Here is a 230,713-nt window from a genome sequence, read left to right on the forward strand (position 1 = left end):
GGCTTAACATTATTCCCTTTTATTCCTGCGGATTTTTTTGTATTGCTCAGTAAAAAAATTAATTTAATAAAAAACTATATATGGTTCATTATTTTTATCATATTGAAAGAATAATACATAGTATGATACTTTCATAATTTAGATAGCCCGTTAAAAATGACGGGAATGAGAATTTTTTTCGTTCTTCAATAGATGTTACCTCTTATTTAAAAACAATATCCAATTTTTATTCTTTTTACCCCTTCCCCTTCAGGCCAAGTTCAACCCTCTAAGACTAAGAGTGATATTTTGTGAGCCACAATATATATAAATTAGCTTTTACTTGAGACCCATATCATATTTTTTTATTAAAATATTACTGATTAGCTATGGCTAATATTTAATATTAAAAATTTTTGAAAAAATTTATCCAAGCCCGGTCCAAGACCATAAATTTTGGTATAAAATAAAATTTAAAAAAAATATTATTGCATTTAAAAATGCAATCAGAATCAGAGATCTTCATGGCCCTTGGATCATCGATCATACCCGATCTGCAAATTTTTTTTTTTATATATTAAAAAATTATCAAGCTTCCAAGACCTTAATAATTTTGAAAATATTTCTCAAGCCCAGCCCAAAATAGTTGTGAAAATTTTTTATCAACCCTGGTCCAAACCATAATAATTTTAAAAACTTTTTCCCAAGCCAGACCCATAATAATTTGTAAAAGATTTTCCTAAGCCAGGTCCAAGCCCATTTAATTTTGAGGAATATTTTCCAAGCCCAGCCCAACTTCATAATAATTTTGAAAAATTTTTCCCAAACCAGGAGATAGTTAAATTTCTAATTAATTTATCATCAAATGAAGGGGAAATCTCTGATTCACCAGGCATTCTACAGGTTAGCTCATAGTATAAATTAAAAAAAAACATTAATATGTAATAGGAAAACTGGAAACTCTGGGCACACCTCTTAATAGAGAATGATGACAAAATCAGGTCTTTCCTAATATTTTTATAAGAAATAACAAATCTTACCTCCTTTTATTGGAGATAACCCAAAAAAAATAAGTTATGGAGAAAAATATAGATTTGAATTACGCACTGCAACAACTCTACAGACAAAATTGTTTTTTTTTATAATGCTGAATGATGAATGTATTATTTGTTATCCGTGAAATTAAAATAATATTTTATCCTGTAAAAAAATTGATGTTGATTTCTAGCCTTATTTAATATGCAGTCAATATATTTTATTCAAGTTTTTATATATAAAAAGATGATTCTTATACTTTTTTATAATATGATCTATTAAAATTATATCTAAAAAATAGATTGTTGTTTGTTCCTTTGGTTATTGTTGTTTTTCAGATAAATTTATTTCCGAAATTATTTATCAAAGAATTAGATAAGGGCTATATCTTTTTGTTAAGAAACAAAAAAATGCTATTTATTTAAATTAAAAATATGTCATTCAATATTAATAAAACAATTTCATTTATTTATATATTTTTTAAAAAACGATGAGGAATATTATAAGGGTATATCTGTTTAAATTTTGAGCAAATCCTTTTTAAGACATTTTAATTTTTGATGAAAAAGCTACAAATATGGGCGGTCGTTTGGAATCTGATAAAGAAATAATTCACGCATAATTTTATCTCATTTTAAGTTACAGGTGAAAGTAATGAATAATGAGGGCTTACCAAAGCAGCGCACAATAGCCATCGCGCCCTGATAAAGCTGATGCATATGCCTTATGCCACGGGTAAAAGAAGACAAAATGATTCTTCTGTCAATAGTGTGATCAATAGTATCCTTTTCTAAATAGCATCATGAATGCTTTGATAGAGTTCTGCGTGTAATTTGGACTGATTATTACTTATAAAATTTAATCAAAGCATTTCTTGTTTGGAATAACTGTTCACGATGTATAGGGCAAAAGACATTTGGATTTTAGAATAATATTATAATCATCAAGCGAAAAAGGGTTTCTGTTCTAAATCACTAAAATAAAAATAACTAAAAATAAAAAAAAAATAGGAATCCAGCTTATATATCTTAGAAAATTAATTTAAAATTATTATTAATAGATGCTAAGGAACTAAATTCTTGTATTTAAATTAGTTTTTTAAAAATCACTAAAAATGAGAAAATAAGTAATCATTTTGAATATAAATGTTTATTTCCTAGCAACTATTTATATTATTTTCAATATTGCCTTTAAAATATTTAGAAGATATATGCGATATTTACAATTTTTAAGGGCAAGGGAAAAAAGGAGAAGGGTAGGAAAGGGAAAAAGGTGGGAAATGAGAAGCAAAATCAAAAAGCGAAAGGAAAAGGGAAAGAAATATGTAAAGGAAAAGATAAAGGTAAAAGGAAAAGAAAAAATGTAAATGGAAAGAAAAAATGAAAGGGAAAGAAAAAGTGAAAAGGGCAAGGTAATAAGAGTAATTAAAAGGAAAAGGGAGGAAAAGGAAAGAAGAAAAAGAGTAGAAATAGGAAGGTAATAAGAGAAATTAAAAGAGAAAGGAAGGAAAGGAGAAAGAAAAAGGAATGTAGAAAGGAAATTAAAAAGAGAAGGGGGAAAATGGAAAGAATGGGTAAGGGAAAAAAGGAAAAGAAAAATGGTAATGTAAAATAAAGGAGAAGGAAAAGGAAAAGGAAGTGAGAAGAAAGAGGAAGTCAATAAGATAAATTTAAATGGAAAGGAAGAAAAAAGGAAAGAAGGGAAAGGAAAAGAGAAGAAATGGGAAGGTAATAAGAGAAATTAAAAGAGATGAAGGAAAAGAGATGACGGAATAGAGAAAGAAAAGGGAATGTGGAAAGGAAATTAGAAGGAAAGAGGGAAAAAGGAAAATAAAAATGGTAAAGGAATAGAGAAGAACAGAAAGTGGAAGGTAATATGAGAAATTAAAAGGGAAAGGAAAGGAGAAGAAAAGGGAAAGTAATAAAAGAGAAGGGAATGAAAAGGGTAATGAAAAGAAAAGAAGAAGAATATGAAAAATTAAAAGGAAAAGAGAAATGATTATGGAAAAGAAATTAAAAAGGGAAGAGGGGAAAGAAGAAAAGGGGGGAATGAAGAGAAAGGGAGATAAAGGAAAATAAAAAGGGTAATGAAAGGGAAAGAGAAAAAAGAGGAAGAATAAGAGAAAGGAAGACAAGGAGAAAGAAGGGAAAGGAAAAGAGAAGATAACAAAGGGGAAGGTTATTAGAGAAATTAAAAGGGAAAAGAGAAAGGAAAAGTGAAATAAGGAATATGGAAAAGAAATAAATGGAAAGAGGAGAAAGGAAAAGAAAAAGAAAAAGAAAAGGGGATAAAAAGGATAAAAGGAAAATGGTAATGAAAAAAAAGGTAAAGAAGAGGGAAAGGAAGGGAAAGAAAGGGCGAAAAGTGAAAGGAGAAAGAAAAGAAAAAAAGGTAAGGAAAAGAAAAATGGTAAAGAAAAGAAAAAGGAAAGAAATATGTAAAGGAAAAGAGAAAGGGGGAAATAAAAAGAGGTAAAGGGAAAGAAAAAGGAAAAAAGGAAGAGAAAGAAAAGAAAGGGGAAGATAATAAGAGAGTAATTAAAAAGGAAAGGATGGTAAATACGAAGAAAAGAAAGGAAAATAGAAAGAAAAAGGAATATGGAAAGTAAATTAATAAGGAAGGTTGATTAACCTGCCATCTCATTTCATTGTTTGGCAATGACTGATTAATCAAAATTTGTACAATCATTAAGAAGGGTTAAGACAAGGTCTATTTTCTAAAATAAAAACAAAATATTAATATTAATAATGCACCTGCAGGGGAGCCAATATTAGGTTCAACTCTCTATAAATAATGGGAATATCATCAGATATTGGTAAAGCTAAAACAAATGTAATCTGAAATATAAGAAAGTATAAGTATTAGGTTCCACTCTCCAGCAATTGTTGGAATATCATCAGATATTGGTAAAGCTAAAACAGATGTAATATAAAAATGTAAGAAAGTATAAGTAAAACATGTTTAGAAAATTATAAAAATAAATAAACATTATTATATTTTACTAACTTATTGTTGGTAGAATTTTGGACTTCGTGATTTTTGGAATATTTATTTTGCTCATTAAAAGCCATGTCTTTCTTTGTTTGGCAATGATAGATTAATCAATTAAGATAAGGCCTGTTTTCTAAAATAAAAATATAATATAAATATAAAATAATGCACTGAACTTGCATAGGGTCAATATTAGGATTAACTCTCTAAGAATTGTGGGATTATCTTAAGGGTAAAGCTATTGTAATCTAAAATGTAATTTTATAGTTTTTTAATAAATTTATTTACTTTAAAAAAACTTCTTTTTTTAAAAAAAAAATATTTACGTTTAAAAAAAATAAATAAATACGTACCGATGACATGTCTTAGCGATCACACGATGTAGCGATGACATGACGTCACGATGACATATTGAGGACATCGGAAAATTATAATATAGATTTATATATCTATTTTTAAGGATCCGATCTATTTTGAAACTTTTCATTTCGTTGCGCCTAACATTATTCCCTTTAACTGCTGATTTGTATTAATCAGTAAAAAAAAACAATAAAAAACTATACATGTATCACTATTTTTATCGTATTGAAAGAACAATATATAATATATAATATATTTTTATAATTTAATAAATTTATATATCTATTCATTAGGTTACTTATTTTTTTAAAGCTAACCATTTCGTCGTACCGAGCAAACTCTTTTATATTTAATGATTTTCGTCGCATTTACCATTATTTTCTTTTATTCCTGAGGTTTAATTGTATTACTCAGTAAACAAAGAAATTCAATAAAAACTATACATGGTTTACATGGTATGATATTTTTATAATTTAAATAAATTTATATATCTATTCTTAAGGATCTTTATTTTTTAAATCTAAATTTTGTCGTGCCGAAACACTTTCTTTTTATTCACGATTCTTAAGGATCTATTTATAAAGCTTGCAATTTTGTCGCACCAACCATTATTCCCTTTTATTCCTGTGGTTTATCTTGCATTAATCATTAAAAAAAAATTCAATAAAAAACTATACATGATTCAATATTTTTATCTTATTTATATAACAATATAATTGTTATCAAATCAGATTTTAATATATAACTTAACTTTATTAAATGATATTTCAAAATGTATGTATATCACTCTTCAAAATAATATATGACTGACTTTATATATATATTTTTGTCAACAATTTAAATATGTTTAAAAAAATCAATAAGATAATCAATCATTTTTTGTTACGTAATAATAAAATAAATTATAATTTAAACGATGATATAAATTGGATTCTTAAGCAAAAACTAAATATAAATATAAATCGTGTCAATTATACTTTTGTTATTGCCGTAAGATATCAAAACTATAGAACTTAAATATCATTAAAATTAAACTAAAACTTAAAATAATATATATAATTAAAAGGGTTTTAGACATTCTATTATTAAACTCATATTCATGACAAACAATATACTATAATAATGTATTCATTGTAAATGAGTTGTTTTTTATACGAATTCATGTTTTAAAAAATAACACTTTTAAATTCATAATATTTTGATAGTTGATAGTAGAACATTAATAATTTAAGTTATTCTTTTTAAATTTCTGAAGGTAGTACCATTATAATATAAAAGATTTAATTAATAATATAATATAACTGCTGAAGAATGCGTATTTTTTTTTATGGGGGTAGGTATAATTTTTTGAGGGCGGTTTGCATTAAATGATAATCCTGTTATTTAGACACAGATTGTATGCAATATGTAGATTTGGTCGACGTTTAAAAATATCAATGAATTTGAATATAATAAAAATATTAATCTTTACAGCAATACATTTTGCCCTATCTTATCTAAAATGTTAATAGATAGACCTCCAATAAATTTATCCTACCCCAAGGTTATTTTCCTTAAATGCCTAACCCCTACCTCTTTAAAAGAAATAGGAAGCAAAGTGTCCCTACCCCTCCCGTTCATGTAGACGTTGTAAAGATTTGTGTAAGTTAGTCTAAAAAGATCAACAATAAGTGAACCTAAAGACATCAAATAAAATATATTAGGAAAATCTTTTTAATAATAACACCCTACGGTATCCTGGCTACCCTCACCTATGAATAGTCTTGTGAACACCGATATCTCCCTGGTTTTTTTCAAAGTTTGAAATTTAAATACTTGTAAGATGACCCATGGCATTCTATATCCTAACTACCAGTTTCTCAATGCCACTTCTACCTTTGTTATCAAAAGTTACTCTTTGACAAGTAACTTAGGTCAGAGGCATCACTAGCCTTTACAATATCAGGGGGCCTAAAAAAAGTTATATTTAAAATTACCACCTTTTAGCTAACATTATCTAAAATTACCATTCGTCATTACTTTTTTAAACTATTTTTGACACGATTGCAAAGTTTAAAATTTTTGCAGTTTTTAAAATATTGCAGTTTTTAAAAATTCCAACATATTAGTTTTTAATAAAAAACATTTTTGATACTTTTTTTATAGTAGTTTGATATAATTGCTTAACTCTACTCCCGTCACAAATTTTGCACTTTATGGCTTGTGCATTTTATGGATTCTTATTCTCCATATTTTATCGACCAATTGAGATAAACCAATTAAAATATGTATAAGCTTAGGCATTTTCTAACAATAATTATAAAACAACATTGACTCTCAATAAAAGGTGTCAAGTTGCATATCACTTGTCAACAGGTGCTACTTTAATTAAAAAAATAATAATTATGGAGCTGGATTGTAAAGCTCCCCAAAGACAAATTTTTAACATAAATGATATGAAAAAATGGATTAATTCTAGTGTAAATTGGCATTAGCAAAACAATTTGATTTTCTTAATTTAGGCCTATAAAGAATATGTACAATTTATCGAAGCTTTGAATGATGGCGTTAAATCTAAATCATCAACTGATCTACATTACACATCCAATGTATTTTTATTTTGTATTAACTATATTATATAAGTTTTAATTTATAGGAAGCAAAAAAAATTGTTGATATATTGGAAATAATTGAAAGATTTATTGATAATATACCACCTATTGACCAGCCTCAAAGATTTGGAAATAAAGCTTTTAAAACATTTTATCAAAAATTGTGTCAGGTATATATTAACATCACATTTTTATATAATTTTATTTAGGAGAGTAAAGATATATTAAAATCAAGTTTAAATGGGGATCAACATGCAGCAATAATTGAAATTGCACCATACCTTAATGAAAGTTTTGGAAATGAAATTAGGATTGATTATGGAACTGGTATAGTTATAAAATATTTATTGATTATTTAGTTATAATTTTAAAATTTTATTTAAAATATAATTTATAAAGCAAGTTATTATTATATATGTTAAATTTAGTGTAGTAAAATGGCTCATTTTGAGCCGATTTTTTAAAATGGCTAACTCAATATTTATAGTCAGAATAATATTACCTAAGCCTCGAGTGGATATGTGTAGACCTTTGTTCCTTCTATGAGCAAAATCTTCAGGTTTGCATAATATTTTTTTGGATAAAATATTGAGTTAGTCGTTTTTAAAAATCGGCTCAAAACAAGCCATTTAACAACACTAGTTAAATTATATATATGATTTCTTCATTTATTCATGGAACATGGAACTTTATCATTCTTTTTGATATTGATAGTTTATAGGCAACCATTTAGGAACAGATATCTAAGATTTATAAAAAAATCGTTTTCATTTTCTTGACAGAAGATATAGATACTTTTTTATATTTTGTTATAACATCAATTTTCACTTTTAATATTTTTTATCTTGATTACATACCAATTACTTTGATTGCAAAATAGATAATCCAATGTTATGATTTCTTATCCATATGTATTATAGGCATGTGTACAAGCTGGGCCATAAATTTAAAAAAAATAAACTTGGCTCAGCTATTTGCAAATTAAGTTATGCATTTGGTACCTGTAGTAATACCGACTACTAATTTATTAACAATACGACTACTAATTTATATTTCAATTTATTTCAAACATCAAATTTATATTAATTAATTTTCGAATATTCTATTCTATTTTTATATATAATATCTATAAATAATATTTTATTAATTTATTACATTTCCTTCAAACATTTTAAAGTTAGATTTCTTCAATAAACCTCTTTGTAGGTTTACAGTTTCTCTTTATGACGATCAAAGTTTACCCAACTTTGCTGAATATGTATTGCTACTTTTTTTAATATTAAATCTTGCTTCGACTCTTTCGTAGAATATTTTCTGACAATTGCATATCATCCAAATTATTACATCGGATATCCATAGCATGTTTAGAATCTTGATTCTCTTCTGAAATTTCTTGGTGTTTATTAATCAAATCTCGAATTCTAGAATCTAGTGTTATGCAACATTTTTCTTTTTCAATATTGTTAACCAAATTGCCTACTTGTTTAATCATAACCTGACGAGGCATTTCTAAATTGAATGCTAAAATCCATGGTAATCCGAAAAGAGGCACCCCAGTTGTATTCATTATTACCACTGATAGGGTCCTTGTCTGTGATCCAATCATAACATTGACTTGGGTCTCACCCTTAACGTCTAATGGATGATCACCATATGCAGTCAATGGACTGGTTGGCCTAATTTTTGTTCGTCCAATACTTGTCCATATATCAATTCCTATCAATGACGTTTGTGCACCAGTGTCAAAATCAAATTCAACATCTAACCCATTTATCTCTGCAGTTAGTTTTGCTCGATTCTCTCGATTTTGTTGAATCTTCCAAATATTATGAATAGAATCACTTGGTGGCACTCTTATATAATTTAAATTCTTTTATTTACAGCAAACTGCAAAATGACCAATTTTTTTACATTTATTACATGCTGCATTTGTAGCTTTATTAACAACAGGCATATTTTTATTTGCCATATCTTTATCTGCTCGCTCAGAAGCTAATGCCAGATCAAGAATAAATTGGAAAGTCAGTACATTATTATCTCTATCAAGATCGTCGGGATATAGAGCTATAAGATCTCTTTCCAATCCCGGTATTTCCATGCCAACGATAAACTGATCACGTAAACGCTGGTCAATATCATTAAGATAATGACAATGCTTGCCAATTGTTCTAATTTTATCTGCAAATTCAGTTATGGTTTCAGTTGTTCTCCGTAATTTAACGAAACCAAATCTAGAAGCAAAAGCTGTTGACATCGGTTTAAATAATTTAAAACATTGACTTAATTTCCTTAAAAGATAAAGTTTCGATCGAATCTGGATAACAAAAACTGTCCACCAACTCTATATTCTTATTGCCAAAAAATGTTAAAAATATATCTTTATATTGACATTCAGATGGGCTTACGTTTTTTAACCGAAAACTGGCTTCCTATTGAGAAAAATATCTATAGATTGAGATATCCAACTCGAATTTATCAAATTTAATCGTAGATAAATCCTCTATTATTTTTGAATCTCCATTTAAGGAATTATTTTCTCCATTTAAGGAATTATTTTCTCCATTTATCGTCGCCATTTGTAGTAATACCGACTACTAATTTATAAACAATATGACTACTAATTTATTTCAAACATCAAATTTATATTAATTAATTTTCGAATATTCTATTCTATTTTTATATATAATACCTATAAATAATATTTTATTAATTTATTACAGTACATATGCAGGCCACTGATATTTATATTATTAAGTATTAAAATAATCATCATCTTATTTTATAGATTGAAATAAAATATATTGATTTATATTTCACTGTCCAAAATTTTAATTTGTCATTTGGTCATAGTATAGTGATAAAAATATTAACACTTGACTAATTCCGATTTGTTGATTGTATTTGTTTAAATTTTTTTATAATCTCTTTTAGTTTTAAAGTCTATTTATATAAATGATATTATAAGAATATTTTATTATAGTTGTCATAATACCTGTTAATGTTTTAGATAATTTTAAGAAATTTTTAAATAATTTGGAAAATTTTGAGATAGCTACCCTAGAGAAATAAACCATAGAATTTGATGTCATTTATTTGGAACTTATTTTTCATCTTGTTGAAATAATGGATACACATATATATGATAATTCTATATGTATTTCTGTTGGTTGATTTATACATCTTTCCATTTCCTCTCTTATTGTTAGGCCACGTAAACAATTCCTTTATAACAGTTCAGTGGGAAAGCAATGATAGTGATTTTTTGTGAACCACAGGATTATGACTCCTTCATCTACTTTATGACTTATTGTCCAGAAAGAATAAATAATGATAAAAGTAAAAGGAATTTTTAATAAGATACATCTATTTATATCTAAGATACAATTCTTTATAAAAAGAATCTATTCCAGATTAATTTTTAAGGACCTGCCCAATTTGGGTTTGGAATAGATTTTTTGATCAGGATTGAAGATTCACCATGAGGATAATTAAAATTTTCAAAGAAGGATATAGAATTTCATATAAAATTTGATCAAAAAACTTATTGCATTCTCAAAAAAATCCCTTTGAAGTTATTTTAAAAAGCATTTCAAACTGTTGAAAAACATGGTTGCAAAAATGGTTTTAAATTTGAAGATTGATAATGTTAGATTTTAAGGATTAAAAAGAAGTCCATGCCATACATTTCCTAATTTTAATTTCAGTTTATATTGAATTATTATCGGAATCAAGGTATTTGAAAAACTTTTTACATTTCAAATAGATATTTATTTGATTGAGGAAAACTGACATTGAGGATAATTTTTGTTTTAGGGATATTAATCACAAGTCCCACTTTAATGAACCTAAATTTAAGGTCCCAACCTCGAACTTGGGTATTGAATTGATAGGCAGAGGGATGCAAGAACGCCAAAGCCGATACCTTGACCTTTTATCCATACAAATCACTGATATACTGGGACAATTTACTTTTATAAAAAAATATTATCTTATATAAAAAACATCTCAATTAAATTTTTTTGATTGTTATTTAATAATTTATTCAGATCAATAATAACAGTTTAAATTATGAATTAAAAATTAATAATTTCTTCTATATTTATAAACTTTATAATAGTAAAAAAAATTACTCAAAAGTTTTGTGAAATGCACAGTGAGTTTTGCTGGCCAGAAATTTTTTTTAAAAAAGTTTTGCCGGCCCGGCCCGAACCCGAAATTTTTTAAAAAAGTTATGCCGGCCTGGCCCGAACCCGAAATTTTTGTTAAAAAAATTTACCGACCCGGCTTGGCCCGAATTTATTTAAATATAGAAATTAATTTTTATAATTACTCAAAATAAAAGACATATGTTATATGACGTTTAGTTACAATAAATAAAATCAAATATTTTTATTTTACATAAAAAATTCAGTATAATATTAATAAATTTAGATATATTTAAAAAAATTCCCAAGGTACGACCCGACCCGGCCCGAATATTTTTTAAAATATTAAGCCTGGCCCGAACCCGATTATTTTAAATACGGGCCGGGCCTAACTTTGCAGATCTCTAGTTTTGAGAGATACAAAACATGTCCTGAATCATACATTTATTTTCAATTTAAAATATATAAAATGTTTGATGCGAAAAATTACTAATTCTATATTTTATACTATTTGAAGATATGACTAAACGTAAAAAAGGCATAGATTTTTAGAAGGTCACTATATATGATATTATTTATATCATATATATTTATTCTAGAGATCAAGGACTTTTTAAATATTTGATAGTATTCTTTCATATCCTGACAAATTTTGTCAGATGTTCCACATGCATGTGGAAACATTCAATTACATTTTTATAAATTTGGAGTCTATAGACACCACTATATTTAAACATAAAAATTCTATCAGTGTGAAGCATCGGTTCTATATAACACTCATGTATGATGATTATTTTTTATATAAATAATCAGAATATATTTATAGATTTGACAACACAACTGGTATGAGCTTGAGCTTTAGAAAAATAGCATTATATGCAAAGATTAGTAAAATATCAGTAAGCATTATTGTTTAATCAACATGTAGGTTAATATGGGTAGGGTTTCAACCCAAGTATCTCTGTTTACCAACAGTTGAACAGATGCTTGAATTATCAACAGAATACTTCAGGAAATCTGGTTTTCGTCACATAAGAAATGCGATTGATGGAAAGCATGTAAAAATAAAACAACCTATAAATAGTGGATCCACAGTTTTTATTTATAAAAATTTTAATTCCATTGTGATTCAAGGTGTTTCAGATGACAAATCTATGTAATTATATATTTCTTAAATTTTAATTCTTTTCTAGATTCATGTTAATTGAGGTTAATTTTCCTGGGTCTATCTCAGATAGAAGCATCTTTACAAAGAGCCTATTTTATGAAGAAATGATCAATAAAATCATCAAGATACCCATTCCAAATTTTTTACCTTCAACAGATAAATTATTACCATATGTATTTGTGGGAGATGATGCTTATCCTTTAATGGATTTTATAATGAAACCATATAAAACAAATTTAAACGATAACAAATCAACTTTTAATAAAAAATTATCTACAGCAAGAGTATCAGTAGAGATATGTTTTGGCATTATGAGTGCTAAATTTAGACACTTATAAGAAACTAATATTACCACAAATAGTTAAAATCTTATAATTAATATTGAGGGCGGGCAATCACTATACACTAATAAATTATGAAGAATACCCTTTCAAATTTTACCCAATTTCAGTTTCAGCTATGGACTGAAAGCTTTAATATTATTAGAGAAACATTTAACTCATATGTAAATAATATATATTAATTTTGTATTATATAAACCCTATGCACAGAAATTTAAAATTAAAAAGTCCGATTTTGCACAGATAATTTTTTTTTATTGAAAATAATGAAATTATATAGTAAAAATCTCATATAATTTCGTTATAATTTTAAATTTATAAATATTTCCTACATATAGTGGGACATATGTATTATAATTATCTTAAATTACATTTTACATTTTATTGATTGCGTATTATAATTATCTTAAATTAGATTTTACATTTTATTGATTGCGTATTATAATTGTCTTAAATTACATTTTACATTTTATTGATTGCGTATTATAATTATCGCAAATTAATTATATTTTATTAATTTTATTTAAAAAAATAATTATAATATTGAAATTATTATTATTATTGTTGTTAAAAAAAAAGAAAATTTTTGTTTTACATTAATTATATTTTTTGATTAAATTTTAAAAAAAAAATAAAATTAATAAAAGATAAAAAAAAAGGAGTTGTAAAAAAAAAAGAGGAGTTGACGTAAGTTTTTTTTTAAAAATAAGAAAATTATTATCAAAAGTTAAGTGTGGAAATTAATTAAATTTAAAGGAGTTGAAACAAAATAGTTTGAAATAAGAAAATTGCGTTTAAAGATTTGATCGTTTTTTTTTATTAAAAAGTGTTAATAAGGGAGAGAAATACTACAAAAATAATGAATGTAAAACAAAAATTTTCTTTTTTTTCAACAATAATAATAATAATTTCAATATTATAATTTTTTTTAAAATAAAATCAATAAAATATAATTAATTTGCGATAATTATAACGCAATCAATAAAATGTAAAATGTAATTTAAGACAATTATAATACGCAATCAATAAAATGTAAAATGTAATTTGAGATAATTATAATACGCCGCCGCCAACAGAAGACCATCTCTTCATTCCCCCCTCAGGAAGGCGTCCAATTCTAAATCTGTCATCTCTAAATCCACTATATCGGGTGCTTCCACCAGTCCATTGCTATGTAGTATTTCTCTCCCTTATTAACACTTTTTAATAAAAAAAAACGATCAACTCTTTCAACGCAATTTTCTTATTTCAAACAATTTTGTTTCAATTCCTTAAAATTTAATTAATTTCCACACTTAACTTTTGATAATAATTTTCTTATTTAAAAAAAAACTTACGTCAACTCCTCTTTTTTTTACAACTCCTTTTTTTTTCTTTTATTAATTTTATTTTTCAAAAATTCAATCAAAAAAATATAATTAATTTGCGATAATTATAATACGCAATCAATAAAATGTAAAATTTAATTTAAGACAATTATAATACGCAATCAATAAAATGTAAAATGTAATTTAAGATAATTATAATACGCCGCCGCCAACAGAAGACCATCTCTTCATTCCCCCCTCAGGAAGGCGTCCAATTCTAAATCTGTCATCTCTAAATCCACTATATCAAGTGCTTCCACCAGTCCATTGCTTGTAATCTCAACTGCTTCCGCTACCGTAGGCGCCACCCTTGACACAGGTGCCTCCTGTATTACTGGTCCCGTCTGGATATCCCGGGTTGGCTGTCTTTCTAGTTGTCGCCTCGGTCTCCGCGGACACCGATCTTGTAGGTGGTCTCGGGATTGGCAGAGATAACAAGTCCGTGGAGGATTCCGTCATCTTCGTATCGGGCTGGATTGAACCGCCGGCGTAGGGAATTCGGATAATCGCTCCTCAGTATTTTGCGTAAACACGCTTATTCTGATGATCATTCCGGGTAAATATATAAACTTATGTACTAGCATTTTTAAATTTTAAAAATTCTTCTTTAAAAAAAAATGTTAATTTTCAAAAAAAAATATTTTAATTATAAAAAAAAATTAATTTTCAAAAATACTTTAATTATATAAAAAAATTATGATATAAACGCCAATTTCTTTTATTCAAAACATCGTGACACCCCATAATTATTTTGCCAACACTTGCCACGCTCGTAAATTTTAACATCTCTTGTAATTTTTTCTCCACAAACATCCCAAATTTTACATTTTTTCCCTTGTGTTCAATTACAAACAAACCCCCTTTTTTTTACAACGACCTTGTTCACAACTCTTTTTATTACACAAATTGATTAATTAATTACAAAAATTAATTTCCTAAAAAAAAATTTTAAAATAAATTAAACAACCCGTAATAAGAAAACATCCCATAATTAAATAAATTAGACAACTCGTAATAAGAAACATTCCTTAATAAGATATAAATACTGTTATTGACCACAGCGATATATCTTAATTAACTCCTTCTATAAAATAAATTAAACAACCCGTAATAAGAAAACATCCCATAATTAAATAAATTAGACAACTCGTAATAAGAAACATCCCTTAATAAGAAAACCCTACACATTAAGATATATATATCTATATCGAATAAGATTATCTAACTCTTTGCCCTTGGACATTAACAATTTCCCAAGAGATAACTCTTGTTTTACCTCCCCTTTTTTTATATATTACCACCTTTTAGTCAGGCTTGCAACTCCTTGTCCTTATATATTACAAATTCACAAAGATAGAACTCTTGTTTCACCCCCTCTTTTATATATTACAACTCTTTATTCCTGATATTTAATTTCTCTCTCAACACTTCACCTCCCGATCTCAACCGCCCCGGTTCAACTCCCCTCCGTATTTGATCGGAAGGTCTTATACCATCTCTTCCATCCCCAAACTTGACTTTATATAATCTGCTCCCCAATTTCTCCATTATTATTCCCAACTCTCATTTCCTTGAACCTCCATAATTTCTGATCCACACATTTTGACCTATCACAAATCCGCAGGTCTTATTCACCACGTGCTCATCATTGACAGTCGTCATTTGCAACTCATCTGGCGTGGGCTTCAATAAATCCAATAGCATACGAGTCCGACGCCCCAAAAATTTCTCCGCTGGAGACCTTTCCTCCCCTTTTTTGCTATTATTGTAATACGCTACCGCTATCCAAATCTCGCCCCCTCCATATTTAGATTTTCTTAACCAACTCTTTACTACCGCCACCATTCGTTCCGCCTGACCATTGGAACTCGGATGATAAGGTGGAGCTAATATATGTTTCGCACCCGTTTCAGCACAGAAGGTTTCAAAATTCCTACTTACAAACGCTGGCCCACCATCCGAAACAATTATTTTTGCAACCCCAAACCTGGCCCACAGATTTTTTAATGTTTTTATCACCATTTGCGTCGTTAAACCTCTCACCTCCTCATATTCTACCCACTTTGAATAAGCATCCACCACAAGTATATAGATCTTGTTCTCAAAATCAAAAAAGTCGATATGAACCCTGTCCCACGCCTGAGTCGCTTTCGGCCAAACACTTTCTTTATCTCTACGAGGCATACTGGCCCAAGAGTTACACATCACGCAACCCCGGCTTATATTTATAATCTCCTCATTTATTCCGGGCCACCACACATATTCTCTTCCCCATTGTTTCATTCGTTCAACCCCTTGATGCCCAGCATGAATCATGTTCAACACGGCTTCCCTTAATTTCCTCGGAACTACTCCACGATTTCCTCGCACCACACATTCATCCATTATTGTCAACTCTTTTTCTACATTTTTGAATCTCTTGTCCTCAATTCTCCATGGTTTTCTACCCGCTATACACGCCTTAATTCGTGTCAACTCTCGATCCTTCAATGTAGCACTTTTCCGCCCTTCCCATGTTACGGGTCCTCCTCTAGATATTGCCGCTACCGTTCGAATCAACCCTTGCTCATTCTCTTCCTCATACCCTTTTTTTTCATCACAAATTTCTCCTGCTCCACATCTGGATAAAATATCCGGTAAATAATTCTCTCTCCCACGCCGATATTTGACTTGAACATCAAAACTACCCACCAATAATAACCATCTCTGTAATCTTGGCGATAACATCAACTCTTTATTATCCTTCTTAAAAAGATGCACTAAAGGTTTGTGATCTGTATATATAACAAACTTCCGCCCAATTAAATATTCCCTACACTTGGTCAACCCAAATATTACCGCCAACGCCTCTTTTTCAATAACCGAGTACCTCGTCTCCGGTGACTTAAAGATCCGGGAGAAAAATATAACCGGTCTTTCCAACCCATCTATATAATGTAATAAGGCTCCACCAACCCCTTTATTGGATGCATCCACTGCCAACACAACCTCCAAATCATTGTTATAACACACAAGCACTGGTTCCTTTCCAATCTTACATTTCAACGCTTTAAACGCCTCCTCCTGCTCGTTCTTCCACTCCAAACGTGCTCCTTTTTTCAACAATTCATATAATGGTGCCGCTATTTGCGCAAAATCCTCCACAAATCGATGATAATAGTTGACCATCCCTAAAAATGATTGTATCTCCACTTTATTACTTGGCCTACACATATTTGTTATTTCAACCATATTTTTATCTATGGGTCTCACCTCCTTTCCTGTAATTCTGTGTCCCAAATACACAACTTCTGTGACCCCCAACACACTTTTTTCAGCACTTGCTCGCAAACCCTTTTCCTGAATTCTCCTAAACACCTCTTCCAACCTCTGTTCATGTTGTTCAGGCGTTACTCCCGTCACCAGCACATCATCCATATTATAGTAAACCCCCTCCAACCCCTGAAAAATAGCCGCCATGGTCCGCTGAAAAATTGGAGCCGATACGCTAAGTCCAAACGGCAATCTACAAAATGCATACAACCCTTGCGGAGTAGTAATTGTTAACAAATTTCTCACCTCTGGCCTCACTCGCAGTTGTAAATACGCATTGGAAAAATCCACTTTGGAAAAATATAAACTCCCCTTTAAATTGGCCAATATCTCCTCAATCCGTGGCAACGGATATTTTACTTCTACAACCCACGGGTTTAAAGTTACCCGGAAATCTGCGCACAATCGAAGCTTCCCATTTGCTTTCTTCACAGGCACTAAGGGCGTTGCCCACTCACTATATTCCACTGGACATACTATGCCCCTTCTCACCCATTGATTCAACTCTATTTCCACCTCCTTTCGCCATTCAAACGGTATTCTTCGCAACGCACAAAATTTTGGTACACTATTTTCCTTTAATTTAATATCTACTTCGTAATCCCTTAAGCATCCCAACCCTTCGTCAAAAATCTCCTTATATTTGTTAATTAATTTCTCAACTCCTTCCCGCACTCGCGCCATTCCTAACTCCATATCTTTTTCACTTCTCAATTTTTCCGTCTCCAGCTCTTCTCCTCGCAACTCAATTTCTCTTTTTTGCAACCCATTGCATGACATTTCGCGATCCTCTCCCCAAGTCCCCCTTTTAAAATTCTCCCCTATTTCCCCCTTAAAAGTCTCCCCTATTTCCTCCCTAAAATTTTTCCTTATTTTCCCCCTAAAATTATCACCTATTTTCCCCCTAAAAGTCTCCCTTATTTCCCCATTAAAATTTTCTCTTATTTCCCCCCCCCCTAAAATTCTCACCTATTTCCCCCTTAAAATTTTCCCTTATTTCAAATCTTCCCTCCCCTTCTCCTATCTCCTTTTTACTAAATGTAGTCTCAACCCCTGGCAACCTTTGATTACCCGAATATATCATACTTTCATTTTCATCATCACCTACAATGGGCAAAAATATACCACACCATGCAAATACACCCCAAAAACTATACCATGGACCAATGCGTACAATCTCATATAATTTCGTTATAATTTTAAATTTATAAATATTTCCTACATATAGTGGGACATATGTATTTCTACTGTGCAAATAAACATATTTATGATTTATTATTCATGATACGTAAAAAAGTTTCTTTTTTTTGAGAATCATAACGCCACGTCACATATTGAAGTCCAATCTAACGATGTTCATCAACAACCGTTGAACAATGAGCGCACATATTCTCCTTTGCACTGATCATACAGTTATATGTGAGGCGAATCTCCAAGGACACTTTCTTTTTATTGATGGTGTTGAATAGCTGGGCTCTGCTGGTAAGCTCTCCAGATAAACTATTCTTTTTGTCAGCATAGCAGTTATTAATTCCATTCTAAAATCTTTCATAGGCATACAAGGTTTATCAATCATTTTATATATTGCATATGAGTTAATTATCGCTAAAAGATAAATAATATAATTTTAATAAAATAATAATACCTACCTACTACATCAATGAAATAATAGATTATTTTATTATATAATTTGTTACTTTTTCAATTCATTTCATAATATAATTTTAATTGATCAAAAACATCAATACAATTCATATTTTGATTATAATCAAATATTGCTTTAGGACAGTTTATTTTAATTATATTAGCATCTTCCTGTTTCCTTTTAATCTCCACGACATCAGCTGGGTTATGTCGAAAGAAGCTGAACAGATCGTTTATCCATCCATTTAATGGCAACTATTCTATCTTCATTTATCCAATCATGCTTGCCTCTAGCCATTTTTTATCCGCTTTCAAGGTCGGTAGTCCTTTTCGTCTTGAATTTACTGTGCCACAAGCATAAGTCATTCTCTGCCTTAATTCTTTTAATAAATTAATGCCAGTAAAAATTTACTAGACGCATATTATCTTCTGAATTAAAGGGTAATATTTGTATATTAATAGCATCCTTAGATTGTTTCAAAATGAAACTTGTTTCAGAATGCCTACATATATCCTCCACATTTTCTTTTAGCCAGTAATAGTCTTCAACAATAGCAGCACCTGAACCTAAAATATAAAATAATATTTATATATACTATTAATATAAAACCTGATTTCTTAGAAATAGCATAGTATTTGTTGAATTTCGACTTAATTTCAACAAACTTTTTCTTTATTTGTTCATACTTTAGATCATAATTCTTCCCATTTGACTTTACTAGCAGCTCTCTATATTTTAGGTCAATGGTGCACCACGGATTCCTATGTGGTCTAATATTTTCCATGAGTTGATATTATTAGTAAGTAGTTTCTGAGGATTTATATAAGTGTCTAAATTTGACACTCATCAAAACATCTCTCTACTACCCTTGCTGTAGATAATTTTTTATTAAAATTTGATTTGTTATCATTTAAATTTGTTTTATATGGTTTCATTATAAAATCCATTAAAGGATAAACATCATCCCCCACAAATACATATTATGATAATTTATCTGTTGAACTTGAAGGTTAAAAATTTAGATTGGGTATCTTGATGATTTTATTGATCATTCCTTCATAAAATAGGCTCTTTGTAAAGATGCTTCTATCTGAGATAGACCCAGGAAAACCAACCTCAATTAACATGAATCTAGAAGAATTAAAATTTAGAAAATATATAATTACATAGCTTTGTCATCTGAAACACCTTGAATCACAATGGAATTAAATTTTTTATAATTAAAAAATGTGGATCCACTATTTGTAGTTTGTTTTATTTTTAAAAGCTTTCCATCAATAGCATTTCTTATGTGACGAAAACCTGATTTCCTGAAGTAATCTGCTGATATTTCAAGCATCTGTTCAACTGTTGATAAATAAACGGCTATTGTTACTTGCAACTATTGTTGCATTTAAAAAATTATAAAAAAAGTAAAATTTTCATTTTTTAAAGAACGCATGTTGTTTTTTTTTACCATTAACAATATTTATTTATTTCAAAATAATTTTTTTTTTATTTATAAATAAATATATTTTTTTTCATAAATAAAAATTATTTTATTAAAAATGGAAATTGTGAAATAGATACTATTGCAGGTAAAAAATATATTTTTTTAAGCCAAATATTTATTTATGGTATTAAATTATAAAAAAAGTAAAATTTTTATTTTTTAAAGAACGCATGTTGTTTTTTTACCATTAACAATATTTATTTATTTCGTAATAATTTTTTTTTTATTTCGAATAATAGATAACAGCAGAAGAATTCCATGAAAATGACCAAAAAAACAACTCAAAACTTATCTTAATTCTTTTTATACTATAGGCATTACAATAAACTGGTTAAATTGAGACTCTTCATAAGCAAATATTTTTATTAAGCTATAAATATGTTTTTTTCCTAATTTCATGTTTAATCTAATTTTCACAATATATATGTCTACACTAAAAATAGATAATAGCAGAAGAATTCCATGAAAATGACCAAATAAACAACTCAAAACTTAGATAAATAGATTATAGCTTAATTCTTTTTATACTATAGGCATTACAATAAACTGGATAAATTGAGACTCTTCATAAGCAAATATTTTTATTAAGCTATAAATTATAAATATGTTTTTTTTCTAATTAATTAAATTTTTCATGTTTAATCTAATTTTCACAATATATATATTTAGTCTACACTAAAAATAGATAACAGCAGAATAATTCCATGAAAATGACCAAAAAAACAAAATAGATTATATCTTAATTCTTTTTATACTATAGGCATTACAATAAACAGGATAAATTGAGACTCTTCATAAGCAAATATTTTTATTAAGCTATAAATTATAAATATGTTTTTTTCCTAATTAATTAAATTTTTCATGTTTAATCTAATTTTCACAATATATATTTAGTCTACACTAAAAATAGATAATAGCAGAAGAATTCCATGATGACCAAAAAAACAACTCAAAACTTAGATAAATAGATTATATCTTAATTCTTTTTATACTATAAGCATTACAATAAACTAGATAAATTGAGACTCTTTTTAAGCAAATATTTATTTCTTTTTCATAACATTTGTATTTTAAATATGATTACACTATTTAAATATATTATTATAATAAAAATAGATACAATTATAATAATTTTGAATGCAATTTGTGAAATGACAAGGTTTTAGGTAATTGTAATTGATCCTGTATGGGTAGTTCTATATTCTCTTTGGATAATTGTAGATTCTTTGGGTAGTTCTAGATTCTCTTTGGATAATTGTAGATTTTCTTGATTCGTGATATCCTGCATTATAGAAAGATCGATTTCATTATCTATTTCTTTATTTAAAGCTTTTTTTTTGTTAAAAATAGTGTACTGCATTTTTTTTCTATTTATTTTTTCAGGCATTTTTAAATTTTTAACTAATTCTAAGAAATTAGAAGATGACGGTAAACTATAACGTCATTTTTTTCACTGGAGTATTGAAGGGTTAATAAAAATTAAAACCTTTTGATTTGGATGGTCTGACCTTGCCCTCATAACATTGGTAATAAATTCGTTCGTACATTATTGTAGACTTAAGTATTAGGTCCTTCGATTTTTTAGAACGGTGTATTGAATAATTTGTCGCATTAGAAATTTCGTATTTATTTAGCCATTCTTTTAAAATGAAGAATGACGAATATCTAACATTTACTACAAAAGGTATGTAATAATAAATAATATTTTTTACCTGCAATAGTATCTATTTCACAATTTCCATTTTTAATAAAATAATTTTTATTTATGAAAAAAAATATATTTATTTATAAATAAAAAACAAATTATTTTGAAATAAATAAATATTGTTAATGGTAAAAAAAAACAACATGCGTTCTTTAAAAAATGAAAATTTTACTTTTTTTATAGTTTAATACCATAAATAAATATTTGGCTTAAAAAAATATATTTTTTACCTGCAATAGTATCTATTTCACAATTTCTATTTTTAATAAAATAATTTTTATTTATGAAAAAAAAAATATTTATTTATAAATAAAAAAAAAATTATTTTGAAATAAATAAATATTGTTAATGGTAAAAAAAAACAACATGCGTTCTTTAAAAAATGAAAATTTTACTTTTTTTATAATTTTTTAAATGCAACAATAGTTGCAAGTAACAATAGCCTTGATAAACAGAGATGCTATGGTTAAAGAGCTACCCATATTAACCTACATGTTGATGTGACAATAGTGCTTACTGATGTTTTGCAAACTTTGCATGTAATGCTATTTTTCTAAAGCTCATACTAGTTGTCAAATATCTATAAATACATTCTGATTATTCATATAAAAAATAATCATCATACATGATTGTTATATAGAGCCGATGCTTCATACTGATATAGTTTTTATGTTTAACTATAGTGGTGTCTAGACTCCAAATTTATAAAAATGTAATTGAATGTTTCCACATGTGGAACATCTGACGAAATTTGCCAGGATAAGAAGGAATACTATCAAATATTTAAAAAAGTCCTTGATCTCTAGAATTAATATATATAATATAAATAATATCATATATACCGGCCTTCTAAAAATCTGTGCCTTTTTCTACGTTTAATCTTATCTTCAAATAAAATATAGAATTAGTAAATCATTCACATCAAACATTTTATATATTTTAATTGTAGGATTCGGGACATATTTTAGGTCGCTCTTGCACCACAGATATCTATGTAATTTAATATTTTCCATGAGTTGATATTCATTCGTACGCAAATTACATAAATTAATGATAAAAAAGATTAAACTTTTTAAGAATCGTAAAAGTTTTAATAATTATGTAATTTACGCGAAAAAATCATTTAGGCCAACATTTTAATTTTCTATTAAATATGGCTTATATATTTTTTCCGCTAGATTCGCACAAATTGCGCGATTCATTTTTTTGATATTTAGGACATAGCCTTATATAATAATAAATTTCAAAAAATAATAATTTATAATGCAAATTAAACCATCACCAAAAAACATTTGATTTTTCTATTTAAATTAATACATCTGACCGATTTATAAGTACCTGGAGGGGTTCGTATTATCAATCCCAATAAACCTAATATTCTCTCACAAACATCGGATCATTTATTAAGTAGTTCTTGGCAAAATGAATTACGTGTTTGTCACATTCCCAGCATCTTATGCGTGTTTGTCATGGGTATTGTTTTCCTAAATCTCTTTCTTTCGCTCTTATCCATGCCAAAGAATATTGGACGAATTACTAGCATGAGAGCACCAATTAATAAAATGAAATTATTTTTAGGCGCTTATAATTATTATTATCATTTATACGGATTTTTGCTGAGAACAAACGATCAGAATGCAAAAGGATGTTAGAACTTTTGTGAATAATGATATGAACCAACCTCCGGTTAATTAGGAATTAGTTCTCATCAAGGGTAAGGGTGTTACAGAGTATTAATTTAAATGAGGAAATCTAATTTTTTGGCAATTTAGTTAGCTTTGTAATTAATTTATTTATGGAATTTATTATAAATTTTCATAGTAATTATCAGAGACCTGCAGATCTGGACTAAACCACGACGCAGGCCATAAATATTTTTCAAAATGTCGACCAGGTTTTTTTTAATAGAGGTGTCCGAAATTATAAAACTCGGGCTCGGCCAATTTAAATCGGAACTATTTTATATAAAATAATAAAAATAGGTCAACAGAGAATAATATATCAATTCATTTACATCTCATATTTCCATTTCAAAACCATCTATATCTATTGTTGGAAATTACTTTATTAGTTTATAAAAGAAAAGTTAAATAATATATTCACTAATTATAATTATTTTGAGTCAAATCTTACAAAATCAAATAAACCTTATACAGTAAGGTATACGTAACTATAGTTTATAAAAGATATTAACTTTATTATAGTAAGATAATCTTTCAAAATAAACCAGCCCGGCTTGATGAAAAATTTTATTTTCACTATCCCAACTTAGTTTTATTTAATAAATATATATTTACTGCCCGGGCCAGGCATTGATCCAGGACTGCAGGTTTCTGCTAAAAAATTTATCCAGACTTCTTAACTGGTTCCGGTTCTGTATATTTTGAAAATTTTCGGTTCCTATATTTGACCCTTTTCTTTCTCCTATTATTTTAAAAAGATGATTATATATTTTTATATGTAAATATTGCAATCTAAAAAAAATACTTCAACACGTTATTTAAGGCCACGAGCTATCATTTATTATGTTCATGTATTGTCTATTCAAGATAAATGCCCTCTTACCGGTTGACATGGAAGCCGCCGTTCTTGATATATTTAACAAGTACTTTCTTAATAAAAATCTATAAATTTTTTATTATTTTTAAAATTATGGATTAGACTACGAATAATCACATTTTTATATACCGTTTCTGGCCTAAAAAATATGCTCCATTCCAGATTTCGAAGCATTACATCGAATTCATACATACATTCTCTAAAAAAAATTATCATTTATATTTGCGCGATTGCTTTATAAATTTGAGGGTCATAAAACACCTCCCAACTAGTGCTGTAGTCTTAAAATTTGCAGCGGGGGCACGCTATTACAATAAAAAATAATCGGGTGGCTGGCTGAAATGGGCAAAAAATAAAGGCTAATTTTTATTTTTCTAGAAATTTGAAGGCGACATTTTTATTTTTATATAATAGTTTTATATTGAAGATTTTCACATAGAATACATTAAATTATATAAAACAGCTATTTAAAAAATTATATAAAATAGCTATTTAAAAAGTTATACAAAATTTGAATTTAAAAAACTGCAATATTCTCCATAGCATATCTTTTTTAATATTTTTGATAATATTAACCACATATTTCCTCTAACTGGTTATAGTTTGTAGACCTATCAGCCACTTTAATATATGGGGATAAATGCCACTGATTAAGAGGAGGCCAGTTAACGTCTATCTTTAAACTGGAAATATATTTAATCATAAGGCTTACACGCAAATCCCTATAATGGCATTCATAAGGTGAAACAAGCCACACATAGAAATATTATTCTGAATTTTGTTAAATGTTAATACAATTTTGAAACTCTTTCAAATCGCGGGGGAATTTATTTCATTTATCAACAATATATCCCTCGTTCCATTTATTAAATGTCGTTTTATTTGCTCTTCCTATAAAGAATGCGAGTGCATCTGCTTGCCAGTTATGATTTTTTAAACATATCAAATTAGATTACTAAAAAGATAAAACTAGTATAGTAATTTTAATTAGTAGAATTGGAATTAGCATCCATCATATTGTCTATTAAGTCAGTATTGAATTGATTTTTGTTGATATTAGAGTGCCATCTGTTTTCCTTCAATATTACGAATCCAAATTTTTTATTTCCTTAACTTCTTAAGCTATTTTAATATATCCTCCTTTAGAAATATTAAATAAACATTTTGAGGAATTATAAAAGTGATTTAAAACCTACCAGATATATCCTTAAACGATCTTAGAATACGAATCGTTCGCTTTATTGATTTTTCTGTTTAAGGTATTGGACTTGTCTGAACTGAAGCCTTAAAGATAAATTGGATAATTCAAATAGAACATCGTACATCAAAGCGAGATCTGATGAGAATTCACAACCTTCTAATCGGGTGGACAGCCTATTAAATTTTGCATGGTTGCTAGAATTTTCTGAATTTTTGAAATGCGTATACAGGACCTTATATTTATTCCAAACTGCCTTAACAGTAGACTGCTAGACACCTATCCTACATCAAGTACCCTTCCCAACAATTAAATGCCCAATTCAGACGCTATTTGTTTCAACACCTATTGATTTTTGTTAAACTGGCTATATAAATTATATATTGTGCCAATAAAGGCTTCACAGTGATTAACGGCTATAGCATTCTTTATTGCATCGGACACCACAAATTCTTTATAGTGTTGGATATTCTTTTTTAAGAACCAATAGAATATGGAATAGTTTTTGAATTAAAAATAAACAATTTCATTAATATACTACCATTTTGTTTTATAAATTTTATAATTTTTATTTAATTATATAAAATTTAAATTTTTTGGAAGGAACACACCATGCCCCCAACATTTTTTTTGAAAATTCTGGTAGGGGCACTCTAAAATTTTTTAAATAGCCCCTCCCCCCCACCCCGATTACAGCACTGCTCTCAACTAGTATTATTAAATCACCCACTTTGTAAAATTCCAAAAGGGTTTACCCACTTTTTTATCCTAAAAGATTCGTCCCAGTTAATTTATGTTGAGACTCAACTTGGTGATGTGTCAATTTTTTTAAAATAAAATCTTGGCTAAGCCATATTAAAATTTGTCAAAGTTAGGTGATTTAACATTACTATGCTAACATTTATTTGGTAACAAAATTATCCATAATATAAATTTTATAACAAATCAGTTAAAATTATTTCAATTTTGATAAATGTTATTAACTAATACATATAGTTATTAATACTAAATAGCAGAGTTGTTAAGATATCCTTTACAAATGTATCTAAGTATAGATACAATTTTATGCATGATGCATTTTTATTCTTATTATATGAGGTGTATATAATACCTAATTTAGAATTCTATTGTGCTAAAAATTGAATTGATATCTCATTTACATACAAAATATATAATTAAATGATAAATAATAATCGTTAAATTTTAACAATACATTATAATAAAATTTATAATTAATAATTTTTAGATTTTATAATAAAACATTCTCAAAATTTTTGTCATTAAGACACCTCTTGTTTATTTGTAAACATTAGTTATACTAAAAAGTCTTTCTACCTGGGCACTTGATGGCACAATAGTTGAGATAATTATTAAGTATAATTAAAATCAGACACTCATTTTTAAAAGATGAGTGTCAAAACTATATCATCTAAGGGGTGCCAAAAAATCTGATATTAAATTATTTGATTTTTTAGAGATTGTATTGATCTAAAAATTATGATTTTTTTTAAAATTAATATGTATAGTTAATTTTAATAAAATTTGCCATATTATCATCACCCACTGCATAAAATAAAATATGTCTAGTTTTGTTTTTGTAAATAAACTCGAGATGATATTTAATGAATTTTATTTAAATATAAAACGTAAAATAAAATTATATTAAAATGTATCTGATGATTAATACAGATACCATACTTTTTTAAAATAATAGTCTATATAGATATCGATACTTTTTATAAAAGTGTATGTACACAGGTACCATATTTTTGTATATAGATATCTTAACAACTCTACTAAATAGGTAATAACAAAAGATCTGCAAATCCTTCCTAGCTTAAAAATAATTTTGATTCGGACCTAATATTTTTTAAAAAAATTCGGGCCAAATCACCCTTAAATTTTTAAATATGATATTAAATTTTGTGAAATAAATTGATATATTTTAAAATTCTTGTGAGAAATAAAATAATTTTTTTTTACAATACAATTAAAAAAATATTAAGTTTTTTTATATTTAAATAAATTTGTATCGGGTCGGGTGGACAAATTTTATTTCGGGCCTGGCTCTTCGGGACAAGTAAAAAAACTCTTTAGAGATTAATCCTGGCCTTACAGATTCTATAAAAACAATTTCGGGCCGGGCTTGAAAAATTAGACTTGTTGCTGCAGATCACTACCATGAATTATATTTATAATTATATAATAAATGAAAATTAACTGAAAAAAGTTTTAGAATAACCATTCTCGTTCCATAATTTTCTCAAAGTTCCTTTCCATATTCTTGATTGAAATAATTATTAAAATTGCATTATATCGATAGTTATAAATTAAAATTATATTGATATTTTATTTATTTTAAAAGGTACTTAATCATTGTTCGAAAATTGCAAACAGTTTACAAAATGGAACCTGCCGGAAGTCACGGGGTCTGGAGTTTGGATGATTACCAATTTATGCCATTTTACTGGGGGAGTTCTCAACTTATTGGTTTAGCCATGTTTATATTATTAATATAATGCTATGAACTAAATTTTATCATACATCAAAATACCACAGGAAATTGTTTTATATTTTTATTATTTTACTTATGTCGAATCATAAAATACGAACCTTTATATCTATAGATAATGAAAAGATTCCACCTTCTTCTTTTCCGGAATCTGATATAGCCCATCGTTATGCCAAGGATTACATGTTTTTATCATCAATAGACTTTATCATTCAAGTTTAATAACTAAATCTATATATTTAAACGTGACATGATTAGTTTCCTAATATTTCGTACAAGTCAACCTAAAATTTTTAATAAAATGTATATACAAAAAAATTTCTAGAAATTGTATTTTATTACTGGATTGTATTGAGTTGTCAGTCAGGACCAAGCTTACTGGCTTGATTATTTTGCCATTTTTACAGTTAAAATCAGAGTTTTAAAAACTAATTAATTTTTTTTTAATTTAAATGTCAAACCTTATTCATGACAAAAATTTATCATTGATTTATTTAATTTTTGATATAGTTTAAAAAGGGACCCTTCTCAGAGCATTCAAATAAATTATGGAATATAAGTGGAGTGCAAGATTGGAGAAAAATTAATTCGGGATTGCTGAAAATGTACAAAGCTGAGGTATTGAACAAATTTCCAGTCGCACAACATATTTTATTTGGAACTATTTTATCTATTGCTCCTGCTTAATTCCCGGGAATAATTAATAATTATAATATCACAATCAATTATATCAAATCATTCGTGAATTAATTTTAATTAATATCGTAAATATGTCAATGTTAAAGGTGAAAATAGATTTATATTGTGTAATATAAATAAATAGTTAATTTATTAATTTTATAGTATAATTCTCTCATGAAGCAATAAGCAACGTTAAAGCTATTATATCATATTAACTGATTTTTTTTGATAATGTTAGTAATAAAATAAGAATCTTTATTTTGAAAACTATAGATACTTTAAGATATTTACCATAATAGCGATGGTTTTTCCTCCCTTTAAAGTTTAAAACATGCTTGATGATATCTTTTAAAATTTGTAAAACAAGTAATTTAATTTATAAAAATGAAAAATAAAATACACTTTTTAGGAAATTTATTGGTAACAAAGATGACATAATGAAGTTTGCTCCATAATATAAATAAATCTAAATTTATTCATGATCAATAAAATATTGATTATTTAATGGCTGACCATCTTACTTTTTTAAAATATATTTCATTAATATTTTAATAAAAGTCAAATTTATCTTATTTTTTTTAAACTCCATTGGATTTCGGCCAGGGTCGGCCCGCGGCCTGGTGTAATTTTTTTTATAGATCAAGGCTCATAGTCTATTACGGCCCTCTGTCCAAATGTCTAAAAAGGTTTATAGGGAAGAAATAGCAAAATATTTATTTTAAAGTTATGTATTAAATTTAAATATATATAACCTTAACAATTTTATGATGTTTATCTATTTTATTCTATTTAAAAATAAGATAATTAGGCCTAATACAAATTATTTGATTGGTGTTTTATGAATACGAATATCATAGCTCAGTTATTCTATTCGAATATGAATAATGAAAAAAAATATTTGACGAATAATAGGCTTATTATTTTTCAATCGAATTATTTGAGATTATTTATACTATTCTAAATTATTTGTAAATATTCTTATTCAAAATTTTTTATAAATACTTTATTTTCTCATTTGTATACACAAGTAAATTTTTAAATATCTTTTCCTACTAAATGAATATTTGATATTCTGTTTTATTTCCTTTGCATATTTTTCAATAGTTAAAACATTAAATTAAATAATCATAATTTAATTAATTTTTTAAAAATTTACATGTATATTGCATATTACACCACTACATGAATGGGAAAAACTCCTCTAATATTATCACCAAAAAAAATTAAAAAGTACAAATTTGATCATATAATTTTAATTCAATATTATTTTTTCATAATGTGATTATTGAACACTATCTTCAAATAAATTTGAGTATATTAAAAGGATTTAGATAATTATTATAATTAGAAGATATAACATAATTCCTAGAATAAATATTTTTATAAACAATTTTGGGTAAGTTTTAACCAAGTTTTGTTTGGATTACGTTATAAAATAATTTAGTTTCGTTTCGCTTGTTATTTTATGTAGATTTTGTACGCTGATGACAATTATTTTCAATAGAGTCTTTAAAGTGTCATTTTAAAACATCACATTTCTATTTTTTAAACTTAAAATATAAATTTCGAATCGAATAATCATTCTATTATTCATGCGAACAATGAATTATTCGATTCGTACAAATACTAGTGAAGGTCACGGTCCGGACTAGACCGATACCCTCGGACCGGACCACGGTCCTTAAGAAAAAGATCGATCCTGACCGTGGTAACACATTTTTTCAACCTAATTTAATTTGTTTTATCATTTTATTAAATATAAGACTATTATATAAACAATAAAATTTATCCAATGGTATTGAAGAAAGTCATTTTGTGCTTGTGGAGGGCATATTAAAATTAAGAGTAGATTGTGTTTTTGAGATATTTTCATTTTCATCATTAGTATATATTTTATGTTTTATCAGATGTCTGCTTAAGGTACCTAATTATTTTATTATGAATAAGGTTAAGTTATTTTGACAATGAATTATTCAGACAGTTTCTTAAGAAAAAATAGAACTATATAAATAATAACTAAAATATTTTAATAATACTGCTTATTTTAATTAATTTATTGCTTAAAAAATTATAAACAATTTATTACTTGTTGCTGACGATACATTAAATTTGGTACTGCAGTGAACACATACTCTATGTTTTTTATTGGGACTATAAGTAAAATGTTTCTTGGACAAACTTATGGTTTTCATATTGTAAATAAAAATTAACAAAATCTAAAATAACTCATCTAGAAAAATATAAAATATACAAAAAAATTATATTAATTGAATAGTAAAGCAAACTTAAATAGGTCTGGACCATAAAAAATAAAAAGACCGGTCCAAACCACGGTCCTCAAAAAAGATTGTCCCGGTCTAAGACCGATAGGACTAGACCGTTGACCTTCACTAACAAATACTAATTGCACAATTATTGAATTCTTTTTTTTATAGGCCTAGTTCGGAACGCAAGTTAGATATATATTATCACATTACTGTAAATTTAATCTGAAGCAAAATTTTGAAAGCAATCTAGAGCCATAAATCAAATGCTTTTTTATGTGTGAAGTCCTGCAACTGGACTACATATTTGTTTTTTAAATAGTTTTTACAAAAAGTAAAATAAAAAAAAATACATATATTGGATCAAAAAATAAATTTGTTTTGTATATAAATGTCTAATAAAATAATAGTTATAATTAGTGTTGTTAAACGTCTCTTTTTGAGCCGATTTTTAAAAACGACACTCAATATTTTAGCCAGAAAAATATTGCCTAAGACATGAGATTTCGCCAATAAATGTTAAAACCTTTATTCCTTCTACAAGCAAAATCTTCAGGCTTTCGTAATATTATTCTGGATGAAATATTGAGTCAGCTGTTTTTAAAAAACCGCTCAAAACGCCGTTTAACAACATTAGTTATATATAATAATTTGATCATAGGGGAAAAAACCCGCTCTAGGTCAGGCCAGGCCAATTATTACTTGATAAATTAAATCGAAAATTACCATTCGATACGATAACGGATACAATATTACGATGCTCTAACAACACTGAGAATCTCCAAGAAACACATACTCATAAAAATAAAAAAATTATTTTTAATTCATTTTAATATATGCTTATTTGTTTTTTAATATATATTTTTAATTATAATTTGTAAAAGAAAATTTTGTAAAAGAAAAATTTGTTTTTAAAGTTATTATTTAAAGTATTATATATTTTTAAAGTTATTATTTAGTTGTTTTTTATTTAATTTTAAGAAGATAATAGTAGAAAATATAAAGAACATCGTTTTACCTAATTAATTAATAGAATCTAATACCAAAAGTTATATTTATATTTTTGATATCAACATATTTATTATTATAATTTCATTTGGGTTTTAGAAAAATGCTATAAATTTATTAAAGTAAAACGAAGAAGTATATCGCTACATTTTAGTGGATAATAATTGAAATGCAACCTCGCCTTTTAATTTTTTTAAAATTTCTTTTTTTGCAAAATTTGTTCATCATGTTTATCAATTATAACAATTTTTTATAATGCCATCTTTTCACACCAAAACTATAGAAAATATTTTAGGGCCTGTTGCTGATCAGGTTAGTTTAATTTTTATAAATATCCATATCTACAAAATTTCGTATATTTTATTTTGTTAATTTCATTATACAATCCATATAGACTAGAGATTCACGATCCACCTGACTCTTTAATTTTTTAGAATGTCTTATTTTATGCATTTTACTGACCTTATTAATTGCCTTTTCTATCTTAATTTATAATAGTAAAATTTAATTGTGAATTTATTGTAAAATCTTAATATAACCATAAATATCTACAAACAATATCAATATAAATATAAACATAATATATTTAAAATGGTATATCAAGAATTTATTTAAATAGTATATGCTTACAACATTGAAAGCACTCAAAATGTATTCTAGTAAAGTGTTTATATGTTAATTTGGAAATGCATTGTTGTACTCCAATTACAAGATAGAGGCTTGTGATTTAATCCAATTTTTTATGTTAACTAATAAGTTATATCTTTACCAAAGTTTCCATTGGTAAAAAATTAATTTTTTAATATATCAATTTGGTCTACAAAATGTTTTTCAATATAACAATGAAACTTAATATTTTTTTTTATAACAGTGTTTATTATTATATATTAAGTGATTAATGTCAACGAATTTGCCAATCCTTAATAGAACGTTCCCAATTTGATTTCAAAATATAATTAATAAGTATCTTTATTTCTCAAAACAAAAGTTTTTGGTAAAAAAATAATTTGAGAAACTGTTAAAAATTTGGGAAACTTTTAAATATAAAATTATTTACATAAATTTTTTTTTTTTAATTTTTATCAGCCACTAATAAAAAATTTGATTTCAATAAAATTAAATTAAATATTTCATAAAATTCTTCATTTAAACCTAAATATATTTCATAAAATTCTCTATTTAAGCTTAAATATATTAAAAAAATTTATTAAATATAAAATTGAAATTACATATATTTATATTATCTTCAATTATTTATTACTAATAAATTACCCTCTCAAAAATTATATTTTCCACCTTGATTAAATTTTACATTATATAGTAAGAATATCTAAAAATAGTTGCATCATTTTTTTTTAAACTGGCTTTAAAATTTTTTTTATATGTCATTGAAGGAGTTCAAGGCATAACATAGAATAAATATAATCTTGAATGATTAATTTTAAACCATTTGAGATGTTTGGTAGAGGTTCCTTTCCTTTTAGGAAAAAATTATAATTAAAAAAATCAGAGTTGTTAAGAAGTGGAGCTATAGGAGCGGCTCTCCTGGAACACCCCTCCTTTTAAAACCCAGGAGCGGGAGATAGCTCCTTTTAGATTTGGAGTGAAGGAGCACTGCTCCACTACTCTTTTAAATTTAATATTAAATTATTTTTAAAATATTAATAAATCTATTTATTTGTTAATTAAAATTTAATAAAAATGAAATTTTATTTTATTTAATTATTTGCAATATTAAATGTTAAACTGAGTTTTATATTGGTTTTTCATCTAATCAGTTAAAATATAAGTTCCTTCCAAAAGTGTCAATCTTTATGGAATAAACAAATTATGTCTACTAATATGGCAGATAATATTGTCAAAAAATTGGTTAGGTATCTGATATGCCCAAATTCCTTTAGATGGAATTGATATTATGAATCTATGATTTTGTTAGATAAAATATTAAATTAACAAAAAGACCTTGATGAGTTTTATGTGATAACTATGGGCTTAAACGTTATAACTCTCAAGAACGTAAATTTATTAAAGAGTATATCCAAGTAGACATTAAATCTTATTGAAATAAATAAATGTTAGCTTAACCTTTGGCAAAAGCTTTAAAAATCCTTGAAGGGGAGCTTCATATGGATATAGGTTTTTTAACTCCAAACATTTCTAAACTTACTTCAAAAATAAATGACTTAGCAGATTTAGAGTTTGCCAACAAAGTTTATGATAAAAAATAAATTATCTATTTAGATAACTTTATTATAGATTTTCAATTGTTTATAATGATGAAACTGCATTTAAATAAAATTGGTAATGGATAAAAAATGCACTAAATATGGAACTATAATACAAATTAATTAATTTTAAAAGTTCCTGATGCAATAATAGCTACAAGTTCACAGGAATCCTGTAATGATTTGCAAGATTTTTTGGATTCTATGAAATTGATCAAAGATAATATATTGGACAAATATTTTTAAATAATGATATCAACCTAAATTAAAAAATATTTTTATAAAATACGATACCCCGCTTCCCTCTATTGCTCCTGTTAAGCGCCTGTTTTACATTACTAAACAGGCTTTAGGGGAAAGGCGTGGATGTTTGTTAGATTCAAATTTAGAAAATTTTTTACATTTAAGAGCTAATAAAAGTTTATAAATATTTTGATATATCATTTAATATAAATAAAACTTTTTTGATAAAAAAAATATGATTTTATTTCGTGTACCTTCTAAAAAAATGAAAATAAAAGGAGCGGCTATGGAGTGACACTCCATTACTAGGAGCGGGAGCTAGCTCCTTTTAGAAATTTGGAAGCAGGAGCTAGCTCCTTTCGAGAAGGTAGGGGCAGGAGCGAGAATTGGCTACTTTTAAAAAGGAGCATTAACAACTCAAAAAAATAATAAATCACAAATCAATATAAATCTTTTTTAAAAAGTTTATTTTATAGGAAGCTGTATAATCGATCAAAATCAGTTGTAGTTTTACTCTATCAAACCATTTGCTAAACAACTACCAAATTTTAACAAAATGTAATAACACCTATTTTTCAATATAAACTAACAAAATCACGTAGTGGAGTCTGATCTACCATATATCCTACCCCCAAATACGAAACCACCAAGTTGGCTTCAGAAAAAAACATGACCCTTGCTAGATTCGAACCCAGTTCTATTAGATTCGTGATCAACGCACTCATCAACTAGGCAGACAATATACGAAAACATCAGTTTTTTATATATATAATAAATAAATGATGGGTTTAAATATTTTATGAGAAAATTATAAATGGACAACCCGTTTACAGGGTGTGCCATTAGCCTTATATGCCATGCTTCATTCATAAATCATTTGTCCAGTTCTAGTGATAATAAATAATGTAATGTGCCTTCAATAAATCAATGATTTGTTTTCATAATTAAATAATGTGACTTATCTTGTTAGTTAGTTGTCATTAAAATGAATGCCACGAAGGAGTTTAGTTTTTTTTAAATATTTTTACTTGCATTAATATTTTTTGTAAAACATTTCCATATGTATGTAACAACTTTCAAATAAAAATTTTTATCAATATTTTTACAAGTTACGCAATTTTATAAGAAAAATGTTATAAATGTATGGAAATGTGTCAAATAAAGCATAGTATTACTGTATTGTATATATTACATTGCATACCTTTATTTATCCATTTTTATAATGTAATTCTACAATAAATTTCATTTTCAATTGTTATATAATTTAATGCACATCTCTATTTTATTTTTGTGATAATAAACTCATTCATATCAGCTTTTTATAAACGAATTTCAAAATCAAAGCATATGTTCGTTTTTCTTCATGGAATTGTTTCATTTATTTTCTTTTACTTTTGGGGAGGAAAAGAATATTTTATTTTAATTGGTTGCAATTTTTTTATTTATTTAAAAGCGAGTTAAGACATCGATACGATAGGAATGTAAAATTTCTTCTGTTCTGATTAATGAAGAATCTAATTAGTAAGTAACTACTATCATCGACTGTGTATGTGTTCTATCCACCTTGTATTTTTTTCTATAAATCAATTCTTTAGTATTAATTCTTCCATAAGATTAAATTATAATTTAGAATAATCCTTTATTTGCATAATTATATTGTGATCTCCAATATTTAAATCACAAAAATATCAGCAGACGTAATGAAACTAAAACAATTTAAGTATAATTTTGTCTCTTTTTTTGTTATTGAGCTAGAACTACAAAAATACGAAATCTAATAATTTCTTAATCGCATACTTATACTTATTAATAATAGTTATTCGATACGAAAAATTAAATTTTTCAAATATATAAAATATAGTTATAATTTAAAAAATAAAAATTTCCACGAGGGACATGCCGAACTACTTACAATTTTATAAATATTTACGAATTAAATAAATGAAAAATAATTATTATTAGTCGAATCATTTTATCTATATTCGATTCGAATTTTATAAATCGTATATTTATAACGTCGAATAATTCATTTTAGGAACATTATATACCCGCATAATTTAAGGGAAAAATAGCCATTGTAAAATAGAAATTGGCCCAAACCGGCCTGCCAATATTTTTTTAATCGGCAATATATTTTGCAAATGTCGCTCGCTTAGACCTAAAAATTATATTTTGAGCTTGGCCAGATAGGCCTTTGCAGATTTCTATTTAAACTAAATTCGAAAATCCGGTCATAATTTATATTGCCGTTATGTTAAAAAATATCATATAATAATGTAAGCTTTAGTGAAGTTTTGGATATTATGAATTTTTTTTTCTCATTTTAAACAGCCTATTTCATATTTTGTAAATAGTTCACTTTAATAATATAATTTTTTTCTTCAATGTTTATGATTATTTTTAAAAAATATGCCTCACGAGTTTGCAATCATATAACAGAGCAACGCTGCTTCCCTTAATTTGCAACGTTGTCTTGTCAATAAATAAATATTTTTTATTCGAAATTATAAGGTAAAGAGAAATTTTATATCAGTGAAAGCTTAAGTGCAAATTCTTTATGTTGCCATATGAAAGGCTAATAAGATTATTTTATTACTATCACCATTCACCAATCTCAGCTATTCGTGATAGTTGAAAATAAATATTTTATTATTATAAAAAAGCATAAATTTTTAATATATCTTTCGAGGATTTTTTTTTGAAAGTTTATCTAATGCCCTTCTATCTATCTCTTAAATGTTATATTAAAATGGATGAATTTTAAGTAGTTATAATTAGTTTCATATTATACTTTGTTTAACATAATATCGTAATAAATCATTAAAATAATAAATTAAATTAAACTTAAACAACTTAAACTTATAATCTTTTTAAAAAAAGTTAGAATAATGATGATTTGAAAAAAAAATTTATTTTTTCAAGTTCCGATAGAGCGTCATACAATATTAAAATAATAATTAGGAATTAAGTTCACATAACGAATATCGGTTTCGGTTCTGGTAATATGGATAGTTCGGGTATTAGGTTAGGTTTGAAATTGAACCTTTAAAAACCAATTAAAATCTTTTGTCATATAAACTGTTAGACAATAGAGATACACCCATTTGTTAAAAAATTTTTACCACTTAAATAGCAACTAACTTTTATTTTTTTTTGCAGATAAAAGCGCCAATTTATAAATTATATAGTGTTGTTAAACGGCTCGTTTTGAGTCGATTTTCAAATACGGCTAACTCAATATCAGGAATGTGAACCCTTCGACAAAAAAAGGGTCCTGGTCCGGGTACAGGAATAAAATTTGAAAAGACCCGGTTCAGGGATAGGGAACATAAAAATAATGACTCAAAATAAGATTTTTTTTCATTCATTTATTATTATACTTCATACATATTTATAATTTACAAATGAAAAAATGAAATAATTTATATTTTAAATGTTTTATTCAATTGCACAATCATAATATCTTTTAAAATATCATCCTTGAGATTTCCACGTAAATTAGACAATATATATTTTACGGATGAAAATTCACGTATACCCTTACCTAAAATAGATAGTTATCTTTATAATTATTGTACCTGCGATGCCGGTATAGCCATGAAGATTCTAGATAAGATATATAATTCTGGATATATTGAAGAATTTTTTTCCCAGAATCTTAAAATATTTATATCCATATTTATTCTCTTAACTTCTGAGAACTTTACTAATAAAGATGCAATAGGCATTTTTTGATCCTCCTTTCTATCTGATGATAATTTGATTTTTTTTTCTCTATCTAAAAGTAAATCAAGATCATCAATGTTGCTATCATTATTATTATTATCACTACAACCAATAGGTATTGTCGTAGCCTCCAATATATTGTAAATAATGGAGTTTTGCTTATGCCATAAATCCTTAAGATGATTTATGGCCATTTGTTTTTGCTCAATACAATACTCAATAAAACTTGATATCGAGGGTCTAAATATATAGCGTATATAACACTATTTTGCTAATATTGTTGCTCTCGAATTTTTATGTTTTCTAATATTTCGTATAAAAAGGACTGTAAATTTTTCTAAATCTAATCGGCGTCTAATCCATATTAAATCAAATAAACATAATTGTTCTGATTGTAATCTTAATATTGTTATTTTTAAAGGAACTATTACACTAGGTCCTTTATTTGGCAACAATCATCTTCCGACAAAATGACTTCACATGCTCTTATAATAAAATCATTACAGAAATCTTTCAAACTTAATAATCGTTCTAGCATCATACAAATTGAGGATGAACGTGTTATACATTATCATTTAAATTAAAATAATATTACACAATTCACTTTAAAAATAATCAACGTATTTCTATAACATAAATTTACATAATAAAATATTATTACCTACACTAATGATATCAATCTCTAAATAAAATGGAAGTCCAGGAAGAAAATAAGAAAAACGTGTAGATAAAATAAATGATTCCACAAAAAAAGTCAAAAAAATTTTAAAAAATTTATATTATTTTTTAAAAAATTATTTTTATTTTTAAAAATTCTTATGACACCTAGAACCCTTGGACCCTCCACTTTTAAAAAGGGTCCGGATTTGGGTTCAGTCAAAATACAAGGGTTCAGGAGGGTTCGGGTTCACATCCCAGCTCAATATTTCATCCATAAAAATATTACGTAAGCCTGAAGATTTTGTTCATAAAAGGAACAAAGGTCTAGAAATATATTATCAAAATCTCGAGACTTGGGCAATATTTTTCTGGCTAAAATATTAAGTTAGCCATTTTTAAAAATTGGCTCAAAGCGAGCCGTTTAGCAATACTAAAATTATATCAAATAAAGCAATTTATTTTCCGCAAAAAAATATTATTACGCCGCAAAAATTAACATATTTTCAAGATTTTTTTTGCAGTCAAATTATATTTAGCAAAGGAGAAATAATAAATTTTATCCTTAAAAAATCCTTCTATTCGCATCAAATAACAATATACTCTAATTTCGAAAAATAACAAAATTGATTGATAATCATCTTTATAACATATAGACAACATTTTTAACGGTTCAGGTTCGGTCTGGGCTCGTTAACTAATATAGGTTTGTTCGGATTGATTTGAATTCTTTGTTTTATATCTGTAAATTTTAAGTTTTCGTAAAATTTCTTAATTCATCAATTTGGTGGGAATCGAATAGGAAGAACATTATATAGATATGCCTTCAACCCTTCATTCATCAGGAGCCTTTAAACCAGTAGCATAGTGGGTTATATCCATAGTAGCTTAGATAGATTCTCCAGATTCGGAATCTCTAATAAGATCTCCAATACAGGTTAATTAGTTCTCCATACTTATGCAGTTTAAAAATTTTTCCAATTGAGTTCCTTCTAAAAAAGTTCATTTAATTAAGCTCTATAATGTGCACACTTAACAAATTTTTAGAACTAAACTTATTTTCATTAAACATAATTATCAATAAAATGGCTATCTTCATACATTTTTAATAATAACAAAGACCAACCATTTTTTTATATATAATTTAAAAAAAAGGTATATTAGTTAGTTTTATCTTCTATATAATGTACTATATTCTAGCATGATATAGGATCTGGCTATTTAAATTTTTTGTTTAAATTTTAAAATGGCAAAATTATTTAGATGCTCAAATTTTTAAAAAGTTTGCCAATATCATTAGATGAAAATAAAAAGTAATAAAAAATAGGAATTTTCATTTGCAAAAACCTTAGTTCCTAAAACAATTCGGGCACCCATTTTCATATATATTATTTTATTTTTTTAAATTTTATACATAAAAATTTAATTTTTGAATTTTATTTCCAAAAACTATCCCAACATGAAGAATGTTTAAATTTGGTATTTTGTCGTAGTGAAATTAGAGTGAGGGTACATTTTATCATATACATTAGTGGGTCATTTTGATATTTTTCTAATTTCTTTTTTTCCCCTAACCACATTAATGGAATATTTTCGCTTAGTTGAATATATTTAAACTAATCATACTAGAAGACCTTATCTTTTTCATTTAACATATTTCTGTGCCCTGATGGTCGCTGGGTAAGTTTAATATCTGATATACCAAAATAAGATTTGCTGTCTTTTGTTATCTTATTATTTTTTTTAAACGGGATTTCTGTGCATGTAATTAGTATACTTTATATATTTTTTTGGATAAATTTATTTTGAATCGGGTTTACTTATTTAATGAAAGATCTAATTTGATATTTCTGGTGCATGAAGCATTTTATTAACAATTATATTATTTTATTCGATTTTATTGCTTAAATAATAATTGACAATTATTAAAGATATTTAATCTAGCCTAAAGAGAGGTCCGGTGTAATTCAGATTCCAAAAAATTATAAAAAGATGAGTCGGTTCTTATATTTGACTCGAGTCTGTTCTTATATTTGACCTGGCTCCGAGGGTCCTGTTTTCAACTTCTGTTAAATGAATGAGCAATGAATTTTTTTTTAAAAAGATTTAAAAATATTAAATAATAAACCCTCTAATTTGAATCATGCAATATTTTGAACGATACAGTTTTTATTATAGCCCGTTCGGTTCCTATAAATTTAAGAATAGGGTTGTTTCCGTTTCTCGTATTTTATCCGGTTCTATTTTGGTTCTGGGTTCCAGACGTTGAGCTAATATTCACTATTCTAATTTTAAATATGAATTCGATAATATGCATTTAAAGGTTTTTTTGATGTTTATCAAGCAAAGACTAAATTTTCATTGGCGAAAAAAAAGCTTTTTCGATTCATATAATGATTTAACCAACAAATATTATCATCATTCATTTTCCTTTCCTAAACCTAATTATTGGTTCGAAATAAAAAAAAAGAAGTAAGCTTATTTAACACATGCTTCTTTTTAAGAAAAATGTGTCAGTGAAACTTCCATAAAATGAACACTCATGGTCAGATAATGGCGAGCATTTTTAATGAGGGTTTGAAGTTTGTAGCTCTAATATTTCATTGTAATTGTAGGTTCACCGCGAACTAAATCTATTTAATTTAAACCCAATATTCTGACCTCAAAAAATAATATTTCTTTTTAATTTTCAGGTTTCTAGGTTGGTAATATTGCACGAAGAAGCAGAGGATGGAAAAGCTATGCCTGATCTTGGCAAACCCATCAAGGCTGTTAGCCGAGCAGTTGACAATTTAGTTCGAGTAATTATAATAATTTAATAAAAAGTTATGCACATATAAAACAAACATTCATCCATTATTTAATAAACTTTATTTTACTTTCTTCACACATATATCATGAAATAACTGAACCTAAATTTTTTATATAATATATTTTGAATATTGTCTCTAGAGACAAATAAATAGAAAAAAATTAAAACTTTTTCCTACGTTTACATGTTGCACATAAAATTAGCCAGAATACATATTTTTTTTCTTTCCTTATTCACATTTTCGCTTATTATAAAAATCGATTTGTCAATTTTGTAGTGATTTTTTATGGTGTTTTTTTTTAAAAAAGAGGATTTAATTTTTATATTGGACAAATATTATGATATCAATTATTACTTTTTTTAAGAATCAATTTTAAAAATGATATTTTACCGTTGAAAATGGAATAATAGTTAATAAATGAGAAAGGAATTTTTTTTTAAATAAGGAAAAGTTGATTTTATTTGTATCAAGAAAAGAGGAAGCTATAATATAAGTTAAGAATGATATATTTATTATATAATTAGGGCTGCATCGATCATCTGATTGGGTCAATATTTTTTTAAACCGATTCGATACCAGAGTTGTTAAACGCTATTTTTAAAAGTAGCGCGCTACCGCTATAGCTATTTGTCAAAATAAATAGCGCGCTACCGCTTTCGCTATTTGTCAAAAAAAGTAGCGCGCTATTAGCTACTTTTTATAAAAAAAATTTTAGAAACAAATGAAACAAATTTTTTTTTATTTTTTTTTGCTTATAATGTAAATGTATAATAAATAATATATAAAAATCAACATTTATAAATATAAAAATATAGTTAGTTTAGATTATAAAAAAATGCAATATAAATAAATATTTATTTTAATTTATTGCATTTTAATATTAATATCATTTCAATATTATCATCCCCAAGCCTAGAGTGACGATCAGAAAGTATAAGTACTAAATAATCTCTCGACACTAGCACTTGAGGGCAAGGAAGCTCTAAAAATATTTAATCAGATCAATTTATAAATATAAATAAGTTTTTACCTTCTGCTATGTGTCCAACTATCTGCCGGTGTACATACATAAGATATATCTAATAACTCTACTATTAGAGCATCTTTCATCACTTTGAAGTTGTCGGCTATTTTATTCATAAGTGTCTGGCGACATAAAACTGTTGTGCCAGGGGATAAAGTTTTAATCATCATAGTAAACGATGGATTATCAACCAAGGACAATGGCTGAACTGTGTCAATAATAAAATCAACAATTACTTTATCAGCCAATTTTTGTGAAATATTGGCATGTTTATTATCAGTTAATTTGGTTCGGATAGTATTTGTCTTTTTGAATGAAGATTCTCTTATACCAAATTTTTTTATATGTTTCTCTATTTCCTTATAGTAATTGGCGTGAACAGTCTAATAAAATAAATAATATTATAATGTAAAAATAATAATTTACCTTTAGGTGTTTCTTCAGGTTATAGCTACTCGATTGATTTGATGATATATTTTTTTTACATTTTAAGCACAGGAATTTGAATCCAGATTTTGTTTTAATATTTATTTTAAAAAATTTTTCAAATCTAGGGAATGGGAAATCGTTATTAGAGCTATTAAATACATTTTCTTCCATTGAATCTTCCATGTCTGAATCACTTTCAAGGATTTGGATATCCATGGGCGATGCCATTTTAGATTATTAACACAGATTGAAAATATAAATTAAAAATTGAAAATATATTTAAATTTCAAAATTAAATAATAAATTATAAAAATTATAATTAATTATGATATTATATTTAAATTTTCATGTTTATACTTACATTCATTATATTTTTTTAAAGTAGCGAAGTAGCGCGCTAAAAAATTAAATAATTTTAAAAAAAGTAGCGGCTATTAGCTATAGCTACCAAAAAAGATAGCGCGCTACTCTGTTCGATACTATATTAAAATTATCAGAATATGCGAAATTTTAGGCCCTGCTGTGATTTTTATTTTTGACCATTCTTATGGTACAAGCCCGGAATTTTTAAAATTTCGTTTTTTAAATAATTTTACTTTAACTTGACCCGGCCTGGATTTTTAAAATTCGGATTTCTGGCCGGGTCTAGATATCTTTGATTTTATTATAGTAGTAGTGTTTTTTTTAAGCAAAGATATAATTAATCAGTTTCTTCATTTTTTATATATTTTTTATTTTTATAAGTTAGTTTAATTTAGGTTAAAAAATTTTAATAATTTATGTAACAACCACTGATGTCAGTTAAGGTTGAAAGTATAGCCTGAAATGATATCAATTTTATATTTTTTGAACAATTAATTAATTTTTTTTTAAATATTAAATAACGAGTTGATTGAGAATTATATAAAATGATGGTTTCTTAAAAAAATACTCGATGACTATTTCTGCCATTGCTGATTGTCAATTGGAATGATGGTCTTTCTTTAGCATTTTAAAAAAATTTGTGGTTCATAATACTCTTCATCCTTCTCACGAGACCTGATGACAAAGCCGGCTTGAAATATTATAAATTTACAAAAAAATGAAACGGGATACAAAGCCTATTCCGATTATTTTTCCCAAAAATCAGATTCCGATTCGAATTTTTATCTTAGAATTAAATTCGCTCCGAAAAATAAACAATAAAAGAAAATATTGAATTGAGAAAGTACGATTTTTTTTAATGGAACCCAAAAAAATATTTATAAAAGAATTAGGAAAAACACAATAGTTTAAAATTTTGGCCCGAGTAAAAATTTTAAAATTAAAGTCCGGCCCCCAAAAAAAGGTCTGTTCATATATTAAAATATGACTCTGATTAAAATGGGGCACATTGGTCAACTGTTCAGTCATAATTTCTTGTATATGCTGAGTGGGTGGTGAAAAATGAATAAAATAGATAGATATTATATAATTTGATGTTTACTAAATTCGCTCATACATTAATTTATATATAATTTAAGAAAAGAAAATTAGTTAATGTCATTCTTAATCTTCTTCATTAAAAATAATGATTTAATATTTCTTTTCAAATCTGGCAAAATTATCATCGATATAAAAAATAAGAATATTTGAGTATCCTTTTCTATAAAAAAAAATCACAACTTTCTTTTTATTCGTTAAGTTCATAGATATTCCTTTTTTTAAAAATAGATTATTTTATAATATATTTTTATGCAATACCAAAAAGTGTACAAAATTATTTTAAGCTAATAAATTTATTAAAATTTTTTAAATAATTTTATAGATATTCCACTGACTTTTAATGAAAAAATTATAAGTTAAGTGTAAAAATTTATAAAATAAATGTTCGATTTGAATAAGAATTTGTTTAAAAGAACGATAAAGATAGGGACATTGACATTTTTTATAAGATGTTCGAATTGAATGATAACAAAATAAAAATATGTTGTTTACAAATAATTGTATTGAGATCTCATAATAAGAGTTTCTACGCGAAAACAACGTTAAACCCAGTGTTAAATATGATAGCGGCGGATATGAGAAAAGTAAATCTTACAAGTATTGTTGCTCAGGACCGTCAAAAATGGGGAAAAAAATAGAGGGAAACCCGGCCAATTTGGGTAAACCTGGAAATCGCCATAAACAGAGAAGAAGGAGAAGAAGAATATACTATGCAATTACATTATAGGCAAAAAATAAAATAATTTATTTCTAAATTTTTTTTATAAAAAGTAGCCAAAGCTACTTTTAAAAAATAGTAGCTATTATCGGGGATTGGAACAAAATAATCCGATTATTTATAAGGTACGAACCTAACTAGCAAAGCGAGACCGGTTAATTAAAACTATGGAAGTGCGGAGTAGGTTACGTGGTCGAAATTTTTTCCCTATTAAACCGTAATAGGTAAACATTAAAAATAACTTTTAAGAGTAATTTATGAAATGTTAAAAAGAAAAAAATAATAAATAATACGATTTCAGGGACACTAGTTTATAAATGATTTTGTATGAATTTAAATCCTTCATATCACAATTGTTTAATTTTTTGATTTATTTAATATTAATTAAGAATATTGTCTTCAACGTATTCATTTTTTTAAAACAAAATTTAAAAATAAAAGCAGTTTAAATTTTAATTAAATCTTAGAATTTAAATTTATATGAATGATAAAATTTTTTTTTTCTCTCTTTCTAATTATTAGATCAAGCATTTTAAACACAATAGTTAAATTTTATATTTTTACTATAATTAATTTTTACACAAAATGTTATTCGATACTTTTAGAGTTTTTGTTGCTTACATTATGTTGTTGGATAATGATAGTTAATTTTTTTTGAGCACCTTTATATCATAAATAATCGATATTTAATTGAAATAAATTTAATAGATTATAATCTATTTTTTCTAATTCTAAATTAATTGATATTTTTTATTTTATTGAATCAATCATTTAAATCATGAAATTTAAAACATTTTGATTTTCCTTATAAAAAAAATATATTGTCACTTATTGAATATTGACATTTTTACACTTAATTTGTTAATTACGCTAATTTGTTATCAAAATTGACACATAATCATTGTATAACATTATATTTTACTATTTAATACATTTTCCCTATTAAATTTTAAAGTTCAATCATATAGGCCGTTTATAAGTATAATTGACGGGCCAGTAATATACGTTGAATACAATGGTAAAATGTTTGAGGAGGGTATTATCGTCCTTGACTTAGGGGGTTGTAGAAGTTCCTTATTCCCAGGCAACCGTATCTTCCAAAATAATTAATCATAATCTTGCCAAAATCTCAATTCTCAATAGGAACGATTGATAAAAAATTTAATAAAATTAATTAGGGGATGTAATTTATAAAACTTATAATTTTGATAGATAACAAAATTATCTCAAAAATATAAAATTTCATAATCTAAAAAATCCTGTAGCGTTTCATGGATTTATTCTAACATCAAAAAGTTATTTTTCTCAATACTTTTTTTTCTCTGTATAACTGATACCGTGTATACACACAAAAAAACATTTTTAAACCCTTGAATTATTTTAGGTCGCATATTTTTTTTTAGACAAAATCATTGTTAAAAATTTATTTTCCATGAATAACTAAAATTAATATGCAGGAAATTTTCTTATAAAGTATTGCATGAATAATTTCAACAGAAAATAATTATTATTAAGGAGGGTTGATGTTTGCAAACGTTTGAGAGATTCTCCCTCATATTTTTTGCCTGCTGCATGCCCTCATATATTTAAGCAATACTGCGTGAAATGCCAGACTTATCTTGGCATATTTCACATGTACTGGGTTGATTTTCTTTGAAATAACGAATGTTCTTTTACATAAATCGCTTATGTCAGCTACCTAAGGTAATCTATTTCAAGCTTTTGATTTAGCGAATCAGTATCCTAAAATCGTTTAATAGTTCATTGAACAGTTTCGAAGATTTCATCATGCTGAATTCGCCAAAGTTTTTCTTCTCGCAAATTTTTATTATAATAAAGATTATATTTTGGTGGCATTACTTTGCCTAAAATGCTCATTATAAATCATCTATTTTGTACAAAAATTATGGGGAGTAAAATATCATATTTCTTAGCCAATATTTTCGGCCTAACGATCTATAATATTAATTTTAGTTAGATCTATTGAGTCTTTTATTTTAACGAGTATTTAAAAACTTCAATTTTTGAACCATCTGTATATATATCAAACCCTGCAAATTTTAATTTTAAGGATTGAGCTAGGCCAAATTTGATTTATTTTTAGCCCAATTATTTATATTTTAAGCTCGACCCTGCCTAAAATATAATGGGAAAATTAAAGTTAACTAAATAAATCACACTAATTGCTTTTTCCTGTTCTAATTATTAAGTTCTACGAAATGATCATTTTATTAAAATAAATCAATATTTTTTTAACCCAAGCCCGACGCGTTAAATTTTTTTAAGTCTGAGCGACTTCTAGCTTTAGACTGTATTTATTATACGACATCCTTCCTTTACATTATGATAAAATTTGCAATGTCATAGGTAACATTCATCCATAATAGGTTTAAAAAATAATTACTAGAAAAGACCTTTTAATATGATCGCAGAAAAAAGTTTTAACTACCTTATATATCAGCCTAGGTGGTAAGGTTTCTGGGAACAATCGAGCATTTGAGTTACAAGACGATAGCAAATTTTAAGCCTATTGTCAAATTATTAAACCTTGACATGGCCCCAATACATCTTATCATCCACCGGCGCATTTAAAAAAAAATCGCATCGGCCGATAAATAAAATGAAACCCGATCCATCTATCATGACGCGTTTTCCGTTCTTTAAAAAACACAAAGACGGACGAATACTTTAAACTATCACTAGTGCACTCTAATTTTAAAGTTTAATTAAGCTTTAATCGGATCTTTACAGGTTATCTTTCATTTATAATTAAGTATAAATTTTGGCATAAATGATCCCTTTATGAAAAGGCAGATTTTAAAAAAATAGCTTATGATATTTCTTCTATTTTTGGCAGCAGGGCCAATTGTATTTAACAAATTAATTTTTAATCACTAAAAGGTTGGCAAGGATACCTACCATAATAGCGAAGACAAAGTATTGAAACAAGATATGCCCATAGCATTACACCGGGTCGAAGAAGCGTCCAAATTTTTAGAACAAGCCTCCGAATTACTCGTCGATGACCCTTTTTCATTATCCGCTCGCAAAAAATTGATCGATGGAGCAAGGGGTCATTACCCCACAATTATATTAACACCTTATACAATTGAACATGATAGATTTTGATTATATTGATTTTAAAATGATTGAAAAAAATAGTGTTATTTGACGAATCAGAAGTTTTGTTATTAAATTTTAGTTTAAAATGAAGAAAATAGTTATAACTTATAAACATTGAAAACTCGAAAAATTTAGGTTTCGTTAGAAAGACCATGCTATCTAATTTTGCCATCTTTTCCTAACTATTTCCCTTTATTTATTTTTTTTGTCAATTCTAAATGGATTTTTACAATATATTTTATTTTTGCATATATACTACATAATATCGTTTTTTGCGTGTTTTTTTTAAATGTATAAACCTATGTCCTAGTAAACAAAATTGCACAATTTTATTCGCATTAAATTTTTTTAAGCGAAAATAGGTTTGTTGCGAAATAAATTGCATACTTATTTATTGCTTTGCCACTTGCCATACTTCCCAATTTTAATTTCTCATTAGGATGTAGGCTAAAGAACATATATAAGCGATTGGATAAAGTCTCTCATTAGGCTATGCCGATATTAAAATGATATGGTTATAAATGTACATATCTCGGAACTGCCACAAGATAACCAGTAAATATTTAATGCATAACATCTTGGAATGTCGAAAATCTTTAAAATAATTTATCAAACAAAAATATGTTAAGGAAAAGTCAGCATCAGCAAATGAAATGAGCCTATGTCATGGATCGGTTTTTAACAATTTTTGCCGATCCGATTCAGAACAGATGTTTTATTGGCCAAATCTGACGCCTCCTTATAATAATTTTGTTTTATAACAAGTTTTAATGTTATATCGATATTCCAATATGTTTATGCGTAAAAAATTAGGTGCCAATCTATTGTCAATTCTAAGATATACACATTTATAGATCATTTTAATATCGGCCAGCCCTACTCATTACTGTATTTTGTATTTTTCATTAGGTATTCTACAAGGAACGTCGCTACTTTTACTAGCCTTCGACGAGTCAGAAGTTCGTAAAATTATAGCTCAATGTAAAAAAGTATTGGAATACTTTGCAATAGCCGAGGTCATCGAAAATATGGAAGATTTGGTTAAGTATGTTAAAGTAATTGCATTTTTTTAAATTTTTAGACAAAAAAATGGTTTTAGATGAATATGTTATTGTTTTCATGGTATTTTAAATTATTGCTAATTAAACCTGAATTAAAGACGTGTATTAATCCTTGACCGGACATACCGATCAGTCGGGTCATTTCATGTCAAATCAAGTACCTCTCAAATCTTTCATTCGATAAAATTTGTAGGCGCGTCATATATAGTCTAGCTAGATTAAAAAGATTTTAGCTCGTTAATTAAATTATCTGAGATATTAGGAATTGAAGGAACAACTTTTTTTTTTACCCTTTTCCGATATTAAAAGTTATTAATTATAAACTAAATCATTTCAAATATTGAAATCTAATATAAATAACTAACTAAATCTATAATTGATAGCTGAGAAAGAAAATCAAAATGATAATTTCAGTAGAAAATTAATATTTTTTAATATAAATAAAAGCTCCAATTTTAGTCATTTTTTCCCTACAGCTCGTTTACTATTTCTGATAATTACTTCAATAATTAGCGCGGCTATTTAATTTCCTCAAATAATTTAGAAAGAGAGAGCGTATAGATGACCCTATTTATGATTATTTTAATGCAATATTGTTTAAAACCATTTTAAGGCATTATAAATAATTTATGAGTAATTTATATAAATAAAAAATTTTTTTTAAGATATTACTTTTAAATCAATTACATTGCTATAAAATGTTTCTAACGTTTTTTATTGCATTGAAACCATATATAGCGCAATCTACCTTTTTTGTTATTCGCAATCTCAAGGAAATTAAGCAGTCGCGCTGACTATTGTATTAAAATAGAAAATGTTTTTAAGTTGGAGTTTCTAGTCATTTTGAAAATTTAATTTTAAAAACATAAGATTACTATATATAAATTTTTTTTTGTTTTTTTCCCATTAATATCAATCATTTACCTAATTATAAATATAAAATTTAATAAAAATATTGATTAGTTTTTAATTATTATCTAATTATTTAACATTGGAAAAGAGTTAAAAAGGTTTATTTTTGTTCTTTTAATTATCTAAGATAATATAATTACCAAAGTGGCAAAATTCCTTTATATTCGAACTAGAACATATATGACGTTCATACAAATTTTTATCTAGATTGAAAGAGGTCGGCCGAAAATCTCATTTTTTTGTTCATTTGTCATGAAAAATCATATTTGGCACTATTATAAATTATGTCTTTATATAGAAATTATATCTAAGTCCAGTTTAATGGTAATTAAACCCCGTCGAAGGTCTTATTAATTTTATTTAGGAGGTACCCACAAATGTTTGTTTTAAAATGCAACCATGCCTATTCGATTGTTTTTGAAATGGGAAAAATTGCATTGCGCTTATTAAAGAATATCTCGAAAAGAGAGAATATCAAAAAATTAATTAGAAAATATAACCAAAACCCACTTTTTTATAGAATATTAAGCACTAAAATAATTTACCATAACAACAAAGAAATGTCTTTTTGTCACCGTTTTTTTTAAAGTGAGCACGATTGAAGTACAGTTTAAATTTAAAGAAAAATGACTGGGTTCAAATGTTGTTGAAAGTTATAATTTACTTTACCTTAACGCCCATGTAAATGCTATTCTGTCTTTTTATGTAACGAAAAACACTAACCATTACATTAGTAAACGTTTGTTTTCGTTACTTTATACATTTTAAACTTTTAATAGTTGATCTTCAAAGGAATCTGCTATCTGATCTCATTGTGAAAAATTTTGTTAATATTATTTTCCCTTCTTAAAAATATCAAAAAAAGGATGTTCTAATTAAACATCCACGATCAATATCAATTCTTATCTAGAAACATATTATGCAAGCCTGAAGATTTTGGTCATAGATGACACAAAGGTTTTAACATTTATTAGCTAAATCTCGAGGCTTAAGCGATATTTTTCTGGCTAAAATATTGAGTTCGTCGTTTTTAAAAATCGGCTTAAATCCAGCCCTTTAACAACATTAAACTTATTCTTATTGCGAATGTAACAAGGAGATTCTAACCTTTATATTTATCTAAGTAACTGTAATCGTTCAAGTAACGATAACTTGGCCTTTATTTCAAGTCTAACTTCAAGATTGCTAAATAAATTTTTAAAAAAAAAATTTATTTGAACCCCGTACATATAATTAATGAAGAAAATAATAAATTCTACTTAGTTATGGTTATAAGGTGTTAATATTTACCTAAATTATTTATTTATTGTCGAATATAATTTAACTAATTTTTTTTATGGAGTATAACTTTTTTATAGCTAAATAATTTTATAATTTAATTTCCTTTCAAACGTAACCTTGAGAAAATATTTAAAAAAATTTTTTTTTAAATTTTCAATCATATATTTATTTAAATTCTATTTCAAAAAAAGGATTTAACGCCTAGCCTTACAAATGTCACCAAAATGGTATCATTCAGGGAGAAAGAATTAACTCATCAAGTGCATTCGGAAATTTTGCAGCGTAGCTTAATTAACATAAAAGATCAGACACCTCTATTAATATCGAGCATGAAGATATATATTCAAATTTTAAATCAAGGTAGTAAAAAATATAATATTAAAGAAATAAATATTTTTCCGAATACATTAAATATAAATATATTATATATCCTTTAGTATTCAATTTTGTTTTCCAAAATATAGTTATTCCATTGATTCTTTTTATTTTAATCCCACTTAATGCCACCTAGTACTTTTTAATCATATTTATGCAAAGAATTTCGGAACCAGTTTTATAATATCAAATCGTAGCGAGCATTCATTTTATTATAGATATCGGGCAATATGTCTGATCTAATATATTAAAATCTCTCATATATTTTTCTAAAAAAACTTTATTTATATTTTTAAATGTAATAATTGATTTATCTTTATCCGTTATAGTCATTTCTATATAGTATCTACTATTAATATAAGGAGGCAAAGGGATCGAAGAATCGCGTGCTAATCGTAACTACCTTATAACCTGCATGAGTCAAACGGTCGAAGAAATTATAAGAATCCTGCAACTCACCACTTATGAAGAAGACGAGTCTTCTCTCGATGAAATTACTATTATGAAAAAGGCTTTAGTATGATCAATAATTCATCCTTCTTTATATTTTTTTTCCCTCTAGATATACTATTTTTAAAATATATTTGGCCAATTGTTTATAATATCGGAAATCCTTTTTGATTGATTCCATCATGTGATTTTTCTACTAATTGATACAACTCTTATACTTTTTCATATCTGAGAATAGATTAAACACTAATTTTTTCATATTCAGAAAGCTTTTGAAAGCAAATTGATAGCCTGCCATGATTGGCTCCAAGATCCAAATGCGATCCAGGGTGGAATGGGAGAAAAGGCCATCCGTAATACATTAGAAAACGCTCTAAAGATAGCTAGCAAATGTAACAAAAGTGATAAGGACATCATAACTAAAGCCGTCGGTGATATATCTGCCTTAACGGACGCTTTATGCGAATTAAGATTGGATGATAAGGTTCACCAAATATTTAAAATAACATTTATTTAATATATTATCCATTACGATATATAAAAACTATTGACGTCTTTTTATCATCTATATTTACATAATTCACTAATTTACTTACGTATTCACTCTTTTCCTTATGGCTGAATCATCTTGCTTTATTTCTATCCCTTCCAATTACTTTCAAACCTATTCGCCCTTTAATTTTTATATTCATTTACGTTTTACTCTACTTCACCCCACTGGAAAACTCGCTGTAATTTTTTTATTGATTGGGTATTCTTCACTTGTTGTCAACCACATTCGCATCTCTTTGCATCCAAATTATTATCCCTCTCATAAATGTCCTTCCCTCCTCCCTTTTACTTATTCTCAAAATATATAATAATTAGGGCGATAGTCCACAGGCTCACTCTCTCTCTAAAAGCGTACAACAATCATTGTCTTCCCTCAACGAAAAACTAGCCTCGGCCGTGTCCCGATTTATCTCTTCATCTCCTGTCACTTCCCATCTTCCTCACTTTTCTTCGCACCAAAATGGTTAATAAATCTTTAAATATTTTTTATGATAATTATTTAGAATCTATAAATTACTAGACTTTTCACGAATTGTATATACTAGTACTCTTATATTGAGGTAATATTAGACCACTGTTCTCTTAATCATTTTTAGATTATTGATAATTGTTAAGGTTGGCAGGGAGTTAGACAAGATTTAACAAAAAGATTTAAAACTTTTATTAAATAAATATATTTTATTTTAAAAATATTTAACTCAAAAAAATATGATAAATTTATTCTTTATATATATAAAAAAAACTATTATATAATTTAAATGATACATGAAGTTAATATAAATTGTGTTAATTAAATGAATGCAACATATAAAAATTTGCGCTATATAACAACCAGTATAATAAAATAATTATCCATGTTTAACAATAATAATAAAGATCAAAATTTGTTTTTATCATATCAAGAAGGTGTAGATGAAACTCTAAATGAATGCTGCAAAAGGGGTAAAGCCTGGCTAGCACGACCCATGGCTTTTTCGGTCCGAGAACGAGAGAAAGCTGTTGCATCCCTTATGCGAGTTACAAGCTTTGCACATCGTATGGAAGTTTTGGCTCCCGGGGGGGAGGAAGGATTAGAAAAGGCAGTAAGGAGACTAGAGGAGATGTGTAAGAAAAGGCCCGAAAATAAGGTATTATGAATGTTTGTTTTGTTAATAATACTACCTTTATTATAGTTTAAAGATAGATTTTTTAAATAAATGAAATTTATAATATTAACAGGAAAATCAAATGGCGTGCCAGCAATTAGCTCAAACCATTTCTAATCAAATAGATGAATATGAATTTTTGATAAATAAGAATTTAACAGCTCAAGTAAATTCATGTGTTATTAATGGTATTCTTTTTTAAAACATTGGTTTAGATATATATATATATTCATTAATCTTTTTAATTTAAGAAGATAATTTGTCTTACATATGGCATCCTTGTTTATATAAATTTCTAATGAAAATCATTTAAAAATTTAATTATCAATAAATATTAGTTGTTTTAAAGTTGAAAAATATTGCAATTGATCATTTTTAAAATTGCAAAATATTAATTTAATATCGATTTTAATTTATTTTAAAATAATAACTAGTAATTATATTGCAAATAAATTTGATATAACATTTATAATATTTATATTAATTTTATAATACTTATAATCTAAATTAAGGCCCTGGCGTACTTTTTGGATATCATTTCACCGCTTAAACATTTTCTCGAAGCAATTATTATTCCGTTAGGTAATTATCATATAAATGTAAATCTGATATTAAAAGAGCGTATTTACATTAGACAATCCAGATCGAGAAGATATTTTTGATGAAAGAGCTAAGAATTTATTAAAATTTACCAATCAAATTAGTGATATTTTAAAATTATTTGCAAATAACGGAAATATTGGAAAGAAAAACGCGGAAGAACTACGTTTAATGGCCAAACAAGTTTATTTTATTTTTTATATAACATCATGCAAATGTATGAGCAGATTGAAGATTTAACCCATCAACTTGTGTCAGCCGCCAAAATTAAATTTCATTTCCCAGACAACAAAGTAAAGTATTAACAAAATTTTAAACATTTAACTAACAGCATCTTGTTATCGAATAAATATAATGTATACTTATAAATAGCATGCCGAAGAACACTTCAATATATTATATCAGAAACTTTCGGAAATGGTTGTTAACGCCCGTAATTTATTAGATGCCTCCCTGAATAGCGAAATTTTTATACACGTAGCTTTGGAAAATATTAATCATCACTCAAGTAATAGAAAAATTATTAGTAAAATTCACACATTAAAATACATAAAAAACCTGAGTAGATTTAAATTAAACAGGCAAACCATCAAAAAGTCATATCTTTCGTATGGCTATTCTAAGGGTACCTCACAAGGTTAAGCATCTTGTTGCAATTGTAACTTGATAATAAAAAATTAATAACGCTTTTAACTGTTAATAATTTTAACTTACATATATTAATGTAAGCCGAATGTGAGCAAGCGTTTGCTCACAACCAACCACAACGTTTCGTCGAGAACACATCGCAAATAGCAAGATTAGCTAATCGAGTTTTAATGATAGCTAAGCAAGAAAGTGAAAATTCGGAGGATTACGAATTTCATCAACAAATAGACAAGGCTTCGTTAACACTCAATAAAGGTAGTGTTTATTTCTTTACCTTTATTAAACCTATTTTATAATCTTCTTTATTTAGTTAAATATTCAAACTCTATAAAAAAATATATTTTGAAATTAATACTATTTAAATTTATCATTTGGAATTACGAATTAGAATCGCATAAAAATTTATGATCATAATTTATTAAAATATTTATTGTAAAAATTTAAGATATTTTGAATATGGTGCAAAATGCAACGCAAATCGCTTCGGACTTTCAAAATAATATTTTACTTAGCAAATGGAGAGACGCAAATAATGGAGTTTATTAATCTATACTGTATATACATAATGTTTTATAAAAAAATTTTAGATTCTAACTTCCGTTAAAAGGGTACAACTGGCTATAAATGGAAATGGATCATTATCCAATAATTTACAAAAACTTCGATTGTGTAAATTTATATTTTTTTATTGAATGTATAAAATTAAGATAGTCCAATTCTACATTATTTGACCTATGCATATATAATATTATAAAAAAACTATAAAATGTTTTTTAGCTATTCTCATTAAAATTATATTCTTTATTTTTCTTTTTTAAACTAATTCTTCAAATTTATTTATATTTCTTAACTAATTCTTTAAATTTATTTTCCACCTCATAGATTTCTTACATCAGTTTGATCAGGCTTCCGGAATTTGATTTTTTTGTAATCTTATTTTTTATTAGTTATCGTGATACTTTATTTGCTAGAGGTGCCATATAGAAAGAGTGATTCTTGTCTTTGTATTTTTAAATTTGAGAGGCTAATTCTAATTTGTTTCCCTCATTTTTGCATAATCTCAATCTCTTTTTCTATCAAGTCAAGGTAGATTTTTACATATAGATCCTCTAAATGAGTCAAGTTATTGGCTCGATCCAACTAAATAACAACCCTACTCTTAAGATATTGTATAAAAAATATATATGGAAAAGAAGGAAAAAACTATTGGTCATAAGGGTTCAAAATAGTTGGGAGAGATTGAATTAAAATTTACAGATATATAATGAAATCCTGACATCAGAAGGGACGCCTCATGAATAAAGTTCAATTATAATTATATTTTTGAATATAAATTTGAAGACATGGGTAAAAAAAAATATAGAAAAGAGATTAAGATAGGAAACCTAGTTTGGATTTGAACTTGGTAGGCACACGTCGATGCAATAAATCATTTAATTTATTTTATATTATTTATATATTTAAAGCTCCATACAATAAAACAAGACCTGATTCTTCAACCGATAATTATAAAACTAGGAACCCAGGAGGTATTATATGAAAGATAAAGCCTAATATGAAATCTTATCAACATTATTTATTTTTTAGACACAATTCATTCAAAATCACCATTGCCAAATATTGTACCACCTAGGCCACCGCCCCCAGAAACAGATGATGAAGATGACTATATGCTTAAATTCCCTCCTAATGAAAATCAACCTATTCTAGTTTTCATTTTAGTTATGAATAGTTTAATATAAGATATAATTTATATAGCAAGCTGCTCATTCACTTCATCAAGATATACGGCAATGGTCAAGTAGAGACAATGAAATTATTGCAGCAGCCAAACGAATGGCTTTGTTTATGGCAAAATTAAGTCAATTAGTTAGGTAAATAATAATTTTATTACAAAGGAGAATATATATAATTTTAAATCATTAAAGAGGTGAATGTGGATCTAAAAGAGACTTGATTGATTGTGCTAAAGATATTGCCGAATCTTCAGGAGATGTAACTAGATTAGCTAAAGAACTGGCGAAACAATGTACTGACAAGAGAATGCGAACTGTGAGTCTTTAAATATTTTTTGAAAAAGAATCTTGCATGAGATAAAAAAAAGGAGACCTAAAGTACAGATCCTGCTATGGCTACCCACGGGTTAATATTTTGTTCATTATACCATGATTTTGAACATAGTGTTATGGTGCCGTGCTGGTCTACTTAGAGGTCGATGGGCCCAACCATGGGGTATTTTTTGAGCAGGGTCTGATAACTTGTGCCAAATATTTTTTACGGGCCAGAATTCCAAATTTTTTTTTACAAATTATATCTTTTTCCTTTATAAAAGGATATGTCAGGCTGGACAAGTATCTGTTCATTATTAAACATGCTCCAAAAAATGGACTGGACCTTGCTAAAAAATATTCTCCCAATGATTTCCGCCAAGTCAACCTCTAGTTTACATGAATAGGGTGGGGGCAGGAGCCAATTGCCTCCATATATATTTAAAGGGGGTTGAGTTTAAAAAATGTAGGGCATGTTGCTTCAGATTCTTTTCTCTCATGACGACGCTGATGCCTGGACCTTGAAATGCGGTTCACTGTAATAGGCTTTTATTATTTTCAATTCATTGTCAACCCTTCAAAGCACTTTTAAGGATGGGATCAAATAATTTTTTTTTTAAATGCAGGCTTGAAAATAAAGGATTTTCTTAAATCCGAGGATCGGGCTTAAATTATCTATCTCTGCATGCCTGTCATATTTAATAATTTATAAAATAAAAAATATTTAAATTCAAAAATTATGAAAAACAAAATATTAATCATGTCCTTCAGTGGCGTCACTACTATAGCCCCCTGACTAAAAAAATATTTTTATTAATGGCTCCCTAAATGATTTCTTTTATAATTCTATTAAGTATTATATATAGATTTGATTTTATTATTTAAAAATTAATTATACTATCTAAATTTTAATTATTAGATTAAATTAATACGTATAAATTATATTTTATTATTTAAAAATTAATAAGACTAACTGAATTTTTATTAAATAAATGCAATTTTATTTATTTGATTAATATAAATTATCAGTAGCGTTACTAGGAGGGGGCGCGCAGGGGTTCGAGTCCCCTGAATAATTTGAATAGCCCCCTAAAGCAAAATAAAAAATTTTTAATGGCTCCCTAATATCCCCTTGGATTAAAAATAAATTTTTTTGATATCCCCCTGAATGATTTTTATAATTCTATTAAGTATTATATATAGATTTTATTTTATTTTTAAAATTTTAATAGACTATCTAAATTTTTATTAAATGAGTGCTAATTTAATTATTAGATTAGATTAAAATTATATTTTCACTGTCAGCTTGCAATCAAATTCTGTGTTAAAAATGGAATATCAATATCACTCATAATGTCTAAATTAAATATTAATTTAGCATTAACAGTTGAAGCTTAAATTATTTTATAACCTTCATTAAATAAATATAATCATTTATTAATTGAAAATTAACAAATTTAATATTGTAATTAGCAGTTCAAAATCACTAATCAATATATTATTCATTTTTAAATTTAATCATCATGCCTCTTTCTAAAAATATTTTCAACGTCCAAACAAGTATAAGAAATTTCTTTATAAAAAGTAAGACATATAATAGATAATCCTTTATTATATAAAATTGGTTACAAAATATTAGGTAAAATTCCACTTTTATAGATATATTTGATAGTTATAGAATATATTACAGTTAATATTTTAAACTTTACTAATCAATGCTTTTGATAATAAATATAAGTAACAATTTAAATTCAATTCTTTAACGCCATCTATTTTTTTAATAAAAATTTTAAAAATTATGCATCTTATTATTCATCCAACAATTGTTGTAATCCTTATCTTTTCTTTTGCGTGTTTTTAAGAAAGCTATTTTCTTCCTTGAAAAACAATTTTGAGTTAAATATTTAATGCGAGTATATTTTTGATATTATTACAAACTACTTTAATTTTAAAGCAACAATAATATATAAAATCTTAATTTCTTTCATCATATCCCTCTGGTCCTTATTTTATAGTTACTGAATGATTCATTTCTAACATGGCATCCTTACTGAAATTACTCAAGTCAACATATTTGCATAATTATTTTTTCTTCCAAAGATTTTTAGTGTTTTTATTTTAGCAATTTATCTAACATAATAAATTATGATATGAGTTTACATCGCGAGTGTCATGGCTATGACTGCAAATTAACCAGCATCTTATATTTGTTTGGCTATGCAATTTAAGATTATTACTCCTGCCTAAGAGCATTTGATTGCATAATTTATATTACTAGTTGTTTATATATCATTAAAAATTAAAGATAATCTTAAATTTATTATTTCACAATAATTTTCTCGATTACTTATCTAGCTTTCATAATGTCATCTAGGTCTAACCATCATATAGTTTTATGATTTGGATTAGTCGTTTATATTCTATTCTTCAGAGTTATTAATTTGGCTAGGCCTAAAAAATTTTCCTTATTAGTCCATTCTACAAAACATTGTTTAAAATAATGGTAACACGTCAATCACCCTAAGTCAATATAGGTTGCTAAGAATTAGAGTTTGTAAATTGCAATTAAAAAAGTATATATTAATATAAAACCTGGCAGAAATCCGAGCAAAAGCGGACCGAATGCAGCCCCTCCCCCCACATTGTAAAGGCTAGTGACGCCTCTGATATTCTCCATTCTAATTTTTACCTAGATATATAAATATATTAATAATAAAGAATGAGCTTCATCGTTTTAAAGTGTTGCAAACTCAAAATAACTTGTTTTTCGTTTTCATTAAATATATCGACACTGAAGAATTGTTTAAAAATAATACTTAATTTGTGACATTTATCGAGTAATTTTGAGATTATTAAAACCGAGATCGCCTATATTGGACTTTGTGAACCCATAACTTCGGATCCATTGAGATAGCTTTAAACTGATAATTATTTTATTTGGATTGTATAACCATTGCACGAAGTTTCATTTTCAATTACGGTGGTTAAAAATCTCGGATTATTGGTCAATTTGTTATAGAATATTTTTTGGCCTTACAAATATTTTTTAAAAGTTATATTATTATGTACTTAAATAATTCATCGCATTGCTGCATCCCACTTTTCCCCTTTTTGAATGTATTTATTGATTGTTTTCCCAAAAAAAGGAAACAACAATATGATAAAAATACATAATTAAGTTAAAAAAAACTATTTTGGATAGCTATTTGGTACACCTCCCCACCCTATTTATTTGATTTGTTGGTATAATAATTAGTATTTCTTCAATATATCGACTTCTCAATGTTATAAATTATTTTACCATTATATCATCACTTTCATATATAGATTTGGTAATGGATATAATTTTTTTTACTTCAAGCGATGCATGTTATATTATTGTAAAATAATATATTGTTATTTTCAATTGATATGTAAATCTTGATTTTTTAGTGTAAGCGTTAATTTCATATTATATTTTGACTTTACATGTCCATTTAAATGTTTTTATTTTGAGGCGTCAATTTAACATATTACCGATTAATTTATTTGACCAAGATATATATGACTGTCTTATGCATACAAGATATTCATTGAATTTTAAAGAAAATAAAAAATTAAATTCGTATATATTATCAAAATATTATCGACTCACAACGTTAGCGCAAGTTTCCCTCCTTGACTCATGCTCATTAAAAAATTCCACTGAAATGTTTTTCATTAAGACTTGAATGCCAATTTTCATTCACTTAGCCTCTAAAGCATTTATATTCTTTTTGGTTGTCAAAAGTACTTTCTTAATATAGTATGTGAAATCTTTTGCTTAAGAATTGTTATGTCACGTTATTTTTTTTTACTAATCGATAATTTTTTCGAATTAAAATGCTTTCATCATTTTGTTAATTAACATTTTTATTCATATAAAATATAAGTGGGTAATCACCGCACATGTCATCAAAATAAATAAATATGAAATGGTAGATGAATAATCAGAGTTGTTAATGAATCGGCGATTCTGGATTCGATCCTAATTTTGTCACCAGGGTTTATAATTTTCTTTTTAATTGAGAATCGAGATCATTTTGTTTAATATTCGATCCTTTTAAAAACTTATTTTTTACTTAATAATAAATTTTTTAAAATAATATTAAAATATTAATTTTTTAAAAAATCGATCACTATCATATTTTAGCATCCTTCGCCATATTTTCTATTTTTCTCATAAATTTTATCAAGACAAACATTTACGAATTTGATTTACAACCTATATCTAGAAGATAATCACATACAGTTATTGAAGTGACAAATATAAATAAAAACATTTTACCTTTTCCTAAAATTCGTATAATGATAATTTCTTAACATGGATTTCCTTTATTCAATAATTCACCCAAAATGTAAGCCTGTTGGTAAAAGAAAGGTTAATTACCCATTTGGAAAACCTGCAGGATAAACCACACGTAGATGCTTATACAAATGATTGTATGGATGAAATTAATACTTTGGGGGGGGGGGAATTCTTAGCAAAAGGCGCTTTCCCCTAATAACTTTTTTAAAAAAAAATTATGATTCAATTAATATTTTTAAGACTTATATAAATTTAAAAAAATTTTTTTATTGAATATAATACCTTATGGAGTGCTTGCTTAATAAAGCTAAACATGTTCTTAATGAAAGACGTGGATGTGTGAATGATAATAGTTTAGAAAAAAAAATTAAGGCTAATATTTTTATTATAACTAATGTATCTAGAATAAATCTTCCGAAATTTATAAAATAAGGACCGAGATCGTGATCCTTTTTTTAAAAAATGGTTGTTTCTGGATTATCATAATTCGATCCTTTTAAAGATCGATTAACCCTGTAAATAATTAATTAAAGGCGTTCAGCATTATTTTAAACCTTTTTCATAAAGTGAACACACATTTGGCGAACATTTGGATAGGGCATATTAATATTTAGATATCCATATTTATGATTTTTATTCAATATTAATACACTTTTCATTTACATACGATTATTACAAAAATCATTCGTACATTTTCGTTTTGAAAATTTTTCTCTAATTTTTTTTTGGCGAACTATATGACGTAGGAGGCAGTAATTTAAAGATAATAATAATGCATTTTTATTTTAAAAAAAAAAGAATTTGCTTCAAGTATGTGAAAGAATCCCTACTATTGCCACTCAGCTTAAAATCCTGTCTACAGTTAAAGCGACTATGTTAGGAGCTCAAGGTATTAACTATTTTTAGAATATTTTTTTAGCATGAACAAATCTTGTTCTGGCTAATGCTTTTTATATAAAATTAAAATAATATTCAGCATGTTTTTATTTTTTTTTATAAAATACTAAAAATCTCATATTTATTTTTAGCTTATTGTTTGCATGACGATTCTACTCAATATGGTAATATTTTCTTTAGCGAATTTTAAGAGTAAAAATAATTGTAATATCGTGTTTTAAAATAGGTAGTGATGAAGACGTGGAGGCAACCGAAATGTTGGTTGGTAATGCTCAAAACCTAATGCAAAGCGTTAAAGAAACAGTAAAGGCCGCCGAGGCTGCTTCTATTAAAATAAGGACCGATTCTGGATACACATTAAGATGGGTACGGAAAAGGCCCTGGTACCAGTATTAATTTTTTTAAATGCGCCGATTATCTAGCAAATTGTTATTTTCCCTCTTATCAAATGGTCATTTATTTTTATATTTAAACACTTTTTGTAAACATCACAGCTACTTAACTATTTATTTATCATGGCCAATTTGTCTTCTGCTTATTATTTTTATAAATAAATATTATTGAATATGAAATAAATAATATACACAAATTCGATGTATTATCTTTATAAGATACTAATTAACCGGTATTTTTTTTCAAAGGAATCAATAGTATTAAGGCTTATGCTTTTCCAAAAATTATATTGTCTAAGAACATGAGACCTAATAGCAACGTATTACTGTATTGTTCCTTCAAGAATGTTTTCCCACCATTTAAATATTTAATATAATATTGCAGCATATTTGGTTCAATATCAATTTGTGAAGGAGCTTCTGAATTATTTGAAAATTTTGATAAAATGCTTTGGGCTTTTTTGATGCTGCTAATTCTTTCCCCTCCTACATTTAATTGATAAAATTTTGAAACTTGACTATCTTTCAGGCTATATATATTTGGTAGGTAGCAATCATTGTTTAAACGCGTAATCTCAGATTTTGGTAATAACAAATTAATTGATATGGCTGCCATTGACAGAGCTGCATACAAATCTACGTATAATTTGACATTTTTAATTGTTGGGCGAAATGATTTCATCTCAAGAACGTACACATCAGACAGAGGGAGCATATTAACCAACTTTTTGATCTAAATTTTTTTTAAAATAAAATATATCATTATGAATTATTTTGGTGACTTTTTTCCATAACAAAATGGTATGGTAGTAGAATAAATAAATTATAAATGGGACGTTAAAAATTAACTTAAATACGGAAATTTGTACGGGCAGGTCGGATATATTTTTTCGTGCCAAGAAATTTAAGCATAATATTTTGAGCTAGGCCAGAATTTGTATTTTTTTAAACGTCTTATAATGCTTTTTATAATGTTTCCTTCATAAAATATAATTAAGAGCCGAGTAACCATATTTTTAGACTAAGCTGAAATCCGATTTTAAACTAGATCCTCCTTTTTTATCGGTACCAGATTTTATTAACTAATTATACTCTGCTTACAATTTAATTGAATAAGTTTTTTAATAATAAATCAATCACGATGATCAGAGGAAGGGACAGTAAAACCCATTTAATTTGGGCACCGTTGAGACCAAGATTTGTGATACTATAGCATTACAGTAAGACAAAATTACAAAGATGGATATAATATGAATAAGATGATTATTTACAATGGTAATTTATAAAATCAACATATTAATTAATATTAACTCATTCATTATTAGCATTAAAAGTGGCAGACTAATACATTTTAAATTTACAATAGTATGAAGAAATTTCTCAAAACATAAAAGGATTAATATAAATATGGCTAATCACTATGCATATAACCAGAATGTCAAACCAAATTGATATAATTATATATTTTTCAATGCTCTCCCAAAATCTTACCTTCAGCCTCATTGTGGCGGGGGAGTGGCAACGTCTTTTGGCGGCTAAGAAGCCATGAAGAAAGCCTGGGTAATGACAACTGAGGAGGTATGTGGATGGACAAAAGGGCCGCCTAGTGGTGGTGGAACCCGGAGGTAGCGAAAACCGTGGACGAGAAACGGAGGTGTTTCAAAGTATGGTAAAATAGCAAAGAAAATAGTGATAATGATATTTACAAGATGGCTAAAAGAAATGCTAAGAAATTAATAGCGAAGGCTCAAGAAGAAAAAAGACACGAGTTTGCTAAAGAAATGGAATGCGCTGATGGAATTGGAAATATGGTTCGAATGGCAAAACAGATGTCAAAAAAGAGGCAGGATGTGATAGGTGTAAAGTGTTTGAAAAATATGTAAGGAAAAATGACGATTGATGGTAGTGGTATTAAGAACACCTGGAAGATTTACATGAAAGGACTTTTGAATGAAGAAAATGAATGGGATAATAATATTAGTTGTGCAAAGGTAGGAGGTCCAGGGTGTAAATTTAGCGAGGACGAGATAAAGAGAGCAGTGAAAAAGATGAAGAAAGGGAAGGCATCGGGTTTAACGATGGTGGTATCAGAGATGTTTAAAGGTTCTGATGATTTAGGGATTGAATGGTTAATGAATTTAGCCAATCAAATTGTCACAGAAGGTACTATTCCCGAGGACTGGCGAAGAAGTATAATTATCCCAGTATACAAGGGGAAAGGTGATCCTTTAGATTGCGGGTCTTACAGAGCTATTAAACTCTTGGAACATGCAATGAAAGTATTTGAGAGAGTGTTAGAGAAGCGGTTAAGGGAACAAATTAAAATTGATGAAATGCAGTTTGGTTTTACATCGGGAAAAGGCACGACAGATGCAATTTTTGTGGTGAGACAAATTCAGGAGAAGTATCTTGCGAAGGAAAAAAAACTATTATGCGTTTGTTGATTTGGAGAAAGCATTTAATAGGGTGCCGCGTGAGATTACTAGATGGGCCTTGAGAAAATCAGGTGTGGAGGAATGGTTGGTTACCGCAGTGATGGCAATGTATGTTGGAGCACAAACAGCAGTATGGACGGATTATGGTGATAGTGACAGCTTTGAGGTGAAGGTAGGACTTCATCAAGGATCTGTGCTGAGTCCATTATTATTTATCTTAGTAATGGATGTGGTGGCTAGAGAAATGCGTGAAGGACTTCCCTGGGAGATATTATATGCAGATGACCTTGTATTAATGGCAAACAGTGAGGGAGAATTGAGGAATAAAGTTAGTAAATGGAAGATGACTATGGAAGCAAAGGGCCTGAGAATGAATGCATCAAAAACAAAGGTGATGATTGGTAGGGAAAATATAAAGATGGAAGAATCCGGTAAGTGGCCTTGTGGTGTATGTGGGAAAGGAGTTGCTAGAAATTCTATCCAATGCACCAGATGCCAGAAATGGGTACATAAAAGATGTAGCGGGAAAAAAAGGCAGTTTGATGTTAGAAAGAATGATCTTTATTTGTAAAACATGCATGAAAGGGACACATAATAATGATAACCTAAAAAATGGTGTTCTGGATATTGGCAATGGGTTAATCCTAGAAAAAGTGCATAAGTTTTGTTATTTAGGTGATATGCTAAACGCAGATGGTAGTGTAGCCGTTGTTGCAAGGATCAGACAAGCTTGGAGGAAGTTGAGAGATGTCGTCTATTCTTACAAATAAAAAAGTTTCTCTGAAGTTAAAGGGGAAAGTTTACGTAAGCTGTGTGAGGAGTTGTTTAGTTTATGGCGGTGAAACATGGGCAATGAAAGCGACTCACGAAGCCAAATTAGAAAGAACAGAGATGAGGATGGTTAGATGGATGTGTGGGGTATCTCTGAGAGAGAGAAAAACTAGGAAGGAATTGCGAGCAAGATTAGGTATAGAAATGATTGGTATCGTATTGCGACGAAATAGACTAAGATGGTTTGGGCATGTGGAACGTATTACAAGAGATGACTAGGTAAAGAGATGCACAATGATGGAAGTAGGAGGACCAAGACCTAGAGGAAGACCCAAGATGACATGGACAAATGTGATAGCGGCGGATATGAGAAGCATGAATCTTACAAGTATTGATGCTCAGGACCGTCAAAAATGGAAAAGAAAAATCAGAGGGAAAACTGGCCTATCCGGGTAAACCTGGAAATCGCCATAAAACGGAGAAGAAGAATAATATATTTTTCAATGAACCAAACCTTTATTTAAAAATATTTAACAAAGCCATCCAAACCTCTATAAACAGGTTTAAAAAGTTTTATAAATTTTAAATAAATGATGTTTTATTTATTATTTACCAAGTGCATTATTTTATTAATAAGTATTAAAATAAAATTTATAGAATGTTATACAATACAATCTTTAGCATTCGCATTATTTTCAGATTTAGAAAAATGAGTTATTTATTAATTATATATATTTTATTTGGTAATATCGTATAGCAATCAAATATTAAGTAAACAAAATCTAATTTTTATTGATATTTAGAAATATCTTATAATAGAAATTAATATGAAAAATAATTTAATAAGTATAATTATATAAATTAAATATTTATTAGCAATATAATATATTAAGTTATTTATAAATTACAAATTTTGAATCCAAATTTCCATAAAAAATCAAAATAATATTGTGTTGTTATAGCTATTGTATTCTATTGCTATATATAATGTATATTTAAATTCATTCCTACATCATTTCATTTCCACAAACAATACATTAATAATTTTTATGGACTTGCACGTTTTAAAACCACCCTATATACAATTATGAAATAAAAACTCTACTAATCATAAATCAAGTTATATCTGGAGGTAATTTGGAAATCTTATTTTGAAAAATGAAAATAAGAAAAGCACAATAAGCCTGCTTAAAATTGGGGAAAAAAGATGAGTAAGATTTGGATAAACACAATCCATTTTCACAGTATTTATTTTAATTTTAGACTTATATTTATATATAATTTATATTTTATTTATGAAATAAAATGTTTTAGCAAAAATATAAGTACAAGGAACCTTTTATCGACACTTAGTTAATATTCATAAAATATCACAAAAAAATTAATAATGCCAACACCAAGATGTAGCAACAATATAAAAGATAAAAAATGGCTCTTAGGTTAGTATTATTGTTTATTATTATTCATTTTAAATTTTTAACTGTAAATTATTTTTATTAAGCTTTATTTTAAAAGTTCAAAACTACTAAATTTTTGTCAGCTCTATTTTGAGATCTTTTTAATGTATAAACTTAATATTTTATTAAATTAATTATGTAAAGCTTTATTTGAAGGTTCAAAACTAAATCAAATTTTTAATTTGTTTCATTCCGGCTCTAATTATTTTGATGTTTATTAATATCTTTTTAATGTATAAAATATATGAAATCTAATAGGGCGAAATTATGTTTTGATATGCTGCTTAGATTTGATGCCATTTACAGTGAGAGGGGGGATATTTTTTACCAGATGTTAAAACAAAATAAAATGATAATATAATATTTTTATTTTAATCATACTTAAACATTAATCTATGTTAAAAAAATATTAAACAACTTTTTTAAAAAATGCCGCACTTGAAGTTTGTACAATTAAAAAAAAATTAATTTTACATAAAAAGCGTATTTACAATATTTTTTTTAATATTTAATTTAATTAATGATGTTTAATATATTTCACATATTATTTCTCCTTTATTCCCAATTACTTCTGTAAGTTATTCTTTGCCCATCTCAGGTGAGAATGAGATGGAAAATTATCAATCATATTCTAACATTTCCACAAATTAGCTACCATTAATGAAAATACAAATCATCCTCTCCTCCATTATTCCTAAAACCAAAAGAACATACCATTGTTGGAATAAAGAAAAGTTTGACATGGTAATAAAATTTTTAGCTATGCCAGAGGAGGAACAGATGAAGATTAAGGACATAGGGAAATTTGTTAATATGTCGAAGGTCTCGATTCATAAAATAAAACGGGATACTTTCCCAGAAATTATTGGTGATCCGTCCCTTAAAAGAATTCACTCTTAAACAAAGAGGGAGAAAAATAAAGGATACATCAAACATTGAAAGACAAATTATTATTTGGAGCTGGGCTATCGTAGACTACCAATTGACTAAAGTAATCTAATTATATAATAAATTACGATCAACTTTTAATATTTTAATTAAATAGATACTACTTAACAAGAAATTTGGGATGACTATGAACTACCATTTAAATATTTTATATAATCAATATTAATGTATTAGTGTAATTACGAATATATTTCTTATTATATATTGTTTATATGTAAATGTAATATATGAATTGAATAAAATATTGAATTAAATTTATATCTCAAACATGATAATAATATAGAGTGGAAAAAAAAACTATTTTCAGAAATAAAAGATTTTGACTAAGATCTAATAACTAAGATGAATAATGTAATCTTTCTTATCTCCAAAAAAGGATCGACAATAAACTTAGGGTTATTATTTCGCAGTGAAATAGAAACGTATATACAAATTATTAGATCTGATTGCTCAGATATTATTTGCTTAAAAGAAAAAATGAAAAAAAAGCTTGACCATAGGTTTCCCATTACTGAACCTTAAGTTATTTTATTTTTTTATTAATAAAATTATATTTTAGGCATTAGATATTAATGATTCTACTTGATCCCAGATTTCAAAATCTTAAAATTGTTTCAGATTATTTAAATTCAAATTCAACATCATTGCAATTTTTAATTAGACCTTTAAAACTTTAAGAGCATGATAGAAATGCACAGAGTGAGACAAGTTGTGGGCAAACATCTAGTTCTTATATAGGGGTAATTCCATGACAAATCGACCAGTGATTCGGCCGACCATCTCAAAAATGAATGAAACTTGGCATGTTAGTTATTTATGTTGTAAATGATAATAAAATCCAAATTTTAGAGCCCCAGCTCAACCAGATCCAAAGATATACGCCTTCAAAGTAGAGAATCGCGTAATGTGTGATTTCTTATATCTTGTTTTTCTTAAAAAATACTTAAGATAGAATTACAAATAATATATCACTTTATAGCCCTTAAAATTTTACATTGGAAAATATTGAAAAAAAGTTAAAAAAATTTAAGTGTTTTTGTATTTCCGGTAAAAATAAAAAATTAACATTCCTGGGAAGGGATTTTTTTTTGGTGTTGATACTCTCTAAAAATGTTTATTACCTTTATATAAAACTATTTAATGAAAAATCTCGATAGCCATTTTTGTTTTTTTAATTTTATTAAAATTTTTATTATTTTTGTAAATAAAAAAGGATAATATAGATGGCGTTATACTAAATTTATTAATAATATATTATATTTAATAATAATATATTTTATATCGGTATTAAAATCAAAAGAAATCGATTAAGTATAACTAGTATGATGTCCTGGGGCAATAAATGAGGAAGCGGCCCATATAAAGATACTTTAAAATTATATTCAAGCTATTATAAAAATATATCTATTTATTGCAATCCATTTTGCGCTTAAATAGGAATTCTTGAGGCCGTAATTTGTATATATTTCACACTTCTGGATCTACTATCGTTATTATTTGAAATTAAAGATTTTATCATCTTATTTATTTTTCATTCCTTTTTTTCTATTAAATTTTTATATCGATAAATAGGAAATTTAATTATCAATCATGATTGAAAAGAACATAAGGATTAAAAAAATATTTCTTTTTTTACTTAAAATTTTTTTTTAAATTTAAAAAATTGTAATAATATGAAATCACTGTGTAGTAATCCATTCATTAGAGAAGGCCATAAGTCTATTTCAAAAAATCTACAAAAGGTAAGTTTATTTATATTATGGATTAAAACCTTTTTAATTTTAGATTCTGGATTGATATCGTGATTATTTTTATTATATATAAAATCCTTTTTAATTTTAGATTCTGGATTGATATCGTGATTATTTTTATTATATATAAAATTAGGTTACACCAAAGATGATTAAAAAATCCAAAGGTTTAAATAGGCCAATCATTATGTCACTCATGTCGCTTATATTTGATAAATATGGAATCCATTGAGGATATATCTGAAAATGAAGAGCCCGAACTAGCCCCATCCAGTTCAACTTTGGATATAATAAATGTATCGCTAGAAGAAATAGGCCAATCCCCAATAAAAAAGAAAAGAATAGGAGAAAATAAATATCCGCAAGAAAAACTTAAAAAAATAACAAAAGCATTTAGTCAAAACATATTAAGAAGCAGCCTTCCTGAGTTTGATATATAAAATAATAAAAATGACGAACTTCTTCAAAATTTAAAACATCATTATCCAATTATTTCTAAGGAAAAAAAATATCAACTTCTTACTATATTGCCCCCTTATTGGACCTTTAAAAAAATTGAGATGGAGTTCAAAGCCACGAATTACTTGGTAAGAAAATCAAAAAAATTAATAGAATTAAAAGGATTTATGTCATCTCCCAATATAAAACCTGGGCGAACAATTGATCTGGAAACCGTGAATATTATAGAAAAATTTTACTCTTCTGATGAAGTCAGTCGCGCGATGCCCGGGAAAAAAAACTATAAATCCATAATGATCAAGGGGAAAAGAGAGCAGTCTCAAAAAAGATTAATTTTAAACAATTTAAAAGAATTATATGAACGATTTAAAGAGAGGTACCTGATAATTAAAGTTGGATTTTCTAAATTTGCAGATTTACGGCCAAAAAATTGTATTCTGGCTGGAGCCAGTGGAACACACAGTGTGTGTGTTTGTGTAATTCATCAAAATTTTAAGCTTATGTTTGTAGATGCTAATTTGGCAAAACTATTAGCTATGCCAGAATATCCATTACATAATTATAAAAATATTTTAGCTCAAACAATATGCAATCCAGCACTCCCTATTTGTTATTTAGGAGATTGTAACTATTGTCCAGGCACATTCTCAATTAAAAAACAATTAGATGTTGTATTTGCCCAAAATGACATAGATCATATATCCTTTAAACAGTGGGTGTCTGTTGATAGAAGCAATCTGGAAACAATAACAAAATCTTCTCAAGAATTTTTAATTTTTTTTTTAGAAAAAATTCCACCTATGTTACGTCATTCCTTATATTATTATTAAAATTAATATAACGCCATCTATATTATCCTTTTTTATTTATAAAAATAATTTTAATAAAATTAAAAAAACAAAAATGGCTATCGAGATTTTTCATTAAATAGTTTAATATAAAGGTAATAAACATTTTTAGAGAGTATCAACACCAAAAAAATATCCCTTCCCAGGAATGTTAATTTTTTATTTTTACCGGAAATACAAAAACACTTAAAATTTTTTAATTTTTTTTTAATATTTTCCAATGTAAAATTTTAAGGGCTATAAAATGATATATTATTTGTAAGAAAAACAAGATTTAAGAAATCACGCATTATGCGATTCTCTACTTTGAAGGCGTATATCTTTGGATTTGGTTGAGCTAGCACTCTAAAATTTAGAATTTACAAAAATATACAAAATAAATAAGTATCATGCCAAGTTTCGTTTATTTTAAAGATGGTCGTCGGAAAATCGCGTTTTTTTGGTCGATTTGACATGGAATGACCCATAGCTTAATATTCCCTTCCAAGCAACGATTTTTTTAGTATTTGGAAAGAAATAAAAAGGATTTGTATTTATTAAGGAAAATCCTAATCATCAGGAGCAATTGAATTAATAAAACTTTCATAATTGTATTTTCATAATCTTTAGAAAAAATAATGGGCTAGAAATCTTATTATATATATATACTGCTGATGAATATATAATTAAAATTACATAGACAATTCCTACCTTTTTTTTAAATAATTAGTTTAAAGCCCAAGGATATAAATGAATGAAAATGTTATAATATAGCATTTTTTAAAAAAAGGTAAAATAACATAACGTTACTATTTCTTAAAAAAAATAATGTCATAATGTTATAGTTGTGATTGTATAACAATGTTATCTTTTTGAGTATTATTGAGTGCTCCAAATTTAATTATTATCTTGTATTTCGATATAATATTTGCATCTGTACCTGATATACATTTTACAAGGAATATTGTTGTCTAAATATTTAACTTGGAACCTGACTAAATCTGGGAAACCAGCTTAGAACTGGTTCTTACTATTGAACTGGACAAAATGGTAAGTAAATTTATAAATAAAATGATGCTCATATCATATGGACTAATAGAATTCAATTCATTATAAATCATGTAATTTTATACTAGCAAAGGGAAAGGTTATATAAGATCTGACCTTTCAAAGCATTAGTAATTAAATTAAAAATCGTAATCTTTTATAAATCTTAATCTTTAATTAAAATAAACTCAATTTAAGTATTTATCAGAATAAAATTTAAAACCTTTTGTATATTTTCATATATATCTTGGCTTTGAGCTAAATTAAGGTCAATGTTTTCATGTGTCCATTGTTCTATTTTACGATTCTTACTTAATTTGATCCAACATACATGTTTTAAAGAAAATTCAATAGCAACTAATGTTTCAATTCTCTGCATTAAATAATGAAGTGAATTTTTAATATAATTAACTTGAGCTAATTGTTTCAATAACGGAGGCGAGCATTCATTTATAAAGTCATACGGAGAATAGTTTAGACCTGAGGCACCTAATTCCTGGTGAAATAATGATTTAAGTTGAAAATCAAAAAATTTTAATTTAATTTTTTTTAGACCAAACATGAATAAGGTATTGTTCAGCTGGAAAATATATTAAAAATATCTTTAATTTTACTTGGAATTATAATAAAAACCGTAGTATAATATTTACATATTTTATATATCAACTAATATTAGCTTAAATATTTATTCGTGGGAGGGGGGGGGGGGGGTGTTAGCAAAAATTATGATTACTATTATTATTAAAGCCCTTCAAAGGTATTATTTGCACGACCCGGCCAGGATTTTTTTTCAAAAAATTGTCCCGGTGCTGCCCGTGTTTTATATTTTCAGGCCTGGCCAGTATTTTAAATATATATATATATATTTTTTCCCTTTAGCTTTCACCTCTTCTGCTGGTGGTAAGCTCCTTCAACATCTCTCTCCACTTTATGTTATTCATACAATCTCTTTTATCTAATTTATACTTCTTTATATTGGCTCTAACTTTATGGCCCCATTGAAGTTTTGGCCTTCCTCTTTTACGTTTGCCCATCGCTTCCAAATTCTCAACCTTATTTCCTATGTAGTTCATAGGCCTTCTCATACCACCTAAGTCTGTTTACCATTAACTTAGTTTTAATGGGCACTAAAACTTTAAACTACTTAGTATTCTTGTACTGCGCACTTTATCCTTTCTTGTTACCCCAGCCAGCATTCTCATCTCCATAATTTGTAGACTTCTCTCTGATTCTGATTGGCCATCTTTCCGAACTATATAGAATAGTTAGTTGTACTATGGAACTGTAAATTTTTCCTTTTAATTTGTGTGGGATTCTTTTGTTAAATAGCACTCCAGATAAAGATCTCCACTTTATCCACCCTTGATTAATTTTACTCTTTGCCGTTTGTTCATATAGTGGAGCCCAAATATTTGAAGCTTTTAATTGCCGATATCTGCCATTCATTTATATCTCTCTTCCTATCACCATATACTCCGTCTTTTATCTATTTACTTTAAGTTCGTGCTTTTCTAGGATATTTATCCAACTCACTAATCTTTCTTTCATTTTATCCTTGGATTCGGCAAGTATCACAATATCATCTGCAAATATCATATTCCACGGTACTGTTTGAGGTAAAGACTGTGCTAATACATCTATAACTGTAATGAAGAGAAGTGGGCTGAGAGCCGACCCTTTATGAACTCCTTCGGCTATTGCGAAGCCTGCTGAAATACCTGTTGCCAGCGTCTACATGAGCGGGAGGGGTAGGAACAGTTTGCATCCTATTTTTTTGAGGGGGTAGGGGGTAAGCTGCTTTAATGGGGGTAAGATAAATTTTTTGGGGGGTTATCTATTATATTTTGATATGAAATAGGACAAAATTTATTGCTGTAAAAATTAATATTTTATTATAGAATTATTATAATACAATTATCGACCAAATCTATATATTGCAAACAATCATACACATTGTTTTCCAAATAAAACTTTCTACTATCCTTTTAAATTACATTTAAAAGGTTTAGATATATCAGCAAGCTCATAATGCCATAATAATTAATTCATTGTAAATAATGGAGGTTTTGATTGAATTTATTATCTAAAAAATAAATTCTTTATAATCACAAAATTAGTTGGTAGAGATAGATTAATTTAAGTTATCTTTATAAATTCTCTGAAAAGAGTATCAATATAAATATGGTCAAAATAAAAATAAAGAGACCGCCGCCGAAGGCGGTGGGGATTTTTTAGGGGAATAGGCAAAAGTTTTTGAAGGGGGTTTGCATCCAATAAAAATCCTGTCATGTAGACGATGCCTGTTGCGCTACGGACCATTGTTGTATGGCCCATATATATATCCTGTATTATTCTTATATATTTTTCGGGAATCTTTTTGTGGCGTAGCGCCCACCAGATAAGTTTTCTTGGGATTCTATAGAACGCCTTTTCTATATCGAGAAAGACCATGTGTAACTTTTTGTTCTTTTCCCTGTATTTTTCACTCATTTGCCTAATTGCGTGGATAGCATCAGTTGTTGATCTTCCAGGCATAAAGCCAAACTGAGTTTCTCCTATTTCGATTATGTCTCTTAATCTTTTTTCTATTATTTTTTCATATAGTTTTAGACAATGTGACATTAGTTTTATGCCCCTGTAATTTTTGACAATTGCGTGGATCCCCTTTATTTTTGAAGATAGGAACAAGATAGCTCTGCCTCCATTTTTATTGAAACTCTTCATTTCCAAGTATCTTATTGTATAGATTTGTGAGGAAATGTATTCCATCATCTCCTAGTGCTTTAAGGCTTTCTATTGGGATATCATCTGGACCCCTAGCTTTGTTGTTTTTCATATGCTTGAGGCATGTGATTATTTCTCGTTCTGTTATAGTTTGTACAAGGTTTTGACATGTGGAGTGTTTGTCTAGATGTAGTATGTGGGGATTAAAGTTGAGAAGCTCCTGAAAATATTCTTTCCATCTATTCATTATTTCTTTTTCCTTTATCATCAATTTCCCATCTTTATTTTTGATTACTTTCGGAGCTCCGTTTATATCCCTAGAATTCTTTTCTCACTGTTTGGCTAATCTGTATATTTTATTTTGCCCTTCTTTGGTATGTAGTTCTTCATACATGTCATCGTATGCCATAGATTTGGCCCTAGCCACCGCCTTTGTAGCTAATCTCTTGGATTTTTTGTATCTTGTCTTGTCATCTGGGTTTTTTGGATTTCTACCAATTTTATAAAGAGTTTTTTTCTTCTGTATAGTGGTTTACCTCTTCATTCCACCACCTAGTTCTTTGTATGATTTGTTACCTCCCCTTGTCAAGCCTAGTGTCAATTTGGTAGTATCTATTAATCTGGATGAAAGGTCTATCCACATTTTTTCACTGACTTGTGAGGAATCTATTGTTTCAATGTTTGCATTGATTACAAAGACATCTGTCATTGTTTTTAATTTACCCCATTTGATGCATGGTTCAAGTTTCATCTTATTTTGAGTGGATTTATTTGAGATGTGTAAATCCATGACTAGTAGCTTGTGTTGCGCGTCTATTACATCTTTTAATCTTATACGAGAGATTAGCATGTAATCTATCTGTGTTTTCCTTGTACCACTTTATATGTTATTAAATGACTGTCTTTTTTCCTATAGTAGGTGTTGGTTAAGGCAAGGTCGAAGGCTTGCGCAAATTTCAGTATATGCTCTCCTTCATCATTTCTTTCTCCATATCCAAAACCACCATGATGCCTTTTGTAGCTATCTCTTGCTTTTCCCACATGAGCATTTAAATCACCACTTATTATGACTAGGTCATCCTTAGAGATTTCCATTACAGCTTTATCAAGGATAGCTCTAAAGTCATCTTTCTTTTCTTCCTTGCCACCCGTTTGAGGAGCATATACTGAAAGGATGTGTAGTATTGATTGACCAATGCAGAGTTTTATCTTCATTAGTCTATCAGAGATCCTGTTGACTTCCACTACTGAGGAGGTTAGATCTTGACTGAGGATGATAACCGTTCCTATTACTAAGAATTCCATTATATTACAATTTATACCCATCTTTAATCATTAATGTCTTCTGACTTTTCCATTTCGTCTCTTGTATGCACGCTATATCAACTTTTCTCTTGTTCAACATTGATGTCAATTCTCTCGTTTTACCTTTAAGTGTACCATTATTCAAACTTGCTAATCTTGTCTTCTTTGCCCTGCGATATTTTCATTTGTTCCCTTCATTTTGTTTATTGGACAAGTATCTTAGCACCTGGCTGTTCAGGTCTGTCGGTGACCGGGGTGTCATCTATAAGCTCCGAAATTCATTTTAGCATAGGGATTTTACATATCAGTTATCGAAGAAAAACCTGAAAGTTTTTATGCTCCTTACCAGGATTGAACCAGCGTCCTCTGCGTCCTTCTGTTTCCAAGCATACATCATAACCCATTAGGCTACCCCGGCGATAGTATTTTAGATATATAATATATTTAAAATATTTAGTTTAAAAATATACGGCCCTAATATATTTTTAAATAAAATTAAAATAAGGCTCGAGTTGGCCTTAGGGTTAGGCCTGTAAGTGTCTGATTATTATCAAGTAAGTATCCTAATATTGATTCTATTATATTGATAATACATGGCATAAAATTCTTTAATTTTCTAATTTTTTATTAGATAGATTGTCATCGGGGTGGGGGAATGCACAGGGACTTAGCCCCATTCAAATTTCAAACTTTGAAGAACAGAATTGATTAAATAATATTGAAAATGTTTTTTGCAAACTAGTTAAAATTATATTTATGAAATTTTTCAAAAAGAGAGCCACCTCAAGTTGAGAATGACACAATTAAGATAATAGATTTTTCTAGGTATTCATTATTTTTATTTTTATTTAAATTTTTATTATTCATGAGGGAATACCGTGGCTCGTCAGAATTTGATTTTACCAATCATAGAAGAATGGGGAAATTGAATGGCTGGGTATCATGAAACTTTTTAATTCTTAAGGGCAGGGATGCGAACCCGACAAAATTTTAGACCGGGTTCGGTTCGGGTTCGGTTCGGGGTATAAAAAAAAAGTTCGGGTTCGGTTCGGGTTCGGTTCAGGGAAATATTTTTGAACCCGGGTTTGGTTCGGGTTCGGTTCGGGTTCAAGAATTTTTGAGTTGATAAAAAAAATTCTATATTTAAATCATAATAAAAAACTAGACATAAATTTGATATAAAAAATAAATTTTTTATTTTATTTATAGGCCAATATAGTTAAAAATACAAAGCATATAGTCATGTATCAATTTTAAAAATTTTATTTAGACGTATTAGCATAATATCTTCCAAGAGTTGTTCACTCATCCTCGATCTATGTGGTGAAAGAATGAATTTCAAATGTGAAAAAGATCTTTCAACGCTAACCTATGTTAAATGTATTTATATGTGAAAATATGAAAAATTAACTTGGGTTGCAGGAACAGCAAATAAGATTTTAGATAAAATATATAATTCAGGGTGTTCCAGCTTAGCAGACTCCCAAAAATGCAAAATATTTTCCTTCTTATCTAATCTTATATAATCGCTAAATCCAGTAATTATTGTTCCAATACTTTTCTCAGCAATCGTTGGCCCTCTTTTAAATATTTTCTCCTGCCTTTCTTTAAGTTATATCAATTTCTCTAAATCATCTTCTTGTTCAATAACTTCATCGGAACTAATATCATCAGATAAAATTGGCGTTGTTAAGCTTTTAATTCGTCTCCATAAATTGACAAGATGTTTTTTCGCACAAATCTTATCATCATCACTAAGTAATACCTGTAATATTTAAGGATTTATATTGTTTATATTTAAATATTTCATAAAATAACAATTTTAATATAAATCTAAAATAATTAATTTACTAAGCTTTTAATTAACCTTGTATCTTGGGCCCAGGTATATGGCAGCTAAGAGAATTTCGTTCTTTATAAACCTTTCTTCTCTGTTTTTAAGACAAGAATATAGTAATTGAGCAAAATGGTTTGGATTTTTTTCCAGTTCGATGCAGCATCTTAACCATGCTGCATAAAAATCTGTCAGTGTTAACTGTTCAGATTGGAATTGTTTGGTTGCGATTTTTAGCGGTTTTAAAATTTCAACAATCGTTATTATCTCTTTCCAATCTTCAGTCAATAAATAATCAGATTGCTCTGTAAAAAAATCTTCGATATTGGGTTTTAGTAAAATCAGCCTTTCTAACATATCATGGGTTGAATGCCATCTGTGGCAATCTAACACAGGCTTAGGGAGTTTCATATTTTTTAATAACTTTTGGTAGTGGGATGTCTTAATTTTAAATTTAGGCTCCTAGCTTTTGCAATGGTTTCCACAATAGGTGATAATTTTATAGCATCTTGAAGTGCCAGCTGAAGTGTGTGCACACCGTACACTATAAATCGGATAGGATATAATAGTTGATAAAAAAGTATTTTGTATATCATCAATATCATATTTATATACATTTACATCCATATTTTCCTCATCTGCTGATTCACTCCTTATATCATAATCAGTTTCAGGTTGCAGGAGCTTTATAGCTCTTAAAAAATTACAACCATTATCAGAAGTAATTGTGTATATTTGTTGAATATTAATTTTAAATTTTAGTAAAGTTTTTAATATATTCTCTTTTATATATTCTCCTGTACATCTCTCTTTCAGCTCTACAATTCCAAGAGCCTCAAATTTATAATGGACTTTGATATAAATTGAATATTTACACCAAGAATTGACCTATCTAGTCGTTGAACTGCATCAACTTTTAAACTTATTAATTTTCCTTCTACCTCTCTCGATATTTTGTCTCTAATTGATTGGGCTGTTTTATTAATAGTTCTGGATAAATTTTCTTTGTTTATAACTAAATTGAGCCCAGATAGGAGTGGATTTATAATTCTTTGAAATCCCGAATCTTCAATAATTGATAAAGGCCGGCCATTTACAGTAACAAGTTCTAATATAGAACTCATCAAATCATTAGATGATATATTTATACTTATATGCTTTTTTGGAAAAAAGGTTTCTATATTAATTTTAGGTTTTTTTGCCAATAACAATTCCTGATATTTGGTTTTTTCATTTAAATAATTTAAATATTCATTGTTGTGATTTCTTTCCAGGTGTCTTTCTAAATTTGACAAGTGATTACCAGACATTTTTACTTTGCAATATGAACATATTGATTTTTTTTTCTATTTTATTAAGGGTAAAATGCTTATCAAATATGACTTTATCTTTAATCTTAAATCTATAAAAAGAGAACAATTTTTTTAAATAGCAATGATTTCAGAATTAAAAAAGAGATATTTATAAATTTAATTTCATTTATAATATGCACTTCATTAATATCTTGTAAAAATTAAACTGAACCAAAAATAAATGATTAGCATATATAAATTTTAAAATCATTTTAATAAGTTCACAAAAACTGCCCTACATTTAACAATTTTTAAGTTAGATGTTTAGAATTTTTTAAATTAACAATATAATAATTTTTACTTTGATTTGTTAACCATTTTCTTCTAATTAATAATCTTTAAGAATAATAAGATAAAAATTTAAAAATAAATGGCGTAAATTAATTCAATTGTTTAAAATTTTTTAACACTCCAATAGGAATCGAGAATAAATTTAAAAATGGCATAAATGAATTAAATTGTTTAAAATTTATTAAGACTTCATTTAATTGGAAATTTGAAAATATAATATTTGTATTTACATATATTAATATATGATTTTAAATAATACACTGAACCCGATTGAACCCGGGTTCAAATAAAATTCTTGGGTTCGGTTCGGGGTTTTGGAAATTTTATAAATGGGGTTCAGGTTCGGTTCGGGTTCAGAGTTTTTTTCTAAAAACCCGGGTTCACTTCTCCGGGTTCGGGTTCGGTTCGAATCCCTGCTTAAGGGGTTTAAAGATGCATATTTCAATATGTTTTTGCCTATCTTATGATCCTATGAAAATTATTTCTTATTCATCCATATTTAAAAGAAAAATAAAGAATTTAAAGCCAAATGCATAACTTTAAGTCAAATCTCGATCCTAACTATAATAATACTAAAATAAATTGATCTTGGATCTATGATATTGAATTATTCTATACATTTTTAATTTCTTTTAAGGATTATATTATTCTATGCCCATCTAAGTAATAAATAGGGTTTATGAATTTGAATGCATTAAAGTTTGAAAAAAAATGCTTTACCATTACTCTTTACTTTAATAATATGACATGGGCTGCCAACCAAGAATCTAAAGACTTTTATTATAAAAATAATTAGAATTAACTTTTTTATTTATTTTATATATATAAAAACACAATTTACAAAAAAATCAATTAAATTTTATTATAAAACAAAAACTTTTTAACAAATTAAATAATATACAAACCTGCTATATATATTCGTCTAATTTACATATAGATATGAAAAAATATTCTATTAACCTTTCTAATATATATATTCAAATTAATTATTTTATAATTATACAACTTCTTTTCTTTCAATACATATTTTCGACAGTTAGAAGAAACGCATTACTCGTTACTAAAAATACTATATATTAAATACAAATTTTCTTTTTATTAACATTCTTTTCCATAGATAATAAAAATGAAATTATACAAAGAAAATAATACTGTAAGATTATATTTTTTTATAATAATTTTTTATTTATTGTTAATGACAATTGGTTCTCAAAATTTTAATCAGATAAACAAGAGCGCTTGGTGCTCAACACAGTCTACGTTTTGCTAGACACATGTTCAACTAGTGCAGGATCTGAGGGTTGTAATATATATAATAAATATAAATTTTGATAGGAGGAATTTATTAAAAATATTTTAAGAACTTTTTTTTCAAAATACTTATTAGATCATCATCACAAGTATCTTCATTCAGATCCTTATCAAATTTTTTAGATCTTTATAACAGAAGTTAAACTGGTATATGCGTTATTTAAAAAAAACCTAATCTAATTTTTGTTTATATATAGGATCTTTTCTCAAGTTTGAATTATTTTAAAGAACACCATCTACACTTATAAAGTCTAAACCTACTTTCTTCTGTCATGTAATATTATTATGCAGAGCCTTGCAAAAGGTGAACTAAGATATGGTTCAAGAATTTATAGCTGAAGATTCATATTAGGCTATTTTACTAATCATAAAAAATGCTAAGCTATTTTAGCAAGATTTTAAAAACGGTTCAAAAAAAGGTAAATTCATACATATCATAATAAACAAACAGAGGTTCATAGGAATAATATTTCCACACAATCAGTTGAGGAGTATTATAGAATTATGATTTTTATATCACTTATGGATAGATTTTTATTCCAAATTAAGGAACATTTATTGAACCATAAACTGTTCATTAATGAACATGTCGTATGAGGTTGAAATGGTAGGGACCGAATTGTAAGTAAATGGTGAATTTAAATATTGGCCTGTGAGCTTTAAAAAGAATGGACATTAAGCATCAGAATGCATTAAGTGCACTCAATGTTTGTAAACACACATTAATAAACTTTCCATACAATACAAAATTTCCAAATGTTAGTATGCCTCCCTATTAAGACATAAACTAATAATGAAAGAATATTCTCAAATTTACGAAGGCTAAAAACATATTTGCGAAATACTATTTCGCAAAATAGTTTAAATGGTTTAACGCTCTTAAATATTCATCAGGAATTAACATCAGTTAATACTGAAATAATTAATGAATTATCAAATTCTAAAAGAAAATTAGATTTAACATTATAAATGATACGTTTTGGTATTAATGTATATATGGATTTTATTTTATACAAACTAATAAAAATAAATCGCTATTAGTTCCAAAGTATATTTTTTGATACCATCTCTTGGTAACTAATTCATACATTTTAAATAATGATAATGAGTTGTTTTCATTAAAATTATATTTCTAGCTATATAAGCTAAAGAAAAGCGGACAAAGACGGTGCAAATCAGGCTTTCGGCCAGCCAAAAGAGGCCGCGGGGGGGAGCGAAGCCACTAGAAATTTATTAATCCCCCTCCCCTTAGGAAAATCCTGGCTACGCTTATGTTATAGTATATTGTTTGGCATGAATATGAGTTTACTGATAGTATGTATAACTCTTTAAAATTGCATATTAGCTGTAAATTATCCAGAAATTTATTTGAAAAATAATGACTATGATTCAATATATAGATTTGATCTTATTATAATAGGTCTGAAATAAAATTTTGAAATAAATTTTTACAGCAAATTATCTTGCCCTAATCATCTTTGATAGCCCCCAGAATGAATAAAAATATAAATATTTCTCTTTCATTTATTACAAATTTAAATTTGAAAAGTGACCTCTATCAAATATAGTGTTGTTAAATGGCTCGATTTTGATTTTAGATTTAAATCTTAGATAAAATAATATTACGCGAGCCTAGAGATGTTAATAGATGTCCAAATCTTTTTACCATCTAAGCAAAATCTCTCGGCTTGCCTAAATTTTTTGGCTAAAATATTGGGATGGTTGATTTCAAAAATCGATCCTCTTAACACATGAATCCAATATTTTGTAATATATGAAATCAATGGTTAGAAAAAAATCAATCTGCTATCCGTAAATTAGAAAAAAAATGACTAAACTTTTTCTTAATTCTAAAAACTTAATTTTTTTAAAAAATCAAATTAATGAGGAAGACCATTGTTATATGAAAATTGGAATTAAAAGAATTAATCAGATGTGGATTAGGAGGCAAAAGGATTTATCTACCATTTTAAAATTTCGCATCAAATCATTTACCTCACTCCAAAATTAAAAAATTTCAAAAAAATTACATCCATTTGAAACTTAAGGAAAATTAGAGCGATGAATTTCATAAATTATATGTCATTGAGTCAAATGCAGAACTCCATGAATTTAATATTTCTCTACAACTAGGCAAGCCCATATTTCCAATATAAATATAGGGTCAGTCTAAAAATACTATAAAATCTTTAAACTTTTTCAACTTAAATTAATGAAAGATTCATGATTAATTAGGCAGTTAAATCTCAAATATTACCGCAAAATCTTCCCTAATATATTTCAAATCTTGATAGAGAAATAAATTAAATATGGTAGGTTTTATTGTGATAATGTAAAGTTTCCCATAATGCATTTAGCTCAATGTAAACTTTGGTATAAAAGATTAAATATGGTTGAATATGTTCAAAATTTTATAGTTTCTTCGCATAATTTCAAACATATTTTAGACTATTCCCCTAAGATATAAGATTTATTACATATTTTTAGAAAATCTATCTATAAGTATATCAATCAATGTAAGACACTTTCATCTTTAACAAGAGTAAAAACACACCTGAGAAGTGTGTCGTTGCTCGATTTGAATTGATTTTTAACGGCTAACTCACTATTATAGCCAAAATAATAATGCTTAAACCTCGAGGTTTTATTAATAGATGTCCAAACCTTTGTGCCATCTATAGGCAAAATTTTCAAGCCTGTGTAATATTTCTGGATAAAAAATTGAGTTAACTATTTTTAAAAATTGACTTAAATCATAAGATTCCACGAAGAAATTATATTATATTCTGTGATATTTAACTTTTTTTAAATAAATATTGAAAAGTATCGGTATCTATGTCTTTTACCGAGAAAATAAAAAAATACAAGGTTCTTTTTTATAATAAAGAATCTTGTATACAAATACTAGTATCTTATTAAAAATGTCAAAATGTTATTTAGCACAAGATACAAAATATCTTACAGAAAACTATATCTGAAAATAAATGGAATGGGTGCTAACCCTTTTTAGTATACATGAATAGTTGACAACAGGCACTACTAAAATCATTGAAAAATTAGCTCAATCCCAAAGAAAATTGAATTTTTTATTATAAATTTATAATATGCATCTTAATTATATTTTTTCCCATTTTTAATATTATTTAAATAAGATGTATCAAATTTTAAATGCCTAAAAAATTAAAATTTCTTTACAAAGTTCTTTTTCGATCCAATTATTTTATAGTGATTCATTCATACACCAAATGCCAATATTTATAGTCACTGTTCCTAATTAATTTCGGAGGCTTAAAAAATTCTTAAATGACTCCTATAATAATTCTAAAAAAATTATTTATTTATCCAGCAAATTTTATTTTTCTAGCATTGATTCACTCATTTTTGGTGTTAAACTTTATTAGGAGGTAAATGAAGACTCATAAATTTATAGGAGTAACGATAGTGTAAGTTGCTATGTCTGCAGTTAGGACATTTTTCCAAAAATTCCAAATGTATTTAAAGGATATGATCATAGGGAAGAGGATGGAAGAAAGGTAGGAGGATGGGAGTGGCTAAGCTTTGATCAAGGAATTCTCAGTCAAAAATACATAACAAATATAATACACTATCAAATTGATGACGATATTAAATAAAAAATAACCATAAATAACTATCAATTTGGATGTAAAAATAATAAAAATATTATTAGATACCAGAGGCATGGTTAGAATCATAAACATGGCTGAATTAAATGACTATGGCATGAGAAAAAAATCTACATACATCAAAATGATAGAATCACAATTAAAGGAAGAATTTGGGTGAAATATAGAGATTCGCTACAAGAATTAGAAATATTTGGTAAAAATCTTTACAAGAACTCATAATAAAGATTCAAAGGAGAATATAAGTAAATAGATGAAAATGGAGGAAAAGGAATAAGATGTCACACCTCCAAGTAGACAAGAGATCATCTGTATCTTGTAATTCAAAAGAGGATTATGAAGGAAGATCTCGATAGAAAAAAGATAGTTGAGAGGAAAGTAGTGGGATGAGCTTGTTTGTCCTGCTTCGGTAAAATAAAAGGAATTGAGTGGAGTTTATTATATAAATATAAGATTGACAATAGTATAGGAATAAAGGTAAACAAAACTGAAATGCAAGGGAAATACGAAAAAAGTTTCATAAATAATTAGGACGTTTCAAATATTGAAGTAAAATAAGATTAAAAAAGGATTTTAGACTGAGATTTCCCCCGTGAGAAGAGTACCGTTTAAATGGCGAGATGAGGTAGATAAGAAATTGTTGGGTTAACGAATCCAGTAGATTCTGGTGAATGGGCTTTTTTCTGGTCCCAGTAATAAACTAGAAAGGAGAGGTAGCGCTTATGACTGGATTTTAGACTTTTAATCCATGGGTAATGGAGTGATGTTAGCTATTTTGAAAGGGGGTATATATGCTTCTTCTAACACGTGCTTACAACTGTGGTAAGTGTTCAAACAAACAAATTATTAACATTAGGACTTCAAAAAAAATTATGTACGATTTCCTAGGTTTAGTATATCGGCTCCGGTGTTTCAGATAATAAAAACAAGATTATTTCCGAGTTTAATAGGTTTATGTTTTTATATATATGATTATTAGTGACGGGGAGCCTAGATTTATATTTTCAACTATTTAACAACTGGCCTGGAATTTAAAAAAACTTGGCTGTATTTTGTTAATTGTTTCAAAGGGAATATAAAAAAATGAGCAGTCAGAGAATAAATGCTCATTATATAATTTTATATCCAATTGATATAACAATAAATTTATTAATCGCGGTCGGATTTTTATTAACTTGCAGGTCTCTAAAATAATTATTTAAACTCATGCGAAAATAATCGAAATGCTTGAAAATTGTGAAAAATTCTAAGTTTAAGAAAAGTATAAACTATATAGTTATTTTTTGTTATGCTTTTATAAGAAATTAAACCACAAATTTTTAAATCAATAAATTTATTCTCAGTTTATTAATTACTACTTTTATTAGTATAATAATAATAATATTTGAACAATTCTATATATATATATTATCTAAAATATATTATACTCTTAAATGAACAAAGCTAACAAATCATAAATTGTTTACATGAAATCATTTTTTCAAGCTTTCTAATAAATTTGTATAATATATGTATAATGATGTAAATGTTTTCTGATTTTCTTCATCTCCTAAGTTATTCATTCTAAACATAGGAGCAACCATGTGGTAGTATTTTTTAGCATTTAAAAAGACTTCCATTTTCGGAGGTTCAAACATGAGTGGTTCGGGGAGAGGCTTATTGCAACAAGAACAATATGGAACCATATACGTCGGTTTATTCCAAAACTTGGCTCCATACTTAGCATACGAAAGGTCGTCATGAGAATCATAAGTTGTCTAATATTAAACATGAAATTATTATTTATTGTAATTAAATTTTACTTCTTTTTCAGGGCTCTTTTGGGGTTTCGGAATAAAATTTTTATTAAGTTTTGTGTTTTCTTTAACTGTGGGAGCCTAAAAATTATGATATGCATATAATGTATTATAACAATAAAATTTAAATTATATCACCTTCATGTCCATTCTTTGAAAATTTCGGATATTAGAAGTATTTGGATTTATACTTAAATTGGCGCACAGTTGGTCTAGGTTATCTGATTTTCTGAATCTTTTAAGTTTGTACATTTTTTTATTCTGGTTTTTCATCATTATTTATTTAATTTTAAATTTAATTTTAACAAATTTTAAAATATTTAATATAATGATAAAAATATAAAGGATCTTCTTGGTATAAAAATTAAAATAATTTAATTATTTATTTAAAAAATAAATGAAGTTGTTTATATCCATCAATTGATTATTCTTTTACAAATTAATTCTAGGGCCATAACACACCATTATAATATAATGGGTTTTATTTCCATAAAGTATGCCAAGAGAAGAGAGGGACAATCTAAAATATATTTCTTTAAATCAATTGACGTTTATTATTTATTGCATAATAAAAAAAACAATTCGATAACTTCTTTAGGCCAGGGGATATTTTTTTTATACTGACAATATGTATGTTTGTAAGGAGATGGAGGGAATAATTTTATTTTTATCTCCTTTTATACTCAAAAAAAATAAAGAAAAATAACAAAGATTATTTACACCTCTCAAGCAAAAAATTCTGTATGCGCTACAGATATACATGAATTAGTAGAAAAGTGAAGAATATCAAGATATTGCTAGAGTTCTATACTAACAATTCAAAACGTTTATGAAAATTAACTTGATTTACGATTTCTCGTTTTGAAGAAAACTCTCTCCTTTTTTATTAAATTTTAATTTCTGTCTTTTTATAAAAAAAATTCTATATGCCTTCTCGAGTTTAAAACCTAACTTGGGACTAATCTAGGAACTAGAACCCACTTTTAAAATTTATTCGATCCCGAAACCTTGTAAAATCTTGAGAAACAGGTTTTAATGAAGTGCGGACAACTCACCCGGGTCAGCTTATGGTTAGACCTGAAGGCAGCATCTACATGATAGGGGAAGGTAAATTATATTCATATATGTTATCGCTAATCTGGGTTAGCCAAATTTTTTAAAAGATGTATTTGAACATAAATACAAATACATTTTGAAATAAAGTATTTTAATATATATAAAAAGACTTTTTAAAAAGATGTATTTTAAATACTAAATATGAAGTATTTTAATATATATATAATACTTTTTAAAAGGATGTATTTTAAATACTAAATACCTACAAATTAAGTGCAAATACCTTGATGAAAACTTTTTGCACAAATAAATACTTTGGGGAATACTTTTTGCAAGTCGATTTTAGCAATACTATCATTTTTTTTTACTTAAACAATATTTTTATTATTAACTATTCTCTAAAATTATCGAATATCTGTGGTAATACAAACATTATGAATAAATTTAATGTTGCATGCAGCAATTGCATATCACATAAATTATGTAATAATTACATAAATAATTGATATCACAGTTTTAGAGAACATAATAATTAATTGCTGGAGGATACAATCTCTCCATTTAGGATTTTGGTTTTATTTGTAGTTGAGCAAATATTATATTTAGCTTTCTCTTTATTATTAAATTTTTATGATATTTTGAAAAAATTTCCATCCAAAATTTGCAAATAACTTTTAGAGAATAGTGTTAACGTTGCCACAGAATCCCTGCAAAAATATCTTATAAAATATTCGTTTAATATCAGAGACTTGCAGGTCTTTTTAATTTTTTTAAATAAAGCCCGGCCGGGCTGTATAATTTTAAATCAAAAAATTTATATCGCCATTATTAGCTATAAAAATTAAAAATAATTATAATAATATTTTTTTTTAAATCCAGGCCGGGCCTGATAATATAAAACCTGGGCCGGGTCTGAAAATACAAAACCCGGGCTGGGCCTATAAATATAAAACCCGGTCCGGACCGAGATTTTTTTAAAAAATCCGACCCAGGTCGCGCAAATGGTACTTATGCAGGTCTCTGCTTAATATAGAAACTCTTTTTCTTCAATTATCATATAATCCTTTCCTTGAAAAAACATGTATTTCGTTTTTAATTTCGGGTAATATTCATTTTTAAGATAAAATAGGATATAAAAAATTAATTTTTGATTCGGGTCAGAAATTTAATATTAAAATAAATAAAGTCGGTTTTATATTTTATAATTCAATTTAAAATAAAAAAGTATTTGTATTCATCTGAAAATCGTATTAATACAAAATACTTTTTATTTTTTAATATTAAAAATACAAATACTAATTACTTTATAAAATATCCAAATAAATACTAAATACAAATAAACAAATGTATTTAGTATTTTAAATACAAGTATTCGCGTTACTGGCCAACTCTGCTGCTAATATGTTAACTTAGCTAGTCTACAAGCTGTTAGAGGTTGTTAATAGAGATTGACTTTTTAAATTTGTTTAACTTAAATTGTTTTTATTTTAAACATGTTAGCTTTTAACTATGTATTTCGTTTAAATTGTTTTTTTTATAATACATATATATATATATACACCTTATTTTATATTTATTTTTAGTATCATTTTTAGTTTTAGATAAAATTTATAATAAATAAAACATTTTTTCTTGTCCATACAACACCACCGTTATTGATATTAACATGGTGCCCCGCTTTGTATGGTAACTCACGCGCAATGATATATAAAAAAATCTCATATATATTGTGCATATGCCGATAAATATAAAAAATAAAAAAAAATTTTTGGAATTATGTAATAAATTATAAAAATTATTCGATATAAAGGACACACACAAAGTAAAAAAAAAATTTTTTTTATATGAATTTACAACGACAATATATATCTTTACGTTAATTTAAATAAAGTTTTAAATAAAAATTTTCAATTTGGATAAAAAAAAAGTTACATAATTATATGACTTTATAGTGAAAATATATATCTTTATGATAATTTAAATAAAGCCTTAAAATAAAAATTTGCAATTTGGATAAAAAAAAAATTGAATACATAATAGTGACAATATTTATCTTTGCTAATTTAAATAAAATTTTTAAAATAAAAATCTGCATTATGGATGATAAAATTAGCATATCCTTCAACATGGAAGTTAAGTTCCCAAAGTTGGAGACATGCTTGACGGACATATATTTGGAGAGACTTGACGATTATTTCTCATGCAATTTTATCCGACTCAGTAAAAATTGAAACATTGATGAGCAATTTATCTGATGACCTATACGATAAAATTAAGTCATTATGTACTAAGGAAGATATCAAAGATTATAAAATTATTATTAAAAAATTAAAATTTTTAATGTTTGGATATTGACTGAGAAGTTTAACCTTGCTTCACAAGGTGTTAATAAATTTTTTTTGGATTGGTTTTTTAGACTGTCTAAATTAAGTAGACAATGTAATTTTATTAATGATGATCGCATAAAAGAAAAATTCAGAACATCTAGTTTAAATGACAATATAAAAAATAAATTAAATAAAAATATTAACTACACATTAGACCAAATGATTGAAATAGGAAAAAATTAGATAGTATTAACATTAAATCAGAAAGTGACAATGTTAATTATGTTTTTAGTAGGGATAAAAAATTTAATAAAAATAATGACAATAATAGAAATAATGATAAGAATTTAGATATCCAAAGTACTTCTAATAGGAATGAGATTAATAGTAACTATAATAGACCTAATCATTATTCGAGGCAAAATTTTGACAGTAGGAATAGAAATTATGGTGATAACAATTTTAGTAATGTTAACGACAACAGGAATAGGAATTTTAGTAACGTTAAAAACAATAACAATTATAATAATAACAACTATAGAAATAATCAGTATAATGATAGTAACTATCAAAATTACAATTATCGTTATAACAATAGCAACAGAAACTTTCATAATAATAATCATCAATCTTATAACAACAACTATGGTAGGAACAACGCCTGGTTTAATTATAATCAGAGGAGGCAGATTCAATGCGACGATCAATATCATAATAATTACCGATCTTATAACAACAATTCAAATAATTATGAAGGAAACAACAGGTGGCATAATAATGATAACCAAAGAAAACAAATCGAATATAATGATCGTAATCGGTGGAAGGATTTTAATCAAAGAAAACAAATCCAGTATGATAAAAACTTATACGAATAATTGTAATATGAACGTTGAAGAAGTTGGGGAAAATAAAGTTGGCACTGCCAAAGACAATAATGAGAATGATTTCAATGTCAACAACCTGGCTGAAAATACAGACAAAGGTGATGACAGTGCTCTTATGACTACTTTGAAATTAAATAATGTTACACTATGCAGGTTGACACTGGATCAAAGTATACCATCATACCTCATAATATGGCTAAAAAAATTGGTATAAGAGAAATGAAAAAATCCAGTTTGCGGCTAACAGCCTACGACGGAAACTTGATTAAAATCATCGGGACAACTCAAGTTAAAGTAAGTTATGAAGGAATCACTAAATATTTACTAGCAGTAGTTGTAGAGTCGAGAAAGAACGCGTTATTAGGAAGAATCTGGATCAATGCGTTTAAAAATATTTTAAATAAATTCATAGGAAATGTCAACACCAATTATGAAGACGAAATCAATAAACTTATTAAAGATTGTGAATCCAAATTGACTAGCGAACCAATTAACAAAGTAAATGTCAAATTACGTTTAAGATGTGACGCCCAACCTAAAATAATACCACCAAGACGTATACCGTATTCAAAGATTGATCTTGTGGGCAAAGAACTGAATAGATGGATACACGAAAAAATTATTGAGCCTGTAAATGATGTGCGATGGGCGAGTCCTATAACAGCTGTATACAAAGATGATGGGAGCATCAGGCTTTGCGCAGATTTTAAAGACACTATAAACCCAGCTCACGAAGACTTTAGATATCCACTTCCACGTATAAATGATCTTATAGCTAAACTTTCAGAAAGAAAAAAATTTACCAAAATCGATTTCAAAAATGCTTTTCTACAAGTTCCGATCGATAAAAATAGCAGAAAATTTTTGACTATATCCACACATAAGGGATACTACCAATTTACCAGACTTCCTTTTGGGTTGAAAACTTCATCTGCTATATTCCAACAAATCATGGATCAGATTTTCGGTGAAATGAAAGATTGGAAATAACGATGAAGCACATTTAAACAACATCAAAAAGGTGTTTGAGAGAATATTATCGTACGGGTTAGTACCTAACTTCGCCAAAAGTTAATTTTTTTAAAACAAAGTGAGGTTCCTGGGTCATGATATTGACGCCAAGGGGATTCATAACCATGATAAAATTGAAGCAACACCTTCTAAGAGAATGTTCAATCGTGATATTAGAGCTAAATGGGACTTATTGAAACCGTTGGAGGAGAAGGAGAACAAAATAAACGTTACTTTACCACAAAATAGAACCTTTAACGTAGGAGATTTTGTTTGGTATAAAGTACAAGGGAATGACAAATGGGACAAAGGGACAATCAACTTGAAGGAAAGTGACACTATGTTCCAGGTTTATACAGAAAAAGTTATTACAAGGAAACACCTGGACCAATTAAGAAAGAGAGAATCCTATAACACATTTGCATACCACGACTCTCCTAAGAAGGACGGAAGTGTGGACAAAAATATTAAAACTAATGATAAAAATATTGTAACACCGACTCCTAAACCGATACGAAGTAGACAAAAACCTGTTTATCTAAAAGATTATATAACTTAAAATATTTAAAAATAAATTAATTACTAGAACACGAAAAATTAAATTAAATACTAAAACGCAAAATAAAAATAAAAACGTTAAAAATATCATATAAAAAATAAAAACGCTAAAAATATTATCTAACAATCTTGTTGATTTATCATCCTTTTATTATTCTAACATCCAAATTTGATCAATTCTCTAATAATTCATATATTCCAAAATCCTATTTGATAATAATAATGTTAATAACAATTTTAAAAAATTGATAATAATAACCAGTGAGATATGAAACTTGCGATTTAAACAAGCCAACGATTAAGACGACTTATGCAACAACTTGACAATCAAAATGATAAATCATTTGGACAACAAGCTTTCTATGACAGCTCAGATAGATTAGGGCAGGCTTCTCAGAAGAAGGGGAATGTTAATCGAGATTGACTTTTTAAATTTGTTTAACTTAAATTAACATGTTAGCCTTTAACTATGTATTTCGTTTAAATTGTTTTTTATAATACATATATATATATACCTTATTTTATATTTATTTTTAGTATCATTTTTAGTTTTAGATAAAATTTATAATAAATAAAACATTTTTTCTTGTCCATACAACACCACCGTTATTCATATATAACAGAGGTTTAGCTAGTTTACACACTAGTTATCAATTTAGTTAAACTAGCTAGTAGCTTAACTAGTTTACAACTAGCTACAGGAGTTAATTAAATAGTTAATATCCAAACTAAACAAATTACCTCGAGGTTTAGCTAATATTTTTTTTTAAATATGATTTTATGAATTATTTTTAATTTGTTAATTTATATTTTTCCACTCATTTTTTAGGTATTTTATTATTTAGATAAAAATTAACCCGATTTTCTCATTTTTGTCTTTGGTCTTTTCTTTTTTAAAAAAATAGATTAACATTTAACAATTACGAATTATAATTAAAATATATATATAAAAACTAATAATATATTAAAAATGAATTTAAAAAAATATGTATGTATAAAAGAGAAATGAGATAAAAAAATAATAATAAAATTTTTTTAAAAAAAGGGTACAAATCACCCTAGAGAAGAGTGAATGCTTAAAAAATTGGACCGGCAGATTTCCAGGGAAATAGCTGGCGAAGGTAAAATCCTTCATTAGGGTCCCCTGAGATCTGCCTCATTTTTTTCCTATAGTTTTGATGAAATTGAGAGCATCACTTCCGAACATGCCAAGAGTATTGGTAATAATTGGGATAAACACGGTATTAGTGAGGCAAGCATATTTGTTTTTTTTTAGGATTTCGGTCTTTTCGATGGCAGAAAATGAGAGGTTGGACTTGGCAGCAAAATCGACACAGGTATAGTCCCAAGCTAGGGGGAGACTATTAGTCCAGGGAATGAGAGATATGCCATCGGGGCGTATAACGTTTTCATTTGAGAGGCCCACTGGTTCGAGAGTGGATGGAATATTCACTTTTTTAAGAGCAGCTAGGAGGATATTGTTGACAGATTTATGACGCGGTTGTCGTCCATGAGAGAACTTGCAGTGCAAAGGATGGTAAGATTTCGATTCGATAGGATGGTCACAGTCGATGCAAATGGAGGGAACCACGGCGTTACAGCCAAGGCGGATAAGGAAATGCGTAGCTGTTCTCCAGTCAAGAGGAGGCCAAGATTGGAACTGGGGGTGGCTTCAAACCATTCGTAACCTGAGCTTGCATATAATACTAAATTATTGGGATTGTCCTCAAAGGGCCTGTTCGAAATGAGGTATTCAACGGAACGGGCGATCAGACTAGCATCCCAGTCTCTCTGAATTTTTTTTTTAAAAAACCATTTATTATTTTTATTTTTTAAATAAATTCTAATATCCATCTATATATTTATTCCCTCACATTTTAAACAATTTAATATAAAAATACGTAGTTTTTCTTAACTTTTCTGTATTTTAATCATTTTTACTACATCATTTCGTGTGCTTGTCACTGTTTTTAAAAAATTTTGATTAATTTATATTTTCACTTTGTTCGAATTCGATTCCAGATTTTTATTATAAAAAAGGGACCATGAAATGCGTCGACAATAATTATAAGTCAAGAAAATGGATTTATTGTCTTGGGACGGCTCATAATGTTCTAAAAATGTGCTACGGGAAACGAATCCAATTTATGTCGTCTAAGATTTGTTAGTATTGAATCCCTACCTAAAAAAGTATAATCCTAAGAGAAGCAAGGGAATTATTTAGTATGTTTACGCATTATATTGTAATATATAGAAAAATTAAAATATAGTTAAAATATAACAAAAAAAAAGTAAAATTATTGAGATGGGGTAGGGGTATTAAAAGTATATCGAAAAAAAAGCCATTAGATGAGGAGATAAGGGTGACCACCAGGTATAGATTAAGCGGCGACCTATGTCTGCCATAAAATCTATGACTTTTCATATTTATAGTTTATTCCTAGTTATTTCTACCAATTGGTCTTAGGCATCCTGGGGTATTATTTTTTTTAAATTTTAGTGAAAAATCTTCTTTTAAAATATTGTATTCAATCAAAATTGCAGTGTTTCAAATCTATCTTGTATCATCGGATCTCAATGAGAGATTTCTTTCTCTTTTTAAAAAAATCATTCTTCCACCTTATATGCTTTATAAAATTTAATATGTTTTTTTTTATTTGTTGTAAAAGGAAATATTTTATTTTATTAAAATTGATATCGATATAATTTTAAAAAGAAATGATAAAACACTAAAATATTAAAACAACTATATAAAAATGTAAAAATTTATAAAATGACTAAATAAAAATATATATTAAAAGTATCGAAGGCTCTAAAAAGAGCTTTTATAATGAAAATGTACCTAAAAAGCAAGTATAATTGTGTTTAAAAATTTCTAATTGAAGTTTTTGTTTAAGAAATAAAGATTCGCGGGTTTCGTTTGTTATGCTAAAAAATTTTCGAGATAAAGTTTTTCAAAAAATATATGTAGACTGTGAAAAGTTGCCGTTAGTTGAAATGACTATTGGCTGAAATATAAAGTTATTTAATTATGAATATTTATTAATTTTTTTATTTTCCCCACAAGTAAGAGGGTTTGTGTTAATTGATGAAGGAAAAGATGATAAGCAGGTTGCATCCCAAATAAGGAATTTCCCATTGGACCAGGGGGTAGAGGTTAAGCCGTCGGGTCTAAGGCCGTCTTGTAATGAGAGGTTGGTAGGTTCAAGGATGTTGGGAATTTTAGCCTTATTAAAAGCATTATGTATGGTTTTATTAATTGAGTTTTGGTATTTATTTGTATTTTAATTTTAATGCTATTTTTAAAAAGAAAATAATATGAAAAACTCAGAAATATAAGATAAGGTAAAAATTTAACAATTTAACCATATCTGGCTAAAAAAATGTTTATTTTCATCGTTGTTATAAACTTAGCTAACTAAAACTAATATAATATGATTTCCAAATTTCTATTAAATTCTCTGTTTTTCGTTTTTGGAATTATAAATGATAATACAATTGCATTAATATATTACACATTGTTAAGATTTTTTATAATATTTATTTCATGATAAAAAAATTACAATATGCTAAAATACCAATATGGAAAAATTCAAATTTTTTAGAAGAAGTATGCCGTGCCCCCTTATATAAAATATTTGGTAAAGAAAATCAATTTTTTTTTTAATTTAGAAGGCTCATGTCCCCCTCCTGAGCTTAAAAAATATATACCTATTTATAAATCTTTAGCCTATTTAATATAACTATCAATTCATCTTAATATCACTCTTATGAATTTTACAACAATTAGAAACCATCAAAAGTCCAGAATTTTTTTAAAAAAACTATTTAGCCCAATCAATTTTTTAGGAACCTTTTACACCCACTAGGATTTATATTTTTGATTATTATAAGGCCCGTCTCAATATTTTTAAAATTTAGGTAAATGTATTAAATGTTCCGTTATATGATTTTTCATCTAATTAATATATATATATATAATTTAAATTAATTGCCCCAGCTGGATTTTTAATTTTTAAAATAATAACTTTTTTGCCATTCCCGGGTTTGCAGGTATCTAATTATTTGGACTCATTATACTAAAATAATCAAAATACAAAAAAACTAATATATTTTTAATTAAAATGATAAGTTTTAGAAAGTATTTACTATATAATTATTTAATTTGCTATTTTTTTTAATAAGAAATTAAACCACAAGATTTTAATTCAATAAATTTAGCGTCAGTCTATTAATTACTACTTTTATTAGTTAATTCATAATAATTGAACAATTCTATATAATATATATATCTAAAGTATCTTCTACTCCTAACTATACAAAGCTAAAAATTTATAAATCTTTGATATGATATCATTTTTTCAAGCTTTTTAATAAATTTGTATAATATATGTATAAGGATGTGAATATTTTCTGATTTTCTTCATCTCCAAAATTAAACATTTTGAATAAACGAGCAGTCATCTCGTAGTATTTTTTAGCATTTAAGAAGACTTCCATTTTCGGAGGTTCAAACATTATTGGTTCGTGAAGAGTCTTATTGCATGGAACCATATACGTAGGTTGATCCCAAATTTTGGCTCCATATTTAGCAGATGAAGGGTCATCATGATAATTATAAATAGTTTAATATTATTTAAAACATTAAATTATTATATATAACAAAATTTTACTTGTTTTTCAGGCCTCTTGTGGCGTTTCGGAAACTTTTAATTAAATTTTGTGTTTTGTTTAACTTTGGGAGCTTAAAAATTATGATATTAATATAATGTATTATAACAATAAAATTATTTAAACAATATCACCTTCATGTCCATTCTTTGAAAATTTCTATTAGTAGTATTTGGATTTATACTTAAATTGGCGCACAGCTGGTCTAAGTTATTTGAATTTCTAAACCTTTTAAGCTTGTACATTTTTTTATTCTGGTCCATTGTTGTATTTATTTTTATTTTTACATTAAATCTTAATGAAATTTAAAAATATATAGTATTATGAATAAAAATTAAGGGATTTGGTTTGGTATAAAATTTAAAATAATTTTAAAAAAAATTTTATTAAGTTGTTGATATCCATCAATTGGTTATTCTATAACTAATTAATTAAAGGGCATAACACATTATTATAATATAATATGTTTTTCTATATAGTATACTAAAGGAGGGATATACTTTTAAATAAAATTAATTAAATCAATTGTTATTTATTTTAATAGTGAAAATATTTATTTAAAGATATAATTATATTAATTTATAATGTATATAACCTTATTCTAATAAAACTATAATATAATAAAAACTCATTCTATAAAAACTGAGGTGCTATAAGTTTCCAAAAACCAATATTAGAATCAAGCTCAGTTTCTTTGGTATTAATATTATTAGAATCTTAGATATATTTAATGATGCTCCATCATGTTCGTTTAGATGATATTCCTAGTCCATCCAGCAATTTATCAATATCCTCACCTAATCCCAATCCCAAAAAATAAAGTGAAAAGAGGGATCGAGATATTCACAACATCTCCCTATAAAATGAAATTAGTCTAGACAGAAAATAAATTGATGGAAAAAGAAATTAGGAAAAAAAATATATTCGTCAAGATATTTGTATTTGTTGTAAGCTGGAATATATTAAACATAACGGCTAAGAGATACCAATGCAGAATGTGCCAAGGATGAGCACATGGTATATGGCAAATGTGAATTAAGTTTCCATTTTTATATATAATTAGTTTCAATTTACAAGTATTATGATATTTTGAACAATAAAATTATTCTAGACATATCATTATTAATAAATAAAAATGCATTTAAATTTATTATGGCCTAAAAAGACCAATGGCTTAGGAAGCCTCTTGAGGTGGTTTGCCTAACCCCGCTATTGGGGCTTGGAAAAAATTTTCACTTATAAAACAAATAAAATTTCAAAAAATGTTATATTCTCAAAAATTTTTATAAAGCACCTTTATAGAATATGGTTTTAGGTATCTATTCTTATATTGTTTTTTATATTATCTAAAAAAACTAGGAACTCTACCCAATTTTGTAAAAATTGGTTTGAGTAACCCCAGTCTCCCCTATCTTAAAATGTGATTTGTATATTTTGTTTTAAAAAATAATATTCTATGGGTTCTGATGTAAGGGCTCTTATTTTACCGCCTATAATTTAAAAAATTTTAAAGTTTTGTTTGGCATATATCCAAGGGAAGAAGATAACGATTGGTAATAAAGCATAATTTGTTAATTTTGAATATTATTTTTTTTTCTCGGCTATATCAACCGGGTCAGAATTTACATTTTTGGAAATGAAGAGACGCGTGTGATGTCCCAAATTAAGGATTTATCCAAAGACCAAGGGTACAGAAGTTAAATTATCTGCCTTAGGCCATCATCTATGATAAATTAGCATGCTCCAGGTTGTTTGGTACTCAAGTCCTCGTAAGAGAACGGTTAATAACTGAATTAATCGCTGCATGTCTGCCTTGACGATAAAACAATTAAAATTATGTCTCCCTTTGGAATCAACTTTGCATTTTATGCATATATGTGGTAACTATGTTACATCCAATTCAATGGCCTATGATTTCATGGATATAAATCTAAATCTCCAATTTTGAGGGTAATTGTGAGAAACCCAAGATAAAATCTTTCAATTCGATATTAAAAATATTTTATAATATATAAAAAATTCATGAAAACGATCAATTATTTTTTAAAATAAGGAAGATCTAAAAATATATAAAATTTTTGGTAAAATATAATATTTTTTTAAAAGAAAAAAATTGAAGATATTTCTTTTAAAATATTTTCAAGTTCTAATAAGCCTCTAAAAAAATTTCCCATGAACACCTTACAGTTAAAAAAAGATTAATTTCATTTTCTCTAATGATTTAAAACCCCTTGGACATAGAGGGCATTTTATCTAAAAATCATATTCCAGATTTAGCTTTATTTTTAAGCAAGACCTAAAAAAACAATTCAATAATTTATTGTTCATTTGATAAATGAAATGACCGGGGGTTATATAACTTATGCTTATGTTAGGTCTACCATAGATGTATTTAAAAGTGGGTGAATGGAGCAATTCCTTCCTCCGAAATCTTTCTTGCTAAATATTTAAATTTATTTCTCTTCTACTCAAAAAATATTGAAAGAAAAATAATTAAAACTATATTAAAGTTATAGATAGGGTAGCCAATTGGTAGAAAAATGGAGTGTATCAAGATTTTATCAGAAATCTTATGCTATTAAAAAAACATAAAATTTAATTTGCCAGAATTTCTTATTTTGAAGAAAAACAAAATTAACTGTAAAAAATAGCTAGAAATAAAAACAAGATTTTTGATATATGAACTACTTTTAAAAAGAAAGAAAATTTTTGTCGTCAGCGTAATTTTTTTTCCTTTTTATAATATAATTTCTCTTTATAAAAAATAAATACAGGGTTTTTCCTGAATTTTGAACCAGAACATAGAACAGGGCAAATCTAGAAACCAGAACCAGTCTATTAAAATTTAGAGGAACTAGGGCACATTGTTAAATTTGAGGAATCGGTTTTAATAAAAGTGAAAGTAACAATGACATATATAACTATAAATTGACGATCATTCATAAAAAACGTCCTCACATTGAAATCAGCTGTAGCAACATTTTATAGCTTTTGATCAAATGCCTCGATCATTATAATATATTTATAAAAATAGATTTGAAAATTCTCTATAATTCTCAAAAGTAAGATGAGTAATTCTATTTCCTCTTAAAATTTACTGATTATCAACAAATTTATATTGCTATGATAATAAATTTATAACAGACCAATCATTATAATAATTAGTTATATCATTGGAAAGTATTTAATAATATATTAGAGGCAGGGATGTGCAAATTTCTAAAGCAGGACGATATTGGTGAATGGTCATTGTGGATAACTGATAATTTGCGAATCTTTTTTAGTAGGAAAGAGTCCTCAACAAATCGAGAATTATAATTTCCCATTAAACCAATGGTAGACTGCGCCATTCTATATGCTAGAACATTTCAAAAATCAATTAGTCTATCGTGTCGGCTAGTTTACTCGGTAAAGAGAGATGCAATATATAATAATTCTCATTGCGAAAAATTCTAAAATTAACTTAGTTGATTGTTTTTTTAAGGCGCCACCTAATTATTTTTTGCTCTCGGCCGCCAAAAGTCTCGGCACTGAGCAACTGTAACCACTTTCATTTTGTCCAAAGGCGGTTATTTTATATATTTGTATATAGCTAAGGGGTTTATGCCAATTTTAAGACATCGGATTAGTTTATGAAAAAGGACACGTAATGATGCCGCCTTGTTTTCGATCTTATTATTGGCTAATATTTGCATAAATGATTTTTAAAAAACCTACAAAACGATAGGATTATTTGTGGATAATGTTTTTTTACTTACCACTTCATTACGTTAACTTTAATTATTAAAGAATAATTTTTTTGGATTTAATCTTTTATAATAATTTGTAAGTTTGATTAACCTAGACGATGTTTACTATTGTATAGTAATATGATATACCTTTGGCTTACATTGAGATGACATGTGTATTTCAATGTGTGCCTTTTTATTTTGGATTCTTAACCTCACCAGTCCTTAAGGCTCATCTATCCCCGATTACTTTAAAAGAAAGGTAGATTCTATGACATGTGTCACATCGTTTATTTTTTTAATATTACTACTTTTAGGGATTCTTCCATCTATTGACAATGGTCAAAGCTATATCTACTAATCCTAATTCAGAGCTACCCAACACATCAAATCTTATGACCACCTTCGTTCCCTCCCCCATACTCTAATGAGTGATGTCATAAAACTTAACAGTCATGATATCCAACAATTTATCGCCTTCTTTTTCCAATTTATCTCTTTATGGATTAAAAGACAACCCTAAATAATTTCTCAATATTTTTTTCTTATACCTATACAACCCTTTCACTCAGTTGGTCATGATGACCACTGCCCTATTAAAAATGCTCATTTTACATAATTTTTTTCCTAAATTTTCTATTGTAATGTATTCCATTTTTTATTTCCACCCATACTAATTGCTCAGAGCATATCCCAATTCAAAATTATTTTCTGATCAATGCATCTGCTGGTTTAAACATTTACAAACATGCTTATTTTCTTACCAATCATCTTTCCCATGGAAACATGCAAACTTTCATAAAAATCTTTTGTTTTTATTACACTTTTTAAGCAGCTTAATTTATTATTTTATATGTAAATACTCTTATTATTTATGTCTGATTTTGGATTAAAGCTATTTTTTAAAAAAATATTTTATACATTTTTTTATTTATATTTTTAAAGTCATTATTTTAAATATCTATTTTAAAACATATAATATACATTAAACACTTAAATCTAACTTCTTAAAAATCTTTAGTATTATTTCGTAAAATGATTTACTAGTTGAAAAAAAAACAACAGAAAATTATAAAATTTAGTAATGAATAAATATATCCAAATTAAAAATGCTATATATTTTTATTTTAAAACAATAAAAAGAACATACATATATCATAATAATAATAATATCTAAAATACTATGTTAATATAATAAAAATTATTATAATATTTAAGACATTGAAAGAAATAGAAAACAAATTCAATTTAACTAAACTATAATAAAAATGGCATCCTTGCCCTTTTTCTATTGAATTTTTTAGAACCAATAATAGGATGTGTTTTTTAATTTTTGAATGAGTTAGGCCAAATAAAAAAAACCCCTATTGTTAATATTAGCTGTTGAGCATTGAATTACATGAATAATATAAACATACAAGAAAAGAATATGATTTAATATATTTTAAAAAATTGAAATCTAAACAAATTAAAATAATCATTTATTTTTTTTTAAAAAAAATCCAATTTGCATTTTTAATGCCTTCTTGAAAAAATAAATCAGGCCATCATGGAGATTTACCCTTCATCACCCCTCCTTTTAATTTGCCCAGAATCAATGAAGAAACTTTAATTGTTTACATGGCACTTTTACATTCTGATTTTCGTTTGGGCTCAAATCTTAAAAATAATTTTTATTAATTAATTTTATTTACCCCCACACCAAATGTTTGCCTTTATTCTTCATATATCCATGTTTATTCAACTTTGATTTTCTAATATTTTTATTGATTTTATTGTACTATAAAATGAAAATGTATAAAAACAAAAATAAATGATTTACAAATTTGTCATCAATTTTAAAGGTGCTCTCTAAATAAGTGATTTTAGAATCCTACTTTATAAAACATAATTTTTTTAAAAACTGTTCCTTAATAGATAATAACCTTTTCATTTGCTACAACTGGACTTTGAATAAACTTATTACTTTGTTTAATTTTTTTATTCAGAACTTTTTTGTACAGCTATAAAATTATAATTAAATATATTTTTAAATAAAATAAATAAACCAATTTGCTAGTAGTTTTAATACAAATTTTGGGCTTCATTTATGATTGTGCGAAATGAATATACCATAGATAAATTCCTTTATTAATTTACGGTGTAACTAAACTGAGAATTGACAGGTAAACTGCGAATGGACAGGCAAAATATATGTTTATTTTATAGCCAATCAATTTTATTTTATAAAAATAAAATAAACGTTTTTATTTTGTAAATCAAATTTATCCAAATTAATTTTATCTAAATAAATAAAATAGAATATTGAGGAAATTGTAGTCCATAAATTTATAATATGTATAGAACAGATATGTTACATAGATAATATAACATCCATAATAAATTTATAAAATCATAAATATATTTCCATTAGATGGCGTTATATATTAAAAATTTAGTTCTTAATTAAAAAAAAATATGAATAATAGGAGCATAATTCTTTACTTTGGATTAATTTATTTGGTACAAGCTATATAATCATAAAATGAAAAAAAAATTTAAGTTTTCATCATTATTTTTTGAGTTATGATGTCAATTCTCAGTTTAGTCAAAAATATTTAGATTTTTGGGATTTTAAAAATGTTTTATTTTTTGACTCATTTTGTGTAAACTTACTCATATAAACATAAAATGTAATAAAATTTAAGTTTCCGTCATTATTTTTTGAGTTATGATGTCAATTCTCAGTTTAGTCAAAAATATTTAGATTTTTGGGATTTTAAAAATGTTTTATTTTTTGACTCATTTTGTGTAAACTTACTCATATAAACATAAAATGAAAAAAAATTTAAGTTTCCATCATTATTTTTTGAGTTATGATGTGAATTCTCAGTTTAGTCAAAAATATTTAGATTTTTAGGATTTTAAAAATGTTTTATTTTTATGACTCATTTTGTGTAAACTTTCTCATATAAACATAAAATGAAAAAAAATTTAAATTTCCGTCATTATTTTTTGAGTTATGATGTCAATTCTCAGTTTAGTCAAAAATATTTAGATTTTTGGGATTTTAAAAATGTTTTATTTTTTTGACTCATTTTGTGTAAACTTACTCATATAAACATAAAATGAAAAAAAATTTAAGTTTCCATCATTATTTTTTGAGTTATGATGTCAATTCTCAGTTTAGTCAAAAATATTTAGATTTTTAGGATTTTAAAAATGTTTTATTTTTATGACTCATTTTGTGTAAACTTACTCATATAAACATAAAATGAAAAAAAATTTAAGTTTCCGTCATTATTTTTTGAGTTAGGGTGTCAATTATCAGTTTAGTCAAAAATATTTAGATTTTCAGGATTTTAAAAATGTTTTATTTTTTTGACTCATTTTGTGTAAACTTACTCATATAAACATAAAATGAAAAAACGTTCTAGAACACCTTCTCCATCTAGAGTATATCCACTTTGTAGAACACCTTCTCCATCTAGAGTATTTCCTCTCTCTAGAACATCTTCTCCCTCTAGTGTATTTTCTCCTACTAATTTTGTGTATGGAGAGTTAAAAAATCCAATCGAAGCTATATCTAAAAATTTTGCCGAAAATTTATATATACCACTTTCTCTGTCCAATCAGCCTTCGACATCTATAGCACTTTATCAGTCTAAAATAGCTTTAGACATTAAAGCTACAAGAAAGTTCTATGACAGAAGATGGTTTTAATAATTTTGGTAAATATTTCTAAACTGATGAAATAATGTCTTAATTTTTACATCCTATAAAAGTATTGAATTTAATACCCAATGGGGTAAAAAATAACAAAGTGTAATTAATAATCAATTTAATATATTAAAAAATATTGGCGAAAAATCAGTCTTTGAGGATGATTGCGGAGCCTGGACCGGAAAGCCAAGAGGATCCAATCATTAAATATACTGTTTAAAAAATTTTAATTTTCTTGGCCCGTATATTCGTAAAAATAATTTATTTTTTAAAGAAAAACAAATTACAAATCATAATATTTTAGAATTACTTGAACCTCAGCCAAATTGACAATATTGTAATTCTTCATCGTTACTATAGTGTGGTGTTAAGAAATTGTGAAAAATATAAGAGAAGGATTTCTTATTTGGTTAATATGTCATTATCAGTTAACCAAATACACGATATTTATTTATAAAAAGTAAGTAGACATATAGTTTATAATCCTCTATTATATATATCTTTTTATAAAATATTAGGTAAAATGCCACTTTTACAGACGTATCTGAGTTATATAATATATTACAGTTAATATTTTTAAAATTTTACTAATAAATGCTTTTGATAATAAATATAAATAACAATTTGCTTACAAATATTTAACGCCATCTATTTATTTAAAATATAATTAAAATAAAACGTATTATTATTCATCCCACAATAGATGTAATAAATTAGATATGTTTTCTTCTCTTTTTTTACGTGTTTTTAGAAAAGCTATATTTTTCTTCTTCGAAAAATAGATTTGAGTTAAATCTTTAATACAAATATATTTTTGATATTATTACAAACTAGAAACTAATATTATTTTAATATATAATATACCAACTAGAGATGGTGCGACAATAATATAAAATATCTTAATTGCTTTCATGATATCACTCTGGTTCTTATTTTGTAGTTACAAAATGTTTTATTTCTAATATGGCATCCTTGCCGTGTAAATAACTCAAGGCTTCAATATATTTGCATAATTTCTTCTAAAGGTTTTAATATTTTTGTTTTATCAATTTATCTAACAGAATAAATTGTGATGGGTTACCATCGTGAGTGTCATGGATAGGACTGCAAATTAACCAGCATCTATTATTTGTGTGGCTATGTAATTGAACTACAGCTGCTGAGAGCGTATGATCGCACATTTTAGGTAAGTGTAATATAAATGTAATTGTAAATTGAATTTAAATTGAATATAATATTAACGTTTCGTTTGTAAATTACATAACCTGAAGGATTGAATTCATTATATATATATACGTGATATTTTGTATTAAATACTTTTACTTACTTTACCTATTTTACTTATTTAATAAAACACTTCATTGGCGACGATTTTTTTAGAGAAGATTTATTTGATTTATTAAATTTAAAGTAAAAGACTTAATGGAAGTAGCTCCTATTAAAGTTGAAGATACAATGGAAGTAGTTCCTATTAAAGTTAAAGACTCAATGGAAGTAATTCCTATTAAATTCCATATTCCAGAATTCGTCAAAGAAAAAGTAAATATTCAGGACTACTTATTTAACTTGGAGTTAATTTATATATAGATTTAAATACAAAAAAAGACCTGCTTTTAGCCTATATCGGAACAGACAATCTTATCAAAATTAAGAACTTTCACTTTCCAATAAATTTAGAGATGATAAATTATGATACTTTAATAAAAAGCTTAAATTTGGTGTTCAAGGATAGTTCGAGCATTTTCGTAAATAGGAAAAAAATTTTTACGTTAAAAAGATGCAGTGAGACGATTATTGACTTTTCAATTAGGGTTAAAACTGTCTGTTCTCTTTGTAATTTTAAACCGCCTTTTGATGAACTTTTAAGAGATATATTTATCCTAGGAGTAAGCTTACCTGAGTTGGACAAAGAACTTCGGTCAAAGTATATCGAAGGCAATATTACTTTTGAAGAGACCGTGCGTTTAGCGATCGCGCTGTCTTCGTTGGAAAATGAAACCCAGACTGAAGTTAATAAAATAATTAAAAATAAGCCAACACAGGGTTTGAAAAATAATTATTTTAGAAATAATAATTATACAAACTTCAATAGATTCAATAATAATAAACACTTTAGTAACAATTATATTCCTAATAATAATTATAGACCTAGTATCAAACCTAACTCTATTCAAAAGAAAGATATGCTTTAGTTGCGGTAAGGCAAACCACATAGCGAAAGATTGTAGAACCCATGCCATAAAATGATTCTGCCACGGACACCTCGCCTGTCATTTTCAAATAAAGCAACCATCGATGCGAAGATAAATGGGTTGCAGCTAGCTATGGAGTTTGATACCGGCGCCGCGTGTAGTGTGATTGATGAGGTCACCTGGAATCGTATTGGCAGACCACAACTATCACCGGCTTATAAATTAGTGGGATATAATCATATCCAAATCGAAGTACTAGGTAAATGTACCGTAGAAGTCAAAGTAAAAAATATTTCGAAATTTTTACTTATTTGGGTAGTTAAAGGGGAGAATTCCCTTATTTTTGGGATGCCTTTCATTAGAGAATTTGATATAAAACTACCGGAAGAAGTTCGTATTAATAAAATAAATATGAATGTTCAAGATTACCTCAAGTTTTTAAAAAAAAATTAGGTGAAATCAAACTGCAAAAGGCAGTCATCCGAATAGAACCGAACACGTTACCGATTGCATTACCAGCAAGAAGAGTTCCTTTTCCGTCGCATCGAACCATTGAAGCTGAGTTGGACAGACTTTTAGACTAAGGCATTATCGAGAAGGTGGATCCAACAATAACTACAATCACTTGGGCTACGCCAACGGTTAATATCTTAAAGAAATCCGGTGCCGTACGGATATGCGGAGATTTTCGTTTAACAATCAACAAATATCTAGCGATTGATAACGATTTACTACCAACTTTCGTCGACCTAACAAATAAGATCGCGGGTGGTAAAATATTTTCAACAATAGATTTAAGAGATGCATTTTTACAATTCGGAGTTAGTCCAGAATGTAGGGACCTTTTAGTAATTTCGACACATGTCGGTTATTACCGATACCAAAGAATTCCATTTGGTTTGACTAGCGCTCCGATAATATTCCAACGCTTTATGAAAAACCTATTAAAGGGAATTCCTATGGTTAGTGTATTTTTAGACGACATAATTATTGCAGGTAAGAATAATTCCGATCACATAGTTAATTTGGAAGAAGTATTAAGAAGATTTGGACTGACCACGACGACCGATAAAATTAAAATCGGAGAAAAGTCAGTCACTTATTTAGGTCATGTTATTGACAGTTTCGGAATTCACCCTACAGAAGATAAGATTAGCGCTATAAAAAATTTTAAAACACCTTCCAATGTTAAATAACTACGTTCATTTCTTGGAATAGTGAATTATCATGAGGCATTTATTAAAAATTTGCATTCTATTTGTGCGCCTTTACACCGACTAACGAGTAAAAATGTTGATTGGTTTTGGTCAGCTAAAGAAAATGAAATATTTACTAAAGTTAAAAATATATTGTCAAAAGAAGATACAATAATCCCTTATTCAGCCGATATCCCTGTCGTGATTTCTTGTGACGCTTCCGAAGATGGTCTAGGAGCTGTTATTGCACACCGATTTCTTACTGGCCAGGAGAAACCGATTGCTTACGCATCGAGGACACTTTCGGCGGCTGAAAAGAATTATGCCACAATTGATCAGGAGGCTTCGACGATCATGTTCGCTATCGAGAAGCTTCATCAATATATTTTTGGAAGACATTTTATCTTGATTACTGATCATAAACCATTACAATATATTTTAGGTGATAAAAGAGATCTTAACAAAATAACAAATAACCGTTTAATACGGTGGGCGACTAAGCTATTAAATTATGATTATGAGATAATATATAGACCAGGTAATCATAACAAATGTGCCGATGCTCTGTCCCGTTTGGGGGTAGAGAAAGCGAAAACCAATGATGTTACAAAAAAATTCGAAGAAGAAATCAGAGGATTAAAAATTAATTTAATAGAAGATTTATCTTTCACTCGCAGTAAAGTCGTAAGTGAAACGAGCAATGATATAAACCTAAAAGAGATTATTAAATTAATAAAAAATCATTGGTATATTGATAATATAAATAATTATTCGAAGATTGTAAAAAAATATATTTCGATAAAGATAATATTCCGTTCGAAGAAGGATTATTATTTTATAATGATAGAATTATTATTCCAGATATTTTAAAAAAGGAGGTTTTATATGTGATTCATCGAGGACATCCTGGGATAGTAGGGATGAAATCATTGTGTAGATATTACGTTTTTTGGACAAATCTCGATACTGATGTTGAATACTTTGTTAAATGTTGTAAGAGTTGTCAAGAAGGAAGGCCGGGAGCTAAAGAAGTGCCATTATACAATTGGAACATTCCTACCCGACCTTGAGAACGATTACACATTGATTTGACAGGCCCCGTAACTGGAAAATATTGGTTAATTTGCGTAGACGCTTTTACCAAATGGGTTGAAGTTGCAATTTTAACACATATTAATTCGGCGAGTGTAATAAATAATCTGCGTAATTATTTCGCTAGATTTGGGTTACCTCGCTACATTGTCTCAGATAACGATACTCAGTTTACTGGATCTGAATTCAAAACGTTTCTTTTTAAAAACAATATAAAACATTTTAGATCGGCCCCTTATAGCCCCAAATCGAATGGTTTGGCTGAACGATATATACGGATAAGACGCGTTTCTATGCTGGAAGGAGGTGTGGGACTCCGGACCAGTTAAATTTAGCGAATGTTTTAATTACTCACCGTAATACTCCCAATGCAACTACTGGTAAATCTCCTGCCGAGAGGATGTTTGGAAGGTCGCTTAGGACGACATTAGATCAGTGGAAATTATCAACGAGAGAAAGGAAGGAAAACGCTCTATGGAAACAAAAGTACTACAAAGATAGAAGTGTTGAACCTCGGGAGTTTAAAGAGCAGCAAAAAGTTTGGATAGCAAACGAAAGGACAGCAGGGTGGCATGAAGGGAAAGTGTTACAACGAAAAAGCGCAATATTGTACGATGTGGAATCAGAGGGGATCGTTAAAAACAAGCATGCAGGTCAATTGAGGGATGCACATACACAAGAGAAGGAAATACCCGTTACGTTGACCGAAGAAGTGGAAAAGGCAGAACATGAGAATACAACTCTTGAAAAAATAGTTGAAACCCCCACTACGTTATCACGATGAATTCAATTTATAGTGGGAAGAACTGTAATATAAATGTAATTGTAAATTGAATTTAAATTGAATATAATATTAACGTTTCGTTTGTAAATTACATAACCTGAAGGATTGAATTCATTATATATATATACGTGATATTTTGTATTAAATATTTTTACTTACTTTACCTATTTTACTTATCTAATAAAACACTTCAGTAAGCAATAGGTCAACTGTGTAGTCGTTTATATAACATTGAAAATGGTAGATAATCTTTTAGAAATTTAATATCATACAATAATTTTCTCGATTACTTATCTAGATTCCATCATGTCATCTAAGAGGAAGCTCATACATCATATAGTTTTATGATTTGGATTGGTCGTTTATATTCTCTTCTTCAAGAATTGTAGATTTGGTATGGTCTATAAATTTTTTCTTATTAGTCCATTCTATAAAACATTGTCTAAAATGGTAATAGGGAGTTATATTAGTTTCATGACCTTTTGTCAATGTAAGTTGCTAAGAATTATATTATATTATGTAGTTTTCAAAAACTATTCAATTGAGGCATATATGGATTAATTAACCTTTTTTATCATTTATTATTCTTTAGACGCAAAATCATTTTATATCAACAATCGAAAATATTTTATACTGTAATAAATAGATTTTCTATTAAAAAATATTATTTTTAGAAATGTCTTGTATTCAATGATATACTTTATTTTTTTTATATGCTAGTTTATTTTGCATGATTATTTAGAATTAGTAAATTTTAAAAAAGTATAATATATTAATATAAAACCCGGCCGAAAATTGGGGGGTATGGGGGGCGAAGCCCCCATAAAATTTTTTTAGTTGAGCCCCCTGAATTGTAAAGGCTAGCGACGCCCCTGTCAGTTACATTTCCATTCACGGATCTATGCTCAGCCAATTTTAAAACCCCATAATTTATCTCCTTTATAATTTTACATTTTATTATTGGCATGTATAATATCTTAATAAAATTCATTAGCTTAAATAACTAATAAAAAAAAATTGGTTTCAATTTAAAATTGTTCACTTTTCTAAAGGGGCTAGTTTAAAATATTATCGATGATTTACGAAATATTCTTAAATATTATATAATGAAATTCATAAATAAAGCTTAGTTAGAAATGAATTAAGCAAATATTATAAAAACAATTGTATTCTAATCTTTGGTTTTTAATTAAAAAAATTGTTATATTCTAAATTAAATAATTTGATTAAAATTAAAGAAAAATGTTTCATAATAAATTTCAGAATAGTAAATAAAACATATAATATAATGTAATGAAAATATCATCATAATGATATAAATATTTTATTGGTATTCATCCTAAGATATGTAAATATAATTAATAAATGTTCTCTAGACAAGAAAATGTATTTTTTTCTAAAATTTATTTTAAATAACCCATTTCATCGATTAGATATTCTATGATTTTATAACGGTGTGGAATTATTGCTTTGTTAAGATATTAAATAATTTTATACAAAATTAGGCGACACCAGCCTGTATACATTATTATAAAGATTTAAATCTATGCATTATTTAGAATGATGACTATTCCATGGAAAGAACAAAGGATACCTTTTTGTGAGTTATATATTTTGGGGAATTTAAACTTCTTTTTTTCCTTTTACCAAAAGAAGGAGAATTTGCGCATTCCACCTTAATTCGAAAAAAATATAAATATGTGAGTTATATATTTAGTTTATATATATCATGTGGATATATGTATACCTCTTCACAAAATCCCACACAAATCTTAACTTCGCATTGAAATTTAACGTAAGATGAAAGAGGAAATTTAAAGGCCGTAAAGAAGGATGTGAGTGCTTTGGTGTCGCGATTAAGTTTGAAATTTCCAAATATTTTTTCTTCGATTGCACAACTTATAATAAAAAAATATTTTTTATACATGATGATTAGTTAATACCCAGCACTATCAATAATTTCGTGTACCCAATCCTCCACGTTACTCTGAGTCAGACAATTGTAAGCAAATATACCATAGACAGCTATATTAAAATTCTTATAATATAAGTTATTAATAAAAGTAGTAACCTTTCGGATTAATGATGATTCTTAATTTGAGAGATTGTCCTATATGAGCAGTTCTGATTATGTTGTCATATTCGTCCAATATAATCATTGAAACGTGGGCTTCTTCCCCGCCTACAGTTATCATTGTAGTCGTTTGTATCATGCTAAAGGATGTTAAAGAAAAATTTCCGCATCTTCAATTATTATTGGAACAATTATAAGTAAGATCTTGATATGTATTTAAGTCAACCCCAAATAATATAAATGCAAATTAAGTTTATTTACTCAACGTCAAGTTCAGCTGTCACAGTTCGACTATCATCAAAATCTTTGCCATATATGCATTTTACTTGATAAGCTCTTGCCATATCTGTGACTATCTTCATATTTGGTTGAATTACCACTATTGCGCTGTAAACACCATTATGCTTGATTTTATTATTTCATTTATTTATAATTATGTAATATTTTAATGTTTCTTGGCTCACAGATATTCAAGTCCTACATGTTATTTGACATTTATATGTAATGCATAACTTTAAAATTTATAAATACAAAATATTTTATTGCTTATTTCTAAATAAAAAGATGATTTGCAAAAAAAAATGAACAAATCATTTACTGTGTCTTCAGTGAATGTGCATTGATCAAATTTTGCTCGTAAGGGTACAGGCCTTTCCTTATTTTCAATGCCAAAAACTCGGCATCTTTGTGATTTATAATCATTTTTAATATACATCGCTCCGATCCAATCGGGGTCCACATTAGCAAATGCCTCAATTCCGTCATTTAGGCAAGTAACTAATTATATATTTTTTTCCATAAAATTAAAATATTTATTGTAGATATTTATTAAGACCTGAGCCAAATTTAATGTTTTAAAACCCCAACTGAGCCAAATAAATATATTTTTATAGGTCCTAAAGTATTTTTTTTTAAAGCTAATCCGGGCCAGCCATGTACATGGGTATCTTTGCAGGCCTCTAGAATTATAATCATGACATAATTTTTAGATTAATAGAGATAGCCAAATATAAAATTATATGCAACATAAGAATATAAAATTATATGCAACATAAATTTATTTACCGCTAAGAGCTCCCTCTATCTGAGCTACATTGTTACCATTACGCAAAAAATCGTTAGGACAATTTTCTCCCGCGTAAAAGATTATACATCTTTGTTCACTTCTTTGGCTGTATATATTGTATATATATGTATATATATTGTATATATATTGTATATATATTGTATATATATTGTATATATATTGTATATATATTGTATATATATTGTATATATATTGTATATATATTGTATATATATTGTATATATATTGTATATATATTGTATATATATTGTATATATATTGTATATATATTGTATATATATTGTATATATATTGTATATATATTGTATATATATTGTATATATATTGTATATATATTGTATATATATTGTATATATATTGTATATATATTGTATATATATTGTATATATATTGTATATATATTGTATATATATTGTATATATATTGTATATATATTGTATATATATTGTATATATATTGTATATATATTGTATATATATTGTATATATATTGTATATATATTGTATATATATTGTATATATATTGTATATATATACAATATATATATATTTATTTTTTTAAAACGAATTTATAAAATATAAATAATATACACCAATTTACCCTGCATTATTAATGGCAGTGAAACAAAATATATTCTTCCCCTTTTGTCTCAAACTGGGAAGCCATTCGTAATTCATCACCCATGTTGATCCTAAACTGTGTCTTAGTGGTCTTTTAATGAGTCCCGGTGGGGAGACGGTGTCAATGTCTCTAATGCTAAAAATTTTAATAATATAGAATTACCGAATTAAATGTAAACGAAATAATTTAATTACCGCAATCCTCTATCTCTAGCATCGATAACGATTTGTCCATGGTAAGTAAGGTTAAGTGGTGTTGATATACAAGTGTTTTCCAGCGGGGTAAAAGTGTCTACAAAATATGGAGACGCATAACACGGTAGATCAGAATAGAATATGTAGGCTAAAAATTGAAGAGGCACTTGACTCAACGGTTCTCTTCCACCAGTCAAAGGAAAATCTTCTATTACAATTGTTACTGGGTAAAATCCCTCGTGCTCGGTATGACTTGTGGGCTCGTAATAAATTGTACATGTTTTCTATTATCATTTTTTTTTAAAATAAGACATTTTTTTTATTGCTTAAATTTATTGATATTTTATACTTCATTTATTCGTGTGTTATAGAAGGAATTACAAACTCCGCCACATTCATTAGCATTTGTTGCGAAACGACATTTTATACGATCGTTATCATCATCGAAAACTGTTTGCAAATATGGAAAAAAAGACTTTTTTAATTTATAATTTATGCAGAATAGGTTAGATAAAAGGTATTATTTTTTAACTGGACAAATAAAATTTTTAAAATTTTTAACAACCTCATAAAATTTAATTATCAATCCTTAATTGTATATTACTTTGTTGCTATATTATATGTAGTTTTGAGATATGTGGGTATATAGTATAAATTTAATACCCCACCAAATAAAAGTTACTGTTGATTTAAATTTAAAAAAAATCCTCCACCTGACAAAAGTAAAGAAACGACCCTTATTCAATGTTATAAGAAAAGAAAGAAATAGATAAAATTTTGACTTTTAGAAAATGTTCTATCCGTTTTAGCCAATATATTTTAAAAGTTTATAAATGTGATTTAATGATAATTCTAAAATAATATTATAATATAGATTTGCTAATACTTGTACATTTTTATATAAATTGTTTCCCGCCTAACTGTTTACCTTAAAAACGATTTTATAAAATTATGTTTTTTTAAAAAATTGATTGGCGTATATACTATCTCCTAAGTTTTGCAATATATTTGTCAATTCCATAAATATTTCAATAAAATTATATAAATTGAGCGAAGGATACATTATCAATGTTTTCTGTAAATTTTATTAAATTCTATAAAATGTTCCAAAGTTATGCACATTCAAAGTTGGAAAAACAAAATTCTAACTTCCCAACATGTAAAATTTCTTTTTTCTTTTTTTATTAAACCTTACAATTCGAACAAAACATAAAAATGTGAACATTTAAAACAATTTGTCAAATGTTGTTCTTTAAAGGTTTTTCAAAATGTCCGACGCTAAAATACATCTCTAAGGCGATCTCATCATTCATTCATTGCATAATCAACAATTGCTTGATCAAGATTCCATTCCGATAAACATCTTGAAAAACATTTCATATCTTGTTGTCGACCGGATTAAAATTATGGCTATTGAGGGAAAGACAAAAGTTTGTTGAATAAAATCTGGAGTTTCTCTTGAAATCAGATCCTCAGTTATCCAGGTCCTGCTGGAATATGAAAAATTACTGCCCAACAATTCTTTTAGCAAGCAATGGGTAAAGTTGGGTAATTGTTATATTTTTAGCTGGCTAAAAAATTGACTCAACTAAATTTTTATCCAAATCATTTTGGCCTCGGGGTTTTTCTTAAAAATACAGCAGCTCAAATTTGAAAGAAACTAAAATACATTAAAACGCTTTAATTTTAACGTATTTTATCCGGCACGCGTCTGTAGATTAAGGTGAATTAGCCGACATTTAGCCATTACCCAACTATAGTGCTCACCAAATAAAACGTTGATAGTAGGAACCATTAATTTTGACCCTTGGATCGATAAAGATGAGCTCTGTGCAGCAAATACTTAATACCCACAGTTAAAACCATGACGGATTTAGAGGAATTTGAACGAGTAGGAAGCAATCGATAAGCTGCAACCTGCTTTTTCCCATTTAAACTGCAACTAACATCCTATCATTTTGCAGATTTACCGGTAGCCGTACACAGCTTTTCAGCCGTGAACTAAATAAAATGAGCTAACTTTAAGGGTATCTTTGTAGAAGTTGTTTGGAACATACCAGACGGACAATCTTTTATGGATAATCCGATTCATTGAACTTGAAATATTAATTTATCGGGATACTTAACGAATTGTTCTATGGTACTAGGTCGGTCTTCTTGGCTCAATAAGAGCGTTTCAACAAAATTATCATTTTCCATAGTATTAGCTATGCTTCCTCTACCATCATCATACCGTTTTTCTGCTTATCCAGGAACATCAATTTTTTCTATTAATCTATTCAAGGCTGCGATAGACTTCAAAAACTTTTCGACCCTAATGTTTTTATTTTATTTTAAACAACTCAAGTCATCTTTACTGAAACCCATTTATTTTATCATCGTCTGCTTAAATGAAAATAATATTATTATGATGAAGTCATAATTTTTAGTAAGTAAAGTATGCAGTTTATAAAAAAAAAATTTTATCTTTTTATGTTGGAAAATTAGAATTTTATTTTTCCAAATTTGAATGTGCATAACTTTGGACCCTGTGAACAGAATGTGATGAAATTTGCAAAAACTGATAATTTATCCCTCTGAAATTTTATTAAATAAATATAGAATTGACGACGGATTTATTGTCAAAACAATAAGGATATCAGTTCAATTGGGATATAAAAATTAAATAAAGTTGATGAAATTTTTGTTATAGCGGTTAATGATAAACCTAAATCTAACAAACAAGCACAGTTTATATCCAAGTAAGGAACAAAATGTGACAAATATATCCAAAAGTTTAGTCATGAATATGACCAAGTTATTACTAGTTTAGTTCAATATATTTTTTTATAAATTTGAACCTGGTATTGTGTATGTAGAATTGCACCCCATTTGAAACCTAACTATTGGCGGTACCCCTGAGGTTGGTGCATGATTTCTTGTTCCGGTGTCTCTACGTGGTCGCAAATCTCCAGTCATCAGCATGCTCCAATTTCCGCTCCCTGCTAGCAAGGGTATCCAACAACACGATCTAAACCTGTTTTATTTTAAATAATACTTATTATTATTTAATAGTCGTATCAATTTGTTTTTTTGGTTTAAATAAAGCAAATTAGGCTGTGTTAATATGTGCACCTTTTCTTGATTAATTTTAAGAATTTGAATTATCAAAGGATTCTATTTTTATGCTATGATGATTGATATAGAGTTGGATTGATTATTAAATTCAGCCCGATTGATATTTTAGCCAAAATAATATGAGCCTCTGGATATAGAGTTTTAAGCTTTTCTACCACTATGATCCAGGCTTACATAATATTATATTGGCTAAAGCCGTAATCTCGCCATTTTTTAAATTAACCCAAATTGGGCCGTTTAACAACATTCGATTGATGTAGCAATTATGAATATTTACGCTATCGCAAAATTTGTTGTTTGAGACGAAAAACGATAAGGGTAGCAATATGTTCCCGATGTCCAGTCGTTAGTCTTGCTATAATCTGTGCATTCAAAGTATAATGGTCCCACGATTCCTGTACAACCATGAACGCACGTTAAATTTCCGTGTGCACCAATTAGTCTTTTATTAGATATGGTAGTTTCGTTGCAAAAAGTAGCCAAACTGTAAGTTCTTCTCCATGCGATTCGGTAGCATATATTGATCTTAAATTCATTAAATATTTAAAATTTAGTATTTTATTTAATTTAAATAATCAAAATATATGTGAATATAAATTCGACATAGAAACAAACTTGTTTGAAAACTATTTCAAATTTTAGTCAGAGACCTATAATGATTTTTTTTTATTAGCAAAAACATTTGTTTTTTAATTTGTATTTTTTTAACATTAGCACCAATCATTAATGTTAATAAATTATAAGCTCAAAATAATTGGCATCGATCTTAAAAGATATGAAAAAGTAAATAAGTCTATTTTCTGCTTATCAAAATATAATCACTACAGACCTAAGCTTTAAAAATAAAAATAGTGTAAGAGAAATCAGGGTTATAATGAGCATGGGGTTCTTACGAACCTTAGACGTTTTTCCTAGTATTACAGTGCTGAGTCTTAACCATTCAGACAACTATTTTATAATTTCTTTTAAAAAAAGATTAGCTAGGACGCATTCCCTTAAAGGTTATTTATTTTTTTTTATCAAAAATCTATAATTTTATGATTATAAAAAAATTATGATTGCTCATACTTGTATTTAGAATATTAAATACAAATACTTTTTTATATTCATATTTACTATTTTATTTGAATAATTAGACAATATTTTTAGTGTTTGTATTTTAAATATTAAAAAGTATGTTTATATACTTTTAGTTTTTTATATTATATTATAAATGTAAAATCCACAATTTATTTTTTTAAGAATTAATTTTGTGATCCGAGTTAAGGATAAGAATCAAGATCTTATCTGACTTCCCTATTATAATAAAATAAGCAACATTTATGCTGAAAATAGAACTGAATATTTTGAAGAAAATGATAAAAAACTAGAAGATATAAGATTCCATTTTTACCAAGTTGAGATAATATGATTTTATAAAATATTTTTAGCAGAGTATCTGGAAGAGACTCTGAAGGTCCTGCAAAATATTTCCAAAATGTAAATTAATAACAAAGTAAAAGCACAATGAATTATTTGGAATTGTTTCATATGTTTGATTATTATATTAAATAATATATTATTGTTAATAATTATAAAATAAAAATAACTTCAAATTCTATATTATTATTTTATTTATATAATTCAGAATTTAATAAATAACCTTAAATAAAAAATTTATTGGGACTATAAAAATCTTAAAATATTTGTCAAAATATTTCTATTTAAATACTCTTTTAAACATTTTGTAGGGATTATATTTATATTTATTATACTTTTTTTTTCAAACATATTTGTATTAATAATACTTTTCTTCAAACGTATTTGTATATATTAAAATATTTACTTTTTTTTGAAAATTTGCCAACCCTGCTAACGACTGAGCGGTCTAAAACCCCCCGTTTATAAACATTACAAATCCTCATGAGTTTTTTAACAGATTCAGATAAAAGCACTAGGATTGGGAATTCTGAGAGATTTTATATCCCGTTACGACATATAATGATATAATTAATTATTCCCAAAATATGAAATGCAATTTTAAAAAACCCATTATCTAAGGGGCTTTCTTATATGGAGGGGAAGAAGGCATTACGTAATTGCGCCATTAAATTTTAGATGTTATATTTTAGTCAAGATGTCTAGTCAGTATTCATTTTATAATCGAATTATTTTATATTTTAGTCATCCGGGAATTTGCCTAAGGGAATCTAGATGGATCTCTATCACCTTGAAATTTTGTATAAATCCAATGAACTTGTATATTCAAAATTATTTTTAAAAAATTATATCCGACGATACAATATCCAATTTTTATTTATTAAATATTCATGTAGCGTATTACATTACATTATACAAGAAACTTATTTTTTAATAAGCTTTTTAATGACCTAATATTCTAATTTTTGCAATTAGAGAAATAAATATAGGTCAATTAGAGATTTCATATATATTTTTTTTACTAGAGTAGAGTCTGTCTATATTAGTTTTATATGATTTATATTGTATATTATTTTTTTAAATCGATTCATATCATATATATAACTATCATGAAAAATTATAAAATGATTAGCTAATTTTTATAATAAAAAAATGTTATTTGAGTAAACGCACTGCCATAAGGAGACTTTTGGCGGTTCAGAGCGGATATGAATTTGGCGGACCCTTCAAAAACTCCCAATTTATCTAAGCTTAAAAAGAAAGTCATGAAAAAAAGAAAACTTTGTTATTTTTAAAATGTGATTAGTTAAATATAATAAGTAATATTTATGGTGAAACATTTCAAAAAAAAAGAATTCAGCCTCTCGTTCATTAGCAAAAATTGAAGCACTGTGTCCTTTTAAAGTTAATTTACAAAAAAAAAGAACCCATTTAATTTCGTAAATCCATTTATTCACAATTTGACAAATATTATATTTTAAAATAATATATTTAATGTAAATAAAATGCCAAATTAACTTACATCCATAAAAAAAATTAGTTTAGTTTAAATTTTTTTTAAAATTGAATGAATGTAAAAACAAAGAATGCATTTGTCAAAACAATGTTAATAAGGACCATGTTCAAAATTCGTTTAAAGGGAGAAATTTTATTTAAGAAGCCTGTTCAATTTGAATGAAGGATTTACAACACTATGTTAGATATCTTTGGTCAAGTAACGTATAGAATTATTTTATTTGGGCCAGGCTAGGCAAAAAGAGTTAACGGGCTCGGTCGGGCCTGCAAAAAGTAGAAATGCCTGGCGCGCTCAATAGAAATTTAATAATATTTATAGGATTTTAACGATTACATGGCCAAAAACTTTTTTATATTGACTTGCAAGTCCCTAACTTCAGTTATAGTCATAATTTAACACCCTGTTAAAATTATTTGAAAAAAAAATTCAAAAGAGTACTCAAACTTGTATAAAGGATTTAATGATTTGTTTTTAATGAAGGCGGGCGAGTCATTTTTAGTAAGTAAAGCAAATTCTCACTAAAAAAATCTACCGAAAACATTGGTTAGTAGAATCCTAACTACGGGAAGAATTAAATAATGAATCAAAACCAAGTATCATACTTCAAAATTTAAAATTTTATAGATTATCAATATTGAAATTATATACAGCATTGCATTAATGGGAGAGGAGAATTTATCTCCATACATGGGCTAAACTTAGCCGAAACAATTAAAACCGGGGCTGCAAAATTTAGGGCTGTAAATCAAACCCGTGTTTTTAAAAACTTTTTACTTTACATTAAAATTCTATATTCGGAAATACAAATATTAATTATTTATTTGAATGAAATTTATCAGTATTTAGCATATATATATGGCCATTTTGAAATTTGTTAATTGTTTGACACATATTTAATTAATATTTTATTTAGATTATATTGAAAGAAATTAAATAGGTCCAAATTAGATATTTCAAAGTTTCTTACCAAAAAAAAGTGTGGACATAAATCTAAATATGACACCTAGTGATTTTTGAGTTCTATCATGTGACTTATTACTTTAAATGGTCGTTCTTTATCAATTATTGTGAACTCTGAATTTCAAAAAATAAAGTAATCCTTTTATCAGGGCTTAATTTTATATAAACATAAAAAATAAACCCCAACATATTTTCTATATTTTTACTCGTATACTATTTTAGGTAAAGTAAAAAAAAATTCTAGGTTCATGTAAAGGCTTTAATTTAATTTAAAATTTTTTTTATTTATTTTATTCATATATTCCCGAACCACCTGAACCCTGATTTCAAAAAAAAAAATCCCGAACCCCTTTTAAACTTTTCCTTAAATCGAACCCGAATCGAATCCGGTCTAAAATTTGAGATGGTTAATTTTACGACACTGATAAAATCATTTAAAACTAAATGTTATAAAATAGAACATAACCGAAAATGTATTAAATCAAATATAAAATTAGAAAGATGTTTATATAACTCTAGTTTAGATATACTTTAGATTAGCTTAAGAACATTAAATCGGAAGTGATTTTATTCTCCACATCCAACTATTTCTTTTCTTTGCAGAAACCCTTAGACAACAAAGACATAAGTGTTGTTAAAAAACTCAATTGGAGTGATTCTTAAAAACGGTTAGTTCAATATTTTAACCAGGAAAATATTACCTAACCTCTAGATTTGGTTAATAGATGTCCAAACCTTGCTCCATCTATGCCCAAAATCTTCAAGCTTGAGGTATTTTTTTTGGATAAAATATTGATTCGATCATTTTTAAAAATTTGCTTAAATTGAGCTGTTGCACAGCATTAAAAGGTACATACTATCTTAATAATCAATTTGACCCCGCCATACACACAAAATCATTAACGAAGTAATTAGCAACATTTATCCTCAACTCATATATCCAATTATTGGCGTGAATTTTGCCAACACTTTCCCCGCCCCTCCCCCTCTAAATAAATATTATAAATCACAAAGGCCCTAAAATTATCTTAATAAAATTTAAAAGTCGATTATTTCTGAAAATCTCGGATACGCCTAAGTAATACATTAGGCATATCACCCTCCGCAAATGTAAACCACTATTATCTGGGCCAATAGAATATCTGCCACCTCCCCCCCTTTGCCATTAGAAAAATGTTTGTGCTGTAAAAATATTTTAATTACCTTCTGAACGAACTTTTAAAAAAATCGTATTTACTTTTTGGAAAAAATGTGCCAGAGTGCCTATATTAACATTAAAAAAATTTAGAATTTTGTGAGTTTATTCTATCCAGAATATTGAATCGAATCAAATAATAAAATATTCGCATTCGATTAGTAAATTTTCAATCGTATATTTTTAATATACGTATTCCTATTCATACAATCGAATAATTGTCGAATATAATTTGATTTTTAACTTTTTCAGATATAGCATATAGACATAAAAAATTCAAACATTTTATTGCATCGTGGATAAAAATAACTTTAAAATATATTTTAATTGTTATTTCCGGCATAAATCTCCTTCAGACGATTTTTAAAAAGGACCCAATTAAGTTTTTAGCCAAAATAATATTATGTAAGCCTGAGATATGGTATATAAGGTCCAAACCTTTCTGCCATCTATGAGCAAAATCTTCAGGTCACATAATAAATTTTGGTTAAAATCTTAATCGAACCGTTTTTAAAAATCGACCCGAATAGCCGTTTACACTATTACAAAAATGATTTTTTGTAATCATATTTAAAAATATAAAGTATTTGATTACATGGCCTTTAATTTAAAAAAATATTAATTACGAATATTTACGAATTCTAAAATTAATTAATAATTTAGATATTTACTAAAATTTACGATTTTCAAAAATTTGCGAATAATTTAAATGTATATTCGTTAAATTTTTTTTATTTCATATTGGTAAATTTAGGATCAAATCGAATATCTGTTAATTTTTATGATAGGTACAGCTTATCCCATCGATTTCAAAGAATATTTGTCTGGGGGATTTATTGTCTCTTTTTTTTCTTGTTAGAAGGATTTATGATGGAGGGATTTAGGTTGAGAGTTTAAAATATGGTTATTTGAAAGAGGTTAACCCTTTTATAAAAAAAATTAGCTCAAATATAGCGTTCCCGTTTTATAATGTTTTATTCCGCTTTTATTTCTAGTCCCATAAATTTAATAATTTAAGATAATGTTCCTCCCAGTTTTTAGCGCTTTAAATTTCTGTATTTTTTGTTCCAAAATTTTTGAACCGTGTCAGTCATTTATACTGATTATAATATAAGAGTCTAAAAAATTCGAAGGAAATTTTATGTTTGAAAGGATTAGTAAATATTTGATAAGAATTCTTTTTTTAGTTACTTCATTAGGATGCCTAGATGGACTCCAGCTTATTATTCCCCCGCGAAAATGTGTGCAATGGAAAAGATTGAAATGTATTATAAGATACGCAATATTTAATAAAATCTTCATCATTTTTTTTAATTAACGGACAAAATTTGTTAAAAGAATAAAAAATTCACACCTAAACCGATATATAAACATAAAATCTAAATATTTATAAGGAGAAGACTCTTTTTATTTTTAAAACACTTTTTTAAAAAATATATTTACGAATTGTATTTCAATTTTTTTTTAAAAAAATTCTACAAATTCAGGCTATTTTCAAATAATGAAATTTTTTTTTGAAAAAATAATAACCTATATTCAGTTTTGCCTAATAGATAAAAATGGTGATATAAAATTTGGTATCCATATTTTTTTTTTATATTTGACAAAATAAAAATATCAATCGAAAAATATTTTAAATTCTTCTAAGAAGTCATTCAATCAACGCCAACGTCCGATTTAGCCATTCATGAGTGATACCAGGCCTAGTAAAACTTCTAATGGGAACCATGCATTTTCCTCTCTAAAATTTTTCAATTTATGTATCAATTATTATAATTATATTAGAATTTAAAAAAAACACTCTCTGTTAAGCAGTTGGTATTTTTTTTAGCAATCCTGAGACTCTCCTAGAGGATACCTGTCTATCAATGACACGGGAAATTAACTCTTTTTTTTTACTGGCAACTAAATTTTAATCAGTATACCAAAATGAAATTTTTTTATTTCGACCATGCATGAAATTGAGGCAGTGTGCTCAGATCTCACAATTTGACCGCACTTATGATATTGTTATCATTGCGCAGGCCAAATACACTAATTGATAGATTATTGAATCTCTGAAAAAAATATATAAATCAGTAACCTGCAGAAATCCAATTTTTAGGTTCGAGCTCTAAATATTTAATTACTTTACGGCCTACTTGGGATTTTTAAAAGTCATTAATCATTTTGGCCATTGCATTTTATAAATGATTTCAAACGGAAATTAAAAATCTGTGAAGCGAATGGATGTTAAATTATTTATTTAGATTTTTTTTTTAAATGTAGCAATAACATTTTTCTTTTAAGTAATTAATATACCATGTGTTTTGATATGATATTTATCCTATTTCGATGAACAAAAGAAATTATGCAACATTTTAATAGTAATATTATGTTCTATAATAACTAATAATTTTAATTGAAACTTCATTAAAAAGTGTAGGTTCCTATTAAATTTCATAATATTTTCACTGATCTTCCATTTAGTGTTTATACAAAAATATATATGTAGAATATATGAAAAAATTCTTCGCAGATATTCTCTTTGTCACAAAATTTTTAACACAAAATTTCTAAATTTGTGTGACAAGATTTGATTTTTCTAAACTTAATTTAGCTAATCACATGCAAAGTATAAAATAAGTGACCAAACAAAGTTATATACCACATATTTATTACATGGAATTCGTATGATCTATTTACATAATTTATAGAAACCGATCTGCAATACACTTAATAAAATATGGTACTACCAGTGATCGATTCCTCTTTATACTATATTCTGATCTATACTTGAAAAGTATTTATTTAAAGAGGGAATCTTAATAGTATTTATATGAATTATGGAGGAGACAACACAAATCATATTTTACTAATGTCATAATGGATTACGGAGAATGTTATTATGCAAAGCTCCTAAGGACTATTTGATTATTTTTGTTATCTGATCTTTATATTCATATTGGAATAATTTGAACTCTATATTCATATTCGAATGATTTAATTTTAATATTCATGAACATTGGGCAATCGCTACACGGTCTAAGGCGTAATCTATGTTAGGGTTGATCTAAGAATATAGATTATAAGAAATACTATAATATTAGAAGTATTAAAGGATACTTTTCAAATGTATATCTAGATAAAGATATAAAATATATATAAATGCCGATACACCGTCTAAAATGTATCTATAACTAGAAAAATTTGATTTAGGTACACAAACAATTCCCAAGACATATTTTTATTTTAATTGTGCATAATGCCTAATTAAAATACACTTGTAAAAATTCAATTTTGAAGCAAGCTTAAATTTTTTTTATTGATATCTTATCAGTATACAAAATATATCATTAAATTATAAATAATAATTGATAGATTCAGAGGCGCCGCTAGGATAGGGGCGCAGGGGCTCAAGCCCCTGGTAAAATATCCCCCTGAAGCAAAAAAAATTTTTATAAAATATTTTTTGATAGCCCTTGAACAACTTCTTTTATAATTCTATTAATATTATATTTAGATTTGATTTTATTATTTAAAAATTAATAAAGCTATCTAAAATTTTATTAAATGAATGCTATTTTAATTATTAGATTAGATTAATACATATTAATTATATTTTCACTATTTCAGCTTGCAATCAAATTCTGTGTTTAAAATGGAATATCAATATCAATCATAATGTCTAAATATCAATTTAGCATTAACAGTTGAAGCTTTATTGATTTTTGTTATTTTATAACCTAATTAAATAAAAAAATTTATTAATTGAAAATTAACAAATTTAATCACTAATCAACTATATTATTCATTTTTAAATTTAATTACCATGCCTCTTCCTAAAAATATTTCCAACGTCCAAACAAGTATAAGAAATTTCTTTATAAAAAGTAAGTACACATATAGTTGATAATCCTCTATTATTGTTAATATGGTGCCAAAAAGTTAACAAAAGAAAAGTAAGAAATTTCGTTTATTATATTTTTACAGTAATCTAAAAAAACTAAAAAATATTATCAAGAAATAAGGTATATATATATATCTTATATTAAATACAAATTTGATTACACAAAAATAAAAAGTATCAAAATTTACAAAAATATTTTTAAAAAAAGCAAAGTTACAAGCTAAAATAATCGTAAGTTTTCATCAACATATTATATAAGGTTATATTCAAATAATGCCAATTAAAGTTAATACAAATTTAAATATAAAAAATTAATTCCATTATTTAACATTCTCCCTCTTCTGAGATGTGAGAGCTTGTTGTTTAAATGGTTAGTTATTTTGGTTGTTCAAGTGTTGCATAAGTCAATGTAATCGTTGGCTCGTCTGCATCACATTTGATTTCTAATGTTGGTTTATCCACATCGTTAGCTTTATATTCATATCGTAAGTTGCCTTCTTCAATCATGATTTTGTCATATAAGCTTGGTGGATATAGAATATTTTGTAAATCATAATTGGTTTCACTACATAGAATTCATAGCCTATTGCCTAATTTCCATATTGGTTCTTGGTCATCACATTGAGTTACATATTGGTTATTGGTCATCACATAGTTACATATTGGTCATCATATTGTTACTTATTTAAATTTTATTTAATAAATGGAGTAGAATTACTTTTAAAATCATATCAACATTATCTATATTGACCATATGTTTTATTAATTTATCTCTAATTTAAATTTAAGAATTTTTTTTCCCAGGTAAAGATGACCTGAGAAATTTTTTCTCTCCAAATATGGTTTTCCAATCATCACCCAAGGTACCATGTTAATATGGTGCCAAAATGTTAACAAAAAAAAGTATTTCGTTTATTGAGTTTATTATATTTGTACATAAATCTAAAAAAAAATAAAAACTATTATCAAAAAATAAGGTATATATGTCTTTCATATTAAATACAAATTTGATTAAACAAAAATAAAAAGTAACAAAATATATTACAAAAATATTTTAAACAAAAGCAAGGTTACCTAAAAATAATCGTAAGTTTTCATCAACATATTAAATAAGGTTATATTCAAATAATACATCAATACAAATTTAAATATAAAAAATAAATTCCATTATTTAACAATTATAAAGAATTGATTACAAAATATTAGGTAAGATGCCACTTTTACAGACATATTTGACCATATTGAATATATTACAGTTAATATTTTAATAAACTTTACTAATCAATGCTTTTGATAATTAATATAAGCAACAATTTGCATAAATCTTTAACCCATCTATTTATTTTGAATAAAAAAATATTAAAAATTATTCATCATATTATTGATCAAACAATGAATGTAATCTTTATTAGATATCTTTTTTTCCTTCACTTTTTTTGACTAATAATACGAGTATATTTTTAATATTATTACAACCTACTAGTATTTTAAAACATATTATACCAACTAGAGGTGGTGCGAGAATAATATATATCTTAATTGCTTTCATCATATCACTCTGGTCCTAATTTTCTAGTCACTAAAGATTCATTTCTAACATGGCATCCTTACCGTATAAATAACTCATGGTTTCAATATATTTGCATAATTATTTCTTCTAAAGATTTTTAGTGTTTTATTTTATCAATTTATCTAAATAACTATAGGGTTTTCATTTTCTTTGTTGGCATTATCTTTATCTAGCTATTATTCGATAATAAATATCAATATTATTAATTATAATGTACAGAAATTATAGTATCATCAAAAGAATCAATAGACATTTTTTACCCATTATTTATATCATTAAGGGGTTAGCAATTTCATTAAGGTTTGATGTAGCCTATTAAAATATATCAATTATATATACAAATATAAAATAATACTGTTCCCAGATGTCAATTTTCAGATTCCTAAAATAAAAAACTATTTTATATTTTTGTCTTTTAATATTTTACATTTGTCTGTGTCAATTTAAAACTTGCCTCAGAATATTTGGTAATATCATCAATATTTTCTTTTAACCATATATATTGTTCAACATATATTAAATCCTTATTTTCTATCTTTAGAAATTAATTATAATATAATTTTATATTTTTACCGATTTTGTTGAATGAAAGAATATAATTTATTAAATTTAGCCTTTACAGATAAAAATTTCTTTTCACTTGATCATAATTCAAGTTATGTTTTTCCTATTTCCTCCCAAATTTTCATATTCTACAGAATATCTAATTTTAAGTCATTTTTGCACTAGAGGTTCCTGTGCACTCTTATGCTTTCCATTAAATTATATTCTGACACTAAAAAATATAAATATAAAAAGGCTATAATCGTTTGGGTTAGTAAATTTATAAAAATTAACAGGATTAAAAATTTTACTTACTAATTTTTTTATAAAAATTTCACAAATTAATAAATTTTGAACAAATTTTTATCCGAATTTATTTTTTTTTATTATTTTTAAAAAAAATATATTTTTATAAATACCGAAAAATGAAATAGGACACTATTTTGTTTTATTTTTTATAAATATAGGGAAAATTATTTAGTGTTGGCAATTAAATATTTATAATAAAAACAAATAAATCTATGGTCTTATTGGTTTTGTTCTTTCCGCTTTGGCTCTTTTGACTTGATTAGGTTTTTTGATCCTAAAGGTTTCAGTATAGTTCCACATGTTGATGTTATTAGTTTTCCATTACTATTTTCTTTTAGTATTTTCAACAGAATTGCTTTATATTCAGCATTCATTAAAAATAGCGTATGTTATTTTTTTTTCTTCAAAATTATTATTTTATTTATTTAGATTTTTTCGATTTTGGACACAGCCTTAAAATATTTTTCTTTTTTAAAAGTAATAATTAATGTTTAATAATTGTAATTATATTATTGAAAATTAATTAATTAAGATTATCGGAGTTGCATGAAATAGTATATACCTATATCTATATACTATTCAGAGGTATCTGTATCTTCTTATAGATACTTTTGAGATACATTTTGATATACTTTTATTTAACGCTTTTTTTTATCTAAAGAATAAAAATATTTAAGTATTTTATCTCATATATATATAAGCATATAATTTAAATAAATATATATATATTATAACAATATTAAGACTAATATATATAATATTAAAACATATATATCAGAAAAGATATAAATATTATTTTTTTCTAAATTTATATCTACAAGATTGTGAAGGATATTTTTATCATGCAAAGGAATTTATAAATCCTTGCTTAGCTATGACGCCCATTAATGATAACAATACCATAGTTGCTCAAAATTATTTTAAGCAAATTGAACAAATTATAAGTTTAATGTAAATTTTTTTTTTAAATTTTAAATCTATTTTTGATTTCGATTGAAAAAATTTATTAAAAAATTTAAATCTATCAATAACTTTTATAATTCGGTACTTGATCATTTTACACAAAAACTAAGATGAATTCTACTTATTTATATATTTTTTAATTTTTATATGGTTTAACGAAATAATAAAAAAAATGATTGCTTCTCTAGTAGTAAACTTGACGCTTCGTCACTGGTTTACATAGAGCTAAGTTGGCATCAAAATATTTTTTCAAACACGAATGTATTAAATATCAACTCCAGAGAAACCGCAAATGGACTTCTGTGCACTACTTTAAGTCTTTTGTGAAAATGCACAAAAGCATCATAAATATTGCTAACTTGATTTTGAATCATTGCATTTTAGAATTTAGTTCTTGGTAATTGTTTTAATATATGTAAATAGAAATGAAGAATAACTAATTTTTGAATTGAGTCATTGTATGAATTTATAAAGAATTATGATTTTTTTTCTAAATATAAATTTCGATATTCATATAAAGAATAAAACACATGCTATCATTGATTTAAAAAAATAAAATAATTTTTTACAATTAAATTTTTTTAATTTTAATTAATTACTAATTAGTTAGTCGAATATTATAATATAAAGTGTTGGGGAGGGAGGACCTTATTTAAAATCCAGTTTTTTTATTATGGCGGTCCTGGGGAAGGGGGGGGGGTAGTTTTTGATGAGGTTCCTAATAAATTATTGAAGACCTTTGAGATCACGTATTACTTTGTCTAAAAAATTAATTAAATAATAGTTTCAATAACTTTTTTTAATGAAATTGTCATTATTTTAAAAAATTATTACATTTTACTTATTTTTTTACAAATTATCGTTTCAAATGTAAGAGAAAATTTTTTGAGTTTAAAATAATACACAAGAACAGGAAAAATTTAGAGTGGACCCCCCCCCCCCCAACCATGAGTACATCAATGTATTCTTAGCTTGTTTATTATAAAGTATGTATATAAATGAAAACAATTTAGAAGGCTAAATAATTGAATTTATTATAAAATTCTAAAAAATATCTTCTATCTTAAAAAAATAATGGAAAAACATAGAAAAAGAGAGAACGTTTTTTCAAAGCAATTTTTGTGGCATGTTTTCTTCTGCCATTTTTTTTATTTCCAAATTATGGATAATTATTGAGATTTTATATACATAAAAATTATAAAATAGACGTATTATAATTTAGGTGATATTAATGTCAATCTATGAAGAATCTCTTATAAAATGAAAAATATATAATTAGTAAACGATTACGAAAAAAAAATCATAATAACAAAAGACAATATTGAGGCATAGATCATAAAATAATGTAACAAAATAAATAAAAGCGAAAGCAGCAAAATTATTCAAAACCTTCTTCACCTAATCATCAGGAGAGATCGAATTAATAAAACAAACATAATTAACCTTAAGAATGGCTATTGCGATCCTCTGCCCTAAGTAAAAACCTTCGCGAATCTCCCCAGAAATTTTTCTGATTTGGCGGCCGAAAAAAGTTTTTAGCCAAACATATGTAGTTAAGGTGGAGCAAATGATGGGTAAGAATATGTAATTTGAGGAATCAGCGCTGTATTTGTCGATCTTAAAATTTTGAGCTCTGTTCAGAGCGTCCTTGTTAAAATTAAAGGGGAGTTAGTGTCCAGACTGTAGCGTGATTAATTAACTCCCCTTATCACATAACTCTGAGTTAAGTAATAACTATGATAGATTAACTCCCCCTTTGATAAATAGTGTTAAGGAGGGAGTTAATTAGTAACAAAGATATTATTTACAATGTAAATTGATAGGGAGAGTTATATGATCATGCAGTTTTTTTTAATATTGCTGAAATTCTTGTAAATTTGATTTTCGAATTTAAATTTTGAATCGAATTATAATTTTTTTTATCTACTTGGTGAAATTAAACATCCTTTTTAAAAGGTAACTTGTTCACGTAAAAAGTAAAATATTTTATTATTTTAATATAAAAATATTAAATAGTGAATCACGATGTTATCAATGATATTTATAATTACCTAAAATGCAAAATTTACCCAAACTCCTATGTCGGCGATCATGGCTTAAAAAGAAACCTTAGTGTCAAATGTGCCAAGTTTTTCTTAGAGAATGACAAATTATACCATAACCTTCATAATGCTCAAGTTATCTCACTCTATAGCGAAAAACAAAAATTTTTAGTATCATTCCATGGAGGATGTGAGACAGAAATGTCATTAACAGGTCACTTTGGAATCAAAAAGACATATGATAAACTAGTTAAAAGGTATATTTACTACTCAATTTAAAATTCTCTTTCAATTAACAGAATATTGTTTTAAAATATTGCTTAAATTTAGCCTGATATCACCCAAAAAGCTTGCAACACTTTTAAAATATACTTTAATATAATCAGGTAAATATTGCTCTTATAAGCTAGGATACAGTACTCAATTTAAAATTTTCTTTCAATTAATAGAATATTGCTTAAATTTAGCCTGATATCACCCAAAAAGCTTGCAAAACTTTTAAAATGTACTTTAACATAATCAGGTAAATATTGCTCTTATAAGCTAGGATACAGTACTCAATTTAAAATTCTCTTTCAATTAATAGAATATTGTTTTAAAATATTTCTTAAATTTAGCCTGATATCACCCAAAAAGCTTGCAACACTTTTAAAATATACTTTAATATAATCAGGTAAATATTGCTCTTATAAGCTAGGATACAGTACTCAATTTAAAATTCTCTTTCAATTAATAGAATATTGCTTAAATTTAGCCTGATATCACCCAAAAAGCTTGCAAAACTTTTAAAATGTACTTTAACATAATCAGGTAAATATTGCTCTTATAAGCTAGGATACAGTACTAAATTTAAAATTCTCTTTCAATTAATAGAATATTGTTTTAAAATATTGCTTAAATTTAGCCTGATATCACCCAAAAAGCTTGCAACACTTTTAAAATGTACTTTAACATAATCAGGTAAATATTGCTCTTATAAGCTAGGATACAGTACTCAATTTAAAATTCTCTTTCAATTAATAGAATATTGTTTTAAAATATTGCTTAAATTTAGCCTGATATCACTCAAAAAGCTTGCAATACTTTTAAAATGTACTTTAATATAATCAGGTAAATATTGCTCTTATAAGCTAGGATACAGTACTCAATTTAAAATTCTCTTTCAATTAATAGAATATTGTTTTAAAATATTGCTAAAATTTAGTCTGATATCACCCAAAAAGCTTGTAACACTTTTAAAATGTACTTTAACATAATCTTACCATCCTCAGGCTAATGGCATGGTAGAGCGAGCCAATCGTACTCTTCAAAATTCCATTTTGAAGTGTACAAAAGGCAATCAGAAAGATTGGCCTGGAGTTCTACCTGGTATTGTATTTGCCTACAATACATCAAGGCATGAATCCTCAAAATTTACGCCATATGAGATGATGTATGGCAGGAAAGCTTTACTGCCCTGTGAGGTATGATATATATATCATTATTTGTATAAAATTATTATACGTAATAAATTTTTATTATTTAAGGATGATAGAGAACCAGAAACAGATCTTGACGATCTTTCTGATACAGATTATGACTGCAATTTCCAAAGAAGGGCAGACAATATGAAAGGCATATTCAAGACTGCAACAAAAAATATTATAAAGGCTCAGCTTAAGCAGCAACGAGATTATAAAACTCGTAATGCTGCTAAGAATGCACTTTATCACATAAATGATAAAGTGCTTGTATGGAATAATCGTCGGGCTGAGAGGAAAGGAGGGAAAATGTTGCAGCCTTGGGTAGGTCCTTATACAATTGTTAAAATTGTTAATAGTAAATTTATTATTTTTAACAAAATATTTATACATATTTAGGCAATGTAGAATTATCCTCTTCAATAGGAAAAATTTTACATACTAAGGCTAATATAAGTAATTTAAAGCACTATATAGAGGGTAACAAAGGTATTATTTTTTAAATATATGAATATAACTTTTTTTAATGGTAAAGATACAGTCAAAAATATTGCACATTGTGAAACTATAGAGGGTGTTCAAGATCAAGGTAATATCAGTTTATTCATAAAATAATATTGAACAAATAATTAAGTTTGTAGGCTTCTTAAAACTTTAGTTGGAGAAGGAGAAGGTAAACAAATGCATTTGGGAAAAAGGAAAATATATTTTTAATTATTATATTTTCATTAGAAGAAGCACTATTTGAAGAAATGTCCTGTGGAATAAAAGTTTCAGGAGAAAGTTTTATTTTTTAAAAATTGGAATAATTATATTTTTGATAAATCTAAAATTCTAGGGTTGGAATTTAGAAAGGAGGATACTAAAATAAAACGTGTCAAGAGAAAGGGTATAATATATAAAATTATTTAATATATTTTTTTGGATATAGATACTTTTGGTGAAGATCCAATAATAGCTATTAAAAGTATAGTGAGAGAGGAAGGATATATAGGTGTACAACATCAGGGTAGTGATATTTTTTAAAAATATGTTATTATTTAATTATCAAATTTAGATGACCAAATTATTGTGGAAGCAATAATACCAAAGAAAATTGGTGAACTTTTTCTGCCCACAACAAGGAACTCGAAGGTATATCACTCTAAACGGTTCAATTTCAAAGTAATTGGACGTTATCCCAAGATAAAATGTGGTATATTAAAAGAGATTTTCACAACCGATCATATTGTGGGTGATGGGAACTGTTTTTTTTAGGTTAGAATCTATATATAATATTTAAATTATTTACCTATTTATAGGTGTATAAGTCAAGAGATATCAAATAGCCAGGAAAATTATAATTACCTTAGGGAGGAATGCATTCTTTTTATGAGGAGCGAAGATTTCAAATTGGAAATGGGAAAATTTATAGGATATCCTGTAGAGGAATACCTAGTTAACAGAAATGTTATGGGAAACGGTGTCTGGGCAACAGAGGTAGAAATATTATCTATGGCCACATTGTTACAGACAAATATATTAATCTATACCCAATATAAATGGGCTTATTATTCGCCCATGAAATTTTTTAATAATATTAAAATATTTAAAGAAAATATTTATTTATGCAATGTAAATAACAATCATTTTGTTAGAATTATATCAATGTGATTATCTGTTCTAATATTTTTATTCCATTATATTTATTGCAATTTAGTTGAAAGATGATAATCGGTAAGTATCTTTTTGTTAAATTTTATTGTACTCATATTTTTATTAATTGTATATTTTATAAAAAGTACAATAGTTTGACATCCTTTTTATAAGTTTAATTCTATTCAATTGCAAATTTAAATTATATTTATTGCATTTTATATTTTTTTATATTAATTCCAATTTAGTTGAAAGTTGATAATTGGTAAGTATCTTTTTGTTAAATGTCATTGTACTCTATATTTTTATTAATAGTTATTTTTATAGTACAATAGTTTGACATCGTTTTTATAAGTTGAAATCTATTCAATTGCAAATTTAAATTATATTTATTGCATTATATATATTTTTTAATACTTCATATTTTTCTTAAATGTTATTCAATTGCGAATTTATACAATATATTTATTGCATTATATTTTTTATTAATAGTTTTTTTTGATGAGTTAAGTCCTATTCAATTGCTAATTTATATTATATAGCTTTTTATATTTTTTATTAATAGATATTTTTATAAAAAGTACGATATTGAATCATTTGATCAATGATATGTAATTTATGTTTAAATATGAATAAATTAACCTACCATGTGTATATAGATTTCAATCAAACTTTTTAAAAATTAAGCTATGACGTTTTCGAAGTTAAATTATTTATAGGTATACAGTCAAAACCGTTTAATTGCGAAAGCTTGGGACCGAAATATTTAAAAATTTCGCAATTATACGATTAAAATTCAACAATTTATTTATTAAAAATCAGTTTGTGTTTTTTATAAAGATATTTATCATCTATATATATTTTAATCAAATAAGCCATCAAACTTTGCAATAAATACAATTTTTAATTAATGTAACCAACTATATATTTTAATTTGAATAAGTTATGTAACGAATAAAAAAACTAAATTTTAAAAATTTATCTTATTTATTGAATCATAGCTTTTTTTTTCTTCCCACCAATAATCCTATATTTTTATCGTCAATTCATCAAGTTATTATTTTATAAAAAGTATTCAATTAATTTAGATCAATCAAATAATATTAAAATATCTGAAGCACTTGAAAGTAATGTGATATATTTTGATATATATACTTTCTCTAGATCTAGACATGATTATAGACAGAAAGGAACAAAGAAAACAAGACTTAATTATAAAAAGATTGTAATTATTTATGTATTAGCATTATAGTTGTTGATAAATTATTTTTTATTTAATAAAATTATAATTAAATTTGTTTACTTGATTTTATCTCATTTTTTATTTAAGATATGTAAGAATTAAAGCAAAAAAAAGCTTTTATGAAAGATAATAACATTTTTTCCTTTACAATACCCTAATATTTATTTCCATTAATTTTAACTACTTTTGTCATTTTACCTTCATTAAATTTACTGAAATATAATTTTACACAAATATATTATCACTTTTTAAATTCTAATTTATTATTAAAGCCAAATTTTAAAATATTTTGCCTAAAAAACTGGAAACAATAAGATTAATATAAAAGAATTTAAGTTTATTAAGTGTTTTGTTTTCATTCACATGATATTTGATTTAAAATCCTATGCCTATTCAAATCTTATAAATTCTAATATTATAAATGTAAATGTATTAACAGACCATGCTGGAATGAAAGTTTATTAATGCTTTATAACATAAGATTTTATTTGAACTAATTTTATTATACATGTATCACAATTATTATAAAGTAATATAAGATTTAATAAAAATATTTTGTGATAAGAGTTTGGCTAGACTCTGGAGTAAATAATTCTTTTTCCACTATATTCTCTAGCTTTCTTAGTGAATCTTGATCCCTTAGATGTTCATGAGCATATTCAAGAAAAGTATAATAACCATTAAGAGCCTGATTTTTTGTAATTAAATGATCAGATATCTCTAGGTTCCCTTCGTCATTCTCGGAGCTTTCATAACCTTCTATAAAAAATAAGATTAATTAAAATTTTAAGTAATTAAACCTTCCAACTCTAATCTTATCTGATTACAAATATCCTGATCATCTAAAATTCCATGGCAGCTAGCATCATCATCGTGTAACACATATTCTTCAAATATGGGATCAAATTCATCTTCTTCGTTGTCAGTTAATGCTATTTCATCCTCCGATTCCCAATCAAATGCCATAGACTTATCAAAAAATTTAGCTTCAATAAAACACTTGTGGTACTTGTCACCTCACCCCATGCAAATTTTATAAGATAGAGGCTATCATATAGTGTAAATCTTTTATAAAAAGAAATGGTGTCATTTCCTTCCATCAATGTTATCATTTTTCTCATGATACCCTTTCTATAATGACATTTAAAGGATCTAATTGCACCCATGACCAATGGTTGAATTAATGATGTTGTATTTGCTGGTAAAAAAATTAATTTTATATTGTTAAATGTTAATTTTGTTTTGTGACAAGATGCATTGTCACAAAACAATAAAATTTTCTTCTTTAATGAGGAAATCCCATTCTTTAAGAATATCTTCAAAAGTTGAGGTTGTCATCCAGCTGCTTTTATTGGAGTAGTATTTAACTGGTAATTTTTTATTTTTAAAGCACCTAGGGTTTTTAAATTTCCCTACAACATAACTTTTTATCAGATCCATCCCCATTTATGATAAATAGAACTGTGACCTTTTCCTTGTCTGGTTTGAAGCCCAGTGGTTGAGTTCCACTAAATTCCATTGTGCCCTTTGGTAATGCTCGGTAGTATAGTCCTCATCACAATTGTAAATATTACTCCTTTGATAATCTTTAATCAGAGATGGGAGTGTATTTCTGCTCCATTCATTTGCATTAATAATATCTGCACTCCCCTTTTCATTGCAAACATTATGAAAATTTATATTCTGTCTTTTCCTAAATCTCTGCAACCATCTGCTAGTAGGAATTCCTATAATTTATATATATATAATATAAAAACTTATAATTACCTTCATTGAATGTTTGGCTAAAAAACATAGCTTTTTCTAACATCACTAGCCCATTTAGACTGCAATTTTTACTTCGCATTTGTGTAAACCAAACCAATAAAGCTGCTTCTGTCTTTGGGTAACAACTCATTCTAACTCTTTTAGTTGTAGGAGGTTTATTCCTTAGAAATTGTGAGCATAGATTTTCTTTATTCGCTATTAAACGGTAGATTGTCGAGACGTGGCAATTGTAATTTGATTCTAATTGTGTTTTTGATGTAGTGTTTAATTTATCAATTATTTCTTTTTTATGCTTCAGGGTTAATGTTTGGAATGATTTTTTTACCATTTTTATATTAATTTCTGGCGTGGTAATGAATGAATGAATGAATGGAAAAAGGTTAAATAAAAAAAATGATGAATAATTTTTTTCGATAAATTTTTTTTATTTTTTCACTTATCCAATTAAATTAACGTTATTGTTTTATAAATGGGACCTGAAAAATTTTGCAATTATCCGATATTTCGCAATTAACCGATTCGCAATTATAAATGTAATTTAACATTATACCATAGTAGTTATTATCAAAATCGCGGGGTTTTTTCGCATTTAAAAGTTTTTGCACTTAAGCGATATGCAATTAAACGGTTTTGACTGTATCAGAAATTAAAATATTATCTATCTCATAAATTTTAATATTAGAAAATTTTAATTATTTATCACTCATAAGCAGTGGCGTAGCTAGAAATTTTCCTTAGAGGGGGTCCATACATATAAAAGCCTGGGGGCTTCGCCCCCAGACCCCCTTTAACGGGCCTTCGGCTCTTTTGCCCGGCCTTCGGCCGGGTATATCCTACAAATCATAACCATATCTTCGATAATATATAATAAATATATTTTTAAATGCATCAATAATTTGTTTTATAATTTAGTAGATTATTCTCAATGATTTTATAATAATACTATCCAGAATAATTTCAATAGTAATATAATATCCTTCCACAAACATCAAAACCAGAAAAATATAAATATTATTGATATTTATTTGATATAAAGTCACCACTTATAAGTCTTTTGAACGTATAATCTAAAAATAAATTTTTGCTCTGGGAGGGGTCCAAACCCGAAAACCACCCCCGTAGCTACGCCACTGCTCATAAGAGTCAATATGCTAAACATATAAACTTTAAGCATCACCTGTCAGTCATAAGTGTTAATATTGCAATATAAATTCATAAATGTCAGTATTACTAAATAATAGAATCTTTTTAACATTACATGTCAGTCATTAATGTCAATATCATTAAATAATAGAAATTTTTAACATTATGTGTCAGTCATAAATGTCAGTATTACTAAATAATCATAAATGTCAGTATTACTAAATAATAGAAACTTTTAACATATCATGTCAGTCATAAATGTCAGTATTACTAAATAATTGAAACTTTTAACACATCATGTCAGTCATAAATGTCAGTATTACTAAATAATAGAAACTTTTAACATATTATGTCAGTCATAAATGTCAGTATTACTAAATAATAGAAACTTTTAACATATCCTGTCAGTCATAAATGTCAGTATTACTAAATAATAGAAACTTTTAACATATCATGTCAGTCATAAATGTCAGTATTACTAAATAATAAAAACTTTTAACATTACATGTCAGTCATAAATGTCAGTATTACTAAATTATATAATGATATTTTAATAAAATATTATTATAACGTCAATCATAAATGTCAGTATTACTAAAGGGAGTTAATTTAAATTAAGTTAAAATATCACACTAAATTTTATAATGTTATTTTATTATAACGTCAATCATAAATATCAGTATTACTAAAGGGAGTTCATTTAAATTTAAGTTAAAATATCATATTACACCGGGATTACAATTGCAATGTAATGGATGTAGCGCCATATTGTTAGCATCAGTATGACATTTGCATTTATATGGTAATGAAAAGGGAATGTTGAGCCTGATACATAGAGCATAGCTGAGCTCATTGTTGTCCAATTCGAGTTTGAGATTGGTAGATGGAATAACAACTAAAAATTCATATCCCCGATCTTTGATAAGTTCAATAAATGTGGATCTAGCCATTGGTGAGAAACTCGAAATAAGGTAATCAAGGGAGTTTTTCACAAGTGGTAAATCCCAATTCTTCTGCTTTACAGAGATCAGAAGTAGGGTTGAGGTTGTGACGGATTTTGCCCATTCTATCTTAGCTGTATTCAAAAAAGGATCGTGAACCGACAGATGTTGATCAATTAATATATGTGCCTGAAGGTGGCTAGCAATGAACGCACATATTGAGATCGACAATGGGGGTCTTATAGGCCACCATGTTTGGAAGGAAGTATGGCTTGATGCCAAGCTATAATTAGATATTTAAGCAGTCGCTAAAGATGACTTTTATTCTGGTTTCGAATCTCAATAAATGCTCCCTCTCTAAAAATAATGGGATCGATCGTAGGGCATAAAGGATTTTAGGGATGTTGAAGAAATTTTGAATTAAAAAAAAGGCCTTGTGAGCCGAAAGATAAGGAAGAATGCGTTTTAAATTTTCAAAGATATGTCCATATCGCTAAAAAAAGAATTCACTTGGGAGAGCCCAAATGCAATGAATTAATTATAAGAAGGTATTTCATACCCCATTCAATCGTTTAAACCTTAAAAAACCGCTTTGTAAAAACATTCTGTCTGGAAATGGCCTAATTAAAATTCTAAGATGTCATATGTTATGTTTGAAGATGTCAATCATTTATTTTATGAAAAATCGAGTTATATTCTATCCAAATATTGCAAACTAATCATATCCTGAAATACGTCATATAAATCGCGTTATATTCATAATATCACCCGATTATCAAATATTTTTTGCACATTTATAAATATTTTCATAAAATTAATAAAATAAAATATGCCTGCTAATATTCGAGAGAATGAAATATTAAATTATGTTGAAATGCCTAGGATTGTTGATGATATAGTTGTTTCTGGAATTTCTGGTCGACTACCAGAAGCTGACAATGTTATGGAATTCAGAGATAATTTAATGAACAAAATAGACATGGTAAATAGTGAAGAAACAAGATGGCCTAAAAGTAATAGAATATAATACTTTCAATATATTTTGCCATTTCAGATTTATATGGACTCCCTGAAAGAAGTGGGAAAATCAAGGACTTATCAAAATTTGACGCAAATTTTTTTGGGGTGAATCCAAAGCAAGCACATGTTATGGATCCTAAATTAAGATTGCTATTAGAGGTGTCATATGAAGCCATTATTGATGCTGGTAGGTTTAATGATATTATATAATATTTTTCACATTTATTTTAGGAATTAATCCTCAGAGGTTGAGAGGAACAAAGACAGGTGTATATATTGGTGGAAGTGCTTCTGAGGCCCATGAAGCTTGGGGATTAGAAGCTGAAAAAGTTATAGGGTATAGCATGACAGGATGTACTGGATCTATGTTTGCCAACCGAATTTCTTTTGCATTAGACTTGAAGGGTTTTATAAAAATTTATATAAGTTCTCATTTTTATTATAGGTCCAAGTTATTCTGTAGATACAGCTTGCTCCTCAAGTCTATTAGCCTTTGAAAATGCTCTCTCTGCTATAAGAACAGGGCAATGTGATGCAGCCATTGTTGGTGGAGTTTCCATATGTGTAAAACCTACGATAGCTTTACAGTTTCAAAGGTTGAATATGTTATCACCTGATGGGACTTGTAAATCATTTGATGCAACTGGTACATCTTATTTAGTGTTAATCTTAATTTAAAAAATTTTAATTCAAAGGGAATGGATATTGTAGAAGTGAAGCTGTTGTAGCAGTTTTTTTACAAAAACTCAAAGATGCTCGTAGAATTTATTGCTATGCATTACATGCTAAAAGCAATTCAGATGGATTCAAAAATGATGGTAATAAATATTTTTAGTTGGATTGATCTTACATAAAAATAATTATGTCTGTTTTTTTTTCTTGTTTTTGAAATTATTTTATTTCTGAACCCTATTTATAGAGTTTCACTCAGTGTTGTTAAAAGCTACTTTTAATAGTAGTACTTGTTACCATTATTTTTAAAATAAAGTAGCAGGCTAACGCTCCCATTTTCAAAAAAGTAGGACCCTATTAGATGCTCTTTACGCTACTTTATAATTTTTTAAAAAATTTTTATCTCTATTTCCGCAAATTAAAATTGCATCTCAATAATAATATTTCCATATTGTCATTAGTGAGTGACAATAAGTATAAGCTTTGACTAAATAATCGTTCAACATTAGCACACAATACAATATTAAATTTAATATACATATGTTTTTATATAAGAAAAATAAACGAAAATATTTATTTGAGTGTTTTTAGATTTAAAAAAAATGTGTCTAAATAATTTTTAATTGTATTATTTATTTCAAAAAAATATCCATAGTAGATGGTGTTTCTGATATGACTAGGGTTAGTCTAAAATTATAACAGTAATAAAATAAAAATAATATGGGATAAATGACCATGTTTGGACTGGCCAAGCCACCACTCTTTATCTTTTTATCTATTAAACCAATTCTAAACCAATTCTCTAGAATTGGTTGAAATGAGAAAAAATTGAAATAAGTATTTTTTTAGCATGCTGTGATAAAATATATTAATTAGATGAGTGGTTATTTTTAATCATTTTTAACATCCAGATAAATACTTACAAAATATTATCATTAGATAGATAAGTCTGATGATAAAATTTCATTTTAATCAGACTTATCTATCTAATGATAAAATGAAATGGTTATATTAATCAGAGACTTACAGGATCAGTCTTAAGCTGGCCTGTGTACCCAGGTGATATTTTAATTTTTTTAAAACCTGGCCTGGTCTGAATTTTTTAAAATAACCAGGCTGGGCCTGAAAATTTTTTTTAAAAAGTTGGGTCAAGCCTGAAAATATAAAACCTGGGCCAAGCCTAAAATTTTTATTAAAAGAATCTAGGCCTGGCCATGCAAATGGTACCTCTGCAGGTCTCTGATATTAATTATTTATACAATTTATAATATAATTCTTAAATAATATTTTTATGACACTACACATTGATATTAAATTTGTTTGATAAATTGCTTTTAAATGTTTCTTCATTGAATCTACTAGTCTTGTTTGATCATAAAACCTTCCGGTACATCTTTCAATAAAAAATATACCCTGTGAAAACGAAATTCCAATTATCATTTTCCAGGGAAATTACTTTTAGATATGATCTGTATGAAAATTATCTATAATATCATCCATACATCAACATTTTAAATTATTTTTAAAACGAGATTTATAATGCAGATTTTTAAATATAAATTTCATAATTAAATTAAATAAAAATATTTTTAGAATTAATTATAAATATATTTTAATGGTTTTTATGTGCATTTATTATAGAAAATTGAAGTAGCTGTAATACGCTACATAAAGCTACCACTACTGAAAAAAGTAGCGTGCTTAGGAAATTTTAATAACACTGATTGCACTGTAGAAATTGTTGCTGACTTGCCCATATTTTTTGTTTAAACAAATTTTACAAAATATTTTTACGAACTAAAATGTTTTAAAGCTGAAAATTAAACAAATTTCTTTTATCTTCTTTCATAAAAAATTATTAAAAGTGGGACTGATAACATCTTATTACTTATTTTATATAAGAATGGAATATAGGTTTTTAAAAAATAGTGATATTTGTAAAAGTGCTGCTTCAAAAATCAAATTTAAACAGATTTTTTGGGTTATTTTATGATTTTTATATAATTTACTAGACAAACCAACAATTTTAATAGTTTAAATAAATCAATATTTTAAAAAAAGAATATCTAAAAACTAGGGCTGTATTGATATTAAATATTGGATCATGGCCAATATTTGCATTATCTTATAATTGTGTATTTAATTATATAATATTTTTTATTTTAAAAGATAATGCAAAAATTTGATATGATTTTTTGCTGCCAAAAGAAAAGGGTTTAAAAACATCTAACGAGTCTAGTTGTGTAATAGCCGATTTTTTGGCTAATGAGTCAGTTTTTTGGTGGTCGATCCGATAACCCTTTCGCGCCCGACTTTTTTTCCTTCGATGAAAAATTTTTTTTAAGAGATAATTATAAACCTAAAAAACACATTTTCATCAAAAAAACTTAATTCAAGTATTTCTATCAAAAGATATTCAATGATTCCAATTGTCATCAATGGGCAAAATGCAAGTTCATTTAAAAAATATTTTATTTCATATGAAATGATAAATAACAGTTTTGTTTATTATTTAAACATAAATATATATTACATTTTTGGCACATTCTTGAATAAGCTTTGCAATACTTGCACCTTTGCTTAATAGTTACGGGCTTTGGAAAATTACCTACTTGGTCATATCTTATATCCAATATGGGGGCAATATTGGTAGCTTTTCTTCTTTTTACAACTACACTTGAAGGTCTTCCGGTCTTCTTAGTATTCTCCTTTCCCGCTAGCATCAACCCTTTTGCTATCTGAGATTTAAATACCAGTAGTGTCATAAATTTTATATTATTTAATGCTTTCATATGACGTCTATAGAGGAGCCAGGCATTTACTACGCAAGAATCCAATAAATGAAAAACCATTCGCATATAATATCTTTTCCATTTAATATCTATCCGATATAACTCCACCAGCATATCGTGAAGATCTACTCCACCCATTCCCTCATTATAGTTTTTAATTATTGCGGGCATTTCTACATTTATAAAGACTTTATCCGAAACAGACCATCGCTTAACTTTGGTTGTAGGTAAAACACCTATAAAGTTAGATATAGTAGTAACAGCTTTGTTGTCCTGCCACTTGCAGATAATAATACCATTCTTTTCGCTTTTATAATCTATAGCACCTCTTCCTTCTTTTTTTAAAGCCGTATCATTATTAAGTGTGCACCCTGATAAACAATTTGATTTTACCATTCCGGATACTTTTTTTAAGAATTAAATATAATTAGTATGAAGAGAAAAAATTATCCATATATAATTTGTGGTTTTTATTTGAAGGTATTATTTCTGACAGGCGTAGAACAATATCCCCACTGATACCTAAACATGATTTTATGATATTAGTAGACTTTCCCTGGTATATTTCAAAATCATACATGAACCCGGAAGAGCCACATAGGGCAAACACTTTTATCCCCCATTTATGGGGCTTCGATTTAATGTATTGTCGTAATTTAGAACGTCCCTTGAAGGGAATTAAGAATTCGTCTACAGCTAGCTTCTCTTCAAGTTGATTTTTTTTTAAAATTTTTTCTTATTTGGCATATAAAGGGTTGAATTTTGAATAATTTATTGTATCCTTCATCTTCCCTATTTACCATATCTTTGTTATTATTAATATAAACGATTTCGGGACATAGGTTCCGCTACTTGTGGAATAGATGTTTCAACAGACTAATATTGTCTTATAGAAGGCATCTTAACTAAGCTAGTATATAAATGTATCCCAATAAATCTTTTAATTTCATCGCTATCTGTATTTATAGATTTACCACAATATTGGAAGGAATATATTTGTTTCCGATACGAAATTACTAATTATCTGATGGTCCAAAAATTTACGAAAATATATTAGAGGAGGGAGTTGAATCCTGTTAAGGAATTTCCAAAATAGGGATTAAATTCTGTATTAATTTGTCCGATGTCTTTCTTAGACAAAATCGGGTTATCTTTTATTTTAGTTATAGTTGTATCTTCTACTATATCCTCCAATTGAAGATCTAGTTCATTCGTAATAGAAGATGATGTCTGCAAATCATCTCCCAGCAAAGGATAATAATTATCTTCTTCGTCTGAGCTCTCTATATCAGTCTCAGATATATCACCCTCGGGGATAAGTGTAGTCATATATCTAAATGCATATTGATATAAAAAGCATCTCATATTACATGTTATTTATAAAAAAATATTTATTAGAACCTCTCTATATCCAAGAAATCCACTTATAGATATTAGATAATTAATACAGGTAATAATTACGAAATTTTAATTACCCCCCTACCCAATCCAGTTTTCATAACCCTAAAACTAAATATCCGAAATAATTTGCCTAAAATTTCCATTGATAAATTAATATTTTGGTGCATAAGAAATGACCATTGATGCCAAATGGCATTATGCTCAATTTCCAGCACTTAAAATGATTAAAAAGATAATAATTTTTAAATAAAAATATTAATATACATATATATATATTCATAATAAAATTATTACTTATATTTTTAGAAAGATTTGATAACATGAAATATGAGTTAAAATTTTGGCGCGAAAATGATACGAAAAAATTGATTTTTTATAACTATAATATGATATAATAACATATGATACAAAGCGAGTTAGTGATACAGCAAATATTAAAAATTAAAAATATGATTACAAAAGTTATTAGTGGCCATTTTTAATGCATAAAAAATATTATTGAAAAATTATGATTCAAAAGTTATCCATTGGCGCGAAAGGATTAAATTGATATCGACCGTGATTTCGCATTCTCTAAAATACTAATCGTTTTAATTTGTAATGCATACATCTAGTGTAAAAGCTCTCCATTTTAGACGATTTAAAAAAAAGACTAACTCAGCATTTTATTTAGAAAAATAATTATGCAAGAGATTTTGCTTATAGATGACACAAAAGTTTCGATATCTATTAGCGAAATCTCTAGACATAGGCAATATTTTTTTGGCTAAAATAGTGAGTTAACTTTTTTAAAAATCGGCTCAAAGGGAACGACATACCTTACACAAACAACATAAGTCATTTAAATATATTGTAATGCAGTTATAGTTTATATTCATGAATCCATATAACATATTTTTATTGTTAAATCGCTTTATATAATAACATTAACTTATTTACATAATAAGTAGTAAAATTGGAAATGATTTTTTTTAAAATTAAGACTTCATTTTATCGTATCGGAAAATTTTATACGTTCGGCCGATAACCGATATTTGAAAAGAGACGAAATATCAGGCCGTATAAAAATATCAATATATCCCTACCTAAGGTTAAGATTCCAAGTTATTTTGGCTATGAAATCTTTAAAATATAGAAATGACTATTGTCACCCTTCTGAATTACATTATTATTGAATTTCACTAAAACCAATTTAAAATGTTCATTATTATCTATTTACACTAAAAACATTGAATGTGTTTTTTATTGAAAATGAAAACTGTATTGAATTTCCATTAAAACAGATTTTAAATATTCATTTTTACCTAATTTCATTAAAAAAAACATTGGTTTCAAAAGGTCGAATATGTTGATTGTAACCCTTCTTAACTAAATTATTAAATTTACAATAAGACAGAATGTTTGCCAAAAAATCATCTTAAGCTCAGCCTTGGCCAAAATAAATCGGCACAGGCTTTGACTTATCTAAAAAATTAGCACAGGCTTAGCCAAAAAACTGGCTAGACTAAGCCGATTACATACTAACAAGCCACATTCAGCTAGTATTAAATAGTTTGATTTTACTGATTTTTGAAAATAGCTTACTCAAGATTTTAATCAAAATAATATTGCCCAAGCTAGGAGATTTTGCTTACAGATAGATTAAGTTATATTTTGGCTCTTAATTTAGCCATTTTAAAAATCAGTGAAATCAAGCCGTTTAGCAACACTACATTCAGCTAAAACATTACCTATTTTAAATGAGATGATTAACTTTTGGAGAATAAAAAATACAGAATACACTTAATTAAATTAGAAAGTAATTATGACATTGGTTCAAAGGTAGTTAATAAATAATAACTGATATAAATATTAGATCAGATCGGTATTGTAATTATATTATTCAATATGATTTTATTTTATTCAATTTATATTTTATAAATATGATTAACATAACTATTTTCATTTTTCCACATATAAATTACTTTTTTAAAATTTTAATAATTTTGAAAATATTTTTATTGGATTTAATCTTTGGATCAAATAATGTTTTTATTATTCGTATTATAATTATTCGATTTGTCTAAACATGAAGTAATACAATTATTTGATTTGAAAGTAAAAATTGAATATGAATAATGCAAATATATGATTCGATTCCTATATTTATAGGTATAATTGGTTATCGGATTGGTTTATAGTAATATCAGATCGAATTAATGAAAAATTAGGATTGGTACAGCTCTACTAAAAACATATTATTTTTTTATATTATTTATAAGGAAAGGATTAAAAAATGTAATACAAATCACATTCAGGAAACAATACATATTTTAAGTAAGATGTTTAATTTGGAAAAAAAAACAAAATACACTATTATTTGTGATTAGATACCAAATAGTATATTGGTTTGGAAATTTCAAAATGTTTGTTTCTCCCATATTTCTTGTGTAGAAATAATTTTTTATCACATTGAAAATAAATGATAAATTAAAATGAAAATAAATATTGAGTATCTGATTGTTTTTATTTGAATATTAGATTGGTAATAAATTTGTGGATCAGCCACCTAAATAAGATCTTAAATAGTAAAAAAAATTGGTGACCAGACCATGTTTATTTTGTTTTATTATATAAACGATACTTATCTTTATATACCTTACACGTAAAAGAATATAAAATCATATGTTGATTCATAAGGGGGTGTTAAAGGAACTTGCTAATTTTTTTTCTTTCTCATATAAGTTTTACCTTTTGCAAAATTCAAAGAAATTTTTTGGTCTTAGCTTGTTTCTAACATTTTGAGCACGCCTGTCTTGAAATATTTTTAAAATTTTATGCCTAAACCCAAATTTTTATTTTTGGCCCAAAAAAATGGAATGAAAAGTCACCAATTGCTTTATCGTTATCACAGATTATTTTTTGATAAAATAAGATTTTTTTTATTTTTCCAGTCTGGTAAAAAATTAAGGCAGTGCCGATCCACATATTTTCACCGATCCGATCCTATATTTTACGGTATTGCGTCAAAACCGATCTGATATTTATATTGATTTTTCACCACCCTCCTTTGAACCAAATGTAATTAAGAAATCAATATTTTTTATGCGAAAAATCGAATTATGCATTTAATTTAATTTTTTTATTTCTACAATTAAGACTATAATTAAAAAAATATAATAAAATTATGATATAATCGATTTTTTAAATAATGAGAACATTTAGATGGCAATAAGCTTCTACGATATGGACTATCTATATCCCCTGCCGTACTGAAGGCAGACTCAGATGATTTCGCAGATAACGCATTTTGCAAAATTATCTTTGTCTTTTATAAAATATTTCCATAATTCAGATACCATATTTAAAAAAACTTTTATTTAAAGTATAAATAATATGGCGTTATTATTTTAAAAGATTTAAAATAAATAAAACTTTGGATGTTCCTTTCTATTTTTATAAAAAAAAACTTTTAAAATACTATAAATCTATTTTAAAAAAGAAATAAAATTTAGAGGGTCTATTTGCATTGTTTTAAAAAAGATTATTTAGAAAATATTATAATAATGTAAAATAAATAAAAGATCGGATCGGCTTTTACAGGTATCGGCCCGATCCAATATTTTTGGATATCGGTCCGATCCAATGTTTATTATCGGCACAGCCCTATAAAAAATATATGTAAATTACTCTTAAAAATATAGCTCAATAATATCAAATAAAGACCCTAGCATATTTCTGCAAAGCTTCATGCACTTTTATTGAACAATTTTTTTAGATATGTTTTTTACATATTTTTTAAAAAAAATATATGTTTGAAAATAAATTTATATTAATATATTTAATATTAATGGGCATCATTTATTTTAACCTCAATTTTTTATATCAAATTTTGAAAAAAATCACCTCAAAAATTGACATATTTTTTATAAATTTGCATAAAAATTTTATTTTTTGTCCTTTCATAAAATATGTTTTAGCCCTCTAGTCCATGTAAATTTAATACCATTTCTTTGAATTATTTTATCTCTAACCTCACCACACATCAGCCTGGCCTTGGCCCATATTTTGTTTACACCTAAAATAAAATATAATTATTTTTAAAATTAGTCTCACATTTTGAACATACATAGGGGTTACATCAGGGCGTCGAACCCTTAATTATTATAACTTCACAATTCAGTTCTTTGAAATTTTAAAACGACTATTCCGGTTATGAACACATTTATATCATGACATTCTGGGGATTTTTAGAATTAATTATAATATTTTATTTTTTACCCCTCCGAATAATATAATAAAAATTTAAGAAAATAAATGAAATTTAGAACTTGAATGTAAAAACCAATTTTAAAATGGGTTAAAAGACTATAACGTTTTATTTCTGTTTGATTCGACACCCTGGGTGCGATGGAAGGGTAGGGGGTACTCAGTCAAAATTTTGGAAATACTATTTCTTAACTTAATACCAAACCTAAGTGATGATTATCACATTTTAATGCTTTAATTCTTATTGTTTATGTTATTATAGAGGGGAAAAAACTGGCATCAAGTCATAATGGGTGATATAACTAAGCACTAAATATTTGTTTTCCGTTAATATATAGTGAGGGGTTTTATAAATTCAAAACAAAATTTAGCCTTTTAGGAATGTACCGATATTTGTTGTCAGATCAGATCGGGTCGATTTTTTCTTCTAAAATGTACAGGTTATCGGCCGATATTATTAAGTTTTAATTTTTATAAATTTATTAATATTTAAGAAAATATATTTATGCAAATTAAGAGTATATATAATTGAAAATGTTAATAAAATAAAAATGCATAATTTGTTTCTAAAAGAATATACATAATTTTTTAAAAAATTATAGCAATTTATATTGATCATGAATAGACTTATTAGATTCTAATTTCTATACGATTGCAAAACTTTTGGAACAAAAAATATTACAATGATTTATAAATACTTCATTGGAAGTCTCATTAATTCTTTTTAAATATATTTTTTTTCAAATTTTTTATGTATATGGTTATATTTTTCTGGCAATGTGTTATATTAGTTTCTGACAATTTTTCTACGAACTTTGAACTAAATATAATTTATATTAATTTTTTCATAGTTTTTTTTATATAAATTACAAATGACTTAAAATTTTCTATAATTCACAAGATAGGTATTCTAAACATGTTGAAATACATTTCCGGTTGTTAAAAAAAACTCACTCAAAAAATGATTTAAAAGTTAAAAAAATAACACATTGACGCTAACATATATAATTATAAATTATTATGACATGATTTGATTCGAATTAATAAAATATCCATATCTTATAAAACAATAAAGATAATGATTTATATTGAATAAATAGTCCTAAAGGATAATAAAATTTGATAATATAATTTTTAAATGACCTATGTTATTGTATAATAAATTAAAATACATTAAATATGTATAACGAACAAAATATTAGTGAAAAATTAATATCAGCAATAGACCTGCAAAAGATGGTATCTCTACTATTGAAAGCCTGGCCCAAAATTAAAAAATTTTTTTTTCAGAAATAAAATTATTTTAAAAAATTAGGCTCACCTAAGGCCAAAATATTTTCGAACCCCGGTGGAGGGGGGTCGGGCGGGCCTTGCTTATCACTAATAGATACGCCCCTAATATTTTCCATGGGGAAGGGGGTACCGCCAAACTCTAATTACTGACGATGACTGTTAAATGATTTTTTTAAATTATTTATTATATAAGTCAATATCAGGTTCCAATTTTATCCCATATTTAGCTTAGGTCAAGGTTTATAATAATTTTCAAATTATAAAAATACACCCAAACTAAACGTAAATGGGAATACAATTTTTTTTAAAAAAATAATCTTACCACATTAATTATACCAGATGTTATTTTTGCTAACCTATGCTTCTAAAAATTCATAGTCTTGTACTTTTTTATTTTGGTTTTAGATTTATTTTAAAAATATGGTTTTTAATTTTTTTAACCTTTTTGTATAATATATTTAGTAAATATATTTACCATTTACCCAAATATAAATTTAAAAGCTTATGATTGCTGCATATTTTATTTAAATTTTAGATAGTTTTCATGTTTTCTTTTGCCTGTGCCACCCATCTTCTCTCTACATTAGACGCGGGTAAAACATTTAATTGGGGTAAACTATGAAGGGTTAAAACGGCTGGATAAGATAAAATTTTCCAATAATTTTTATTTCAAATTAAATTTTAAAATAAATTTTTCCATCATAAAAAAATATAGTTTTAAATCTAAAAAAAATTATTCGTTATATTTTATATAAAAGAAATATTTTTCTATGTAAAAGTTATCTCAAAATTAATGTACTACTATGTGTAAAGTACATAATTTGATAGGCATTGCAAAAGTATTGGCGTATATACTTTTAATTTTTTATGATGCCACTGTCTAAATATTTTTTTACTTTTTAGATGAATGATAAAATGGATAAGAATACGAACACTGAATCTCCTTCCTGATAATATTGAAATTTATTTTATAAATAATTTTCCTTATAAACGTAATTAATTTAATTATCACAATGCCATAAAGTTACATTACTTAAAAATGTAGCGCCCTTTTATATTATTGTCCAAAAAAATGAACCTTTATCCTTTACTTTGTAAAAGAGTAACATCGTTAGCTACCTTTAAAATAAAATACTCCAGAATTTACTATTATTTTTCCAGATATTATATATAAAAGGCTATAAAAATACAGTGTTATTAGTGTTGTTAAAATTTACGTTTGAATGGTTATAATTAATTTTTAAAAGTTACCAGTTACTTTATAAATAATTTATTTAACCTATCATTTTTAATATAATTTTTTATTATGCAAAATCTTTACACATTTTAAAGAAATAAATGCACTGAATAAAGCTATGCTATCATTTAGCCATGAATTATGCATTGCTTACGCGACAAGCGAGGTCTAAAGGTACTCCAATTTTTCTCTTAAATATAATTATAGACTAGGCAAACGTTCTGCAGGAGAATGTTACGTATTTAAAATTTTGTATTTAATAAAAAGTAATTTCTAATTTAGGAAATTATCTTACAAAGATAATAATTGATATAATAACTTTGAACGTTAGGATAGATATGACCGGGATAGTTCAGGGACGTTTGAAAAAATTTTTTTTTATTTATTACGTACAGTTTATTGTGTAAATATTATATTTGTAATTCTTCATGAATATTCCATTTTATTTTTCTTTAAATTCCTATTGTTTGCTAACATAACATTACTGTAAAAAAACAAGTACGAAAATCTATATAGACGAAATATTTTAAATAAGCGGAAACCTGAATCCCGTCTTATATAAACCCTCAGGTACTCGGTACATAAAAACCGAACCCAATTTAAAAAAAATGTTTATCAATTAGTTGTAAAAAGGTACATAAGAGATTTTCTAAACATTCATTCGCTTTTTATACTTTCAATTTTCTTTTAGGTTGTCCAAAATCTAAAAAAAATAATCGAAATTGATAACTTTGAATAAAAATCCATTCAATATTTATTTATTTGGGTAATTTTTATGAAAAAACAAAATTTAAGAAAAATTTCTCCTCCACTCAAAAATAAAATCAACCGGGGTGGGAAGCGATTTTTTATAAAAAAATGGCGGTCTCTTGTAAAATAGTTTTAAATTTTAATTGATAATTTTATTGCCACTGTTACTATTAAATGGAGAATGTTTTTCGATACTCCAAATTTATGGTACCCCCCAAAATATAAATGATTATCTTTTAGAATATATTAATGCTTAGATATAATAATTGATATCTAGTTAAGATTAATGAGTAAAAATTTGTCGATATGTAGAAATAAAATTAGATACTTTTCAGGAACATTTGGGAAATAAAAATGTTAAAAAAATGAATTATAAAACCAGAAATTTTAAATGTAAATTAATTTTAAAAAATCAGTTTAAAAAAAATTAAGGATTTTTTGATTTCGTCAGATTTTTTATGCATGAAAATTACAAATGATTTTTCATCTTCAGGTAAAATTTAATATCTCTTCTTCAAGAAAATATATTTAAAGAAATTTAAAATTTTTTTTTCAAACTCAGAAAAAAAACAATTGAAAAATCGGTATCGAAACTTTTTTTTTGAAAATTTAGTATATTTTAATATCGGTGCGGACTCTATTAATTAATTTATTATTTTCACTTTAACGATTTTTATTGAAATATATTTTTACTAAGGAATCACTTTTCCAAATGGAGAAATGCAGAAATTGTTGATACGCGAAGTTTATCTGGAAGCACATGTTGATCCTTTATTGGTGTCATATATCGAAGCTCATGGTACAGGTACTCAAGCAGGTGACCCACAAGAATGTAATTCATTGGCTGATTTTTTCTGTAAAAATCGCAAGTTACCATTACTTATTGGTTCTGTCAAATCAAATATGGGGCACCCAGAGCCTGCATCTGGTAAAGATCATTTATTTTTTTTATCGTGATTTATTTTGGCACTATATATAGGACTCGCTTCATTACTTAAGATAATTATATCAATGGAAGAAGGAATAATTCCTCCAAATTTACATTACAACGAACCTAATCCTAATATACCAGCCCTGGTTGCCGGACAACTTAAAGTTTTAGAAAATACTTTGATTGTTTTATGCATCTTCATTATAGGTAGTTACTGAAATGACTCCCTGGAGTGGAGGATACATAGCATTGAATAATTTTGGTTTTGGGGGATCAAATGTCCATGCAATTTTTCATTCTAATCAATCTCACAATCCTACACAAAACTATATATCAAATTTACCAAAATTATTTATAACGTCAGGTTTTTTATAACTATTTTGTTTATAGCAAAATATATTCGTATAAAGGTCGGACAGAAGAAGCTGTTGGGAAAATGTTATCTTTCATGAATTCTCATCCTAATGATCATTATTTATATAATATGGTAGAAGAATTATCAGATACAAATCCTTCTAGTCATCCTTTTAGGGGTTTTAATATTTTAGGGACTGAGTCACATCAAGAGATTAAAGTAAATTTATAATTATGAAATAAAATTTAAAAAAATTATGTTAGAAACAAATGCCAAATAAACGTCCACTTTGGTATATATTTTCTGGAATGGGAACACAATGGGTCGCTATGGGGAAGGCCATGATGGCCTTCAATACATTTTCAAACTCAATATTTAAATCGGCCAACATTTTAAAGCAATTTGAAATCGATTTAATTTCAATTTTATCAACAAATGATTCTGAAATATTGGAGAATACTCTAAATTCTTTTGTTTCTGTAGCTGCCATACAAGTATTTAAGACACATCATTTCATATCACGTGCTTATATAAGTTTATTTCAAAAAATCATTTTATACATTGTATAATAATGATTACTTAATTTGGAATAAATGAGTCAAAAGCACTATATTATTTGATATATCTATGATAATTATATAAACGTTTATCTATTATTATTATCATACTTCACACAAATAAAACTTAGGTAGGTTTGGTTGATTTATTAAATGAAATGGGCTTAAAACCGGATGGTTTGATTGGTCATTCAGTTGGTGAACTTGGATGTGGATATGCTGATGGAGGCTTTACTGCAGAAGAAATGGTATTAGCAGCTTATTGGAGAGGCAAATGTATACAAGATGCAAAGCTCGCTCCTGGTGGTATGGCCGCTGTTGGTATGAATATTACCATTTTTAATTTCAAAATTTATATAAAATTTTATAGGCTTAACTTGGAAGGAAGCTAAAGAAATGTGCCCTCCTGGGATTGTACCTGCATGCCATAATGCTGAAGACACCGTTACAATATCTGGTCCTAAACTGGATGTTGAAAAATTTGTCGATAACATGAAAGTAGGTGTCTTATTTTATAATTATTTTTTTTAAATTAATTTTAAAGAAAGAGGGAATATTTGCCAAAGAAGTTAACAGTGCAGGGGTTGCGTTTCATTCTTATTTCATGAAGCCTATTGGACCTATATTGAAGAGCGCTTTAGATAAGGTTATAAAACAACCTAAATTACGCTCAAGTAAATGGATTAGTACATCTATTCCTGAAGACTCGTGGAACTCTGATTTAGCCAAATTTTGTTCGTCTGATTATCATGCAAACAATTTGTGCAATCCAGTATTGTTTCAAGTACATATTCAATGAATATATAAATTATAATAGTTTACATTATAGGAAGCCTTAAAACACATTCCAAGTAATGCTGTAACAGTCGAAATAGCCCCTCATTGTCTTCTGCAATCCATTTTGAAGCGATCTTTATCTCAAGATTGTAGTTTTGTTAGTTTAATGAAGAAGGGGCATGAAGATAATGTTATGTATTTTTTAGAAAATTTAGGAAGGTGAACCTCATTTTACATAGTTTAAAAATATTAATTATAATTTAGATTATACTCATTTGGATGCGACCTTGATATAAGAAAACTGTATCCCCCAATTACATATCCTGTACCTAAGGGTACACCAATGATTTCACCCCATTTGATTTGGAACCATTCCGATTCTTGGGATGTCCCCACCTATAAACATTTTGATGCTGTATTGGTTAGTGAATCGGGTGGAGGCAGTTCCCTGGTGTACAAGTTTGATGCCACAACCAAAGTGGATGAATTTTTGTTTGGTCATAATATTGATGGTAGAACTTTATATCCCGCGACTGGCTATATTGAGTTGGCTTGGAGGGCACTGGCTAAAAAAATGAAGAAAGATTTTTTAGACTTGCCTATTATTATTGAAAATTTTCAAATTCATCGTGCCACCATTTTAACCAAAACCAGTACGATATACTTACTTATTTAAAATATATCCTTATTTTTAAAATATATCCATATTTTTTCTTAGCCAATACAAGATTTGAAGTCAATATACTGCCGTATTCAAATAATTTTGAAATAATCGAAAATGGTGCTATTGTAGCTTCTGGGATCATACAATCCTCTACTGATGAATTGGAAGTATTTAGTTGTATGCAAAATACTAAATATTTTAACTTAAAACATTAGATCAAAAAAGTCGATTCTGTTAAATTTAAAGATGATTTCTCTCTAGAAACCAATGATATCTACAAGGAATTGAGTTTAAGGGGTTACGAATATTTTGATGAATTCCGGGGAGTTAAAGAATTTAATTATTTGGGTATTTTTTATATCATACTATGCACTTTATACATAAATCAATTATGTCTAGGAAAATCCAGGTTATCATGGACAGGTAACTGGATAACCTTTTTGGACACAATCTTACAAAGTCAGATATTGAACACAAATGATAGAAGTCTTTATGTACCCAATAGGATTAAATTGATGAAAATAAATCCACACCTTCACTCACAAAGGTCCAAGGATAACATAAGTAAATTATTAGTATTGATAAAGGTTATATATATATTCTACTTTAGTTGATTGCTTTTACGATGAAATATTAAACAAAACCTATGCCGGAGGTGTTGAAATGTTTGGGCTCCATACCTCAGCGATATCGAGGAGACAACATCATTCGACACCAATCATTGAAAAATATGAATTTGTTCCTTATTCCAGCGACGGAGTGCCCAAAAATGTGACTATGAAAATGGTGCAATACAAAGAAGCATGCGAACAATTAATCGGGAAAGGTTATTATTATATTAAATAAATAAATATCTTTTTCTATTTTTATAAGGTTTAAGAAAGTTTATATCTTCGCCTGACTCCCTACCAAATCGAGACAAATATAATACTATTTTAAATAACATTCCGCCCGCCGACCTTTTAAAACCTGACCAAAAATTGTTATCGATAGATGGAAATGATCAATTTATACTCAATTATATTACCGAGCTATTTAATTTACCCTTGACCAATCAATTACATCAGAATGTTTTAAAAATTTACACATCTGCAAAGGTATTTTATTCCTTGTTTTTTCATTTAAGACACTGATATTTTTTTTAGGTTAACCTTTTCAAGGATAAACTAGTATCGTTGCTTCTGGACGAATCTTATCTTAAACCATTTTTGGATCTAGTCATCGAAAATTGTTTCAACAATAAACTAAAAGCGATTGAATTTAATGCTCCAAGTGACCCTCTCATAGTTACGGCTTACACCTCTATGAATAGACAACCTCAGACCAAACTCAATTTTTGTGCCTTTGGACCTAACGGCGAAGATTTGCAAATTATTTTGAACGACAGAACCAATAAAAACGCTATTAAATCATTCGAATACGACATTATAAAGAATCCAAATTTTGAAAATATGCCTCCCGAACTATTGGCCACCGATTATGATTTGGTTTTGGCCAATAACGTTTTGCACAAATGCGTCGATCTCGAGAAAACGTTAAAACAGATATATAGCCTTTTAAAACCCGGTGGGTTTTGCCTCGTCCACGAAACCACAGACAATTTTATCATCAATTTTACCCTCGACGTTTTAGTGGAGGAAATGCCAACACCAACTGAGGTTTTTGAATCGAAAAGAAGGAAATTAGGCTTTTACTACGAAAAAAAGGACTGGATAGAATTGTTTTCTAAATTTGGCTTTAATCTGATTTCTAGTGTTTCTGATAATTGCATGTCCAGCTTATATTTGATTCGCAAGAAGTCAATGGTTCCACTCAAGCACAAGATTATCACTGTAAACGAAACCCCTGGTTATAATTGGGTGGACACTGTACGAGACGCGATGTACAAAAATACGGAAAATGTTTCGGAGGAAAACAGGATTTGGCTTTACACGTCATCCCCGAATACTGGGTTGGTAGGTTTTGTGAACTGCCTTAAGCAAGAACCTGTTGGTAGTATAATAAGGTTGATTGTGGATTATAACAAGGCCTTGGATGCATCAAGCCTTAATGTTAAGTCCCCCAAGTTTATGCAATTAACAAACACAGATTTATTTACAAATGTCTGGCTAAATGGAAAATGGGGCTCTTATAGGCACATTATTTTAAATAACGATAATATGATGATAGATTGCGAATATGCTTTTGTGAATTGCTTGAAAAAAGGAGATTTGACGAGTTTGGTATGGATGAAATCTGACTTAAACCCTGTAAATTATCCGCCATCTCAAAAGGAATTGTGCACGGTCTTTTATTCAGCTTTGAATTTTAGGGATATAATGTTAGCCACCGGTAAGCTTTCTCCAAATGCCATACCTGGTAATTTTTCACCCCAGGATTGTTTGCTTGGAATGGAGTTTTCAGGATTAAACTCGAAAGGTCAACAAATAATGGGAATACTTCCGGCTAAGGGATTAGCTACTATCGTGGATGTCGACCCGAAATTTACATGGGACCTTCCTAAGTCATGGTCCCTTAGAGATGCGGCAACGATTCCGGTATTTTAATAAATCATATTTTCTAATATACATAATTATTTAAACTTTAGGTTGTTTACGCTACCGCCTATTATTCCTTAATCGTAAGAGGAGGTTTAAAGAAAGGCGAATCTGTTTTGATTCACTCGGGTAGTGGAGGCGTTGGACAGGCCGCCATCTCTATCGCGCTCAGCCTGAATTGCACAGTGTATACTTCTGTTGGGTCTTTAATTAAACGCACCAATTTAAAAACCCGATTTCCGCAATTGAAGGACGACAATTTTTGTAATTCGCGTGATTTATCTTTTGAAGATCACGTGTGCAAAATGACCAAAGGGCAAGGTAAATTTTTTTTAAATGTAGTGATAATTTGTCAAATTTTTTTAAAACATTTTATATTTAGGAGTTGACGTGATTCTTAATTCATTATCCGACGAAAAATTGCAAGCGAGTGTTCGCTTATTGGCTAAGCATGGTCGTTTTCTGGAAATTGGGAAATTCGACTTGTCAAACAATTCTTCTTTAGGTTTCTTAAATAGATGATTTTATTTATTATTACTTTTTTAGGTATGGCAATATTCTTGAAAAATGTATCATTTCATGGCATATTGTTGGATTCTTTATTCGAAAGCGATAATGACGATTGGAAATTAGTACATGATATGGTGGATAAAGGAATTAAGACTGGTGTCGTTAAGCCTCTTGATAGCATGATATTTACACCTGATAAGATTGAGGAGGCATTTCGTTATATGGCAAAGGGCAAACACACTGGAAAAGTTCTGATTAAAATACGCGAAAATGAAAAACTCAACGAGTAAGAATTTTGAATGCTCTTTTTTTCAAAATAATACTTTGATTTAGGCATATATCATTTAAGGCATTGCCTAAAAATCAATTTAATTCAAACGATGTTTATTTGATCACTGGTGGTTTGGGAGGATTCGGTCTTGAAATGACTGAATGGATTATCCAAAAAGGGGCCAGAAAAATAGTTTTGACGTCCAGATCTGGGGTTACAAATGGGTATCAATCATCGAGAATACGATACTGGGAAAGTCTGGGCGCCAAAATTTTGATCTCAAAACTCAATATAAGTATAGCACATGATGTCGATTTACTCATGAAAAAAATACAAATTTTGGGGAAATTAGACGGAATATTTCATTTAGCTGCAGTAATTTATTATTTTATACACATCATTATTTATTATTTCAAAGAAAATTAAATTATTTCCAATTCCTTTAAAATATAGCAAATGTTACATAAAAAGCAAAAAAGAGATTAATTATTATTCGTTATATTGAGCTTTGTAATAAGATTTTAATGTTTTTTAAAATTTCATAGAAAAAATTAACAGTTCAAAATAATAGTTAGCTAAAATTGGATTTATATAAAAGTTAAAGATTAATGTTAGACTTAAGAATTACATATTTTATTCCCTTGGCCAAATCAGGCCTTTATAGTTTATTTTTCAACTTATTTAAATTATATCAATTTTAAGATTATGTTTGTTAATGTAATGAATATTAATCTAACCCTAACCAAAGTACTTTTTAAAATACAAATATTTATTATAAAAATTAGGATTCTGAAATTAAAAACATCGAGTTTCTGTTTTCACTGTTATGCTTTTTTATGTTTATATACAAGTTTTTTTTAAAAAAAGGATCAAAAAGTATTTGTAATTTTATATTCACTAGAGATAAGAAAAAAAATTTAATATTATCTTCCTCCTCCCTCATTTATATATAATTTATCAAGGTACTACGAGATGCTCTTTTCGAAAATCAATCAATCAACAATTTTATTGACGTTAGTACGCCCAAAGCGCTAGGCGTCCTAAATCTGGATAATATTACACGTTCGTTGTTTCCTACGATGTCATACTTTGTTGTGTTTTCATCCATTAGTTGTGGACGTGGAAATATGGGTCAAACCAATTACGGGTATGCAAACTCTGTAATGGAACGCATATGTGAATGTCGTAGAAAAGATGGATATTCTGGTGCAATATTGAATTAAATAACCTTACTTATTTCATGTTTAGGTTTAGCCATTGAATGGGGAGCCATAGGCGATGTGGGTCTTATAATGGAAACGATGAATGGAAATGAAACTGTAGTAGGTGGAACCTTGCCCCAGAGAATTAATTCATGCTTGGACACGTTAGATCTACTTTTATCTAGTTCACATCCTATAATATCGAGTTATGTATTAGCGGAAAAGGGGGGAAATACATCTCAAACACAATCCAAAATTAATGTTATTGATGCAATCGCTCATATATTAGGTATCATAATTCAATCTTTTTCTTAATATCCTTTGTATTATTTAGGTATTAAGGATATAGGTTCTGTTAACCAAGAAACATCTCTGGCCGATTTAGGCTTAGACTCTTTAATGGGCGTGGAGATTAAACAAACTTTAGAAAGGGAATACGAAATTGTCTTATCAATTAAGGAAATTAGACAACTCACATTTAATAAAATGAAAAATTTGATGTTAAATTCTTCTAATGATGATCTCAATTTGAATGTAAACTTAAACAATCAACCACCACCATCGGAAATTTTATCTCCTACCATAGGATTAGAGTAAAATTTTAAAATTAAAAAAAAATCAATTTTTTATAATTAAATTAGGCTCATTATGCGACGCTATAACATAAACGAATTAGTTCCCAAGGAAACTGTTGTTTATTTCAATACCGATATCAATAAAGTCCCCATTTTTTTTATTCATCCAATCGAAGGAAGCCTTGTTTCTTTAAGCAATATCATAAAATTATTAAATCAACCTGTTATCGGCTTCCAATGTTCAAAAGAAGTTTGTCAGGATAGTGTTGAAGAAATGGCAGAATTTTATATCAGAGTAAATATTATTTTTTTTTATCTTTCAATTATTAATATATTTTATATTAGAAAATGCTAGAAATAAAAAAGGATGGCCCCTACATAATTTGTGCATATTCTTTTGGCGCCACAATAGCTTTTGAGATTGCATTACAGCTTCAAGTTAAAGGAATCAAAATAAAAGATTTAATATTTTTAGATGGATCACATTCATTTGTCACATCTCACACTCAGGTAAATCCTAATAAACTTATAAGGTAAAGTTATATAATACTTAATATTGTAGTATCATTTATCCAAATTGACACACGGGTCAGACATAGAAAAATATGCGGAAATAATGGTTGCATTTGTTTTGCTGTTCGTAGGGAGCGATTATATAAAACTAAAAGAAAAATTTTCATTATTAACCACGGCTGAAGATATACAACGAGTGGCCATAAATAGGTATTTTATACTAAAATGAATATATTTTCGTTATTTTTATTGTTTTAATCATAGTTTGAAAGAAATTTAGAGAGATTTTTATCAAATCCGAAAAATGCTAATTATTTGTCATTTTCATGCATTAAAAATCTTTCAAAATGAAATCAAATTTTTTAAAAAACAAATAATTTAATAGCCTTGAAAATTCTAAACGCTCTGCTGAGTTGAACGACATTTTCGGCTAAAATATTTAAATTAAACGTATTGTGATACTTATATCCAAGGCATTTTTGCATTAAACTAATCCCCTCGATGCTTTTGAAATTGCAAGGTATCTTAGTAATTAATTTTCTATTTTTCAAGTAAAACCTATAAATTTAAATAATATTTAATTGATTAATTTAAATCCTAATTATTTTATCTTATCTTAAATTATAGCATATTCTCTATTTTAATACAAAAATTAAGATATAAAAATATATTTAATTATTGTTTGATTATATTAATTACAAGTTATTTTACATTTTATCTTAAATAAATATTAAAAATTAAGTAATGAAAATAATTTATAAAACAAAAATTGGATTGCCATTTTAACTAATTTAAAATGCAATAATTCCTTCCAGCTCACCAGTTAAAAGTTTATTCATCTAAAAATGTTTTTGATAGGTTGTGATAAATGATATTGATAAATAATATTTAGTATTGATGTTAAATTGTAAACATTTTATATACTATTTTTAATATAGTTATATTTAATTGTTAATAAGAAAAATTCCAAAATGTGAACGCTGATTTTTATGTACCTTATCGAATAGATTTGAGGAATGTATCAGTTTCAATACATTTTAAAAGTATCGTTAACAGTTCTAGTATTTTGTAATGTTATTTTTTTAAAACAATTGCAGGCTCATGGTTACGAATCTATTTCCCGACCAGACCGACCTAGAGTTTTGCGCCCAATATTTTTGCCAAAAACTCAGGATTTGTGATAAATATTTGCCCAAGGGTGATTACAAAGGAGATATAACACTAATTCGAGTCAAAGATGCAGACGAAATTCTTGGAGACGATTATGGACTTTCTTCGGTATGCACTGGAAAAATAGATATCAAATATACAGAGGGTGACCACGAGACCATGTTAATTGGTGATAATGGTTACAAAGTGGTCAACTTACTTCACAAATCATTATCTCATTCATAAACATTTTTTTAGTCAACACATATTTATGAATCATGTGATAATTTCTAGTCCATTTATACATATTATATACCATCAATAATGCTTATATTATTGCATTTTTTATTTCAATTTTTATTATATTTTTATATAGCCAAATTTATAAAAAAAATATTTAGCCTAATTTTATTGTATTTTGTATTGATTGAATATTTTCTTCAGTGCATTTTTGTAATAAATTTGTATTTACAGATATGCTTTCGTAGAGTTCGTTTATGCGTTGATCAGTGTTTGTTTGCTCTTTAAAGAAAATTTAATCAAATATATAATATTAAATGAACATTGTATAAAAACATCGTGTTGAATCGAACTGAGAAACGGAATTAAGCCCTTATAATTCAAGCCAAAACGAAGGTGTTATTATAAAATCAAAAGGTCAAAACTAAACCACTATAAATAATAAGAATAAACTAATATAAATTCATTCAAAAAACGGAATAGAGTAATTAAACCATAATTTTTTTTTAAAGAATCGGAATGGACCCGAACAATTATAATAAACCATTTGACACCCTGAAAAAATAAGGATGCATCAAAATACAGCTTTTTAAACTTTTCATTATATTATCAAACGATCCGATTTTTAGTAAACAGAAAAAGTGTCTAAAAATTATGAATATATTATAAATGAAATTAAATATTCCAATATTTAAAAATAAAAAATATAACCTTGTTTAATGCTACTTCTTATATTTTCAGCTGCCATTTTTATGAATACATTTCCAAAATTCATCCAATGATCTTTTTCGTTATGCTTTATAGCCCTTTAAATATAAAACTTGAAATAAAATAAGTTAAAAAAATTTACGTAAGAGCTTCTCGGCATTTATTCCGTTTTTTATCTAATAAAATGGCGCATTTACGACTTGTTATAATTGTATCTCCTAATTTTTCAATATTTTGAAGACCGTTTCCGGTTTCCATGTGATCCTTAATATAAGAATAAATTTATTAATCAAGCATTTTTTATAAAATAACTATTCTAACTGGCCATCTTATTAGCTAATCCTTGCCAATGTCAAGCCTCAAAAAACATTTTTTAGCAGGGTTCCAAACCGAAACTTTAAACCGTTATAATTTACAGAACCTGAACTATTATAAATTTTATTACATGAATCGAACCTCTAAAAAATATTAATAACCAATTTTGATTGATAGTATCAGTAAGTATAAACAAAAATTTTTGAATAATTATTTGATTATGCCAAACACCCAGGTTAGCGCATGTGTTCTCAGCCATATAAATCTATGCGTTGGTGCCAGCTATATGCCAATAAGTAAGATATATATAAATAATTATACAGAAAGACTATTTTACAGTAGAGGGGAGGGATTGAATTTATATTAATACAAATTAAAATAGTTAGATTTATGTTATCAAATAAGGTCCTAGATTTATGTTTTCAAATAAGGTCCTCTATGCATAAAAATAGGGCTGTGCCAATATTAAATATAAAATCGGTACCGATATTTAGCGTTTTCCAAAAATATCGGATCGAGCCGATACTTGTAAAAACCCCGATCCGATCTTTTTACTAAAAATACAATTCTTAAAACTTTTGAGTATTGAAACTTTGAATTATTATTACATCATATTTATTATTTTTTTAAAAAAAAATAATATTTAAAAAATTAATAAATTTTTCCGAGTTTCAGTGATTTATTTTACATTAATAATATTTTCTAAAAAAAATTTTTAAACAATGGAAATGTTATTTATTTTTTTAAATAGATTTTAAAAGATTTTTTATAAAAATAGAAAAGAACACCCAAAGTTTTATTTATTTTTAATTTTTTTAAAAAATAACACCAATTTTATTATTTATACTTTAAATAAAAGAATCATTTAAATATGGTTTCTGAATTAAGAAAATATTTTAAAAAAGATAAAAGAGAATTTTGCAAAATGCGTTATCTGCAGAATTCTAATTTCACGGGAAGGAATACTGAAAAATTCATTTAATACAAAAAATATTCGGAAAAATTTAAAGCGATTCCATCAAACGGAATTCGAAGAGCTAATAAAAAAAAGAACGAGAAACATTAGAAAAAACAAATCAAATTTTTTTAAAAAAGCCCTGAAAGTCAGCCAACAATATCAGCTATTATTAATATAACTAATAATTGGAAATATTCTGATCCTAAATCCATAATAATTTCTAAATTTATAGGGGAAATGATAGCGTGCAACCAGCAGATTTCTATCTTGGCGGATATCGGCTAAAAGGTTTTACATTATTTTGTCCAAATTACAAAATTCCCAATAGAAAGTGTTATTCCAGATATATATGAAAAACTCTCCAAAAAAATACGTAAAGAAATTTTGTTTGACGATTCTTATTTCTCCTTTACGCTAGATATATGGAATAGAAATTCAAGTGGCGATTCTCACATCTCATTAACATGCCACTATATAAACCAAAATTTTAAACAAATTAATAGAGTTCTAAATGCTAAAACATTTAATGAGTCGCATACAGCAATAAATATTGCTCAAATTTTTAGATGAAATGATTAATTATTGGGATATAAAAAGAAATACACCTAATCATTAGAGATAATGCACCCAATATAGCTTTGGCCATGAAAAACGGGAAATAGCATTCCGTGTTTTGCACATAGTTTGCAATTGGTTGCACAGGAAGAAATTTTATCACAGAGATCTATTATTGACATGCTTGCCCGGGTTAGAAAAATAGTAGGCCACTTTAAACATTCTTCTATTGTACAAAATAGTCTAAAAGAAATACAAATTTGATTAAGCCTAGCAAGGCATAAATTAATCCAGGACGTGTTGACCCGTTGGGATTCTACCTATTATATGCTCAAAAGATTAATAGAACAAAAAAGGGTGGTACAGCTGTTCATTATTGATAATCCTAATTTGGGAAATCTCTCATTATATGAGTGGGAACTAGCAGAAAAGGTAATAGTCTGAAATAGTTCTACTGGTAGGAGAACCCTAATAGAAAATACTATAAAATATTGGTCAGGTCAGCTATAATTATATAAGTTGGGAGCTTAAAGAACAGAATACTAGATAAGTTGGGAGTTTAGAGAACAGAATACTAGAGAGAAAATGTAAACACATCATCACTAGTCACCAACCTGTTTGGCCTGAGGCCCAGCCATAAAATAGTAGTCATATTCTTCCTTTTTTGCCTGACTGAATGTCACATTTATAAAATGAAATGAAATAATAAGAAAAGTTTTTTAAAAAAATTAGCAGTTGGCAAATATTTACTATTGATTTTCATATTATGTTTTGTAATAAATAGAATAAATTTGAAAAATATTATATTGTCAAAGTAATTGCATTAAAATATAGGCTGAAACCAGGGACCCAAACCGTTATTTACAATGGTTCAGTTTGGTTATGATTCAGTATGTAAAAAATTATAATGGTTACATTTTGGTTACGGTTCTTAAGAAAAAATTTACAAAGGTTCAGTTCAGCTAATTATAAAGGTTTATAATGGTTCATTACAGTTATAAAAATTTTTTTTATTGAAGCAAATCTTTGTCTAATTTATTTTTATTATAAGCATCTATGAATTATATATAAAAATATATATAAGATTCAAAATAACTCATTTTTAAATATATTATTATAAGTAATATATTTCCTTATATAAATGTATTCATATTTGTTTGTTGTACACAAATTTTAGCCCCAAAAAGGCCCTTTTTACCGAAACTTATGTTGCGAGAACCGCCAGTACTATAAGAGCAAGTTTATATAATTCTGGATATTCAAATTTTTTTGATTCCTAAAATATAAAAACCAAACCAGTTTGAAGTGGTTTAACCTTTTTTTATAAAGGTTCTTTTTACTCCTTCAAAAAATTATTATATTGATTCAATTAAGGTTAAGGTTCTGATATTTATAACAGTTTATAATGGTTTAACTGTTCATTACAGTTCAATCCAGGCCCCTTGCTGAAACAGACTGGGTCTAGATATAAATATTTCTTGTCATTGAACCATGGGTAAGTTTGGGTTAAAAATTTTATTTTGCAGGTTTATTTAATATTTCTCTATTTCCAGAGATGAATTAGTTGAATTTTTAAATCCAATTTTAATATCTCCATGAAGTGTATATACAATTAAAAAATTGCCATAAACTCAATCTCATATTAACCATATGATTATAGTCTACTCCTCCTCAATATTATATATTTTATTATTTGAATAAGATATGCAAAACCCAACCCAAGCTTATAATAGGCTAGGTAATATTTAAATAAAAAATTTTCGGGTTGGACAATTCATACATAAAAAATCAAGCAGAGCTTCACAAATCTCTGATATTACATATTATTAATAGGCAAAATTTATGGAATAAAATTTTAATATATTTATTGAATAAGTTAATATTTTGATTAATATGCTATTTGCAAATAAAATTTTATTTTAGACATTGAACAATATAAAAATAAATATCAAAAAACTGAAATTTTATATATTAAACATAGAATGACAAGTATACAGATTTCTTTATCATTTTTAATAAAAAAACATCTACTTAAATGATAGATAAAAATTCATAATTTAGTCTATACAATAACAGGAAATGTTTTTATCACCTATTAATGACTTAAATGTAAAAAATAAACTCTCATATAGAATGCATAGAGATTTGACCTTCTCTAAATTATGCAACCAAAATAATAAATATGAGGTTGTAGGATTAATAGATAAAAGACATTTAATTTTTAAAAAATTCTCATTAAATTCAAAAAATTAATAAATTGAGCTACCAGATACTCTTTGATATGTCGAATCTATTATAAAAAAAATACGTGATCAACTGTCATTCAGTGTTGTCACAACTTATCTATAAAAAATATTTTAACTAAACTTTCGTAAGTTTTATTTGACTTTTATTTATAAGGTCTAACTTCAAAAATTAATAACTTATTTTATTTAGCTTGTAGTGGAACCACCTTATTTAAATTTGTAGCTATTAAAAATTTCCTCACCACTCTTCGCCTTCCTCTTCTTCATAAAATTAATATAAAATATATTTATAAACCATTTATAAAGTAGACACTATATCAGCATGGGTTTCAGAATTTAAGCCTCAGTGAAAATTATAATTTTATATATTCAAAAAATAAATTTTACAAAATCGGGATACGAACACTAACCCTCATATTTTTTCTGAACCTGAACTCGTAAAGGTTAAGGGTTCATTGAGGCAATAAAAAATTAAAGATGATTTTTGTTTTCTTGGAATCATTCCTCATATTTCAAAATTTAGTTTTTTTAATCCATTTTATAAGTATAAATATTACTAGTAGATAGCCCGTCAAAAATGACGGGGAATGAGAATTTTCTTCTTACTTTTATGAAGTTGTTACCTGTTATTTGAAAATAATATCCAATTTTTATTCTTTTTACCCCCTCCCCCTTCAGGCCGGGTTCAATCCATTAAAACTAAGTGTAAATACTATGGTTTGAGTAAAAATAAATTTAAAGCTTTTACTTGATAATACCAATATTATTTGCTAAATATTACTGATCACTTATACCTAATATTAAATATTAAAAAAAATCCCAGGCAAAGTACAAAGCCATAATAATTATAAAAAATTCTTACAAGCCCAATGAAAGATCATAATAATTTTGGTAGTTGAGATTGAAATAAAAATTTTAAATAATCATAATGAATTTAAAAATACAATCAAAATCAGATTTTCATGGGCCTTAGTTATTTTTGTAGTTGAGAATTTAGAGAATACCAATAAAATAGTATAAATAAATTAACTACTAATACCTTATTAATTAATATAAATTGTAAATAATCATAACTAAAATAAAAAAATAAATTAATATAAGGAAAATTAAAAGATTAAAAATTATGTTCGCTAATTTATAATAATAATTATTTTACAATTAAAATATTCCCGATTATATATACATTTCTATACTATTGATCTGTTGTTTAAACAACAAACTTAAATAATCTTGAACTTTATCCAATCTGAATAATACATCTTATTTTTATTCATTTTTCTTTAACTCATTTGAATCTTCCAACAGTTTTTTGATCAGGCCGAGCCCAGGCCTGCAAAAAAATTTGTTTTAGGCCAATGTCTGACCCATAGTTAATAATAAAAAATTTTCAAGCGTCCAAGCTCATAGTAATTTTCAAAATTTTTTCCCAAACCTAGAAGGTAAATCTCTAAAAACCATATCTATTTTTTATTCTATTTTAACCCAGCTCACTACTATATTCAAGGCCAACCCATTAAGACTAAGAGTGAATACTGTGTTTTTGAATAAAAATATATTTAAATTAGCTTTTACCTGAGGGCCATATAAATATTCTGTGTTAAATATTACATCTATGCTTAATATTAAAAAAATTCCCAAAGGTCCACGCATTTGAGAAAATTTTATCAAACCCACTAAAGACCATAATAATTTTGATAGTGGAGAACTGAAATAAAATATATAAAAAGTCACAATGCATTTAAAAATATAAATATGAAAGTTGCATGGTCCTGGGTTTTTGATCAGGCCTACAGGCCAATTTCTAGCCCATATTTAAAATTTAAAATTTTTCAGGAAACTAAGATTTATATTAATTTTGAAAAAGTTTCTCAAGCTATGTCCAAGTCCAAATTAATTGTGAAAAATATTTTCCAAGCCCAGGAAAACCCAGAATAATTTATTTTTTTACCTTGGATCAAGAAAAATAGGCCTGATATAAGGGGTTTAAAAGAATTAAATCTTTCTAATATATATGTACATTTTTTTTGCCATTTTATATTATTGGGAAAATTTTTCAAAATTATCAATAAATGAAGGGGAAATATCTGATTTACCTATCATTCTAATGGTTAGCTCCTGGTATTTATATGAAATTCATGAATACATATTAAAGTACCATGCTGAAAATATGCTTATCCTAATTTAAATTTTAAACAAACTCCACCCTTCCAAACTATTTATTATTTAGTTTCAAAATATAAAATTAAATTTAAGACATTGTTATTAAATTACAATAAAAAAAATAAAAAGTTTTTCTAAGTTAACAAATAATAGGAGGTTAACTTCAATCATAGTCAAATTATATATAAGTAAAACGAAAAGGTTATACATATAATCAATAATGTTATAATAAGTTATGAATAACATACATTCTACAATTATGAAGTTATGAGAAAATATACAACACTATGGAATGCATGTAGAAATCCCAAATTTTCAGAAAAGATAATAGAGATGCAAATATTTATATGTACTAATTAAAAGATATATAGTTGTATAAAAGTTAACAAATAATAGAAAAAAAATGTTAAATAAGTTATGAATAACATGCATTCTACAATTATGAAGTTATGAGAATATATACAACATTATGGAATGCATGTAGAAAGGCCAAATTTTCAGAAAATATAAGAGAGATGCAAATATTTACTTATGCATAAAAATTACCTAATTAAAAGATATCAATTGATTTAAAAGATCTAATTTTGCAGGACTATTTATTTTTATGTGCTTCATCTAATGAGCCAATGCAGTTTGAAAATCCATGTTTCTCTGTTTCTCAAAATATAAAATGTTGGATTTTCTAACTCTAAAGTAATTAAAAATTATTTATTAATATTAAAAATTATTTATTAATATTAAAAATTATTTATTAATATTACAAATTATTTATTATTAATATTAAAAATTATTTATTAATATTAATTCACTTTTATAAACTACTATTTCTGAAAGTGCCACCATCACATCTATATATATAAATTATTTGTAATTGCTATCAGCTAAACCAAGCAATAGATTTAAAAGATCTATAATTGAAAAAAATGGCAGATTTTTTCAGGATTTTTGATTTTTATGTGCTTACCATCTAATGAGCTAAGGCAGTTTGGAAATCTATGTTTCTCAAAATATTCTTGTACAATCTGAAATGTTTGATTTTCTAACTCTAAAATAATTAAAAATTATTTATGGGCTCATTTCTTTTATTTTTTAAAAATTATAAATAATTAAAATAACATGTAAACTATTTGTAAAATAAAATTTATATAAAAACTATATTAAATGAAATAATAATTAAGCATTTAACTAGGTATGATCAACGGGGCTTATAGACTCATGTATGGATATGCAGTTAGAACGGCAGATTTCAGTTGATATTCTCTGTCGAAGGTAGAAGCCTTCTTTTGGATCACCTGTGATTAAGCGTATGCCCTATTGTTTTGAATAATTTTAGGGCTTGGGGTCTAAATGACACAGTTATCTGAGACTACCGGAACAAACAAAACATTATCAAGGTTGCTATATTTGTTTATTTTTGTGTTTTCGGCTTTCGTGATAGAGTTGGAAGAAAAAGATCTGGCAAAACGATCCACGCAAGTATAATCCCAGGCAAGAGGTAGACCTTGGTTCCAAGGGACTAGCGTCATACCATCTGGTCTGGTTTGATTGTCGGGGCTGAGGCCGGATGGTTCCAGGGTGGAGGGAATATTTGAGGATTTCAATGTTCTGTTGATGATTGATTAGATAGCATGGTTTCTGGGTAATCTTCCTTTTGAGAAACGACAGTGAAGGGGGTGGTTTCCAAGACTTTCGATGTGGGTTTCACATAGGACGCATGATGTAGATGTTATATTTCACATCCTAAGCGAAGGTCTATGGCTATTCTGAGTTATTCGTTGTTAATAACAAGCCTAGATTAAAAATTTACTTAGATATAAACTACTATGTCTGAAAGTGCCATCATCACATCTATATATTTAAATTTGTAATTGCTATCAGCTAAATCAAGCAATAGATTGAAGAAATTCGCCAACAAATCACATGGGAAATACAATTGGCTTTAAATTGCTATGATGATTATCATTGGACAAATATTTTTTAAAAGAACACTATTGGTTAAATTTGATTGACATTTTTTGAGGATTATTATAATAGATTATAGACAATGACATATAGATGATATGATAATGTAATATGCTATATAGGAACAGCTTATCTTGTTTTTATCTAGGTAAAATATTGGGACATTAATATACAATCAAGAAAGTAAAATTTTTCAAGATATTCAATTTAAAATACGAATAATTGTTCCTTGAATACTTATAGTCAGATTTGCGCTAAAATCTCAAAGTGAATTTGAAACATGTTATGATTGTTGGATTTAATAAAACATTTAAAACTAAAATTCATTTTTTGTTAATAAATTAAAAAATAAATAAATGGTGCTATTTTATTAATATTGAGCCATTAGTTTTTTATGCTCTCCAAATCCGAACCCTTTAAATAAAATTATCTCTGAACCCGAACCATTTTTTAATTGAAGGGGTCATATCCCTGACATGAAATCAAATTTTTTATTAATATTATATTTTAAAAATAATGTCAGAAATTTGACACTAATACTACTGATATCTAATTAAAAAGATTTTCATTACTCCGCTTTCTTTGAGCTGTATGTTATTTCGAATAGATTTCACCACCCAGCGATGATTCCTTTGAAATATTTCGATGACAAATTATTTATTCTAAAAATAGCTCGATTATCTGCCTTGATCAAATTTATAAGATGAAAGCCCTTTGCACACTAAGCATTATACGGGATAAAGTGCCCTTAGTTAAGCAATTTTAAAAAAATTTCATTGGGAATATCTTCATCAACCGTTTTTATTTTTCTATCATTATGTCATATCATATCAAGCACGTTGGTCATAGACCTGCCCAAAGTGAGCGAACGTGAATTACATAGTGGCCCGCCCTCCATATAATTAGACCGATTTTTTTTTCAAGGGTACCAACAAACCTTACAACTCCGATGTGTTTTATCATAATGAGTGGAACTACGCCCTATCCAATTAGATTACAGTATAGTTATGAGTGTATAGGAGAAAATATAAGAAGAAAAAGAGTGAAAAAGAAAACTATTTCTTTCAAATACAAAATCGTTATTATTTAATTAGTTAGGGTTTTCGTTTAGATATTGAGAAATTTTATAAATTTTGTACATATTATGTAATCAGTCTAAATGCGTTATAATCTAATAAAATTCTTAAATAAACTTAATATAATCTTTATACTATATAAAAAATCTAAATAGACTTCGTTAAAAAAAATTAATAAAACTTTTAAAACGTTAAAAAGATTAATATTATTTTTACTACGTTAAGAAATTTACTATTATTTTTACTACGTTAAAAAATTTACTATTATATTTACTACGTTAAAAAATTTACTATTATTTTTTACTAAGTTAAAAAAAATATACATGATGGAAGCAAATTTAATATTACTTATTTTTTAAAAATAAATATTTAAAAAATCATGTTTCATACGATATATTTTTGGTGTAATTTTTTTATATGTTAAAAAATATATACATGTGGAAGCAAAATTAATATTGCTTATTTTTTTTTAAAAAATAAAGAGAAAATCATGCTATGGTTATTGTTTAATTTTACGAGTATAAGCATTGGGGAAGTAAATAAAAAAAATACTTATTTTCCTTAATAAATAAAAGAGAAAAAATATTTTTCCTTACTTTTTTTAAATTAAAAATTTTTTTCTTTTTTAAAATGCTTAATTATTATAATTGTATTACTGAAATTTTATTAATATTATCATTTAGCTCAAAAATTTTGATGCGAAAAAAAATTATTGAAAAGGAAGACCATAACCAATTTTACAAAACTTAAAAAAAGAATCAAAACTTGCATTCATAATTTTTCTATTGATAAATATGAAAAATATGAGTGGCTCACTGGATGTGAATTTTCAAATTCTCTATATTGTTGGCCATGCCTATTATTCTCAAAAGAAAAATATGTCTTGAATGATAAAGGATTTTCGGAAATGAATAATTTTTCAAAGGCAGTTAAACGGCATGAAGAATCAACCGCTCATTTGCAGTCGATGATTCAATTAAAAACATTTGGCGAAAATCGTATTGAAAATATTATAGATTCGATGCGTAAAATATCAATCGAACAGGATAATTCAAAAATCAAATAGGGAAATATTGAAAATATTGATCAACTCTATGTTTTCTTGGAATTCATGATGAATCATCTAATTCAGAGAGGAAATTATATTGAAATAATTTATTTGCTCGCAGAAGAAAATTTACTATTGAAACATCATTTAGAAAATAGTACAATTTTTATTGGAATATCATGCGATATTCAAAATGATTTAATAAATTCTATTTCATAAATCTTACACCAAAAAATATTAAATGAATTGGAAGAAACGGAATTTATAATAATAATATTAGATGAAACAACTGATATAAATAATAAATCTCAACTAGCTGTTGTTCTTCGATGTTTTAAATAACGGGACATTGTATGAAAGTTTTATTGAATTCTTTAAATTTGTCATTAAATTCTTGAATGATAAAATAATTATAAAAAATTAATAGGTCAAAGTTACGATGGCGCTGCTGTTATGTCAGGCGTTTCACGTGGACTACAAGCGAATAAGAGACGTCAATCCTTCAGCGCTTTATACTTATTGCTTTGCCCATAAGTTAAATCTTATATTATCAAAATCTTGCAGCAAAATTAAAAATGTAAGGTGTTTTTTACAACTTTATCTGGTTTAGCCAGTTTTTTTAGTACATCATCTAAGTGAACAACGGAATTTGATAAATAAAAAAAAGATTATTTCGAGTAGCCCCAGCGAGATGGGATTTCAATGGTCGGCTGGTTCAAACAGTTTTCATTTGAAGAATCTAGTCGATTTTTTTAAAGTATGATTGATGGAGAATCTGATATTGTTTGGAATAATGTTCTAATAATATCTCGTGGCTATTTAAAAATATTAAATGAAGCAAATTTTCTAATTTTATTATATTTTTTTCAAGAAATTTTGTCAGAATCTGATTTATTATTTGATATACATAAAACTAAAATTAACGATATATCTTATTGTCTTAAAAGTATTAAAGATTGACTAAATTTGTTAGATCAAACCAAAAAAATTTTGATGTTTATTTGAGAAATTTAAAGGTAAAAGAAAAGATTGAAAACAATTTAAATAAAAAACGTAATAGATCCCAGGATTGCTCAATACAAAAGAATTTTATAAAAATTTGATAATTAAAATAACAGATAATATAATCAATGAAATTGATTTTCGGTTCGATACATTAAAAAATATCAAATTCGTCGAATTGTTAGATATTAGTAAATTTCAAATATTTAATCAAATATTTATTAGACAATTAAAATGACAATTATTCTAAATTTTTCGCTCAACACAAGCTGGAAACTGAATTAAAAGTAGTGTTTCGGACTATGAATTTAGAAAGAAAAAGATGTTAATTAAATACTTGAATTTTTAATATGTACCAATTTGATGAAAAGTTTTAGAGTTTTTAAATTATGCAAATTTATCTTAACTTTGGCTTCAACAACAGCAAGTGCAGAACGGGGTTTTTCATCTAAAAAGAATCAAATCTTATTACAGAAACAGGATTTGTTAAAATCGATTATCGAATCTATCTTTGATTTCGATTGAAAATAAATTATTAAAAAATTTAAAATCTAGTAATATTTTTTTTTTATTCAGTACTTGATCATTTTACTCAAATAAAGATGAATTCAACTTATTTATAAATCTTAATTTTTTTTATGGTTTGACTAATAAATAAAAATAAAAAATTTTTTTTGATTGCTTCCCTAGTAGTAAACTTGAAGTTCGTCACTGGTATTTATAACTAGTATTTAATAATTATCTAATAATTTCCTATATTGAGAAATTTTATAAACTTAGTACATATTATGTAATTAAGAACATTATCAAAACCTAGTTAATTTTTTGTTTAAGTGTATTTAATAATTATTACATAATTTTCCTATAAACCTTACATGGCATATAAGTTATCTTACTTAGTACTGGAGTTTTCTAATAGTATAATGGGATATCTAACTTTATATTAAATTTCGTTATATAATTGGAATCTTCCTTTATTAGGGCCTATAAAGATCCCTTGATTTACCTCTATATGAGTCTATATATCCTAGTCATGATGAATTATACTTTTATGCAGCGAATGAATTTTAAAATAACCTTTTTATATATTATTACTAGATAATATCTATTTTGAAACTAATCGCTAATAGAATATTTTAATATGTTTACTTAAAATAGCTTCCTCTCAATCAGTTCTCATTTATAAAGAAGCAATATTTCTTAAAGTAACTTCCTTTAAGTGTCATTAATTATATAGGTGCTGGATATCATTTATCGAATACTAACAGTTAAAGAATATTGGAGGGCTTTCTTAAAATATCTTAAAAATATCATATTAGATACTGACGATCGATAAAGAATTAAAGATCTTCTTTCTTTTTTTTAAAAAAAATAGTTATATGATTACCTTTCTAAAAACTCAGCAGTCATTTGTCAGAAGCTCATAGATAAGTTTTAGAATGGTTTTGCAAGTTTTCCTATCAGAAAAAGCTCGCTTAATGAATTCCCATGATCGAGTTATTGCCGAACCAACTATTCTTATAGGTTAGGAAGGGTTTGATGGTTGACTCCTCAGGATATTTTAAAGAGTGCTCGATATATTAAATTGTTAGGAGCATGTCTAATGATATGTCCTACTAGTTCTATTTTTCTGTATTTCTATATATTGGCAGTGCGTCGCGTTTGGATGGATCAAAAAATATAGTTAGTTATATTGTGCGGGTAGAAGGTTCTGGATATATATCTAAGAAATTTATTAACAAATGTTTGCAACTTTTTATTTTCTGCTTTGCATCGCTCCAAGTTTCAAATAGTATAAGGAAGTAAGTATTAGAACTTTGAGACGGAACTTTAATGGAATTTATATTTGGTTTGATGACGATATTTTCATTAATAACCTATATTTAACTCTAGCGTTATATAATTTGACTATTAAATCTTGTTTAGTATTTCCTCTTCTTTCTAATATTACTCCTAAATATTTTAAATGTACTTCCACAATCGACTTCCCTTGTATCGTTATATTCAAGCGCGATGGGGTGATCATGAGGTCATCATCTTAGTTTTATTACTGTTTATTTCTAACCCAAAGAATTCAGTTTCACAGACAATAATAATTCTCCCATCAGACAAAGATCATCTGCAAATGCAAGAATATTAAGATTCTCAACGCACATCTGTTCCGAGCAAGATGTTATGACTTTCTTTATAATATAGTTTGTAATAAAGTTAAATAAAAGGGGTGATAAAACACATCCTATTTCAATCCAATTTTTATGGGGATTTTTGACCTGTGTGGATTAGGTGGACCGAGTAGTTTTTATAAATATTTTTATCATTTGGCGTGCCTACATCCTCCAAGGCCTTCCACAAACTAGTGTTTATAATAGAATCAAATGCATTTCTAAAATCAAGAGCGATGATAATCAATTGTCTTTTCCGTTTAATAGATCTCTTATTTTGAATTTTTAACGCAAGAATGGCTTCGAGTGTGTTATGCACCTTTCTGAACGATACTAATGAGTCTACGAAATCATGTTCCACTAACGGTCTGAGTCTATTTAAGATAGTGTTGACGAATATCTTATAATCGAATTTAGTGAGATCCCCCTCCAATCTTCGAGATATTTAGGGCACTTTGTTTTAGGGAAATTGGTAAGGATACCCGTAAGCCAATCACTTCAACAAATTCCCTCTTTCCAGACTCTGGTAATGATTGGGAAGAGGATCTCCGCCCATAAAATTGGGTCAGTTTTCAAATACTCGCTGGGGGATTTTATCTGTATTTACTGTTAGAATAGTTGATGGAGATTGTGTGAATGGGGTCGCAAAACTATGTGGGTGTGTTGATTTAGGAGGCCAGAAGTTTCATCAAATTTGTAAATATTAAAAATTATGATTTTCTATTCGTATTTTGATAAATAATTAAAATAATTTTTAATTATGTTAAATATGGTTTCTCTTTATTTTAAATTAGTTTTTTCTTTACTTCCCTTCTTTTGTTTAGACTTATAATACATAATTAAAAATAGATTTTTTTAAGTCACTCTTTTATTTATATTTACATTAAAAATTAACCTTGTCGGGTTTAAAAAAGGGAAAATTTTTGAATCCGATCATTTAAAATTAAGGATTGTGGACACTTTCAGCATACTTTATTTATCAATTTTCTTTTTCAAACTTCAATGAATATTAGTCAAAATATTTTAAATAAAGTGAATAATAAAGTAGGAAATAAAGTTTTGTTTATTTTTATCAACTTTAAAAAATATCATTTTCCCACTCCATCTTGTATAGTCTGCAATTGTTTTAAGATAGTCCGAAGATTTAATCTTGTGCTATATAAGTCTCGGAAATGTATGGGTTTGGTATTGACTCCCATGATAGGGTTATAAGTATTTAAAATGTAAGGATTGGAGTAATGTTCGAGGTGAGGAAATGAATACGTGTTCGAATGCTGATTAGCGTTGTTTACTAAAGAAGCATTGTCGTTGGGATTATCGAACATGAAGTACGGATTATTTTCTAGTTCTTTTTAATTATTTTAAAAAATGATAAAAAAAAGATCAATTATACAGAAGAGCGATTTGAAAAAATATCATTGCCATCTGGTTTATCATCATATCGTTTTTAACTCAACCAATTTTATCGCTGAATTTATGAATTAATGTTATCTTATGCAAATTGGTTACTAATTTTAGTAATGCATCTTCACTTCAACATGTAAATTTGATAGTAGTGATGTAAAATCGCTCCATTTGAGCCAATTTCAAAAAATGGCTAAATCAGTATTTTATCCAGAAAAATATTATGCAAGCCTGAAGATTTTGCTCATAGATGGCACAAAGGTTTGGGCTTGGCGCAATATTTTTCTGGCTAAAATATAGAGCTAGACATATTTAAAAATCGGTTTAAATGGGGTGATTTTACATCACTATTTGATAGCGTCAATTCCTAAATTGAGCGAGAAAGTTTGTGGCTAATTTTAGTAAACTAGAAGGGATGTATGAACTAGATTGCATTTTAAAAAAAAACGTTTAGAATTAATTTTTATGTTTTTTTTAAAAAGTGTGAATGGGGACCCCCTAATGATAGAAATTTTAGTGAGCTGGATTTAGACCAAATTGAGTTAAAACCCTATAAAAATCATCTCGAAGAAATTTTAAAAAGATTAATTCCCTTGTAAGATAATAAGATTAATTTATAATATATAATCTGAGATGCCAACTCAATGATATATGTTTTTTAAAATCAGTTTTAAACTGTATTGTTTAAAATAGGTTGAAATCAATTAAAGTGGCTTCCAATTTCGTTTCAGATAAATTAATCTTTTTTTTAAACCGGCCAATTGTTCTTCGATTTGATCAAGATTTGATTCGAATAAACATTGTTCACAAGCTATTTGATTCAAGGGATTGCTTAAATGGTTGATGCCGGTCAGATCTGTGTTGAGTATGATTGGTTCACGAGGTATAGCTAATTCATTTTTAATGGCATCGGGAAATAAAATATTTGCGGACAGATTTTGTTCATCATATTCAGGCTTTTTTGTAAATATATTGTAAAAAATAAGCAAAATTAAAAGTATTCATACTTTTTTTAAAGCTTAAATTTGATGAAATACTTGCTTTATTAACATATAAGCATAGATTTAGGAGCCTTTAATTGTATGCATGAAAAATACTCAATTTATACAAAAAATAAAAAAAAATATAAGAGTAAAATAATAACTCTACTTTCAAAGTTATTGTATCAGGAAATTTTTCGTTTGCTATTTTTTCATTTGAGAACATATCTTCGACTGTATCGTGAACGCTATTCTTTGAGACATCCATTCTAAATGGTGTCTTTTCAACTTGGTTAGTATTTTCGTCGTTATTTTCAATCATTTCGATATTCGTTTCGGTGTTGATGACTAAAGATTCGGTACTTGTCAAATCACTATAGACACCGTTTAGGGTTTTATCATTAACAGGCAAATTATTATCACATTTGAAATCATAGTTGTCAGTATTTGATTTATCAATGTTATAAGGAATTATTTCGGGGGTATTTTCAAGATTTTTAATAAATTTATCAGATTTCTCAATTTTATTAACACCATCTTTTGGTAAAATAGATTGCTGGGCTTCGTAATCAATAAAAGATAAGGTTTTGTCGCTTGAAGCAGGCATTGTGAAAGGAGATAAAATGGGGTTACATCTAAATTCATAGGCAAGAATAATATGTAATCAAGTATAAAATGTTCACATATCCCTTAAAAAAATTAATACAAACTAGAGGTGGGCGCGGGTCGTGAAATTATGCGTGTGAATGTAAATAAAATTTAAATTATTAGGCGTGACTGGGTGTGACGTGCCTTGCCAAAATATCTGCCTGGCGTGATTGGGCGTGAAAATAAATTTCCTGCGAATCACGGAAATAATTTTTAAAATTGTTATTTTATGAATATAAATTTGCAATTTTATAATTTAATTTAGTTCTTTTAAAAATGAATAATTTTTGGAAAAAAAACTTCTGCATTTTATAAACAATAATTTTTTCCGTCTTATATGAATGAAAAATAATAAATCTTTCAACTCTCAACTCTCGTTCAGCAATGGAAATTTGGTAATAAATAAATTTAGATCGAATGCACTTTATTTTCATTTATCTTTACTAAAAATTTTATCAATATTCAAATGCTAGGATATTCTGAGCGCAGATTCTTGTTACACAATAAATGAGTTTAAAACAAAAATTAGTAAAATTTTGCCAACCTTCTGAAGGTGATACAATAATAATCAAAAACCCTTAAAAAACAGGACATTTTTTAAAGGCAATATTTAATACGCAGCAACAACATAAGGTAGGCTTAATTATAAATCCGAATTTCAAAAGTCTTAATTTTTTAATAGAAGAAGAAAAGGAAGATATATAAAACAATTTTAAAAATGTGAAATGATATAAAATTAAATGATATGCATAAGTCAATGCTAACTATCATTTATAGCCTTTCTAGTTCATCCTGTATACGTAAAAAAACCGTCTTAAAAGATTATTGTCTCATAAAACAAATATCAATGACAATATTTTGAAATTTTGGAAGCAGGAAGCTTTCCTTTTTTGAGAAAATTAGTTAGTAAAATTGTCGCCTGTCAGGGCGGGCTAGTCAAGTGGCATTTAGAGGTTATTTTCTATAGTCAATTGCTTAATAGAGAAAAGGCGAACACAGTTAAAATAAAAAAAACATGGACATTATTCTTTTTCTAAATAAAAATTTTGAATTATAAATTGTAATTATTTTGAATTATAAATTGTAATTATTTTGTGTTATTAATATGGAATAAGAGAAATAAAAACTTTGATAGATTAAATTCAAAAAAGTGTAAATGTATAGCAATAAAGTTTTGAAAAATTTAGAAACACCGTGAATTTTTGGGCGTGATCAAAATATTGTCTTTCGTGAGCGGGCGGATAAGGGCCAAAATTTTTTAGTAGTAAGCATGAAAGGGCGTGAATTTTTTTTATTGCCACCATGAGTGGGCGGGTCATGATCGTGAATAAAAAATTAGGCCGGGGCCCACTTCTATTATAGACTCATTTTTTAAATAACCTATTTTATAAACAAAGCTTGAAAAATATCTTGGAAGATTGCTTGAAAATTTTTGTCCAAAAAATCTTGAGTCATAAAATTTAAGATTTTATTAAAAACTAAAATTATGTTTTAATGGTGGTTCAGATTTTTATGCAAAAAATCACAAGGATTCACTTGCATATAATTTTTACAAAAAAAATTGTATTTGGTAAAATTGGATCAAAAAAACTTTGAGCATTCACAGAAAAATTTTAAATTAAAATCATAGAAGATGTTTTATTTTGAAGAGCATCGAACTCTATTTAAAAGTATTGAATTTGATTATATAAAATTAGACTTGTTATCATCATTATTCTGATATTTATCGCTTGCTATCAATCGAATCCGGGAGCCTCGAATAGCGCATTCCATTTGTAGTGTCCGCCTTTCCAGACTGACGCAACGCGAGTATATCGCCTCATAATTTAAAGCAGCATCGATGACATCATCAGAAGAACCGGTTCCTGGTAAAAGTCTAGCCAAATGGCCTTCATCGCAAGTCCATTGGGAGTGCAAGTAATCACGAAGACGGGATTCATTGCAATCTTATATGAAATTTAATTTAGCAGAAAGGTAATTCATCACAACAGAGAAGATATGTTAAATTATTCTGATTATTAGCCAATAAAGAGCTAATATAAAATAAAAATTATTGATCTCGATTAGGTTTTCAGTCCAGTAAATACGAGAATTCTAATTCCATATTTGAATTTTATACTCTGCTTTAAATAGTCAGCTCCAAAAATGAGTTTTAAGATAAAAAGGGGCAGGTTTATGACTATTTTAATTGTATACATAGAGGGAAGAAAGGAAATGAACAGCTGATAGTTATAACCCATATTTCCCGAAAGAAAAGGGGAGAGACTAAACTCGAGAAGTTGTAAATCAAATTATAATTCTGGAGGAACCAGAAACCAAATTTCAAAGAGCTGGAAAACTAATTAATAAACGGGAATACTTATTATTAAACAGAAAGGTTATAAGCAAGTTTAGTATATATAAAAAACAATACTTGGTGGATTTAGGCAGTAGAAGCAAATGTATTTTTCGGGAATTTTATCTTCTGTTTCAAGCCCCAAGCAAACGAAATGTTGCCAGCAATAGCAGATATCGCACTTTGATATTAAAATCATTTTTTTAAAAAAGAAGGTAATAATGTAATTACTCTCTTTCTTGCCAATATAAATGAGATATAGATTGATTAACAAAACTAATAATTCTATTTAGATTTTTTCTTTAAACATTACCAGCCATTACTATTCAACGTCATTAATGCTCGGCCACTCATATTTTATCTCATGCGGAAATTTTCAAAATAGAAAATATGTATTTATATATATAACTTCAAAATTTAATAAATTTTGATAATCTGGAGTAATAAGTTGACATTTTGAATATGTGTAACGCTTAAAAAATGCTTGACTACCAAAACTGCCTGCGTCAAACTGCCATTTTCAATTTTTTCATGTTTTTGTAAATTATATGATAGTCTACCTTTTTACTTAAGCCATATTCTTAAACATAACTATGAAATATCGTCTGTTTTTCAAAAGGTTAAAAAAAATTTAAAAAAATAAAAATCGTCTTTACTATAGAAGAAATTTAGACATTTGGGCATATCAATAAACAGGAATAAATTATTTCTAAAAATATTTTTAATTTTAGGTAAGACAATGTTATTAGGAATAATTGCAAAAAAACATTCCTCATGTCATTTCTAAAATATTCCATTTTAGATAAAAAAAAATTATTTTATTACATTTTATATAATATTTAATGTATATATAATTAAACAACTAGGAAGGAATTTAGTACCCCACCCCCATATTATTTTTATCTGGATAGGTTTAAAAGGTTTTAGCGGCTTACTTGGAAAAAAAAATCTGGCGAGATTATGCAAGTATGCGCCAAGCAAGATTCACGTAGTTCTTAAAGGACAGGTGGTAGACAAACGTGCAAATGAATGAATGAAATATAACTACTTTATTTTTTATTACAATAGATACAGGAAAAGCTACATCTGATAAAATTCAACCCCTCATATTGCTCAGCATCATCTGAAAAGATTATCTGGAAGAAAAATTTGGTAAAATTAGTCGTTGTTTTTCATCCACGTTGTCTTCAAAAAAACAAAAATTTTCACAAAAGGTACAGGAGATGGGACCTTAAATGCCATGAAATATAAATCTCTGACAGTTGTGTTTCAGGGGGGATACTCATGTCACATCTATATTGACCAATTATAACAACATTTACTTTTCCTGACAAAACCCTAATGAAAACATATGGGGTATAATTAATGAAACCAAGAGTTCAATGTCCGAGAATCTAAGATTCTTACATGAAAAAAAATATGCTTGGTATTCCATATTTATCAACTAACGTTAAAACCTAATTCCATGCCAAAAAGAATATCTGTTCATTGGTAAATCTAAATGCGAAGCAATTCAATTTTTTTAAAAAATGGTCAATTATTAAGAATTTTTTAGCGTCATAATAATTTAATATCAATTACGGTTAGCAACCTTATTTTATATAATTTTCTGATAATTATTATCAATATTTAATTAATTTTTTTTATTAATTATATTATTAATAATATGCTCATATTCAAAAAATATATAAAAATTGAAGAAAATAGAATTGTTTAATATAGATTTTATTTTAAATTTTAAGTTAGTAAAAAAAATTAAGGTGGCCGAACAATAATCGTTAACCATTACAACAAAATATTTTAGCCATCAATATGATGAGTTATGCATAGGTCTATGGTGTTATGTTACGACTATAAATTATTATTTAATAAGAGTATATTTTAGTGCATTATATCAATATTTATATAAGCAAAATAATATATACTTGTAGCATGAGGCCATTCTCCTGAACGGACCCACAAGTGCAATGTATGATTTCCATATCTTCTACATTAATACTTATAGAAGGTTCAGCAGTTTCAAGTTGTATGGTCTTTTTTTTAGGAGAAAATTCAATACCTTTATCTCTATAATTCTTTTTCCCTCTCAATTTCGTCACCTTCTTTTCTACAATGTCATTCGTAACAATTTTTTCTGGCATCATTTTGATGCTTTCTTTGCCTTGGCTAACGTTAAAGATGGACTCGAATTCTTCGTCAATTATTCTAGGCAAGGCAATGGGAGAGCCTATTGTTTTTGGATCATTTTCTTCATGAATTTCTTGCATTTGAAAAGCTGGTGAGAGTATGGGGCTGGATTGGATCCCAGCTTCTGGTTCTAAGATATTAGTAAGATTGATATTGATCATTATAAAAACGGCTACACATTTTAAATAATAATTTGGCAATAAAATATTTTCATTTGCACGATATAAAAAAATATAAAAGGGTAGACTAAAAATTCTGTATATAAATGAATATAACAGTAAAAAAATATTTATAATTATAAAAAGAAGAAAAAAATCATTCATTGTAAATAAATAAATACAATTCAAAATAACAAACACTATGAACCTATGATAGTATCGGTTCCTTTCTCTTGATCATCCAGATCGATAGAGGTTTCATGAATGATTTTTTGTGAATTCGAAGAATCTTTCTTTTTAGGCATAAAAAATGCGCTAGTATTAAAAGTGAGTTTGGCCTTTTTGATTCTATTTGCAGCAATTCGTTTTTTGGGTTTAGCAAAATCAGGGTCATTATTGGTAGATTGTTTAAATATTGTGTCCTCTTTTTTATCTTTAATAATTTCTTGATGTAAACATTTAAAAATCTAACAATAGTTCTATCTGCCATAATTGTGTTTAAATTTAAGAAAAATTTTGGCATTAAATAGATTATAATTCTAAAATAAGATAAGATCTTATTAATTATGAACCAAATTTATTTCATATTTATCTTATCATAAATAATTATATATATGTACCACCAAATCTGGCTACTATATGTCCCTTTTGTTAGGTAATTAAAACAAAATGTCACAAGTGTGTAATATCTATCATAATCATAATGGAAACAAATTAAACATGCATCTATTAATCCTCATCCTTTTAATTTTACATTCACACTAAAATAACCATAATAAAGTTGAAACTTAATAGCAATTAATGTACAGGTAACAAAATTAGTTTTCTAAATCATTATGGATAAATAAAAATTGAAGAAATATAATTTAATAATATTACTCTCACAGCATGTATAACAAATATCAACAATGGAGTTTTAGACACACTTTATTTTAATATTGTTTTTATGGGATTTCCCATCCTAAAAAGGAAAAAAGTCAGTTAAAAAAAAGAAGGTTAGATCAAAAAGGAAGTCTCATCAAACACGGAAAAAGCAAAAAAAAAGTAAAGGATCCGATCAAAAAAAAGAAAGGTATCAACAAAAGGAAAAGTGTCAATTAAAAAATGAAAAATCCAATCAAAAAAAAGGAAAGGTACCACAAAGACCGAACAAAAGGTAACGAGGAAAAGTTCAATCAAAAAAGGAAAATCGTTATTTTTTGTATATTTTAACAAATAATTTTATTTATTATCAATTAAGTTTAATAATTTTGAAATATGATTTTTCTTAAATTTTTAGTTATTTTTCATTTTCTTTCTTATTTTTTTTTCTTTTCCTCATTTTTAATTATTTTTTTTGTCTTTTTAATAATAATTTCTTTATTTTTCTTGTCATTTTTCTACAATTCTATATTTTTTTGTCATTCTTAATCAATATTTTTCCTCTTTTTCATCTTAAATAATAATTTTTTTTAACTCTTTATGATTTTTTTCTCCTTATTTGAATTTCACTAATATTTCTCTTTGGCAATCAAACTTTTTTATTAATACTTGTATATCGATTATTTCATTACAATTGCGATGTATAGTACAAAACAAAATATTATATTAATCATTAATAATTTTCCTTCTACATTTTGGAACATAGGTCTCCATATTTCTAAAATAGTTTTGTGCATTCTTCTCAATTATTCCCCTCTCTTCATGCTCTGTAATACCAATAAATTCCTCCTCATTATTATAACTTTGAATTCTGACTAAATCCTTCTATTGAGAAAACATATTTTCAATAGGATTATGGGAAATGGCGGCAAATATTTTATTGCATGCCCTCGCCTTTCTATCGATTTTCTAATTGTATGTATGGTTATGATTAAATTGAATATTGCAAAAATCATCATATTGCTTTCTTCAAAATGATTTAATATATAATTTACAAAATTTTCAAAGTGTATAGTGTTACAGGGGCCATCAAGAACCTCGAATCAGAATATTCCCGCAATCGTGAAAGCAACTAGTATAATTCATTGTAGTTAGACATTTTTAATAATCTTTTTTTATTGTGCATATCCATATAACCGTCTCATTGATATTGGAAACCCGTTCTCATCGATAAAAATAAATTTTTCTCTCATATAGGCACCATTCATAAACTAATTCGTGCATTTTTTGCAAATCTCGTTATTATTTAATATTTTCTCTAACTGAAAGTAGTGACCCTATACCTAAATCCAGATAGTAACCTTGATGCTGTACTTTTTGATATTTCTACATCATACCTCTCTTTAATCATTTCACATAACTTTTTTAAGGATATGGTGGAATCCAAATTTATACAATTTAATGTATATTCTTCCTGTTCTTGGTTTAGTTTCTTGCGTGCACGTGAGCCTCCTTTGGGTAAACTATATTTTATTCCATTTTTGAGATAGGAGTATTTTATATTTGTTACAGTTTTATAACTTACTTTAAAACATGATGCTATATTTTTGATACTATCCTTTTTTAACGCGTCAATTATTAGAGCTTTTGTTGCACTATCAATGTTTTTTTTCCTTGTTACTACCATATCTTCATGATTTTATTTTTTAAAACAAAGAAAATTTCTTTTTAAAAGATATACTAATCAAATAGAATGAATGACAAATATTTTTAAATGATAAGATTTACCTCATTCATTTATAAATCAAATTAGGTTATTCCATATCCATTTTTTTGTCAGTAATGACTTTTTTATATAAATCAATTATAATTATACTATTGTATTTACATAAAAAATTAGAAATATTTATAAAATAGGTAAATTTATAGGCAATATAAGATTAATCATCCTATTGAAAAACAATAGAAACGTAATTTTAAAAATTGTACTCCCGTAAAATTACAAAAAAAGGATAGGGAATAATTTAATTCTCAGGCAACAATATATAAAAAAAACATACTTGCTAAAAATTATTAGTATTAAATACTTGCATAAATATTAATTTTCAAAAATAAGAATATATGATTTTATTTTGAAAATTTACTTATAATTAGGTATTATAGTTCAAATATATTTAATTTAAAAAGGTACATCATTGCCAAACGATTAATTTAATTCAGCAATTGTAATGAAATAATTTGATATGAAAAAATATTAATAAAAAATATTTGATTTTGCCTTGATTAACACTACATTTTTTGATTGGACCTTTTCCTTTTTTAATCGGACTTTTTCCTTTTTTGATTCACATTTTCCTTCTCTTGATTGGGACTTTTTCTTTTTTGGATGGGAAACCCTGTATCTAGTCGACTCAAAAGATGAACAATTATATGTTATTTTATTTAATATAATAAATTGAATCGTAATTTTAAAATGAATTTATTGTATAAACCACTATTTGAAAAAACATGTTATATTATACATAGATCTATGCCACTAGATAAAAATCGACGATGGTGGCTACTGTTTCATCGGCGGTTTTCGGTGCGCCGAATTGGCTGCGTGGGTGTATTTTAAAATTTTAATAGATGAAAATTAATAATTATATGCATTTTTATTGAATTTATTTGGGCTCTTAGTTTCATAATTGTTATTAGAACTGAAATCTTTTAGGTGTCCAACCCCATACAAATTTTCTCATTTTTATTCATTCTCCTAAATATATTTATAAAATATTTTAAAAATTTACCTTTCTACTAAGTCACATACAACAATAATATTTTATCGATTTATTATAATATTATACAGATTTTATATAAACACTATTTTATAATAGTAAGATATAAATTTTAAAAAAAATACTTAGGTAATAAATATAAATAAATTAAAAATCAAATTTAGCTCAATAATGGATGAATAAATATAGGACATAAAGATGTTCTTTTGTCAATAAGTATTGATTTCAATAGAAAAGATTCTTCCGCTAGGTGTACTTGTTGCAGGTACTTAAGAACTTCTCTAAAATGGCTAGTTTCTGGTTTTTCGGTTGCTTTTTTCTAAAAGGATAGTGTCTTGCTTAAACATGTAAGGTTGACCAAGTAAAATATAACATTCCTGTTTCAAATTGCTAGTGATATTCGAATTTTTATCTAAGATTGTGAACTTTATACAATATCTAAGCTTGATGTTCGAATCTTATCTACAATATGGATCTCTTTTCCCGCATTTCGAGATCGTTTTAATATGTTGTAGAAGCTAAATTGAAATGCTGTTTTATAAAATTAAAATAATTTATGTTTATCAGATTCTTCGTCATTTTTTTCGCCAATTTTAAGAGGTCAACAAAAAAATACAATCATGAATTATGATGCTTTTCATATTTTCCTTTTTTTCAAAGTTAATTTACAGAAGTATCTCCAACATGAGTGCTTTCATAAAAATCAAAGAGAGTTGTAATTTTATAAGTTATAAACAGGGTGGTTTCATTAGTTTATTATAGCAAAGTAGAATAATTTCATTTTATAAATTTAATATTCAAATGTACAAATAATATTTTATAAAGAATGATGTAATTAATAAACTATTTAAATGTATAAATATGATATATTAATTAAATATTATTTTAAAATCTCAGCCCCACTGCCATATTAAAAATCGGTGTCGAATCTATCAGCAAGGATCGGCTCAATCGTGGCTTTTTGGTGTTAGGAAAATTATCGGCGGGGGCGCGAATCAATAGCATATAGATCTAATAATGCTTAAAATTAAATTTATTATTATTATTAGTAAACCCATGTTAGAACTTTCGGTATCCTTAGGAATACTTTGCCTTGGCGACATGCATTGCTTATCGTAACTGACAGTATTTGTAATACCATGGGCACTATAACTTGCTACAGTAGAATTAACTGATAAAAGTCTAGAAAATTTGTGCTTTCTGCGTTCCCTCATTCGCCTCAAAAGTTTAATTTCGGGGTCTAGCTCTTGCTCACCTTCATATGAAGATGCGCTAGAGGAGAGATAAGATATTCTATCATCGTCTGTCTCCATTTTTAAATTATCGACCCTGTTTCCGGTTTTATAGTTGATATGATCGAGTCTGTCTAGCAGTGTCGCGTCTGATTTTGCTTTAGAATAAAGGGATTAAGGTTATAGGGAAAAATAAAAATTTGACAAAAAATCGGATAATTTTATAAAAATTATTTGGGTATCATGGGTGCCAAATGACCATTTCTACATTAAATAAGTTATTCTCAGTGTGATCACTAGCATTATATAACTGAAAGGGGATCAGTTTTAAAAAAAATTAAAATATCTGATTTTAAAAAAGGCTAACATAAATATCATCTCTAAAAAATAAAGTAGGAAAAATAAAATCAAACAATTTTCAAATTTTTTAGAGGGTATTAAAAGTTTCATGGGGCCACCATTACTAACGACACCCCGGTATGTTATAAATAAACTATTTTAAACCGAAGTTTATCAAGATAAAAAGTAATGATTACAAACAAATTATAATTTGGAAAAACTTGTTTTGATTCCATGAAAGTGTAGCAGATGAGATTCTAACAAATACGAATTCCGAAATTCCTTAGTACACCCTTTCTGATCACAGGAATATTTGATTGTCGCTTTCGAAGTGTCAAAATAATCTGCCATATGTGTCGAGTACCTCTTTCTATAGCATCTATTTTGCTTGTTATATTTTTTGGGCATTGATGTGTCTAGAATTAAATAACGATATATTATTATTGATTTAATTAATAATTGTATCATTATTTTTATTATACAACATATTGTCACAATCAGAGGTTGGTGCAGCCCAGCTTGCAGGCCGGGCAAATGATTTTCGCACCAGGTGGGATAAATTGTGGAAGATAATTTTACGGTTTGGGCTAAGATTTTGAAAATGTTTTTAAAGCTTGGGAAAATTTATGCCGTTTTTCTTAACAAATTATTATATGTCGGGCCGAACAACTTGTACAAATATTATTTACAGGTCAGTCAAAAATATTTACAGGCTCTGCCCAGTTTAAAAAAACTAGTGCTGTAAACATTTCTAAAAAAACATTCATTGGCAAAATTCGAAAGCGCTCACGTTCAACTTCAAAAAAAACTCGTTCACGTTCATTCAAAACTTTGTGAATAAATTTTTTTTAAATTTCATATAATATAAATAAATACCTTATATTTTTAAATGAAAATTAATAGTTTCAGGTGAATAAAAAATTTTTATCTTATAAAAAAAAATTCTCATTAATTTTTAATATATAATTAAATATCATATAAAATTTAATTTTTAAAATATAAAACTCTTGATAAAAAACTTAAAAATAATAACGAAATTTCAGATAATCACACTCAAAATAAATAAATTCTAAAAGATATTAACTATTTTAATGTATATAATATATAATGATTTTTACTTTATGTATCTATAATAATAATCATAATAATAATAAGCCTATAAAATACAAGAATCTAAAATAAATTATTAACAGGATACTTATAGTTATATTATATAAAATAATAAATATCTTTTTAAATTAGAACTTGAAGATTTTAAAACTAATATACATTTTGGACATATTTTACATTTGGTAAGGATAGAATTAGTTATTGAATATCTGATGTTACTAATATTTATTATATTTGGGATATGATAATGTTAATTCAACTGATTCTGAATTTAGTAATAACATTCATGCTTATGCTAATCTGTAAAATATAAATAATAATATTCAAATTAAGAAACTATGCTATATAACAGAAATAGTTGCTGGTTAAAAAAACAAATGTGATAAATAAAACAGCTGATTAAAAAATAACCCTTTTTTAAAAAAAAAATTAGATTAATATTAATTATTTTTTTCAAAATAATGAGAAGATCATTTAAAAATGAACGAACGTAAAAAACGAACGCGCTCGTCAAAAAAAACGCGTTAACGTTAAAAATAAAAAGAACGTCGTTCATTATTTTTTTAAAAAAAACGAACTTCGTACAACATTAAAAGCTAATAATTCTTTTTATAGAATTTAGAGATTTTAACTATTTCCAGATTTTGTGGTATAAATTTTATTTTTTAATTTAATAGCTTATTAACAGGAATCCGAAATAAAACAAATAAAAGTTCGGGTTCAGGTAAAAATAACTGTTCAGGGTTCAGGTTTGTCCCTTAAAAAAATATTAATATCGGTTCAATTCGAACCTCTAAAAACAGGTTTGAACTATTTTGCAATATGTGAGCGACAATGCGTTTTTTCCGACAATGTGTAATTTTCAACATTTTTTTAAGCCCGTTTTTTTAAATTTAAAAATCCGATTTTATCGGAAATGTATTGCATCATGTTTGGAATATCTACCCTAAGAATTTCAGGCAATTTAGCTATAAACCTTTGAACTTAATATAATTTATATTCATTTTTTCATAATTTTTTTATATAAATTATAAACGACTCAAAAGTAAACGGTAAAATTGTCTACATTTCATAAGATAGGTTTCTTAGCAAGCTGGAATATATTTCCGGTAAACAGATTTTTAAATTTAAAAAAACGCGCTCAAAATATGATTTAAAATTGAAAAAATAACACATTGCCGGAAAAAACACTTTGATGTTAACATATACAAAGCTAATTATATATGAAGTATGTTTTTTTATATTTCATCATTAAAAACACATATAAAAAATTTATTTCATTATTATTGTACAATATAAAAAATATGTAATCTATAAATTATAACAAATAAAACAACCTTTATAAACTGTAATGAACATTATGTGCTTAAAAAAATAGTGTTGAGCCATAACAATTAAAATGTTCTAGATTCTCATCAGTCAATTAGATTAATATAGAGAAAGTATAAATATTTATTGTTAAAAAACATCTTGTAAACTAACTTGTGTAGCCGACACTGTATAACATAAGGCTAATTATAAAAATCAGAGTACCGATTACTCTGATTTTGCTAATAGTCTAAAATTTAGTAATTAACTAAAATATTTTAATTTTTCCTAATCGTTTTAATAGATTTTGTTTATGTCATTCTTTTTTTAAAAAAGAAAACTATCGAAATCACCTTCAGGTGAAAATGAATTCATTTATGCTGATTCATTTTCACTAGAATTTTCAGTCTTATAAAAATTTAATTTAAAGTTATACCACATTTTAATCACAATCTTCAATATTACATTTAGACTACAGGTAAATAATTTAAATATTAGACTTAATTTATCTCCTAGGCATTAACAAGCGTTTTTTTAAATTTAAATATAAGAAGTTAAATTATATTAATCTTTAAAACAATTCGGATATAAATTTGAATTTTAGGAAAAAACTAGTAATTTTAACATGATTTTATGAGGTTTAACCATGTTAAAAGCATTGTTCAGGTTCGGATAGAAAATCAACAGCTCAAATTCAATAAATAATACGTTTAATGAATTATTTTTTAGAATATGAATTAAATTAATTTCCCTCATTTATGATGAATGCATTATTATAATGTATTGTTTGGAATGAGTATGAGTTTGTTGATAGAATATCTAACCCCTTTAAATTATATTTAAAAATATATTATATAATATTTAAAAAATAATGACTATGATTGAATGCAATTTATAGATTTGATCGATGCAAAGCAATATGTGTATAATATAATAGGTCTATAATAAAAGTATTAAATAAATTTTTACAGCAATATGTTTTGCCTATTTTATCTAAAAATTTAATTGATAACACCCCAATAAATTTACCACACCCCTCTTAAAAAATTGGAAGCAAACTGAAACTAACCCCACCCCCTTGGCACATGTAGACGCTGTCAGCAGAATAAATTGAAAATATCGTTGTTCATACGTCTTAGATATCTATAAGAAGGTTTTACCCCTTGATTATATATATGTTATATAAATAATTATAGCTTGATTTTTCTAGCTATATACTTCCAATAACTTTTATAATATGGATAAAACTTTAATGAACGTTTTTGCAAATTTTTTTTAAATTATTAAGAAAAATATATTTTGCTAAAAGAAAAAATACTAGAAGTTAATTTTTTATAATCAGTGGATAGAAAACTGTTTTCTGGCAAAATATATACTAAGAATCTTTTTAAATAGAATATCTAGATTTGATTTAAGTATCTTATTAAAAATCTTAAAAAGATACAAAGCATAAGATGCTAAAGGATTATGTATTAAAGATACAAGTATATGGGGTACTTTTCAAATATGATATAATATATTTATTGGCTAAAATAATATAAAAATATAATATATATTTAAAAAACTGCCTGTGTTTTTAAGTGATTGTTGTGGAATCTGTTGTGATTGCATGGCAGCAGTCTTATATATAATTTTAAAATAATGATCTTTTACAATCGATAAATGCATTAGAGGCCAAATATTCAAAAAAATTAATAGTGAGAGAACTTAAACCCAATAAACATTGCAAATTATAAAATTTCTGAGAACTATCAAAATCCTAAACCGCAGGAGATCGCTATGAAAGTAAAAAGAAGGTATTCATTTTTAGAAAGCATAATTTACACTACTAAACATATATTAAAAAAAATTATATTAATCAACACTTACTGAAGGTTTTATTCTAAAGCATGATGAACTGCTTGCAGGTAAATATTCGGATTGAGCGGCCTTTCCTGTTTAAAAGATGAAAAAATTATGGTTTATTAAATAATAAACAATTTAAAAAAATAATGAATAAAATGTAAACAAATTTAATAAATTTATTAAGTTTTGACTTTTAAAAATATTCAATTTTTGAAAATAATAATATAATAAATATTTGCCTATATAGAAATTTAAAAGTAAATCAAAAATTTTGGAGTCCATATCACGAGAATGTTTATTATTCTCCGAAGCTTGCTAATAAATATAATAAAAGACCTTTAGAGGGCCAATTTTTGAGCTCTGCCCAGCTTAAATTTTCTTAAACCCCTACCCGGTTTTTTTTATTTTTAAGCCTAGCCTGGGTCTTTTAAAATTTGACCATTTTAAGCCCTCGCCCCAATTTTCAAAATTTAGACTTTAAATAATCTTGGCTTCATTTTGAAATTCACTTCAAATCAAGCTGAATGATAAAAAATCCATTATATAATTTTCATTTAAATCTAGCCAGGGTTCTCAAAACATATTATTTATAACTCAAGGACCGAGCTGCAGGTCCCTAATATCTAATAAATAATTTTGAATTCAAGTAAATTTAAAAAAATATATTATTTAATTTATTTTAAAAAACCTATTAAATAATTATGATCATAGAAATGTAATCCTGGTACAGCCACATCAATGTCTGAATCATAGGCTCTGACCGAATATATTCCTTCCAAGTTCATAATATTATCGTTCCCATTATTGGTATCATAAATGGATAGATCTTTGATTATATCTTGAATAACCGAATTACGTTCCATTGGAAGATTTAAATTATGGGAGTCTGGAAGATTGATAGGAAATGACGACATTTTCGCCTATGCAAAAATGTGTAAAAAAAATGTTAAATTTCGAAATATTTTTTCTAAATTACTTGCAATATTTATGGCTAGTGTTGCGTAATCGGCTAATTTTAGCCGACTAAAAACGGCTTAGCCGAGATTTTAGGTGGAAAAATCGGCTAAGCCTAATTAGGTATAGCCTAAAAATCGGCTAAGCCTAATTAGGCTAAGCCTAAAAATCGGCTAAATCTAATTAGGCTAAGCCTAAAAATCGGCTAATTAGCTAAGCCTAAAAATCGGCTAAACCTAATTAGGCTAAGCCTAAAAATCGGCTAAGCCTAAAAATTGGCTAAGCCTAAAAATCGGCTAAGCCTAAAAATCGGCTAAGCCTAAAAATGGGCTAAGCCTAAAAATTGGCTAAAATAAATTAGTCAAAATTCTGCATCGATGCTTAGCATTAATTATTATTTATTTATTTTAGTAAAATAATTTATTTTATTTATATTTAATGTAAATATTTTATTATTATCAACAAATAAACATGATATGATTTAATATTTTTTATTTATATTATTATATTTTGAAATGAAAATAAATTTATTTATTTGATGTTTTTTTAATAAAAAAAATAATATGCTACTATATTGTTTAAATGTAATATTCTTTATAATATAATTTATTAGTGATTTTCACAATCTTCTTTGTAAATACATCTTTTATTGAGGAATTATATTGTAAATTTTATTAGATAAATAAACAATCTTTTAGGTGAAATCTTTTATCATTTTTTTAAAATTATCTATTTATTATTAAATAAGGTGGATTTTATGAAACTTTTTTGATGTTATTTTATATGATCTTTTTAAGGATAATATTTTAATGTGACAATTGTCATAATCGTTCTTTTATAAGTTTTTTGAATTTTTTTGAAGGAAGTATGTTAAAATAAGTATTAATAACATGTGTAAATACAAATTTAGTGAAGATGTACCAATGAAAAGTGACAATTGTCATAATCGTTATTTTTAAAGTTTTTCGAATTTTTTTGACGAAAATATGTTAAAATAAGAATTAATAACATGTGTAAATATAAATTTAGTGAAGATGTACCAATGAAAAGTGACAATTGTCATAATGGTTAATTTTAAAGTTTTTTGAATTTTTTTGACGAAAATTTGTTAAAATAAGTATTAATAACATGTGTAAATATAAATTTAGTGAAGATGTACTATAGAAAAGTGACAATTGTCATAATCGTTATTTTTAAAGTTTTTTGAATTTTTTTGACGAAAATATGTTAAAATAAGTATTAATAACATGTGTAAATATAAATTTAGTGAAGATGTACCAATGAAAAGTGACAATTGTCATAATCGCTATTTTTAAAGTTTTTTGAATTTTTTTGACGAAAATATGTTAAAATAAGTATTAATAACATGTGTAAATATAAATTTAGTGAAGATGTACCATAGAAAAGTGACAATTGTCATAATCGTTATTTTTAAAGTTTTTTGAATTTTTTTGAGGAAAATATGTTAAAATAAGTATTAATAACATGTGTAAATATAAATTTAGTGAAGATGTACCATAGAAAACTGACAATTGTCATAATCGCTATTTTTAATTTTTAAATTTTTTTGACGAAAATATGTTAAAATAAGTATTAATAACATGTGTAAATATAGATTTAGTGAAGATGTACCAATGAAAAGTGACATTTGTCATAATCGTTAATTTTAAAGTTTTTTGAATTTTTTTGAAGAAAATATGTTAAAATAAGTATTAATAACATGTGTAAATATAAATTTAGTGAAGAAGTACCAATGAAAAGTGACATTTGTCATAATAGTTATTTTTAAAGTTTTTTGAATTTTTTTGAAGAAAATATGTTAAAATAAATATTAAAAACATGTTTAAATTAAAATTTAGTGAAGATGTGCCATAGAAAAGTGACAATTGTCATAATCGTTATTTTTAATTTTTTGACGAAAATATGTTAAAATAAGTGTTAATAACATGTGTAAATATAAATTTAGTGAAGATGTACCAATGAAAAGTGACAATTGTCATAATCGTTATTTTTAAAGTTTTTGAATTTTATTGACAAAGATATTTTAAAATAAGTATTGATAACATGTTTAAATAAAAATTTAGTGAAGTTGTACTCTAGATAAGCGACAATTGTCTTAATCGTAATTTTTAAAGTTTTTTGATTTTTTTTGACGAAAATAGTTAACTTGCATCGATATTGATTTTAAAATAGAAAAAAAAGTTTACCCAAATTTTAAACAAGATTGTCTGGTGAAAATTGGTAAAAAAATAATAATTTCTAACTTAGGATTAGATATTATGATATAAATTTTGCATATTAATTTCTGACCCGATGAACAAATGTAATAAAATGCCAATTTGCTCCTGTTTTTGGGAAAGAATCTATTATTACCATATGTTTTTCTCTGGCATATACTCAGGCAATTTTAATTTTACAATCTATATTTTTACCCATTTACATCAAAGAAATTTTAAAAATAACGATTATGACAATTGTCACTTTTCTATAGTACATCTTCACTAAATTTTTATTTAAACATGTTATTATTACTCATTTTAACATATTTTCGTCAACAAAAATCAAAAAACTTGAAAAATAATGATTATGACAATTGTCGCTTATCTAGAGTACATCTTCATTAAATTTTTATTTAAACATGTTATATATACATATTTTAAAATATTTTCGTCAAAAAAATTCAAAAAACTTTAAGAATAACGATTATGACAATTGTCACTTTTCATTGGTACATCTTCACTAAATTTATATTTACACATGTTATTAATACTTATTTTAACATATTTTCGTCAAAAAAATTTAAAAAATAACGAATATGACAATTGTCACTTTTCATTGTCTTCACTAAATTTATATTTACACATGTTATTAATACTTATTTTAACATATTTTCGTCAAAAAAATTCAAAAAACTTTAAAATTAACCATTATGACAATTGTCAATTTTCTATGGTACATCTTCACTAAATTTTATTTAAACATGTTATCAATACTTATTTTAACATATTTTCTTCAAAAAAATTCAAAAAACTTATAAAATAACGATTATGACAATTGTCACTTTTCTATGGTACATCTTCACTAAGTTTTTATTTAAACATGTTTTTACTACTTATTTTAACATATTTTCTTCAAAAACATTCAAAAAACTTTAAAAATAACGATTATGACAAATGTCACTTTTCATTGGTACATCTTCACTAAATTTATATTTACACATGTTATTAATACTTATTTTAACCTATTTTCTTCAAAAAAATTCAAAAAACTTATAAAATAACGATTATGACAAATGTCACTTTTCATTGGTACATCTTCACTAAATTTATATTTACACATGTTATTAATACTTATTTTAACATATTTTCTTCAAAAAAATTCAAAAAACGTATAAAATAACGATTATGACAATTGTCACTTTTCTTTGGTACATCTTCACTAAATTTATATTTACACATGTTATTAATACTTATTTTAACCTATTTTCTTCAAAAAAATTCAAAAAACTTATAAAATAACGATTATGACAATTGTCACATTAAAATATTATCCTTAAAAAGATCATATAAAATCATCAAAAAAGTTTCATAAAATCCACCTCATTTAATAAAAAAGATAATTTTAAAAAAATTATAAAAGATTTCACCTAAAAGATTGTTTATTTATCTAATAAAATTTACAATATAATTCCTCAATAAAAGATGTATTTATAAAGAAGATTGTGAAAATCACTAATAAATTATATTAAAAAGAATATTACAATTTTACAATATAGAAGCATATTATTTTTTTTATTAATAACATCAAATAAATAAATTTATTTTCATTTGAAAATATAATAATATAAATAAAAAATATTAAATCATATCATGTTTATTTGTTGATAATAATAAAATATTTACATTAAATATAAATAAAATAAATTATTTTACTAAAATAAATAAATAATAATTAATACTAAGCATCTAGACAGAATTTTGACTAATTTTTAGCAGATTTATATAGGCTTAGCCGATTTTTAGGCTTAGCCGATTTTTAGGCTTAACCTAATTAGGCTTAGCCGATTTTTAGTTTTAGCCGATTTTTAGGCTTACCTAATTAGGCTTAGCCTTATTAGGCTTAGGCGTAGTTTTTAGCCGATTACGCAACACTATTTATGGCAATATATCAGAGTTGTTAAACGCACTTTTAAAAGTAGCGCGCTACCCCTATCGCTATTTGTCAAAAAAAGTAGCTCACTATTAGCTCCTATTTTTTAAAAGTAGCTTTAGCTACTTTTTAAGCTACTTTTTATAAAAAAAATTTACAAACAAATTTTTTATTTTTTGCTTATAATGTTATTGTATAGTAAATCTAAATATATTAAAAATCAACATTTATAAATATCAAAATATAGTTAGTTTTGATTATAAAAAAAATTATGTAATAAAAATAAATATTTATGGTAATTTGCTGCATTTTAATAATAAAATCATTTCAATATTATCATCCCCAAGTCTAGAGCGACGATCAGAAGATATAAGTTTTACCTTATTAAATAATCTCTCGACACTAGCACTTGAGGGTAAGGGCGTATTTAATCTTATAAACATATTTTTAATAAAAGATAGATTATCAATAATTTTATTTGCAAGTACATCGTATGTCTGGCATCCTATTATCATTTTGAGGGCTAATGCCACAGATCTTCTTTTTAAAGTTCTAGGGTCTAGCCAATGGCCTATGATTCCCAAACGAGCTCAAAAATATTTAATCAGATCAATTTATAAATATAAATAAGTTTTTACCTTCTATTATGTGTTCAACTATCTCCCGTGGTACATATATATATCTCTGATAACTTTACTATTAGAGCATCTTTTATCATTTTAAAGTTATCTGCTATTTTATTCATTAGTGTCTGGCGGCATAAAATTGTTGTACCAGGAAATAGAGTTTTAATCATCATGGTAAATGATGGATTATCAACTAAGGACATTGGCTGAACTGTATAAATTATAAAATCAACAATAACTTTATCAGCCAATTTCTGAGAAATATTGACATTTGCATTATTAATTTATATGGTTTGAATTGAATTAGTCTTTTTGGATGTAAAGTCGCCTATACCAAAATTATTTAGATGTTTCTCCATTTCCTTAAAACTCATGAACAGTCTTATAAAATAAATATTATTAGAAAGTAAAAGTGACAATTTACCTTTAGGTGCTTCTTGAGGTTATAGCTACTGGATTGATTTGAGGAAATATTTTTTTTTACATTTTAAACAAATAAATTTGAAACCAGTTTTGGTTATATATTTATTTAAAAAAAATTTCAAATCTAGGGAATGGGAAATTTGTATTATAGCTATTAAGAACATTTTCTTCCCTGGTATCTTCCATTTCATTAATATCATTGTCTGAATCACTTTCAAACGATTTGGATATCCATAGGCGATGACATTTTAAATTATTAACACGTGATTTAGGTTTATAATACAAATGAAAATATAAATTACAAATTGAAATTAAAATTAAAATATAATTTCAAAATTAAATAATAAATCATAATTATGATATTATATTTAAATTTTCATGTTTAAACTTACCTTCATTATATTTTTTTTAAAGTAGCAAAGTAGCGGCTACTTAGCAACTTTCAAATAAAGTAGCGAACTAAAAAATTAAATAATTACAAAAAAAGTAGCCGCTATTAGCTATAGCTACCAAAAAAGTTAGCGTGCTACTGATATATAAATGGGATGCCTTATTAAAAAAATATTTAAAATTATCCTAAGGTAGTTTTTTTAAACTGTTTAAATGTGTCAAATGAAAAAAAAATACATCCTTCTACAACATATCCTTTAAGGTATACTTATAGATGATATGATAGGAAGGAAGGAATAAAATGTATATAAATCAGAGACCTGCAGAGGTACCATTTGCACGGCCAAACCCGGCCCGGTTTTAAATTTTTTAGGCCCGGCCCGGATTTAAAAATTTAAGGCCCGGCCGTTCCGGATATTTTTTAAAAAATTTTTCGGAATTTTTTAAAATTATATTCGACCTGGTATATACAAAAATTCACCTATGAGGTATTTTACCATATTTTTCAGTGAGTAATCGCTTATTATTTAAAAAATACATGTAAAAAGCGAATATTTTGAGAATATTATATTGAATTTATAAAAATTATAAAACTGTTAGTTATAAAAATGGATATTTTGAGCATATACTATATTTTATATTGCATTTATAAAAATAAAACTAATATTCATAAAAATGGTAATAATATTTTGAGCATATACTATATTTTATATTGCATTTAAAAATAATAAAATTAATATTTAACTTATAAAATTGGAAAATATTTTGAGAATATAATATATTGTATTTAATTTACTATTTAATTTATAAAATAAAAATAAATCGCTATTTAAAAAATTCATGTATAATAAATAGTATTTTGAAAATATAATTAATTGCACAATATTAATATAATTTATTTTATTAAATTTTTAACAAACGAAGATAATTATATTATATAATATTGTAAAAAAAAATAATGAAAAATGTTGGATTAAAAACTTTCATGACTCAAGGTAAATATAATAAATGCAATAAATATTTGACAGTTTGCAAAGTAAAAAACCAGCATGATTGACAAACCCTATACTCAAGAAAGATATTAAAAATTCACAAATTATCATGAAGAAAGAGAAGCATATCTACCTTTTCAGGATAAGATTACTTTTTCTTTCTTCAAGAATTCTCGTAGTGGAAAACGCTCACAGCTTGCACTTGAAGCAGGAATTGCCAATTTTGCTAAAATTGGAAATTCGCTTTGATGAGCCGCCTACCACTCTAACAAATTATCCACCTTAAATGTTTCATCTATTTTTTTATTTATGTAATTATAATATTCATCATCGGGTATTGACATATTACCAGAATTACCATCGCCTCATTTGTCATAAAACGATTCAGTTTGTTTAACAACAGTCGTAATTTGACTGGTCGATGGTATTTCATTTACTTCCTGAAATTTAATATAATCTTTTATATAGTTTTCCGTCATCTTGCGATCTGTCCCTGACTATATACGTAATTGCTTGAATTTGGGACAGAGAAAAAGAGAAATAAAATGATACTTGTGTAAAACAAATTTTTCAATTAAAAAATGCTTTATATTAAGTAAAATCAATTTTATTTCTCCTTTTTCGCTTTGAAAGTTATAGCGAACTTCAAGAAGTGATATTCCTTTATTTGATTGTTTTGGTAAAATATATTCTAAAAATTTAGATATGAATTATAAAAAAATATATTAATACTTTGAATAAATTTGCAGGAAATTAATAATTAGATCGATCTGTGGGTGTTAGGTAGTGTTAACCATCACCCAATATTATATTAATCATAACTATAATATAATATAATCTTATAACCATTAACTCATAATGTAAAAATTTTTATAAAAAATATTAAGGCCCGGCCCGGATATATTTTTAAAAAAAATTTTTTAGGCACGGCCCGGATTTAAAAAAATTTTTTTAGGCCCAGCCCGGCCCGGGTATATTTAAAAAATTTAAAATACGGCCCGGCCAGGTCCGGGCCGGGCTTAGGGCCGGGCCTGCAGGTCTCTGATATAAATAAAGTTGCATACAAAATTTGAAGATAAAATATTTGATAAATTTATATACTATAAAATGTTTAAGAATAATTACTTTATTCGGTAAAATTTTCTTTCTATATTTTCGTTTAACCCTATGTTTAACATCAGAAGTTGTTGGTGCCGACTTATCAGCTATATTTGTAAAAAAACTGATATTATATAGATTCAAATAAACATTATGTAAAAGATGATTTAGGCATGCACATGTTCCAATTGAAATTAGGAGTGATTCACACTTTTTTTGTGATGTCACTAGATGTTATAAAAAAAATGGTCCTATTATATAACATTAACTTATGTAAAAATAAATTATCGCACCCACAAAAATATGAAAGGGCTAAAAATTTTTAAAAAAAAGAACCGTGATCTATTTCAAGTGTTGTAGGGGTGAGATCATTGTCGTGATCTTCGAATGATATATTAGTGATGACGATATTTCTATCTTCCCATTTTTGGCAGAGCTCCTTGAATTCCGTGATCATTTCAATGTCAGTGAAAGGTAGGTAAACTGTTCCAAACCTTATCCTATCTTCTTTAGCATTGCCACTCTCTTCTTTCATGTTGATTTCGCTATCCTCTTTCGTTTTGTTTTCATTATTTTCTTTGACCTGTTCTTTGTTAAGCAAATCATTATCGGCAGATTTTTGGATACTCTCTTCGATCGTGGGTTCAGTGGGTAGTGAGAAATTTAAGGATTCCAAATAACCCTTTAATTATAAAATAAATATTAGAAAAGTTAATAAAATATAAAAATTTCTCTGGTTGTCAGCCGAGAAATATAGGATGTCAAATTATTTTGGGTCCAATCCGTGACCCGGATTTTTATAATCATTTTACGGTCCAGCCCGTTTTAAATTTAATATTTAAATAATTTTGATTACATTTTCTAAATGGTTTCAAATTTATAAAAAATAAGATTTAAAGCAATCTGTGTTTCCAGTCTCAGCTTTCCAGTTCTTTATATATTTTTCCAATTTTTTCTCTAATTCTAAAATAAAAATTGTTTTATTCTTTTCATATTTGGTTATCGTTAATCTTAATTGTCATCAAGTTAATATAATTAAAGCTAATAAATAATACTTTTAAATCAAATCTGGAATCTAAGGGTTTCACAGAGTTGGAGCGCAAAATTTTTTTGGTTTTATCCACAAAGCTAACTTCACAATAACCTTTAAATTAAATGAGAGTATAAAATGAAAGTAGTTTATTTATAAATTAGTGTGTATTATAAATAGATCAATGTGTTATTTTTAGTGATAAACTGCTCGATTTAACCACTTTTAAAGACGGCCACATCAAGATTTTAGCCAAAATAATATTATCTAAGCTCGAAATTTCGGGGATAGATGTGCAAACCTTTCTGCCATCCATGAGCCTTGGGTAATATTTTGGGCTAAAATTTTGCATTATATGTTTTTTTTAAAACGAATAAATAGAACCATTTAACAAAGCCAATTAATTTTTCGATAGCCTACTCTATAATTTTAGAAAATTTAGCTATGAACTTTTGAATTAATTTTAATCTACATTTCCATATATTTATGACTCAAATGTTAATATGAAAAAATTATCGGAAATTTATATGGTAGATCATTTTACACATGCGGGAATATATTTATGGTAAAATCAGACTTTTAAAATTTAAAAAAACGAGTTCAATAAACGATTTAAAGCTGAAAAAAATATTGACGCTAATAATAGCATATATATATGTGTATTTATTTTTTAAACTGAAAAATATTTTAGAAGACAAATTATTAAAGATTTGACTAAACTAAGTATCCTCATACACTATAAATCATCGAATTAACAAATAATTAAAAAATGGCATATTTAGCATCAGGGTAATCTGGGAAATGCAAAAGTAGTATTAAAAAAATGTATAGATAAATGTTATAAAAAAAATATTTTGTAAAAATTCTATTAAACCGCGAATCTACCCAATATTCGTTAATTAGTAAGAGAAAAATAAGGAAAACATGTTCTAGAATATGGAAACGTAAATATTCGAAAATCAAATTAATTGGTAGCAAAACAAAAATAAAATCATGCTAAGGCCATATCCAGGCAGAATGTTTTTCAAAGCGGGTTTTGGGTAATGTTACCAGCAATTTTTTTTATTATTTGAACCTACGATTCATAAGAAATATGGGTAGATGTACAACTGGCAACAAATAAAGTCTGCTGTAAACAAATGGTAAAAACTTCAAATGTGGTCCCCTCTTCATTTTGACCATCTCGTTGTGTTGACCGTATTACTTCGATCCCTTGAGTAGTTACTATAGTTTTTACTATTGATTCATACGTACTTACGAATTAACCTTATATATTACCTTAAGTTTAATTTTCTGACATTTATTTTTGTCGATTTTTTTCCGGGTTTTCCATTGTTTCGGTAGGAAAACTACGAATGCTTTGAGTGGAAAATTTATTTATTTTATAAACTTGAAGAATACTAATAAATTATAAGTCATTATAGAAGATTAAACTTTAACTATATAAGAATACAAAAAACAAATGTCGCCATTATTATAATCCTCATATTAAATTACCTTTATATTTTAATATTTTATTATACATGATTATCAACACATTCCTTATAATTAATAAAGTTTATAATAACATAATTATATCTTTTATTATCCAATCATAAATCATCTTGACATTTTTCTATAGTATAATATTTTGTAAGCCTTCCTTTTATTTTAAATAAAAATTTTGAACGTGAACGTATTTCATTCTTCTTTTTTTTTAAAAAATACGTTCTTTTTAACGTTCATTTAATTAAAAAAGTGAAAATTTTTATTTTAAAATATGTTTTAATACAAATATTAAATCCAAAAGGTATATAGTATTGAACATAGCTCGATTTAAACGATTTCAAAAACAACTAACCCAAGATTTTAGTCAAAAAAAATCGGCAAGCCAGGAGATTAAGGTCATAAATAGCAGAAAAACTTAGGCAACTATTCGTAAAATCTTGAAGATTATGCAATAAATCTTGATTTACGAGCTGCTTGATGTTATTATATTATGCATTTATTATTTTTTTTATATTACACGTATTTTAAAAAATATATTATAGATATGAATGAACGCGATCATGAATTCGAACGCGTTCCTCTTTTTTGCAAATACATTTTAAACGCAAACGGATTCAATTTTATACTAATAAACGATGGTCAGCGAACCATATCGTTTTTTTTGAAAATAATTATAGCACTACAAAAACCGATAATAATATTAATTTCTTTAAAAATATCATTTATAATATGAGGTCAGTTAAATAAAATAATTTATACTGGATTAATTCAATAATTAAATAATGTAAATTAAACATTAAATTTTAATATATTATATAAATGATTGTTTCAATATTTTGTGATATAAAAAAATTATATAAAATGGATAATATTATTTCGCAAGTTGGGGTTATTTACCCACAAATTTTGATTTATATATTTCCGAAGTAGCATTAGGGGTGTACCGGTATTTTTAACGTATGAGATCGGGTAATTTTTTGCCTTTTGAAATATCGGTATCAGCCGATATTATTAAATTTACCGATATGGTCCGATAAAATAACCGATATTATTAAATTTGCCGATATGGTCCGATAAAATGACCTTTTAATTGAAATTTTAAATTTATTAATAATTAAGAAAATATATTTATAAAAAATTTTAAAAAATCTCAACAATTACATTACATTAGCTATAAATAAACTAGTTGGGATTAAAATAGAAAGATGGATCAAAAAAATTACAACGATTTTACTATATAAATAAATGATCAATATTTATATACTTTTACATTGGTGAGATGAGTATAGTATAATTGAATAAATATAAAATGATATAGTCAAAAAATCAGATTCTAAATATCGGATCGATAATCGGCCATTATCAATTTAATATCAGCAATATTAGATCGGCCTCCAAAAAGTGGTATAGGTAAGAGGTCTGCATTGAGGGGGGGTTTTAACCCCCTGCCAGCCGATACTTCAGACGGGAGCGTTCAAGTTTTTGGAAATATTTTCAACATTGGGCGGGTAGCGGGCTTAAAAAATAAGTAATGGCGGTCGTGGGCGGGTGAATTTAAATATTTTTTAAGGAAAATGAGCAGAACAGACTTAAGTTATTAAAAATACTAGTTTTATTTAATTAAAAATACATTAAAATAAATGAATAAACCAAACCAGCCTTAAAATAATTTCTAAAGATTAGGCTGGCAGGCGGGTTAAACAAAATTGGATATTTAAAAAATATTATAGAGCGGAGGGCGGGTTAAAAAAATTCCCAAACAACGAGTGGGCGGGTTTTTAGTGTAGACCACTAGTATGCCTATCGTCCCGTAGTATCGAATTAGGATTATGTTTATACCTTTTGTCGCCTTACAAACAGGTGAAAAAAGGTGTTTATCATTTACGGCCTATTTTAACTGAATTTAGTCCAAATATTATCTGTTTTGCAAGCTAGTTACCATTTTTTAATAATTAACCCAGCATTAAAGTACAAAGTTAGACTGCCATCTTGTTTTACTTTCTAATGATAGTTAATAGGGAAATTGATTATTGGGATTTAAAATTTTGATCATATTATTAGGGAGTTGTCAGAATTATCAAGAGCCCAATATAAAAATGTACTGTATATCAATTAATCAGTTGGAACATCATATAAATGGATCTTTCAACACACATTTACTGCCCATATTTTCAAAATTATAGCAAATTATAAAATATAGCCAAAATAATTCAAAATAACAAAATTTTAAAAGTGTGGACAGGGTGATAGAATAACCAAAATTTAATATGTTCAGGAATTAAATCTATAAAAAAAAGCCAGGTTTAAAAATCGAAAAAAATTATGGCCAGAATTTAAATTAGACCACATTGAAATTAGACCACGTCTAATTGATTAAAACAAATTGTGATTTAAATTGGTAGATTTATCATAATTTAATAAAATAAATACCGTTTTTCAGATTTATCAATTAGATTATTTTAAATAAAAATAAATATTTTATTTATAAAAAAAGTGAATAAATTACTAATGGCTAAATTTTAATGGTCACACATGCATCATTGATTTTTAAAAGCTTAAAACTAAGATAAAAGGATAGAATAGATATTTGTTGTAATGTAAAACTAGAGTAAGTATAAATTTATATTGTTGATTCAAATTCTGTAATGATTTCTCCTTTGAGAATAAATCAAATTAATTTAAAAACCAAATCCATTTTATATTTTTTTTGTTTTGGTTTAATTTTTGATTGTATATAAAAATTAAATTATATAATATTAATAAAAAGAAACAAAATTTAATTTGTCTTATTCTAGTGTTGGTGAAAGGCTCAATTTAGCCAATTTAAAAATGGTTAACTGAATATGTTAGCCAGAAGTAATTGTTCAAGCTTGAAAATTTTACCCATAGATGAGAGGTGTGGACTTATAGAGGCTTGGCTTAGGTGATAATATTTTGGTCAACATTTTGATTTAGCTATTTCCAAAAATTGGCTAAATTAGTGTTGTTAAACGGCTCAATTTGAGTCAATTTAAACACCCAACTCAATATTTTAGCCAGAATTATATTGTCTAAGCCTCAAGATTTTGTTAAGAGATGTTCAAACCTTTGTGCCACCTATGAGCAAAATCTTAAGGCTTGCATAATAAATTTACTAATAAAATATTGAGTTAACTATTTTTAAAAATCGGCTCAAAATGAGGTGTTTAACAACACTAGGCTAAATTGAATTGTTTAACAATACATTTAGCTATAATCATTGCCCACATTTTATGTATGGTGATTTTTTGAAAAATAAAATAAATTCAAATCATTCAAGTTATTTATCTTTTTATGTCACTGTAAATATTGGATAAATATTTATTATTGGATCAATTTTGATTGGCAAATATCAGATCTAAAAAATTTATGGGTTTATAAAAGAAAAAACATATTCTGAATACAATATTAATTTATTTGGACAAAAAAGATGAGATATTTTTAATGAATCATCTTGAAATTTTTACTGTGCATTTTCTAGATAAAGTTTACATGACAAACATATTTATATTTTTTGGAATTTTGGGAGTGTTCATAGTTTATTCAAAAATAATAATTTTAGATTTTTTGAGAATTTTTTCATTTTTTTAACTTTATATTTGCATTTTTTAAATAATATTTAATTGTCAGATGTAATACATTTTTTATTAACAAGTATCAGTAGTTAATAAAAAATTGATTTTTTTCAAACTTACCTTTTCATTTTTATAACTGTTAAATTATGATTGCATTTTCTAGATAATCAATCCTAGATATGATTCCAATTTTAAACATTTTTACAATCTATTTGTTTGCTAATTAGCAAGGATTTATAATTAGTCAAACATCATTAATGAAAATAAATATAAATAGTTTATTTAAAACCTATTATTGCTATTATATATTTTTTTTAGCTTCAATAAGTGGTTGGATATAAAATATTAATTTTAAAAACCTATCTACTGTCTAATCAAATATTTAAAAAAAATTAATACTACGTGAAAAATCTTTACCAAATAAATATTATAATACATGATTTAATTAGATAAAACTTTTTAAGATCAAAAAATAAATATTCAATTTTCTCACTTATATAATCATATAAATATTTATAAGATTAATAATAACAATTCTTTTCACCTATTTTCCCATCTGGATTTATGCTTGTTATTTTTCCAGGAGTATATTGAAACTTTACAGACCATCTTGCTAAAACTCTATCTCCCAATTCTAATTCCTAAAATAATTATTTAAATTATTAATTTCGATACTGCTTTATAAAAAATTAGATATATATTTACTTTTGTAATCTGAAAAAACCCATTTTTTATTTTGTTAGATATTGGTCTGATTCTTTCATTATCTAATGATAACCATTCATCATATTTATTATTCCACCCTTTGAAATGAATAAGAATTTTTCTGGCCTCCTTTTTGTAATCAATAACTTTGGCAATATACCTAATTGAAGATATGATTTATATTCAAATTATATAATCAAATTTATAGAATCAAATTTAAATATACCAATGATCGCCATCCCTTGCTTCAATATAAGATCCCTTCTTAATTGAATTATCAATTGAGAGAGTATTTTCTTCTAAATTATTAAAAAATTAAATAATAATTGCACTAATATTAAATTTATATTAACCTTTGTGCTGATCCATATCAGTTATAGATAGGATAAGCTAAACTTCTCCAATAATAAAGTGATAGACATTTATCTTAAAAGTTTGGTCTTGTACATCAAATTTTTAATTAGAAGTTGACATTTTTAGTAAAGCTATTTTTTTCTTCTTTGAAAAACAGTTTTGAGTTAAATTTTTAATACGAATATATTTATTATTTTAAGATATAATACACCAACTAGAAGTGGTGCGACAATAATATATAAAATTTTAATTATTTTCATCATATCACTCTGGTTCTTATTTTATAGTTCAAATCATTTCTAATATAGCTTCCTTGCCGTGTAAATAACTCAAAACTTCAATATATTTGCATCTTCTAAAGATTTTTACTGTTTTAGTTTTATCAATTTATCTAACATAATAATTCTGACATGGGTTACCATCGTAGTGTCATGGCTATGACGGCAAATTAACAGCATCTATTATTTGTGTGGCTATGTAATTTAAGATTACTAGCTGCTGAGAGCATATGATTGCATATTTTAGATAAGCAATAATGGTCAACTGTGTAGTCGTTTATATATCATTAAAAATGAAAGATAATCTTTTAGAAATTTAATATCTTACAAAAATTTTCTCGATTACTTATCTAGCTTCCATAATGTCATCTAAGAGGAAGCTCTAGCCACTTTATAGTTTTATGATTTAAATTGGTCGTTTATATTCTCTTCTTCAAGAATTGTTGATTTGGTTAGGCCTATAAATTTTTCCTTATTAGGTCCATTTTGTAAAACTGTCTAAAATGGTAACAGAGAGTTATATTAGTTTCATGGCCATTTGTAAATGTAACTTGCTAGAATTATATAGCCTTATGTGGTTTTTAAAAATAATTATCAGAGGCATATGTATGAATTAATTAACCTTTTTATCATTTGTAATTCTTTACGCAAAATCTTTTTATATCAGCAATCGAAAATATTTATACTGTAATAAATAGATTTTGTATTAAAAAGTATTATTTTTAGAAATGTCTTGTATTGTTTTAATTATTTATATGCTAGTTTATTTTGTATGCAAAATATTATAAATGACAAAATATGGGAGATGATAGACTTACGCCAAATGGCGTATTAGCAAGAAATAAAAGTTATATTTTTTCTTATTTATACGCATTTTCCGAATCGATAAAAAAGTTACAAAATTTAACGAATCATTTAAAATTTGTATTTATAATAAAATGGAGTATAAATAATATCGTGGACGAAATTTAGTAAACTATAAATCAATATAAAAATTTAAAATACATAAATCTTTATATATCAGATTTTAGAATGTCACCAAAAAGTACTACCATAGTAATACCTTACTTATTTCCCAATATTTAGTAAACTATAAAGCAATGTAAAAATTTAAAATACATAAATCTTTATATATCAGATTTTAGAATGTCACCAAAAGTACTACCATAGTAATACCTTTTTAAAATACATAAATCTTTATATCAGATTTTAGAATGTCACCAAAAAGTACTACCTACCTTACTTATTTCCCAATATTTAGTAAACTATAAAGCAATATAAAAATTTAAATTACATAAATCTTAAGATGGCTATGAATTAGGAAATTTAGAATGATTGAGTAAAGAATAAACTTGTGCTTCAAATAAACAAACAATTACTCATTTTTTATATAAATTTTTTTATTGAATTTATGTTGAAATTTATAAATTATTTTTTATGTCTTATTTTAAAGGTTACCTGGGAACATTAAAGTTCTTACCTTGTGATGACTTATTCTATAAAATTGACACACAACAATCCCTAACAAGCTTCAAATCTACAAACAATTGCTCATTTTTTATATAATTTTTTTTATTGAATTCATGTTGAAATTTATAAATTATAATGTATGTTTTATTTTAAAGGTTACTTGGAAACACTAAAGATCTTACCTTGTGATGACTTATTCTATAAAATTGACACACAACAAATACTAGCAAGCTTCAAATTTACAAACAATTACTCATTTTTTATATAAATTTTTTTATTGAATTTGTTGAAATTTATAAATTATATCTTTTGATATTATTTTTTTAAATAGAGTTTAAAAAATAAATTTTTCTTAATGAGCTCCCATAATGTTCTTAATTAATTTACCTAAATTAATTTAATTTTAAAAATTTATGATTGGACATTTTAAATCATTTTATAAATGATTGTATTAACTTCAATAATATATTTCAATTTAATGAATAAAATTTATTTAATACTATATTTCGTGTATAAATTATAATACTATATTTAATTGCGTCATTTAATACTACATTTCGATTTAACCCTTCACTAGAAATGTTAAAAATCATTTAACTTCAAAGGTGGGTCTATTTTATCCCTAATGCAAAATTAATAAAAATTAGATTTAAATAAAAAATTAAATTTGTAGGCAAAATTCTCCTAAAAATAACTTAAATATTTTATCACAAAAAAAATTAAATTTGTATGCAAAATCTCCTAAAAATAACTTAAATATTTTACCACAAAAAAAATTAAATTTGTAGGCAAAATTTACCTAAAATATGCGGAATTAATAATTCCTATATTTTACCACAAAAAAATTAAATTTGTAGGAAAAATTCTCCAAAAAATAACTTAAATATTTTACCACAAAAAAAATTAAATTTGTATGCAAAATTCTCCTAAATATAACTTAAATATGCGCAATTAATAATTCCTATATTTTACCATAAAAAATTTATAGGCAAAAATAAAAAATTTAAAAAAAAACCATAAAAAAAATAAAAATAATATACCCCCCCCCCCCCCCGACAGTGTTAACACTTTATTAAAACTTATTTGGTGGCAATTTTTTTTATTTAAAAAAATGATATTCATGTTATATACTAAATTTTTTATATAGTCATTTTTGAGTTGATGATTTAAAAAAAGAGGATTAATTCAGATTTTAAAAAAATCTCCAAATTTATTTTTAGAATGTAAAAATTGTATTAGCAATACAAATTAATCAAAGTAAAATAATAATTGGGATGATTATATGGTGTTGGTGTTGTAATGAAATGTATATAAAAATGGTATGATTAAAAAAGATATCTTTGTAGTCTATATATCTATTTATAATATGTTAAAATAGGATAAATAAAAAAAAATATGCATAAAAACAAGACAAATACAATCAACTTAAATACTTTTGGTAAAAAATATAAAATATCAACATTTGTAATTAATCTTCAAAATCAATAACATTTACAAAATGGGATTCAGAATTGTTAATATAAATGTTTTGGTCAAATTTTTTATATTTCCATCATCATATTTAAATGGTGGATACATTTGCCAGCAAAATGAAGCTCCATACCTAGCATACACCAATATCGGGGTATTGAGAAGTGTGGCAACACTTCGCAATTCAATATCCGTTGCCCATTCACCATTCTTACTTGCCTTTTCTATTATATACTGTTGCAAGTCATCTTCACGCGTATTTTGACCTTGAGTATAATCTAATATATTTTTTATCATTATTTTTTGCAGCATCAGCAAGACCATATGTGATCTAATCAAACCATAGGAGTCTTGTTTTCCTGTTATCTCCATATATACATCTAATTATTTTTTAAAAAATTTAATTATGTTACTGTTTCTAAAAACCTATCAATGTTTTAAAAAAATAATATTATGAATTAATATAGGATATAATCATTAAAAATTAAGGTAAAGAAAGAAACAAAACCATATTCTATGTATATTAGTAAAAAAAATACAACCAAAATTATTTTTAAATTTTTAAATTACCGGTAAAAACAATTCCCATCTAGCTCAATTGTTTCCAATCGTGATGGAGCAGTTAGCACCCTTCCTATATTTTGAGAGACTTTCTTTTTTGCTGACGCTAAATTTAAGCGAGTAGCATGATATTTCCTCCAAATATTGGTAGTTGGATTATAAAAATGTTTAAATGTATGTTGAATGATTTTAACGAGTGGGTCATCTATGGCTTTAAATATTTAAAAAAATTAAATTAATCATGATATTTAAGAATTACAATTAACTGTATATAATTATAAAATTACAATTTTTGAACTTTGAGTCTGAGTATACAAAGTCTACTAAGTCCACTTGAAGATCCTTCAAAAGGTGTAAAGAAGATTTTTTATAATCTAAAAAAGTTTAAAAATTTGTCTTTATCAACAATTTACCTTTGGTATCAACTATTTTTGGGTCAACAAAGTTTTGGGAATTAAGGTCTCGTTGAAATTTTAACTTTTTATCTATATGATTTTCTTTGGATTTGTATGCCTTTTCTATATAATATACTATTAACAATAAATAAAGTCATTGTACTTTTTTGTGAATCCAATATTGTAAATCCTAATGGTCTCCGCTTTTATTTAATTTCTTAGGTAATTGAATTTATTTTATGATATTATTTATATATTCATTTTCTTGACTATAAATTGGGACATTATTTTTATTTTACTGTATATTAGGATCCACGTTTGAGTGTGTAGATCCTCATTTAATACATTTGCTATACTATCATTGGAGAATATCTGACCATTATTTTCATTTGAGCTTGTATTGAAATTATTTGAGGAAATAATTGGTAATATGCCTTTCATAGCAAAATCATGTAGTTTGTCAAAAGCCTGAGCAAACCCATGTTTCAAATTAGGTGGTAATAATGATATGGTGTGAAAAAGCATATTTTGATTTTTAAAATAATTATAGGATGGAATTTGGTCATTAAAAAGGTTTTTTTTGTATTTAATCCCCTTTTTGTTATTTAATATATCTATATTATTATTATTGATAAATGTCGATGGATTTTTAAAATAATTTTTGTGCCACCTATGATGACATAATTTTTCATCGTAAAGATCACTATTATTTTTTTTCCTTTCCATAAATACGTGTCTGCATGGTAATTGCATATTTAAAAAAAGGGGCAATCACAATAAAACATATTTGATTGGCAAACAAGATTGCAGTTATCACCAACATTATATTCATATTTTAACTCTTTGTATGCATATTCTGTTAACAATTTTCTATAATTAGCCAATGTTTGATCTTCCTCATTTATAAATGAGATTTTAATTTTTTCCATTAAATTATCATGTTCCCTTTCAGCACTTAACATATTAATTGACATAATTAAATCAGTAAACTTATTTGGAAGGGTAGAGTAATTGGTTATGTTAATTTTTAAATATTTGTTAATGCTCTCTACCCTGTTATTTGTATATTGTTTAAAGTTTAAATGATATCTTTTCCAAGCATCGGACCATTCATATCTGATATGATGCCAGCCAGAAAAATAGTTATTTAATGATTCTAAATTTAAATTAGTTAATTTGTGATAATTTTCAAAATATATGTCAGAAGACTGTGCATCTAGTATGCTATATAACAGATGCTTCACATTATTAATCATATCATTAGGAATATTCCTTTTTTTGTGGGTAACTTCCCTATCCCAAGCTCTGGTTACATGTTTCCTACATAATTCCAATTGAACATGAGGGAATGCCCCAATGTAAGCTTTTCTCCCAGCACAATCTTTATCACTAACAATGACCTTTATATCTGTCCAAGCTGAATTCAGTTTTTTTTAAATTTGAAGCATTTGTGTAGCTACATCAAATGACTCCGATTTGACCTTCCATACACATATAATATGTGATCTATTATTTCCATCAATTGATACTAAAATATACACAGGCATATGCCTATTATTTAATCGATATGTTGCATCCACACATATTACTTCAGGATATTTTGAAAAAATATACTGCATTTGATGATTTTAATAATATATACCAATTAGATTCCCATCTACAGTATATAATTCCATATTAGCATCATTATCTTCTTTAACTTTATCTATCATTGTAATTAAATCATTATCATAAGTTTTTTTTGTATTTTTGTCTATATTATGCAAATCTCTTAGGGTTATAAACTTTCCTTCAGAAAATAGTTTATTTTTTATTTTGGATTTATTTCCTCCTGTAGTTATAGCTTCAACTACAAATTTATACTGTGCTTCATTAAGCTTTCTTTGTCTGGGTAATGATTGGTATAAATTTTCATCTAAAATTAATCAAAAAATGCATTTTTCATTTGTTTTAAAAACATTATTTCATACTTTTATCTTATATATATTCTATCAAAATTTAATAAATTAACCCTATAAGCCTATCCAGTATCCATATCACTAAGTTAAATTATATATTTATCTTAATAATTTCAAGATTATGTGCCTTTACCATGGGGATGATTGTGATTTTCATGCATATCCTTGACAAATAATTTGTTTTTCATGAATGTAATTTGCAAATGGAATTGACATCCTTGTTTTATAGACATGTAATTGCGTAGACCTGTGGATTTTGTATTGTAATTTCCACCAAATATACAAAGAAATTTTATGCTTTTATATCTAAATTTTTCAAAAAGAGGTGATTTTAAAATTTTTGAATCTGATATATAAAGATTTATGTAATTTAAATTTTCATATTGATTTATAGCATCTTGTAAATCTTTTTAGGATAAAAATATATCTCCTTCTTTCATATTTAAGGTATTACTATGGTAGTACTTTTTGGTGACATTCTAAAATCTGATATATAGATATTTATGTATTTTAAAAAGATATTAGGTAGTACTTTTTGAATCTGATATATAAAGATTTATGTATTTTAAATTTTTATATTGCTTTATAGTTTACTAAATATTGGGAAATAAATAAGGTATTACTATGGTAGTACTTTTTGGTGACATTTTAAAATCTGATATATAAAGATTTATGTATAAAAAGGTATTACTATGGTAGTACTTTTTGGTGACATTCTAAAATCTGATATATAAAGATTTATGTATTTTAAAAAGGTATTACTATGGTAGTACTTTTTGGTGACATTCTAAAATCTGATATATAAAGATTTATGTATTTTAAATTTTTATATTGCTTTATAGTTTAATAAATTTCGTCCACGATATTATTTATACATCCATTTTATTATAAATACAAATTTTAAATGATTCGTTAAATTTTCATAACTTTTTTATCGATTCGGAAAATGCGTATAAATAAGAAAAAATATAACTTTTATTTCTTGCTAATACGCCATTTGGCGTAAGTCTATCATCTCCCACAAAATATGAAATTCAGAATATTTGTCTAGAGTTTGCAAGGCTCGCAAATTGAAAAATATGGGGGGCGAAGCCCCCATTAAAATTTTTTTAGCTGAGCCCCCTGAGATTGTAAAGGCTAGCGACGCCCTTGCGGCAAAATTGACACAGGTATAATCCCAAGCTAGTGGAAGACCATTAGTCCAGGGAATGAGAGATATGCCATCGGGGTGTATGGCGTTTTCGTTTGAGAGGCCCACTGGTTCGAGAGGGGAGGGAATATTAACTTTTTTAAGAGCAGCGATGTTGTTAATAGATTTATGACGCGGTTGTGGTCCATGGGAGAACTTGCAATGTAAGGGATGGTAAGCTTTCGATTCGACGGGATGGCCACAGTCGATGAAAATAGAGGGAACCACGGCATTACAGCAAAGGCGGAGGGCTATGGAAATGCGTAGCTGTTCGCCAGTCATGAGGAGGCCAAGATTGGAGCTGGGGATGACTTCCAGCCATTTGTAACCTGATCTTGCATATAATACTAAATTATTGGGATTGTCCTCAAAGGGCTTGTTCGAAATAAGGTATTCAACGGAACGGGCGATCAGAGGAGCATCCCAGTCTTTCTGAATGCTGGAACCGGGACGACAAAGGGTGGGTGAGCAGTTGCTATCCCAAAAGGTGAAGGCCTGCAAGAGGTCAGTAAATGAAGGAGTGGATTCATTAACTATGATAGATTGTTCAGCAAGACGAGATGAGATTAAGGCTTAGAGAGAAAGTTTTTTCAGGGATGAATACCAATACCACCAGACTTGCTATGAAGGGTGGGCTGAAGCCAAAAATTGGAAAATTTAAGGTTTAATATGTTTTCAAGAAGACCCTTAATTTGAGTTTCATGAGAAACGAGCAAGAGGATCTCAGGGCGTAAAGGATTTTAGGTATGTTGAAATAATTTTTTATTAAAAAAAGATTGATCGGTTGGGAGGTAATTAAATAATGTATTTAATATGGATAAATTGTTAAGGGATTTGTTTAAAAATTTTTCGATGGCCTTTTCACCTCCTATGGGTTATATATTTTTACAATTTTCATTCTATATTTATATATTATTTTTTATAATTATTTACATATATACAAAAAAAGAATTTAAAAAAATTTAAGAAGATATATTTTAAGGTTAAAGAAAAAAGATTTAATTTAAAGTTTTTACATATATAAAAAGAAAAGTACGAAAGTAAATTTTTTAAGGTTATAAAATTTTAAAGGTTATATTATTCATTTTATTTTTATATTCAACATTTCCCTCCTTTTTTAAGTGACTTCAGTCCTCAGTTGATCATCTTATCTATTGCTCTAGTCATTTGTTAGTAAGGCTTGAGTTTGTTTGTCCGTTGAGTCATCGTTTGTTGAACTGCTGTATTTGTATTTGATCATCCCCATTCCCAATTCGCTTTTAAATTTTTATATATCAAAATATTTATTTATTTATAACAATCATTTTTTTAGGTCGTATCGTAAGTCATAATTCCGATTTTGTACTTGATTTTGAACTTGTGAATTTGAACTTGAACTCGTGATTTTTGAACTTGAACTTAATCCTCACTTTCTTCACTCCTTCCCTATCTAAAGTTTTTCTGCTTTGTTGTAGAATTTTCATTTGATATTATGTTCGTTGTTTAGCATCAGTCATATCTTTTTCATTGGTTTGTTCGTAGCTTGTTATCCTGATCGTCTAATCATTCGCTTGATCATCATCATCACATTAGCTTGTTCATCTCGTTATTTATTATCATTTATATTTAGTTATCATTGTTTGTAATTAATATTATGATCAATTTATCTCACATAAAATAATTTTGGAATAATTGAAATGATAATGGAATAAATAATTTATCGGAATCATTCATAGAATAAGAATAATAATCAATTGGAATATTGAATCATAGAATATTTTGAATTGTCGCCTTTTATTTAATATTTTTTCAAATTAAATTTCAATCATTTTTATTTTTAAAATGTATATTTACCCCTTTATTTTTCAATTTAAACAATTTCTTCATATCATAATTTATCTTCAAATTGTTCTTTATAAAAAAAAATAATTTTCGCCTTCCATTTTTAACATATGATCTCCATATCACATTCTTAAAAACTTTTTTAACATCAAGATATTTAACTTTTACCTTGCCTCTCTTTATAATATTTGTTTTAAGTTTCTTTATTTTCAAACTTTTTTAAAATTTTTTATTAATCATAAAAGTTTTTATTTTATTATTTTCTTTAATGTTTATATCATTATTTTCTTTAATCACAATTATTTCTTTAAATTTTATCATATAATTTATCTCTTTTAATTTATAAGAATCTATTTCGTTTTTAACATTTGGTACTAATTACATGATTCTTTATTCAAGTTTTTATTATTATGAGATGAGAGTTGTTAAAGGATCGAATCAAAAGATCACTGATCCTAGATTCGATTCTAAATTTGTCAATTTTCTCGGATTTAAAATCCTGACCTTAAATTGAGGATCGTGATCGAGATCATTTTTTTAAATATTCGATCCCGATCCTTTTAAAAATTTATTTTTTTACTTAAAAAGCAATAAATAAAATAAAAATTTTGAAGATTAAATTAAAATATTATTTTTTAAAAAAATATCTATCTACATCATATTTTATCAACCACCATTCCACCAGATTTTATATTTCATCAATTTCCCAAATTTTTTGTACGAGATTTAGAGCCTACAACTACAATTTTTATTTATTTAATAAATAAATTTTAGGTTTTAATAATGTCCTCCATTATAGATTTAGAATATAATACATCTACTACTATTGATGTGACAGCAGATATAAGTGAGAATGATAATCTTTTATCATTTCATAATTTACGTAAGTATTTTACTTTATGTGAAACGGATGGAAGTAACCATACAATGTTTTATGCAAAATGCTCTTTATGCAAAAACAAAATATCTTCTTCAAAGATTAGTAATTCAAACCTAAAGAGTTATTTACAAGTAATTAATTCTTTAAAAATACAATTTTTATTATTTATGAAGAGCATAACCATATAATAAGAATTATTTACAATTAATAAAATATTTATTGATGTTTTAATCTTAATTATAATAATCAGGAATTTTGATAGTATTATTAATATTAGCCCATTCTTAGAATGGATATGGAAGAGAGACTAGTATTTTTAATGGGAGTTGAAATTAATTTTTAATATTTAAAACCTTTTAACCACATATAAATAATATACTTAATATATTTAACAAAATTTGTGTTGAACCCTTTATTCATAAATTTTTAAATGCTAAAAAGGCCTCATTATATTCATATCATAGGAAAATATTTTCTCAAAATCTTTTGCCCAAATCATCTTGGACTGCTATTAATATGAATGAACACTTATTTAATAATAAATTAATTATTATTTATTAATATAGATTTCCTTCACTATATGTATATGATGACAGTAATATATTGGCATCAATAATTCACCCAAAATTTAAGCTAAATTGGCCTTATATTAAACTGTCACTAAATCTGCTGCTAAAAGAAAGGTTAATCATTTAGAAAATATACAGGGTCAGCCATAGGCAGATGCTTTAAATGAATGCATGGATGAAATCGATACCTTTTTGGGGAAAAATTCGTCACAAAATGCTCTTTCAATTAATAATTTTTTTTTATTCTAGTGATAATTCAGTGAATATTTTTAATAATTATGTTAATTTTAAAAAAATATTTATTGAATATAACGCACCCTTGCCATCAAGCGCTCTGTGTAGCGCTTGTTTAGTAAAGCTAAACATGTACTTAATGAAAAACGTGGTTATTTAAATGATGATTTAGAAAAAATTTTATTATTAAAGGCTAATTTTAATTATAAATAAATATATTCTAATTGTTATACTATATTATATTATTCAATTACAATAAATTTATACCATATTTGATTTATTTTTATATTAGTTAATTTTGCATCGATCAGAAATTTAAATAAGAAAAGGATGGATTGTGATCATCCTTTTTTTAAAAAAAGGTCGATCCTGGATTTCGATCCTCTTTTTTTCAAAAGATCGTGATCGGGATTCAATCTTATTAAAAGGATCGATTTACAAGCCTGTATGAGATTTATAATTATAATGATCATGCCTTTAATGTGTTTCTTTATAATATTTATTATCTAATTTTCTATTTTCATAATAATTTTTATTATTAAATTTATTATATTAATTTCTGTTATAATAATTGTCTGTGTCACGATAATAATAATAATAATTATTATTTTTATAATTTTGACATTGAAAATTTTTATTAGGATAATTTTCTTTTACTTCCGTTACCGATTTATAATTACATAAACATTTTAATATAAACATTGCTTCCTCATAAGTTGAACTTTCATATCTCGGTGCCATTGCTTTCATAGCCAAAAATAAAACGTGTTTTAGAATTTAATAAAAATAACATTCCAGAATCCTCTTTCATCTAGTTTGACCGTTCCAGTATCTATAATCATATCTAAAATTTGTCTTTGAAAATTATCTAAAAAAATCTCTGAAGTAGCTTTGCTGCCATCATGATAAAACAAGGAAGGCAGTGAGAAAACAATAAATTAAATTACTTTTTTATTTATCTAAATTATATATATTTATCTTTTACAATTTGCATATTAAATCAACCAAAAAAAGTCGATTCTCAACCCGACCCCCTTCGATTTTTTAAAAAATTTTCATGTTGGTAGTGTATACACTAACTAATAAAAATATAAATTTTGCTTTTCAAATCGCTTTACTTCATGAGATATGGCCAACTTTAGAAAGGCGGAAATTCCAAAATACACTATATTTAATTTTAAATATCTCAAAAGTATTTAAGCTAAAGACATGATTTAAATTTTATTAAATAGCTCTAAAATAACTCTTTAATATGACATAAAATTTATTTTATTGAAAAAAAGTCTATTACCAAAAACCGGAAATAGAAACGGAAATGGCTATAAAATAAAAAAAAAATTTTTTTTTAATTTTTTTTACAGATAGACATTCTACTTCTTAATATTTGTACAAAATCCTATATTGGACGAGTACTGGGCCAAAAGTTATTACGCTTTAAATATAAGTAATATGGCTTAAATCCTATATTATACCAAATGTTTAGTAATTTACGAAACAAATAAAAAGAAAATTAGTTTGGTATCGTGCCGGATATATTTTTTTATAAATCTTTCTGGCCGTGTTAGAAAAATTAGGCCCTATGCAGATCACTAGTAGACATTAATCATTATAATGGTTGTAGAGGTTTACGAAGTTTTTTTTGTTTTCATACTGGGTAACAGCTCCATCAGAAAAATAAAATATTATTGAAAATCAAATCTTTCTTTGAAGAATAGAATTAATTTTATTTGAAATAAATGAAAGGAACAAGTATTGTGTTTCAGACAATCTGATATAATCACGTAACTTAAATGATTGATGATATCGCCTTCGCGGTAGTAAATCATAAATGGATGAAGTGTTGCCTGATTATTAGTCCAATGGAAACCTTGAGCGTGATCTTGAACTACAAAAGCGTAGTTCTCTGCAAAATCAGATATTATTAGATATTCCCCATCCTTCAAATTCGATTTTAATGACTTAAAAAATGAAGATTGTTTCGAAGAAATAAATGTATGAGGAATTAAAATATTTAATTTTTCAATAAAATACTCCACAAATTCGTTGGCGGACTTTGTTAAAGTTTGGAGTGTAGTACGGTCAGCCGCCAACCATTGTTTAAATGTTATATAATATATGGCATTATTATCAAACAATAAGTGTAGTCTTTCTTTAAGTTCCACACACATTTGGCATTTCCTTAAGTAACAGCAAGGCTGGGCTGGATTACATAGCTTTGTGCAATGTAGTGTTTATAATCCTTTAAGGGAGGAAATGGAAAGTTATGCTGGTTTGCAGTTAACTTATCTAATTTACCACCAATTATAATTAACTTAAAATTTTAATGAAATGTTCAGATGCACATTGTATGCGTTCCAGACCCGCCTGCTAAAATACAGTTTTTTGGTCTCATGCTAGCAAGCTTGCTAAAACCTATTATTAGTGTTTATTTCTTTAAAATTGGTTAATAATTCTTTTATATTACATAAAACTAATCTTGCACTTGGTTCTTTTTTCCATTAAATTTCATTGATATAAAATTATTCATACCTGGCATAAGTCTGCTGTTTTCATCAGAATTATAAAATTCTATTACTCTATTTGCAACGTCATTCGGAATTATTCTACATGGTTTTATGCGTTATATTTAAAATAATACAATACAATTTGGTAAATGTTGTTTTGAGTTTTTTAACATTTAATAAATGCAAAATAATCAGATTTTTTAGGATTTTAGTTTTAATGCTTTTATTCACATATAATGCCCACTTTTTTAAAAAAATAATTACTCTATATTTGGTATAATATAGGATTTAAGCCATGCTATTATATTTAAAGTGTAATAACTTTTGGCCCAGTACTTGTCCTCAATCTAGGATTTTATACAAATATTAAGAAGTAGAATGTCTATCTGTAAAAAAAATTTAAAAGAAAAAAAAAGAGCAATTTTTATTTTATAGCCATTTCCGCTTTTCTACTTCCGATTTTTGGTAATAGACTTTTTTTCAATAAAATAAATTTTATGTCATATTAAAGAACTATTCTAGAGCTATTTAATAAAATTTAAATCATGTCTTTAGTTTAATTACATTTTGAGATATTTAAAATTAAATATAGTGTATTTTGGAATTTCCGTGTTTCTACAGATGGCCATATCTCATGAAGTAAGCTGAGTTGAGAATTAAAATTTTATATTTTTACTAGTTAGTGTATATACTACCATCATACAAATTTTTTAAAAAAATCAAAGGGGGTCGGGTTGAATCTTCAGTTGATTTGATACGCAATACAACTTATATATTATTTTTTATAATTATTTACATATATACAAAAAAAGAATTTTATAAAATTTAAGAAGATTTATTTTAAGGTTAAAGAAAAAGAATTTAATTTAAAGTTTTTACATATAATAAAGAAAAGTACGAAAGTAAATTTTTTAAGGTTATAAAATTTAAAAGGTTATATTATTCATTTTATTTTTATATTTAACACAATCTTTATTATTTATTTATTTGCAATCGTTATTTATTATTAAAAACAAGAAATAAAATAAAAAATTTAATTATACACTCTGCAATTTTAAAAATTTATAAATTTTAAACTATAATATAATCGATGTCATATATATGTCATTGACTATACTATGTATTTTTAATAAAAATTTGTTTATTATAGAAAAGAGAAATTTTTTATTAAGAATCTTTCGTTAATGTAATTGGCTTTTAGAATTGCTATGAAATCTCGATGTTCTTCGGTGAGTTTACAGATTTGTGAGCCTTTTGAAAGATAATAGTGCGAGTTTTCCAGAACATCTTACTATACAAAAACCTTTTTAATTCATAAAAAACCCGATCTTATACAAATTCTAAAAATGTTAATTTATGTGAGGGTTGTAGGGTCACAAGTGGGGGAAAAGAAAGGGTCTTGAGCCTACTAAAATATTTGAAAAGCCCTCCTCAAAATTTTAATTTTTTTTAACAAATGTAATTTTGAAAAAGAAGGTAATTTTGAAAATCGTTGCCTAAGAATAAGGCTATTCCTTATGCACTTTTGTCAAAAATAACTTATTTACATAAATCAGCTTTTTATAATTATTAAATTCTATTTTAAAAAAATCCATAATATTTGTAAATTAAGTCCAAATTATAACCAATATTAGCTTAACAATTGTTAGATATATTCATTTTAAGTTTTCGTTTTATTTCAATGATATTTATTTTATACCTAACGCCAATAACAAAAAAAGATTTTGTTTCTTACCTTAAAAAATCAGTTTATATTATCATTAAATTTTATCGTTACAATTTACATTTTTTTATTATAAGTTAAATTTAATCTTAAACAAAAAACATATTTCGTTTTGCATAACTTAATGATTGATTATTATTTTATTAATATTTATTTTATCGATTAATAAATTAATCTAATATATACAATCTATCTAATATATATAATCTCCAGAATCATAACACGATCGTTTTCGTATCTCCCTAATGTATTTTAAATTTAAGGAGACTATATAGTGTAATGTTAATTTTTCGCTCTCTCGAGAATCGAACTCGAGCCACCCGTTTCTAAGGCATATCCTTTACTGCATGCACCAACTTGAATATAAATATATTTAAAATATTAATTATATATATATTAAAGTTTCACGCATACAAATTTGAATATAATTAAATTTAATATTAATTATAAAGATGTTGAAGGGTAATTATTTAGTTTGTGTGTATTGTATTAAATATACTTTATTAATAGATTTTATATAAATATTAAAATTTAAGAGTAAAAGAGGTAAAATTGGTCCAATGTATACTGTGAGCATGTATTAGAAATATCAAAATTTAAAAATGTAATGGAAATCATAATGGATAAAATTTAAAATAGAGGTGCTTTAAGATTTTTGAATTTTAAATGTGGGTTATAGATTGGTCTGAAATTTTTTTTGCAGACATAGCCAGGCCTGATCAAATCATTAACACCTTTTATAAAATTAATGGAAAATTTTAGAATAACCCCAAAATAAATATAAATTTTTAAATAAAACCTCATAAGATGGGAAAAAGCCCGTCAAAAATGACGGGGAATCCTTCTTACTTATGCATGTTACTTGTTATTTGGAAATAATATCCAATTTTTATTCTTCTTACCCCCTCATTCCTTCAGGCCAGGTTTAATCCATTAAAACTAAGTGCTATGGTTTGAGTAAAAATAAATTTTTACTTGATAATACCAATATTATTTGTTAAATATTACTGATTACTTATACCAAATATTTAATATTAAAAAAAATTCCCAGGCAAAGTCCAAAGCCATGATCATAATAATTTTGGTAGTTAAGAACTGAAATAAAATTTTAAATAATCATAATGAATTTAAAAATACAATCAAAATTCAGATTTTCATAGGCCTTGGTTTTTTGATCAGGTCAAGCCCAGGCCTGCAAAAAAATTTGTTTTGGGCCAATGTCTGACCTATAATTAATAATAAAAAAATTCTCAAGCGTCCAAGTAGTTTTGTTAAACGGCTCGATTTGAGCCGATTTTTAAAAACGGCTAACTCAACATTATAGCCAGGAAAATATTGCCTAAGCTTCGAGATTTCACCAATAGATGTTCAATCCTATATGCTCTTTATGAGCAAAATCTTTAGACTCGCATAATATTTTTCTGGATAAAATATTGAGTTAGCCGTTTTTAAAAATCGGCTTAAATCGAGCCGTTTAACAACACTACGTCCAAGCTCATAATTTTGAAAAATTTTCCCCAAGCCCAGCCCAATATAATTTATGAAAATATTTTCCAAGCCCAGACCAGCCCAACCAATAATAATTTTATAAAAAAATTTTCTCAAACCTGGCTAACCGATAGTAATTTAAATTTTTTTTTCCAAGCCTGGAGATAGGTAAATCTCTAAAAACCATTTCTATTTTTTAGTCTATTTTAACCCAGCTCACCCCAACCAAGGCCAACCTATTAAGACTTAGAATGAATACTATTTTTTTGAATAAAAATATATTTAAATTAGAATTTACCTGAGGGCCATATAAATATTATGTGTTAAATATTACACCTATGCCTAATATTAAAAAAATTCCCAAGCCAGGTCCTCGCACTTGGTTTTCTCAAACCCGCAAAAGACCATAATAATTTTGATAGTTGAGGACTGAAATAAAATATATAAAAAGTCACAATGCATTTAAAAATACAATCAGAATATGAAAGTTGCATGGGTCTTGGTTGATCAGGCCTTGCCATGTCTTCAAAAGAAATTTTAAGGCCAATTTCTAGCCCATATTTAAAATTAAAAAATTTACAGGAATCTTAGACTATAATAATTATGAAAAATGTTTCTCAAGCTATGTCCAAGTCTATATTAATGGTAAAAAATATTTCCCAAGCCCAGGAAAACCCAAATAATTTATTTTGATCCAGAAAAATAGGTCTGATGTAAGGGGTTTATAAGAATTAAATCTGTCTAATTTCAAAATTATCATCAAGTGAAGGGTAAATATCTGATTTAACTATGATTCTACTGGTGAGCTCCTGGTATTTATATGAAATTCATGAATACATATTAAAGTACCATTCTGAAAATATGTTCATCTTAATTTAAATTTTAAACAAACCAAATGATTTATTACTTATTTACAAAATATAAAATTAAATTTAAGAAATTGTTATTAAATTACAATAGAAAAAATAAAAAGATATGTCGAAGTTAACAAATAATAGGAGGCAATCATAGTCAAATTATATATAAGTAAAACAAAAAGGTTATACATTTAATCAAAAATGTTATAAGTTATGAAAAACATACATTCTACAATCATGAAGTTATGAGTAAATATACAAAATTTTCCTATCTTATGAGGTTTTATTTAAAAATTCATATTTATTTTAGGGTTATTCTAAAATTTTCCATTATTTATAAAATGTGTTAATGATTTGATCAGGCCTGGCTATGTCTGCAAAAAAAATTTCAGACCAATCTATAACCCATATTTAAAATTCAAAAATCTTAAAGCACCTCTATTTTAAATTTTATCCAATAATTTCCATCACATTTTTAAATTTTGATATTTCTAATACATGCTCACAGTATACATTGGACCAATTTTACCTCTTTTACTCTTAAATTTTAATATTTATATAAAATTTATTAATAAAGTATATTTAATACCATACACACACAAACTAAATAATTACCCTTCAACATCTTTATAATTAATATTAAATTTAATTATATTCAAGTTTGTATGCGTGAAACTTTAATATATATATAAATTAATATTATAAATATATTTGTATTCAAGTTGGTGCATGCTGTATAGGATATGCCTTTGAAACGGGAGGCTCGAGTTCGATTGAGCAAAAAATTAACATCACACTATATAGTCTCCTTAAATTTAAAATACATTAGGGAGATACGAAAACGATCGTGTTATGATTATGGAGATTATATATATTAGATTCTATCCTATTTCTTCAAATTGTTAAATTACATTACCATTTGCCAAAATTAATCAATCCAATCAGCATATGATTCTTTATGTTTCAAGTATTACATAATTGTAATTAAAAGTTATTTTAACTGATTGTATGGTTTTATTTAACGATCCTGTTATTACTGATCCAAAAAACAAAAAATTATAATATACATATATCCATTCCATTAAAATATTATATTTAAATTTGTACAATAAAATTTTAGTCCGGTGCCTTGTCTACATTAATAATTATTATTATTCAATAATATTTTTAATATAAAGAAAAGTTATTTGGAGATAGAATAATAAATAAAAATAAATTTGGTATTTATTTTATCTCCATTTTTAGAATAATAATAAAAAAAATTCTTCGAGAAATCCTGGTATTTTATATAATTAAGTGATGAGGAACTTAAATTAAAAAAAAATTAGGAGAGCATTGCTTATCTAATATTCAAAACACATATAAAAAATTTTTAAATTGTTCTCCTGTAAAGTTAAAAAAAGTATATCTATATAGAATAATATCATTCTAATCGACAAGTAAAAAAAATAAAAAGTGAATATTAAAAAATAAGAGTTAAAAATCTCCAACATTATTCGCGTATTTTATTTGCCTAAGAAAATTATAAAAAAAATTCTCCTGATCTTCTGCGAGTAATATAACAATACTTTTATAATTACTGGTATAAATTGGAATGTTAATAATAATAAAACAAGCATATAAATTATATAAACAATATATTCGATTATCACAACGGTAAATTATTCAGTTTAAAATATATGAAGGGTTATCCATTATAACCAAAACATGTAATTAATAACGTGGAAATATAGACGACAACTACCCCTTTGAGGAAGTCTATATCCTATTTCTATCATGTACTATATTTCTGAGGATCACAATTTGATCAATCACCTATTATAATATTAAATTTTTATGAAAGTATAATTATATTTAATAATAATCCCTCCAATAACTAGATCTTGTAAATTCTCAAGATTTGAATAATTATGCTTTGCTTTATAATTCCTTGAGGTTCATTTGATTGACTTATCCCATAACATGTGTGATTTAACCCTTTAGTATAAAATTACAACTTCTGAGTAAATTTGAAGGGGTTCTATCATAATATCTGTGGCCCTTTTTCATGTATAAACGGATTGGATTGTGGCAAGCCCATTAATATCTGACGGGTGAGCATGAACAATTTTAAGTACCGTATTTTGATTGTAAAGTT

At 26.5% G+C, this 230,713-nt stretch overlaps 11 protein-coding genes and 1 long non-coding RNA gene across 21 annotated transcripts; 3 read left to right on the forward strand and 9 right to left on the reverse strand.

The window, feature by feature from the left end:
* Positions 1-6,761: 6,761 nt before the first annotated feature.
* LOC135925748 (serine/threonine-protein phosphatase 2A activator-like) lies at positions 6,762-29,182 on the forward strand. Its single transcript, XM_065461211.1, has 8 exons — positions 6,762-6,824; positions 6,867-6,953; positions 7,001-7,126; positions 7,166-7,283; positions 24,637-24,736; positions 28,254-28,378; positions 28,516-28,616; positions 28,911-29,182. The coding sequence occupies exons 1-8, from the start codon at positions 6,801-6,803 to the stop codon at positions 29,085-29,087; spliced, it is 858 nt and encodes a 285-aa protein (XP_065317283.1). The 5' UTR covers positions 6,762-6,800; the 3' UTR covers positions 29,088-29,182.
* A 3,347-nt stretch (positions 29,183-32,529) lies between these two features.
* LOC135925920 (vinculin-like) lies at positions 32,530-63,633 on the forward strand. 3 transcript variants are annotated; one of them, XM_065461500.1, is made up of 24 exons: positions 32,530-32,665; positions 41,898-42,005; positions 48,554-48,725; positions 49,685-49,830; positions 52,221-52,389; positions 52,767-52,921; positions 53,120-53,338; positions 53,722-53,869; positions 54,313-54,533; positions 54,625-54,717; positions 55,064-55,133; positions 55,186-55,334; positions 55,379-55,444; positions 55,524-55,659; positions 55,881-56,054; positions 56,245-56,336; positions 56,387-56,468; positions 57,266-57,328; positions 57,387-57,508; positions 57,558-57,673; positions 57,728-57,851; positions 62,973-63,063; positions 63,203-63,235; positions 63,298-63,633. In XM_065461500.1, the coding sequence occupies exons 1-24, from the start codon at positions 32,609-32,611 to the stop codon at positions 63,465-63,467; spliced, it is 2,976 nt and encodes a 991-aa protein (XP_065317572.1). In that variant the 5' UTR covers positions 32,530-32,608; the 3' UTR covers positions 63,468-63,633. The 3 variants fall into 3 exon arrangements, with proteins under 3 accessions (XP_065317572.1, XP_065317574.1, XP_065317573.1); XM_065461502.1 differs by having other exon boundaries at positions 54,310-54,533; positions 63,298-63,632; XM_065461501.1 differs by lacking the exon at positions 63,203-63,235 and having other exon boundaries at positions 54,310-54,533; positions 63,298-63,632.
* LOC135926967 (uncharacterized) lies at positions 63,571-74,243 on the reverse strand. The gene is made up of 4 exons (XM_065462900.1): positions 74,145-74,243; positions 73,571-73,738; positions 73,382-73,531; positions 63,571-64,196 (listed from the first exon to the last, which is right to left on the reverse strand). The coding sequence occupies exons 1-4, from the start codon at positions 74,241-74,243 to the stop codon at positions 63,732-63,734; spliced, it is 882 nt and encodes a 293-aa protein (XP_065318972.1). The 3' UTR covers positions 63,571-63,731.
* A 3,916-nt stretch (positions 74,244-78,159) lies between these two features.
* LOC135926422 (uncharacterized) lies at positions 78,160-80,736 on the reverse strand. Of its 3 annotated transcripts, none has more exons than XR_010571867.1 (4): positions 80,675-80,736; positions 79,055-80,423; positions 78,745-78,952; positions 78,160-78,556 (listed from the first exon to the last, which is right to left on the reverse strand). XR_010571867.1 is itself a non-coding variant. In XM_065462296.1 (3 exons), the coding sequence occupies exons 2-3, from the start codon at positions 79,430-79,432 to the stop codon at positions 78,800-78,802; spliced, it is 531 nt and encodes a 176-aa protein (XP_065318368.1). In that variant the 5' UTR covers positions 79,433-80,423; positions 80,675-80,736; the 3' UTR covers positions 78,160-78,799. The 3 variants fall into 3 exon arrangements, 1 of the variants encoding a protein (XP_065318368.1); XR_010571866.1 differs by having other exon boundaries at positions 78,599-78,952; XM_065462296.1 differs by having other exon boundaries at positions 78,160-78,952.
* A 22,026-nt stretch (positions 80,737-102,762) lies between these two features.
* LOC135926535 (uncharacterized) lies at positions 102,763-103,810 on the reverse strand. Of its 2 annotated transcripts, none has more exons than XM_065462444.1 (5): positions 103,702-103,810; positions 103,579-103,656; positions 103,476-103,526; positions 103,348-103,433; positions 102,763-103,305 (listed from the first exon to the last, which is right to left on the reverse strand). In XM_065462444.1, the coding sequence occupies exons 1-5, from the start codon at positions 103,738-103,740 to the stop codon at positions 103,248-103,250; spliced, it is 312 nt and encodes a 103-aa protein (XP_065318516.1). In that variant the 5' UTR covers positions 103,741-103,810; the 3' UTR covers positions 102,763-103,247. The 2 variants fall into 2 exon arrangements, with proteins under 2 accessions (XP_065318516.1, XP_065318517.1); XM_065462445.1 differs by having other exon boundaries at positions 102,797-103,312.
* Positions 103,811-112,186: 8,376 nt separating this feature from the next.
* On the reverse strand, positions 112,187-113,421 carry LOC135926968 (cuticlin-6-like). The gene is made up of 6 exons (XM_065462901.1): positions 113,292-113,421; positions 112,955-113,097; positions 112,691-112,833; positions 112,563-112,644; positions 112,367-112,517; positions 112,187-112,294 (listed from the first exon to the last, which is right to left on the reverse strand). Exons 1-6 carry the CDS (start codon positions 113,406-113,408, stop codon positions 112,187-112,189), a joined length of 744 nt encoding a protein of 247 aa, XP_065318973.1. The 5' UTR covers positions 113,409-113,421.
* A 1,170-nt stretch (positions 113,422-114,591) lies between these two features.
* Positions 114,592-132,169, reverse strand: LOC135926969 (uncharacterized). The gene is made up of 5 exons (XM_065462902.1): positions 132,146-132,169; positions 117,990-118,237; positions 117,436-117,611; positions 114,945-115,045; positions 114,592-114,879 (listed from the first exon to the last, which is right to left on the reverse strand). Exons 1-5 carry the CDS (start codon positions 132,167-132,169, stop codon positions 114,592-114,594), a joined length of 837 nt encoding a protein of 278 aa, XP_065318974.1.
* Positions 132,170-136,903: 4,734 nt separating this feature from the next.
* On the reverse strand, positions 136,904-137,682 carry LOC135926558 (uncharacterized). Its single transcript, XM_065462479.1, has 2 exons — positions 137,257-137,682; positions 136,904-137,215 (listed from the first exon to the last, which is right to left on the reverse strand). Exons 1-2 carry the CDS (start codon positions 137,420-137,422, stop codon positions 136,998-137,000), a joined length of 384 nt encoding a protein of 127 aa, XP_065318551.1. The 5' UTR covers positions 137,423-137,682; the 3' UTR covers positions 136,904-136,997.
* Positions 137,683-141,098: 3,416 nt separating this feature from the next.
* LOC135927249 (fatty acid synthase-like) lies at positions 141,099-164,206 on the forward strand. Its single transcript, XM_065463203.1, has 32 exons — positions 141,099-141,320; positions 141,362-141,514; positions 141,559-141,732; positions 141,773-141,973; positions 142,023-142,145; positions 154,418-154,648; positions 154,700-154,815; positions 154,859-155,015; positions 155,062-155,225; positions 155,270-155,500; positions 155,695-155,884; positions 155,934-156,061; positions 156,108-156,347; positions 156,393-156,559; positions 156,605-156,993; positions 157,059-157,171; positions 157,220-157,352; positions 157,404-157,568; positions 157,615-157,830; positions 157,878-158,101; positions 158,150-159,541; positions 159,592-159,862; positions 159,924-160,046; positions 160,088-160,337; positions 160,385-160,697; positions 161,285-161,528; positions 161,571-161,813; positions 161,859-162,117; positions 162,166-162,394; positions 162,445-162,609; positions 162,662-162,822; positions 163,710-164,206. Exons 1-32 carry the CDS (start codon positions 141,137-141,139, stop codon positions 164,005-164,007), a joined length of 7,647 nt encoding a protein of 2,548 aa, XP_065319275.1. The 5' UTR covers positions 141,099-141,136; the 3' UTR covers positions 164,008-164,206.
* LOC135927250 (uncharacterized) lies at positions 164,093-168,868 on the reverse strand. 3 transcript variants are annotated; one of them, XM_065463204.1, is made up of 4 exons: positions 168,804-168,868; positions 164,852-164,973; positions 164,713-164,807; positions 164,093-164,283 (listed from the first exon to the last, which is right to left on the reverse strand). In XM_065463204.1, the coding sequence occupies exons 2-4, from the start codon at positions 164,965-164,967 to the stop codon at positions 164,159-164,161; spliced, it is 336 nt and encodes a 111-aa protein (XP_065319276.1). In that variant the 5' UTR covers positions 164,968-164,973; positions 168,804-168,868; the 3' UTR covers positions 164,093-164,158. The 3 variants fall into 3 exon arrangements, with proteins under 3 accessions (XP_065319276.1, XP_065319278.1, XP_065319277.1); XM_065463206.1 differs by lacking the exon at positions 168,804-168,868 and adding an exon at positions 168,688-168,797; XM_065463205.1 differs by lacking the exon at positions 168,804-168,868 and adding an exon at positions 168,630-168,755.
* Positions 168,869-179,247: 10,379 nt separating this feature from the next.
* Positions 179,248-211,256, reverse strand: LOC135926010 (uncharacterized). 3 transcript variants are annotated; one of them, XM_065461648.1, is made up of 19 exons: positions 211,179-211,256; positions 211,052-211,124; positions 210,826-210,985; positions 210,665-210,761; positions 205,065-205,153; positions 204,346-204,691; positions 204,037-204,116; positions 196,066-196,297; positions 195,402-195,466; positions 195,101-195,152; positions 191,336-191,530; positions 190,598-190,933; positions 186,114-186,350; positions 185,486-185,877; positions 183,639-183,741; positions 182,925-183,171; positions 180,747-181,212; positions 180,352-180,553; positions 179,248-179,541 (listed from the first exon to the last, which is right to left on the reverse strand). In XM_065461648.1, the coding sequence occupies exons 1-19, from the start codon at positions 211,192-211,194 to the stop codon at positions 179,282-179,284; spliced, it is 3,648 nt and encodes a 1,215-aa protein (XP_065317720.1). In that variant the 5' UTR covers positions 211,195-211,256; the 3' UTR covers positions 179,248-179,281. The 3 variants fall into 3 exon arrangements, with proteins under 3 accessions (XP_065317720.1, XP_065317721.1, XP_065317719.1); XM_065461649.1 differs by having other exon boundaries at positions 186,114-186,338; positions 195,098-195,152; XM_065461647.1 differs by having other exon boundaries at positions 195,098-195,152.
* Positions 211,257-214,729: 3,473 nt separating this feature from the next.
* On the reverse strand, positions 214,730-215,415 carry LOC135926582 (uncharacterized). The gene is made up of 4 exons (XR_010571919.1): positions 215,372-215,415; positions 215,257-215,332; positions 214,968-215,169; positions 214,730-214,777 (listed from the first exon to the last, which is right to left on the reverse strand). It is a non-coding gene; the product is annotated as an uncharacterized LOC135926582 (long non-coding RNA).
* Positions 215,416-230,713: the final 15,298 nt, after the last annotated feature.

The sequence above is a fragment of the Gordionus sp. m RMFG-2023 genome, chromosome 3, assembly GCF_954871325.1.
Source record: "Gordionus sp. m RMFG-2023 chromosome 3, tfGorSpeb1-WG-v2, whole genome shotgun sequence".
Taxonomy (NCBI): Eukaryota; Metazoa; Nematomorpha; class Gordioida; order Chordodea; family Parachordodidae; genus Gordionus; species Gordionus sp. m RMFG-2023.

Bases quoted from the DNA above. Each gene is read 5' to 3' on its own strand.
- LOC135925748 (XM_065461211.1), top strand. From the start codon at position 6,801: ATGAAAAAATGGATTAATTCTAGT. The intron at 7,127-7,165 runs GTATATATTAAC...AATTTTATTTAG, and splicing joins TTTATCAAAAATTGTGTCAG to GAGAGTAAAGATATATTAAA. The intron at 28,379-28,515 runs GTTTAGCCATGT...TTATATCTATAG, and splicing joins GGGGAGTTCTCAACTTATTG to ATAATGAAAAGATTCCACCT.
- LOC135925920 (XM_065461502.1), top strand. From the start codon at position 32,609: ATGCCATCTTTTCACACCAAAACTATAGAAAATATTTTAGGGCCTGTT. The intron at 55,335-55,378 runs GTTTATTTTATT...ATGTATGAGCAG, and splicing joins TACGTTTAATGGCCAAACAA to ATTGAAGATTTAACCCATCA. The intron at 56,055-56,244 runs GTAGTGTTTATT...TAAAAATTTAAG, and splicing joins TTCGTTAACACTCAATAAAG to ATATTTTGAATATGGTGCAA.
- LOC135926967 (XM_065462900.1), bottom strand. From the start codon at position 74,243: ATGAGAAGGCCTATGAACTACATAGGAAATAAGGTTGAGAATTTGGAA. The intron at 73,532-73,570 runs GTTAATTATATT...TATTTAATGCAG, and splicing joins TATTGAAACAATTAGCTCAA to AGAATTGAAACATTAGTTGC. The intron at 64,197-73,381 runs GTTTTAAATTTT...AAAAAAATTTAG, and splicing joins TATATGAAAATATACAAAAG to ATCAAAAAGTTGGTTAATAT.
- LOC135926422 (XM_065462296.1), bottom strand. From the start codon at position 79,432: ATGAAACTCCCTAAGCCTGTGTTAGATTGCCACAGATGGCATTCAACC. The intron at 78,953-79,054 runs GTTAATTAAAAG...TAAATATTACAG, and splicing joins ACCTGGGCCCAAGATACAAG to GTATTACTTAGTGATGATGA.
- LOC135926535 (XM_065462444.1), bottom strand. From the start codon at position 103,740: ATGAAGCCCAAAATTTGTATTAAAACTACTAGCAAATTG. The intron at 103,527-103,578 runs GTTATTATCTAT...TTTATAAAGTAG, and splicing joins CAGTTGTAGCAAATGAAAAG to GATTCTAAAATCACTTATTT. The intron at 103,306-103,347 runs GTAAATAAAATT...TTAAGATTTGAG, and splicing joins GGCAAACATTTGGTGTGGGG to CCCAAACGAAAATCAGAATG.
- LOC135926968 (XM_065462901.1), bottom strand. From the start codon at position 113,408: ATGTATATTAAAAATGATTATAAATCACAAAGATGCCGAGTTTTTGGC. The intron at 112,645-112,690 runs GTTACTACTTTT...ATTTTAATATAG, and splicing joins AATCATCATTAATCCGAAAG to CTGTCTATGGTATATTTGCT. The intron at 112,518-112,562 runs GTATTAACTAAT...TTTTATTATAAG, and splicing joins GAAATTATTGATAGTGCTGG to TTGTGCAATCGAAGAAAAAA.
- LOC135926969 (XM_065462902.1), bottom strand. From the start codon at position 132,169: ATGATCGCCGACATAGGAGTTTGG. The intron at 117,612-117,989 runs GTAAATATTCAT...AAAATAAAACAG, and splicing joins ACAACAAATTTTGCGATAGC to GTTTAGATCGTGTTGTTGGA. The intron at 114,880-114,944 runs GTATAAAATATC...AAATGATAATAG, and splicing joins ATAACACACGAATAAATGAA to AAAACATGTACAATTTATTA.
- LOC135926558 (XM_065462479.1), bottom strand. From the start codon at position 137,422: ATGGCATTTGATTGGGAATCGGAGGATGAAATAGCATTAACTGACAAC. The intron at 137,216-137,256 runs GTTTAATTACTT...TATTTTTTATAG, and splicing joins GATAAGATTAGAGTTGGAAG to AAGGTTATGAAAGCTCCGAG.
- LOC135927249 (XM_065463203.1), top strand. From the start codon at position 141,137: ATGCCTGCTAATATTCGAGAGAATGAAATATTAAATTATGTTGAAATG. The intron at 157,172-157,219 runs GTATTTAGTTGT...TTAAAACATTAG, and splicing joins CCTCTACTGATGAATTGGAA to ATCAAAAAAGTCGATTCTGT. The intron at 162,118-162,165 runs GTAAAATTTTAA...TAATTAAATTAG, and splicing joins TCTCCTACCATAGGATTAGA to GCTCATTATGCGACGCTATA.
- LOC135927250 (XM_065463204.1), bottom strand. From the start codon at position 164,967: ATGGAAACCGGAAACGGTCTTCAAAATATTGAAAAATTAGGAGATACA. The intron at 164,808-164,851 runs GTAAATTTTTTT...TTATATTTAAAG, and splicing joins AAATGCCGAGAAGCTCTTAC to GGCTATAAAGCATAACGAAA. The intron at 164,284-164,712 runs GTTATATTTTTT...TTTTCTTTAAAG, and splicing joins AAGAAGTAGCATTAAACAAG to AGCAAACAAACACTGATCAA.
- LOC135926010 (XM_065461647.1), bottom strand. The intron at 205,154-210,664 runs GTGAAAAGAATT...TTTAATTTAAAG, and splicing joins AAATCCAGATGGGAAAATAG to GTTATTGTGAAGTTAGCTTT. The intron at 179,542-180,351 runs GTTTAAAAAAAA...ATAATTAAAAAG, and splicing joins AATCGAAGAACAATTGGCCG to AACTAGAAAATAATCCGTAC.